Below are 288,358 nucleotides of genomic sequence, written 5' to 3'. Positions count from 1 at the left end.
ATTCTGTGTTATCAGCCATAACAGGCAGCAGGAAAGGCTATTCCACAATGATTTTCACCAACTGACCATTGTCCCCATGAACCCTACTAGGCTGCATTCACACCGCGTTTTTAGTATACAGTACGGAACTGTATAGAAAACCGTATGCATTGACTTAACATTGTAAACCGTATGTCAAATGCATCATCCGGTTTAGTCCGTTTTGCATCTTATACGGTTAGTCTGATTTTTTTATTTTATTTTTTTTATTTTTTTTTTACCCGTACCCAAAACCGTAGACTACCAAGTTTTTTGGTCCGGGTGAAAAAGTAATAAACCTTTATACGTTTTTTTTACATGGGAGTCAATGGGAACCATATGTGCATATGGTTCCATTCAGTTTGCACCATACGGTTTTTGACTTTGCACAGTTTTTTTTCTTGGAATTTCAATCAAACAAGTGAAAAGTTAAAAAAAAACTTTTATACTTTTTTTTTTTTTCTTAAAAAATTGATACAACCGGACATCATTTTTTAAACCGTATACGTTTTTTAACCGTTTATGGGTTGAAGTTTGTACACACGTTTTGATAGTTAGGCTAGGTTCACACTACGTTTTTATAACTAGGGTTTCCGTATAGTGGGGCGGGGCTTAATCGCGGCGCCCACACTCAGCCTTATAGGGGAACCGTATTTAATGCATGTCTATGAGCCGACCGGAGTGAACTGCAGCCTCCGGTCGGCTGCTTTTTCGGCCGCATGCGGTTTCCCGACTGCAGGCAAAAACGTGGTCTGAATACAGCCTTATAAACATTTACCTATACAGCTTTTAATGGGTGACATCTTTGAGTTGCATGGAATGACTTGAGGCAATGGAATCTTGTAGATCCTTGCGTGTATAGATACTTGACTGTAAGGTGATGTTTAATAACTGCAGGTCGTCTGATCAGTGTTATGTTACATATTTACTTACTGAATAAAGGTAAAATATACACAAGGAATATCAATAAAACTAGCCCGACCAGTTTGAGGGGATCCAATAGCTAGGCGGTTACCAAACCTCTTTAGTTAAGGTGTGTTTCATCTTGCAAAACTGCAGACTAGCACTGGAGCATTTGGGTTGTCCCGGATTAGGCTGGTTTCACACCACGTTTTTGCAATACAATTCCCGTATACGTTTCAATTTGAAAACCGTACGGAACCGTATTGAAAACCGTATGCATTGACTCTCCATTGAAAACCGTATCCTAAAAGATGCATCAGGTTGTGTCCGTTTTACATCCTGTACGGTTTTGTCAGTTTTTTTTTCCCTGGACCCAAAACTGTAGTCTACTATGGTTTTTGGTCCAGCTGAAAAAACCGTATTGAAACATATACTTTTTTTTTTAACATGGGAGTCAATGGGAACCGTACAGAACTGTATGTGCATACAGTTCCATCCGGTTTTCAAAATACGGTTTTTGACTTTGCACAGTTTTTTTGTCTTGGTATTTCAATCAAAAAAGTGAAACTTTATTTATAATGGAATGAAAAGTTAAAAACATATCCTTTTTCTTTTTTTCTTAAATAACGGATGCAACCAGATATAATTTTTCAAACCGTATATGGTTTTTACCGTATACGGATTAAAATTTATACACACATTTTGATACAGTTTAGTCCGGTTTTGAGGAATCCATAAAAAAAAAAAAAAAAAAAAATTATCAAAAACCTGATACGGGAACTGTATTGCAAAAACGTGGTGTGAGCCCAGCCTTAGAAAAACCTGGTTTTCTTCAGAAAACAGCACCACCCATGTTCAAAAGTTGTCTGGTATTGCAGCTTCTCTTCTTTAAAGTAAATGCAATACCAGATACAACCTGTGGACAGGTGTGGCAATATCTCCCCTAGAAGCACTTCCATAATACGCATGCAGTGGAACATGCTATCTGTTTTTTTTTTTTTCCTTATTTATTCCATCTGTTGCATCAGAGGAGTATGGCGATTTCTGTAAGTGCTTTTATACAGATCAGCAACACAGGTGTGTACATTAAAGGGGTTATCCAGAAAAAACAGAGGTAATTTCTTCTAAAAACAGCACCACATTTGTCCTCAGGTTGTGTGTAGTATTACAACTTGACTCAACTGACATCAATAGAACTGAGCTGATATATATCGCACAACCAGAGAACGGGGGTGTTGTGCTGTTTTTTTTTTTTTTTTTTTTTTAAAGAAATTAGCTCTGTTTTTCTATCCCTGGATTACCCCCTTGGCAGGGTTCACAAGTGGTATTTTGGTTTGTGATTTTAGCCGAAACAAGTAGTGGGTCTAAACCATAGAAACAGCTGTCTGTTTAAATTATTCTTATGAAATTCAATGAAAAAACGGCTGGTGGTTCCCACAATGTAATATTTGATTAGATAGATTAGATAGATAGATATCTCTTTTTTGTAAGGGAAGTGTTTTTACAACAGATGTATTAAAACATCACATAAAACCATAAAAAGGGACCTTCACACATTGTGAAAATATGCATGAGGTAGGCAGATGCAATGTAAACAATAGACTCTAAGGTTACCAGATATAGGAGATAAGTACAGCCAAAATAATCCCGGATACTAGAAGTAACTGCAGGTAAAACACTACACAAAAGGTGAAAACAAGATTTTAGTACCTGCCATGAATAGAGTCTGTGAGGGGAATTTATCAAATCTGGTGTGAGTTTTTTGGAAAGTGCCAGACATGCGCCAGACTTTGATGAATCACCACAGAATTGTTCTACTTTAGTCTGGTTAAATGTCTCAGAGAAGTTGGGCCGTGCGACAAATGTATCACGGACCTTAAATGGGTATTCCAGCCATAGACCCCTTATCCCCTATCCAAGTCCTTGGAAACCTCTGTTTTTCCGGAACTGGAGACGTGACGTCACGCCCACCTCCCATAGACCTGAATAGAGGGGGCGTGGTATAACATCACAAGGGGGTGTGGCGTGACGTCACGTCTCCAGTCCCGAAAACACAGAGGTTTCCCAGGATGGAGCAGCAGCCCCGCATAGAATGCGGGTGCTGCACGGAGATCACGGGGGGTCCCAGCGGCGGGCCCCCCATGATCAGACATCTTATCCTCTATCCTTTTGGATAGGGGATAAGATTTCTATGGCCACAATACCCCTTTAATACAATTGTCGCATAGAGTTCTACAGGACAGGGTTGACTTGCCCTGAGATAACTTCTAAATCTAGATCATGTGACATTTCACAAAAAGTCGCACATGATAAATCAGTGATCACTGCACAATGGGGGAGATTTATCAAAACCTGTCCAGAGGAAAAGTTTCCCAGTTGCCCATGACAACCAATCAGATCGCTTCTTTCATTTTTAACAAGGCCTCTACAAAATGAAAGAAGTGATCTGATTAGTTGCTATGGCAACTTTTCCTCTGCACAGGTTTTGATAAATCTCCCCCATATGTGCTCTATATGAAAGCACTTCATAGTAATGGCATGTAAACCTTCGAAATGAAATGTTGCACAGAAAATGTTGCACAGGCCAGTCTGTGACTTTTCATGCGACAAATTTAGGTGAAAAAAGCAGTTTGATGAATTCCCCTCTGTATTCATAGTCCGGCTCTATACATGACAGGTACTTTGGTTCATATATATTGCATATTTCCTTTTTGTGCAGTGTTTTACCTGCAGTTACTTTATTATCCAGGATCCTTTTTTATTTGTCTACCTCATGCATATTTTCACAATGTGTGTAGGTGCTTTTTCCTATTGGTTTTAAATAATGTTTTTATACATTTGATTTTTTAATTTTATATATATATATATATATATATATATATATATATATATATATATATATATATATATAATATAATTTTTTATTTTTATTTACTGCAGCTAGAGGAGGTGATATTAGTTCTGCCTGCATTCATTTGTATCGGTGTCTTTAAAGGCTGTCACGCCCCCTCCCATAGACTTGCATTGAGGAGGCAGGGCTATGACGTCACGAGCTCCCGCGCCGGCTCCAGCGTTCGGAACAGTTTGTTCCAAACATTGACCAGCGGAGTACCCCTTTTAAGACAGCTTGCCGCAGTATAATACTTGGGCCCTGCGCGTAGAAGCATTATTTTTAGCACAGTGTCTGGCAGTATTTTATGCAAGGACGCAGAGTGTGGCAGTATTCAGGTCATAAAGGGAACAGTAGATTTACCTCCTCCACACTTCAGTCTCTTGTTTTACCCTGTGACTTTATTATTATAACATTCAGCGCCTATTTTTTTGCATGGCACTGCAGGTGCTAAGTGTGAACCAGGACTCTGCATTTAACTGGGACCTTCAAATGGCTTACCTTATTCTGTTAAATAAAAGTCGTTTTTTTTTTTTAACAGTATAATAGAAAAATATATGTAAATCTGGGTACCGTTTGGATCGTATTGACCCACAGAATAAAGATAACTTGTCAGTTTTACCGTAAAGAGATATGGCTCTTAAAAGGCAAGGAGGAATATACAAAAGCGCACGAATGAAAAGTGTCCTCAAGGCCAAAATGTGCTGTATTCTTAAAGGGGTACTCCACTGGCCAGCATTCAAAATATTTGGTTCCAAACGCAGTGTGCGCGCTGCAGGGGGTCGGCCATGCTCCCTCGTGATGTCACGTGTTGGTCATCAATAAAAGTGACTTACAAGTCTATGTAATTTTCCGGCTCTTGCTGATTTTAAAACATGTTTTTTTTCCTCTGGAGTACCCCTTTAAGCTATCTCACTGTACTGAAGTCCAGGGCAGCTGCATTCACAGTTTGAGGACACGTTCACATGTACAGGATTTGCAGCATATTTTTGTGCAGCTGGTTTTGCTACCGATTAACTTCAATGAGTAGCAAAATCAGCTGCATAAAATATGCAACAAAAATATCCAGCAGATCCTGTACATGTGAATAGACCTTTACAGGCTTCAAAGCTGAAATTTCCCAGCATTCCTTGCTGGCTCAAGAAGGAATAAACTAAAACACAAAAATTAAGTGTCCTCAAGGCCAAAACGCGTTGTATTCTTAAAGGAGTACTCCGGTATATGAAAACTTATCCCCTATCCTAAGGTTAGGGGGTGTTTCAGATCCTGGGGAGGTCGGACCGCTGGTACCCCCCCCCCCCCCCCCCCCAATGATCTTCTGTATGGGGCCCCGGCAGTCCAAGGGAAGGGGAGCATGTTCGACCACCGCACGAGGCAGCGGTTGACACCCCCCCCCCCCCCCCCCCCCCCTCAAAGCAGTGCTCTGGGAGAGCCAGAAATGACAGAATTGCTTGCTCCGGATTTCTGCTAGAGTTGCATTGAGGGGGCGTGTCAGGGATAGTGGATGCGTTTTCATATTCTGGAGTACTCCTTTTAGGGGTTTTATAAAAGTGACTTACAAATCTATAACTTTCTGGCTTTTGCTGATTTAAAAACATGTTTTTTTTTCCTCTGGAGTACCCCTTTAAGCTATCTCACTGTAATGAAGTCCAGGGCAGCTGCATTCACAGTTTGAGGGTGCGTTCACGCCTACAGGATTTACTGCATATTTTGTGCAGCTGATTGTGCTACCCATTAACTTCAAGGGGTAAAATAATCACCTGCACAAAATATGCAGCAGATCCTGTTTGTGTGAATAGACCCTGACAGGCTTCAAAGCTGAAATTTCCCAGCATTCCCTGCTGGTTCAATGTCTGCTCAGAACTTGCCCTGGTAAATTGTATTCAGTTCTTTTGTAAAGAGCAAACTGAAGCGCGCCATACAGTATTGACTTTAGCCAAGTGTGGTCAACCACTCCCTCTCGGGTATTTGTCCATATCTGATAGTAGTCGTTCAAGACAAGTGTAATGCAACTCAATAACTTATGATATTTGCTGCACCAAAGTAGTGACATAGGGTTTTTAGTACTCTCCAAAAATCATTTCAAGGAGTACTCAGAGGAACTGAATCTTATCCTCTATCCACAGGATAGGGCAGTGGTCTCCAACCAGAGGGCCTCCAGCTGTTGCAAAACTACTACTCAAGACATTGGCTGTCCGGGCATGCTGGGTGTTGTAGTTTTGCAACAGCTGGAGGCACCCTGGTTGGAGACCTAGGGGGATAAGGTTCTGATCACAGGGGGAGGGGGGGGAACTCCTGTAAAGGGCCTGCTACTTACCTGTCCTCTGTGAGCTTCACCCCCAGAGAAAGTGACAGCCTGGTCTGCCAATCACCAGCTGAGATGGGGGTTCCATCTCATCCACTGAATGAATGAGCAGGCCGTTAGACAGGTAAGTAGCAGGGCCCCGTACAGGAGATCATGGGTGGTCCCAGCAGTCTGACCCTCTGCACCCCTATATTTATCTCTGATTCTGTGTATAGGGAATGATTTTCAGTTCCCTGGAGTACCCCCTTTAATTCTAGGAATCGGTTCTGGTCAAAACCCAGAGAATTACCCTTTGTGATAGATAAATGTGAGAAGATTACATAACATAAGATCACTTAGCGTACAGCAGATTTTGCTATCCATTGACTTTAATAGGTTTGTAATAAATCTGCAAATCCTCCACTATAGCAGATTTGCTGTGGACCCATTAAAGTCAATGGGTAGCAAAATCCGCTACTCCTTGTACGTTTGAACTTACCCTGACAGAATTTACAGTCAGAAGAACTTCCCTGCAGCATGCACTCCACTGTTTTCCATTCATTAGTCCCGACTTCAGATAAAATTGAGGTTTCATAAGAGGCCTCATAGAAGATGATGGAGGACTACAAAACTTGCTTAGCATTTTAATGCAAAGGGGTACTTCGGTGGAAAACAATTTTTATTTAATTTTTTTTAAACCAAGTGGTGACAAAAAGTTAAACAGATTTGTAAATTACTTCTATTTAAAAATCTTAACCCTTCCAGTACTTATCAGCTGCTGTATGCTGCACAGGAAGTTCTTTTCTTTTTGAATTTCTTTTCTCTGACCACAGTGCTCTCTGCTGACACCTCTGTCCATGTCAGGAACTGTCCAGAGCAGGAGAGAGGTTTGCTATGGGGATTTGCTCCTGCTCTGGACAGTTCCTGACATGGACAGAGGTGTCAGCAGAGAGCACTGTGGTCAGACAGAAAAGAACTTCCTGTGCAGTATACAGCAGCTGATAAGTACTGGAAGGGATAAGATTTTTAAATAGAAGTAATTTATAAATCTGTTTAACTTTCTGGCACCAGTTGATTAAAATAAAAAACATAAATAACACTGTGCAGCAGGAAATACTGTGTATTCTCCTTTGACCAGACAAACAGGGGTACCCGCGTATTTATTTATTTTATTATTATTATTTTTTTTTAGTTTAGAATTTTTTTTATACATTAACGAATTATACTGTGTGTCATCCTTTCCCATTGACTTACATAGAAAAGGACCTTAAAGGGGTACTCCACTGCCCCAGTGTCTGGAACATTTACTTCTGAATGATGGGTGTGGGCTGCGGGGGTCGTGGCATCACACCACGCCCCCTCAATGCAAGTCTATGGGAGGGGGCGTGACGGATGTCACGCCCCCTCCCATAGACTTGCATTGAGGGGGGGTGACGTCACGTGTGACGTCACGACCCCCGCACCCAGCGTTCTGAACTAAACATTCCGAACGCTGGGGCAGTGGAGTACCCCTTTAAAATGTAGACAATTTTCGGCGTACACAATAGCTTGGTTGTGTATTTTTTCTATACACCAAAATTTAACGGATTGTAATGTAAATAGTGAAACAGAAGCTAAAGCACAGTGTTAACCCGCCCCAGCAATATAATGGCCCAGGTTTATCAATCTGCCTGAAGCTAAAACTGTCCGGTTTTGCTGATAACCAATCCCAGCTCGGATTTCATTATTTCAAAGCTTGATAAGCTATAAAGCTGAGCTGTGATTGGTTGTTATGGCCAAAACCAGGCAGATTAATACATCTAGACTATTATTGTATTAGTATTGTCATTAGGATAATATCAACAAATTGTCATCTGCGTCTTGCCTCTTGTTTCCAGTAAAATATTATTGTGTGTTGAGGGGATGTAGGCGTTTTCACTTGTGATTTATTGGTAGATTTTCTTGTGACCCTCCTTATCAGTTCCCTGTAAAAGCAAGGAGTGCCGTGTTATCAGCGATGGCATTACAACTTGATCACACAACCACTGGAAAGCTGATAACAGGAAACATGCAGTGCCAGATACTTGCACAATAATGTGTATAAAATAGTTATTCTATCACATACAGTGACCCCTCGACCTACGATGGCCCCGACATACGATCATTTCAGCATACGATCACTCTGAGGTCATCACATGTTGAAGGCAGCATCAACATACGATGCTTTTGTATGTCGGGGCCATCGTATAAACAGCTATCCGGCAGCGCAGACTGCTTCAGCTGCCACCGAATAGCCGTTTACGGTGCCCCGTGAGCTCCGGTGATGTTTCTTACCTGTCCTCGGTGCTCCGGCGCGTCCTCTTCGGGATCCCCTGCATCGTCGGCGCTCTCCATTGATGTCATCACGTCGCTGCGCACGCCGTCCCGTCATCCAATAGGAGCGGCATGCGCAGCGACGTGATGGCGCCGACTGAGCGCGCGGATGCCGGGGAAGCAGAGGCCTTGCCGGAGCGTCGGGGACACCTCGGGGACACGGCGACAACTATGGAAGGCGACATCCAGGGCAGCAGTGACGAGCGATGACGGTCCGGAGCGGTGGGGACAGGCGAGTACAACTTCCTCTAACAGTGGTCTTCAACCTGCGGACCTCCAGATGTTGCAAAACTACAACACCCAGCATGCCCGGACAGCCAACAGCTGTCCGGGCATGCTGGGTGTTGTAGTTTTGCAACATCTGGAGGTCCGCAGGTTGTAGACCACTGTCCTATACTTTACATTGCACGGATCCCTCAACATGCCATGGTTTCCACAAACGATGGTCCATTTGGAACGGATTACCAGCGTATGTTGAGGGACCACTGTATTTAAAAATAAAAGAAGCAATCTGATTGGTTGCTATAGGCAACTGCACCGCTCTTCCTCTACACTTCCTCGACTGGTATTGGAGCTACGCTCCTTTTGAAGTCAATGCGGCTGATCTACACCACCACATTGGCCACGTGTGGCATTGAAATAAAGCAGCCATGTTTTTCTGTGGTGTCCCAGTAGTGTATTGCATCCAGTACCTAGTGTAGAGGTCCCCAAGTCAGAGTAACTACATTCGGGTAGGGTTCCTCAGGTGGGACAGCCGCTAGTCCCCTCTCCTCAAGTTTAACTTTAATATTAATAAATGTATATATTTGATAATTATATCTATATTATATAGGAATGTATAGTACTTACCTTGTTCAGCGTCGCAGGACCTTTGGTCATGTGACCATGCTAGTAACCTCTATGGTATGTTGCAGGACCTTAGGAGGTCCTTGGGTCACATGTTACCCACAAATCTTTGTAAAGGTGATTGACATCCGTTTGGACCAATTAGCACTAGTCCAGCCCCTATCCATATAAGGGAGCTGCGTCCAATTATCGCTCTCTTGGATTGCTGCTCTCATGGATGCCGGACTAACAGGACGGTGCTACGCAACTTTCAAAGACACGCTCGGCCTCAAAACCTACGGCCTCAGCAGAACCAAAATCGTGAGTTTAAACCTCATTCTTGCTAATGCTAGCGTGACTACTGGACTGCAACTAATTCCCCTAAATCCAGTGGAACGGCGCAATAGACTAAAAGACTCTTAAAGCTAAAGTCCCAACCATTGTCAATCTCCAAAGGAAGCTGTTGTATTGATAAGAGACTGTTATGTTAATGAAGTGTACAGAAAATCTTCAGTAAAAGTTAACTCTGTTTACAGAAGCTTTCCGGTTGTGGATAATCCATTATCATCTACCTCCCTATCGTTCCTGGGAAGGGCGGCGGTAGGAAAAGCTTTATTGAGGAGCCCTCACCCTGGCGTCACGAATTGCAAGGGTTAACAAGCACTCTTTAATACCTGCACAGCTACACTCACCATACCCTACATCCCCCAGGCTATCACGTTTCTAATCATTTCCAACCAACAAAAATATTTACACTATGTTCAGCAATATGCGCCTTTTGATGCCAGGACTGGTTGTGGTGTCCGCAATAATATCTCCAGTCTCTTCTGGCAATCTAAAGGTGTCACCTATATGGCTGGAGGGCACGTATTTCTTTGTTCAGCATTCCTAGACCTGAAATCCAAGGAGATAATGATGGTTGGGATACAGCACTGCATGGATTCCTGGGGGAGGGGGGCAACAGGATATTTGGTCTCTTTTGGGTTTTGTTTTACCTGTGACGCCATCAGTGAGATGTTATACCTGATTTCTTGTATAACAGAATTGACTGTATACATGACTTATCTTTCAGTGGTTTTACAGCTCCCCACCCCCAATGTGATAGTGTCTACAGATAAAAGAAAAGCTTCCCCTATAATTATGCAATGGGGGGGTTAAGTCAGGTACAGGCTTGTGAGGGTATAGGTGACATTCTTTCACATAAAGTATGCAGTGTAAGGTAAACGCTGTATCTATTATGTTATGTGTAGGCGACAGAGAATAAGGAATGGAGCTGGAAACACTTGAGAGCCTCCCGTATTGTCCCCATATCATGCATGGTCTTGCAACCTTCTTAAAAGGGGTTTATGGTTTTAGAAAACTATGTAGATTAAAAATGATCCAACTTTCCAGTATACTTTTGGTAGCAATTCCTCCATCAATAGAAGCCCTCATTGTTTACTTCCTGGTCATGTGATGGCCAAATAGCTGCATGGCCTGATAGAAGACATTGCTCCGATAATCGTTCTGTAACAAGCTGTCTTTGTGTCCATCACATGACCATGAATTAAACAATGAAGGTCTCTATTCAATGAAAGCAAGCAGATATTTTGAAAACCAAGAGGAATTTATATTTAAAAAAAATGGCTTGCATAACTCTTATGTATACAAAAAATAAGCTTAAAGGGGTTATCCAGGAAAATTTTCAAATTTACAAATCTGTTTAACTTCCTTTTTAGCTTTCTGGAGCCAGTTGATATATAAAATTATATATCAACTGGCTCCAGAAAGTTAAACAGATTTGTAAATAACTTCTATTTAAAAATCTTAATCCTTTCTGTACTTATGAGCTTCTGAAGTTAAGGTTGTTGTTTTCTGTCTAAGTGCTCTCTGATGACACATGTCTCGGGAAACGCCCAGTTTAGAAGCAAATCCCCATAGCAAATCCCTTCTAAACTGGGCGGTTCCCGAGACAGGTGTCATCAGAGAGCATTTAGACAGAAAAGAACAACCTTAACTTCAGAAGCTCATAAGTACTGAAAGGATTAATATTTTTAAATAGAAGTAATTTACAAATCTGTTTTAACTTTCTGGAGCCAGTTGATATATAAAAAAATTTTTTTTCCTGGATAACCCTTTTTAAAGGAGTACCCCAGAGAAAAAATTTTGTTCTTCAATTACCGTATATACTCGAGTATAAGCCAAGTTTTTCAGCACGATTTTTCGTGCTGAAAACGCCCCCCTCGGCTTATATTCGAGTGAACTCTCCGCCTGTCAATCCCTTTCAGTGGTCTTCAACCTGTGGACCTCCAGATGTTGCAAAACTACAACTCCCAGCATGCCCAGACAGCCGATGGCTGTCCGGGCATGCTGGGAGTTGTAGTTTTGCAACATCTGGAGGTCCACAGGTTGAACACCACTGGAAGGGATTGACAGGCGGTGATGATGAAGGGGGGGGGGTGATGACAGGTGTTATGATGACGGGGGTCTGGATGATGACGGGGGGGATGATGTATTTCCTACCCTAGGCTTATAGTTGAGTCAATAACTTTTCCTGGGTTTTGGGGGTGAAATTAGGGGCCTCGGCTTATATTCGGGTTGGCTTATACTTGAGTATATACGGTATGTCCGGGCTGATGCAAAAAAAATATATATATATTGACTAGCCTCCCACCCAGCTCTCCCTGGTGCGGTCTTCTTCCTGGTGCCGGGCACGATACATCCCACTGTCACTCAGCCTATCATTGGCCGAGGCGAGACATTTCTTGCGGCCAGCGTACACTGACATACACTAGGTAGCATCTGTACCTGGTATAGAAGTTGTCTCATTGAACTGAATGACTGCAATAACAGGTACAGCCGCTACCCATGACTGCAGCACCTTTTCAACTGATCAGCCGGGGGGGTAGAAGTTGACCACTACCAATCTGATAAGGATAGAATAAGCCACCATGGTAAAGGTGCAGTACCCCTTTGTGTCAAATAAATAAATTTAAAATAAATTTAATCTATTTAACTATTCCTTTGTTGTGTGTTTCTGGAAAAACAAGGTATTGAGATGTATTCTCATATTATAGCTCCCAGCTTTGTCACCTAGCCTTTAGCTATGCAGTCATGTACAGTGCTCCCTCAAGTTACAATATTAATCAGTTCCAGGACGACCATTGTATGTTGAGATCATAACTCTATGGAAACCTGGTAATTGGTTCTGAAGCCACCAAAATGTCATCCAAAAATAGGAAAAAGTGAGGATTAAAGAAAAATAAGTAGATAACTAATATAGATAAAGCAAATCCTTATATATAAAAGTAAGAAAGATCTGCAGGGAGCTGTAAATCACTGTCACTGTCACTGTCTGCTGGGAGCTGTAATCACTGTCTCTCAGTGTTTCCCAACCAGGGTGCCTCCAGCTGTTGCAAAACTACAACTCCAAGCATGCCCGGACAGCCAATGGCTGTCCGGGCATGCTGGGAGTTGTAGTTTTGCAACAGCTGGAGGCACCCTGGTTGGGAAACAATGGTTTATGTAGAGGACAGGAGCTTCTTCAGGGTCCTATACAGTACACAATGTCCCAAATGGAGCCGCCCTTACTTGTTGTACAAAGGAGCAGCTAACCCTGGCACAGGTAAGGAATAGTACAGAACTTGTAGTTCCTCCCTGTACTGTAGGGGGCGCTACCAGACACCAGTCAGTGCATGCACTTCAGTAATAGAGGTGATTTACCAGTAAAATGCCCATTCTGATTGGTCAGTTCCTCCAGTACTGTCGGTAGTATTGTATGTTGAGTCTGGTTTCAAGTTACAATGGTCCAGAAAAAAACATTGTATGTTGAGGCCATTGTAAGTTGAGGGATCACTGTATTCATTCTCTTATAGACATACAAAAGGGTTACACTAGAAAAGGTAGATGACAACCACGTGACGGCCATATTTTTACCACTTGACTGAAGAGGATGACTTAACCCCTTATATTCACTGATGATTTTTGTACTATTTTATAATTTTTGTAATAGTTTATAATTCTCTGTCTGTCTCCCTAGCTGATAGGTGCCCTTATCCTGGCTATTGGTATCTATGCTGAAGTAGAGAGGCAGAAATATAAGACTTTACAGGGTGTCTTCCTTGCTCCTGCCATCATCCTCATCCTGCTAGGAGTGGTCATGTTTATTGTATCCTTCATCGGAGTCTTGGCTTCACTCAGAGATAACCTGTGCCTACTTCAAGTGGTGAGTGTCGCCTTCATTTAGGGATATGCGTGTGCTAGTTTTTGATGCCCATATTATGTATATTTTCTGTTTTCCCTTGCAGTTCATGTATACCCTGGGGGTCTGCCTTATATTGGAGTTGACTGGTGGGATCCTTGCCTTGATCTTTAGAAATCAGGTGAGGACTATAGGCATGTATACCAGCTTCTCACCATTCTGCTCTGCCATACCAGTCCTCTTACCCTTGGCACCAGCCCACTGCTTCTGGTCTTTAGTAATGCCTTTTATAGGGGAGCACCTCATCCATCCACAGATCAATAAGAGTGTTTCTCTTTTATACCAGACCATGGATCTCCTGAATAAGAACATTCGGAAGGGAATACAGAATTACTATGATGATCTCGACTTCAAAAATATCATGGACTTTGTGCAAAAGCAGGTGAATGTATAGAAAATCTGTTCAGGTGCTGTGAAACTGGTTTATTTACATATAAAGATATTAAAGGGCCACAGCAGCACACTACAAGTACTAAGATATTGCTATAGAAAATAGAGGGAAAAATAAAGGTAAAAAAATTGGTGATTTTAAGCAGTGGGAGTAACTAGCTCTTACATGCCCAGAAAGGCTAGCCCAAGAGAGACACATCTAGTGTAGGATTCATCCCGATCAAATGGTACACACTATTGGTTCAGATTAAATTATTTATTTATATATATATATATAATATATATTTTTTTTTTTTTTAAATTAAATCCATCTGTTAGTACTTGTAGCATGCTGCTGTAATTTCTATGCTTGTACTTGTATTACAGCTATAGCAGCATGAACCTTCATTTTTTATAATGGTACTGTCAAGGATGCCTTAAACTGTGAGTGACTACTAGAGATGAGCGAACTTACAGTAAATTTGATTCGTTACGAACTTCTCGGCTCGGCAGTTGGTGACTTATCCTGCATAAATTAGTTCAGCTTTCAGGTGCTCCCGTGGGCTGGAAAAGGTGGATACAGTCCTAGGAGACTCTTTCCTAGGACTGTATCCACCTTTTCCAGCCCACCGGAGCACCGGAAAGCTGAACTAATTTATGCAGGAAAAGTCATCAACTGCCGAGCCGAGAAGTTCGTGACGAATCGAATTTACTGTAAGTTGGCTCATCTCTAGTGACTACCGCTGTGCTATTTTGCTGAGTGTCGACATAAGCAAATTCACACCAGACTATGTTGGTATAAATCCCCTTCTCGGCACTGACTCCCAAGGAGTTCTGCCCTTTATTAGAAATTCACATAGATTATAAAAACCAATGGCATCAAATCATCGTTTTATATGCTGATTAGTCATTTGAGCATAGCATAGGTCACTTATGTTACAACTTGTCTATTTTAAGATTTTTCCATCCTTTCACAAAAGTCCAATGTTTAGACTTAAACTCCTAACTTCTTGTATGTTCAGACTCCATCCCAAGGTTCTCATCTTGATTACAGGCAAAGAGCAAGCTGAAATGTTTTAAATTAAAGGGGTTATCCAAGAAAAAACTTTTTTTTATATATCAACTGGCTCCAGAAAGTTAAACAGATTTGTAAATTACTTCTATTAAAAAATCTTAATCCTTTCAGTACTTATGAGCTTCTGAAGTTAAGGTTGTTCTTTTCTGTCTAAATCCTCTCTGATGACATCTGTCTCGGGAAACGCCCAGTTTAGAAGCAAATCCCCATAGCAAACCTCTTCTAAACTGGGCGTTTCCCGAGACAGGTGTCATCAGAGAGGATTTAGACAGAAAAGAACAACCTTAACTTGAGACGCTCATAAGTACTGAAAGGATTAAGATTTTTTTAATAGAAGTAATTTACAAATCTGTTTAACTCTCCGGAGCCAGTTGATATATATAAAAAAGTTTTTTCCCTGGAATGCCCCTTTAAGGAAAACAAAGTTCTTCTGCAATATTTTAGCAATAGCATATAACATCTAGCAAAGGTATATGAGTATAGATATAGTGATCAATATATCAGAATATTATAGACCCAACAGTACTTTTGGATATGCCAACCAATTGACGTTTTTTGTTTTCTGTCTTAAAGACATGTCAAAAGTTATGATCGGTGTAGGGTGTGAAGCGTACAGCTAAGCACTTTTCCACCCACTTCTCTATTGAACCAGGACTATCTTTTAGACTTGTATCATGAACCATCTCGGTCATATGATACGGAGCCTAGAGAGAATGCACTAAGCCCGCACTCCTCGTGGCTCTATCTAGCGATCGGTCTGGGTGTGAACTTTTGATTAAAAACTTTTGCTGTCTCTCTCTGACATATTAAAAATCTTTTTCTGAATGACAGTGCCCATTTAACAAAAAGTAAAGGTGTTGTATAGGATTAGAAAAACGTGGCTGCCATCTTCCAGAATGGGCACTACACTTGTCCGCAGGTAGACTAATATTGCAGCTTTGCCCCACTGACGTGAACAGGCTGATTTGCAATACCACAAACAACCTATTGACAGGTATGGCACCATGCCAGCCTTATTATTCTAATGTAATGAGAGTGGGAAAATGTATCAGAATATGTATACGGATGAGATGTATTGTTTAATGAGATGAAATCTATTCATTCTAGTTCAAGTGCTGTGGGGGAGCAGAGTACACAGACTGGGAACAGAATGTATATCACTCGTGCTCAGCTCCTGGGCCTCTTGCATGTGGAGTTCCTTATACTTGCTGCCTCACCAACAAGGTAATGGCATCCTAATATATAACCGGGACCTTTAGCAGAGTGAATTACTTATGGTCATATGCTTTATTGTGGTCAATGGTAACAGAACTGAATCCACTTCCGTACGGTCACCAGACAATGCTACACATGAAGCACTTCTCCTATTATTGCATGCTATTCATGTGCTGTTGTGGGGAAGAATTGCACACAATGCCTCCTACTGTTGTCTCTTAAAGGGGTATTCTGAAGAAAAAATATTTGTAATATTAACTGGTGCCAAAAAGTTATACAGACTTGTAAATTATATTAAAACAGTTCAAGCCTTCCAGTACTTAATAGCTGCTTTATGCGCTGGAGGAAGTTGTGTAGTTCTTTCCATTCTCACCACAGTGCTCTCTGCTGCCACCTCCATCTGTGTAGGGAACTGTCCAGAGCAGGAGCAAACCCTCAAAGCAAACCTCTCCTGCTCTGGACAGTAACAAAGACAAAGGTGGCAGCAGGGAGCACTGTGTCGGATTGGAAAGACTACACAACTTCCTCCAGTGTATACAGTAGCTGGTAAGTACTGGAAGGTTACGTACCCATCTTTCTGGAACCAGTTGATTAGAAACTAACCCACCCCCAATGGCATCCCTTTAAAGTGGGTACCTCAGTGGTTCTCAGGTATAAATATGGGTCATAGCAGATCCGGAGAGAACACTGCGTCGGTATCATTTTGGCATTTTAGGTAATGGAGGAACAATGGAGAAACTCTTAACCCAACTTCCATGCTGACAGGTGCATATTACAGATTTGATTTACAAGAGCCAGCATCTATCTAAAAGTTATGGTAGGAAAGGGCTCCATGCCATGGTTCAGATCATTTCCTGAAAATGTAGAGTATGTGCCACCACTGTATCTGCAAACTTGTCATACTTTGTAACGCATTTGCTCAAATGAGTATATAGAAATTGGTTTTGCAGAGCCTGATGGTTAGAATGAAGCTTTCTGTGGTCGAGCAGGTACCCACAGATTGTCCATGAAATTTGTTGCTACATTCGGTTCTTTTTAAGATTTCTTTGGGAGAAGTTGGTGGCTTGTTTGGTGCATTTTTTCTAAAGTGCAGGGTTTTGGTAGGCAGTCGTGTTATGTTAGGAGGAAAAGGCTTTTGAACACTTGCTCACCTGGTGCGGCTGGGTGGGATATAAGGTCAACTACTAAGTTATGTAGGAAGAAGTTGAGTTTCTAACCTTTAAGGTGTCCCTATTAAGCTCTTTACACAAATAACTACCGTCATTTGTGTAAATATGTTCCATTTCAAAATTGGCACCTAAATAGCAATACAGGAACCTTCTGCCTCCAGTATCGGCTCATCTCCACTCTATAGCACTGTGCCTTATGTGATGGACTTTCCTCCTGCGTGTCCATCGGACTCATGTAAGTCTATGGCGCTTGGTCTTATTGCTGGAGAGGTGTCCTATGGAGACGTAGGGGGAAGGTCCACTTTATACAACACAGGGCTATAGAGGGAAGAGCAGCTGGGAGGAGGGAGAAAAGCTCTAAGTTTGATTATTTAGGAGCCATTTTTGAAGTAGAACATATTTACACAAATAACACAGTACTGCACGATAATCATTTGTGAAGAAGAGTTCTAGAGGGACACTTTAGGGTTGGCTTTCCGCTTTTTTGGAAATCTTCCACTGCAGTTTTTGAACCAATGCCAGAAGTGTATCCAGAAGAAATGGTAAATATAAAGGAAGGGCTTCTACTACTTCTTCCTTCTGGATCCACTTCTGGCTTTGACTTAAAAACTTCAGTGACTTTCCAAAAAAATAAATTCGAAATAAAGGCCAAGGAAAACCCAGATTTAAAGGGATTGTATGAGTTTTAAAAAGCATGGCACCTTTCTTCCAGACAGTTTTTGCAGTTTTTACTTTTTGTTTATGTTTGGAAGAAATAGCTTTTTCACTGTGGAATCCAGTCTAGCAGCATTGAATATTGTAATCAGACAGGTGACCCCTATTTTTCTCTTTCTTGCAGACGGGAGCAGTAATGAATACAATGTGTGGATACCAAGCCATGAAGTATAATGTATGTAGTCGATGGAGAACATTGCCTAACCTATATCTGATACTGTCTATGTATTCACAATTGCATCTTATGACTCTGCTTCTTTTGATTCTAAATATTTCTTTCACATTGACCAGAAAAAGCTTATTTTCCCATGATGAAATACACATTTGATGACTTCTTTGAGCACTTTACTTACTAAGACCAGCCTTACATCCATTGTCCATAGACAGGAAATCTTGTGATGCCAACATCCCTGAGGCATATGTCCATCATTGGCCCTCGCAATGAGAACATTAATTCATGGTTGTAATATTGTCATTTTGAACATAATTAGGACTCCGCACACCATAGGATTTATCCACGCTAAGGTGCTTTGAGTTTACAGTCCAGAGCATTCATATCTCAGTCCAAATGAACCTTCATCTGACACAGGCTGCTAAGAGAAATGGACGTCTTCAGAGGAATGTCAAGGCATCATAGCCCACATTTCTCTGAAGGCATCTACAGTATTCCTCTCAGCAATCCGTATCCATTCAATTTGGACTGACACATAACGTCAATGCTGTCTGCACGCCATGTCTGTAGTCCTACTTGGTTATATTCTGGAAGACGAGTCCTACTTCTGCACCCATTAACTAACAGAATGGACCTGTTTGTTATACTGGACTGTGTACCCTGGGTCCAGAAGTGGTATGATTCGGAGGGCTCTTCCTTCAGTGCATATGCCACATAAACCATTACCATTTATCATTACACACACAGCCCTTATCAGGAACAAGAGTACCTGTCAACAAACTAAACTTTTACCCTGTTTCCCCGAAAATACACCCTTTCCCAAAAATAAGCCCTAGCTGTATTATTGGGGTGGGCTGCAATATAAGCCCTACCCTGAAAATAAGACCTAGGCCAGTGGTCTATAACCTGCGGACCTCCAGATGTTGCAAAACTACAACACCCAGCATGCCCGGACAGTCGTTGGCTGTCCGGGCATGCTGGGTGTTGTAGTTTTGCAACATCTGGAGGTCCGCAGGTTGAAGACCACTGACCTAGGCAATGCCCGGGCTGCAAATATTAAAAAAACAAACTTTAACTTGCCTTCGTCCTCCGTTACCGCGTTGCTAAGGATCCGGCCACATGGTCCCTCCGCTGTTCTTGCTGCGGTCCTAGGGATGGGAACATGGGCTCGCGGGTGGCATACGATTAGTCCCCCGATGTGGGGAGCAGCGCTTGGCTAATAAACCGGCGGGGGGGGGGTTAGAGCTGCGCCCATAACATGTAAATAAATAAGCCCTACCCTGAAAATAAGCCCTAGTGTGTTTTTGGTGACTACAATTAATATAAGACCCGGTCTTCTTTTCGGAGAAACACGCTAATACATTGTTCCTTATGTTATTATAAGACATTTTGCTATTTACTTGCTGTAAAATTTCTCAACCTTTTTATGTTTTTGAAAAACTGCCACTAGGTGGCTCTGTTCTGTTCCCTGCGCAAGTCAAACAGTTAATTTGGCCTCTTCCCGGCCTGGCAGGAGACCAAACTCAGGAAGTGCATGTGGGGCATGGTGAGGTGCAGCTCTCGCAGGCTTCAGTGACGTCGCGCCTGCTGGGGAACGCCCACTTTCTCCTGCCGTGAGCTCACACAATGTGAGCAAGGGGATAGGTATGATACACAGCTTTTTAAAGCTTGGGAAAAAAACATTTAAGGGCAGGAGGGATGTTAGGAGTAGTTAGGGAATGTAATCTGAGTTAGTTTAGAAAATATGGTTTGCTGACAGGTACTCTTTAGTAATCAAATAGTGAAATATCACTCCCCACCCAATAGAATAAAACAAAAATGATAAACCGCCATTAACAACTGACCTACCCCACTGTCTCCTTCAGGCGCCATTCTCTACTGGTGGACCTCAAGGGCTTGGTTGTTGCTGGGCCCCATGATCGTGTTGGAGCCTAAAGTCCATCAGAGTTTGAACCTATTGGCATATAAAAATCTGGTTATTTTATCTGTACAAAAGGCAGATGATTTTAATAGGCTCCTCTTAGAACAGTGTGAAACATGTCTTTCCTTCCTACTATTATTACTTCTGCAATCTTATGTTTTCTTATGACTCTCTATTCTCCCTGTCCTGTTCAGAGACCAGCAGCGCAGCAGTTCATCCATGTCAGAGGTTGCACAGATGCTGTTATTATTTGGTTCTTGGATAACTATGCAGTCATGGCCGGATTGTTACTAGGTATCCTAGTCCCACAGGTGAGTAAACATTATGTATGACCTAAGTTTAGATCACTTTTTTTTTTTTTTTTTTTTTCCCCTGGCCAAAGCACCAGGTGACGGTGCATGTCCGTGTGTTCCTAGCGCCAATGTTTTCGGCGGCACTTGCTGAAGGTCAAATCTCCGTCTGGTATTTCTGTGGGTGAAGATTCAATGTCAATGAGCCCTTACGATCTTTTTACTTTCAGAACTCAGTGTTTGCTTGAGTTGTATACACTCTAGATTTTTTTGAACAGCTAAACTGCAAAAATGTATCAGTCTGGAGTCTAGCCAAATTTAGACATTTGTTTTCATGTACTATATGTACATGTATATGTACTATATTCTATTTGGCTCAAAGAGGATTGCTTAGACTAGATACAATACTCTGCTGTGAAGTTTTATACAGGTTTTTAGTCGTTTCTAAAAAATAATTTAGCAAAAGCAAGCAGAGATCTTACAAATGGTGAGAAATTGTGTTGTAAACAAAATCATGGGGCCATTGACTGCCACATATGGCTGACCGCTCATGTGACTTCACCCTAAATGTTTAGTGCCAGTACATGAGTTAAACAAAATTAAAGGTGGGGTGGAGAAGGGAAGCAGTGGATTTGGCTAAAGGTACAAGATAATGCACCTTGGACGTAAAAAACACAAGGGCAGAATATAAAATATTTGATACAGTCCTAACCGCAGTATCTGAGGAAAGGGATTTAGGGTTCATTATTTTAGAAGACATGTCAGAGAGCAGTAGGAAATGCTAGCAGAATGCTTGGTTGTATAGGGAAAGGTATTATCAGTAGAAAGAGGGAAGTGCTCATGGGTGTATAGGGAGAGGTATTAGCAGTAGAAAGAGGGAAGTGCTCATGGGTGTATAGGGAGAGGTATTAGCAGTAAAACAAGGGAAGTGCTACTGCCGCTGTAGAGTGCACTGGTGAGACATGACTTGGAGTATTGTGCGCAGCACTGAAGGATTTATCTCCAGAAGGATATAGATACTCTAGAGAGAGTTCAGAGAACATACTAAACTAGTACATGGATTGCAGGATAAAACTTACCAGGAAAGGTTAAAGGACCTTAACATGTATAGAAGAAAGAAGAGACTGAGGGGATATGATAGAGACTTTTAAATATGTAAAGGTAATTAACACAGTAAAGGAGGAGAGGAGATTTAAAAGAAGAAAAACTATCACAAGAGGACATAGTTTAATATTAGAGGGGAAAGATTTCTGCAGTAATATCAGGACGTATTACTTTACTGAGAGTAGTGGATGCATGGAACAGCCTTCCTGCAGAAGTGGTCGCTGCAAATACAGTGAAGGAGTTTAAACATGCATGGGATAAGCATAAGGCTATCCTTCATATAAGATAGGGATAAGCATAAGGCTATCATTCATATAAAATATAGATAGGCATAAGGCTATCCTTCATATATTATATAGATAGGCATAAGGCTATCCTTCATATATATAATATAGATGGGCATAAGGCTATCCTTCATATATAATATAGATAGGCATAAGGCTATCCTTCATATATAATATAGATAGGCATAAGGCTATCCTTCATATAACTAGCTATTGATAGTATTCAGATTATTGGACAGACTAGATGGGCCAAATGGTTCTTATCTGCTGACACATTCTATGTTTCTATATTGTATGCATTTATTTTTACATTGACCCTTTTTACTTTTCTTCTAGTTCCTTGGAGTCCTTCTATCACTACTTTATGTATCCCGGGTAGAAGATATGATCACGGAGTGGAACAGTTCTGCTGATGTTCTCCTGGAGGGTGAGACCACCAAACATGAGATTGAGTTTTCCACTGTGGGCTGTTGCCGGTGCTATCCAGGAGAGGAATCGACAGCCTGAGTGCCTCCAGCTCTTACGAATTGTTGTGCTAACAAACACTAAATATTAACCCCAGAGATCACCGGGAACATTGGAAAGAAAACACGTCTGGCCCTAGAGGTGACGGACTGGTGGATTGTTTTGAAACACTACATTTCCTTCTATGGTTGACGGGTGACAATCAGGACTGTATTGTGCCTGGTGACTGTTCTGAACAGAACATCACTGTATTTTTTCTTTTATTTTTTGTTTTTCTTTTGTTACATTACAGTTGCAAAGACTTTTTTGAAGTGCACTCCAAGCAGAATTCATCTCACGTATAATGCAAACAGAAACTATATCGCGTTCTATGGTTTCCGGGTAAAAGACCTAAAATCCTGTGGCATTACCAATGTGTGCTTATCGGTTATATTAAGAGATTGTTTTGTGCCAGTTGTCCATTATTATCTCCTTTTTATTCTGTTTTCAGGGTAAAAAAATACAACAACAAAAAAGATAGTCCTAGTGCAAGGATCTATCATCTGCAGGGAAGGCAGCAAATGTTAATTTATGGAACAGCACCACTATAGGTTAAGCAAAGTATTACAAGGTGTACATACATCACTAGGTTATCTATGTACTGCAAAGACATGTCAGGCCATCTCGAGAGAAGGGTATTGTTTGCAGCTGCTCGGCTAATGATTCTGTAATGAACTCAAAAGACCCTAATGCATTGCTCCTTAACCAGTGTGCCTCCAGCAGGTGGCACACTGGTTGGAAAACGGGTTTTCTAAACCAGTCCCACCTTTTAAAGGAAAACTGTCAGCTGATCAGTTTGGTCCTTACTGTGCCCGGATCCGCCACGCCGTTCGGCCGTAATCTTCTATTTTCAGAATATTCAAATTAGGGGCTAACTGGCACTTTGACGTCAGTGCCGCTCACCGCAGTGCCACCCAGCTCATCAATATTCCTCCCCCTCTCTTTTTATTACAGAGCGGGAAGAAGAGGGAGAGGCGGAGGGAGGGGAGGAATATTGATGAGCTGGGCGGTGCTGCAGTGAGCAGCACTGACGTCAAAGTGCCAGTTAGCACCTCATTTGCATATTCTGAAAATAGAAGATTACAGCCGAACGGCGCGGCAGATCCGGGCACGGTAAGGACCAAACTGATCAGTGTCCCCCGCACTACCAGCCAGTACCGCTGGTTAGTGCGGGGGGAGCAAGCTGACAGTTTTCCTTTTTAAAGGGGTTATCCATAGCTATCAAATAAAGTTATTGGAAACAAGCACATAATCCGCTTGTACTTTTGCGTCCGAATCAGTACGCTATTTTCTTGCAAAGTGCTGATCCATGTGCACATACGTTGTCGAAGAACACAATGTATGTACACAAAACGCATTTTCCCGATAGCTGTGGCTTCCGACCTGTGTTGGGAAAATAAAAAAAGGAATAATCCTGTCTTATACCTTATTTCTATTACCATTCATTCATGAGAGCTTGAAGTGCATATTCAATTTCTAACCCCCTTATGTACCGACGACACATTGGAGAGCGACATATTATTTGGAGATATATAGGGGCATAGTGAGAAGGTGCTCGATTTAACCCCTGTAACCTCACAGATCTGCAGGAATTTTGTTGTAGAAGGGACCATGATAGATATAGATATATATTCTCTATTTATCATTAATTTTTTTTAATTTTATTTTTTTTTGTCTTCTGTCTCATTAGCATAGAAAATATAACTGTTTGACTAAACTAACTGGTCTGTGCTCAGGTGTAAAGTGCCAAATGTTAATATTTTTAGAATCATTTTTTGGGGGTGTTTTTTCTGCCTATGAGCAGCCTTGTTTACTAGAAACTATGGACGATGGGGGAGATCTATCAAAACATATGCAGAGGAAAAGTTGACCAGTTGCCCATAGCAACCAATCAGATCGCTTCTTTCATTTTTGAGAGGCCTTTTAAAAAAATGGGGGGAAAAAAAGCAATCTGGTTGCTATGGGCAACTGGTCAACTTTTCCTCAGCATATGTTTTGATAAATTCCTTCATATTACTAAAAATGGTGCAATTTTCTCATGAAATTCTCGCAGTCCTATTGCATTTTGAGAAGTGGCGTGGCCTATAAAACGACGGCGTTTCATTGTGAAATGGCTGCCTGTATGTAGGTCCTACTTACTGTAGAGTGGCTACCCTTTTTATATTACTTGTATAAGTTCTCTAAATTGTGCCTTTTTAGTGTTTAGGCCTATTGACCACTAGTGTCTAACATAAAGGCAATAGGGCATAGGACGCCTTAGAGAGGGGGTTCGCCTATTTAGGACATTTTTAAAGGATCTGTCTAGTGAAGGGACATGAGTAACAAATTACTGGACATATTGCTGCACACTTGTCATCTTCCAGTTAAAAATGGCCGCAAGGAAACTCTAACTCTGATGGGGTTGCTATGGACACTGCTCCGCTTTCCATGGCTAGCGTCCGTTTGAGACCCTGTGAGCGCTGGTTTTTCCTGATATAAACCACTAATTACTAGAGACCCTTTTTGTGGCTATATCAAGTGTATAGCCCCATGTGGGCCTGGTTTTGTCTAATGTTTACATAGGCCTCAACTAGGTTTACAGGCCTTGTTGTCTAAACCAGTGATCTCCAAACTGTGGACCTCCAACTGTTGCAAAACTACAACTCTCAGCATGCCCTGACAGCCGTTGGCTGTCAGGGCATGCTGGGAGTTGTAGTTTTGCAACAGCTGGAGATCTGCAGTTTGGAGACTGCTTTTATATACTTACTATAGACCAGCGGAGCTCTAAGTGGTTGCCATCTCCTTTTAAAGGTGTGTTCCGGTGGAAACCTTTTTTTATTTTAATGAACTGGTGCCAGAAAGTTAAACAGCTTTGTAAATTACTTCCATTAAGAAATCTTAATCCTTCCAGTACTGATTAGCTGCTGTATGCTCCAGCGAAAGCTGAGTAGTTCTTTTCTATCTGACCACAGTGCACTCTGCTGACACCTGTGTCCATGTCAGGAACTGTCCAGAGCAGGAGAGGTTTGTTATGGGGATTTATTCCTACTCTGGACAGTTCCTAGCACAGACAGAGGTGTCAGCAGAGAGAACTGTGGTCAGACTGGAAAGAACTACACAACTTCCTCTGGAGTATACAGCAGCAGTACTGGAAGGTTTAAGATTTTTTCTAATTAAAGTAATTTACAAATCTGTTAAACTTCTGGAACCAGTTTATTTGGGGGGGGGGGGGGGGGGGGGGGATTTTCCCACCGGAGTACAGCACCTAGCAACTTGTCCCCATCCACAAAATAAGAATAGGTGTCTGATCGCGGGGGGTAAGACCGCTGATGCCTCCAGTGATATACAGAATGTCTATGGGAGCAACAGAGATACCTGGTGCAATGTAGTTGGCAATCTCCAGTGTTCTTATATGCATACACATTAATGGGCCCCATTCTAGAGATCATTGACGCAGTAGTCAGACCACCGTGATCAGAGACTCTAATGTCCTATCCTGTGAATAGGAGATATGTTTTTAGGGCCCATTCACACTATGAATTTTCCTAGCAGGATTCTGCTCAGAAGTTAGGGTGCAGGAGTATCCTGTTTTCAATGGGATTCTGCTGCACCATTCACACTACAGAATCATTCAGCGCATTTCAGAGCGGTCCTAACGCTGTCTTGTTATGCTGGTGCTGCTACAGATGGAATAAATTCCATGGTGTGAATGAGCCCTGAATGACAGGACAACCCATAGACACTCCAAGTGCCGTTGTAAAGGCGTTTGCTGGGTTCACATTTTACTGCAGTCAGAAACACCAAAGAAAACCTTTAAAGCGTACCTGCTAGATCCTACAGGAAAAAAATTACACCGCACCTAATCCTGACCATATACTGCTAATTTTTATGCCTCTATCACCTATATTTATTATTAAAAAAAATAAAAAAATAAAAAAAAATCTTCATTCGCTCAGTGTTAAAAATCCTTTTAGGGGAAGGGGGCGTGTCCTTCCCTTGTGGTGGTGGGAGGTGATTGGTGTGTCCACTCATACAGCCTTGTCCATGAGTCCTCTCTTGTCCATGACTCATGGACAAGCCTGATGCTGCTGCAGGACTGGTTAGTGTCTTAGTAGGTATGGGGACCCCTAGTGGTGGGATTTTGAGGAGCCGTTTTTCTTTTTTTAAAGGGGTACTCCGCTGCTCAGCGTTTGGAACAAACTGTTCCGACCGCTGGAGCCGGCGCCGGGAACTCGTGATGTCATACCCCCGCACCCTCATGATATCATGCCCCACCCCCCTCAATGCAAGTCTATGGGAGGGGGCGTGACAGCTATCACGCCCCCTCCCATAGACTTGCAATGAGGGGGTGGGGTGTGATGTTATGAGGGGGCGGGGCTATGATGTCATGAGCTTCCGGCTCAAGCATTCGGAACAGTTTGTTCCAAACGCTGAGCAGTGGAGTAGTCCTTTAAATATTCAAAGATTTTTAAACAACCATATTACAAAAGGTCTTTTTAATTTTTACCACTAACAACATATAAAAAGTTTTTGGATCTGACAGTGCCCATTTAAAATTAAGTAATTGCATAAAAAAAAAAAATCCATAATACATGGTAAACCTTCAGTATGGTGCAACAAAAACGGAATGTGTGGAGAGAAAACAATTTACTAAAATGTCTAGTTTGTAACTAAAAATGCACTGTGCATGTCGAAACCACTATACTATCCATACAGATGGGTGAGGCCTTAGATCAGTGCTACCCAACCTGTGACGCTCCACAAGACTACAACTTCCATTGACATCGTGCGGGCATTTTGGGTAGTTGTAGTTTTGTAAGACTTGGGGGAACACAGGTAGAGGGAACACTGGCTTAGAGCTCTCTTAAGGCTGGGGTCACACCACGTTTTTGCAATACAGTTCCCGTATACGTTTCAATTTGAAAACCGTACGGAACCGTATTGAAAACCGTATGCATTGACTCTCCATTGAAAACAGTTTGCATCTTAGGCTACGGTTTTGGGTACAGGAGAAAAAAAACTGACAAAACTGCACAACACGGTTTTTGGTCCAGGTGAAAAACCGTTTTGAAACTTTATACGTGTTTTTTTATTTTTTTTTTTTTTTTTTTTCCTTACATGGAGTCAATGGGAACTGTATGTGTGTACAGATCCATACGGTTTTTGACTTTGCACAGTTTTTTTTTTTTCTTGGAATTTCATTCAAACAAGTGAAACTTTATTCATAATGGAATGAAAAGTTAATAACGTATACGTTTTTTTCTTTAAAAAACTGATGCAACTGGATATAATTTTTCAAACTGTATACGGATTTAAATTTGTACACATGTTTTGATACAGTTTAGGCTGCATTCACATCTCTGTTTTACATTATGGGTGTCAGATCAAGCTGGGGGGGAGGGGCAAGCCGGGCTCTCCTGTACCCCAGCCGGACCAGCGCTGAAATCCATTCCCTTTTAATGAGCCGACCGGAGTCAAACGGTGACTCTGGTCGGCTCATTTTTTACCTGTATCCAATTTTGTGACCGGACCTAAAACTGTAGGGTAGGGGTACCGGAGAGCCCGGTTTGCCCCTCTCCCAGCCGGATCCGGCCCCTGTAATGTAAAACCGAGATGTGAATACAGCCTTAGTCAGGTTGAGGAATCCATTTTTTTTTTTATTTTTTATTTTTATCAAAAACCTGATACAGGAACTGTATTGCAAAAATCATGGTGTGAACCCGGCCTAACCTGTGGCTCTCCAATTGGTATGAAAGTATAACACTCAGCATGTGGTTATTAGTACCAGTTAGGAGTCGTACTCTTGTATCGCTTTCCGCATTTTTTACAGAAATAATAGCACTACATATGATGGAATCCCAAAGGACCTTATTATAAGGAGTATTCCATCATGTCCCAACACTGGTGTGAACATGGCCTTAGACACACTGGGCTGCTCGGTGTGAACCCGGCCTTACTAGTTGTAGTGCTGCAGGTTAATGTTGTGCATTTCAATAACAGGGTATTAATAAATATTGGACTGTATTTGACCAGTGTGTTTGCATATGAAAAATGTGTGTACATAATCTTGTTAGGTTTAAGAAGCTTTAACATTGAAATATTGTAATAAATACACGATTTGCATTGTATCATTCTATATATTTCTAGTTATTTGCCAACAATGTATATTCATCAAATTTGTTCATCTTCTATCTCGCATTGTAAGGTTATTATGTGTCCCTATATACAGTGGAACACAAGACCATGGGGGCTCAACCTCCTACATATCAGGGTGCGGAGCTGTCTATCCCAATAGCCATACACAAAACAGAAAAAAGGTGATATAGTGAAGTGCAATGCACAACTATCAGTAGCAACAATATCCTATATGAATGAATTTGACACTGTAAACATGGAATAGCCATGCAAGTAATAATACAATCTCTGCCCGTCCCTTTCTGAATGGAAAGAGAAGGGGGTAATCTTGGCTAAGAGAAAAAAAAAGTATCAGGCGGTTAAAGGGGTACTCCGGCGGAAATCTCTTCTCCTTCTTCTTCTTCTTCCTTCTTCTTCTTCTTCCTTCTTCTTCTTCCTTCTTCTTCTTCCTTCTTCTTCTTCCTTCTTCTTCTTCCTTCTTCTTCCTTCTTTTTCTTTTTCTTCTGGCTCCAGAAAGTTAAACAGATTTGTAAATTACTTCTATTAAAAATTCTTAATCCTTCCATTACTTTTTAGCGGCTGTATACTACAGAGGAAATTCTTTTCTTTTGGGATTTCTTTTCTGTCACGACTAGAGATGAGCGAACTTACAGTAAATTCGATTCGTCACGAACTTCTCGGCTCAGCAGTTGATGACTTTTCCTGCATAAATTAGTTCAGCTTTCCGGTGGGCTGGAAAAGGTGGATACATTCCTAGGAAAGAGTCTCCTAGGACTGTATCCACCTTTTCTAGCCCACAGGAGCACCTGAAAGCTGAACTCATTTATGCAGGAAAAGTCAGCAACCGCCGAGCTGAGAAGTTTGTGACGAATCGAATTTACTGTAAGTTCGCTCATCTCTAGTCACGACCACAGTGCGCTCTACTGACATCTCTGTCCATTATAGGAACTGTCCAGAGCAGCATTTGTTTTCTATGGGGATTTTCTCCTGCTCTGGACAGTTCCTGACATGGACTGAGGTGTCAGCAGAGAGCACTGTGGTCGTGACAGAAAAGAAATCCAAAAATAAAAGAATTTCCTCTGTAGTATACAGCCGCTAATAAGTACTGGAAGGATTAAGATTTTTTTTAATAGAAGTAATTTACAAATCTGTTTTAACTTTCTGGCATCAGTTGATTTAAAAACATAAAAAGTTTTCCACCGGAAATTAAGGGCAAGAATATAGTCTACATAGATAAATTCCCTTTTATGTTGGTAAATTATATATCTTGGGGTAATAGTCTTATTTAAACATCATTTTCTGATACTGGAATACCTCTTAAAGGGGTACTTCAAACACTTGGAGCAGGGTGCAGGGGTCGTGATGTCGCAGTCACGCCCCTCGTGATGATGACCCCATGCCCCTTCAATGAAAGTCTATGGGAGGTGGCGTGGTGTCTGCCATACCCCCTCCCATAGACTTGCATTGAGGGGTGTGGCTGTGATGTCATGACCCTCACCTCCCACACCCAGAATTCTAAACGAACGGCGGGTCTTGCACAGATGACCACTCTGGATAGGGGATAAGATGTCTAGGTGCGGAATACCCCTTTAAAGGGGTACTCTGCCCCTAGACATCTTATCCCCTATGGAAAGGATAGGGGATAAGATGTCTGATCACGGGGACCCCCGCAATCTCCCTGCAGCATCCAGCATTCGTTTAGAGCGTCAGGTGCAACGTTAGGGGCTCGTGAAGTCATGGCCGTGCCCCCTCAATGCAAGTCTATGGGTCTCTGTGACGCCCCCTCCCATAGACTTGCATTGAGGGGTGTGGCCATGATGTTCACGAGCCTCCGCATCGCCAGTCATCCGGCATGGAGCGAAGTTTGCTCCGTGCACCGGATGTCTGGTGTGCTGTAGCCGAGATCACGAAGGTCCCCAGCCGAGGGACCCCCGATCAGACATCTTACCCCTATCCTTTGGATAGGGGTAAGATGTCTAGGTGCGGAGTACCCCTTTAAGGGTAGGGTCACATGTGGCACACCCGCAGGGGGTTTCCCATAGCTGAAATTCTGTTTGTAGATTTTCTGCAGTGACAAATACGCAAGGGGATTATGTTGCTACCCATTGAACTCGATGGGGTCCGCTTACAGACTTTCTGCTGCGGAAACTCCCTAACAGACAATGGGCAGGTGGAATATCAGCTATGCTGCAGATGTGTTATGTGTAACCCTACACTTAGGATTCAACAAGTCTGATTCTTCTCTCCCCCCATCATCTGTTGGAAGACCCCTATACATATGATTAATATGATTAATATGATTAATATGTATGGGGGATTTAAAGGGGCTTTTCATCTCATTAGCAGATCAGTGCTAGTGCAACTGCTGGGACCCCCGCCGATCCTGAAAATGGGGACCCCGAAATGAATGGTGGAGACAGTGCTTGTGGGGCCATAGTTCCATTCATGGTCTGTCAGTGGTCTCCAGCTGTTGCAAAACTACAATTCCCAAGTCTGCCAGGTGTTACACACCAAACTAGAGATGAGCGAACTTACAGTAAATTTGATGCGTCACGAACTTCTCGGCTCGGCAGTTGATGACTTTTCCTGCATAAATGAGTTCAGCTTTCAGGTGCTCCGGTGGGCTGGAAAAGGTGGAGACTCTTTCCTAGGACTGCATCCACCTTTTCCAGCCCACCGGATCACCTGAAAGCTGAACTAATTTATGCAGGATAAAGTCATCAACTGCCGAGCCGAGAAGTTCGTGAAGAATAGAATTTACTGTAAGTTCGCTCATCTCTACACCAAACGTAAGTATATAGGGTTGTGCTGTGTCTGCCCCAAAGTGTATTTTCTTGCACCTGTTGGGTCACAGTCGCAGCTACTATGAGGTTATGAAAATAATGGGTATAAACATACAAAAAACAAAACCTACACTGGTTTTGGAGCCTTCTTCCGGTACCAATCAGTCCCTGTTTCTATTTCTCTATTTAACGCCTATAATATAGTATAGTGTATATGTATATATATATATATATATATATATATATATATACTTCTCTTTTTCTATCACATTTTTCTGTTTCATATCTCTCATATGTAAGAAGAGCAGACCCCTCCCCCCCAGTCTACTGCCACCTGCTGAGAGAATACCGCATAGCAGCCTTGACGCTATAGAAGACAAGAAACGATAATCTGCGCATGCTTAGCCCTGCAACTCACGTGACTAAAGTGAGGGCGGAAGAGTTTCAGTCTCTAAGGGAGCCGGGCGGAAACAGGAAGTGAACAACCGGTTCCGCCTCCGGTCTTTCTCGCCTATCTGGAAGAAACATGGCGTCGTTTGAGCAGATGAGAGCAAATGTGGGGAAATTACTGCGGGGCATCGACAGGTGATGAGCGGGGTGTAAGGGGCTGGGGGTACGCGGAGTATTGTGGGGGAAGCTGAATGATTGGACATACCGCGCAGGATTGTGGGTAGAGCCTTCTCGGCACGTGATTCTGGATGGCGTGTGACTGCCTGTTATCTTATACAGTTTGTAGATGGCTGCCTCCCTCCCACATGGCGTCCCCACTACCCCTTTTTTTTTTCAAGATCTGTGCTTGCTGTCAGTGAATGAGTATTATGTGTTGAAAACGTGGTTATCCAGGATTAGAAAAAAACAGTGCCACTCTTGTACTCAGGTTGTGTGTGGTATTGCAGCTCAGTTTCATTAATGTGAAGGGCAGAATGTTGTAATACCTCAAACAACCTGAGTACAGGGGCGGTGCTGTTTTTCTAATCCTGGATAACTTCTTTGGGGTGAGTGTACATAACCCTGATTTGAGTCAATCTGTACCAACAAAATCTTAGCTGGTCCTCTCACATTAGGTACTGCACACGTAATCAGAAATGGCAGAATTGTTGTATCCCCAAGATATTACAAGGGAAACATGATGTTGGTTTTACCACGAATTGTGTATTTGTGGAGCTCTATCCTTAAATGGGTACCCCGGCAAAATGTTTTTATTCTTTTTATAGGAGTATGCCCTATCCCAGTGTTTCCCAACCAGGGTGCCTCCAGCTGTTGTAAAACTACAACTCCCAGCTTTCCAGGAGTTGTAGTTTTGCAACAGCGGGAGGCACCCTGGTTGGGAAACACTGCCCTATCCGAAGGATAGGGGATAAGTGTCCAGATTGCGACATGTCTGACCGCTAGGACCCCCCGCGATCTCCTGTATAGGGACCCGGCTCTCCTTCTGTGCGGAGTGTGTCGACCATAGCACGAGGCGATGGCTGAAATGCCCCCTCCATGCAGCTCTATGGGAGAGCCGGAGATTCCAGAGGGCTGCATGAAGGGGGCTTGTCAGCCATCACTTTGTGCGGTGGTAGACACGCCCCGTTCAGAAGGAGAGACGAGGCCCCGTACAGGATATTGTAGGGGTCCCAGTGGTCAGACCTGCTGCAGTCTGACCCTTTCCTCTATCCAAGCGATCTCCTATAATGCTCAGGCTGAATGCATAAAAATATCCTTACTTACCTCCCGCCAGTCCTCCGGTATTGCTGTCCCGGCCTTCTTTGCAATCCTCTTTCTGGTGCCTGACACGCCACTGAGGACAGTGATGTCCCGCCTGAGCCCGTGATTGGCTTAGTGACAACATGACCGCTTGGTCCTGGGCCCACTATGTCACATTGTCACTAAGCCAATTCACTGAGCTGCACTTTGGCATGTCGCCCACCGGGACCAGGAAGAGGGTCACACTGGAGGCCGAGACAGCAATCGCGGATACATTAGGTCAGTGGTCTTCAACCTGCAGACCTCCAGATGTTGCAAAACTACAACTCCCAGCGTGCCCGGACAGCCAACGGCTGTCCGGGCATGCTGGGAGTTGTAGTTTTGCAACATCTGAAGGTCCGCAGGTTGAAGACCACTGCATTAGGGTATTGCATGAGGTAAGTAAAGGTTTATTTAACATAAAGCATGAAAAAAAAATGAATGATGTTTGGTCCTGGCCCATACCCAACCCTGAGAGTCCTATAATGATCACTGCCACTGCTTCTTACAGGGTTTATGGTAGTGTTTCCCAACCAGGGTGCCTCCAGCTGTTACAAAACTACAACTCCTGGCATACTGAGAGTTGGAGTGTGGTAACAGCTGGAGGCACCCTGGTTGGGAACACTGGTTCATGGAGATGTGGCAGAATTTTATCTTGGGTATTGGTAACCTCAAAGGCTCCACCCTCTAGCTCAGGTACAACTTGAAATTACAGATGATCTGGAAGCCATTTTGAAAAGCGGCAGTGGCGGTGATAGGACTCAGGAGGACCCCCAGACAGGCAGGGGGAGAGTAGCGGGCGGCAGCAGTCTATGGCACCGCAAAAGCCGATGCAGTTCATTGATTTTAAGCGCCCACTTTAAATCAATGATCTGCAGCGGTGTCGCGGGGGGATAAATAGCCGATAACTTATACCGGCATATCAGTATAAGTTATCGGCTATCGGCCCTAACCTCCACCGATTATCGGCCCTAAAAAAACGATATTGGTCGATCCCTACTGCGCTCAGTAAAGTTCTTTTGCACTAGTCGAGTTTATCAGAAAAAGGAGCTTGGTAAGGTTGTCTAGGCAACTGTACCGCCAGCGTGGCCCGTGTTTCCCAACACTGAAACTTAAAGGGGTACTCCGCTGCTCAGCGCAGTACCCCTTTAAGATTGTGCTGCCTCACAACTTTGGACTTAAACATTATTCTATACCTATTGTAAATCTTTCTGGCAAAAGGATGAAATGACTGTACGCCAACTCTTTTTTTTTTTCCTCTTATAGGTACAATCCAGAAAATTTGTCCACGTTAGAACGTTATGTGGAGACTCAGGCTAAGGAGAATGCCTATGACTTGGAAGCAAATCTGGCTGTACTAAAACTGTAAGTGCCTTGTGAATGTCACTAATTATTTACTGTGCATTTAAAGGGGAACCCCGGTACATAAGTGCTTATCCTCTATCCACATGATGGGGGATGAGTGTCTGACTGTGGCGGGGGGGGGGGGGTTAACCATGGCACAAAGTGGTGGCAGACGCATCCCTCCATGTATCTCTATAGGGTTTTCCATAGAAATACATGGAGGGGCATGTCGAGCACTTTGTGCCATGGTCGCCAGTAATCTGCGCATGGAGCGGAGGTCTCTTCATGGGTGCTGGGCAGTACGAAAATGTCCAAACTATTAAAATGTTAATGATCCGGTAGGGTGAATGGTGTGAACATAAAAATACCTAATTCCAAAAAGAGCTTAAAAAGTCACACTCAAAAGTGGTATTGATAAAAACAAGAGCACAGTGCAAAAAAAATAAGCCCCCATAAATCCCCGTATACAGAAAATTAAGTGATAGAAGTCAGAATAGGACAATTGTGAACATGCTTATTTTCTATTTTAAATTTCCCCCTCCCCCAAAAAATAATAATTTTTATTAAGCCGTACGTTTTATTGTAAATTGAAAGTTGTCATTACAAAGTACAATTGGTCCAGCAAAAAACAAGCCTCATATGGGTTTGTGGATTGAAAAAAATAAGTTATGTCTCTTCAAAGGTTGGGGCGGAAAAAATGTAAGCACAAAAATTAAAATAGGCTGTATTATGGGTTATGCTGGTAGACATGGTATATGTTTGCATTTCATTGTGAGTTTTCAATGTATTGTCAATGCCTTATGATATATTATCAGGTTACTTTACGTCTACGTAATCTTGAATTTGATTGTTTTTTTTTTTTTTTCCTTGCAGCTATCAGTTCAATCCAGCTTTCTTCCAGACCACAGTCACCGCTCAGATCCTACTCAAAGCGCTGACCAACCTTCCCCATACAGACTTCACTCTGTGCAAATGTATGATCGACCAGACTCACGTATCCTTGTGCTACATGATGATCTACATCAAGTTCAGGACTATTTGGGGGGGGGGGGGAGAGAAGTGTTTTTTTTATTTTCTCAGGCCCAGGCAGAATTAAGCATTTTATACCAATGTCAGAATACTCTTTTAAAGGGGAATTCCTTTACTTATCAGCTGCTGTATACTACAGATATATTACAGAGACATTTGTGAAGTTCTTTTCAGTCTGACCACACTGCTCTATACTGACACCTCTGTCCTTGTCAGGAACTGTCCAGAGCAGGAGAGGTTTTCTATGGGGATTTGCTTGTACTCTGTGGACAGTTCCTGACATGGACAGAGGTGTCAGCAGAGAGCACTGTGGTCAGACTGGAAAGAACTGCATAATTTTCTCTCTAGTATACAGCAGCTAAGTACTGGAAGGGTTAAGATTTTGAAATGGAAGTAATTTTACAAATCTGTTTAACTTTCTGGCACTAGTTGTTTGAAAACATTTGTTTTCCACCGGAGTACCCCTTTCAGACAGTAACACAGTTGCAGTATTTTTAGCCAAAACCAGGACTGGAACCGGCACAGAGAAGAATTACCATGGAAAGATTTCTGTGTTTTGGACACACTCCTGGTTTTGGCTTAAACGGGTAATCAGCCCCTACACATCTTAAGATGTCAGATCACCAGTGTCGCGCCGCTGGGGACCCCTGGGATCTCGGCTGCGGCACCCCGCTATCATTATTGTACATAGCAGACTCGCTCCGTGCGTAATGACGGGCAATACAGGGGCCGGAGCATCGTTACGTCATGGCTCTGCCCCCTCGTGACGTAACGGCTTGCCCCCTCAAAACAAGTCTATGGGAGGGGGCATGCCGTCACGAGGGGCAGAGCTGTGACATCACGATGCTCCGGCCCCTGTAGCGCTGGTCATTACGCAGGGAGCGAGTCTGCTATGTGCAGTAATGATAGCGGGGAGCCACAGCCGAGATCCCAGGGGTCCCCAGCAGCGGGCCCCCTGCGATCTGACAGCTTATCCCCTATCCTTTGGATAGGGGATAAGATGTCTAGGGGCGGAGTACCCCTTTTCAAATGCTACATGTAAACCCAGCCTTAAGGGAATCATGCTAGGCTCTCAATTTCCCTTTTTGTGGGGCAAATTTATTAAATGCACATATCTCGGTCGCTCTTTATTGGGGGACAAAAAGACCATGGGTATATGCTCGTGCTGACACTAGGAAAAAAAAGTTGCCTTTTCCCTGGCAGGATATACCCACCCACCACTGGCAGTGAGGTAATCAGTTTTAGCTAGTGTCAGTAGGAGGCAAGACAAAGGTGGTTTGGGAGCTCCCCAGACCTGCTTTTTTTTTTTTTTCTTATTATTATTTTCTAGTAAGGGATGTTTAGTTAGGTTTTTATATCCTTTTTGTTACCTTTTTTTCAGGTGGGGGATCTCGAGCATGGCGCTACCTGTTCCCCCATATGCGACAAAGGGGCACGGAACAGAAGAGTATGAGCCCGTCAACCCCTTATCGCCAACCGCCACAAACGAGCAGTAGTATGCACAGAGAGCCGCCATCGCATCACCTCTGCGCCTGGGTCTGCTGTGCGGACTCAGCAGGTGTGCGCATCGTGGGTGTTCAGTTGGCGGGAGTTCAGCAGGTTATGGCGGCACCTTCTTCCCCTGAACCAGCTCACAAACCGGGCTGTCAGACTGCCGTGTACTTCTCTCAGTGGCATCTGCAGGGGTGGGAGGGTTGTTTTCGGTGGCCGCTAGGTAGGCAGAGTGGCTTAGTTACCCTCCGATGCAGCAGCCGGCGGGTGCTCTTCCAGGCCCACTCTTGTCCCCTGGCTCAGAGCCATGCGGCGGCTTGGCAGGCGCTGAGCTGTTGACGCTCCAAGGAATGTGCTTTATATAAGCATCCTTACATCAGGGGCATGCTTTGGGCGTTCTAGTCCATCTCACTTAGGGGACCACATGGGCAGTATCAGCGCAGTGCCTTGCTCCCCACGCTTCCTTCCTGCCATTAAAAAAACAAAAAACTGGTCACTCAGACCATTTGGTGGCATTTGGCACCCTCTTGTGGCCAATAATTGTATTGTGCCCTTGTTTTTCATTGCTTCTTGTGAGCTCCCCCTTGTGGCAACCATGCGCCTTTGTAGCCTTGGTCTGTCTTGTTTGTTTTTATTAGTTTAATATCTGCAGGGTCCCTTTTTAGGGACTGTATTGGGGGCTGCTTTATTTGCTTCTCACCCTGGGTGACCTACTGCGCAGTGCTAGGTGCAGAGAGCGCGCTTCCTCTCTGCACCTAGTATCGAGAGCTAACCTGATTGCGCGCTGCTCTGCGCAGGCGCACTGAGGAGGAAGACGGAGGCGGGAGCGAGCGCTTGATGGATGACACACAGCAGCGCACAGGTTAGATTAGCTGAAGGGTGCATGCGCTGGGACCTGTGTCAATCACACAGAGGTCCCAGCGCAGACATACGGGGTAGGCGTGGGGGCGGCGGGGCATCGCGTACCTTGCGCCACGCCTATCCGATTTTCAGTGGCTTTGAATAAAAGCCTTTTTTTCAGTCATGAAAGCCGCCAAATTTCAGGTAAAAATATTGCTATACCAACCACCTGCACACAGTACAAAGGCTGAGTGCAGATTATTGCACCAAAATGTCATGACAGTTGCGCTTTAATTTCCCAGTCTTTCTATTTTTTTATATACATCCTGCTCATATAAGTTCTTTTTATGTGTGAAAAGACCTTTTTGCACAACGCATCCATAATGTTCTTATACAGCACCCCAACTTCCATAGCAAGTCCTATAGTCAGTACAGGGAGGAATAGTTGGTATATAATGGTAGTGTTAACCAAATTCATGAATATGGATACCTGGTGCATATGTTTATGCCAGTGTTTTTCAACCAGGGCGCCTCCAGCTGTTGCAAAACTACAGCTCCCAGCATGCCCGGACAGCCGTTGGCTGTCCGGGCATGCTGGGAATTGTAGTTTTGCAACAGCTGGAGGCACCCTGGTTGAAAAACACAGATTTAAGCTGTGGATGATATCTGAACCAGAAGTTAACCTTGTTCAATTCTGGTGACATGTTTCTGTGCTGTGTTGTTCTTTTCCTTAATATATAATCTCACAGCAAGAAGAACGTCCAATCAGACAGATCCTGTACTTGGGGGATCTTCTAGAGACCTGTCACTTCCAGGCTTTTTGGGTAAGTGTCCTCTTTCTGGTAATGCTGTAGATTATAAGAAGCTGATGTAAATGACACCCCCCCCCCCCCCCCCCCCCTCATCTCTGCTCCTTCTCACTTTGATGTCTCCACAGCAAGCGTTGGACGAAAATCTCGATCTTCTTGACGGTATAGCAGGGTTTGAGGATTCCGTTAGAAAATGTAAGTGTTGTTAACATCTACCTGTATTTTTTTAATCTAAATAGTAACAAAACTGTGCGCTAGTGCCTCCTAGTGGTGACTGCATACAGGGAGAATTTTATCATTTGGAGGGTGTTTCACCTTTGAGCATCTTGTGACATATCCCTGAGGATTGGAAAACTGTATGAAGAGGACTTTTGCCATTCACAGCATTGTGTCTGTAATGTACATACATTTACAATTGGTCACTACTGTGACCACTAAATCCTAAATTTACCATCCACCAAATTATATAAAACTAAACGTACTAAAACTGTCTTGTGGCTGCATTCCACTTCCTACCTACAGTGCATAGTGAAAGTATTTGGCCACCTTGAACTTTTCGACCTTTTGCCACATTTCAGGCTTCAAACATAAAGATATGAAACTGTAATTTTTTGTGAAGAATCAACAACAAGTGGGACACAATCATGAAGTGGAACAAAATTTATTGGATATTTCCAACTTTTTTAACAAATAGAAAACTGAAAAATTGGGCGTGCAAAATTATTTAGCCCCCTTAAGTTAATACTTTGTAGCGCCACCTTTTGCTGCGATTACAGCTGTAAGTCGCTTGGGGTATGTCTCTATCAGTTTTGCACATAGAGAGACTGAAATTTTTGCCCATTCCTCCTTGCAAAAGAGCTGGAGCTCAGTGAGGTTGGATGGAGAGCATTTGTGAACAGCTGGAGCTCAGTGAGGTTGGATGGAGAGCGTTTGTGAACAGCTGGAGCTCAGTGAGGTTGGATGGAGAGCATTTGTGAACAGCTGGAGCTCAGTGAGGTTGGATGGAGAGCGTTTGTGAACAGCTGGAGCTCAGTGAGGTTGGATGGAGAGCGTTTGTGAACAGCTGGAGCTCAGTGAGGTTGGATGGAGAGCGTTTGTGAACAGCTGGAGCTCAGTGAGGTTGGATGGAGAGTGTTTGTGAACAGCTCGAGCTCAGTGAGGTTGGATGGAGAGCGTTTGTGAACAGCTCGAGCTCAGTGAGGTTGGACGGAGAGCGTTTGTGAACAGCTGGAGCTCAGTGAGGTTGGATGGAGAGCGTTTGTGAACAGCTGGAGCTCAGTGAGGTTGGATGGAGAGTGTTTGTGAACAGCTGGAGCTCAGTGAGGTTGGATGGAGAGCGTTTGTGAACAGCTGGAGCTCAGTGAGGTTGGATGGAGAGTGTTTGTGAACAGCTCGAGCTCAGTGAGGTTGGATGGAGAGCGTTTGTGAACAGCTGGAGCTCAGTGAGGTTGGATGGAGAGCGTTTGTGAACAGCTGGAGCTCAGTGAGGTTGGATGGAGAGCGTTTGTGAACAGCTGGAGCTCAGTGAGGTTGGATGGAGAGCGTTTGTGAACAGCTGGAGCTCAGTGAGGTTGGGTGGAGAGCGTTTGTGAACAGCTGGAGCTCAGTGAGGTTGGATGGAGAGTGTTTGTGAACAGCTGGAGCTAAGTGAGGTTGGATGGAGAGCATTTGTGAACAGCAGTTTTCAGTTCTTTCCACAGATTCCCGATTGGATTCAGGTCTGGACTTTGACTTGGCCATTCTAACACCTGGATATGTTTATTTGTGAACCATTCCATTGTAGATTTTGCTTTATGTTTTGGATCATTGTCTTGTTGGACAAATCTCCGTCCCAGTCTCAGGTCTTTTGCAGACTCCATCAGGTTTTCTTCCAGAATGGTCCTGTATTTGGCTCCATCCATCTTCCCATCAATTTTAACTATCTTCCCTGTCCCTGCTGAAGAAAAGCCCAAACCATGATGCTGCCACCACCATGTTTGACAGTGGGGATGGTGTGTTCAGGGTGATGAGCTGTGTTGCTTTTACGCCAAACATAAAGTTTTGCATTGTTACCAAAAAGTTGGATTTTGGTTTCATCTGACCAGAGCACCTTCTTCCACATGTTTGGTGTGTCTCCCAGGTGGCTTATGGCAAACTTTAAACAACACTTTTTATGGATATCTTTAAGAAATGGCTTTCTTCTTGCCACTCTTCCATAAAGGCCAGATTTGTGCAGTACACGACTGATTGTTTTCCTATGGACAGAGTCTCCCATCTCAGCTGTAGATCTCTGCAGTTCATCCAGAGTGATCATGGGCCTCTTGGCTGCATCTCTGATCAGTCTTCTCCTTGTAGGAGCTGAAAGTTTAGAGGGACAGTCAGGTCTTTGTAGATTTGCAGTGGTCTGATACTCCTTGCATTTCAATATTATCGCTTGCACAGTGCTCAATGGGATGTTTAAAGCTTGGGAAATCTTTTTGTATCCAAATCCGGCTTTAAACTTCTCCACAACAGTATCTCGGACCTGTCTGGTGTGTTCCTTGTTCTTCATGATGCTCTCTGCACTTTAAACAGACCTCTGAGACTATCACAGTGCAGGTGCATTTATACGGAGACTTGATTACACACAGGTGGATTCTATTTATCATCATTAGTCATTTAGGTCAACATTGGATCATTCAGAGATCCTCACTGAACTTCTGGAGAGAGTTTGCTGCACAATTTTTCAGTTTTTTATTTAACAAAGTTGGAAACATCCAATACATTTTGTTCCACTTCATGATTGTGTCCCACTTGTTGTTGATTCTTCACAAAAAATTACAGTTTTATATCTTTGTTTGAAGCCTGAAATGTGGCAAAAGGTCAAAGTTCAAGGGGGCCGAATACTTTCACTATGCACTGTAGCTGTTGTCTTTAGAGTGTTGGTGGAATTTTTAAAATCACTGACACATAGCCAGTCTGACGTTTCACCACATCAGTTGCTTTGTCAAGGAGTAGGGGCAAATCCCCATTTGTACAATAATTTATCAGCTGCTGAAGTTGAGTTGTTGTTTTCTGTCTGTCCACAGTGCTCTCTGCTGACACCTTTGTCTGTCTCAGGAACTGTCCAGAGCAGGAGCAAATCCCCATAGCAAACCTCTCCTGCTCTGGTCAGTTCCTGAAACAGACAGAGGTGTCAGCAGAGAGCACTATGGCCAGACAGAAAAGAAAAACTCAACTTCGGCAGCTAAGTATTGGAAGGATGAAGATTTTTCAATAGAAGCAATGTACAAATCTGTTTAACTTTCTGGAGCCAGTTGATAAGAACATTTTTTTTCACTTGAATACCCCTTTTAAGGGTCAGCTCTCTGTGATGTGATGCCTTTATAAGGTCTCCATGTCTGTCATCATTGATCTGCTATTTCAGCCTGTGCTAGCAGATCACAGATTAAATCACTGTATTATGTAGCTATTATATCGATTCGCATGAGCAAAAAAGGGAGGCTGAAAATAGTCTTAAAAAATGTGTGTGTAATATATATATTAATATATGTATACTTTATATTCAAATCACTTAAAAAATATAAACTCTTAAGTTAAATTAAGTTGTGTAAACTGTTAAGGGGGTGCTCTGGTGGAAAATAAATGCTGACACTTCTGTCCATGTCAGGAACTGTCCAGAGTTGGAGGAATCCTCATAGCAAACCTCTCCTGCTCTGGACGGTTCCTGACATGAACAGAGGTGTCAGCAGAGAGCACTGTGGTCAGACAGAAAATAAATTCAATAAGAAAATCACTTCCTGTGGAGCATACAGCAGCTAAGTACTGGACGGATTATGATTTTATAATAGAAGTGATTTACAAATCTGTTTAACTTTCTGGCACCAGTTGATGTTTAAAAGAAAAAGTTTGACCTGTGTGGTAATCGGAGACAAAAATACCAAATACCCAAATTTGTTATTATTTGGTCTCATCACATTTTAGAACAAATCTGAAACCCTTGTACTGTTCTCAGTTTCTCATTTTCTTTCTTTTAGTTATCTGCCATGTTGTAGGGATCACCTACCAACACATTGACCGGTGGCTTTTGGCTGAGATGCTCGGAGACTTATCAGGTATGAAAAATGTCAGCACTTAATTGAAGAGGGAAAAAAACCCTGTGATGAGTGTTGTTCATCTCCAAATTATCCTTTGTGTATTGTAATAAGGAATCCTGCTGCATGCTATATACAAGGATTGGTGTTTCAAAGGTTACAAAAGGAGAAATTAGAGCTCCCATAGCAAATATTTAGTAAAGGAGTATGGAGAAATGTTTTCTTCTACATGCCATATACTTATAGTAACACCTGACACATCTGATGTCCAGTGATACCTGCTGTTTCTGCAATAAAGCAGACTCTTTTTTTTTTTTTCAATCTCTTAAAGGGAATGTCACTTATTTTTTTTAAATATATTAATAAAATTGTGATGTAACACTAGTTAAGTTTAATTGTGTATGTAACGTATTTTACATTTTATTTATTTATTTATAATGTTTGTACTAGGGGCTGCCATTACCTAGGTCAGTGGTCTCCACCCTGCGGACCTCCAGATGTTGCAAAACTACAACTCCCAGCATGCCCGGACAGCCGTTGGCTGTCCGGGCATGCTGAGAGTTTAGTTTTGCAACATCTGGAGGTCCGCAGGGTGGAGACCACTGACCTAGAGCATCTGTGATGACGTCACTTAACACTTTCACAGATGCTCTACGACAGTCCCTGGGCATAGGAAAGTCCAGACGGAGTGCGTCTAATAGGGGAACATTAGGGACTAACATGCTGTGTTCAGCGCAGAACACAGCAGGTGTCCGTCACGAGAGGGAGCAGCGCCATGTTATTAAAGTCCGGAAGCAGCTGCTCCTGTGGGCAGCTAAGCCACGGGTAGCCGACAGCCCGGTGACCACCCTCACACAATCTATTTCTTCCCTTCTCGTCGTCCTCCATACCACCCCCATCCTGCTCACCTCCCGGCCTCAGCTTCTATGAAGTTCCTCCTGCGTCTGTCTCCCTCCCCTCGGTATTCTGACTTCACTGTTTCTGCAATCATTCAGCCAGCTCGCAGTGTGATGTCATCAGCGAGTGCCACTCTCACGGCCAGGGTAGTGAACGGCCGGCTGTATGATTAATTGCCTCCTCTCTTGCAGAAACTTCACTGAAGCTGAATCCAGGAGGTGAGAAGGACGAGGAGGGAGGAGGATTGGTGAGAGCAGTGTTTCCAACTGCAAAACTAAAACTCCCCAGCATGCCCAGACAGCAAAAGTCTGTCTGGGCATGCTGGGATTTGTAGTTTTGCAACATCCTGGTTGAAAACACTGCTTCACAGTGCATCCCTCCATACCAGTGTTTCCCAACCAGGATGTTGCGCTACAACTCCCAGCATGCCCAGAGAGCTTGTAGGTATCTGGGAGTTGTAGTTTAGAAACAAGGTTCTCCAGCTGTTGCTAAATTACAACTCCCATCATTCCCAGACAGCCAAAGCCTGTCTGTTAATGATGGGGATGTAGTTAAGCAACAGCTGGAGGCTCCCTGTTTGGAAACCCTGCTTTATGGGCAGGGAGAGTGCCATAAATGTGCTAACCAATCTTTTGTGTGTGTTTTTTTTGTTTTTTTTGTTTTGTTTTTCCCCCCCTCTCATTTCAGATCCGTGTATGCAGAGGACTACTTCAGATTCGGTGGACTGTTTACTAATAATAAAATGGTTAGCAAGGGCTAAATTTACTTTACTAGGCTTAGTAGTGGAATCTTAGACGGAATCCATTACTTAACCAGGGCTTAGTGTTAGCCCCAAAAACAGCTAGCACTAACCCCCTAATTACCCGCCGCCACATGGGTGTGGGGGAAGAGCTGGTACCAACAGACCCCGGAGCATCAAAAAAAATGGCCCGCTTGGACCTAGGCGGTAACAGGCCAGTAACAATGGTCCTCACCCCCCTGTAAACGTCAGGCTGTTGCTGTTTGGTTGTTATCTGACTAAGAATAAAAATATGGGGAACCACACATGTAGCTTTTTTTAATTTAATTATTTGTGCAAAAATGTGTGTGTTTCCCCATATTTACATTCTCAGCCAGATACCAACCAAGCAGCAACAGCCTGACGTTACCAGGGTGGGCGAGGACCATTGCTACTGGCTCTCCCCAGCCTAAATAACACCAGCCTGTTACCGCCTAGGCACAAGAGCGCCATTTTTGATGCTCAAGGCCTGTTAGTATCGTCTCTTCCCAGTATCGCTGTGGCGGTGGATACTGGGGTAATAAATGTGGTTTAGCGATAGCTGTAGTTGGGGATAACGCTAAGCCCCGGCTTGGTAATGGATTCCATCTATAAGACAGCTTCCACTACTAAGCCTGTAAAGTGAATGAAAAAAAACACGTTTTGAAACATTTTATTTAAAAAAAACACTCCCCCAAAGCCCTCGTTAACCATTTTATTATTAGTAACAAAAAAAAAACATTGGTCATTGTGGTGGGGCCCACCGAATTCAAATTAGTCCTATGCATACACAGATCTGAAATGAGAAGGAAAAACTTAGAGAGAAAAATGTGGTAAAAATATATATATATTTTAATGTGGTGTGTGTGTGTATATATATAATGTGTGTGTGTGTGTGTGTATATATATGCATGTGTTTGTGTGTGTGTGTGTGTGTATGTATGTATGTATGTATGTGTATATATATATATATGTATGTATGTATGTGTATATATATATATATATATATATATATATATATATATATATATATATATATATATATATATATATATATATATATATATATATATATATATATATATATATATATATATATATATAATTTTTTTTTATTATTAGGGATCCACAATATATGGCAATCCCAATTGAATCGCGATAATTGGGGATTGCCAATTATGGCCACTGTGCGGCCGACTGTCTCTCCTCCTAGCACCTAGCATTGCCCAGTGCTAGGAGGAGGTTAACCCCACCACGGCTGGTCGCCGTTAATAAACGGCACAGTCGTGTGGTGGGTGTATGAAGCGAGCTCATGAGCCGAGTGATGTCCGGCATTAACCCTTTAGACGTGCCGCAATCAAAGTTAATTGTGGTTTCTAAAATGCCGAAGTGACTGCCGGTAGCTTTGTGGAGCTAATTGGGGCACCCATGGCAAAATGCCGCCGGGTCCCAATCAGCTGAGAGGACAGCGGGGGTTCCCTACCTTCGTCCGTCCTGTCTGATCAACGCTCCATAGATGCAGGCAGCCTGTAGTAATGGAGCGCTGATAGCATTGATCAGTGTCTGCAATCACAAGAATGCAAGTAATGGTCCCCATGGCAGTGGAGGGGCCGAGCCTGGCCATGCTGCATGGGAGCTTAGCTTACCGCTGTGCGGACCACTGTTTCATAGCAAAATTTTGCAAAGGCTGCATCGACATATCGCAATCCCCAATTATCGTGATTCAATTGGAATTGCGATACATCGTGGAGCTCTAATATATGTATGTTTATATTTGTGTGTGTGTGTGTGTATGTATATGTGTAAAATATATATATATATATATATATATATATATATATATATATAATATACACACACACACACTATATCTCCAATTTTTAACACAGCTGCGACGTTGGAGCAGGAAAGTGTGTGAGAGAATTTTGGTAGTCTATACTTTACCATTCTTCAATCGCCAACAAAATGGCTCTGCCTAGTGGAATTGAAAAGACTACAAATTCCCCCCCCCCCCCCCCCTTTTTTTTTTTTTTTTGCATACAGACACAAGAGGAAGGTGTAGACGAGCAAGACCACATTTTGCAGGCAGGTCCCTTGTTTTCCCCAGATTCCTCATGGTCGCTCCCTCTGCTGGTGAAGAGTGGGAAATATGACAAGTTCTTAAACACTTTTGGCAGGTCTATCAGACATGTCAAAAGTGGTTGATCACACCAGGTATCACCCCTGAGACCTGCTGTGATGAAGTTATTAGCCAGGGAAGCAGGTGGCATTGCGCTCCGCTCCAAGGCAAACAGGACAGTCTGTTATTTTTTTGGCATAGAAGTCTATGCAGAGGAATGTACGGATCTCTTGGCCGGCCAGGGAGTGTAGCACATTACTGCTCTCTTCCCTGGCTAATAATTCACGATCAGAGTGTCTTGTGGGTAACACCTGGTGTGGTCAACAACTTTTGACATGTCTGATCGACATGTCAAGTGTTTTTTTATTGACCGTAACGCTTTAAGGTATAAACACGTGGGGGGAGATTTATTAAGACCTTTGCAGAGAAAGTTGACCAGATGCCCATTGCAACCTCTTTCATTTTATAAAAAGGCCAATGAAAGATGAAAGCGATCTGATTGGTTGCTATGGGCATCTGGTCCGCTTTCCCTCTGTACAGGTTTTGATAAATCTCCTCCATCGTGTTTGCATTAACATGTACTAAAAAAACTACAGATTTCTGTATTTCCTGTCTTCATTGCTTCCTCTCTCCCAGAACCCCAACTCAGAGTCTGGATGAGCAAATATGGCTGGACAGAAGCAGAAAACGGCAAGATCTTCATCTGCAACCAGGAAGAGAACATCAAACCCAAAAATATTGTGGAGAAGATTGATTTTGACAGTAAGTCTTTGATAATCAGCAGCAGTTATTATCTAAGATAATGTCTAGAATCCAGTAGAAAAGCAGCACAACCCGGAGGACAGGTTAAAGTGCAGGTGTAGGAGCCTTGGTCGGAGAATCGCCATTTAATACCACAACTCCAGTGTGAACAGAGGTTTATTCCATTAAATGTAAAATTTGTGACGTTTTTGTTTCTCTCCGGAAAAAGGTTTTAGAAGAGAACTGAAACGTCACAATTTTACATTTCAGGAAATTTAATTGTCTACCTTTTTTTTTATTTTATTTTTTGTGTTGCTAAATTATTTTTGTAAGGTAATATCTAGATCAATTCAAGCTTGCGATTTATGCATGAAGCCTTTTCACATGTTCTAGTACAGACGTTTTGGAGCTGGATAGGAAAAGGTTGTAGGACATAGTTTTGTGTCTGATGTTAAAACTGTAACACTGGATGCTATAAATCCTTCCATTGGGACTGTTGTGGCATCAGTTTCCTTCTGGCATTTTACTACCACTCTGGAGGGAAACAGCCAGACTGGCAACTATGTATGAAAGAGCCCATACATAACAAGACAACTGTGTCTGTAAAGGCCATTTTTCATGAGACGATTATTAGTAAAATAAGCATTACTAGGAACTCTGTCCTAATATTCGGCTCTTTGGCCAGCGATCAGCTGATTAAAGGGGTACTCCGGTGAAAACCTTTTTTTTTTTTTTTTTTTTTTTTCATTATTTTTTAAATCAACTGGTGCCAGAAAGTTAAACAGATTTGTAAATTACTTCTATTAAAAATCTTAATCCTTCCAGTACTTATTAGCTGCTGGATACTACAGTGGAAATTCTTTTCCGTTTGAAACACAGAGCTCTCTGCTGACATCATGAGCACAGTGCTCTCTGCTGACATCTCTGTCCATTTTAGGAACTGTCCAGAGTAAAAGGAAATCCCCATAGCAAACATATGCTGTTCTGGACAGTTCCTAAAATGGACAGATGTCAGCAGAGAGCACTGTGCTCATAATGTCAGCAGAGAGCACTGTGTTTCAAAAAGAATTTCCGCTGTAGTATTCAGCAGCTAATAAGTACAGGAAGGATTAAGATTTTTTAATAGAAGTAATTTACAAATCTGTTTAACTTTCTGGCACCAGTTGATTTAAAAAAAAAAAAAAAGTTTTTCACCGGAGTGCCCCTTTAACTGCTCATTTTTTCAGCTAATTGAATCTTTTGTGCAGCCATTTAAATTATCATTGTTTGCCCTGTGTAAACAGCCAATATGTGGCAGACAGTGATAGATTTAAAGGGCTGCGCGATTGGTTGGGCCTTGTGAAGACGAGTGCTGATCAGAGATCGGTGCTTTTGATTGGTGCAGTGTTGGCTAGTGTATAAGGTCCTTAAAAGGGGTACTCCGCTGCTCACTGTTTGGAACAAACTGCTCCGAACACTGGAGCTGGCGCCGGGAGCTCGTGACGTCATGCCCTGCCCCCTCAATGCAAGTCTATGGGAGGGGGCGGGGCGCTGTCCTGCCCCCTCCCATAGACTTGCACTGAGGGGGTGGGTGTGACGTCACGATCTCCCATCGCCGGCTCAGCTTTCGGAGCATTTTGTACCAAATGCTAAGCAGTGGAGTACCCCTTTAAGGCTTTGAATTCAGTAAGGTTGCTGGAATAACTTAGGAAGACTGCTCATGGAATTATCCATCTACACAGTGTAATAGTGTATTTTTTTTTTCTATTTTTACACAGGTGTCTCTGGAATCATGGCATCTTCTCAATGACATTCTTAAGGAAGAGAATAAACTTTATTTTATGTACAGACCAAATGTTACAACTGGTGAATAAATGCGATGAACTAATCCAGTCTTGTCATAATCTTCTCTTTAAAGCCAGAAGGTAAAGCTGTAACTAGCTTTTTAAGGTTCAGCACCATCAGCGTATGTGTACATTGTATACACCATTCCTATTGAGACACACCATTGATTGTTGAACTACACGCAGAGAATATCAGGAACCATGTCAATCCTTGTTGGTGGGAAGGTTTTGACCAGTATGAATGTTGTATGGTGGGGCTGTAATAATGAAGAGACAGAAATTCATCTAATTCTTACCCCCAGCAGGGCTTTCCCTCTTATTTATGGCCTCCATCATGACTCCGTCTCATAACTGGACTCTCCTCTCCATTTTTTCCTAATCCCGACACTGTCTGCAGGCACAAGGAACCTAAGACTCAAGGTGACCCAACAAAGATGAATACCTGACGGCCCGGCCAACCATTTAATGTGTAACCCCAATTAGAACACATTTATTTGAGCCATGTATACAGGAAGTCATAAGCCACAGTTTTTGGCCAAACTATCTAATGTGTAATGTCAGCCCAAATTGTGTTATTTCTGCAGTAGGCAGGGTGATGCATTAGTCTAGATCAGTCTCCATCACTTTTTATAGGAAGGGTCATCAGTTTTATGAATTTTTTTATGTATTTTTTTTCTAATTTTCCATTTTACTGTCTCTATTTCAAAATATTTCCTTACAAATTACAGTAGTAGGGTGCAGCTCACTATACTGTTTTATAGGTGAAGTTACTGTGAAAATAGTAACCTCCGCTATATTTTTACTTTTATATATCTGTATAATAAATATCTATTACATAGTATAACTTAGAGGGCTGTCCGGTATATTTTTATATTTCAACATAATCATGAAATTGCAGTTTCCATTCTGGTCGCTAGGCCTAAAACAAGATGAGACTTCCTCTACTTACAGGGGGAATACAGACCCTTCTCCCTTCTAATTTAATCTGGGACTGCTAGGATCCAGCAGGTATAAAGCTGTATACGACGCATGCCTTGAGCACTTTGTATCGGAAAGGACGGGGTAATAGTAAACAGTCTCTATCTGAAGAATCCTACTAACAGCTGGTTCTCCCCTCCTTCAGCTGTACAGTTTTTTTGAATGTGGTCTTAGGCTATGTGCACATTTAGTTTGTTTCCTTTTTTTATTTTTTAGGATGAAAAACGCCTATTTTACAGGCAAGACACTTGTAATACTTTCAGATGTTAGTCTTTCATTTTGAAAAGTTTTTCTTGCTTTCTCAGCCTTAACATTTTTCTTTGTTTTTACATTTTTGGGTTCTAGAAAAAAACTATAGCACACAAAGGGAAATGGTTATGTATTTACAAATGTATTTTTGAACATTTTGGGATGTAAATGTTCACATCCATAAATGCATGTAAAAGTCCCTTGTACTGTAAGGGCTTCTTCACACTGAGGAAATTCCTCAGTGGATCCACACTGTTCAAAATTATCTGGAAGCGGTGCTTATGTCTGTGACAATTCGCCATGGACGTGAGTGCCGTCTCATTGATAAACTGTCCTTAACATGCTCAATCTTCCGTTGGAAGTTTCGCTGTGTGAACTAAGTAGCAGAATTCCCATTGAAATCAATAGGAAGCTGTTGCAAAATGCAATTCTTTGGACATTTTGCACATATTTTCTGTAGTGTGGATTTATATTACTGATATCCTCTTATGTAGCAGAGGAGCCATTGCTCCTCTGAAGACCAGTATTACAACCACAGCACCCTTTATTCATACACCCCTGAATAAGACTGAATTATGCCCTCAATGATGTAATATCACATTGATAAATACATTGTCCATGAGTCTAATTCGAGGAAGTTAGGTTAGCCTGTCCCACCACAGACAGAAGCAGCTGATACCTTCTGCATACTCTTATCTAGCAAGGGCAAGAGGTTACCGAAAACATAGTCCTGTACTTCCGGGGTAACTGGATACTGGAAATTTGAAGGTAAAAACCACCTGTATCTGGAACTCCTGCCCCTATGGTAAGGGAAGAAGGGTCAAGAGGCATAAGAGCTGATTTGTCCTAGTTGTAGTGGGAAACAGCTGGAGGGACACTGAATAGGTGAACTAAGGGGGAGTGGGTTGAGCGGGCCGGGGGGTTGCGGGCTGCTGTCACTGTTCTTTTGCTGAGGGGGGTGGTTGTGGGCTGCAGGCTGCTGTCACTGTTCTTTTGCCGGGGGTGGGTGGGTTGTGGGCTGCTGTGACTGTTCTTCTGCCGGGGAGTGGGTTGAGGGGCGCGACAGGGTGGGGGGGGGGGGGGCGGGGCGGGCTACGCGGCGGGGAGCGGTATGTGTGGCCATCACAGATCCGGTGTTCACCTATACAGGGTGCCTCCAGTTGTTTCCCCACTACAACTCCCAGCATGCCCTGACAGCCAATAGATGTCAGGGCAAGCTGGGAGTTGCAGTGGGGAAACAGCTGGAGGCACCCTGTATAGGTGAACTACGGGCGGAAGTGTCGGCCCCAGCAGGCATCAGTGACGTGGTGCCTGCTGGGGAAGTCTGCCTGGTAGTGAGCACACTGCCAGGCAGACGAAAGGCATTTTTAACATGTAAAAAAAAACATTAAAGGCAGGGAGGGGGTTAGGGATAGATGGGTAATAGGCAGGGACAGAAAAAAGAAAAAGTGATGGTGGGAGCTACCCTTTAACTGAAACAGTCAGGACACGTGTATTGTAACACAGCCTAGTCTTCCTGGGTCTGAGCAGGGCTAGCCTGCAGCTGCCTCTTGTGATGGCTTGGAGTAAGGTGTCCCCTGAGCGCACAGCCTCCTCTTAACATCAGTGAACTGCATCCCTTTTGGGCCTCAGCAGAATAATTAGGAAATATGGAGATTTTATCCCAATTAACAGCAAGATTCAGGATATCCCTGCCACTTTGTAGCAGGATATCTCGGTGAAGAATCTTCATAAGAACCAAACACGGGGGGGGTATGGGTTGGGGTTTGGGACTTCAGAAGTATTCAGTGGGGTTGGACCTCTCAACTTGCTCTGGAACACTCACTAGGCACACATTGTTCCACTGTACGCTGGGGGTGTTGCATCCCTTTCCATAGGGGTGTTGCGACATCCTCCAAATCCCCAACTCTCTCCTCCAGGGCAGTAGTACGCTCGGAAGTCTTCTTAATGTCCTGGCAAAGAATGTTAAATGTTTCTCTAAATGTTTCTCTAATTTCTCTAATTTCTTCCTTACTGGGCAGAAAGTGATTTGCTGCCCAACTCAGATAAAGTTGGCTCCTGAGCAGTAAGGTCTGTGGAGTAGCTAGGAGACAGTCCAGGAGAGAGCTAGACACATACTCCCACAATGGATGGCCCCTCATCTCCTCAGAGGACAGGGAAGCAGCCCAACGCAGGAGTGGCTGGCGGTACATCCTCTCTGCCCTTCATATCTCCATATCCAGCCCCTTTCATCCCTCTCTCCCTCCCCCCTTGTTGGCCTAGACAACTCTACCACTGATGGTGAGGGACAAGGGAACCCACAACCGCACACTGCAGGAGTATACAGAGCAATATAAATGTGTAAGAGTATACAAGGCAATAGTCACTCGTAATAGCATACTGCAGGAGGAGTATACAAGACAATAGTCACTCGTAATAGCATACTGAAGGAGGAGTATACAAGGCAATAGTCACTCGTAATAGCATACTGCAGGAGGAGTATACAAGACAATAGTCACTCGTAATAGCATACTGAAGGAGGAGTATACAAGGCAATAGTCACTCGTAATAGCATACTGCAGGAGGAGTATACAAGGCAATAGTCACTCGTAATGGCATACTGCAGGAGGCGTATACAAGGCAATAGTCACTCGTAATAGCAAACTGCAGGAGGAGTATACAAGGCAATAGTCACTCGTAATAGCATACTGAAGGAGGAGTATACAAGGCAATAGTCACTCGTAATAGCATACTGCAGGAGGAGTATACAAGGCAATAGTCACTCGTAATAGCATACTGAAGGAGGCGTATACAAGGCAATAGTCACTCGTAATAGCATACTGCAGGAGGAGTATACAAGGCAATAGTCACTCGTAATGGCATACTGCAGGAGGAGTATACAAGGCAATAGTCACTCGTAATGGCATACTGAAGGAGGAGTATACAAGGCAATAGTCACTCGTAATAGCATACTGCAGGAGGAGTATACAAGGCAATAGTCACTCGTAATGGCATACTGAAGGAGGAGTATACAAGGCAATAGTCACTCGTAATAGCATACTGAAGGAGGAGTATACAAGGCAATAGTCACTCGTAATAGCATACTGAAGGAGGAGTATACAAGGCAATAGTCACTCGTAATAGCATACTGAAGGAGGAGTATACAAGGCAATAGTCACTTGTAATAGCATACTGAAGGAGGCGTATACAAGGCAATAGTCACTCGTAATAGCATACTGCAGGAGGAGTATACAAGGCAATAGTCACTCGTAATAGCATACTGAAGGAGGAGTATACAAGGCAATAGTCACCCGTAATAGCATACTGCAGGAGGAGTATACAAGGCAATATTCACTCGTAATAGCATACTGCAGGAGGAGTATACAAGGCAATAGTCACTCGTAATAGCATACTGCAGGAGGAGTATACAAGGCAATTGCAGTCCTAAGCAGGATAACATGTAGGAGTTGAGGAGCTAAGTCAGACATTCGCTCATGCTGCCATACAGATCACCCACACGTTAATGCACTTGTTGGTTGTTTGAAAATAGTCATGAAGGAATTGCAATGCTGCCTTTATTATGAAAGGAAAATGTGCTTTTTCTCGGTCGCTCTTCATTGGGGGACACACAGACCATGGGTATATGCTCTTGCCACTAGGAGGCGCTGACACTAGGGAAAAAAGTAGTCTCCTCCCTGGCAGGATATACCCGCCCACCACTGGCAGTGAGGTAATCAGTTTTAGATAGTGTCAGTAGGAGGCAAGACACAGGTCTGGGAGCTCCCCCGACCTGGTCTTTTTTTTAAAATTATTTTCTGTTAAGGGCTGTCTAGTTAGCTTTTTTCCTCCCTTTTGTTTCTCATTTTCAGGTGGAGGTTCAGGAGCATGACTCTACCTGTTCCCCCATATGCGACAAAGGGGCACAGACATAGAGTATGTACTGATAACCCCTTCTTGCCAACGGCCAGAGCCTGGAGGCTGTACCCTGGGTCCGGGTCCCCCACTGCCCCTGCTATCTTAGATTGGTATGACGCAGCGTGGCCATGAGCTGGTTGAAGCAGCCTGAGTGAGTATATGAAGACCGTGGGTGAGTATATCATCCCCGCCCACCTCCGCCCGCCAGTGGACTCACAGGTACGGCAGCCGTTTCCATCTCTGGGCAGCCGCTGGCTTTTGCAGCGGCTACCTGTACTTTCTGCGGTCGCTGATTTTCTTTACTTCAGCTGGTCGGATGGCTTTATGGCCGCACCATGCGCACCCCCCCCCCCACCCCCCTTTTTTTTGTGCAGGGTCCAAGGTTTTGGCCATATGGGGTTTTTCCTCCCAGTGCTGTAGGTTGCTACGTGTGCTTCTTACTTGCATTCGTAGTTATGTCTTTGTATCTTCCAGATCCAGTGTCCAGGATTCAAATCCCTCTGGGGACACAACATGGCTCCTCCGTTCCTTGCTGTGTTTTCGCAGGATCCCTGGGGGCTACGTCCACCCAGTGCTTTGATCCGTTATCTTAGGGCGGCATTTCCTTGCTCCTACAGTACATGGTGCTCTTGGAAATTTCCCTTCCACAGGGGGTACTGGGGTCAGGAAGCTTGGCACGGTCAGTGCCTGAGTTTCTTCTCCACCTCCCCTTGTTTTCTCCTCCACTAGGTGGACTATTTCACTGAGCACTTCCTTCTGCCAAGATGGAACCATCTCGCACTTCCCCCTACATGGTGGGGTACCTTGCTGGGAGCGTGCTTTTCGCCAGCTCTGCTTGTGTGCTTACTGCTCACTATTGCAGTCTGGCTCTCCTCCTGTTGATCCTCCTCGAGATGTTGCTGGGAGTGCTCTGATTCGGCTGGGTCCAAGACCAATTCATGTTTTGGGCTCTCTCCTAGACTGCTGTGGTGTACCTTATTTTCTGGGTCGGTCCTCCTAGTCCTTCGGGCCTTCGTGATGATTGCAGTCCCAGGCACATGTAGTGCCCCTGCCCAGGCTTCTCCACGATTCCATTGTGGGGCGATCGTTCTGTACCGCTCTTCTTCTTGTCCCTACATATTAGTATGTTTCCCGGAGCGTTGTGTGGTGGTTTGTCTTTCTCCTCCTACAGGTGTGGCACCTCCCGGTGTCTCGAGTCTCCAGTTCCATGTCACAATTCCGGTTTTCCGGGTTACTCCTTACTTTCCATTTACTCCGGGGGTTGGACGGCAAGTCTATCAACTGAGTTGTTCCAGTTGGGCTATTTTTCGGCTGCAGCATGGCTGTGGTTTGTTCCCACTGCTCAGTCTTTGTGGCGTTCTCTGAGTCCACTTTACTCCCTGGGTGCTCACGCTGTGCCCCTGGGACAGTGTTTTTTGGCGCCTTTTTGGTTCGGATCTTCTGCACCATGCCTCTCCGGAAACGGTTCCCGTTTCTCTTTTCCAGAAGTTTCTGGTCTTCACCTTGACTGACCTTGACTGACCTTGACTGACTCACCTTCGGCTCTCGCCAGGTTCTCTGGTTTTGGTTGGTCCTCTGTATGGGGTTCTCTTTTCGTTCCCTTTTCCTTTTTTGTTCCCTACTGGGCTCTCCTCTGTCTGGTTCTGTGCTTCTTGGAGTTGGTTTCCTACCACCTCCCAGGTTGGTCCGGCCCATCGGGTCTCTGCATCGCCCCTTCTTGTCTCTCTCAGTGGCTGTTGGTTTAGAGTCTCTTCTAAGGACGGTCCCTTCCTTGCCGTCCTAGTTCATCTCCATGGTGGGAACTGCCGGACACTCCGTTCCAGGCCTCGGTTGCCTTTTAGCCCACTCGTCCGTGAGTCTTACGGCCAGCTGGGATTCAGCCTCCAGACGGACTCCCTCCTTCTGGTGGTGTTCTTCCCACCCCAGGGACTGCTTTTGTACGTCCCATGGTCTCTGTCTCCCCCAATGAAGTGCGAGATTTTTTTTGTACTCACTGTAAAATCTTTCGCGTAACCTTTATTGGGGGGACACAGTACCCCCACCCATGTCTTCATTCTAGCCTTTTCCGATTCTTGAGTGTTTCTCCGGGATTTCTTTCTAGGGTCCTTCAGACTTGTCTCTTGGTTGGCTTCTCCTACTGCTTTGTAACAAAACTGATAACCTCACTTCCAGTGGGTGGGTATATCCTGCCAGGGAGGAGCCGACTTTTTTCCAAGTGTCAGCGCCTCCTAGTGGCAAAAGCATGTGTCTCCCAATGAAGGCTACAAGAAAGAGATTTTACGATGAGCACAAAAAATCTTTAATCAAATCACAATCGTAAAATTTTACTTATCATAATTTTGCTTTCCTCTAGTCCGAAGGCAGCACCACAGGATATTCTAGCCATAATAATTCCCAAATAGGACCTGCCACCTAGAATAATTATACAATTAACAAAATACAATATACAAACAATAGACCCCCCCCCCCCCTAGCCAAGGACACAAAAGGGTCTCAAACACCAAAAAACACTGTAATAAAATAGACAAATTCATGCAAAAATCTTTATTGGGAGGGTAAATGTGCTGCCTTTGGACTAGAATAAAGCAAAATTACGGTAAGTAAAATGTAAACTTTCTTCTACATCCTAACGGCAATACCACAGAGATTTACCAGCAAAAGCAAAGGGAGGGTATTAAACTGGATTTACTGCAGACAACACTGCTGTGCTGAAGGCTGGGTTACCAGTCTTAGTGTCGAGCCTGTAGTGCTTCACGAAGGTGGAAGATAAATACCAAGAGGCCGCATTACAGATGTCCAAGATGTACGCCTGCCCAAGACGTAGATGCTGCTCTGGTAGTGAGCTTTCAGCGGTAGCGGTGGTTTCTTACCATCGAGAACATAAGCCTCAGAAATCGACAACTTGATCCAGTGCGCTAGAGTGTCTCTAGAAGCTCTAAATCTTTTTCTTGGACCGGTATACAGAATGAACAAATTCTCATCTCTCCGGAACTCCTGGACTCTGGCTAGATAACAGGTAAGTCCTCTTTTAACATCCAGAGAGTGGTAACGATCTTCTTCAGAAACCAGATTAAGAATTCTGGAAGTACCGACTCCCTGTTGAGGTTATTAGCAGAGGCCACCTTAAGCAGAAACGATGGAACTGTTCTGATACAGACCCAGTCAGGAAGGATTTTCAAATAAGGTTCACAGGATGATAAAGCCTGGAGCTCTCCTAATCTCTTCGCACAGGTCACTGCTATGAGAAATAATACTTTACAAGAGAGCCATTTTAGATCCACCTGTACAAGCAGCTCGAAAGGCGGTAAGGTAAATTTATTCTGAACCAGACATAAGTCCCAGACTGGGATGGGCGACCGGATTACAGGTCTCAGCTTCTTCAATGCCTTAAAGAACCTGATGATGAGAGGATCATGAGCAAACTGGCCATTTGACATAGCATTTATTGCAGTCATGTGAACTTTTATAGTATTAGCCTTGAGACCTAACTGAAATCCTGCCTGCAAGAATTGGAGAATAGTAACAGAGATTTGTAGCCAAGAAGAAAATTGTTCCAAAGCCTACTATATACTCTGTTTGTAGATGTTTTTCTGGAGGATAGAAGCGTTGATATAACTTCTTCGGAAAGACCTTTCTGCTTTAGTCTTTCCCCCTCAGTAACCACTGCCAAATGTAACTTGTGGAACTGCGGATGATAAAAATCCTTTGCGGAGGAGATCTGGAGATAGAGGGAGCTTCAAAATATTGTTCAAAAGATGACACAATGCCGGAAACCAGGCCCTCCTGGACCAGAAGGGCGCTAACAGAATGGCCTTTGGATCTTCTGCTCTGTTTGGACAGGACCCATGAAATCAGAGCTACCGGAGGAAACTTCTCCAACTCATGGTGAAGGCATCCAGCACTTGAGGATGGCCCACTCTTCTTAAGGTGCAAAACTTGCTGAGCTTGTTTTCTTTTGTCACCATAAGATCCCACATTGGGCACCCCCATCTGTCTGTGATTTTCTTGAAAATCTTGGGGTTTAATCCCCATTTGGTTGGCAGCAAAGTTTCTCTGCTGAGATCAGCTGACACGTATACATTTTATGTGCACTGCTGCTTTACTGTGGAGAACCGACTCTGCCCAGGACATAATCTGGCTGCAGATGAGTTGAAGTGATGGACTGCATGTACCGCCTTGTTTGTTTGCATGAGAACAGACTTCTGAAACAGAAACTGTTCGAAGTGGTATAACGCCAACTGGATAGCCTTCAGCTCGCGCAAATTGGAGGATTTCTCTGAAATTACAGTTGACCATCGACCCTGTATCCACTGTCTGTCCATATGGGCTCCCCCAGCCGCTGTGTGAAGCATCTGTTATCACTACTTGCTCGTGGAACTGACGGTCCTTTCCCACTTGAAGATTTTCCAGCTTTTTCCACCAAAGCAGATTTTTTATCGGGTTGTCATACACAGACTCGTGGAGGTTGCTAGATCTTTTGGATGCTTGTTCCAGGAATGCAGAATTTCCCTTTGCATATCCCTGATGTGCGATTTTGCCCATGGGACCGCTTCGGTTGCGTCTGTCAGGAGACCCAACACACTCATCTCTGCTCTAATAGACATCTTGGGTGTAGTCACAATGTGGCGAACCTTCTGAATAATCAGCAATATTTTGTGCTGAGACAGAAAAACTTTCATGACTCTTGAATCCACTAGTAGACCCAGAAATTGAGTTCTTGTAGTAGGGTTCAACTGTGACTTCTGAAAATTCACTACTTTCTGGAGGAGATTCAGTGCGACTTGGAGATGAGCTTTCAGAATTTAGGGAATCTGTGCAATGAATAGCCAGTCGTCCAGATATGGTATTATTTTCAGACCTTGTAGTCTTGGTGCTGCTCCAAGGACCACCACTATCTTGGTAAAAATTCTTGGTGCTCGAAAGAGGCTGAACAGAAGAGCTTTGAATTTATAATGCATCATTTTATTTGAAGTACGAACTGCCACTCTTAGATATTTTCTGGACAAGACGTGAATTGGTATATGCAGGTACGCATTTTGTAAGTCCAGGGATGCCATCACCTCTTCGGCTGCAGAATACTTAGACAGATTTTATCGTGTCCATCCTGAACTTCTGCTTGCGCAAATGTTGGTTCAGAAAGCATAAATCTATTAGAAGCCTCCATTTTTGATCTGGTTTGGGTACTGGAAACACTCGGGAGTACACCCCAGTGAACTCCTCTTCTGGAGGAACTCTTTCCAATGTGCCCTTTTGAAGAAAATCTTTTAATAGATTTACACTGCGGAGATCTTCAAAATAATTCAGCAAAAATCTCTCTCTTGGTTGGCGAATGAATTCCAGAGTGTAGCCTTCCTTTTCTGATGTTTTGCACCCAAACATCTGATGTGACATCTTCCCAAGATGAATAAAAATGCAGTAATCTTGCGCCTACACTTGGAGCAGGCTGGCGTCAGAATTCAGTTTTTTTTTTATGAAGAGTCTGGCTGTTTCTTCTTTCCTTTATCCTGAAAACAGTTGGAGAATTTTCTTCCTGATCTTTCTTGCGTGTTATGACCGCGAAAGGACGATCTTCCTCTTTGACTCCGTAACCTAGAACTCCTGGGCTTGAAGTTTTGTAGAAGAGAAATATTCTTATTCTTCTTCTGCTCTAACACCTTATCCAGCTGTGTGCCGATAAGGTTACCCGGCTCAAATGGTGAGGAACAAAAGTTGCTCTTCGAAGCTGTGTCACCTACCCAGGGCTTCAACCATATAGCTCTTCTGGTTGAATTTGCAATAGCCATATTTTTCACTGCAATTTTGAGAACATCTAGGGGAAAATCACGAAGGAAATCCGCTGCCATCCTAAACAAGGCAACTTGTTCTTGAAGAACTTGTTGGGATGTACCATCTTGTATATCTATAGACCACTCACTAAGCCAAACTCTCATGGCTCTAGCCACAGGAACTAAGGACATAGTTCCCTTCTAAAGAGACACCAAATTACAATGGGCCCTTTTTAAAAGGGTATCCGCCTTTTAATCCATCGTGTCTTTTAAGAAGGATGGTGTCATCGGATAGATAGAAAGCGCTCTTGGACACACTAGCAATAGCCTGGTCAATCTTCTCGGGCAGTTCCCATTTCTCAGAAGCAGCAGGATCTAAACGATAGACTGATCAAGCCTCTTATCCGGATTCCTCCATTCATTTACCATAATGTTTTAAACTGGATGAGATTCTTCGGAAAGTAGAATAAACTTTATTGATCCTGTTTCTATTCCTGATCATCCTTATTCTCAAGACATCTGTTGACTCGTTTGATTAATTTATCTGCTGACTCCTTATTCAGGAGATAGAAATGTTCAATAATAGCCCCTGAATGAGGGGACCCATCAGACAGTGAGCAAACGGAAGTGGACGAGGAAGATGATGCAGGCAATTCCTCATGCTGATGATGATAATGATGATGTTTCGCCTTCTTTACAGGTTCATCTGCATTTTTTTTTTTTTTTTTTTTTTTTTTTTTTAATATAATGTTCTTCAAACCATGTTAAGAATTCTCTAGCTTCCACAGCTAAACTCTGGGGTTCAGAACAACAATCGCCACAAATATTAGAAGTGGCATCAGCTGAAGACAGCTAATGCATAACTTGGGAGATGGCTTAATGGATGAGGATTGCATCCTAGCCAAGCAAATGTAACAGTAATTCCCACGCTGATCATCAGGTAGGGGAAGGTCACAAGAGAAACATAGCCGATGCTTGCTTTTCTGCTTCCTTTTTCCTGAATTTAAATGGCTCGACATCTATAAAAGAAGCAAACTGTTACATGTCCAAAAAACATTGACCAGCCTGTCTAAAGGCACACACCCACCTTGCAGACCTGGAACCCCGCTGCCCAGCATGCAGAGACCATTACTATGGATCTGCAAGGTTTAAATAAGCTGATTTGGCGCCCAAACTAAGCACATCCCCTCCCGTCACAGTCTGCGCCAGAAACCGCAAACAACCCCTCTCTGCGCATGCGCCGGACAACCGATGAGTCCGGCAAAAGCTCTGAGAGGAGCACGCGCGCCTAAGCACAGCACGCCAGACCAACTCTGCGAACGCCGACAACACAGCAATGAGTGCGGGGATGAGACAGGGTGCATTCACTGGCCAGGACAACACACTGAAGGGGAGGCTGGTATACTTACAGTACCAGCAGCCTGCCAGGACAACGCACTGGACAATAGGCGAGTGACACAGGTACAGGCATTACCAGTACTAAGTTTGGTTGGGCAAACCCACAATGCACTATAACCCGGTCTTAGCTGGGATAACCACCAGCAAAATCGAAGCGGCCTGACTGCACAAGGCCAATCCATATCCAGGTAGGCAGTAGGTGTGGATAGACACCTACAGGAAAATAGGACTAAACTAGGTGATAAAATACACCCCATCCACCACTTTCCCGTACACTTTACCACACAGTATACAATATACAAACAATAGACCCCCCCGGTTGGGGGGGGGGGTGTCTATTGTTTGTATATTGTATACTGTGTGGTAAAGTGTATGGGAAAGTGGTGGATGGGGTGTATTTTATCACCTGGTTTCCTCTGCCAGGCACGATAAAGGAAATCCAGAAGGCATAGTTTGCCAGGGCTATTTTGTTTGTCACATGGGCTGGATTTCCTGGACTGGAGGACAGGTTGGAAGTGGGAGTGCTCCAGTCCACACCCCTAGTCCACTACAGGTTTCCCTAGTTTAAGATCTTCTCAGGTGAGCCTTCCTGGGCTGATTGCTGGAGAGACTGAGATGAGAAGCAGCCACAGCCAGAATGATGTTTAGTTAGAGCCTAGGCTTAGGTTTTGTTGTTTTGTTTGCACTGTGCTTTGTGCCTAAACTCATTCAAATAAAACATCCTCTTGGACGCTTGAAACTTACTGCCTGTCTGAATACTGTCATCGCCGACCCCACCGTGTGAGCAGTTCCCTACAACTATTAATTGTATAATTATTCTAGGTGGGCAGTCCTATTGGGGAATCAGTGGGGCTAGAATATTCCGTGGTGCAGCCATTAGGACGTAGAAGATAGACATGTTATGTTTGAAAATAATCCCATGAAGGAATTGTGATGTTGCCTTTATTATGAAAGGATAATTTTTTAAATCAAATAATAGTTTACTTTTTTCATACACATAAAAAAAAACACAAAGAAAATTCCCCATAGAATAGAGATAATGATTAGTCTGAATGTATTGGGGGTGCTGCTTCTTCCTTCAACTGTATTGGATTAGGGATAATAAAAGCAATGTCACAGTACAGGGAAAATAAATGTACTGATGTCACAAAACAAGGTTAATACTCAAAGCCTTGCCATAATACAGGGATAATTAGGGACATTTATTAGAACCTGTGTAGAAGATGAGGGAAGCAGTTGCCCAAACAGATTGCTTCCTTTATTATTCAAAAGGCCTCTGCAAAATTAAAGGGGTTATCCAGCAATAGGCTAATTTCTTTAAAAACTCTTCCCTTCTGTCTCCAGGTTGGGTGTGGTTCGGCAGCTCTGTTCAATTGAAGTGATTGAAACCAAGTTGTACTCAACCTGGATACAGATGGGGAGCGGTTTTTGAAAGAAATTAGCTGTTTATCTATTCCTGGATAACCCCTTTAAAGAAGAAATCGTATTGGTTGCTTCACAAGTTTTGATAAATATCCCCAAATATTATGTCATATTATAGTCTAGGGATAATGCAACTAGTGATATTACTGTACAGGGCAATAAGGACACCAATCACACAGTACAGAAATAATGACACTGATGTCACAATACAGAGCCCAAACACTAGAAAAGGACAAAAACCCAAAACAACCAATCACAGTTCAGCTTTTATTATTCCAGAGCTCATTAAAATATGAAAGCTGAGCTGTGGTTGGTTGTTATGGGCAAATCAGACAATTTTGTCTTGGACGGATTGATAATTCTGGGCCACTGTGTTATTAGAGTACATGGATAATGAACACTGTGATGTCACAGTACAGGGGTCATACACACAGTGATGTCACATTACAGGGATAATAAACACTGATGTCACAGTACAGGGATAATACACACAGTGATGTCACAGTACAAGGATAGATGAACACTGTGATGTCACAGTACAGGGATAGATAATGAACACTGATATGACAGTAGAGGGGGGGGTCATACACACAGTGATGTCACAGTACAGGGATAATATACACAGTGATGTCACAGTACAGGGATAATATACACAGTGATGTCACAGTACAGGGATAATACACACAGTGATGTCACAGTACAGGGATAATAAACACTGATGTCACAGTACAGGGATAATACACACAGTGATGTCACTGTACAGGGATAATAAAATGATGTCACAGTACGGGGATAATAAACATACTGTCACAGTACAGGGGTAATACACACAGTGATGTCACAGTACAAGGATAGATAAACACTGTGATGTCATAGTACAGGGATAGATAATGAACACTGATGTCACAGTACAGGGGGTCATACACACAGTTACATAGTTAGTACGGTCGAAAAAAGACATATGTCCATCAAGTTCAACCAGCGAATTAAGGGGTAGGGGTGTGGCGCGATATTGGGGAAGGGATGGGATTTTATATTTCTTCATAAGCATTAATCTTATTTTGTTCCATGAATGTATCTAATCCTGTTTTAAAGCTGTTAATTGTTCCTGCTGGGACCAGTTCCTGAGGTAGACCGTTCCATAAATTCACAGTCCTCACGGTAAAGAAGGCGTGTCGCCCCTTGAGACTAAACTTTTTCTTCTCCAGACGGAGGGAGTGCCCCCTCGTCCTTTGGGGGGGTTTAACCTGGAACAGTTTTTCTCCATATTTTTTGTATGGGCCATTATTATACTTATATACGTTTATCATATCCCCCCTTAAACGTTTCTTCTCAAGACTAAACAATTGTAACTCCTTTAATCGCTCCTCATAGCTAAGATGTTCCATGCCCCATATTAGTTTAGTCGCGCGTCTCTGCACCCTTTCCAACTCCGCAGTGTCCCTTTTATGGACAGGTGCCCAAAACTGAACAGCATATTCCAGGTAAGGCCGTACCAATGCTTTTTAAAGGGGGAGTATTATGTCCCTGTCCCTTGAGTCCATGCCTCTTTTGATACATGACAATATCCTGCCGGCTTTGGAAGCAGCAGCCTGACATTGCATGCTATTCTGTAGTCTGTGATCTACAAGTACACCCAGATCCTTCTCTACCAGTGACTCTGCCAGTTTAATCCCCCCTAAGACATACGATGCATGCAGGTTATTAGTACCCAGATGCATAACTTTACATTTATCCACATTGAACCTCATTTGCCAAGTGGATGCCCAGACACTTAGTCTATCCAAGTCATCCTGTAACTTATGCACATCCTCTATAGACTGTACCATGCTACAAGCTTGGTGTCATCTGCAAAGATAGAAACAGAGCTGTTAATACCATCCTCTATATCATTGATAAATAAATTAAACAACAGCGGGCCCAGTACTGAACCTTGGGGTACACCACTAATAACCGGGGACCAATCAGAGTATGAATCATTGACCACCACTCTGGGTACGATCCATGAGCCAGTGTTCAATCCAGTTACAAACTAAAATTTCCAAACCCAAAGACCTTAACTTACCTGTCAGAGTGATGTCACAGTACAGGGATAATAAATACACCGATGTCACAGTACAGGGATAATAAACACTGATGTCACAGTACAGGGATAATACACACAGTGATGTCACTGTACAGGGATAATAAAGTGATGTCACTGTACAGGGATAATAAACACACTGATGTCACAGTACAGGGATGGATAATAAACACTGATGTCAGAGTACAGGGATAATATACACAGTGATGTCACAGTACAGGGATAATATACACAGTGATGTCACAGTACAGGGATAATATACACAGTGATGTCACAGTACAGGGATGGATAATAAACACTGATGTCAGAGTACAGGGATAATATACACAGTGATGTCAGAGTACAGGGATAATACACACAGTGATGTCACAGTACAGAGATAATACACACAGTGATGTCACAGTACAGAGATAATACACACAGTGATGTCACAGTACAGTCATAATACCTACAGTGATGTCACAGTACAGGGATAATACACAGTGATGTCACAGTACAGAGATAATACACACAGTGATGTCACAGTATAGTGATAATACACACAGTGATGTCACAGTACAGGGATAATACACAGTGATGTCACAGTACAGGGATAATACACAGTGATGTCACAGTACAGGGATAATACACAGTGATGTCACAGTACAGGGATAATAATCACAGTGATGTCACAGTACAGAGATAATAAACACAGTGATGTCACAGTACAGGGATAATACACACAGTGATGTCACAGTACAGGGATAATAAACACAATGATGTCACAGTACAGCGATAATACACAGTGATGTCACAGTACAGGGATAATACACAGTGATGTTACAGTACAGGGATAATACACAGTGATGTCACAATACAGGGATAATAATCACAGTGATGTCACAGTGCAGGTATAATACACACTGATGTCACAGTACAGGGATAATATACACAGTAATGTCACAATACAGGGATAATATACACAGTGATGTCACAGTACAGGGATAATATACACAGTGATGTCACAGTACAGGGATAATACACAGTGATGTCACAGTACAGGGATAATACACAGTGATGTCACAGTACAGGGATAATACACAGTGATGTCACAGTACAGGGATGGATAATAAACACTGTGATGTCACAGTACAGGTATAATACACAGTGATGTCACAGTACAGGGATAATACACAGTGATGTCACAGTACAGGGATAATACACAGTGATGTCACAGTACAGGGATGGATAATATACACAGTGATGTCACAGTACAGGGATAATAAACAGTGATGTCACAGTACAGAGATAATACACACAGTGATGTCACAGTACAGAGAAAATGCACACAGTGATGTCACAGTACAGGGATAATAATCACAGTGATGTCACAGTACAGTGATAATACACACAGTGATGTCACAGTACAGGGATAATACACACAGTGATGTCACAGTACAGAGATAATGCACACAGTGATGTCCCAGTACAGTCATAATACACACAGTGATGTCACAGTACAGGGATAATATACACATTGATGTCACAGTACAGGGATAATAAACACAGGGATGTCACAGTACAGTGATAATACACATAGTGATGTCACAGTACAGAGATAATATACACAGTGATGTCACAGTACAGGGATAATACACACAGTGATGTCACAGTACAGGGATAATACACAGTGATGTCACAGTACAGGGATAATACACAGTGATGTCACAGTACAGGGATGGATAATAAACACTGTGATGTCACAGTACAGGGATAATACACAGTGATGTCACAGTACAGGGATAATACACAGTGATGTCACAGTACAGGGATAATACACAGTGATGTCACAGTACAGGGATGGATAATATACACAGTGATGTCACAGTACAGGGATAATAAACACAGTGATGTCACAGTACAGAGATAATACACACAGTGATGTCACAGTACAGAGATAATGCACACAGTGATGTCACAGTACAGTGATAATACACACAGTGATGTCACAGTACAGGGATAATACACACAGTGATGTCACAGTACAGAGATAATGCACACAGTGATGTCCCAGTACAGTCATAATACACACAGTGATGTCACAGTACAGGGATAATATACACAGTGATGTCACAGTACAGGGATAATAAACACAGGGATGTCACAGTACAGTGATAATACACATAGTGATGTCACAGTACAGAGATAATATACACAGTGATGTCACAGTACAGGGATAATAAGCACAGTGATGTCACAGTACAGGCATAATAAACAAAATGATGTCACAATACAGGGATAATAAACACAGTGATATCACAGTACAGGGATAACACACAGTGATGTCACAGTACAGAGATAATATACACAGTGATGTCACAGTACAGAGATAATACACACAGTGATGTCACAGTACAGAGATAATGCACACAGTGATGTCACAGTACAGGGATAATAATCACAGTGATGTCACAGTACAGTGATAATACACACAGTGATGTCACAGTACAGGGATAATGCACACAGTGATGTCACAGTACAGGGAAAATACACAGTGATGTCACAGTACAGGGATAATACACAGTGATGTCACAGTACAGGGATAATACACACAGTGATGTCACAGTACAAGGATAATATACACAGTGATGTCACAGTACAGGTATAATACACAGTGATGTCACAGTACAGGGATAATAATCACAGAGTTGCTGCCAAAGTACAGAGATAAAAGTGTGATTCCTCGCTCCACAGAGCAATTGTCCACAATGTCTTGGTATTGGGAAACATTAGGATTCCCCTTTACTGGAACCAAGAGTCCTAGACCAACCCCTGAAAAACAACTCTGTAGCATTATCCCTCCTCCTCCAAACTTTACAGCTGGCACAATGGGGTCCGGCAGGTAACATGACATTTGCCAAACCCAGACTCTCCCATCAGATGCCGGATAGAGACGTGTGATCCATCACTCCAGAACATGTTTCTGCTGAGTCTAGTGGTGGGGGCTTTACACCACTTCATCCGTGGTTTGGTCTCTGCAGAGCGTTGCACAATTTTTGCAGTATGAGCCCTGCTCTGTAATTTTACGTGGTCTTCACGTGGTTTAGTTAATGTGGTCTGTAAATGCTGATGGTGAGATCAAGGAGGGAAGAAATTTCCTGAAGTGACTTGTTGCAGCAGTGGCTCATAGTACAGTACCACAATGGAATTCAGTCAACTCTATAGAATGACCCTCTTTAACAATAGTTTGTAATGGCGGCTGCATTTGTGGGGGCTGGGTCTTATACACCTGGGGCAATGGGATTGAATGAGACATCTGAACTCAATCATTAAGACATGTTTCCCACTCTTGTCTATATAGTATATGTACCTGTCATTTTCTCTTATACAAAGTATTTTGCTGTCCTGCTCTGTTACATAACCCTACTTTTTACTGATTGCAATTGTATTTTCTTTATGTGATTCTCCATTGTATTCTGTTTATTTCTCGTCTCTTTATGGCGCACTCTTCCCATAGGAATGTACTACTTATGAACCCATTTCTTTATGTCACTGCCTCCATTGCTTGTTGTCTCCTAGCGGTCCACTGTGGCTGTCTGTGTTGTCTGTAGAAGCTGCACCTTCCTCCTCCTCCTCGTCCTCCTCCCCCTCCCTGCTCAGCTCTGGTCTCCCCCTCCCTTCTCTCCTCCCTCTCATTATCTGCACAGCTCCCAGCATCCTAGTGACGCAGGAATGAAAGAAAAAAACATCACAGCATCAGGACACTAATCCCAGCAAGATCCAGAGGATCCACGACTCAGCATCAGGACCACAGGACACCTGACCCAGCAGAGACCATCAGGACTGAGCATCAGGTGCATCAGGACCAAGGACAGCCACAACAAGGCCTGGTGAGTCCGACTCCATCCCTGCCATAGCTATGGGGGCCGTCCTAGATATATTTACCATTCCTCTATAGAATTTAAAACATATACAATAATTAGGTTATCTATTTACGTATATATCTATTATATATATTTATTCTGTCTATTTATTAGCTATCTATTCTATTTATCTGCCTTTAATATCTATCTATCTGTCTGTCTAGCCATCTTTCATCTATTTATTTCTATTTTATCTATCTGTCTATTTTATTTATTTATTTATATATCTACCTGTCTGTCTATTGTGTCTATCCTCTTTCTTTATTTTCTATGAATGTATTTATCTGTCTTTGATATCTGTCTATCTATTCCATATCTATCTATCTATCTATCATTTTCATATATATATACATATATCTATTTCATATCCATCTAGTTATATATCTTTTTGATATCTATGAAACTCACATCTGTCTCTCAATATCTATTCTCTGTTCTTATGTTGGTTTGGTTTATAAATTCTTTCTCAGACACACATTGTATAAGACATATGCAACAATAAATAATAGCATTTTCGGGAATCTACTGAATTATAGGGAGTAATGGCCAGTATATAGTTGGATATTAAGTCCGAATATAGGTATAAAAATGAGAGGAATGACAAGGTATCACACATATACAATGAGAGGAATGACAAGGTATCACACATATACAATGAGAGGAATGACAAGGTATCACACAGAGGGATATACAATTGTGAGAGAAATACTACAAATATCCAAATAAATTATTAAAGAAAGTCACAGAGTTAATTGCACACATGAGTACAAGGAGTGATATATACTGCCTGTGTTGTAGTATAAGAAAATGTGTAGGTCCAGTATATGATGTAGATCAAATATACCATATATGTCCAGTATATGATGTCGGTCCAGTATATGGTGTAGGTCCAGTATACGATGTCAGTCCAGTATATGATGTTGGTCCAGTATACGATGTCAGTCCAGTATACGATGTCAGTCCAGTATACGATGTCAGTCCAGTATATGATGTTGGTCCAGTATAAGGTGTAGGTCCAGTATATCATGTCAGTCTGGTATATGATGTAGATCCAGTATACGATATAGGTCCAGTATATGATGTTGGTCCAATATACGATATAGGTCCAGTATATGATATCGGTCCAGTATATGGTGTAGGTCCAGTATATGATGTCGGTCCAGTATACAATATAGGTCCAGTATACAATATAGGTCCAGTATATGGTGATGTTCCAGTATATGGTGTAGGTCCAGTATATCATGTCAGTCCGGTATATGATGTAGATCCAGTATGCAATATATGTCCAGTATATGATGTTGGTCCAATATACGATATAGGTCCAGTATATGATGTCGGTCCAATATATGATGTCGGTCCAGTATATGATGTAGGTCCAGTATATGATGTCGGTCCAGTATACAATATAGGTCCAGTATATGGTGATGGTCCAGTATAAGGTGTAGGTCCAGTATATCATGTCAGTCCAGTATATGGTGTAGGTCCAGTATATCATGTCAGTCCAGTATATGGTGTAGGTCCAGTATATCATGTCAGTCCAGTATATGATGTAGGTCCAGTATATGATGTCGGTCCAGTATATGATGTCGGTCCAGTATATGGTGATGGTCCAGTATAAGGTGTAGGTCCAGTATATCATGTCAGTCCGGTATAAAATGTAGATCCAGTATACGATATAGGTCCAGTATATGATGTCGGCCCAGTATATGGTGTCGGTCCAGTATATGGTGTCGGTCCAGTATATGGTGTTGGTCCAGAATATTATGTCGGTCCAGTATATGATGTCGGCCCAGTACATGGTGTAGGTCCAGTATATCATGTCAGTCTGGTATATGATGTAGATCCAGTATATCATGTCGGCCCAGTATATGGTGATGGTCCAGTATAAGGTGTAGGTCCAGTATATCATGTCAGTCCGGTATAAAATGTAGATCCAGTATACGATATAGGTCCAGTATATGATGTCGGCCCAGTATATGGTGTCGGTCCAGTATATGGTGTCGGTCCAGTATATGGTGTTGGTCCAGAATATCATGTCGGTCCAGTATATGATGTCGGCCCAGTACATGGTGTAGGTCCAGTATATCATGTCAGTCTGGTATATGATATAGATCCAGTATATGATGTTGGTCCAGTATATGATGTTGGTCCAGTATATGATGTCGGTCCAGTATATGATGTCGGTCCAGTATATGATGTCGGTCCAGTATATGATGTCGGTCCAGTATATGATGTCGGTCCAGTATATGATGTTGGTCCAGTATACGATATAGGCCCAGTATATGATGTAGATCCAGTATATGATGTCGGTCCAGTATATGGTGTTGGTCCAGTATATGGTGTAGATTCAGTATATCATGTCGGTCCAGTATATGATGTTGGGCCAGTATATGCTGTCGGCCCAGTATATGATGTCGGTCCAGTATATGATGTCGGCCCAGTATATGATGTCGGCCCAGTATATGATGTCGGCCCAGTATATGATGTCGGCCCAGTATATGGTGTCGGCCCAGTATATGGTGTAGGTCCAGTATATGATGTCGGTCCAGTATATGATGCCGGCCCAGTATATGATGTCGGCCCAGTATATGGTGTAGGTCCAGTATATCATATCAGTCTGGTATATGATGTAGATCCAGTATACGATATAGGTCCAGTATATGGTGTTGGTCCAGTATATGGTGTTGGTCCAGTATATGATGTCGGCCCAGTATATGGTGTTGGTCCAGTATATGGTGTTGGTCCAGTATATGGTGTTGGTCCAGTATATGATGTCGGTCCAGTATATGATGTCGGCCCAGTATATGGTGTAGGTCCAGTATATCATATCAGTCTGGTATATGATGTAGATCCAGTATACGATATAGGTCCAGTATATGATGTCGGCCCAGTATATGGTGTAGGTCCAGTATATGATGTAGATTCAGTATATGATATTGCTCCAGTATATGATGTCAGCCCTGTATATGGTGTAGGTCCAGTATATCATGTCGGTCCAGTATATGATGTAGATTCAGTATATGATGTCGGTCCAGTATATGATGTCGGCCCAGTATATGGTGTAGGTCCAGTATATGATGTAGATTCAGTATATCGTGTCGGTCCAGTATATCGTATCGGTCCAGTATATCGTATCGGTCCAGTATATCGTGTCGGTCCAGTATATGATGTCGGTCCAGTATATGATGTCGGTCCAGTATAAGATGTAGATTCAGTATATGATGTTGGTCCAGTATATGATGTCGGCCCAGTATATGGTGTAGGTCCAGTATATCATGTTGGTCCAGTATATGATGTCGGTCCAGTATATCGTGTCGGTCCAGTATATCGTGTCGGTCCAGTATATGATGTCGGTCCAGTATATCGTGTCGGTCCAGTATATCGTGTCGGTCCAGTATATGATGTCGGTCCAGTATATTGTGTCGGTCCAGTATACGATATAGGTCCAGTATATCGTGTCGGTCCAGTATATCGTGTCGGTCCAGTATATGATGTCGGTCCAGTATATGATGTCGGTCCAGTATATCGTGTCGGTCCAGTATATCGTGTCGGTCCAGTATATCGTGTCGGTCCAGTATATGATGTCGGTCCAGTATATTGTGTCGGTCCAGTATACGATATAGGTCCAGTATATCGTGTCGGTCCAGTATATCGTGTCGGTCCAGTATATGATGTCGGTCCAGTATATGATGTCGGTCCAGTATATCGTGTCGGTCCAGTATATCGTGTCGGTCCAGTATATGATGTCGGTCCAGTATATGGTGTAGATTCAGTACATGATGTAGATTCAGTATATCGTGTCGGTCCAGTATATCGTGTCGGTCCAGTATATGATGGTAATATGTAATGGGAGGTAGTGACAGGTCTATTGATCGGTGATACATTGTTGTGTGGTCAGTAGCCAGCACCAGTGACTACGATTTATTAACAAGTACTTTCCAAATGAGTTCCCCCCAGCCCTCCCCCTCCAGCCATCTACAGAACAGCCATCACTCTCCTCTCTTTCTCTATCTGCCTCTCTCCTCCTCCGTTTATATTCCTTCATCTCTCTGCCTTCGCTCACTATTTCCGCTTGTCTTCCCCTTATTTTCATACTCTCCCGATGGTTTCTGTACCCCATGCCTATATTTTAAGCCTCGGATGTATAGCTGACATGTCTCTTTATGGCCGGTTCCCCTGTTCTCTCAATGACAATACCCCTGTTGGTCTCTACGTGGCTCTCGCCTCTTCCAAAATCCTTTTTTCTCATTTTTCTGTGTCTCCATCTTTCTGATCCTTTCACATATTCTCTCTTCCCTGGTCCATTGTGTTGGGTAGCTGCTTAGATCTGGCTCATTCATTCGCCGTCCCAGTGTTTCCCAACCAGGGTGCCTCCAGCTGTTGCAAAACTACAACTCCCAGCATGCCCGGACAGCCGAAGGCTGTCCGGGCATGCTGGGAGTTGTAGTTTTGCAACAGCTGGAGGCACCCTGGTCGGGAAACATTGCTCTATCCCTTCCCTTTCTTGCAGCCTTGCAATGCTTTGCTCTTTGTGCTTGCTGTGCCCAGTCTACTTCTCTGCCCTCCCTTACGAGCCCTGGCTTGGTGCCCACGGACATTTTCAGACACAGCCTGGAATAATCTAGCATCCTGAGAGAGGCTTGTGATGGGCCCTGGCTGCCCGCCTGGCTCTGACCCACCTCTCCCTGACTATAGACTGGAGCATTGTGTGTGTGGGATACAATCAGCTTCTTGTGGTTGCATTCATGGCGTGAAAGCTGCAGAACTGTAAAACCAAGATGTTTATTAAAGACACCATCTTAAGTGTATAATACACAAGGCCCAGCCTGTAATAGTATGGTCTACATGGTGCACTGGTCCTGATACCCACCTGCACTGGGAACGTATAGCTGTCCCCCATAGAGCTGTATAGTACAGTAGAATCTCCCAATAGCAGACACTCACAGGGAATTAAAAAGTGTCCACTACTAAGAGATGTCCCCTATTGGGAAAAAAGGCTCAAAAATCTTTCTAAATGACGGAATACTGTCCTGTACTCATTCTAGAGTGTAATTACTTATAAGGGTATGTTCACACTGCCGAATTCCGCGCAGTGAACATTACCATCAGTGTGAATGGGTCTTCCGCGAGACCCGTTCGCACTGAGGAATTTACATTTCAGTCCGCCGCTGAAATTGTTCAGTGCAAAGAAAGAACAGGTTCTTTCTTTGCACAGAATTCCACGAGCACTGCATAGCCGTCAATGGTGACAGCGTAGTCCCGTGCAGTCCTACCGCTGAAGTATTTTCGGCAGTGGCCGACTGATGGATTCCGCGATACCGAATTCCGCGAGCGGAGATTCCGCAGTGTGAACGTAACCTAGAACGTGATAAAAAGCAATATTACAGGATAACCTCCCAGTGCCTTTTAATCACCCCTTATCCCTCCCCTGTATCATTTGCTCCCCCTTTATACCCTGAGCCACTTTATTCCCCCTGTGCCTTGTGCCAAATTATCCCCCTCTTATCCCCTGTGCCACATCATTTCCCATTGATGCTCTTGGGCCATTTCATTCCCCCTTTATTACCCTCTGTGAAAATTTATCAACCCCTCTTTATGAAGGGACACAGGGGGATAAAGGGGGAATGAAATGGCCCAGAGGGGATCAAGAGGAAATTATGTCACAGGGAGTAATAGGGGGGAGAATTTGGCATGAGGGGGGGTCAGGAAAGGAGGGGGCTGAATAATGTGGCCGGCAAATGTACAGAAGCTTCTGCAGGGGGTACAGCGGAGGCCTGGGCCCCTTACTGGGATATTGGCTGTACCCCCTGAATGGCGGCCCTGTGTACAAGGTAGGGCAGGCACATAAGCCTGGTTGTCCCCTATTGGGAGTGTTTTGTCCCTTATTAGGTGTGTCCTCATCCGATATTGGGAATGTCCCCTATTGGGAGGGTGCAAATACATTAAAGCGTACCCGTCAGATCCAACAAAAAATATATATTTTTTTATATATCACTCAGTACCTAATCCTGACCATGTACATATAATTTTTGTGTCTACCACTTTTTTTGGTTTTTTTTGTTACACTTTTAATTTAGCTCACTGGTCTGAATTCCTCTCAAAGGGAGGGGGCATGGCCTCACTGTGCAGGTCTCCGCCCCCTCCCTCAGTATGCTGTCTGCTCACATCTCCCCTAGCATTAGCAAAACTACAACTCCCAGCTTGTCCTCACTGACAGTAGCGGGACACAAGCTGACAGTGGGAGGATTTTTCCTCCAGCTCTGAGCCCTGCGCTCACAGCTGTCAATCAAGGAAGTGTGTCCATGACATAGGTGATGACGCATGGACACAGCAGGACTAGTATGTGTCCTAGCAGGCAGGGGGGGCAGTTGTATGAATGGCTTTTTCACTATGAAATACGGAAAATTTTCTAATGAAAGTAATTGCAAAACCTATTGGTTATACATGCTTTACAACATATCAAGTTTTTGTATCTGACAGTGCCCATTTAAGTCTTATGGGACTCTGCCAGGGAATTAAAAACTTTTCGCAATTGGGAGGTGTCTGCTAAGGGAGATTCTACTGTAATAACAAATGCACTGGGTTTTTGTGACTGGTCTGTGACTTGTATGAAGATGGTCTGTACTGGGATTATGTATCTTTCTTATTTAGATATTCATTTGTTGGAAAACAATAAGCCTTGCTGTTCTAAATTGGCAATATATGACAGTGCTACAGTCACTAATATCAGTGTTGCAAGGACAGTTCAAAGAATGAAGAGAAAAGGGGATGCTTCAGGGGAGCTAACTGGCAGAAGAAGACTAAAAGACAGATTCTGACAAAATATTGAAATAATAAACACATTTCGAGAGTCAACTATTCTCTTCATCAGCAGTATAACACCAATATTACATCCCACCCAGATAAAGCCCACCCTAAAAATTTAAGGCTCATAATTGGGGATGTTGGGGAATACAACTTTGGTATAATAGTGATCGCAATGCAGAGAAGTTGGACGACTTGTTATTGTCCTAAATGTCCAAAGAAAGGATGACCATGACGCTCTTCCCTTCCTTGACCCTTGGCTCATCATCTGGTTGGGCTATGTTACCAATTAAAGCTTGGAGGGACTTCTTGTACAGATATTGTATGATGTAACTATACATCTACTCTTGCAAAATTTGACTAAACCACAGTTATTTAATCTGTAATGTCTTTTTGACAGATTATATGGCTAGAGCATATAGTACCTTATTCTACCTATACTGGTTATAATGTGAGTGCTTTACTGTAGTCACACACCTTGCACTTCTGACACCATCCGCTGGCTCCTGTTCACACTTCCCCGCTTATCATCTAATCAAGAAATGAATAATGATGATCGGGACGGCACGATCGGGACCCAGGGGATGGCATCAGAGGTGCAGATAGTCTTCAGATTCACCTCCAGTCAAGTAAGAGTTAATTTAAATATAGCAAGGTTGTGCTATATCTTGGAAACGGCTGAACATATTGGGGTCAGGATTACATACACGGAGAAAAGATGCCCCTGACCTTCAGATGTATATGAATGGGCCTCACAATGCCTTACTATAAGCAGAGCACTCGTCTCCAACCCATGGCTGTCCAGTGCTTGGGAAACTTCAGCTGTTTTGCACCCTATGTATACTATGCCATATAAGTAGGGTTGCCTCTTGGCCGGGAGTTGTAGTTTTGCAACAGCTGGAGGCACCCCTGGTTGGGAAACATTGACCTATGTACTACTATATGGTCCAACATGCTGGGAGTAGTAGTTTTCATTTGGGGCAGCTGCTTAGCCGCAGGCTGTATCAGGTCATGCTGGAAATTGTAGTTAGTAACTAACTGCAACTCCCGAATTTAATAAAAAAAAGCGATCAAAAAGTCACATCAAAACAAAAATGGTTCTGTTAAAAACTACAGATCGGGGCACAAAAAATGAGCCTCATACCGGCCCGTATAAGGAGAAATAAAAAAGTTATAGGGGTCAGAATAGGACAACATTTTCCCCACATATGTGTATCCTGTGATATCATGCATATATATTGAATTATGCAAATTAGCATGACCGGTATTTTTTTGCAAGAAGGGTGGCATTGATCTCTGCTCCAGGACTCTATTATAGAGTGTTTAATTAGAATGACCTCTGCAGAGACTGCATTATTGTTTCCCAAGTCTATAAAGATCAACTTACTAGACCACAATGATCCTTGCACCAAGTACATGTGACTGCTCCATAGGGTGCTTCACTCTTCTACTATAGGAAAGTTTCCCAGGTCTTATGCATACGAAATTCCTACTTAGGGTGCGTTCACACTACCTTTTTACAAAACAGGAACCGGAGTTAACATATTAGGCTGGGTTCACACTACGATTTGTAACTACGGTTCCCATATACGGCTGGGAGGAGGGGGGCTTAATCGCGGCGCCCGCACTCAGCCGTATAGGGGAACCGTATTTAATGCATGCATATCGGCTGCGTTTTCGGCCGTATGCAGTTTCCCGACGGCAGGCAAAAACGTGGTCGACTGCGTTTTTGCCTACAGTCGGGAAACCGGATACGGCCGAAAAAGCAGCCAACCGGAGGCTGCGGTTCACTCCGGTCGGCTCACAGACGGGCATTAAATACGGTTCCCCTATACGGCTGAGTGCGGGCGCCGCGATTAAGCCCCGCCCCCTCCTCCCAGCCGTATACGGGAACCGTAGTTACAAATCGTAGTGTGAACCCAGCCTAACCCGACCGGAGTCATACAGTAACTCCGGCAGCTAATTTTTGCCCCATTTCTGTTTTTTTAACCGGACCTAAAACCGCGGCATACCGTGGTTTTAGGTCTGGTCCAAAACAGAATACAGGGCAAAAATAAGTCGACCGGAGTCACCGTTTGACTCTGGTCGGCTCATTGAAATGAATTAGATACAGGCTGTGTCCGGCTGGGATACGGGAGCGTACGGTTTTCGCTTCCCCCAGCCGGATCCGGTTCCCGTACTGTAAAAACGTAGCGTGAACCCAGCTTTACAGTCCCAGCTTTGATGGGACAATCCCTGACCATGAAATAGGCAAAGTGTATGAAACCCTGCTCACTAGTGGATGATTTGTGTGGACATTTGGGGGCATTCATGTTATGGGGCTTACATGCCATGATTAAATAATAGCAAACGTGATGCAACCAGATTGTATGCGGTCCAAAATATTGAGGTATGAATCTACAACACTGTGCCCATAGAATTTTATGGGCCTATAGGGGAAGATGTTTTAATACCTGTTTAGAGGAAGAGTGGTGCAATTGCCTATATATATATATATATATATATATGTGTGTGTATGAACAACTTTCACTTCTTCTGACTTACATCTCAATAATGACACTGAAATGACATGTACCGTATATATTCGAGTATAAGCTGACCCGAATATAAGCCGAGGCCCCTAATTTAACCCCAAAGACCCATCAGTGGTCTTCAACCTGCGGACCTCCAGATGTTGCAAAACTACAACTCCCAGCATGGAGGTCCGCAGGTTGAAGACCACTGCGGCCTTCGTCATCATCCAGCCCTGTCCCCCCCCCCTTTTGTTTTGTACTCACCTCCCCTCGGCAGGAAGTTAGGGTGAGCAGGTCAGGGCCATCTATGCTGCAGGGACCGTCCGGTGGGGAGGATTAGTCGTTGCGGGCTGTCCATTTTCACCGGGGGGCTCTTCTCCGCGCTTCGGGCCCGGCCCTGGACTAGTGATGTTGCCTTGACGACGACGCACAGGGACGTTGCTCATTAACGTCCCTGTGCGTCGTCTTCAAGGCAACGTCACTAGTCCAGGGCCGGGCCCGAAGCGCGGAGAAGAGCCCCCCCCCCGGTGAAAATGGACAGCCCGCAATGACTAATCCTCCCCACCGGACGGTCCCTGCAGCATAGATGGCCCAGACCAGCTCACCCTTCCTTCCCACCGAGGGGAGGTGAGTACAAAACTAAAGGGGGGGGGGGCTGGATGATGATGAAGGCCGCAGTGGTTTTCAACCTGCGGACCTCAATATCTGGAGGTCCGCAGGTTGAAGACCACTGATGAAGGGATTGACAGGCGGAGAGTTCACTTGAGTATAAGCCGAGGGGGGCGTTTTCAGCACGAAAAATCGTGCTGAAAAACTCGGCTTATGCTCGAGTATATACGGTATACATATGTTCCCTTTAAATAGACATCGGAAACCATACCTATATTTATATATACAGTATAGCATACGGTAAACCCAATGCGTCATTCCTATCTTGGCCGGGTCTCAGATAAATAAGAAATATTATGCAGAGACGTGTGTTACATTTGCTTTCCTGTAGCCACAATCGAGTTATATTAAGGCTTAGACCTTCACGGTGATACAGAGTAGACTTCAATTCCCAGGGAGATTGCAGCGTTTACGATGACTACGTTTCCCTGTGGACCATGTCTGACTGTAAAGCATTTTTACAAGGTCGACGGCAACTTTCTTTTCCAGAAGGCGGTGTTTCCCAACCAGTGTGCCCCCAGCTGTTGCAAAACTACAACTCCCAGCATGCCCGGACAGCCAACGGCTGTCCGGGCATGCTGGGAGTTGTAGTTTTGCAACAGCCGGGGGGCACTCTGGTTGGGAAACACTGCCATAAAGAAATGTAAAATTGAATCACAGGTTTCTCTATGTAGCCACGGAGCCCTTAGGGGAATTTTAATAAAAATTGTAACAAAAAAATGTTAAATGCCCATTTTGAAGAATCCTACTTTAACCCTTTGTCATGCAGTTATGTCAGCTTTGTTGATTTCTATTAAACCAAAGAAGAAACGCCAGCTACTTCTATTCCTTATGCTTCGGTCACCACTGAAGTAGTCTTCTCACCATTATATATGACCACGTCTAGCATATCCCAGAAAAAGGCCTTTGCTGTAGTAAGATGTATGGAAATGGTCTGTGACTGGTTGCCAGGGAGAGCTAACAGAGGGAAAGAGGAGAGATTCTCAGTGTGAGCATGGGACAGAATTTTTATTTTATTTCATTTGTGGTGGCCCTGTTGTTATTGTGTGGCCTCCAGTGCACACTTCATCTCATCCGCCCTTCAGGACTGTACGCCGAGGATGGCTTTTGTTAAGAGGGGGAGTTTCTGGTGGCCCGGTAAGGGTGCATGCACACTGTGTTTCTTAAGATACGGGACCGTATACGGCTGGGGAGAGGGGGGCGGAGAGTCGGGGACGGGGCAACCGCACGCTGCCATATGCGGTCCCGTATCTAATGTATTTCAATGAGCGACCGGAGTGAAACGCTGCCTCCGGTTGGCTCCGTTTTGCCCCGTATACGGTTTTCCGACCGGACCTAAAAACGCTGTTGACTACGTTTGTAGGTCCGGTCGGGAAACCGTATACGGGCCAAAACGGAGCCGACCGGAGGCAGCGTTTCACTCCAGTCGCTCATTGAAATACATTAGATACGGGACCGCATATGGCAGCGTTGTGGTTGCCCCGCCCCCCTCTCCCCAGCCGTATACGGTCCCGTATCTTAAGAAACGTAGTGTGCATGCACCCTAAAGGAGTTTCTCTCTTGTACCCTTTCTGTCCTGTGTGGCGGACTCTATTTCAGAGCCCCCTGAGTCCACCTTCATTATATGTGCCCTAAGGGGTTAAGTGACCTATGTTATTTATTCATTTGTATGTATAATGTTCATATGGCTTTAAATGTTGTTACCAAGACATGTAACCAGGGAAGGTGTCTGACCAGGTGACTTGTAGGTGACCTATGGGAGTCCTCCAAATTGCTCCCTTATATAGAAGGGAGGAGCTAGTGAGTTCAGTTCTGAGATGAGTCTGAGGAGCAGTACAGTCAAGGCCTGGAGGGGCAAGCTGTGCATAACTAGCTTGCCCCCTGACTGGTGAGTAGTTAAGGGGTTAATAAATATACAGGCAAGGTTTTTAGCCCCCTCCCCCGCCTGTAAAACTTGTTGGTAACTATAGTGGTATGTCCCATGGGTGGGGGGGGGGGGGAGGAGTGCACCAATCAGGGGTTTAATAGTTTCCCGGGCTTTCAGGGGCCCTCCCCTGGGTATTTATAGCTGTGGTGCCTCCCTTCCCCCCCCCCCCCCTCAATATGCCCAGGACCCGGAGTTTTGCCCTCCCTCCCTCCCTTTTTGTATCTCTGTTTATTGTAAGTCACAGCTTGGCGGTAAGAAGACGGTGAAAGCGGGGTCAACCCGGGGTAGACCTCCACACAGGACAGTGTGGCAGCACCTCTCGGGTTGGTAAGAAGCCAATCGGTGTCTTTGTTACAGTTAAATTGTTATTTATATAAGTAATTTTATAAATAAAGCTGTGGCCGATCCCCACCCACGGAAAAGTTAAATTTTTGTGTCAGTTATTATTGAATTATTTATTGTAGTAAGGGGGAGGGGTAGTTATAGCCTGCTAGGAGCTAATTGGGTCTCAACAGTCCGAGAGTGTCTGGTGTCCTGAAGAAACCCAAGGCCTAACCACGCAGCCACGCTCCCATCACAAAGTGCCCTTTCAGGTGAATGTCAAAGCCTGGTAAGCAACCACAGGGGTGAAGTCATGTCTGCTCAAATCGGTGTGGGTCTGCATAATTCAGTCCAAATCCACTACAAGTCCCAGAGAGCCCACAAGTCTCTTAAGTAACTGGTCATCTCCTTGGGCCTAACTGAGCTGTAAAGACTATTCCATCTGTCTGCCTCAGTAAAGCTGCCGTTGTTCTGTAACTTTGCATTGGAGTGATTATTTGCCCCACGCTTAGCCCAGGAACCAGCAGCCATACCTCGAGTGGTGTAGAGGATAATCACGCCCTGGCGTCACAAACACAAAGGGCTAATGCTATCTGCCCCTAGGGTAAAAACATCTGCCCTTCATCGCACCCTCACCACACATTCATGTCATACATTGCATTTCAGGGGAAAAAGGGACAGATGGAGCCATATAGAATCGAGAGCTCAAACCAGTTTTTCAACCCAACCAGGGTGCCTCCAGCTGTTTCAAAACCACAACTCCCAGCATACCCGGACTGTCTGGATTAAACATATAAGAGAGAATGATGTGACAGCAATAGATTTTGTTCACAATTTTTTGGTCATTTCATTTTCTAGAGGGAGGCAAGTTGCAAGGGACCCCTTAGTGACCACAAACATTTATATACCATTTTACCACAATGGCTATGGAAAACACCTACCACAGGAGCACCATAACAGTGGAAGCCATGGGAACCCCATTAACCATGACCATCACAGGGTTGCCGTGACAGTTAAAGCCACAGGACCCCCATAACAGTGACAACCAGAAAAAAAAACTCAGTAAGAGTGACTGTCATAGGACTGCCATGACAGTGACCATCACAGCATCCCCATTATAGTGACAGCCAGAGAAATCCCATTAACAGTGACCATCATAGGACCGCCATGACAGTAACAGCCATAAGAACCCCCATAACAGTTATTGTCACAGGGCTGCTATGACAGTGACCATCACAGGAATACCATTACAATGACAGCCAGAGAAACCCCATTGACAGTGAGTGTAATAGGACCGCCATGACAGTAACAGCCATAAGAACCCCCATAACAGTGATTGTCACAGGGCTGCCATGACAATGGCCATACCTAGAACCCAATACAGTGATATCCAGAGAACCCCATTAACAGTGAGCGTCACAGGGCTGCCATGACAGTGGCCATACCTAGAACCCAATACAGTGATATCCAGAGAACCCAATTAACAGTGACCGACACAGGGCTGCCATGACAATGGCCATACCTAGAACCCAATACAGTGATATTCAGAGAACCCCATTAACAGTGACCGTCACAGGGCTGCCATGACAATGGCCATACCTAGAACCCAATACAGTGATATTCAGAGAACCCCATTAACAGTGACCGTCACAGGGCTGCCATGACAATGTGACAATGGCCATACCTAGAACCCAATACAGTGATATCCAGAGAACCCCATTAACAGTGACCGTCACAGGGCTGCCATGACAGTGACCATAAGAGGAACCTATCACAGTGATAGCCAGAAACATATCTGTGCTAACATGGTAATTTATCAATAGAATTAATTTACTTTCAGAAATGGAATTGTCTGACTTGAAGTAATGATAATGGGTTTTATCACAAAATGTGCCTTACAAAGTCATCATAAATGTGTGGTTGGTTCTCGGGGGTAATGATCTACCTTGTGTTTTCTTTTAATTCTATTGGGTAATACAGAGTTATGACCAGGGAGGACCCACTGGATTGTGCGGCGGCGGAGAACAAACGTCCCATTGACTTTCAAAGCCCTATCCTAGAGAAACGGAAAAGACCAGTGGTTCATCCCTCAGCCCCGGCTCCTCTTCCTAAAGATTATGGTAATCACTAATGCATGCCCATATTAACCATTGGTTTTACTACTATCATATTGCTATAGGAGTAATATTCTTTCCTGTCTTCATCTTCTACCACAGCTTTCACATTCTTCGATCCCAATGACCCTGCATGCCAGGAAATCTTGTTGGATCCCCAAACTAGTATTCCTGAACTCTTTGCGATCATCCGCCAATGGGTGCCACAGGTCCAGCACAAGATAGATGTTATTGGCAGTGAGGTAAGTTCTTTATGGTAGGAGTGATTATGATGTACACCTTGTGCATTACTTTTTGTAATGTCCCAGCTAAAATTAAAAAAGAAGGAACTTTGCAACCTGTCTTCACAAAAGGGGTTGCAAACAAATTTACAGTAGCACACTGCTAGCACTAAGATATACAGTGGTCCCTCAACATATGATATTAATTGGTTCCAGGAGAACCATCATATGTTGAAACCATCATATGTCGAGTACATATGTCTTTGTAAAAATGGTAATTGGTTCTGGGGCCTCGGAACCATTGTATGTTGAATACATATCTCTATGGGAAACTGCTAATTGGTTCTGGGATGACAATTGTATGTGGAGTGTATGGGGAGTGTTTAACAAACCAGGGTGCCTGCAGCTGTTGCACAACTACAACTCCCAGCATGCATGTATAGCCATTGACTGTCTGGGCATGCTGGGAGTTATAGTTTTGCAACAGCTGGAGGCACGCTGATAGGGAAACATTGATGTATGGGGTGTATTGTGTGTATATGTACTGTATGCGATGTGTGACATCACATACAGTACTGTACAGTTCTTTAAATACCTTCAGGGGGGACAGAATGTCCTCCATTACCATCCTGCCGACTACAGCTCTATAGGAAGGAAGGGGAGGGCAGCCAGCAGCTCATTGGATGCCTGCAGCAAGATGCTCCAGGCTATTGGCTATGGCTGCACTGGGGGGCGGGGCTTACATGGAGCTCACGGAAGCCTGTATGAGTTAGCAGGACAGCATGTGAGTAACAGGAGGCAGAACGGGGCACACGGGGCACAATATACAACTATCTGTCAGTTGCTGAAGTTGTCAGCGCTGTCAGATAGCTGTTTGTATGATGGCCCCTACACACAGCAGCATCATATGTCGAGGCTGCCTTCAACATACGATGGGCTCTGAGAGGCCATCATATGTTGAAATGATCATATGTCGAGGCCATCATAAGTCGAGGGGTCACTGTATGTATAACTAGCTGAGTATCCGGCATTGCCCGGTTTTTCCTACCTAATTCCGACCTCATAGCCCGTCCTCATATCCCTTTCCTCATATCCCTTTCCTCATATCCCTTTCCTCTTATCCCTTTCCTCATATCCCGACCTCATATTCTGACATCATATCCCTCTCCTCATATCCCATCTTCATATCCCGACCTCATAGCCTGTCCTTATATCCCGACCTCATATCCCATCTTCATATCCCGACCTCACATCATGTCCTTATATCCCGACCTCATATCCCATCCTCATATCCCGAACTCATATCTTGTCCTCATATCCCATCCTACATATCCCGAACTCATATCTTGACCTCATATCCCAACCTCATATCATGACCTTATATCCCGACATATCCTGACCTTATATCCCGACCTTATATCCCGTCCACATACCCCATCCTCATATTATGACATCATATCCCGACCTTATTTCTCGACCTCATATCCTGTCCTCATATCCAGTCATGTCCCATCCTCATATCCCATCCTTGTATCCTGTCCTCATAACCCAACCTCAAATCCTGCCTTCATATCCCGTCCTCATATCTCATCCTCATCTCCTGCTCTCATATCCAGTCCTCATATCCTGACCTCATATCTGGTCCTCAGGTGGGGCTGAGTTGTGATGATTGTAGGTCAAAAATAGAAGGAAGGGTAATAGAGGAAAAAATGGAGGGCAGCACCTCACGTAATTCTGTGGGCTAGATTTCCCCAAGCCCCTTAAATAAGAGATGTGCTCACCTTATGTGAACCTTGGTTTCATGCATATTACTCCTTTAGATGTGGGGTAGCGATGTGGGATCCTTGGCTACAGCCTGTAGAGATGACCGGTCTCCTCTTGGGGGGTCGGAAATAGTGCCGCTACGACACTTCCCGCCTCGACGACTGTTCGGAGTAATCACCAAACAGCCGGGCTAGAACGCAAGTAATCATAAGTAATGTCTTTCTCTTATGCCCTGACTAGTGGTGTCTGCACCTCCTTAACGCGTTGGAAATTTAGTTTGAAAATGTTTAATGGGATAACGTCCTTTAAAATCTCCTACCGTCTTGTGTCTACAGCTCCCATGCTAGTCTACGGGGGGTATTTATCAAAGGATTTATGTGTTTTTTTTTTTACGTAACTTTGGCTCAATACTTTGGCACAGTGTCTTTTTGCGCCAAAGTTTGGCGCATCTTCTCCACTGTCATTTTTTACAACTTTCTCAAAATCACACGGTCCTGTGAGTGATTTTAACTTTAGTCAGTAATTCATCATTTGCGCCAATCGATCTTTGGCGTAATTTTGGCGCAAATCCCCGCCAAGAAATTTTGCACATGGAAAACACACTTAGCAATGTCAGAAAATGTAAAGGCGTCAAAATACATAAAAAAATGTTTTGGATGAAAGCAGCGACGCCTCCAGGGCTGCTCAATACTATCCTGCGACATAGTTGTCTCTGAGGAACCTTCACCCTCCGTTGAGCCAGCATTGGACATGGCCGCACAGGGTCAGGAAAGGTAAAGCACTAAAGCAGTGGTCTCCAACTTGCGGACCTCCAGATGTTGCAAAACTACAACTCCCAGCATGCCCGGACAGCCAACGGCTGTCCGGGCATGCTGGGAATTGTAGTTTTGCAACATCTGGAGGTCCGCAGGTTGAAGACCACTGTACTAAAGTAACAAAAACAAAAAAACTACCCAAGTTGAAAATAAAATCCATTTCACATGGTGACTATAAACCCCACAAAAGAAAATAACTCATGTCGCTTGCTGATATACTGCAGGAGGGACTCCGAAATGGCTGCACAAGGGGTAAAATACGCGTCCTCTGTGGGGGTAAGTTCTGTGTAAAAGGCGCTGGGAACAGATGATTTCAACATTTGAGCCAAAATTACTAACAACTTGCACCAAATGATAAATTAGGTGAATGTCCACGAAAACCAAAGTGAAAAAAAAAGGGTAAAAAGAAACGATCAACAGGCAAAATTGATAAATACCCCCCCCTATGTGTCTATGGTTACAGACTACAAACCATTTTGTAGTTAGATTTACATGAGCGATTCCAGACATTATGGGGGAGATTTATCAAAACCTGTGCAGAGGAAAAAGTTGTTGAGTTGCCCATAGCAACCAATCAGATAGCTTCTTTCATTTTGCAGAGGCCTTTTCAAAAATGAAAGAAGAAATGTGATTGGTTGCTATGGGCAACTGGTCAGCTTTTTCTCTGCACTGGTTTTGATAAATCTCCCCCTATGGGTTAGATTGATCAAAACCTGTCCAGAGGAAAAGTTGTTGAGTTGCCCATAGCAACCAATCAGATCGCTACTTTCATTTCTGAAAAGGCCTGTGAAAAATGAAAGAAGCGATCTGATTGGTTGCTATGGGCAACGCAGCAACTTTTCATCCGGACAGGTTTCGATAAATCTCCCCCTTAAGTATTTACACACAACTTTATTGTCTCTGTTATTGAACATTTTTCATTGCTTGTTCTCGCTTTCACGATATGACATCATGGCTCTGATTTAAACAATTCATATTAACATACATGCCACAATTTTAGAACAACCAATGGTTATTTTATGTTCTACTCAACCATTATTCATTTTTGACAGGCTTCATTTTTTACTTTCACAGAACGTAAGGGATAAATGTGATGTGTACGTCTCCTCAGGGGTTCAGATATTGGCTTTATTTAGGAGACTTAACCCCTTAAGGACTGGGGTTTTTTACGTTTTTGCATTTTCGTTTTTTTGCTCCTTGCATTTAAAAAATCATAACTCTTTCAATTTTGCACCTAAATATCGATATGATGGCTTATTTTTTGCGCCACCAATTCTACTTTGTAATGACGTCAGTCATTTTGCCCAAAAATCTACGGTGAAATGGAAAAAAAAATCATTGTGCGACAAAATTGAAAAAAAAACGCAGTTTTGTAAATTTTGGGGGCTTCCGTTTCTACGTACTACATTTTTCGGTAAAAATGACACCTTATCTTTATTCTGTAGGTCCATACGGTTAAAATGATATCCTACTTATATAGGTTTGATTTTGTCGCACTTCTGGAAAAAATCATAACTACGGTACATGCAGGAAAATGTATACGTTTAAATTTGTCATCTTCTGACCCCTATAACTTTTTTATTTTTCCGTGTATGGGGCGGTATGAGGGCTCATTTTTTGCGCCGTGATCTGAAGTTTTTAACGGTACCATTTTTGCATTGATAGGACTTATTGATCGTGAAAAAAAAAAGTGACCAAAAATGCACTATTTTGGACTTTGGAATTTTTTTGCGCGCACGCCATTGACCGAGCGGTTTAATTAATTATATATTTTTTATAATTCGCACATTTCCGCACACGGTGATACCATATATGTTTATTTTTATTTACACTGTTTTTTTTTTTTTTTGGGGGAAAAGGGGGGTGATTCAAACTTTTAATAGGGGAGGAGTTAAATGATATTCATTCACTTTTTTTTTTGCAGTGTTATAGCTCCCATAGGGACCTATAACACTGCACACACTGATCTCTTATGCTCCCATAGGGACCTATAACACTGCACACACTGATCTTCATCATTGATCACTGGTTTCTCATAGGAAACCACTGATCGTTGATTCTGCCGCTTGACTGCTCATGCCTGGATCTCAGGCACTGAGCAGTCATTCGGCGATCGGACAGCGAGGAGGCAGGTAGGGGCCCTCCCACTGTCCTGTAAGCTGTTCGGGATGCCGCGATTTCGCCGCGGCTATCCCGAACTGCCCACTGAGTTAACCGGCAACTTTCGCTTTCGGTTTTAGCCGCGGCTAAAGGGTTAACAGCGCGCGGCGCCGCGATCGGCGATGCACGCTATTAGAGGCGGGTCCCGGCTTCACTATGACGCCGGGCCCGCCGTGATATGATGCGGGGTTACTGTGTAACCCCGCGTTATATCAGGAGAGCAGGACCAAGGACGTATCGGTACGTACGTCTCTGATGACACGTGTCTCGGGAACCGCCCAGTTTAGAAGAGGTTTGCTATGGGGATTTGCTTCTAAACTGGGCGGTTCCCGAGACACGTGTCATCAGAGAGCACTTAGACAGAAAAGAACAACCTTGACTTCAGAAGCTCATAAGTACTGAAAGGATTAAGATTTTTTTAATAGCAGTAACTTACAAATCTGTTTAACTTTCTGGAACCAGTTGATATATATAAAAAAAAGTTTTTTCCTTGAATACCCCTTTAAACCTTTTTTTTATTCCACAGATATTGAAACGGGGCTGCCATGTGAATGACAGGGATGGACTAACAGACATGACCTTATTGCACTATGCATGTAAAGCTGGTGCGCATGGTGTAGGTATGTATTGGTTATCAGCATGGCACCTTGTGGGCATGCCAATGGCTCTCAGGATGCTAGATTATTCCAGGCTGTGTCTGAAAATGTCCGTGGGCACCAAGCCAGGGCTCGTAAGGGAGGGCAGAGAAGTAGACTGGGAACAGCAAGCACAAAGAGCAAAGCATTGCAAGGCTGCAAGATAGAGAAGGGATAGAGCAATATTTCCAGACCAGGGTGCCTCCAGCTGTTGCAAAACTACAACTCCCAGCATGCCCGGACAGCCGAAGGCTGTCCGGGCATGCTGGGAATTGTAGTTTTGCAACAGCTTGAGGCACTCACTTTGGGGTACACTGCTATATACAGTTACATCTTATTTCCCAACCAGCATTGTGCACATGGTAATGGTGGGATAGGCAATGGGTAGATGGGTTGGAGCCACCAAAGGCTTATGCTAGAAAGGAGAGGGATGTATAACTTTGCTGTGGGACTGTCTGGTTACTAATGGAAACTGCTTTATCCTTCCTTTGCAACAACTTTAATTATATCACAGGAGTTGTTGCTCGTTGCCTTAGCCTTATGTATAACGTGGCCTTACGTAAACTCCATAGTGATGCCATATCCATTACTCATGTGACCACATAGTCCAATGGCGCTATTGATGCATGCATACCGCGCTAAAGCCATAGGATGATTTAGTCAAATAGAACCACTGAAGAGACAAGCCCTATGTTTGCATAGTTTACATAAAACTGCAGGAGCAGTAGATGGCAGCACCTTTGACGCACGGTGTGTCCATTCATTCAGGAGACCCTGCGGCTGCCGTACGACTGGCAAATCAGCTCCTTCAACTGGGGGCAGACGTGACCCTGCGCAGCCGCTGGACCAACATGAACGCCCTGCACTATGCTGCCTATTTCGATGTCCCCGAACTGTTACGCATCTTACTGAAAGCGTCAAGGCCTAAAGGTGAGAGTAAAAGTTATACAGAAAATCCACATAGAGCTGTGGCCATTGTTGAGGAGTCACAATATCTCATACGTCTCTTCTCTTCTGTTAGTGCTCAATTCCACCTGCAGCGACTTCAACCATGGAACCGCCGTGCACATTGCGGCCTCTAATCTGTGCCTGGGGGCTGTTAAGTGTCTCCTGGAGCACGGAGCCAACCCCTCAGTAAGGGTAAGTGATGCCTCCTCTGGTAAGTGTTATCATGACAACCCTAAATACCTCATAGGGAATTTCTTAAAATAGGGATTTCCTGCACATGGAATGGTAAAGGTTAAAATAATTACATTTGTTTAGTCTTGAGAAGAGATATTATAGGGCGGGATATGATCAACGTATATAAGTATATAAATGGCCCATACAAATAATATGGGGAAAAACTGTTCCAGGTTAAACCCCCTCAAAGGACAAAGGGGCACTCCCTCTGTCTGGAGAAGAAAAGGTTTAGTCTCAAGGGGCGACACGCCTTCTTGACCATAAGAACTTGTGGAACAGTCTACCTCAGGAACTGGTCACAGCAGGAACAGTTGAAAGCTTCAAAACAGGGTTAGGGTGGGCTCACACTTCACACCATGTTTTTGCAATACAGTTCCTGTATCAGGTTTTTGATTAAAAAAAACGGATTCCTCAAAACCGGACTAAACGGTATCAAAACGTGTGTACAAATTTTTATCTGTATACGGTTTGAAAAATGATGTCCGGTTGCATCCGTTTTTTACGAAAAATAAACGTATATGTTTTGAACTTTTCACTCCATTATGAATAAAGTTTCACTTATTTGACTGAAATTCCAAGAAAAAAAACTCTGGAAAGTCAAAGACCGTATGAAACCGTACGCACATATGGTTCTGTACGGTTCCCATTGACTCCCATGTTAAAGGGTACCTCTCATCAAATAAACTTTTGATATATTTTAGATGAATGAATGTTGAATAACTTTCCAATAGCTTGTTAATGAAAAATATGCTTCTTTCTATTGTATTTTTCCCGATCAGTCCTGTCAGCAAGCATTTCTGACTCATGCTGGAGTCCTAAACACTCAGAGCTGCCAGCCTGCTTTGTTCACAGCCAAACAGACTTTGAACAAAGCAGGCTGGCGGCTCTGAGTGTTCTCCTTTGTGAACAAAGCAGACTGGCAGCTCGTAGTGTTTAGGACTCCAGCATGAGTCTGAAATGCTTGCTGCCAGGACTGGTAGGGAGACCCCTAGTGGTCATTTCTTCAAAGTGGAAAATTAAACAGAAAGAAGCATATTTTTTAATAACATGCAATTGTAAAGTTATTCTGCATACATTAATCTATAATATATCAAAAGTTTTTTTGATGAGAGGTACAAAAAAAATGTTTACGGTTTAATACAGTTTTTCACCCGGGCCAAAAACCGTAGTAGGCCGCGGTTTTCTGTCCGGAAAAAAAAGTAAAAAACCGTATTGTTTGAAAAACGGACACACCCTTATACATTATGGTGCATACAGTTTTGAATGAGAAGTCTATGGGCACGGTTTTCTGTGCGGTTGCATACTTTTTTTTGTGAAACCATATGCCGAAACCGTAAAGCAAAATCGTGGTGTGAACACACCCTTAGATCCTTTCCTAGAACTATATGACATTAATGCCTATGCAGAAATATAAAATCCCATTCTTTCCCCTTCATCCAACCATACCCCCTCCCTTCAATTCCTTGTTTGAACTTGATAGATGGATGTCTTTTTTCAGTCATACTAACTATGTAACTCCGGAGGATAGGCCTCATGTACACAAAATTTATGAACACCTTGTATGACACCCACAGCCTTCTAGAAGGCTCTACTGTACCTCAGAATCCCTCTTTTTCTGTTGGATTGTGTCTAAAAATGTAGTCATGACGTGTGTTTTATTATGGATCATTTCTTTACAAAAAATGTTGGTGGGGTAGAGTGCAACATATGGCAGTACACAAAGTGCCTAGAGAGTGCAGAGACTGTGTCCCTACATACAGCCTGCGCCAGTGTCTCCCAAGCAGGGTGCCTCCAGCTGTTGCAAAACTATAACTTCCAGCATGCCTGGACAGCCAACGGCTGTCCAGGCATGCTGGAAGTTGTAGTTTTACAACAGCTGGAGGCCCCCTGGTTGGGAAACTCTGGCCTACACACAGTCAGCTCTGCCATATGCATGAGACCTAACTTGAAAAAACAATTGAGACAAATATAACCCATAGCAGCAGATTTTTTTTTTTTTTTTTATATATATATATATATATATATATATATAACAGTTTTTTTATTAAAGAATTTTTCTTTAAAACAGATATTTGAGAATAAGAAAATAAAAGTACATAGAATAATACACAGAGTCATTACATATTAAAAAGACCAGGTTACAATATGATCACATAGATCCGGCTGTAAAGATGTTGTTTTTTTTTAATTTAATTTTATTTTTTTATTTAGTAGATTTATGTCTGTAGTTATATTATTAGAAGTGTAAGCACTGCATAAGGACAAGTAATGAACTTTCAGATTTATGCAAAATGTGAAACCTGCAGCATAACATAAGTTGCTGCTTAAAATGTATTAAATTGCGCAATTCGATTCATGAGTTTGTGCAAATAACAGGAAGCTCCTGGATCGTGCAATAAGGGGGGAAAAGCTCAAACACATTCCTACGCCAGCTTGTCGCCGGAGTTCATTTACGCAAAAATGGGCACAAAAATAGTGTTTGCACAAGTGATAAATTCAGCGCCCTCCATCCAGCCTCCATACATGCGGCCAGTTCTCTGAGCGAGCATTTGCTGTCGATGCCTGCCAGCTGAATAATGTAGAGGCAGAGAGGGAGCGTGCGCTCGACTCTAGTGACCGCCATACCAAGTGTATTAACAACTAATAACTACCATCCAGGTGGCCCATATGCCTCTTGACAAAGCCACTTAGGTGGTGAAACGTTGAGGGGGGCATTGTTTCTTTTAATCGCTGTGTGCTGCAACTATCTGTAGTTCAAGGACATTGAGACAGCAATGTCCTCTACATGATAGAGATAAGAGGAGCCCCTAGAGCCCATGATCCAAGATTCACAAACAGTTACTAGCACACAGTAATTTTAATAAGTGTGTGTCTACTTTTCCAATAAGTTTACTTTAATATTTTTTTGGACCATTTAATTAAAGTCCTGTAGATAGAAAAATGTTCTTAATGGTTGGGAACTAAAAGGTTTTTTTTGACCACCTGGATGGTGGTTATTAGTTGTTAATGCATATTGATTCCCCCTCCAACCATTTGGTCTTCCATTGTAACGCCATACCAAGTGTGTCGCCGCCACTGTTTCCAGGTAGTAGAGGACCAGGTTGTGCGCACCAAGGCTAGATAAAGGGCGCATGCACTGAGGACCTGTATGTCAATCACACAGCAGTCCCAGAGCTGAAGTAGAGAAGACAGGCATAGCGGCTCTTGGGCATTACAAACCTCTGGCCATGCCTATCCGAGTTTTGGTGGCTGCAGAAAAAAGTGTTTTTTGGGATCATTAAAAGGGTACTCCCCTGGAAAACATTTTTATTTTTTGATCAAATGGTGCTAGAAAGTTAAACAGATATGTAAATTACTTCCATTAAAAAATCTTAATCCTTGCAGTGCTTATCAGCTGATAATTATTAGAAGGATTGGGATTTTTTAATATAAGTAAATTACAAATCTGTTTAACTTTCTTGAGCCAGTTGATATATAAAAAGAAAGGTTTTCCTGGAATACCCCTTTAACACCTATATGCGAAATGTCTTTCACATAGAATTACAACATTACTTTGCCTCATTAATAGTAGGTTTAAAGGGGTACTCCCCTGGAAAACATCTTTTTTTTTTTTTTTTTTTTTCAATCAACTGGTGTCAGAAAGTTAAACAGATTTGTAAATGACTTCTATTTAAAAATCTTAATCCTTCCAGTACTTATCAGCTGCTATATGCTCCACAGGAAGTTCTTTTCTTTTTGAATTTCCTTTCTGTCTGACCACAGTGCTCTCTGCTGACTCCTCTGTCCATTTTAGGAACTGTCCAGAGATAGGTTTGCTGTGGGGAATTGCTCCTACTCTGGACAGTTCCTAAAATGGGGAGAGGTGTCAGCAGAGAGTACTGTGGTCAGACAAAAAGGAAATTCAAAAAGAAAAGAACTTCCTGTGGAGCATACAGCAGCTGATAAGTACTGGAAGGATTAAGATTTTTAAATAGAAGTCATTTACAAATCTGTTTAACTTTCTGACACCAGTTGATTGAAAAAAAAAAAAAAAAAAAAGATGTTTTCCAGGGGAGTACCCCTTTAAACCTACTATTAATGAGGCAAAGTAATGTTGTAATTCTATTTGAAAGACATTTCGCATATAGGTGTTAAAGGGGTATTCCAGGAAAACCTTTCTTTTTATATATCAACTGGCTCAAGAAAGTTAAACAGATTTGTAATTTACTTATATTAAAAAATCTTAATCCTTCTAATAATTATCAGCTGCTGAAGTTGAGTTGTTCTTTTCTGTCGAACAACAGTGTTCTCTGCTGACACCTCTGTCTGTCTCAGGAACTGCACAGAGTAGAAGAGGTTTGCTATGGGGATTTGCTTCTACTCTGGACAGTTCCCGAGACAGGTGTCATCAGAGAGCACTTAGACAGAAAAGAAGAACTCAACTTCAGCAGCTCATAAGTACTGAAAGGATTAATATTTTTTTTAATAGAAGTAATTTACAAATCTGTATAACTTTCTGGAGCCAGTTGATATATATAAAAAAAAGTTTTTTCCTGGATAACCCCATTTAAGTTATATGTCTGAAAATTCATGACAGTTGCGCTTAAAACATAAGTGTTCTCGATTAGTGGCAGCGAGCAGAAGTATTGGAAATTCTGAGGTCTGAAACATTCTTCCTGCTGTTTCTAGTTACATCTGTTTCTAAAAAAGCTGCATGATAACCAATATGGCTGCAGTGACAGCTATGCCATGGTTGGGACCCAGCATTTTATGAACCTCTATATACCCAGCACTCCTCTTCAGGACTCTGGGAATGTTGGGTGTCACGCTATGCTCATAATCATGTGTATTTTACATTTTTCCTTCACAGAACAGTAAAGGCCAGGTCCCATCGGATGTGGTCCCTGACCCTATGGATATGGGACTGGACAAGGCTGAGGCAGCCATGATTGCTAAGGAACTGAAACAGCTGCTTCTGGATGCTGTGCCCTTGACGTGCAACCTGCCTAAGGTCACACTGCCAAACTATGACAACATCCCTGGTAACCTGATGCTGGCATCTCTTGGTCTGCGGCTAGGTGACCGTGTACTGCTGGACTCGGAAAAGGTATAAGACGTCACAATTTTATATTTAGGAGAGGGCTGATACCACCCATATATTTGGCACTGCAGATGTCTTACAGACTCTTATCCCTGTCATTCTGTGCAAAATATATTGCCTATAGGTCAACCATCTTACGTGTATTGGGGAGCAGATGAAGTGCCATGAAGCCTGTTCAGCAGTACATAGTGACTGTATATAGGAGGTGGCTGTGCATGTGCGCTACTACCTATAAGAGTCTGTGGGAGTTACAGAAAAAGTTGAGATAACTCCCTGCATCCTATAATTAGAATCTAGTAAAACAAAACAACTTACGACAGAGCTTCCAATATGGTAATATAGGCAATGTTAATGTGAGACAGAGGACAGGTAGCTTTCTATATGTGGCAACTGTATAAGGGAGCCGCCCTTCGCCAGTGTTTTCCGGCACTCCTTGCCCTATTATAATTATAAAGCCTGAAAGATTAAATACAATAATGGAAAGAAAAAGGTGCTCAGCTCACCACCCACTAAGGAACTGTAGTAGAAGGACTTTGGATGTATTGTAGTGAATGGAGCTCAGACCGTGCGGGCCGCTTCCCGTGTGCAGAAACCAAAGGAGAAGAGGGAGGTTCAGCTCACAAGACTTGTAGTTAAAACGTAGCTTTTACAGACTCATGTTAAAAAATTAGAGGAACAAAAAAACACCAAGAGCATTAAAAACAGCACGCCGACGCGTTTCGAGCTACAGACGAGCTCTTATTCATGGCTATCCATGAATAAGAGCTCGTCTGTAGCTCGAAACGTGTCGGCTGGACCTCCCTCTTCTCTTTTGGTTTCTGAAAGATTACAGTCTACACAGTGTAGGTACATATAGATATATTTTAACGGAAAGATAGAAACCAGAGAGCACAACCGTCTAACTGCACACATGCCAGGTAATTCGGTGAGAGCAGGGCAGCGGCCGGCATCTACCAAATATCTCACTACTTACTGGGTGCAAAGCTCAGAGGTAAAAAGACGCTAGATCATGCAATATAGAGAATAAGCATGCACTCACCGTTCCTGTAGCATAATCTTCAGATGGTCATTCCGTTCGGCCAGGGAGATCTAGACGATGCAGGGCGCTCAGAGGCAAACAGCCGTGTTCGCACACAGCCGTGTGCTTCTTCCGGCCTCAAGGCCGGAAGAAGCACACGGCTGGGTGCGAAAACAGCTGTTTGCCTCTGAGCGCCCTGCATCGTCTAGATCTCCCTGGCTGAACGGAATGACCATCTGAAGATTATGCTACAGGAACGGTGAGTGCAAGCTTATTCTCTATAGTGCATAACATATAGATATATATTTGGCCATGTATACCCAAGAACATTGATAACATACAAAGACTATGCAGTGATAATAGACTGAAACCATGAAGACCATACAATAGTAATCACCTCACCTCATATTTCCATGTGTTTTTTTGACAGGCTGGCACACTACGGTTCTGTGGCACTACTGAGTTTGCCAGTGGTCAGTGGGTTGGAGTAGAGCTGGATGAGCCAGATGGCAAAAATGATGGCAGCGTGGGAGGCATCCGCTACTTCATCTGTCCCCCCAAACACGGTGAGTACTAGGAGATATCTATTTGAAGGCAATGTATTGCTGAACTTTTGAACTATGGCCTTAGACTGTTCATTATGTATATAAATGGCCAGATAATATCCATGTATGACACCTATACATACATATAGACCTTAAAGGGTTACTCTGGTGGAAAACTTTTTTATTTTTTATGAACTGTGCCAGAAAGTTAAACAGATTTGTAAATTACTTCTATTAAAAAAAAATCTTAATCCTTTTAGTACTTTTTAGCAGCTGTATGCTACAGAGGAAATTCTTTAGTTTTTGAATTTCTTTTTTGTGTTGTCCACAGTTCTCTCTGCTGACACCTCTGTCCGTATCAGGAACTGTCCAGAGCAGCATAGGTTTGCTATGGGGATTTTCTCCTGCTCTCGACAGTTCCTGATACGGGCATCAGGTGTCAGCAGAGAGCACTGTGGTCAACACAAAAAAGAAATTCAAAAAGATAAGATTTTCCTCTGTAGCAAACAGCTGCTAAAAAGTACTGAAAGGATTAAGATTTTTTAATAGAAGTCATTTACAAATCTGTTTAACTTTCTGGCACCAGTTCATTTAAAAGAAAATGTTTTCCACTGGAGTACCCCTTTAAAGGCGCACCATCTTGATTCCTCATGCAGCTTCACCCTCTATTCGACTAGAGGCCATTTCAGACACATCATTTCTTTATTATATCCATTGTATTTCTATAGGCTCGTTCTCTACTCTACCGTTTTTTTTTCTAGGAATCTTTGCTTCAGTGTCCAAAATCAGTAAAGCTCCAGACCCTGCGCCATCCTCAGTCACCTCAACACCAAAGACCCCAAGGATGGACTTTTCCAGAGTCACTGGCAAAGGAAAAAAAGAGAAAAAAGGTGCTTGCCTTACACTTCACGGATCTCACTACAGATGTTGCAGCGAGGGAATTGCTGAGAGCACCATACTAGAAAGATACAATGAAATACAGGTTGTCTCTTAAAGGGGTACTCCGGTGAAAACCTTTTTTCTTTTAAATCAACTGGTGGCAGAAAGTTAAACATATTTGTAAATTACTTCTATTAAAAAATCTTAATCCTTCCTGTACTTATTAGCTGCTGAATACTACAGAGGAAATTCTTTTCTTTTTGGAATGCTCTCTGATGACATCACGAGCACAGTTCTCTCTGCTGACATTATTATGATAATAATAATGCTTTATTTATTGTTGTCCTTAGTGGGATTTGAACCCAAGTCCCCAGCACTGCAAGGCAGCAGTGCTAACCACTGAGCCACCATGCTGTCCTTAGCATACATCTGCTATGCATGGTTGCTAAAATGGACAGAGATGTCAGCAGAGAGCACTGTGCTTGTGATGTCATCAGTGTTCCAAAAAGATAGGAATTTCCTCTGTAGCATTCAGCAGCTAATAAGTACTGGAAGGATTAAGATTTTTTAATAGAAGTAATTTACAAATATGCATGAGAAGACAAAGAAAAGTCGGCACCCACCGGGTTTCCAATTCAGCAGATTTTATTGCACGTTGCTCACAGCCGTAGTACAATTCTCGGGGAGACGACGGATGGTACAAGGGGGGTACCACAGAGAGGCCTCTCTGTGGTACCCCCCTTGTACCATCCGTCGTCTCCCCGAGAATTGTACTACGGCTGTGAGCAACGTGCAATAAAATCTGCTGAATTGGAAACCCGGTGAGTGCCGACTTTTCTTTGTCTTCTCATGCACTGATAGTATATTCTACATGAGTCCGAGCACCACCGTATCCCCACTCCGCTACAGCGACTTAGTGTCCACCCGCTCTCAGGTTCAGAAATTGGCAGTGCCGAACTACTCATCTATACGCTAATTTACAAATATGTTTAACTATCTGCCACCAGTTGATTTAAAAGAAAAAAGGTTTTCACCGGAGTACCCCTTTAAAGGAGAACTGCCAGCAAAACAAACTTATATCCTGTGGTTAGGGGATAAGTAGCTGATCGTGGGGGGCTCCGACCGCTGGGATTTCCCCCCGATTTCTGGAACAGGACCCCGGCTGTCAGTGAGGAGCGCATGTCGTCTACCAGTAGATGGCACGTGCTCCATTCATTTCTATGGGAGCGCCAGAGATACCCGAGTGCTGTAATCAGGTCTCTTCGGTGATCCCATAGAGATGAATGAAGCACGTGCCGTCTGCAGCATGTGCTCCTCCCTAGGAGCTGTATCCTGTGTTGCAAATAGTGGATAACTTAGTTTTGTTTCCTTTAAGAGTTCTCCTTTAAAGGGGTACTCCCCTGGTAAAAAAAAATTTTTTAGTTTTTTTTGTTTTTTAAATCAACTGGAGCCAGAAAGTTAAACAGAGTTGTAAATTATTTCTATTAGATAATCGTAATCCTTCCAGTAATTATCAGCTGCTGTATTCTCCACAGGAAGTTCTTTTCTTTTTTCAATTTCCTTTCTGTCTAACCACAGTGCTCTCTGCTGACACGTCTGTCCATTTTAGGAACTGTCCAGAGAAGGATAGGTTTGCTATGGGGATTTGCTTCTACTCTGGACAGTTCCTGACATGGACAGAGGTGCCAGCAGAGAGCACTGTGGCCAGGCAGAAAGGAAATTCAAAAAGAAAAGAACTTCCTGTGAAACATTCAGCAGCTGATAGGTACTGGAAGGATTAAGATTTTTTTAATAGAAGTTATTTACAAATCTGTCTAACTTTCTGGCACCAGAGGATTTAAAAAAAAAAAAAATGTTTTACAGTGTAGTACCCCTTTAAGGGTAGTGGAAAAATGACATGGCAATCTCTACTATCCAGTCACAGTACACAAACCTATATAGCAAAGAAACTGTGGCAGACAACAGCGTGAATGCAAATAATGTTTATTGTTTAAAATTACAATAAAAACAGGATTGGCGTCTGACAAATATGGAACATCTCTCGTATGGAAGCTACTAATAATATGTAAAATGCCACCATAGCATCTCAAGGTAATAGATTTCTATATAGCAGCCTAACAATAATACAGTGCTGTATCCAGAATCAGTGCATCATTATATGTACATATAGTGCTAAAGTACAGTACAAGCGCAGGATCACAGCAGCAAACTACATGTGCAAGCAAAAAGTGCAACAGAGAGACGTCCACCCCTACGTCCGTTTCGGGACTTGCGTCCTTCTTGCAGTCACAGTGCAATGTTGCCCATGAAAGCCATAAGCGGGTTGGTTGGTCAAGCAATACTGTTGACTTACATTGGACTAGTCCAGTGTTTCCCAACCAGGGTGCCTCCAGCTGTTGCAAAACTACAACTCCCAGCATGCCCGGACAGCCTTCGGCTGTCCGGGCATGCTGGGAGTTGTAGTTTTGCAACAGCTGGAGGCACCCTGGTTGGGAAACACTGTTTTAAAGGGGGTACTCCGGTGGAAAACTTTTTTTTTTAAATGAACTGTGCCAGAAAGTTAAACAGATTTGTAAATTACTTCTATTAAAAAATCTTTACCCTTCCAGTACTTATTAGCAGCTGTATGCTACAGAGCAGCATAGGTTTTCTATGGGGATTTTCTCCTGCTCTGGACAGTTCCTGATACGGGCATCAGGTGACTAGAGGTTGTGTACTACAAAGGTAAAATGAATGGGACATTTTAGAGTAGGGCATGGGATTGGGGAGTGGACAGTAAGGTAGTAATATGTGGTAATAATGCTTCACTGCTTAGCCTACACTAAGAGGTATCACACTGCTCAATCTTTCTTTTTCATGTTATTTCTCCCAGCAATGCAGAAGAAGTCTGTCAGCGTTGGCAGCTTAGACAAAGAGGGGCTTAACATTGACCTGGGGGACCAGGTGCTTGTAGCTGGACAGAAGCAGGGGGTGATCCGCTTCTATGGCAAGACAGACTTTGCACCAGGTAAGTTCTAACGTTTATTGCAAAGGTGATCAGGAAAAATTAACGGGGTGCAGCATTTGAGAATATGACGTGATCAGCAATGCCTGTAAAATAAGATCTGCCCTTCTCACTCAGGATACTGGTTTGGAATCGAGTTAGAAAAACCTACAGGAAAACATGATGGTTCAGTGTTTGGAGTCCGGTATTTCACCTGCTCCCCAAAACATGGAGTATTTGCTCCACCCTCTAGAGTTCAGAGGTGAGTTTTGGGCAAGCCCCTTCATATACATTGCACTGTTGCACGAAGGGTCTACAGCAGTGTTTCCCAACCAGTGTGCCTCCAGCTGTTGCAAAACTACAACTCCCAGCATGCCCGGAGTTGTAGTTTTGCAACAGCTGGAGGCACGCAGGTTGGGAAACACTGGTCTACAGGCTTTAGTGTGATAAGTAGATCATTCTAATGTCCGGATATCTGTTGCAGGATTGGTGGCTCAAAAGATCCCCCAGGAGAGAACAACAGTGTGAAAAAGGTTCATCAAGTTACAAGTAGGTAGACACGTCCTTGTTGTTTCTTGTAATATATGTTTTAGTTGATTTAAAGGGGTATTCCAGGAAAAAAAATATATTTATAGATCAACTGGCTCCAGAAAGTTAAACAGATTTGTAAATGACTTCTATTAAAAAATCTTAATCCTTTCAATACTTATCAGCTGCTGTATACTACAGAGGAAGTTGTGTAGGTCTTTCCAGTCTGACCACAGTGCTCTCTGCTGCCACCTCTGTCTGTGTCAGGAACTGTCCAGAACAGTAACAAACCTCACCTGCTTTGGACAGTTCCTGAGATGGACAGAGGTGCTCTCTGATGACACGTGTCTCGGGAACTGTCCAGAGTAGAAGCAAGTCCCCATAGCAAACCTCTTCTACTCTGTGCAGTTCCCGAAACAAGCAGAGATGTCAGCAGAGAGCACTGTTGCCAGACAGAAAACAACAACTCAACTTCAGCAGCTGATAATTATTGGAAGGATTAAGATTTTTTAATAGAAGTAATTTACATGTGATGTCCCGGTACCGTATTGCATACCGTACCTTGTGTAGTGGTCCCCAAAGTCAGAGTTATTACGTTCAGGTAGGGTCCCCCAGGTGGGATAGCCCCTAGTCGCCTCCTCCTTCTCTAATTTTATAATGTTTATGTATACATATTTAATAATGTATATATTTAATATAATGTATATTAGTATACTTACCTTTGTAGCGTCGCAGGACCTTTGGTCATGTGACTATGTTAATTCCTCTTTGGTATGTTGGAGGACCTTTGTAACATGATTACCCATAACCCTTTATAAAGATGATTGACAGAAGTATTGGACCAATCAGCTCTAGTCCAGCCCCTGCCCATATAAGGGAGCTGTAGCCAATTATCGCTCTCTTGGGTTGCTGCTCTCGTGGATGCCGCACTATCATGATAGATCTGCGCAACTTTCAAAGACACTCTAGGTCTGAAGCCTGCCGACCTCAGCCTCAATCAAACCGTGAGTCCTAAACGAAATCCCCGCTAAAGCTAGCGTGACCGCTGGACCTCAACTAAATCCCCTACATACAGTGGAACAGCGCATATCTACGGACTCTAAAACGCTTAAGGTCCCAACCACTGTCAATCTCTAAGAGACTTTGCATGTATAGAGACTGTTCCGGTTATGAAGCTTGCATAAAATCTTCAGTAAAAGTTCTGACTGTTTTCAGCAAACTCTCCGGTTGTGGACATTCAATTATTCCATACCTCCCTATCGCTCATGGGAAGGGTGGCGGTAGGACAAGCATTGCAGAGGAGCCCTCACCCTGGCGTCACGAATAGAAAGGGTTAATCAGACACCCTTTAATTACCGCACAGCTACACCCCATATACCCTACACCCCCAGGCTACCACATACAAATCTGTTAAACTTTCTGAAGCCAGTTGATGTGGTGGCCGAACCATGCATAACACTCTACTGGTAGACCTCAACAGATCTTGAGGTTAGGCCACTAGGTTGTTTTCTGCCTGGCTTTGTATGCAGAAGACATGAACAAAACATTTGCATAAGCATCCTTTACATGACTCTGCAAATAGGTTATGCTAAACCTTATGTACATAATGTATGTTAAAGGGGTATTCCAACTTTATACATCTTATCCCCTATCCAAAGGATAGGGAATAAGATGTATGATTGCAAGGGTCCTGCCGCTGGGACCCCTGCAATCTGGGTGCAGCCCCTGGAATTCTGTGCCGGGCGCTGCCTCCGAGACGGGGACGTGACGTCACCCCACGCCCCCTCTATTCATGTCTATGGGAGGGGGCGTGACGGCATGACGTGACATCACTAGGGGTGTGTGGCCGTGATGTCACGTCCCCGTCTGCAGGGGGCTGCACCCAGATCATGGGGGTCCCCAGCGGTGGGACCCCTACGATCATACATCTTATTCCCTATACTTTGGATAGGGGATAAGATGTATGAAGCCGAAATACCCCTTTAGGTCCAATTCACACGTACAGTATTCTGTGCAGATTTGAAGTGCAGGATTTCAAGCTGTGTTCAGTCATTCAGTTTACATTGACATCTGCAGATAAATCCTGCGCATCAAATCTGCGCAGAATACTGTACGTGTGAATAGACCCTTAAAGTATTTTATGCATTGCATTTTACCTTTTGAATTATTCTTTTTTTTGTCCTTTCTAGTGTCACAACCAAAGCGTAACTTCAACACAGTGCGGACACCAAAAGAACTTGCATCGGAAAATTCTCTCTCCAGGTATCACTGCTGCCAGTAGGACTTTCCATACAGCTAGCTATGTATCCGTGAGGCTACATCACGGAGATCTCTATATAACTATGACACTTTATAACACAAGTCGTGTGCAGGGCCTCCTGTCAGAAGGTTCTATAAGCTTTTGTGGTAGCTATTATGTCAGCTCATGGATGTTGTATAAAAGCTTTAGAAATGTAACTGTGACTGATAAAAATAAACCCAGTTCCTGCGTCCCCACATTCACAAGATTGTTTTTAAGAAATAAAATGAGCCGAAACCGAAGATTGTCTTTTGGGTCATAAAATGAACATGAGAAACCTTTAAAGGGGTACTCCCGTGGAAAACTTTTTTTTTTTTTTTTTTTAAATCAACTGGTGCCAGAAAGTTAGACAGATTTGTAAATCACTTCTAGAGAAAATCCCCATAGCAAACATATGCTGCTCTGGACAGTTCCTAAAATGGACAGAGATGTCAGCAGAGAGCACTGTGGTCATGACATCAGAGGAAATGCATTTCTTTTTTGGATTTCTCTTTAGTATACAGCCCCTAAAAAGTACTGGAAGGATTAAGATTTTTTAATAGAAGTGATTTACAAATCTGTTTAACTTCCTGGCACCAGTTGATTTTTTAAAAAAAAGTTTTCCCACGGGAGTACCCCTTTAATACATTTGTTGCAACTTGAGGATGTGCTTTTACTATCAAAAGAGTATGACCAAACGCAGGCGGATCTCATGTCTGCATCATTGTCTTATAGGTATATAGTAGGTTGGGATCCACCTGGAAAGGACATGAAGTAGGAGCCAAATGCTCATCCCTCTTGTTCTGTTCAGTTGGATGCCTGCACACTATATAATCTCTCTTAAAGGGGTACGCTGGTAGAAAACAATTCTTTTCTAATCAACTGGGGCCAGAAAGTTAAACAGATTTGTAATTCACTTCTATTAAAAAATCTTAATCCTTCCAGTACTTATCAGCTGCTGTATACTACAGGGGAAGTTGTGTAGGTCTTTCCAGTCTGACCACAGTGCTCTCTGCTGCCACCTCTGTGCGTCTCAGGAACTGCCCAGAGCAGGAGAGGTTTGGTCCGGTTCTGCACAGTTCCTGACACAGACAGAGGTGGCAGCAGAGAGCACTGTAATCAGACTGGAAGGATTAAGATTTTTTAATAGAAGTAATTTACAAATCTGTTTAATATTCTGAAACCAGTTGATCACTTAAATATTGAGGAGTATTGTAAGGCAGTCTTGCTGATTGACAGATCGCTGCTGACCATACTCCTCCCACATGTGTCCTTTTAAGTCAGTGTTTCTCAACCAGGGTGCCTCCAGATGTTGCAGAACTACAACTCCCAGCATGCCCTGACAGCCTTTGGCTGTCCGGGCATGCTGGGAGTTGTAGTTTTGTAATACCTGGAGGCACCCTGATTGGGGAACACTGTTTTAAAGGGGGTACTCCGGTGGAAAACTTTTTTTTTAAATGAACTGGTGCCAGAAAGTTAAACAGATTTGTAAATTGCTTCTATTAAAAAATCTTTACCCTTCCAGTACTTATTAGCAGCTGTATGCTACAGAGCAGGAGAGGTTTGCTATGGGGATTTTCTCCTGCTCTGGACAGTTCCTGATACGGGCATCAGGTGTCAGCAGAGAGCACTGTGGACAACACAAAAAAGAAATTCAAAAAGAATAGAATTTCCTCTGTACCATACAGCTGCTAATAAGTACTGGAAGGGTAAAGATTTTTCAATAGAAGTAATTTACAAATCTGTTTAACTTTCTGGCACCAGTTGATTTAAAAAAAATGTAGTCTACCAGAGTACCCCTTTAAGTTGAATGCTGGCATACTACACCACTTCACATGAGAAAAATACTTTAACATTAGGCATTGCAATAGTTAAAGGGGTACTCCCGTGGAAAACTTTTATTTATTTATTTATTTTTTAAATCAACTGTTGCCAGAAAATTAAACAGATTTGTAAATCACTTCTATTAAAAAATCTTAATCCTTCCAGTACTTTTTATGGGCTGTATACTAAAGAGAAATCCAAAAAAGAAATGCATTTCCACTGATGTCATGACCACTGTGCTCTCTGCTGGCCTCTGCTGGCCATTTTAGGAACTGTCCAGAGCAGGAGAAAATCCCCATAGCAAACATATGCTGCTCTGGACAGTTCCTAAAATGGACAGCAGAGGTCAGCAGAGAGCACTGTGGTCATGATGTCAGAGGAAATGCATTTCTTTTTTGGATTTCTCTTTAGTATACAGCCCCAAAAAAGTACTGGAAGGATTAAGATGTTTTAATAGAAGTGATTTACAAATCTGTTTAACTTTCTGGCACCAGTTGATTTAAAAAAATAAAAAATAAAAAGCTTTCCACGGGAGTACCCCTTTAAATAAAGTATTTTAGCAGTATTTATCTCTTCTTGAAAATAAAGATCAAAGTGGTGCTCGGAAATCTTCATGTGCAAGTGTTGTGTTCCAAAGTAGTCCTCTCTAGACAGGAACACAGAAATAGATGAGCTAATCCGAATAGTTTTTGGACTATTGGTCAGCCTTTGGGATGCCTCTGCTGAATCCATATGCCTAATCTGAGTTCTGTTTTTGGAGCATTTTGGAGACTACAAGCTGAATTGATCTTATTGTATTCTATGGACTTGCAAATCAGATATAACAATTTGCTCATCTTTACAGAGAATAGTGGCAGCTAGAAAAAAAAGGATCAACTGAAGACTTTAAATGTGCAAAAACATGTACTATAACCCCAAATCACACCCTTTTACATGTACAGATAATAAAGCTGGCAACATGTCAGATATTCAGGGAATCTTAGGAATTTAGAGGGTGAGGCATTGGTCATCTAGTATGTATGACTTGTAACTGATCCTCTGTTTCCCCCGGACATAAGCAGTGTCACATGAAAGCAGTATATATACACTGAACCATATGGCCCCACTCCTTACTGACAGCCCCGCTAAATTACCTAAAGGGGATATGCCAAGGCGTTATCCCAAGATTAAAAAGCTATCCCTTATCCTGTAAGTAGCTGATCCCACTGATTGTAGGGATAGATGTCCTTTTTCTCCCTGAGCACTTATGCCCAGCCACCGCTTCATTCAATTCCAGCTCGGGTATGTTTGAAAGTCACATAGACAGTGAGTGGAGTAGTGGCCGAAGTGCCGGTCCATTTACTTAAGGGACATTTGAATAGGGTGATAATGTTTAATCTTGGAGGAACCCCTTTAAGGTCCACCATGACATTTTAAGGTATAAAATTCTGTGCTGATAAATGTCATAATATATCTTTATAGGAAAGCTCTGTTTGCCCAGACAGATACTCTTATCCTAGTTGCATATAGTCACCACTGCAGTCCCATATAGGGTGTCCTGCCACTGGGGACCATCTCGATCTCGGCTGCGGCACCCCAGAAATCCGGTGCACGGAGCGAACTTTGCACCATGTTGGATGACTGGCGATGTGGGGCGGAGGCTCGTGATGTTATGGCCATGTGTCCATAATGCAAGTCTATGGTAGGGGACATGACTGCCATCACGCCCCCTCCCGTAGGCTTGCATTGAGGGGGCATGACCATGACGTCATGGGCACGGCGCAGCCGTGGCGTCACGAGGCTCCGGAGCTGCACCCAATGCTCTAAACGAATGCCGGGTGCAACATTGAGATTCCAGAAGCTGGACCCCCCTGAGTCCGACATCGTATTTCTTATCCTTTGGATAGGGCATAAGATTTCTAGGGGCGATGTACCCCTATAAATTCAGTGGGCGCTGAGTAAATCTAGTATGGAGCAGTTCTGACATGGTCAGCAGAGGAAGCCGCACTACTTGCAATATGCAGGCCTCATTGTACTGGGAATGGTGGCGATCAGAGCCATATCTCTAGCTGTGCCCTCCAGGTTGTTCCAATATGGTAGGATGAATTAACACATTTCCGATGTAGACACCTCCATTACTTTATTGTATTGACTTGTGTTTGTCCTAAATTCAAAGCTTATATTGTATTTAGTCACAATGCATTTTACTCATTGACTTTCCCAGTATTGTACTGTCCCATTATATATACTTCATTCATTGCCTTCTTTGTACCAATAAGTTTTTATTTTAAAGCTTTTGTCATTTATAAAAATAACTGGAATCTGATTGGTTTCTATTGGTGCCACCATTTCCTTCCATGGTTTTGTAGTTTTAGCCTCCTCCCTGTCTCTGTATGCATGTTTCTGCTCCGCACACCATTTCCTCTATTTATGTTCTTTCATTTGTGCATTTTTGCTCTGCATTTACTTTACAGTCAACTCCTGTTGGTCTACCCTTCTGGTTAAAGAGGTTCTCTAGATCTGTCTGATGCCTTCTAGTAAATGTTCTGGCCTCTGACTATAATCTGTTCTGAATCTTATATCCAAACCACTAAATCCATTGATTTCAATGGGACATTAGCATTACATCCTGAAAAAGGTCATCTGGTTTACAGAACCCAAGAAGCTATGTATTAACCAGAGAAGAGAGAAGTTACAAAGAGCCTTTACACACATAAGTACATAAGGCAGCTTTCACACTATGAGGTTCTCCCGTTAATACACGTACGTTTGAAACATAATTATTAACACACGATAAACAACCCCATTCAAGTCAATGGGTTTTTTCGTTTACCCTTTGTCACACGTTATAGCCAGTCATGACTAGCGGACGTTAGTTGTGACGGGAGAAATAACGTGACATGCACACATTTTTTGCACGTCACAAGAAACAGGTAAATTAACATATGTTATTTTTAACATTGAAGTCTATGGCCGACATACGTTAGTAAATACACCTGTTAATGCCGTTATTATAACGGACATTATTTTTACTGAGCATGCTCAGAAGAGGTGACGTCAGCAGACTCCTGCAGTGCTGAGGGACTACTACTACTCCCATCATGGAACAGACTTGTTTCCATGATGGGAGTAGTAATTCCCCACTGCAGGAGTCTGCTGGTGGCTGGGGAGGTTACATTAGTGTTTGTACTACTACCCCCATCATGGAACAGACTCTGTTCCATGATGGGGGTTGTAGTACAGGGGCTGAGGGATTGATCGCACCGGGTCTCACTTCTGACACCCGATGAGATCAGAAGTTATTAAGCAGGGGAGCGGGCGGCATGCTCCGCAACCCTGCCATCACAATGTATTTTTTACTTTCATTTTTTAATTCCCCGCAGGGATCCCTGAATGGCCGATACTGAGGAGCCAATCAGGGCTCCCTGCAGGGATTTTAATGGACAATGTGAGGGGACATATGTATAATAAAAGTGTTGTGTGTGTGTGTGGGGGGGGGGGGGGGAGGGGTCATAGAGCGCTATATATCTAGCCCCCGCCAGCGCATTCATAAAAATATGACCCCCGCCAGCGCATTTATAAGTATATATTTATATCCCCCGCCAGCGCATAATGTGACCCCTGCCAGCGCATTTGTCCTAATTTTCTATTGCAGCGCTATATGTGACAACCTATCAGAACGTATCTATGAATGAATAGTATATCTGTAAGGATCATCGGCCGAGCGGCTGCTGGATGCGCTCCTGACATATATACTTCTCATATATAGCGCATTTGTACATCGTTATATATGACAAGTATATATGTCAGGAGCGCATCCAGCAGCCGCTCGGCCGATGATCCTGACAGATATACTATTCATTCATAGAGCGGCAGCTGTATATGTATATAAAAGTGCTGTGGGGGGCAGATAACGCTATATGTCTGCCCCCCCAGCACTTCTATATACATATACAGCTGCTGCTCTATGAATGAATAGTATATCTGTCAGGATCATCGGCCGAGCAGCTAAAGAAAATGTTCTGATAGGTATGGTTGTCACATATAGCGCTGCAATAGAAAATTAGGACAAATGCGCTGGCGGGGGGTATAGATATATACTTATAAATCCGCTGGCGGGGGTCATATTTTTATTAATTCGCTGGCGGAGGCTAGATATATAGCGCTCTATGACCCCTCCCCCCCCCCCCCCCCCCCCACACACAACACTTTTAATATACATATGTCCCCTCACATTGTCCATTAAAATCCCTGCAGGGAGCCCTGATTGGCTCCTCAGTATCGGCCATTCAGGGATCCCCGCGGGGAATTTAAAAATGAAATTAAAAAATACATTGTGATCGCAGGGTTGTGGAGCATGCCGCCCGCTCCCCTGCTTAATAACTTCTGATCTCATCGGGTGTCAGAAGTGAGACCCGGTGCGATCAATCCCTCAGCCCCTGTACTACAACCCCCATCATGGAACAGAGTGTGAAAGCAGCCTAATATGGACAATTTAAGTGGAAACTGTATAGTATGTCTTCTCACCTGCAGGGGTGCTGAATGCTTACAGGGTTGTCATGGGTTTTCACTGAATTCTGACAATTTGCCAGGCTGGAAGTGTGTGGCTGCACACTCAATGGTGCACTCTATTCATGCCAGGGACAGTTTACTCCCAGTTCCCAGGATTAGTGGGGGACCCCCACCATCAGCTTGTTTTCCCTTATCCTGTGGATAGAAAATCACTTCTTACAATGGGAATACCCCTTTAAGGCCAGGTTCTGCACTATGGATCTCAGCAGTCATACACCTTGTAAACGGCTTCACAAGTCAAACAGGGATGGCCAAAATGGACAATCTTTTTTGGAGCATACGGTATGTGGGGAACATATTCTGATTGGTGTTGGTATATGTCATTGATTTTAATGGTTAGGTAGCCAGTGCCCTTTGGAATCAATGGGTTTTGTACCACACGAAACATCAGTCTTGAGTTTCAGATTCTAGACGCTGCCAGTCAAGTCTGAAAAGTCGTAGGACCTGTCAGAAGATGCCCAAACGGGAGAACCTCTTTAAGCTTTTTCTTTTCATTCAGTTGTATGCGTTTATCTGCTCTGATCACCTTATTCATTGTCTCGTTGCAGTGGTGCTTCTTGTCTCTGCACTGCACTCACTGTCCTTTCTGTTCTCCTTTAGGTTGCTGTTTTGCTGTTGGTTTCCCTGGCTGCTTCGGGCTGAGATGCAATCTTAACCCTTTCTCTCAATCAGCCCTGCATCTTCTAAGCCCTGTCATTTGGAGCCACAGACTTCCGCCTCCTTCTGTCTGTGTCTGCATCCCTTGACTCCCCAGTGCCTTGTCTAATGTTCCTCTGAAACGGGGGCCCCTCTGTGTGTCACTGTCTCATTCAGTGCAATTATAAATGCCGGAGGAGGGGGTAAGGAAGTTCCTGCTATATAATGGTGAAGGTTTTACTTGCTTCCTTCCTTAACAGAACCTTCTATTGGACAACAAATGCAGGAACCTACAACACTATCCAAGCTTTCTCTAGCTGCCATTCATTTTCTATTAAATGTCTAGAGGTTAAATTATAATAGTTCATGGGCCTTTAATCTCTGTAGAAACTCCACAATAATGTCCATAACACTACTTCTAGTCACGAACATCAAATAACTGGTCAATCATGCTCGTAGGCCTATCAAGATCATACAAGGCTTGTCCAAATCTCAAGTACTAGTGGCAGACCATGGCCTTGAAATTAGTAATGTCCCTTAGGCCAACAATGATCCAACATAACTTTATAACTTCTCCTATCAATGTAAATAAAGTCATCACTAGAAGTGGTTGGAAATCCATTCCATGTGGTCACCACACAGTACTTGAGCAAGACCTATTGTATGATATTGCTGGGTAAGTGGTTGGAAAACAGTGAATGTAATGTAAAGCTAAACCTGATAAATGAGATTTAATGTATGTAAATAGCATGCCCGAGCTCCACGGTATCCATTTCCTATAATCTATTCTGTATACATCTCTATAGCTCTAGGGTACCCTCTAGGACATTGACCTTTTATTGCCAGTCACCACACACTATGTCAATGTGTCGTATTACAAGGACACCAATTGGGTTGTCCAAGGATGATGGGAGAAATTACGTCACATTGAAAATTATTTTGTCATCATCACATACATAGTCTTCCTTTGTTCAATGAATCTCTCCAATTGAGATTTGTGATAGTCAAAGAACGACCATAGTCACCAGTGTCTTACTGTTGCCCTGTCAGTTCAGTTTTGTATTTCTGCCTTTACTTTATGATGCCTTAATGGTTATTCCCCTTGCAATAGTCTGAATAGTCTTGTCTTAAATTGTCAATTGTATCTAGGCTTATGGTTTTTGTCATAGGGTAACATTTGCTGACTTATCCTATTATCCCTATATTAAAACCATGATGTCTCAGTATCTTCCAGTCCTCCTTGGTAAAAGTCTTATGTTAATACTTGTCTACTATAGTTTGTCTATACTCATATCATGGCTCAGTTTCTTCTAGAGTAGTAGGTGGTCTACTCCTTATTTTTCTTATTCATGTCCTAATTTCCTATTTATGATCCTAGTCTTAGGCTTGAACATCTTGATTGTTTTATAGCCCCTTGTCTTTGGTTGTTGATATTGATGCCTCTTCTTTTCCACTTATAAAGCTTCCATGCCTTTGGTTGATGTTTTTATATATTTTCATACCTCCTATTTGGTTCTTCTCATCATCCTATCTCTTAACTGGGATGTCCAATTTCTTCCTATCATCTTCCATTGTCTTGTTTCAATAATTTTTTACTCTCTTCGGTGAATTGGGTCAATGTTCTAAGTCCCATGTGGCATGTGATCAAGACATTGCCCATTGGATTTGTTTTTCCAATCCTGTCTATTACCCCATGTATAACTATTCACTGCATGCAGCCCCCTCCTCTGTACATAGTAGCATGGGGTATTCTGTGTGCTGTGAGTATCTCTGTACATTGTGCTAAATATTAGCCAGCACAACCCCACCCGGGGCTCACTGAACGATTCAGAGAGGAACATACACAGTCTGTGGAGCGTATATACCGATGGCAGCATATATAGACACACAATACATAACCATATGGACTGACATAGCGTACACAATACATGCACAGTAGCAGTGATCTGTATAGTAATATATATTCATACAGTTAGAGTGACTACCTGTATACAGATATACTGTCACATATAAATGTGGAGGTATATAGGACACCTTTGTGAGGATGTGTTTTATTATATGACCCCCGGGGGGGACATCACTGATTCTATCATATAGCGGACCCAACATATTTCCCTTGAAACATGTTCTGGGGCCCCTTTCCTGTAACCGTGCGTAAAATCTTGTGATCTGCCTGTAACTTGTGGTCTTACTAACACTGTATACGGGAGACGTGGATGTATGTCAGATAATAAACCGATTACTGAACTACTGATACTGTGTGATGAGTCTTTCTTGTGCTCTGGTGCCATTGTTTTTCTGGTCTTTCGCAGGTGTCTGGGGATGGAGGATCATTAGCGCTGCAGCCATCACTTAGACTGGATGGTGATACATGGTGATCTTGGTCATGACAAGTGTCGCGCCACCAAAAAGCACTGCCATGCCACACTGTGTCTCACCCAAGGTGGCAGTGGCAGTAACCCAGAATGGATTTCTTGTGATTGACAGGCGGAGATCTTGGCCACTTGTGGGTCGCAACGTGACCAGATTTAGATACCTTAGCCCCAACACAGTGCGATCACTGCAGTGCCACACAGCGATTTATGGTTGTGCAACCCCTGTTGCAGCAAAATTTACAATGTAGCCCCAGCCTGTAGACCAGAAGTACAAAAACTGTCAGGGGCCAAAGAAATGTTACCACAAGAGTGCTGAGGTATACCTGAAGGTATGCCGCTAGATCCTGGACTAGGCACGGGGGCAATAGTGACTCAGACACCAATGTTACGGATATCGGTAGGTTTACTGAGGGTAGACAGATGGTAAAGTCTATACAGTTCAGCCAGGGCCCACAGAGGTGACCATTGACTCAGAGACCATAAGGGCTTGCTGGGACTTGTAGTAGGACTGGACAATTTAATGCAGGCCACACTGACTTGACAGTTGTTGACAGGGACTGACTTGACTGACTTCTGACAAAGCTATGACTGTAGCTTACTTGCAATTGACTGTGGCTGCAGGACTTGACTTGAAGCCTCCAATGACTCCGGACACACACACTAGGACTCGACTTGACTGGACCTCAGCTGAGCAGAAAGAGCAGAGCTCAAAGAGAGCGAGCTAGCTCCTCCCAGGGCTTATATGGGGGAGACTAGCAGGGAGCCCATAGGTCACTCCTTGGATCACCTGGTCACTGGTACCTCCTGGGTAACAATCACATGGTACATTTCTTAAAGCAACAACACATTATATATTATAACACATAGCAAAACATATATACAGGGGGGAAACAAGTACGAGGGGCCCAGGGGACACTGAAGGGAGGCAAAGCACCTCCTGTACTGGGCCACCACACATGGAGTAAATGAATGTGAGTGAAATTGTCCTGCAAAATGTCATCACTTACTGCTGCTACAAAGTAGTAGTAATCCATATCAGAACGCCGGGAAAATAACTCCTCAAATGCAGGGATGTAGGATAACCACTGATGAAGTTTACTTAGTTTAGTTGCAGAGTAATGATACAGACAGGATATTCTAAAGACTGGAGACAGGTTTACACTTGCAGCAGTGGATGAGGTAGAAAACCACAGTCGCTGTTATGTGATTTCTGAGAATGTTAGTAGTAGAAGTATACACTAACTGCACTGACTTGATTAGGACTTGATTTTAGAGGAGCTGACTGACACTGACTTGAGCTACTTCACACCAGGATTGCCAATTTAGTGCATACCGCCAGGGAGGAATACAAGGGATAGATGTGGCTGGAGGATTACCCCACCATTATCCTTTTCTTCGCTATGAGGCCCGTCAGACAAACAGCTATTGCCCCCAAAGCTTGGACTGAGACTTCTAAGATAACTTGAGTGGAGACCTAGATGGCGGCATCCATGGGAGGAGTGTGCAGACACTCTAGAACCAATGAATATGGACTGGCTTGAGGCCTGCTCCCATGAGGTATGGGACAGGAGGACAGGGAAGAGGTCTTCTCTCAACCCTGACTAACACTCACTGACTGCCTTAAGCTCCTCCCTGTCTGAACAGACCAGGGTGGAGGAATGGTTGGCTCACCCTGATTGGCTGCAACTGCTACTGAGGTTTCCTCCCTCTTCCTTGATAAAGAAGCACAGTTAACCCTTCACATGTAATTAAAGGCACAGTAGCACCAAAAAAGTTAGGAAACACAATCAAAGTATTTTCATCACAAAACACATTAAAACACAGGTTTGTGTGGCAGAAGAGGCCACCTTCACATAACATCAACCCGATAGGGCAGGTAGACAAGGGTGTTCCGCTCCGGGACACCACTGCTCAGTGCTAATATTAAACCAAGGAAGGATACTTGCATAAGGAAGACCATCAGCACAAGAAAGGCTGCGTGCATTAGGAGGATACATCACAATGAGGTCACCCTGCGGAGCGGGAATGGTACTCACTAATATCAGACTGTACGCTTATAACCTCTCTTTTTTCTATAGTAGTATTGAATTTTAAAATACGTATATCTTGGTGCTTGTAGTGTGTTGCTGCAATATATTATAATAACATAGTATTTTAGCCATGGCAGGGGGCACCTTCATATTCATAACAGATCCTTTTGAATGTGCTGACCGTGTGAGGGAGACCCTTTTCATGAACAACACCAAAGCTTTAGAATATTCTTTAAATACAGTAGGGGGTGTTCCACAGCAATAGGGCCTAGCAGCTTCATGTTATTTGTATGAATGAAAATGATAGAAAATGGCCATATTTTACTGATACTGGTTAAAAACCAATTTCGAGTAGAATGTAGACAAGCCACAGTGTTAGGCTGCATTCACACCACGTTTTTGCAATACAGTTTCCCGTATCAGGTTTTTGATGAAAAACGGATTTCTCAAAACCGGACTAAATTGTATCAAAACTGTACAAATTTTAATCTGTATACGGTTTGAAAAATGATGTCCAATTGCATCCGTATTTTAAGAAAAAACCATATACGTTTTTAACTTTTCACTCCATTATGAATAAAGTTTCACTTGTTTGATTGAAATTCCAAGAAAAAAAACTACTGTGCAAAGTCAAAAACCGTATGGTGAAAATCGGATGGAACCGTACGCACATACAGTTCTGTATTGTTCCCATTGACTCCCAGGTTAAAAGAAAACGTATTCGGTTTCATACAGTTTTTCACCCGGACCAAAAACCGTGGTAGATTACGGTTTTGTGTGCAGGAAAAAAACTGACAAAACCTTACAAGATGCAAAACTGACACAACCTGCTGCATCTTTTGGCGTACAGTTTTCAATGGAGAGTCAATGCATACGGTTTTCAATACGGTTCCGTACGGTTTTCACATTGAAAACGTATACGGGAACTGTATTGCAAAAACGTTGTGTGACTATAATTTTCATTCGAATGAATAACATGAAGCTGCTAGGCCCTGCAGCTATGTGCATGTTTACACAAAACCTTCCTTTTATTGGCTACAGTTTAGGGAAACACCGGTCCTGAAATTATATTCAGTGAAAACAAGCCGAGGCTAGACGTGACAGGTATCACAGACACAGACATGATTTGGCAATATCTAACTTCTACACCCATTTTGCAACAATAGTTTCGCCATTTTGCTTATTAAGAGACACGTGATTGTATATGTATTTGTATTTGTATATAGCTACATTGTTCTTACCATATATTATCATTACAGGGTGTTCTGTGCAGTCATTTCAAGCCATTTCCCACACAATTCCTTGTATAAAGTAGCACCATCCAGCACTGACAATAAATTGTTACTGTTGTTTTGTAGAGTTCCGATATCCATGCTCCAGCTACCATGCATGTGAAGTTATAATGTGGCTGAGAAAGACCTTTTCTACCTGTGTATGTAATATGAGTTAATTTACACAATTTATGGTACATTCTATTGCCTTTATAGCATACATGGAGGCATTTCAGGAGTGTAAGAGATAAATATTTGCATACTGCTGTATATCAGATGAAAAATACCTTGGTCACATGATGCATCCAAGCTAGTTTCTGTACAAAAAAGGAGATGAATTTATGTTTATTCTCAAAATTGAGAAATTGATTTAAAAAAAAAACAAAAAAAAACATAAAGTCGCCATAGATAATCCTAATCTTACACTGGGAATTCATGAATTAAATAAAGTAGGATATGAGAACAGATACACATGTAACCTCTAGTATAACTGTCTTCAATAACATTGCATAGTACATTAGAAGATGGGGCTGAACAAGTAAGTTGTGCGTGCATGTCTTTCATTTTTAACAGTATTTACCGTATTTTTCGCCGTATAAGACGCACTTTTTCTTCCCCAAAACTGGGGGGAAAAAGTCAGTGCATCTTATACGGCGAATACACACCTATCGTGGCGGTCCCTGCGCCCATCAACGGCCTGGACCCGCGGCTAATACAGGACATCATTGATCGCGGTGATGCCCTGTATTAACCCTTCAGACGCGGCGATCAAAGCTGACCGCCGCGTCTGAAGGGAAAGTGACACTAACCCGGCTGTTCAGTCAGGCTGTTTGGGACCGCCACGATTTCACCGTGGCGGTCCCGAACAGCCCGACTGAATAGCCGGGTTAGTGCTTACAGGACACTGGGAGGGACCTTACCTGCCTCCTCGGTGTCTTCTCCGTTCAGGGATCCCCTGTATGGCCGGCGCTCTCCTTTCTCGCCATCACTTCGTCGCGTACGTGCGTCGGCGTGCGTAACGACATGATGGCGGCGACGGAGAGCGAGGATACCCGGCCGGCAGCAGAGACGTTCTGGAGCGACATCCAGGGCAGCGTTGACGGGTCCGGAGCGGCGGGGACATGTGAGTATTACCTCCTATGCAGCGGTCTTCAATCTGCGGACCTCCAGATGCTGCAAAACTACAACTCCCAGCATGAAGACCACCAGGTTGAAGACCACTATTGGATTCAAAATCTTAATTTTTTTAGATTTTGCACCTATAAATTGGGTGCGTCTTATACGCCGGTGCGTCCTATAGGACGAAAAATACGGTATATCTGGTCCAATTTTTTATGGTTTTCTCCACATAAATGTGACATTACATAAAGCTAACTTTAGTGTGTTGGAGTATTCCATAAAGAAAGGGATAGAGATTCACACACACAATGTAAAGTAAGTTACCTGCAGTTCTCTCTCCAAGCTGGTTTCACCAGTTTTTGTTCTATTTTTTTTCCTGTAAAATGCCTTGCCCATTTGCCATGCCTGGGCAGCAGCCCAACAGTAGTGTATGTGATGACAGGAGGCCACTGAGGGTAATAGCCATTAGTAGTCACTGTAAAGTTCTTAGTGGTCACTGGGGTATGAACATCACAACATTTTAGGTTTGATAGTCCAACTGCTCTTACAGTAAAGAATCCCTGTCTGTGATGATGGTGAAGCCTTCTTTTCTCTAGACGTAGAAGATGCCCCCTTATGGATACCATCCTAGGTATTGAAAGATCACTTGAAATATCTCTGTACGGTCTACCCATTTATTTATACATTGTGATAAGATCACCCCTGTCACGATTCGGCTTCCAGGTAGTGGATCCTCTGTGTCAGCGAGGGATTGGCGTGGACCGTGCTAGTGGACCGGTTCTAAGAGGCTACTGGTGTTCACCAGAGCCCGCCGCAAAGCGGGATGGTCTTGCTGCGGCAGTAGCAACCAGGTCGTATCCACTAGCAACGGCTCAACCTCGCTGACTGCTGAGAAGGCGTGGGACAGAAGGACTAGGCAGAGGCAAGGTCAGACGTAGCAGAAGGTCGGGGCAGGCGGCAAGGTTCGTAGTCAAGATGGATAGCAAGGGTTCAGGTAACACAGGCTTTGGACACACTAAACGCTTTCACTGGCACAAGGCAACAAGATCCGGCAAGGGAGTGCAGGGGCAGTGAGCAGATATAGTCTGGGAGCAGGTGGAAGCCAATTAAGCTAATTGGGCCAGGCACCAATCATTGGTGCACTGGCCCTTTAAGTCTCAGAGAGCTGGCGCGCGCGCGCCCTAGAGAGCGGAGCCGCGCGCGCCAGCACATGACAGCAGGGGACCGGGACGGGTAAGTAACCTGGGATGCGATTCGCGAGCGGGCGCGTCCCGCTGTGCGAATCGCATCCCGCTGTGCGAATCGCATCCCCGACGGCCATGACAGTGCAGCGCTCCCGGTCAGCGGGACCGACCGGGGCGCTGCGGGGAGAGAGACGCCGTGAGCGCTCCGGGGAGGAGCGGGGACCCGGAGCGCTAGGCGTAACAGTACCCCCCCCCTTAGGTCTCCCCTTTTCTTTGTCCGGTAACTGCCTCCCCTGGGATGAGGACACCGGGAAAGAATGGAGGGTTTCCTCAACGGCAGGCAGCACAGCAGGAGTGGGAATGGGGAGGGAGGGCAGAGGGCGAAGCCTGGCACGGGGCAGTGTGACACCAGGACGGGGGCCATGAGGAGGCACTGAGGCTTGCCTGACGGGACTGGGAGGGGGGGAGAGGCACTTCCTATGGCAGGCAGAGTCCCAGTTCTTGATCTCCCCGGTGGTCCAATCAAGGGTGGGAGAATGAAGCCGGATCCATGGCAGACCGAGGAGGACCTCAGAGGTACAGTTGGGAAGGACGAATAACTCAATCCTTTCGTGGTGGGGTCCAATAGACATCAGGAGGGGTTCTGTGCGGTAACGCACGGTGCAATCCAATCTGACTCCGTTGACCGCGGAAATGTAGAGCGGCTTGACGAGACGGGTCACCGGGATGCTGAATTTATTCACAAACGACTCCAAAATAAAATTCCCAGAGGCACCAGAGTCCAAGCAGGCCACGGCTGAGAGGGAGGAGTTGGCTGAAGGAGAAATCCGCACGGGCACCGTGAGACGTGGAGAAGCAGACTTAGAACCAAGAGACGCCACACCCACGTGAGCTGGGTGCGTGCGTGCGTTTCCCAGACGTGGAGGACGGATAGGGCAATCCACCAAGAAATGCTCGGTACTGGCACAGTAAAGACAGAGATTTTCTTCCCTACGGCGATTCCTCTCTTCCTGGGTCAGGCGAGACCGATCCACTTGCATGGCCTCCTCGGCGGGAGGCCCAGGCGTAGATTGCAACGGATACTGTGGGAGAGGTGCCCAGAGATCTAAGTCTTTTTCCTGGCGGTGCTCTTGGTGTCGCTCAGAAAAACGCATGTCAATGCGGGTAGCCAAATGGATGAGTTCTTGCAGGTTGGCAGGAATCTCTCGTGCGGCCAGCACATCCTTGATGCGACTGGATAGGCCTTTTTTAAAGGTCGCGCAGAGAGCCTCGTTATTCCATGATAACTCGGAAGCAAGGAGGTGCAGGAGCTGGCGGAGGAGATGGTTGCTGCTGTAGCAGAGGCAGAAGTTGCTGTAACGTGGCGGTCAACTGCGACAGCTGCTGTCCTTGTTGGGCAATTTGCTGCGATTGCTGAGCGACCACCGTGGTAAGGTCAGCGAGACTTGGCAGCGGCACCTCAGCGGGATCCATGGCCGGATCTACTGTCACGATTCGGCTTCCAGGTAGTGGATCCTCTGTGTCAGCGAGGGATTGGCGTGGACCGTGCTAGTGGACCGGTTCTAAGAGGCTACTGGTGTTCACCAGAGCCCGCCGCAAAGCGGGATGGTCTTGCTGCGGCAGTAGCAACCAGGTCGTATCCACTAGCAACGGCTCTACCTCGCTGACTGCTGAGAAGGCGTGGGACAGAAGGACTAGGCAGAGGCAAGGTCAGACGTAGCAGAAGGTCGGGGGCAGGCGGCAAGGTTCGTAGTCAAGATGGATAGCAAGGGTTCAGGTAACACAGGCTTTGGACACACTAAACGCTTTCACTGGCACAAGGCAACAAGATCCGGCAAGGGAGTGCAGGGGCAGTGAGCAGATATAGTCTGGGAGCAGGTGGAAGCCAATTAAGCTAATTGGGCCAGGCACCAATCATTGGTGCACTGGCCCTTTAAGTCTCAGAGAGCTGGCGCGCGCGCGCCCTAGAGAGCGGAGCCGCGTGCGCCAGCACATGATAGCAGGGGACCGGGACGGGTAAGTGACCTGGGATGCGATTCGCGAGCGGGCGCGTCCCGCTGTGCGAATCGCATCCCCGACGGCCATGACAGTGCAGCGCTCCCGGTCAGCGGGACCGACCGGGGCGCTGCGGGGAGAGAGACGCTGTGAGCGCTCCGGGGAGGAGCGGGGACCCGGAGCGCTAGGCGTAACAACCCCTTTTCCCAAAATAAGTAACCCCAAGCTTGACAACCCGTCCTGGTATCTAATCCTCCAATTCCATTAATTACCTTAATCATCCTTCTCTGTACCTGCTCCAAATATAAAAGTAAAAAAGGCGCTCCCTGTGGAGGATCACATGCTGGATGGTAATTATACAGAGGGGGGGCACAATGGACAGTGGACAACAATGGACAGCACGTAATGAATGACAAAATATTCATGGACCCATCTGCAGCCTTCCTGTGAAGATTAAGGAGACCATGGAACTTCAGAGAGACCGGGAATTTTCGTGGCGCTGATCGGGGAGAAGTCAATCACGATGCGTACATCAGGATAAAATTCCTTTAATGGTTAAGGTGCAACGCGTTTCCCTGCGCAGGCGCAGCTTCCTCAGGCCTGGGGAAGCTGTGCCTGCACAGTGAAACGCGTTTTTCTAAAATAAGGAACCCCAAGCTTGACAACCCATCCTGGTATCTAATCCCGATCTCTCCTTTAAAGGTTAAGGTGCAACGCGTTTCACTGCGCAGGCGCAGCTTCCTCAGGCCTGAGGAAGCTGTGCCTGCGCAGTGAAACGTGTTGCACCTTAACCATTAAAGGAATTTTATCCTGATGTACGCATCGTGATTGACTTCTCCCCGATCAGCGCCACGAAAATTCCCGGTCTCTCCGAAGTTCCATGAAATCCAATAGAGAGTCAACTCAAGTGGGTGAAAAGCACCATAAGTCCCCGCAAGGCCACAGGGCTCCCCCGGTTACACTGCATCCCTTCTACTCTGCTCCATCTGCTCCTGCCTCAGTAAAAAACAGTTATCTGTAACCTGACGTCAGTGTGTTTATTGCCCCGTGCCTGGCCCAAGAGAAGCTGTCTCCACCTCGGACCTTGGAGGTTTACCGTGCCCTGGCTTCACGACCTGGCAAGTGTAACATGCACCCCAGCATCACCACTCTTTAACTTGTTTGTAGCCTATTGCATTAGGTGAGTTTAAAAGTGAGTGCTACAGCAGAGTACCCTTCTGTGGTCACATTCCAGGGTCACATGTGCAGTGAAGGCCAGTGAGTGTGAAGCGTGTTCTTCTATCTGTGTATATGAAAATGTGCAGCATTGTGATCAGCTGCTTCACACATGGGTTTGTGTGTGACGCAGAAGTCGCTTTCTCTATGTATGCCCCATATGAAATGGAATGTGTGGGGAAATGTATGTGCAGAATTTCACCGGAATATTCTGCGCGGACATTCCGCTGCAGCAAAGACTCATTGATTTCAATAGGATTCTGCTGCACTGTTTGTTTTCTGGCCAGACAGTCCGCACATTTTCCTATTGTGTGAACATACCCTGAAGGGAAGACTTCCTTCTACAAGGGCTGACTATTTTAACACTTACCTGCAAACAGTTTCCACTTCCCTGTATTTTTGTTCTTATCTTTTATTTAGCAAAGGGTGCTCTCTTATAAAGTAACCCTGTACACAGTGCAGAGCTAGGAAGCGTTTACTAACCTCTGGTATTCACCCAACTGGCAAAAATAAGAATTGGTTGATTGATGATCACTTATAGAGCACCCATGTCCTGTGGGTGGAGAAATGTGTACGTGACAATGGGTAAGGGGGGGGAATGTCCAATATGGATTGGAAATGGGTTGGGTGAGCATAAAAAGGTGTGACAACGTGAAGTCCCATGATCTCCTCATGAAGCTGATTAAACAGGAAAACTAACAGCGACACAGGAACTGCACGTGTGTTACATTGCATGCCGTGTTACAAGACGCCTATTGTGTAAGTGCATAGACAGCTTGATCTTTTATACCTTAGAGTCACCCTAGTGTCGTGCGCTTTATATTCCTTCCTACTCTCCTAAGCACTCTCTCGGTAAAGCTCATAACCTGAAGGGAAAGCCTTGTTACAGTGGGTGTGGAGAGTGAAGGTGACAGGGGTGTCGGAGTCTATAGATAACTGAAGAAGCTAAAAGAAGAAGGTGTAAGGTGAATGAGAAGCGTGGCTGGAGAATACACAAAGGTGCTGAAGTGCTGTTTACGCTGAATTTTTCCTTTAACTGTGTTGGAACCTGATCTTGGCCAAGGTACTATCTGTCTGAACAGCAGGAGACGCTGACACCTTCACAGTGAGTAACTTATCCGGATTATGGATTAAGATTTATGACACTTTATAACCACATATCAGGCTGCTAGATGGTATATTGAGTAATATCTACACTTTCCTTATGAATGCAGTTCTTATGCGGTTTTAATGCATGGTTTTTTTAGGGACTCCCGCATTTTGTGTGTTTTCTCGTTTATATGCCTCCATTTGTTATTATGTACATTTTAAAACTGTGTTAAAGGATATATATCTAAGGATCTACAAAAAAGGGACATTACACATGGAAAACTTTTAAATAGCAAAAGTCTAGCATACAGAGGTAGTCCAGTGAAAAACAACTTATCCTCTATCCACAGAATAGGGAATAAGTGTCACAGTGGATGCCCCCCCCCCACCTGAGATCTCCAGAACAAGGCCACGCGCTTCAGACGCTGCGTCATCTATTCATTTTGATGGGAGTGCCAGAGATGCCCAAATGCTGTACCAAGCTGACAAGCACGGTCCAGAGGTACACAAGCTCTGTACTTGTGTATCTCCTGTGGTAAATTCAGTTGACTGGACATGAATTGGAAAGTTGGAAAGATACAGCCCTGTTTTATATAAGATCTAAGATGTGCTGGTGCAGACAAGGGATACCTGGAAGGGTTATCCAGATGTCTGGGAGAATATTCCGACTTTTGGCTGGATTGGCGCACACTGAGGAGTCACAAGGAGGTGGTGAAGAAACACAGCTTTATTGGGTACAGAACAACGCGTTTCGAGGGGGTCAACCTTCTTCGTCAGGTTCATAGGAATTATGTGTGGTGTCCCGGTACTGTACCTTGTGTGCTAAGTCTCCAAAGTCAGAGTTCCTGCGTACCGGTAGGATCCTCCTAGTGGGATAACCCCTTGTCACCTCTTCCTTCTTTAATTTTATATGTTTGGTGTGTATAATTGTATATAATTCATAGATATGTATAGTACTACAAGGACCTTAGGTCACATGACTACTAAGCCTACTGTTTGGTTAAGCTTAAGGACCTTCCAGGTCACGTGAGTGGGTCACATGATGTACCACAATGCTTTGTGAAGGGACTGACAGTTGGTGAAACCAATAAGCTATGAACCTGCCCCTTTGCCATATAAGCGCGCTGTATCCAATCTTTGCTCTCTTGCTCATGATCATCTCTAGAGAAAGCATCACTCTGTACAATTCTGCAAGAGAACTTTTGCCTGAAGCCCGCTAACTTCAGCCGAATACTAAACCGTGAGTTCAACTAAACTCAATCCTAAATCTACGTTACTACTGAACCTAAAACCAAACCCTAAATTCAGTGGAACAGCGTAAAGCAAGCCTCAGAGCTTATTCCCTATAAGGTCCCAACCAACTGTGAGGAACTTAAATACCGATCCTCTATATAGACTGTTTGCCATTATCAACCTGCAGTTGAGTTATCTGCAGTAAAGTTATCTTCAGTTTACTAAATCTCCGGTTGTGGACAATCCTTTATTCCACCCTATCGTTCCTGGGACGGGTGGCGGTAGGATATATATATATATATATATATATATATATATATATACACACTGAGGAAGAACCCGCACCCTGGCGTCACGACAGTTAAGGGTTAATCCAACACCCTTTCATCACTGCACAGCTACATCCTACATCCCCACAAGCTCACCACATATGAACCTGACCAAAAAGGTTGACCCTTCGAAACGCATTGTTCTGTACCCAATAAAGCTGTTTTTCTTCACCACCTCCTTGTGCCTCCTCAGGTGTGCGCCAATCCAGCCAAAAGTTGGAATATTCTCCCACACATCTGGATAACCCTGCCAGGTATCCCTTGTCTGCACCAGCAACTCCACCGCTCACACAGCGGGACCGACGACCAGCTACTTCCCGACTCAGCTACATATCTCTAACGCAAATCAGTGTTGTGCCTGCCCGCACAACACTATAAGGTGAGCATAACACAATTCATTTTCTTTTTCACACAATTTAAAGCTCAACCCTTGGAATAATTGCACTGGACCATTGTCTGTGCTTCTGTGGTGTCCCAGTACAGGTGCATTGTGTCAGGGTATTGTAGACCCTGTCAGATTGAGACCTCCAGTGTCCTGGGGGCTCCCCTGCAGGGACTCAACCATTTCTAATGTGTATTTGCACTGTTATAACTTAATAATCTGTTATTAGGTATCTGTAGCTTTAAGTATGTTACCTAGCAACCTCATGCTTAGTCAGGGTATGTGAGAGTGGAGGACTGAGGGCTAGACTAAACTTTTGTGTAAGGTGTTATATTATGTTGTTACTTGTTTGTAACTTTATTGTAAATCCTCAAGGGGATACAGACAACTCTATGATCCACAGATGCCTGGCCAATGGGCTTTAATTTAGCCTTCCCTTATAAGGGGTGGCATTTCCTGTGTAGAGCAGTTCTGTAGAGGAGTTCTGGTGTGGAGGAGGAGAGGAGTAAAGCAATTCATTCAGTTCAGAGTACAGAGTGGAGTTCAGAGTTTAGAGTGAAGAATCCGCAGAGGAGTGAGAGCAAAGATGAGAGAGATAAGAAAAAGCATGAAGTAACTCCAACTAATAGCAAGCCTTTACTTCAGCCTTGATAAGAGAATTCCTAAAGGACAATTCATCATCTTCCAGCGAAAAGCCACGAATCTACCGACACTTCAGTAAGTGACTTTAATCTCAAGCCTAATATAGCGCAGACCTAAATCTCCTAGTCCGGCCGTAAGAGCCAAGCATACATGCAATATCAAGTCCAGGCACTGCAAGCTGTGTGGTCCTCTAGAGACTGTCTGTTAAACCTTCGGGAGACTTTGGTTGAGCGCTGTGGAGATTGTACCACCTATCTTCAAGTTAGTAAAGCCTCCGTTAAACTGCAACCTAGTGTGGAGTCAATTCTTTCCTTGCTATCCTGTAGGGAGACGGAGTTCCCCAGACCTGTAGTACCCCGGGAGATACCAAGACTACAGTGGCGTCATGTGACATTAAGGGTTAATACCATCCGACCCTGGGTTCATAACCCCCCCCCCCCCCCAAGGACCAAGTAGCTAACCCCAACATAGCGGTGGCTGCGGACCTCACCCGTGGCCACCACACTTCTTTTCTTCCTCTCTCCATTTATAAGATAAGGGGGAGATTTATCAAAACCTGTACAGAGCAAAAGTAGCTGAGTTGCCCATAGCAACCAATCAAATCGCTTCTTTCATCTTTGAAAAGGCCTTTGAAAAATGAAAGAAGAGATCTGATTGGTTGCTATGGGCAACTCAGCAACTTTTCCTCTGGACAGGTTTTGATGAAATCTCCCCCTAACAGCTGACAATGCATACAGAAAACCATGAGATGGAAAGAACTGCCTGCCGAGCTCAGAGACAGCGTGAAGACACAGATGTGGAGATTGGCACAAACAATTTCTGCTACATTGCAAGTTTCCGAGAGCATTGAAAAAAACAAGGCTCTTACTAGAGCTGGCCTCCCTACCAAACTAAGTAATGGGGGGGGAGAAATGAGAGGTGATCAAGAACCCAATGGTCACTCTGAATGAACTGAACTACAAAGATCCTGTGTGCAGACGGGAGAAAATTCCCGAAGGTCAACCATCACTGCAGCACTCCACCAATCTGGGCTTTTTGCCAGAAAGAAGTGGCCAGAAAGAAGCCTCTCTTCAGTAAAAGACATAAAAGCTGTCTGAAGCACCTAAAGGATGCTCCGACTGTGAGAAATAAGATTCTATGCGATTAAACCAAGGTTAAACTTTTTGTCCTCAAATGGAGGCAGTAATCACTGCAGCTTCAACTAAGCACTGGGTAAAGGGTATGAATACTCATGTCAAAGCTTTCTAATGTTCTGTTTTTATTTTGTCACTAGCTGAGTACCCGGCGTTGCCCGGTTTTTCCTTCCTAATCCTTGTTGGGGAGGAAAATAAACAAAGGAGGAAGCTTTTGACTTCATATCCAGTCCTCATATATTGTTGTCATATCCCAACCCCATATCCCGACCTCCTATCCCGTCCTCCTATCCTGACCTCCTATCCCGTCCTCCTATCCCGTCCTCCTATCCTGTCCTCCTATCCCGACCTCCTATCTCGACCTCCTATCACGTCCTCCTATCCTGACCTCCTATCCTATCCCGACCTGTAATATCTGTACCAGGTATTGAAATATCTCCAGCCGTATGGAAGTTATGTGAAAACATACATTTCCCATTGATTTGCATGGGACTTTAAACAAAAACCCCGACCCTCACAAATGGGGGTAGTTAAGGGTTAAATTAACTATCCTATATTTTAAGTGGACATATAAGTAACATGTGACCAGGGGCGTACCTAGAGCATTTGGCACCCGGGGCGGACCCTTTGTTTGGCACCCCCCCCTCCCCCCCCCCCCCCCACACACACACATATGCACCCCCCCCCCTTAATTACACCCCCTCCCCCCAGGGGCAGACTGACAACACTCGGGGCCCCCGGACCAAAAAAGGCAAGGGCCCCTGCTAGGCTCTGCAGCTCGTCAATCTTCTGCCACGCTCCTATTCCACTTAAATCCCACACACAATAAATTTAAATTTATATACGGTATGTAAGAAACACTTTAAAGTAGGTAAATTTCAATGACCAATAATACTGGTATACAAGGAGTAAATATATACCACCACATAATAACTGAATAGTACCGCCATACTGTACTGAATAATACCACTATACACAGACCAGTATACTATAAAGGATCTGTATACAATATAAGTGATTATATACAGGACCATATGGCGGTAGATACCAGCTGTACACAGGATGGGGGAGATTTATCAAAACCTGTCCAGAGGAAAAGTTGCTGAGGTGCCCATAGCAACCAATCAGATCGCTTCTTTCATTTTGCAGAGGCCTTGTTAAAAATGTAAGAAGTGATCTGATTGGTTGCTATGGGCAACTCAGCAACATTTCCTCTGGATAGGTTTTGATAAATCTCCCCCGATGTGTACACCACATAAGCGATTACAGTTACATTTTGGGACTCACAATTACGTCTTTTCTGATCAGCGGTGTTCTCTTTCCTTTTCTTCTCCGTCCGGATAAGACCGCCATGTGGATCTCTTAACATCTGCAGGAAAAACATGTCAGACTCTGCATATATTCAGTGCCCTCCCCTCCTCTACACAATCTTTCCATCTATAGACCCACAAACTGTAATAATGCCCTCCTTGGTGTCCTGCACAGTAAAAGGGCAGGTAGGTATGTAGCCAGGTAACCCCCTCTTTCTCGTAGGTATATGCAGAGTTACACCCTCCCTCTTTCCCATTGGTATATGCAGTTACACCCCCTCTTTCCCATGGGTATATTCAGAGCTACATCCCCCCTCTTCCCCATAGGTATATGCAGAGCTACACCCCCCCCTCTTGCCCATAGGTATATGCAGAGCTACACCCCCCCTTCCCCATAGGTATATGCAGAGCTACACCCCCCCCTCTTCCCCATAAGTATATGCAGAGCTACACCCCCCCTTTCCCCATAGGTATATGCAGAGCTACACCCCCCCTTCCCCATAGGTATATGCAGAGCACCCCCCCTTCCCCATAGGTATATGCAGAGCTACACCCCCCCCTCTTCCCCATAGGTATATGCAGAGCTACACCCCCTCTCCCTCCCTTTCCCATAGGTATATGCAGAGCACCCCCCTATCCCTCCCTTTCCCATAGGTATATGCAGAGCACCCCCCCTCTCCCTCCCTTTCCCATAGGTATATACAGAGCACCCCCTTCTCCCTCCCCATAGGTATATGCAGAGCACCCCCCTCTCCCTCCCTTTTCCATAGGTATATGCAGAGCACCCCCCTCTCCCTTCCTTTCCCATAGGTATATACAGAGCACCCCCCCTCTCCCTCCCCATAGGTATATGCAGAGCACCCCCCCTCTCCCTCCCTTTCCCATAGGTATATACAGAGCACCCCCCTCTCCCTCCCCTAGGTATATGCAGAGCACCCCCCCTCCCTCCCTTTCCCATAGGTATATACAGAGCACCCCCCTCTCCCTCCCTTTCCCATAGGTATATGCAGAGCACCCCCTCTCCCTCCATTTCCCATAGGTATATACAGAGCACCCCCCTCTCCCTCCCTTTCCCATAGTTATATACAGAGCACCCCCCCCCTCTCCCTCCCTTTCCCATAGGTATATACAGAGCACCCCCCCTCTCCCTCCCTTTCCCATAGGTATATACAGAGCACCCCCCTCTCCCTCCCCATAGGTATATGCAGATCACCCCCCCTCTCCCTCCCTTTCCCATAGGTATATACAGAGCACCCCCCCTCTCCCTCCCCATAGGTATATGCAGAGCACCCCCCCTCTCCCTCCCTTTCCCATATGTATATACAGAGCACCCCCCCTCCCTCCCTTTCCCATAGGTATATACAGAGCACCCCCCCTCTCCCTCCCTTTCCCATAGGTATATACAGAGCACCCCCCCTCTCCCTCCCTTTCCCATAGGTATATACAGAGCACCCCCCCTCTCCCTCCCTTTCCCATAGGTATATACAGAGCCCCCCCCCCCCACTCCCTCCCTTCCCCATAGGTATATACAGAGCACCCCCCCTTCCCCATAGGTATAGGCAGGGTTAATAAAATAAAAAAGGATGCTCACCTGATATCCACACAGCGATCTCCTCAGCAGCAGGGGCCCGCGTCTTCTCCCCTCCACAGTACAGGCGCCGGAAGAGTGAAGTCACCGGCGCCTGTACTGTGTGCTGCGTGGGGGCGGAGGTCACGTCTCCTCTGTGTAGCTTCAAATGCGGCTCACACAGAGAGGACGCCTTCTCCTGTATGTATGTGTATCGCGCATACAGGAGAATGTAGCGCTGTCTGCTGGGGATCTGGGATGAGTTTCCCAGATCCTTAGTAGTTGTGGCGGCGGCGGCGGCGGGTCAGTCCGCCCCTGGCACCCCCCTTGAGAGTGGCACCCGGGGCGGCCACAACCCCCCACCCCCCCTTGGTACGCCACTGCATGTGACCAAGTATTATCGAAATATCTCCAGCCGTTTGGAAGTTATGCAGTAACATATATTTCCCATAGACTTGTATGGGACTTTCAACATAAACCCAGACCCTGGCAAATGTGGGGGGGAGTAAGGGTTAAATCACCTATCCTATGTTTGTTGTTGACATATAAGTAACATGTGTGCCAAGTTTCATGTTAATATCTTTAGCCGTTTGGAAGTTTTTGTAGAACATACATACATACACACACACATACACACACACACATATACACACATACACACATACATACATACATACATACATTATATAGGGGAGATTTATGAAAACCTGTCCAGAGGAGAAGTTGCCCTGTTGCCCATAGCAACCAATCAGATCGCTTCTTTCATTTTGCAGAGGCCTTGTTAAAAATGAAAGAAGCGATCTGATTGGTTTGGGCAACTGGGCAACTTTTCCTCTGGACAGGATTTGATAAATCTCCCCCATTGAGATATATATATAGATTATGGGGTATTGAAGTTAATGATGTGTGGTAGCCCAGTACAGGAGGTGCACCCCTGTACCCTTGCTGTCCTGTCAGGTGGACTCTATTGCGGAGCCCCTCTTTAATCTATGTAATGTAAATGGTTAATTATACCTTCTGTTATCCATTATAATGTCTTTATACTGTTATGTGCCTTTAAATACTGTTACCAAGTGTTGTAACCAAGGAAGGTACCAGTGATCACGTGACAAATGGGGTGACCTATGGGACCCCTCCAGAGTCCCCCATATAAACCCTGGGAGGAGCTAGCTAGCTCTCTTGAGTTCTGAGTTCATTGAACTCAAGTTCTGAAAGTGTCTGGTGTCCTGAGGAGACTGAAAGTCAAAACCTGGTAAGCTACATACGGGGTGAAGTCTGTCTAGTCAGTCCTAGTCAAGTCAGTCAAGATCAGTCTGTATAAAGTCAGCGTGGGCCTGCAGCAAATTGTCCAAAATCCACTACAAGTCCCAGCAAGCCATGAAGTCTCTGAAGTCACTGGTCACTTCCTTGGGCCTAACTGAGCTGTAAAGATTATTCCATCTGTCTGCCTCAGTAAAGCTGCCGTTGTTCGTAACTTGGCGTCTGAGTTATTATTTGCCCCGTGCCTAACCCAGGATGGTGTAGAGGTAAAGCCACACCCTGGCTTCACGAACACATGGGGTTAATGCCATCTGCCCCTAGGGTAATAACATCTGCCCTCATCACACCCTCAAAACCTAAAGGCCACAACATAACAAAATGAATGCATTGTTAGATAAATGGAATGTTTATTCTTCACTGGTGGTATTATTAAATCCAGCCACGGAAATCAGCCTGGGGGCCACATACTCTCTATTAACAGGATTTGTCAAGAGTACTTTCTGGATTAATATACCCACCACCAACAAGTAGGGGATTTAACAATTAAAAAGTACATGTGCAATTATTCTACTATAATAAAAAGTTTAATAAAAGTTATATATTTGTGCTTATAGATAGCAGTGTACTTAAAATTATTTATATATATATATATATATATCTATATATATATATATATAAATATATATATATACACAGTATATATATAAAAAATAATAGTAATGCTTTTAAACAAATAAGCATCCTAAGCATATTCTAAAAATCCAAATGCACAAATCCTAACCCACTGGTAATGGAACAATAGCTCAGCTCACATTCTAAGTTCATACCCTGTGGATTGCAAGTAAGGCTATGTTCACATGTCAGAATGTCTGCATGTAAAATCTCCCTGCAGACGTTCCACAAACTGCAGGCGCCGGCATAACAACGTTCCACAAACTGCAGGTGCCGGCATAACAACGTTCCACATACTGCAGGTGCCGGCATAACAACGTTCCACAAACTGCAGGTGCCGGCATAACAAGGTTCCACAAACTGCAGGCGCCGGCATAACAACGTTCCACAAACTGCAGGTGCCGGCATAACAAGGTTCCACAAACTGCAGGCGCCGGCATAACAACGTTCCACAAACTGCAGGCGCCGGCATAACAACGTTCCACAAACTGCAGGTGCCGGCATAAACAACATTCCACAAACTGCAGGTGCTGGCGCTAGGACCACACAGGAATGCGCCGTCTCATAGACAGCTATGCATTCCGTGCAGTGACCAGAGAAAGAATGTACAGGTTCATTCTTTCTGCGGACACAAAAAAAGCGGAATTTTGGAAACATCTGGTGGAAATTCCGCTGTGTGCACAGTGCAGCAGAATCCCACTGCATTCAACTGAACTATGCTCCGGAATCTCCGTGTAGAATACCAATGCAGAATTAGGCATGGAAATTCTGACGTGCGAACGTGGCCTAAGCATCTCTATTTAATAACTTGCGCTTTAAATCTACTCATCTGGAGTTCATAACCACTTTTTCAATCCCATATATTTTGAATGGATCTTGCATGTACAGTGATCCCTCAACTTACAATGGCCTCATCATACAATAGTTTCAACATACAATGGTCTCTTCTGGACCATTGTAATTTGAAACCAGACTCAACATGCAATGCTACAGACAGTCCAGATTTGTGAAACGTGTCAATGGCCGGAAAAATGGACCAATTAGAATTTACCAGTGAATACTGGTAAAACTCCTGTATTACTGAAGTGTATGCACTGACTGATGTCTGATAGCGCCCCCTACAGTACAGGGAGGTATTACATGTTCTGTACTCTTTACCTGTATTATTGAAGCGTATGCACTGACTGGTGTCTGGAAGAGCCCCCTACAGTAAAGGGAAGTATTACATGTTCTATCCAAGCAAGATACAGCTCACTCCTGCAATGCGCACACCTGTGTCTTGGACCCGCCGGCACCGCCCCGGCTTCCACAGTAAATCCAACACAAACGAATGTCCAGCACTAGGTATGCAAATAAAATTATTCCGTTTATTGAAGTTGCACAGGACAAACAGGTACAAGTGGTCTTTCTGACGCGTTTCGCGCTTAGATGCGCTTAGTCATAGAATAAAGACTTCACACTAAAGACACATTAAAATAGTATTTGTGAACAATCACGTGACTGATTACATGTTCTGTATTCTTTACCTGTACCAGGGTTACCTGCTCCTTTGGACACCAGGTGAGGGCGGCTCCATGTTACTTTTTTAGGACACTGTATACTGTACAGGACCCTGAAGAAGCTCCTGTCCTCTACATAGACCTGTGTTTCCCAAGCAGGGTGCCCCCAGCTGTTGCAAAACTACAACTCCCAGCATGCCCGGACAGCCTTTGGCTGTCCGGGCATGCTGGGAGTTGTAGTTTTGCAACAGCTGGAGGCACCCTGGTTGGGAAACACTGACATAGACAGTGATTACAGCTCCCAGCAGATCTTTATTACTTTTATATATAAGGACTTGCTTTATCTGTATTAGTTATCTACTTATTTTTCTTTAAAGGGTTACTCTGCTACCCAGCGTCTGGAACATTGAGTTTTGAACACTGTGTGCGGGCTTCCATGTTCACGTCCTCCCCCTCGTGACGTTACGCCCCCTCAATGCAAGTCTATGGGAGGGGGCGTTACGGCCATCGCGCCCCCTTCCCATAGACTTTCATTGAGAGGGCAGGCCGTGACGTCACGAGGGGGAGGACGTGAACATGGAAGCCCGCACACAGTGTTCAAAACCCAATGTTCTGGACGTTGGGGAGCGGAGTAACCCTTTAATCCTCACTTTTTCCTATTTTTGGATGACATTTTGGTGGCTTCAGAATCAATTACCAGGTTTCCATAGAGTTTTGGTCTCAATATACAATGGTTTCAACATACAATGGTCGTCCTGGAACCGATTTATATTGTAACTTGAGGGACCACTGTATGTTGAAGTGTAGTGTGGTGCTGGACTTGTTACGATTTATGTTTTTATTAGTTATATCACTGAAATGTTCTTACGCTCTCGTTTATAACTTTCTAGTGGTAGGTCCCACATATTTTCTTCTTTGCATTCTATGACCTATACCACATTTGTGGTGCTGCAACTAATATACTGGCCATATTTGGTAGGATTTTGTGTGACTTGCATTGTAAAAAAAAGTTTACATGGAGAAGAAAATCTGCATGTTCTGCAGGGATTAACCCCACATGTAAAAAAAACTTTTGTTCTCTAACAAGCTCCTGATGGTGGTACTGGTGGTGATAACACTAGGGGAAAGTTAAAGGGGTACTCCGGTGAAAACCTTTTTTCTTTTAAATCAACTGGTGGCAGAAAGTTAAACATATTTGTAAATTACTTCTATTAAAAAATCTTAATCCTTCCTGTACTTATTAGCTGCTGAATACTACAGAGGAAATTCTTTTCTTTTTGGAATGCTCTCTGATGACATCACGACCACAGTTCTCTCTGCTGATGTTATTATAATAACGCTTTAGTGGGATTTGAACCCAAGTCCCCAGCACTGCAAGGCAGCAGTGCTAACCACGGAGCCACCATGCTGCCCTTAGCATACATCTGCTATGCACTGTTGCTAAAATGGACAGAGATGTCAGCAGAGAGCACTGTGGTCATGATGTCAGTGTTCAAAAAAGAAAGGTATTTCCTCTGTAGCATTCAGCAGCTAATAAGTACCGGAAGGATTAAGATTTTTTTTAATAGAAGTAATTTACAAATATGTTTAACTTTCTGCCACCAGTTGATTTAAAAGAAAAAAGGTTTTCACCGGAGTACCCCTTTAATCTCTAAGTGTACTTGAGAGTTAAAGGAGAAGTATCATGCGGAAAAACTTATCCCCTATCCGTGGGAAGATAGCCAAACAGCTCTTCCATGGTGCTATATGGAGGGGACGTGTTGGTGGCCGCATCATGCGGGGATCGTAACGCACCACTCCTGGGGAGAGCCAGGGCCCCTTACAGGAGGTCTCACAGGGGGTCCCAGTGGTCAGGTGCCCCAATGATTTAAAACTTATCCCCTATCCTTTGAATGGGGGGATATGTTTTTCCCCATGATGTATCTCCTTTAATACTGGGAGTCATGTCATGTATCTCCCATACCACAGTTCATGCAGAATTTGATCTTCAATGATAGTAGGAGAGTACATCCGTACATCTACCCACCGAAAACCTAATTTGGGGAATACTGTTCTACGTGCGGACAGTACATACAAAATGGGCACTACCCATTGGAGAGTTCCCCAGATTAAAGAGGAACTGCACGAACGAACAGGATTACAAAAGTGAGGCAGAGGAGTTAAAAAGCAGATCATTGATAGGAGTTACCAAAAAAAGGAGTTGGACAATGCAATGTGAACAGTAGCCAAAAAAAGATGCAAAAATGTGATTCATTCTAAATTACAAGCTAGACAATTTAATGCTTGTCCAGTATTAACTCTTACATACACACCGTGCTTCAATAAACTAAAAAATATAGTATACAACTGTCTACATGTATTAAAAGGAGATAAGAAATTAGCTAGAATATTAAATAAAGGCTGTGCGGTAGTCCCTAAAAGAGCAAGTACACCTAGGCTATGTTCACACCTCGGAATTTCCGTGCGGAATTCCGCATTGGAATTCTGCAAGAAGATTCTAAAGCAGCAGAGTCCCGCTGAGTTCAATGGGATTCCGCTGCACTGTGCACACGGCAGAATTTACTTGACAGATGTTTCTGGCACTGAAATTCCTATTTCCGTGTCTGCAGAAAGAATGAACCTGTCCATTCTTTCTGCAGACTCTGTACGGAATACATAGCTGTCTATGAGACAGCACATTCTTGTGTGGTCTAAGCTCCAGCATGTTATATCGGCGCCCGCAGTCTCTCCTCCATAAGCACTAATGTATAACTTTTAATGAGACTCTTTATTATAGAAGAATGATTGTACTTTTTAAATGTGGTCTCAGTCCATTAAGAGTCAAACTGCTTACCTGTTGGAGGTGGGTTTATTAATCCAGGTGCACTAATAGGAAGCACTTCAGACAAAGCGGCACATGCGCGTGAAATGCATTGAGACACGATATGGGCGATTCACAGTTCTGTTACAGTGGGTGATATCCATTTTAATGCATACCCAATAAAGGCAAGTTTTATGGAAGAGCTGGATTGGCACATATTGTGGCAACCCTAACCCACCCCCTCATGGGAGGGTGTTTTTTTTTTTCTTTCTCTGAAGTCCCATGCAAATCTCTGGGACTTCCGGTATCTCCATCTCCGCATTACAATATTCGGACTGCAGAGATTGCCCGTGATTTTTAAACATTCTACTGCCCGACCAACATAATGGTAAAGTATGACTTAACTGTCCGGCAGGCAAGTGCAAAAAAAAGTTAGTGCGAGGGATGGGATATGAGGCTAGCATATTCGGATGAATTATGGGGTTGGGATATGAGGACAAGATATGAGGATAGTATATGAAGTCAGGATATCAGATCTGGATATGAGGAGGGGATATAAGGACGGGATATAAGGTGGGGTATATGAGGACAGGATTTGAGGATGGGATATGAGAACGAGAGAGTTATTAGGTAGAAAGACGAGGCAACGTTGGGTACTCAACTAGTATATCTTTATTTCATCAGTGATAGGACTATTCCCCTTTTTTAACCATGAGAAATGTAATGGTTGATGAGAGTGAACCAAGCAGTATATATGTCTGACATTTTACACATTTTACCGCCGCCAGACATGTTATCCCCTATCCAAAGGATAGTGGATAACATGTCTGATCACAGGGGGCCAAGCTGCTGGGGAGCCCCACGATCTCCACTCCGTGCCCGATGACTGGCGATCACTGCCGCCACACCCTCCCCATTCATGTCTATGGGAGAAGGCATAACGGCTGTGTACTAGCCTTCATGTCCTCTCCTATAGGCATGAATGGAGGGGACGTGGTGTGATGTTATGATCATGGAAGCCCCAAGCTTCCGTGACCGTAACGCCGCAGCACTCTATAAAAAACTTGTAACTGGTACCGAAGCCCCTAACATGTCAGCTATGTGGAATTTAATTTCCCTCCAGCTACGATTGAAATCAATAAAATATCCTGATCTCTGTTCACATTGCTCCTTTATATAATGGAAATAATAGGAAGTCTCTTTAAAAAATCTGATCTCTGTTTACAGGATGGATTTCTACTCACTAGTAACCGTCCTCTTGGTGATTCTCATAACTGTCGTGTTGGCTAAGTATACAAAGATCTTGTTGGACAGGTCGGAGCTGCCTCCTGGACCAACTCCTCTTCCCATCATTGGTACTCTTCACCTCATGAACTTAAATGATATTGTGAAGTCTCTACTGGATGTGAGTAAAGCAGGAAACAAACATATAGCACACTGTATAAAGGAAAGGATTAAAGGGGTACTCCGGTGAAAACCTTTTTTCTTTTAAATCAACTGGTGGCAGAAAGTTAAACATATTTGTAAATTACTTCTATTAAAAAATCTTAATCCTTCCAGTACTTATTAGCTGCTGAATACTACAGAGGAAATTCCTTTCTATTTGGAACACTGATGACATCACAAGCACAGTGCTCTCTGCTGACATCTCTGTCCATTTTAGCAACCTTGCATAGCAGATGTATGCTAAGAGCAGCATGGTGGCTCAGTGGTTAGCTCTGCTGCCTTGCAGTGCTGGGGACTTGGGTTCAAATCCCACTAAGGACAACAATAAATAAAGCATTATTATTATTATTATTATAACGTCATCAGAGAGAACTGTGCTCATGATGTCATCAGAGAGCATTCCAAAAAGAAAAGAATTTCCTCTGTAGTATTCAGCAGCTAATAAGTACAGGAAGGATTAAGATTTTTTAATTGAAGTAATTTACAAATATTTGTAACTTTCTGTCACCAGTTGATTTAAAAGAAAAAAGGTTTTCACCAGAGTACCCCTTTAAATACATAAGAATGAAGGCAGAACTCATCACAGAGCTCTCTGCTGACATCATGACCACAGTGCTCTCACCTCTGCTGACACCTCTGTTTATTTTAAGATAAGAAGATATAAGAAAAACATATGCTGCTCTGGACAGTTCCTAAAATGGACAGAGATGTCAGCAGAGAGCACTGTGCTCGTGATGTCAGCAGAGAGCTCTGTGTTCCAAAAATAAAAATAAAAAATTCCTCTGTAGTATTCAGCAGCTAATAAGTACTGGAAGGATTAAGATTATTTAATAGAAGTAATTTAGAAATCTGTTGAGCTTTCTGGCACCAGTTGATTTAAAAAAAAAAAAAAAAAAAGAAAAAGAAAAAAAAAAGTTTCCACCGGAGTAGATCAGTGTTTTCCAATCAGGGTGCCTCCAGCTGTTGCAAAACTTCAACTCCCAGCATGCCCGGACAGCCTTTGGCTGTCCGGGCATGCTGGGAGTTGTAGTTTTGCAACAGCTGGAGGCACCCTGTTTGGGAAACACTGCCGTAGATGGCCGCATTAGGTGTTACCTCATATTTGTGGGTGAGAAAACCCAGAAGGAACAACTAGTATTCTAATAATACGGTTATTAAAATTCATATTAAACAAAATGCTGTTATAGTCTATTCGATGGAGCTTGCCAATGAGAATCATAACTTGTCTTGTTGAATTTATTTTGTGTTTTCTCTTCTAGTTGTCCAAAAAATATGGTGACATATTTACAGTATATGAATGGAGCCAACCAGTTATTGTGCTATGTGGTCATAAAGCCATCAAAGAGACTTTAATTGACAAAGCAGAAGAGTTCAGTGGTCGGGCCTATTATCCTGTGTTCTTCGACGTTACCAAAGGAGATGGTGAGCATTGAGGCAGAAATAGTTTACTTTTGTTTGATCCTGATTAGAGATGAGCGAACTTACAGTAAATTCGATTCGTCACGAACTTCTCGGCTCGGCAGTTGATGACTTATCCTGCATAAATTAGTTCAGCCTTCAGGTGCTCCGGTGGCTGGAGACTCTTTCCTAGGACTGTATCCACCTTTTCCAGCCCACCGGAGCACCTGAAAGCTGAACTCATTTATGCAGGAAAAGTCATCAACTGCCGAGCCGAGAAGTTCGTGACGAATCGAATTTACTGTAAGTTTGCTCATCTCTAATCCTGATGTTTTGGCTCTTTATTCCATTACTCCTGATAGATGGTTGGATTAAAGAGTTTCCAGGGCAATCAATAATATAGGGATACTGAGTGAAGTAGGCCAAAAATGTGACATTACTTTTTGTTTTAGATTTTAATTATATATGTTGAGTAAATCTAGTTGGCACATAACCCGCGTTGAAGGAAAACGGTCACCCACACTAAACCTAATACACCGGGTTATGGTGCGGGTGAACAGGAGACCGATACGGGCTCTCTGACTAATATACATATCTGCAGTCCAGCGACTGGTCCCTTCTTTCTCCTGAATTGCGCGCTGGAGGCAGGGCCTGAGCATTCACGTGAACAGCGATCATGAATATTCAAATCCAGTTGGCGGGCCCGCCTCCAGCATGCAATTCAGCGCAGAAAGTAGCGGACCTTTAGAGGGACCGGGTGCCAGACTGCAGGTACGTATATGTGTGTGGTGAGCTGGGTGAGGCAATGTGTTTTAGGGTCTGGTGGTATTAACCCTTGGTTTGTCATGACGCCAGGGTGAAGTTTACTGAGTATAGAAGGCCATGCTGCCAACCGGCCCAAAAACGGCAGGAAATAAACGTAATGTCCACAGCTTGATTTATGAGATAACTGGAACTTTTACTAAACTTCGTATGCAAACAGTCTTCATAAACATACAGTCTCTCCTGAGGTAACCGGGATGCAGGTTCCTCACAGGCTTTGCTGGGACTAATAGTCTTTAGCTTTAAGCAGGCCACTGTGCTACTAATTGTATGAGTTGAGTTGAATAGTAGTCACTAGGATTTAGGAAACAGAGCTTTAACTCACGGTTCTAGTGGCTGCTGGTTCTTTAGGCGTTGGCCTAGATGCAATTGTGCTTGAATTGGTATTGCTGAAGTGTACAGGATGGTGAGCAGGAACAAGAGAACTCATTTAGTGACTACAGCCCCTTATATACTAGGGGGGGCTGGACTAATCCCATTGGTTGCAAAGCCTGTAAGTCCTGAACCCAGAGAACTCTGGATACATCACATGACATTGTCACATGACCCAGGAAGGTCCTAAATATCTGTATAACCATTATAATATATCGCGTGACCTAGGTAGGTCCTATACATTTGCACACTATACAGAAATACATTTATGAGGCGACCAAGGGGCAAGCCCTGCAGGAGAGCCCTGTGGAATGCAGGGACTCTAACTGAGGGGACTTTAGACAGGGACAGGACAAGGTCCTGTACCGGGACACCACATATGAGTCAGAGACCCTGCATCAGCCTCCTGTTCACCCGCACTATGGCCGACATTTATCATTGCCTTTAGAAATTTTTTTGTGTATAAAAAGGCGCAAGCAGAGCTTATTTGCGCCTTTTTTGTGCCTTTTGGTTTACACATTTCTGCTGATTTTGAGTTGCTATCCAATGATTTTGACAATACACGTGATATGGAAGGGTTTTATAAACTTTTTTTTTTAAAGGCGCAAAACCACCAAAAAGTCTCTAAAATGACACCAGCCCAGACTTAGCTTCTTGGTGTATGTGAAGAGTGAAATTTTTGAAAATGTGACCTGCACAAAATTTATTAAATGGTCTGCTACCTTTTAATAAATTTGGCGCTCCTACACATTACCAGTACACAAAAAAAAAAGGTGTAGAAAAATGCTTCACTTACACTTAAAATGATAAATGCCGGCCTATGTATCGGGTTTAGTGTGGGTGAACGTGTGACCATTTTCCTTTAAAGGGGTATTCTCAGCACTCGGAAATATTCGGAGAATGAATGGAGTAATGGGCAATTGTTAAACCTCACATCCTGATGGACAAAATAACCATTTGTTAGTGGTAAAGGCTCCGTTTAAACCAGAATTCGTGGCACTGATTAGGGCACAAGACTCACAGGATTGGGATAACATCCATCAGAATTTATTACCAATAATGCAACGGGAGAGGAGGCGGAGAGAGCAGCAGCTAACAGGAAGCTGGCGCAGGGAGTCATGGGAAATGTAGTCTTTATGACATGGCTGCTTACTGCTACAGGTGGCAATTACAAGAGAATGGCTGGGCCAAATTTGACAAATTAGGTATCGTTGGAAAGGTCTTTGAAAGAGCTATCAGATGAGTTAAACTTTTTTTTAAGTACCAGCGCTCCAGAGTACTCCTTTAACTACACACCTTTTCCCTTCTTGTGTATGTTGCTACACAACCTCATCTGGTAAGCGGTATTAAATCTCCTTATCTTCTTACCCTTACCCCCTAGGTTACTCCACAAGGAGCGCCTTTGCTTTTTTCTCTTTCATTTGTTAGCGGTGTCACTTTCCATTGATTACAATGATATGCTGATGCCTATAAGTGTTCAAATAGGAATTATTGGTGACTTGTGTAGATTATTATAGAAGGGATTTGTTTTCTTATAGATTTTTTATGTCTTATACAGATATAGCGTTTAGTAATGGTGAACAATGGAAGGAGCTGAGGCGTTTTGCCATGCTGACGTTGGGTAATTTTGGTGTTGGAAAAAGTAGCTTTGAGGAGAGGATACGGGAGGAGGCCCAGTACCTGACTGATGTGCTGAAAAAATCAAATGGTAAATTTATTAACTATTTTTACATGCTTCATGTACTTGTTTCCTCTGGTCTTAGGTAGTCAATGGATTCTGGATTAGTTTTTTTTTTATTTTTTATTATTATTATTTTTAAAAGTAAATTTAAACAATTATTAACCAATTATTAACCTCTATGATACACAAATGATGGCAATAAGTGATGTTTTTTTAAATTGAAATAAGAACCTTGAACACAGGGCTGGCCGGATATTGAATTATACCTTATGTGTTATACCGTTGGGTGTGAAGGGAGGTATATGGGGCAGGTGTTGTTAACCCCTTCGTGTTTGTGACGCCAGGGCGTGGTTTTAACCGCGAACCACCCGAACAGTAGCACCGCTAGTCCTAGTTTAGGCAGGGCAAATAATAGTCCAAGGCCAGGTTAGGGTTAACCGTAGCTTTACTGAGATAGTCAGATTGTACAGTCTTTACAGCTTTACTAATAATCATGTGACCATATGAAAGGTCCTTTACACTAAATATACAACCTTAACACTTTATGGGGGAACACTGCAGGTGAGCCCTGAGGACGTACAGGGACTAAACCGGACAGGACTGTAGGAACATATCCCGTACTGGGACATCACACCTTCTTGTCCACACAGTTATACCAAACAGATATACCAAACAGTGCCAAGTTATATAGTAAAGAGCATGAGGCCGAATAATGGTGACATACAATTGCCACCAACCTTACAAAAAATAATATTGCTGAGTGCCTGACACACAAATGCATACGTCCATGCAGTGCTGTACTCAAATTTACAGTGTATAACTACACAAAATATATAAAGTTTTATAACAGCAATTCTAGTGTTATCTACAAAGCCAGGCCATATGGGGCACCTGATAAGCCTTCTGTGATCCTACACAAATGACTAATGTGTATTTGACCTTTATAATGGAAAATATTTGAATGTAGGTGTAGTTGGTCATAAAACTCTTAGAAGTATTGCAAGTTTTGGAAACCATACTATACAAGTAATAGGACATCCTTCTTGCTTTTTACGACTGAAACCCCTACACTACTGTAAACCCTCTACTCTGCACAAAGATGAAGATTTATACTCTTGAGAAGAGACGTCTAAGGGGGGATATGATAAACGTATATAAGTATATTAATGGCCCATACAAAAAATATGGAGAAAAACTGTTCCAGGTTAACCCCCCCCCCCCCCCCCCAAAGGACGAGGGGGCACTCCCTCCGTCTGGAGAAGAAAAGGTTTAGTCTAAAGGGGCGACACGCCTTCTTTACCGTGAGGACTGTGAATTTATGGAACGGTCTACCTCAGGAACTGGTCACAGCAGGAACCATTAGCAGCTTTAAAACAGGGTTAGATACATTCCTGGAGCAAAATAACATTAATGCTTATGCAGAATTATAAAACTGCATCCCTTCCCCTTATCCCCTTACACCCTTCACTTCAATCCCCTGGTTGGACTTGATGGACGTATGTCTTTTTTCAACCATACTAACTATGTAACTATAGAACTAGGCATCTTGTTTGGAAACATATTTACTTCTGTGCACCTCGAATTCCAGCTATTGATTTGCTTGTTTTTATTTGTGGTTTTTAAGGATCCCCAATAGATCCCAATTACCATATGGAGCGTTGTGTGTCCAATGTTACTTGCTCTGTGATGTTTGGTAGTCGGTTTGAATACAAAGATGAACATTTCCAAAAGCTTGTGAAATGCGTCCGAGACAACTTCCGGATCATGAGCTCATGCTGGGGATTGGCAAGTATAAACTGAGATTCCAAAGGATATTTCAATAACTTGACATTTCAGTAGAAACTCTGTAAAAGGAGCCTAGGGTTACGTTTGTGCAACACTATTAAAAAAATGGTAGAATTTAAACCGCCACTAATTCACCAAATCTAAAAGTTGGCTTTAGCAATAGCTCTTAAAGGGGTACTCCACTGCCCCAGCGTCCGGAACATTCTGTTCCAAACGTTGGGTGTGGGTTACGGTGGTTGTGACATCACGGCCATGCCCCCTCGTGACGCCACACCACATCCCCTCAATGCAAGTCTATAGTAGGGGGCGTGGCAGCTGCCACGCCCCCTCCTATAGACTTGCATTGAGGGGGTGTGGCATGACATCACTTTGGGGCGTGGCTGTGATTTCACGACCCTCACATCCCGCACCCAGCATTCGGAACAAAATGTTCCTGACGCTGGGGCAGTGGAGTACCCCTTTAAGAGCTATGGCTAAAGCCAACCTTTAGATTTGGTGAATTAGTGGCGGTTTGTGGTGGTATGGATGGCGTTAGTGTGACAGTGAATGATGATGGTAAGGGCAGACCATTCCAAGTGTGAGGTCTCACTTGCATATGGTAGACCGAGAATCATGGGTTCCCATTACCATCAGAAACACAAAACCATGTTCTTAATAATGAGGGAGAGCAGACATAAGGATTTCTCTCCCTTTAAATAGACTATGGTGCAGCTTCTAATTCCCCTTCACATTGTACTCCACATATATCCTGCATGTATCTCTAGGATTAGTACAGGGAAGGAAGATACATACAACAAGAACTTCAAAGGGGTTATCCAGGAATAAACAGACCTACAGTAATTTCCTTCAAAGACCGCTCCCTGTCTGTCTCCAGGTTGGGTGTGGTATTAAACCTTGGCTCCATTCACTTCAATGGAACTGAGCTGCAGAATCACAACCAACATTGAGACAGACAGGGAGCGGTCTTTGAAAGAAATTATCTCTGTTTTTCGATTCCTGGATAATCCCTTTAATCAGTTTACTACACTAGACCACCAGGGATCCTAGTAAGATCTCTTTACTACTATAGGCTTCAAAGGATACTGATGTTAGTCCTTAACAATTATACCTCACTCAGTACAATTCACTAGGCTAGACCACTATGGATGCTGATATTAACCCTTAACAAGTAGTAAAGGGGTAATATCAGCACACTGGACCACCAGGGATGCTGATATTAACCCTTAACAAGTAGTAAAGGGGTGATATCAGCACACTGGACCACCAGGGATGCTTGCATTAAGTTGTTCAATAGGGTGGACCTTCAGGGTTATCACCATTTACATTCATAATCCATATAGACCACCCAGGATAAATATTTCAAACACTAAGCCACCCTAGACCACATTGGATGTTATTAAATGTTATTCTAAATTCTTTTGAGAGCCTTGAGAATTTTTACCTTTATGTATATGTAAAAGACATGTATTTGTTTACAAAAACTGGCTATTGTTCTGTTTTTTAGCTATACAACATATGCCCAAGTGTTATGAAGCACCTACCTGGACCGCACCGTAAAATCTTGGAAAACTTTGTTTTTCTGGCAACCTTTATCAAGAACAAGATGGAAAATAACATGAAGACTTTGGACAGTAATAACCCAAGAGACTATATAGACTGTTTCCTGATCAAAATGGAGAAGGTACAAGCAAAAGCCAAATATTTGTCTCCAATATATTACCAAGCAGTATTTATTACGTATGGTGAATCCCTGTATCTGCTTGTTTTTTTAAACACAGGAAAAGAAGAATACATCAACATTTTATAATCCCAATACTTTAGTGATGAGCTCTGTGGGCTTGTTTTTTGCGGGGACAGAAACAGTAACCTTAACACTGAGATTTATGCTCCTTTATTTCATTAAACACCCCAGTATAGCAGGTATGTATGTAAGGGCGGACATGTCTGCAACAGTGTATTTGACATGATGAAAAATGTAAAATAACAATATTTAAAAATATATTTTTGTTTTTTATTTTTTCCTCAGAAAAAGTCTATAGAGAGATAGATGAAGTCATTGGCCAACGTCCACCAACGTATGAGGACAGACACTATATGCCTTATACAGCGGCTTTTATAAATGAGGTCCTGCGGTATGCTGATGTAATACCATTGTCTCTTCCTCACAAACTGACCGCGGACACTCAGATTGGCAATTATAGATTCAAGAAGGTAAATAACTATCATCTTGTAGAAAAAACAAGAAAAAAAACCAAAATGATAATACAATAAGTTTAATATTTTAAACCATAGGGAACAGCTTTCACGCCATTACTTTCAAGTGTACACAATGACAAGTCACTGTTCAATAATCCGGAGAATTTTGACCCAAATAACTTTTTGAATGAAAATGGGGAACTAAAGAAGACAGAATCGTGGTTTCCGTTTTCTGCAGGTGAGAATGATATAAATGTAGATGTTGAATTTGCAGGGAAGTGTTTTGTGGAAGTTTTTCAGGGAAGTAAATCTAGAGGAAGCGCACATACGTTTCCTATTGCATTTAATCTTAGAAGTCTGTGCCACACCTCTATCATGTCTCCTGGAAAGGTATAAATTACCGTATTTATCGGGGTATACCACGCACCGGCCTATAACACGCACCCTCATTTTACCAAGGATATTTTGGGGGAAAAAAGTTTTTTACTCAAATATCCTTGGTAAAATGAGGGTGCGTGTGTGTGCATGCGTATACCCCGATACACCCCCAGGGAAGGCAGGGGGAGAGAGGCCGTCGCTGCCCGCTTCTCTGCCCCTGCCTTTCCTGGGGTCTAGAGCCGTGCTGCCACCGCCACTTCTCTCCCACTGGCTGTCTGTGCCGCTGCCCGTTCTCTCCCCCTGACTATCGGTGCCGTTCTATAATTACCTGTTGCCGGGGTCGGGTGCGCGGTGCTTCAGGCCTCCGGTGTGCGTCCCATGCGTCGTTGTTATGCACTGCACGGCGCGGCCCAATGGCGAGTGACGTCATTGCGTCTCGCAGCGCATAGCAACGACGCAGGGGACGCCGGAGGCCTGAAGCAGCGCGCACCCGACCCCGGCAACAGGTAATTATACAACCGGGGATGGGGAGGCAACGGGGCAGCGGCACCGGCAATGGGTGCCGCTGCCCCTTTTCTCCCCCTGTCTGCCGGCGCCGCTGCCCCATTGCCAGCGCCGCTTCTCTCCCCCTGGCTATCGGCGCCGGCAATGGGGCAGCGGCACCGATAGCCAGGGGGAGAGAACGGGCAGCGGCACCGATAGCAGGGGGAGAGAAAGGGCAGCAGGACACTAGACCCCAGGACAGGCAGGGGCAGAGAAGCCGTCAGTGACGGCAGGTCTCTGCACCTGCAAAGCCGCTGCAGTTCACTGATTTAAAGCGCCCACTTTAAATCATTGAACTGCAGCGGCTTATCAGCGTATAACACGCAGGTAGACTTTAGGTAAAAAATTTTAGCCTAAAAAGTGAGTGTTATACGCCGATAAATACGGTAGTTGACCACTGAGAGTTCCCAATTTGTTAATAGGGAGTGTCCATACATAGTCAGCCACTGTCAGCGATTTGACAGCATCAGAGTAGGCAGGTACAGGTCCTATAAACAAAATTAATGGTAATGCACAGGAGAAATACATGAGGAACAGCACAACACCATTATTGTTATTTTATGAGGAATCGAGGTTTTTATTAAAACAGTCATGTCAGGAGAGCTGACAGGTCCTTTTCAGGTTATGTTCACATGACGGAATTTCCAAGCAAAATCTGGAGGAAAAATTCCACTCGAAAATTTCTGCGGCAGATCCCAATTCTGGCCTCGGCTGAAAAAAAATGACATAAATTTTTTCATCTGAATGCCCTCGGAAATGCATTGCCATCTATGGAGATGGAGCATTTCAGAGCGGTCGTAGCGCTGGCATATTCTGTCGGCGCCTGCTGTCTGTGGAATGTCCACCCAGAAATTTTACGGGAAGACATTCTGTCAAGAGAATATACCCTTAAGGGGGCTATTCCTCCAAATTAAAGTGCTCATCTATCCATAGAGGGTGTCATTAATATATGACTTTTGGGACCCCCACCAATACTTGAGAATTGAGGAGTTATAGTGCCAAATCAGCGATCCTTTTGTCATACATGCTCAATGATTTCCCTATAAAGAACCAGTCACAGACCAAATTGGTAAAACAAAAAGCTTGTTTCTTCATATGCCATTGGCACAGTCCATGAGGTGGTTACAGTTCCCATCAATGGCACAGTACCCTTGCCAGTTACACTCTGGATGACACTTTAGCATAAATGGTTGCCAAGCACTCTTAGTGGCACAGAACACTTGAATGTCCCAAAACTCAACTATAGGAGTTTTAGGCAAATTAACTTCAACTCCAAGCCGGTCAATGTGTCAGATCCACAAAGACCTTCAATTAGTATTTCTTCTACATAGACCTATACGTAAACTTCAACTCTAAGCATAGCTTCTCAGCACGATCACTTGTTTTTATTTCCAAGCCTAGCCCTATTACTAAGTGGTTTTATTGAGCAACTACTCCTACACTCCAATTAAGTCACATTAAAGGCCAGCTAGAGGGCCCACCAACATGTCCATGATGGATATACCATGGCATAATTGTCTTGTAGACCAACTACTAGTTCTCCAAGAGGTTTCTTAGCAGAATACTCTTGGGTGAGGTGTCTGGGCTGGCCATATTGCCAAATGTTTCAAAGCAATGCAGAAGAGTGTCTTAATTATTTAGGCATGCTACATGGCAGCTCCCCCCCCCCCCCCCCCCACACTTTGCATAAGACCCCCCTGGATGACACTTTACACAGTCCATCCAAGAACCTGCTATAGATCTCTCACAAACACAACTACCTTGTTTAAGTGAGCATGTGAGTGACTGTGTGTGCATATGTCCGTATGTATGTGTATATATGTATGTTTAAATGTGTAAATGTAGGTATATGTATGTATGTATCTATATATGTAAGTGCATTTTGTAATATAACACAGAAAATACATTATCTATACATTCACCGATATGTCTTTTCAGGTAAGAGGCTATGCCTGGGCAAGAGCTTGGCAGTTGTGGAACTCTTTATTTTTACCACCACACTGTTACAGAACTTCACGATCAAGTCATCGGTGCCACCCGAAAAGATCTCAGTCACTCCAGTAGGAGTTGGGCTTGGGCACATTCCTCCCAGCTTTGAGGCATGCTTTTTACCCCGTATGTGTTCTTCAGAATAATATGATTATAACTTCTCTGAACTGTTCATAAGTGCAGCAAGCAACTTGGTTGTGGAGAAGGACTGTAACATTCTAAATATTATGAGCTTATGGAATAATTCACCATTTTGTGTCTCTTAAAAAGCACCTATTTTTTGTGTCATACAGCATCTTTACAAATGTGGACATGTTTGGTGTTATTAAGTTATTAAAGAAATGGGCAAAGATCAACTTTAGGATCAAATGGAATTACAAAGAGACTAGACGCAGTGCTGAAATGCAGAGCTACTATAAGGGTAGTACCAGTTATACTGCCGTCAGGGGACCATACTCTACTGTGGGCTGGTGTCACACTATTTACAAGGGGAGCAACAAAGTTTTACTTACAAGTGTCCCTGTCATGTCTGAATTTTTTCTAAATAACTGGCAATTTAAAATTCTAGGCATGGGGTATAACCAGAGATTGTATGACCCTCAGCTAAAAATTATAGTTGCAAAAAGACTGCTGCAGGGCTTGTTGCAAAAGTCAGCATGAATAACGCACATTGGTGACCATTTTGGTCACCATCTTTTTGTCCCTCCCAGAACACAACATCCCCCTCAAATACCCCCTGCCAGAACAGGACACCCTCCCTATCTAATACCCCTTGCCAGAACATGACACCTTCCTGTCTTCTACCCCCTCCCAGTACATGACTTCCCCACCTAATATCCCTCCCAGTCCATGATATACAAATCTTATATCTCCTACCAGTACATGACACCCCCCATACTACCCAGCTTCTAACAATCCTTGTTGTAATCCATCCACAACATTAAACTTAAAGGGGTACTCCCCTGCTCAGCATTTGGAACAAACTGTTTCAAACGCTGGAGCCGGCGCCGGGAGCTTGTAACGTCATAGGGGGCGTGACTGCAGTTTGTTACAAACGCTGAGCAGCAGAGTACTTCTTTAACTAATATATGATTTTTCCCTTTCCCTTCTTTAAAGCGGTTGTCCAGTGAAAAACAACTTATCCCCTATCCATAGGATTGGGAATAAGTGTCTGATCATGGGGGCTACAGCCGATGGGACCTCCGGCTCTTACCTGCAGATGGTACGCGCTACATTCATTCCTATGGGAGCACCGAAGATACCCAAGTACAGTACTCGGGCATCTTTGGCATTCCCGAAGAAATAAATGTATGACATAGCATCTATAGCATGCACTCTCTCTCTCTATGAGCTGGGGCCCAGTCCTGGATGTCATGGGAGTCCCAGTGGCCGCGCACCCAGCGGGTGAAAGGAAGCAGGTTCATATTTATAGCCTTGTTGTCTGTCTCAGTGTCAGGGCCCCTGTTGTGCAAATTTCCTCATCTACAGAAACCGCTACTTCAGGCCATGTTGCTGAGCATTAAACAGACAACTCACTAAGTTATGGACTATGAGGCCCAACTGCAACCACTGCATCTCTTATACCAATGATTATAGAGTCCTATTTATTATGCAGTAATATGCGAGAAAAGGCAACCTGGTTCTTAACCTGGTGCCCTATATATCACTTGAAGTACACTATAGTCCCTCTCTCCTATGGATTTACTGACATATAGCATAAACTACAATACAATTATATAATTCCTTTTCATTTTATGATCAGTGGGTTACTGTCCATGATAAAATGTGTAACAATTGTCCATAGGTGTCTAACAAATGTTTGCAATAGGGTACAAGATGGAGGTTGTTGAGGATAATCAGGAGTTCGGGCCCCTGACCATTTGTCTGTAAAAAGCCGATATTCAGCCCTCTAACATTTCTCCAAGGATTTCATTTACAATGATTTGCTGTTATACAGTTGCTTACAGTAAATGCTTCATAGCAATATTTGTATTATAGTGGATATGTTGGGATATACCTTTTGTGTTTTTATACCTTTCTGATGTTGTAATCTAATGCATATAGTGATGAGTGGCAGGGGACATGTTCGAATTCACAATATTTGGCAAATATATGGACGAATATTCGTCCTATGTTCATGAAATTTGCATATTCGCTATGTTTGTTCATTTTTTTTCCATGTCAAAATTGTAATGAAATTAATATAGTGCACATGCGTGATTATATCTTTAAACTGACACTATACCCTACACTAGAACCTATCTGCTAAACTAACCTACCCTATCTTAAGCTGAAAGAAGGGTGGGATCAGTGTCCTCTGGAAGTGCCGATGTTCGCGAATATTTGCATATTTACATATACTAAATATTCGCGCTCCACACCGACTTCCACAGTAAATAATATTGGAGCCTTCTTTGGACCACAAGCTGGAAGCATTTTGAATATTCACGCTCAACACATATGTATACACTCTCAAAATAAAATTATTTGCTCTCTCTATTCATTGTGTCAATCTATTGGCAAATATTTATGCTGTTTACTGTGTCAGAATTTATAGAAAAGATGTTGTTACTATATGGGCTACGACAAGTGAAAGCTTAAGTGACTTTTAAGTGATGCGTTTCATTGCACATGTGCGGCTTCATCAGGCAGCCGCCTGATGAAGCCGCACATGTGCGGTGAAACGCGTTGCATTGTTACATTGTTTTAGATTAAATTGTATATCCTACCTGTGGTTGTTCCTGTCAGCACCGTATTTCAAACCTGCAGCTCCTTACAGAAGTCCCCGATTTGTTCAGCTATGTACTCTCAAGCAGGCCATATAAATAAAACAAAAATACAAAAAAGAAAGTAGAACGAGAGACACCGCACAATCTCATATTTTTATTGTACAAAACAATTACAGATGTAAAAAAAAAATGTTTCTATACAAAAGCATCTTTTCTTTACTTATCCCTAAATTCATTGTGGGAAATTTACTAATACTGTTGGATTCACTGTTGCTGGTGTTTCAGACATGCAAGACTTAATTTTAGACAAACTTACTATGTAGGTGCATGTTTTTCAGTAAATTTGTCCGGTCGTGCGCCACAATTTGTCCATACCAAGTACGGTCAAACATTACAAATTTCTGGACACTAACTTAACATATGTGTCTGACTCCAGAACTCATATGGGGGAACATCCAGTTTTTGATATGTGAAGAAAAAAATGTATCAGTCGGAAACAGCAGTATTTTTTTATGTATGATATGACAATAATAAAGAAGTCAATTATTTGTCTGGTGACCACCAATATATTCTGAGATGAGAGGGAACAAATAAAGTGAGAAAAGTGTATTAAGATTTACGCATGATTCAAACTCATTTCACAAATTCAAAAATGAGGAATCAGCTAGTTTAAAATTGATTTATTAACTGTAGTGAATCTCTGTGAACGGTTTTCACTCTATCCAATTTTGCCGCACACCATGTGAAAAAGTGGCACCCCTGCACCACTTTTTAAAACATGCATATCTGGTAGAATAGATCTGCATGCAACTGTAATACTTCATAAAACTGCCGACACAGCAACCCTGACCAGTCGTGACAAGTCTGCAGACAAGATGGCTTTGTCTGGCGCATAGAGAGAGAAACGAATTACAAGTGCTTGTGAGAATGGCTGGATTATTGGAAAGATAAAACCAGAAATGAGTGGTCAATAGTAATAAGACTTCTCAAGAATTTGATGTTGAAGAGGCATCAACTAGTGGGACCAGCAACTGAGGAATCTGGGGGATCAAGTGCATCAGAAAATGAGATTATCAACCCTGGTTAACAAAGAAAAAAATATTTCCCACAATTAGGTTCTTAGTATGTCCACAGTGCTGTTTATTGAATGTAATGTCCCCTTCTCGCTCCTCTTAGCTTGTCACCTTCATTATCATTAGTTCGCTGCTTAGACCAGGGCTGCTTTTGAGATATATCTCTTTCCTTGTTGCGATCATGTTGTTTTTTTTCTATCTGCTTTCATGGCACCCTACATTAATAACCCCTTTCTCCTCTACATGTAATCTATAATACAGTACAGTAAATTGTCCAGCAGCACAGTGCCAGCTTGTTAAGTCCAATACACTTTCTCCAGCACTATGATGTAGAATGGCACATAGGAGGAGGGCTTGTGACTAGGTGTTGTCCTTTGATTGGCCAGCTTTGGCCCCGCCTCTGAAATTAAGAGAATGAGAAACAGCTGTACACCATGCACAGAGGCTTCCAGGGGCTAAATAACAGCAGTGATTCCTCAAAATCATACTTGGTGCCACTCTTACAAGTTAATGTAACAAAATCACGCATAAAGTACAAGTACACTTTAACTGAACTAAAGGAAAGTCAGGGGTGGACACATATGTCTTACATGTTAAATTGATACAGGGATGACCAGTAAAAAATCTAAAATTAATGGGGAAAAAAGTGAAAAAAAGTCTTTGTTTTCAAACGCTGTCCTTCAACAAGTGGGGCAGCCTACAAAGTTCTATAATTTCTTTGTTTCCTTTATGGAAAAAGTTCTTCTTCAACTCAGAACCGAGGGACCACATTCATCTCATATGAATGAGGTCTTGAGGCATTGGTGTTGGGCTCTGGTCTTATGCTCAAATCCTTTCTGTCTATGGTTGGCTCCAAGGTAAACTTCTGCAGAATAGTGGTAAAAAAAAGAAAGAGCTCCATTCGAGCCAGGCCTTCTCCCATACACAAGCGTTTGCCTGAGGAGATGGAATGAAATAAGTAAAGCTTAACTTAGAGGGGTTGTTTAATTCTGGGTTTAATTCTGGGTTAACAGAATGTTCACTATTTTAGGCTATGGGCAAGTGAATGGGCCTCCCTCACTCTTAGCCAACACAAAGTGCAAGCAGTACAACATTGTAAAAACAGTGTTAAACAATAGGATCACAAAATAGTACACAGACAGTGTAATATCAGGAATATATAGTATTACAGGGGACTAATGTCTGACAACCAAATTTACCAGACCCCCAAGGCACGCAGTGCTGTAACTTGCTGTAAGCTGTAACTTGTATTAATTTTTTAATGATTCTATTTAGTCATATTATTAGTCATTCCAATCCCAGCCTAGATCTACCAGCCATATGACCTCAAATATTTTTATTCCTCAAATCCTATATAAAAGGAAGATGAACTTCAGCCATAGTTTACAGGCAACGTTTGACAGTTCGCAATGTTGGGATAGTAAGATCTTACCTGCAGAGAATGGCATAAATGCATCACTTTTCTTAAAGGAACCATTCTCATTAAGAAAGTTTCCAGGATCAAACTCATGTGGGTTCCTAAAATATTTGGGGTCTTTCAGGACAGAGGTCAGAACTGGAAATACCAAGGTGCCCTGAAAGTAAATTAAACAAATGTATAGATTTAGAAAACCAGAAGCATAAAATCAGTTCTGGTTGGTAGCTGATAGGAGAAATTGATCCATGATATTGAGAATATCAGCACTCTTAAATGTCAGTCCCGATTCATAAGCTTAAAAAGATGTGAGAAAATTAATGGGGTTTCCTCAAATCAGCCATTGAACTTAATTAAGATTTGGAATGGCCTATTTAGATTGTTACAGGAGCAGGGACTACTGTCATAGGACAAGAGTCCCTGCTCTTGTACACTAAGTAAGAGGGCATACCCTGCACCCGGCCTGATGGTAGCCTGACATGTATGCTGGGTTAGATGCTCTGAGTGGTCCTCTGCTCTCTGTGTACAGAAGAAAGGACACCTGCACTTGACAGGGGGCCCTGCTGCTGTACTCCAATCCTTTGAAACAAATCCCCAAAAATGTTGATTTGGACTGAGAAGACTAGCATACTGTACCTTTGGTATGTGATATCCTCTAAAGGTTGTGTCCTTACTGGCAGCATGGGGCACTCCTCCAGGAACAATATCAGCAAATCTCTGGATCTCATGGATTACAGCTTCTGTATAGGGCATTTTAGTCTTGTCTTCTATTGATGGACAGCGATCTTTGCCTATTACATTGTCGATCTCTTTGTGAATCATTTCTGAATATTAGTAAAACAGAACACAAGACATATTTTTACGCCTTTCACCATATTGTAATTATATCCATAGTACAACTACAACCAGATTAATGACAAAATATAATTTGATACTTAGGTGTCTTGTACTTGTCATAACTTAAAAATATACCTTTCTATGCTTCTGATTCCTGATAAATTGAACTTATAGTATAAGAAATATATCTACCATATTATAACACATTTTGCATTCTGAGGTATTCTCTCCTAGAAGCATTGCAAAGACCGGCACCATTTGGCACACAGATTGCCTACATCTACATCCGTCAATAGGCCAATGTGTATGAGGCAAAGCCATACCTGGGGCACAGTTTCTGTTTCCTTCCCTATCTCTGTCTTTATATAGGCCTCCAGTCCGGTTTCACTTCGCTTACACCAATGAAATGCCGGTCAACAACAAGTGATTCTTTAGGTTAAAAACTCTAGATCAAAATTACTAATATAAACTCTGCTGTAATTGATCTCATGGCTTATGGATAAAAGTTGTAGTGGGGGAGGGAGTTTTCCATTTGGTGTATAGAAACCTGAGCTGTCAGAAAGTGACCTTCTCTAGACTTGGAATGTGGACTCCCAAGCCACACTTTACAGCCTTGAAAACTCTCCAATAAAGTCTACATTGTTTTAGCTTTGCCAAGTCAAGTGTTTGCTGCACCTCCACAATTTCTGTCCTCCTTTCATCCTTTGAGGTCAATCACAGTAAGCCTAGGTAACTTTGACAGTAAGATTGGTGTGACTGTCATGCTACATTGCAGCTAATGGAAGTAAATGTGGTCAAGTTCAGACCAACTGACTGTGGCCCTGACCAGAAGTCGATCCAGGATGGTTTTCTGCTGATTGTCGGACATGATCAAGGCAAACTGGGGGACACAAGGCAAACTAATTATTTTCAGCTGCAATATAGAACGATTCAGGGAGAATGACATAGTGATCTTTGGCTGTGTGTTGTGGCCAAAGTCTCAATGTAGCCCTAACCTATTTGCTACTTTATATTAAAGGGGTACTCCACTGCTAGACATCTTATCCCCTATCCAAAGGATAGGGGATAAGATGTCTAATCACAGGGGTCGCGCTGCTTGGGCCCCCCGTGATCTTCCGCAGCACCTGGCATTCTAAACAAATGCCAGGTTCCCGTGGCAGCGGTCATGATGTCACAGCCACACCCCCTCCATTCATGTCTACGGGAGGGAGCATGTCGGCCGACACGCCACCCTTCCATAGAAATGAATGGAGGGGGGGTGGTGTGACGTCATGATGGGGCGTGGCCGTGACTGCACGACCATGGCCTTCGGCTCCGAGCATTCTGAACTATATGTTCAGGACGCTGGAGCACCGAAGTACTCCATTAACTCTTAGTGTTGTACTTTCTGCGCTGGATTATACTGGCTTGTCTGTAATGTAACTTTCCTGAGCACTCTAGACCAGGGCATGTATCCTCAATCTGGTACAACAAAAGCTAAGTTTGAACCTTTCGCTAAAAGTTCTGATCTACACCTAGCTCTGCTATTCCTGATTATTCTAGTTAGTCAGTGACCCAGTTTTTCTGAGCTTAAAGGGGATCTCCGGTGCTTAAACATCTTATCCCCTATCCAAAGGATCCCGTTTGTAATCAGTCCCCGGAGCGTGTTCGCTCCGGGTCTGATTACGGGCGACTACAGGGCGGGCGGCGTGTGACGTCACGCCTGCGCCGGCGTGTGACGTCACGCTCCGCCCCACAATGCAAGCCTACGGGAGGGGGCGTGATAGCTATCATGCCCCCTCCCGTAGGCTTGCATTGCGGGGCGGAGCGTGCCATCACACGCCGGCGCAGGCGTGACGTCACACGCCGCACGCCCTGTAGTCGCCCGTAACCAGTCCCGGAGTGAACACGCTCCGGGGACTGATTACAAACAGGGTGCCGCGTGCATGATCCCGGGGGTCCCCAGCGGCGGGACTCCCCCGATCAGGCATCTTATCCCCGATCCTTTGGATAGTGGATAAGATGTTTAAGCACCGGAGAACCCCTTTAAATACAACTGTTCTCTCTTGTGTACCTGAGTCTACATAAAAATCTTTAATTGTGAGTTCTCTTTTCTATGGGATTCCATATTTGAGAGCCAGTATCACTCTACAAGGTTAAAGGAATTATTCTGGGATTAATTCAATTTAATTAGTTTTTTATTTTGTTTTTACAACTGTGCTCATACAGGTGCTAAATAAAATAAAAAGTTAAAATAAATAGAAAAACAACCTATTCTTACATTTCTTGCTCCCCTGTCACAGAGCATCCCGGTCACGCTACGCAGCACTTACAGGATTTAAGTACGGTAGGTTAGCAAGGTAAGTAAGTATAGTTTTATTTCTATTTAGCACCTGCCTGAGCACAGTTTAAAAAAAAATTATAATAAATAATCACTGGTTTATCAATACCAATTGTTGTTTTCAAAATGGACTTTTACCTATTTGAAAAATATATGTATTTTATTATAATTGTGAACTACATCTATTGGATTCCAAATCTGACAAATATCATCATTATGGGGAAAGTGATAATACTGATGGCTGATATTTTTCAACAGAGGTGTAAAATGAAATTCCTTATGCTTGCCATGTACTATTTATAATATTGGCCCCTTATGTGTCAGGACTTTAGGACCCTTTTTGAGGGGAACAAGATGTATTATTTATGAAGAAAACAAATCATTACCTTGTATTTCTGGATATTTCAAGAGTATAAGAAAACTATATCTCAGAGTCAAACTCGTAGTCTCTGTTCCAGCGAAGAATAAGTCTAATATTGTTGCCTCAAGGTTTTTCTCATGAAATTCTGTGTTTGGATTCTTTCGTTCCTGAAATATTTAAATGTATTTACAGCATTTGAGACTTATACACACTGTATAGAGATGAGCAAACTTACAGTAAATTCGATTCGTCACGAACTTCTCGGCTCGCCGGTTGCTGACTTTTCCTGCATAAATTAGTTCAGCTTTCCGGTGCTCCGGTGGGCTGGAAAAGGTGGATACAGTTCTAGGAAAGAGTCTCCTAGGACTGTATCCACCTTTTCCAGCCCACGGGAGCACCGGAAAGCTGAACTAATTTATGCAGGAAAAGTCATCAACTGCCGAGCCGAGAAGTTCGTGACGAATCGAATTTACTGTAAGTTCGCTCATCTCTAACACTGTAGAATCAAAGGGGTAATCTAGCCTTAAAAAATTCTACGGATTAGTCATCAATTTTGGATTGGTGGATGTACAACTCAAGGCACTCCTCCCAGCTATAAAAGGGTGTGGAGCGCAAAAAATGTTTATGCTGGCTCATCCATGCAATCGCCATATTACAAGTAGCAGTGAAGATACTGCAGTGCTATCCTGTTCATTGAAGTGGCTGCAGCTCTTGAACAAGCATCATGGTCCAGGATCGGGGTGTTATGAGCTAGACCAGTGTTTCCCAACCAGGGTGCTTCCAGCTGTGGCCAAACTACAACTCCCAGCATGCCCGGACAGCCAAAGGCTGTCCGGGCATGCTGGGATTTGCAGTTTGGCCACAGCTGGAGGCACCCTGGTTGGGAAACACTGAGCTAGACTACCACTGATCTAAAATTGATGGCCTATACATCATCAATTAAGAATCAAAAGAAATAATACACAAAGAAAAAAAGAACACAAAGAACATGTGCAACATACCTCTTAAAGGGGTACTCCGGTGGAAAACTTTTTATTTTTAAATCAACTGGTGCCAGAAAGTTAAACAGATTTGTAAATTACTTCTATTAAAAAAAATCTTAATCCTTCCAGTACTTATTAGTTGCTGAATACTACAGAGGAAATTATTTTCTTTTTGGAACACAGAGCTCTCTGCTGACACCACGAGCACAGTGCTCTCTGCTGACATCTCTGTCCATTTTAGGAACTGTCCAGAGCAGCATATGTTTGCTATGGGGATTTTCTCCTACTCTGGACAGTTCTTAACATGGACAGAGATGTCAGCAGAGAGCACTGTGCTCATGATTCAGCTCTGTGAGAGCTCTGTGTTCCAAAAAGAAAATAATTTCTTCTGCAGTATTCAGCAGCTAATAAGTACTGGAAGTATTAAGATTTTTTAATAGAAGTAATTTACAAATCTGTTTAGGTTTCTGGCACCAGTTGAGGTAAAAAAAAAAAAAGTTTTCCCACCGGAGTACCCCTTTAAAGGTAGTTGAATTTTAGTTTCTGCGGATCGCTTTATACCTGTGTGGCACCCAAAGGTCTGCAAATCTGAGATTTCCTACAAACTCACCTCTTCCATCTTCATAAGAAAGCAATCTATGAAGTCACGGGGGCAGTTCTCATCCAGGGTGGCTCGGTGGGTGTTCACCATCTCCCTAATAAATCGTTTCAGGTTGTCCATAATTGTAAACAACCTCTGGTGAGGTCCAGGAACGTAGGTCATTATGTTTGGGATGACATTTAGGAGCTTAGTAAAGAAAAGAATAAAATATAAAAATCTAATATTAATATCCTTTCGTTAGCTGAGTGCAAATACATGATTTACTTTGACATTTTAATAATGTTAAAATCATATATCTACCTTTACATGGCTCTTCTGGATAAAAATGAATAAAAAAATGAAAAATAAATATATATATAAATACATATATATATGTGGTGTCCCAGCACCATTAGCTATCCCACTAGAGCTCTACTGTTAAAGGAAATCTGTCACCAGTCTCACCTGCACTAACCTGCAGGTGACACTGATGACAACGGTACTTACCCTGTCCCAGTCCGTGCAGTCCTTCTTCGGTAATCTTCTCTGGTTTCTTATATTATATTTATATATTTATTTTAGCTTGTAAAAACTGACCACTAGGGGTCTCCCTACAAGTCCCGACTGCAAGTCTCTCATAGAGTTCAGACTCCTAACTCTCATAGTGCAGTCTGGACTCTGACGAGCAAAGCGCAGCTCCCTACCATTTCATTTCAGACGGGAGCAAGCGCTGCGCACGCTGCATGACGCACCTCAGCTACATTGAACACTGCCTGCAGTGAGTAAGCTTTGAAGGTGGATTATGAAGGAAATACTGGGCGAAAATGAAAAAGAAAAACTGTGGGGGCAACATGAAAGATGTATGAAGAGGTAATGAAGAGAACAACATACCAGCAGCATTATATAAAGCAATGGAGAAGGTGGCAGGTACTCTCTAAGATTGCAACCCATGAGACCTTGCAGTGAACCCCATGTGACCCTGCCTGCCAATGAGAACCCCTGAAGTCTCCCCTGTATAGTGAGGTGCAGGGCAAGAGTTAGTCAGTCTAGTTCCAGCAAGGCTCCTGAGCAACAGCAGCTCAGGTGTGTTGTGTGTCATGTGCTCTGAGGAGAGGCCTACTGCAAATCTAATCTCTCTGGTCATCCTGCAAGGATTACTCGCAAGGAGGAAATTCATGCCTCAGCGGAACCCCAGCAATCAGGATTAAATCTTCTGTCTCACAAGTCGGTATAAATATGTTTGGTGTAAGCACCACAAGTCTCAGCAAGGCAACAGGGCTCTCAAGGGGTTACACTGCACTCTCACATCAAAAGTCAGCTGTTTATGTATTACTGTATTACTATCTGCACCAGCTCAGTAAAGATGGTTATCCATAACCTGACGTCGGTGTGTTCATTTACTCCCCGTGTCTGGCCCAGGAGAAGCAGTCTCAAACCTCGGACCGTGTATAAGATAACGGTGCTCTGGCGTCACGAAGTGAGCATGTATTTCCATTATCACCACCCTGTGTCACCATGATATATATATATATATATATATATATATATATATATATATATATATGCAAAAGCAAAATGTCCAGCGCCAATATCAAGGAACTGGATGTTTATTCCAATGAAAGCCAAAAAGACAAGGAGAACATGACAAGGTGTTTGTCCAGTTCCTTGATATTCGCGCTGGACATTTTGCTTTTGCTTGTTGGGAGTGAGCTGGACTATACACTTCTTTGTCTGCACATATATATATATATATTTTGGGGCCGGGGGTTGGCTAAAACTACAAAGGGGAGAAAATTCCTAAATTTATTGCAGGATAATTTTATGGGCCAGTTTGTGGAGGACCCAACAAGAAGTGATGCCTTGTTGGATCTGATCATTTCCAACAACGCAGAGCTGGTTGGTAATGTAACTGTGCGGGAAAACCTTGGTAATAGCGACCACAATATAGTTACTTTTGACTTAAAATGTAGAAAACAAAGACAGACGGGGAAAGCAAAAACATATAACTTTAAAAAGGCAAATTTCCCTGGGTTGAGGGCTGCACTACAGGACATAGACTGGGGGGAGGTGTTCTCAAATACTGATACAGAAGGTAAATGGGACATCTTTAAATCAACTCTAAATAACTATACAGCTAAATATATACCAAAGGGGAACAAATATAAACGATTAAAACTAAATCCTACATGGCTGACAAATGAGGTTAAAAGAGCAATAAACAACAAAAAAATAGCCTTCAAAAAATACAAATCTGATGGGTCAGCTATAACATTTAAACAGTACAAGGAGCTTAATAAAATCTGTAAAAATTTAATAAAAACAGCAAAAATTCAAAATGTAATACAGGTGGCCGAAGAAAGCAAAACTAATCCTAAATATTTTTTTAGATATATAAATACAAAAAAACCAAGGACAGAGCATGTAGGACCCCTTAATAATGATAATGGGGAGGTTGTCACGGGCGATCAAGAGAAGGCGGAGCTACTGAATGGGTTCTTTAGTTCTGTATACACTATGGAAGAAGGAGCTGACATTGGTCAGGTCAGTGCTGGTAACACATCATATAATGTATTGAACTGGCTTAATGTAGAGATGGTACAAGGTAAGTTAAGTAAAGTAAATGTAAGCAAATCTCCAGGACCGGATGGACTACACCCAAGAATTCTTAGAGAGGTAAGTTCAGTAATATCTGTACCCTTGTTCATGATATTTAGAGATTCTCTGGTGTCTGGTATTGTGCCAAGGGACTGGCGCAAGACTAATGTGGTACCAATCTTCAAGAAGGGCTCTAGGTCTTCGCCAGGCAATTATAGACCGGTAAGTCTAACGTGCATTGTGGGTAAATTGTTTGAAGGACTTATAAGGGATTACATACAGGAATACATAGGGGATAATAGTATTATAAGTGATAGCCAGCATGGGTTTACTAAGGATAGAAGTTGTCAAACCAATCTAATTTGCTTTTATGAAGAGGTGAGTAGAAGCCTTGACAGAGGAATGGCTGTGGATATAGTGTTTCTGGATTTTGCCAAAGCGTTTGATACTGTCCCTCACAGACATCTGACAGGTAAGTTAAGGTCCTTGGGCTTGGAAACTTTAGTTTGTAACTGGATTGAACACTGGCTCATGGATCGTACCCAGAGAGTGGTGGTCAATGATTCGTACTCTGATTGGTCCCCGGTTATTAGTGGTGTACCCCAAGGTTCAGTACTGGGCCCGCTGCTGTTTAATTTATTTATCAATGATATAGAGGATGGTATTAACAGCTCTGTTTCTATCTTTGCAGATGACACCAAGCTTTGTAGCACGGTACAGTCTATAGAGGATGTGCATAAGTTACAAGATGACTTGGATAGACTAAGTGTCTGGGCATCCACTTGGCAAATGAGGTTCAATGTGGATAAATGTAAAGTTATGCATCTGGGTACTAATAACCTGCATGCGTCGTATGTCTTAGGGGGATTAAACTGGCAGAGTCACTGGTAGAGAAGGATCTGGGTGTACTTGTAGATCACAGACTACAAAATAGCATGCAATGTCAGGCTGCTGCTTCCAAGGCCGGCAGGATATTGTCATGTATAAAAAGAGGCATGGACTCGAGGGGCAGGGACATAATACTCCCCCTTTATAAAGCATTGGTACGGCCTCACTTGGAATATGCTGTTCAGTTTTGGTCGCCTGTTCATAAAAGGGACACTGCGGAGTTGGAAAGGGTGCAGAGACGTGCGACTAAACTAATATGGGGCATGGAACATCTTAGCTATGAGGAGCGATTAAAGGAGTTAAAATTGTTTAGTCTTGAGAAGAGACGTTTAAGGGGGGATATGATAAACGTATATAAGTATATAAATGGCCCATACAAAAAATATGGAGAAAAACTGTTCCAGGTTAAACCCCCCCCAAAGGACGAGGGGGCACTCCCTCCGTCTGGAGAAGAAAAGGTTTAGTCTAAAGGGGCGGCACGCCTTCTTTACCGTGAGGACTGTGAATTTATGGAACGGTCTACCTCAGGAACTGGTCACAGCAGGAACAATTAACAGCTTTAAAGCAGGGTTAGATACATTCCTGGAACAAAATAACATTAATGCTTATGCAGAATTATAAAACTACATCCCTTTCCCTTATCCCCTTACATCCTTCCCTTCAATCCCCTGGTTGGACTTGATGGACGTATGTCTTTTTTCAACCATACTAACTATGTAACTATGTAACTATGTAACTATATATATATATATATATATATATATATATATATATATATATATATATTCTTCCACTCTGTGTCTACATATCTATTACAGAGCTTTATGCCTTCAAGTAGTCTGATCCTACAGTCATATTCCTTGTTATCTGTTCATCTGTCCCCTAGATTTTTCTAAGCTACTAAATGTATGCTGGTAGGAAGTAGGGGACAGATGAATAGTATGTATGAGAATGCTGGATCAGGCGATACAGGGTTGGCTTCACTCTGTGACCATACAGGCATGTCGGTCCTAAGTATAAAGGTATAACTTGAAATCTTGGGCCCTTATTTATGCCATGTACAAATTATAATATTGGCCCCTTATGTGTCAAGAGTTTAGGACCTCATGGGTCCCAGGATCTGTGACAGGGCCATTTAATGTATCATTTATAATACTGATGTGGAAGTAGGGCCCATGTGCAACTGCTACCTCTACACACTCAGAAAATTGTGTAATATATTAATGGCTTACTTATTATTAATAGCTTTTTTTGCTACAATTCTGTGTCAAGGCTGAGAATATATCTGATCAAGGGGCCTAGACATTTGGTCAGAGGTCCACCTATAATATTACTTCTACTATTACAAAAAAACATAATAAACCAAGGAGGAGTTGTAGGAATGGACTGAAACTTGATATTTGTGGATGTAATGATGATATACAATTGTGGTGATTCCAATTTTAGAGCTAAAGGATAAAATTATTTGGGGAAAACTGAACAACTGAAAGGAGGCTTTCCCTTACGTCCTAACCAGTAGCACAGATGGGGTATTCCACCCCCCGCGAACTGGTAGGACAGATGGAAGTTTTATTGAACCTAATTAAACAATCAGTAAAGACACACCCACAACCCCCTGTATAAGTAAGAGGGTCATCCTCTGCCTCATTGTGTTTTTTTCTGTCCTCCCGGACAGTGGGACAGATGGTGACTCCCTTACTCCTGTTATATAATAGGAGGGGGGGGGGTTTCTTACTTGCAAATCTGGGCATAGTTTGCGCCCATCTGCTTCTATACCTCGGAGCCGCGACTCCAATCGCGGTCCCGGCCGGAAGTGCGTCAGCGGCGTCTGACGTCACTTCCTGTTTTTCTTTTCGCTCCCGGCTCGGTTTTTTCCGCCGTTTTTGCTAATAATACGGCAAAACCAAGCGAGGAGCCTCTTTCCATAACCCTCTAACTAATAGGGTTCCTTTCTTTCCTGTTTTTTAAGACAGGATTTCTTTATCTCTGTAACTCCGCCTTGTGGGCGGAGTCTTGTTTTTGGCGCCAGCCAGGAGGATATTTAAACTCCCCCTAGGCTGTCATTCAGCCTCCTAGAGCGCAGAGCTGTTGGTACTTCCACAGTCCTGTCTTTTTGAGTCTAGTAGTGCATCCTTGCGGATACCACTGTTTCCCTATCTCTATATCTTACCTGGTCTCTTGCTGAGAACTTTGGGTATTTTAAATTATATTTTAGCTAGCCGCAATTTTTTTCTTGCCGCTACATTATCTAATCCGCCAAGCGCAAGCACCTCTCTTGCCATGACTGCAATACGTCCCCTTGCGGATAATTATGAATTTTCCAGGTGCCCTTTTTGTAGGGCTAAGTCTTTACCTTCCCACCAGACTGAACCTACAGTCCAAGATATGTATATGTGGGTCTCCTCTAACATGTCGGCTATGCAAGCCTCTATTGAGGAGCTGAAACACGTTGTCCCTCAGAAACGCGCCAGACCTTCTTCACCTCCCAGAATGGAGACGTCTGTGGACGTGAAGCTGTCAATGGCCATCCTAAGCTGAATGTACCTGCTCTCATCAGATAGGTGGTCCCTGCTGAGGCAGACTGCTGCCCGGCAAGTACCGGCATGGGAGACTGTCTCTCAATCCTAGGTGCCATTGACATTTTAAAACAAAAGAAAAAAGAAAAAAAAAAAAAAAGGATGAGGAGGTCACTGCATCCTATTTCTTTCCGCTGGAAAAGACCCAGCGTCTTCTGAGATCCATCCGGTCGGGGGACCAGGATGTTGATCCCGGGGAAGCCTCTACCTCCGCCTCTAAGGGACCTGGGGTCTTTAAAGCGGATGATACCCTTCTGTCCGTGCTTAGAACGGAATGGGAAAAACCAGAAAAGGGTCCGGTCTTAACTAAAAGATTTAAGACCATGTTTCCTATACAGGAATCTCAGCTTTCCTCCTGGGGCCCTGTCCCTAAGGTTGACATGGCAGTTGCCAAACTGTCCAAGAGGACAGTGGTCCCTGCTGAGGATGGGTCTTCCTTGCAGGATCCAATGGATCGGAAGGCTGACTGTGCCATGAGGCGCTCCTACTCCACTGCTTCTGCGTCTGCATCAGTTGCGATAGCTTGTTCTGAGGTAGCAAACTTTTTGAAGACCCGTCTTTCTAACATCCAGTCGGATTTAGACCAGGGGGTTCCTAGAGATGAAATTCTTTCATCCTTCAAGACGTCCAATCTGGCCGTTGATCTGACCCAGCATCTTAAATTGCCTTCCAAGTCTATGGCCCTGGCTTCCGCTGGACGACGTCCTCTATGGTTAAAACCTTGGAAGGTTGACAACTCTTCCAAGAACACCTTATGTGCTATGCCTTACGAACCCGGCATTCTTTTCGGAGCTGAGCTGGACCGCATTATGGAGGGACTTTCTGACAAGAAAGGCAAGTCCCTTCCTTATTCCTCCTTTCGTGGTCGAGGGCGGCGTTCTGGGGGCGGATCAGCCCCCCAGCCTAAGCCTCAGAGAGACTGGGGTAATCAACGCCGGGGCGGAAAACGCTCCCGTGGCCCCAAAGACAACAGAAAGCTCTGACTGCGGGCTTCTACGAAGCTCTGGGTTCCTTGCCGAGGTGACCTTTCCAGTTTCCCATCCTGCCCCCCAGATTCCAGTTGGTGGTCGTCTTCACCACTTTTCAAGCGCCTGGTCCCTCCACATTCAGGATCCTTGGGTCCTGAGATTAATCTTGGATGGTTATTCGATAGACCTCGAATCAATTCCCCCATCCAATTATGTGGAGACAAGAGTTTTTTCACCAATCAAACAGGGGGCGCTAGAAACCTACATTCTGGAATACATCCAGAAGAATGCCTTAGAGGAAGTTCCTCTTGCAGAGCGGGGGTCAGGAATTTATTCTCCAGTCTTCCTAGTTCCCAAGGTAACAGGAGACTGGCGGATGATTATAGATCTGAGATATCTCAATCAGTATGTAAAGCACAAATGCTTTCGTATGGAAACTATTCAATCTGTGGTCAACCTCATCTCGCCAGGGATTACCTGGCTACTCTGGATCTAAAGGATGCTTACCTTCATTCATCCGGTATCCAGAAAGTATCTAAGGATCGCAGTTCAGGTAGGGGGAGTTCTAAAACACCTCCAGTTTGTAGCCCTCCTGTTTGGAATTTCTTCGGCCCCACACACATTTACCAAAGTGGTGGTAGCGGTAGTTGCTGCTCTAAGGCTCCAGGGGCTCAGCATCGTTCCCTACCTAGACGATTGGCTCCTCAGAGCTCCTTCTTCTGCGATCCTGTCCCAACATCTGCAACTAGCAGTATCCTTCCTTCACCAGTTAGGGTGGATAGTCAATTGGGCCAAATCCAATTTCCTCCCAACTACCTCAGTGAGGTTCCTCGGCTTCATAGTCGACTCAATCTCCATGACACTTTACCTCTCTCCCGAGAGGAAATCTCGGGTGCAGGAATCGGCCCTTTTTCTCTCTGTACCCCGGAGAGTTTCCATTCGCGCTCTCATGCGGATGTTGGGACTTATGTCCGCTACCGTGGATGCGGTTCCTTGGGCTCTTTGGCATCTACGCCCTCTTCAATCAGAGGTGCTCGCCACTTGGAATCTCAGGCCCTCGGGCCTAAACAAGTGCCACTCCCTGTCTTATCGAGTCAGGTCCTCTCTCAGATGGTGGTCTCACCTCGAGGACGGCAAGTCAATGATCCAACCCCCTTGGATCATACGTACTACCGACGCGTCCCTTGTAGGTTGGGGAGCGCATCTCTTGGATCTGTTAGTGCGGGGATCTTGGTCTCCTCAGGAGAGAGGGTTAACCTCCAATCTCCTCGAGATTCGAGCCATCAGATTAGCACTCCTCCACTTTGCTTCTCTTCTTCAAGGGAAAGCAGTAAAGATCCAATCCGACAGCATGACGGCTGTATTGTACATCAACAAGCAGGGAGGCACTCGATCACAAAGCCTCCTCAGAGAGGTGGGTCTGATCTTGGATTGGGCAGAGAGGAACCTAACCCACCTGTCGGCAGTTCACATTCGGGGATCTCTCAATGTGATCGCCGACTGCCTGAGCAGAGGACTTTCAACTGGAGAATGGTCTCTCCATCCAGAGATGTTCAAACAAATAATACTCAGGTGGGGTATGCCAGAAATAGATCTTATGGCAACAAGGTTCAACACCAAAGTGGTGAGATTTTGTTCCCTGTACAGGGAAGACAACCCAGTAGCAATCGATGCTCTCTCAATCCCATGGAGGTTCAGGCTGGCCTACATCTTCCCTCCAATTTCCTTGATCCCAAGGGTATTGATGAAAATCAGGCAGGACCAAGCCTCTGTCATAGCCATAATTCCATTTTGGCCCAAGAGAGCTTGGTTTACCCAACTCTTGCAAATGAGTCGGGGACAATTCTGGAGGCTTCCCCCAGAGCAAGCACTAGTGTCGGGGGACACTCACAGCTGCTCAAATCTTCAAATGTTCAACCTGACAGCCTGGAGGTTGACCAGTCCCTTCCACATCTAGAAGGGCTTTCTAGTGCGGTCTTGAATACCCTCTCGCATTCCAGAGCGGAGTCCACTAACAGAGCCTATAAAAGAATTTGGACAACTTTTCAGTCTTGGTGCTCCAAGAAACAACTACCTGGACAGAATCCAGCTGTTGCCACAATCCTCAACTTTCTCCAGGAGGGATTAGACAAGAACCTATCTCCTTCCACACTCAGAGTTCAGGTATCAGCCATCTCTGCCTTTCTCAATAAACCATTGTCTCAAGACCCACTAGTCAAAATATTCTTGAGGGGATCCTCAAGGTTAAAACCTACAATTATACAACCTGTCCCAGCATGGGACTTAGCGATGGTGCTCAAGGGGTTAGCATCTCCCCCCTTTGAGCCCTTGGAGGAGGTGGACATGAAGTTTGTTACCATTAAAATAACTTTTTTACTGGCAATCACTTCAGCCAAAAGGATTGGGGAACTTCAAGCGCTCTCGGCACTTGAACCATATACTAAATTTTTGCCGGATCGAGTGTTACTCAGATTCATGCCATCCTTTATACCTAAAGTTCCATCATTTCAAAATATAAATCAAGTTATATCCCTGCCAGTATTTTCTCCTCCTCCATCCTCCAATGAAGATAGGGCTCTTCATTGCCTAGATATCTCGAGATGTCTCCAGATCTATATAAGAAGATCTTTGGAGTTTCGGAAGGATGAAAATCTGCTAATTCTCTTTTCAGGACCCAAGAGAGGTCTTAAAGCTTCAAAGCCCTCCATCAGTAGATGGGTAAAAGATGCCATTCGTATTGCCATGGTATCCCAAGGTAAGGAGCCTCCTGAGTTTGTAAAAGCTCATTCCACCAGGTCTGTATCTACCTCCTTTGCGGAAAGGAGTCTTGTTCCCTTGGAACATATATGCAAAGCTGCTTCCTGGAGTTCACTCTCCACATTTATCACCCACTACAGACTTGACAGTAGATTGGCCGATTTTTCCTCATTTGGACGGACAGTATTATCTGCCGTCAGGCATGAGAGCCCTCCCTCATAGGGTTTCTGCTTGCCATTTCCCCATCTGTGCTACTGGTTAGGACGTAAGGGAATCGTTAATTTCTAACGATAATTTGTTTTCCCTTAGTCCTAACAGTAGCACAACTTTCCCTCCCTAGTTAAGTTATTTTCTTCTATTATTTACCTTTAGTTCTTCTTGTTACTACACAATGAGGCAGAGGATGACCCTCTTACTTATACAGGGGGTTGTGGGTGTGTCTTTACTGATTGTTTAATTAGGTTCAATAAAACTTCCATCTGTCCTACCAGTTCGCGGGGGGTGGAATACCCCATCTGTGCTACTGTTAGGACTAAGGGAAAACAAATCATCGTTAGAAATTAACGATTAGCAGGGCCGCTTTGGTCTGGATACATGAGATATGGGCATGGAGGCATACAGCTTCTGTACGGCATCTCGCAGCACATTTGCCCACAATGTTGCAGCTTAGCCTGTAGATCCTGCGCACTTGTAGGTTGATGAAGCTGGTAGTCGCATAAATGCTCAATTAGGGTGGGTTCACACCAGGTTTTTGCAATACAGTTTTGTATCAGGTTTTTGATTTAAAAAAAATGGATTCCTCAAATCCTGACTAAACGGTATCAAAACGTGTGTACAATTTTTTTATCTGTATTCGGTTGAAAACTGTATATGGTTTGAAAAATGATGTCAGGTTGCATCCATTTTTTAAAGAAATAAACGTATACATTTTTAACTTTTCACTCCATTATGAATAAAGTTTTACTTGATTGATCGAAATTCCAAGAAAAATTACTGAGCAAAGCCAAAAACCGTATGGTGAAAACCGGATGGAACCCGTACGCACATACGGTTCTGTATGGTTCCCATTGACTCCCATGTTAAAAAAAATTTACACGGTTTAATGCAGTTTTTCACCCGGACCAAAAACCGTGTTAGACCACAGTTTTCTGTCCATAAAAAAAAAAGTAAAAAAATGTATGGTTTGAAAAACAGAGAAAACTGTATAGATTATGGTGCATACGGTTTTGAATGGGAAGTCTATGGGCACGGTTTTCTGTACGGTTCCATACGTTTTTTTTTTTTATGAAACCGTATAGTAAAATCGTGGTGTGAACCCACCCTAAGAGATACATCTGGCAATCAGGCAGGCAAGAAAGGGTTGCGGTCTGGTAGGAATTTTGAGGTAGGTGAGCATTATCCTGCTGAAACCAGTCTGAAGCCATGAGAGGCGACACGTGGTTGCAGGATGTCCTGCACATATCACTGTTGGTGTTACTGTCCCTCATATCACTACTAGAGGAGACCGACTGTCTTATAAAATGGCTACTTGGCGCAGGATGTCTACACAGCAAAGGCAGGATTGAAGTGCTCCCCATGAGGCCTCTATACTTGAACCTGACTGTCGTCAGATTTTAAACAGAACCTGGTTTCGTCACTAAATATGATACAGTTCCAGTCCACATCAGTCCAAGTTTCTTGTTCATGACACTACTACAAACTAAGGGCACAATACAAACTAAGGACACATAACTATGCCAGGACACATACTGAACCCCATGACACTTTTGCTTTTCCTTTTGCTAAGCACGTGGAAATAGTCCGGGCAGTGGGTGTGTAATGAAGGTGACACCTGTGTTTGGATGGTGGACAAGGAAATGGTGACCCTACTCATGCTTGTCAGTGGATCAAACCATCCTCCTCACTGGTCATTTGTATAGGCTGCCTGGAGCCTGTTTGCCATGTGTGCGTGCTCTCAGGTAACCACATCTCCTAAAACTTCCTAACAGTTTGGTGAGAACGCCCCAGATGGTGGGTAATTAGTCGAAAGGACCATGTCACTTCTCTCAGTCCAACGATGCACCCCCTTTCAAAGTCCACACCTGTGGTCATTTACATGTCTGCCTGAAACTTAACTGAATGCCGAGTTTTCCAGCAATCCGAAAAAAAATTTAAACTAGGTGCATTCTTTTATTGTTTTATTTTTATATTACCAACTGTATATCAGGAGATGGACATTTGTGTCTGGACGTGTGTAATATACACCAGATAGTTTATCTTCAGACATCTGGGCTGAAGTTGTCAGAGGTAATGATATCCTTTCATTTTGGTCATGTAATTCAGTTTGCACCCACATACATTACAGACATTTTGTAATATTTACCAGCCCTGAACGGGAGTTGAACAGCTGGGTAACATCGTTAACGTTTGACAAGAGGGTCAAGATTCTTTGGTCTTCGTAGTCAAATCTTTCACCAAACACAACGGAACAAATGACATTGGAAACAGCCAATCGCAATATATGTGTTGGGTTAATTGGAGTATCTGTTAGTAAATATATAGAGGTGGTCAGTCATTATAGAGTGTACTATACAGTATTCTATAGACCTTGAGAAAATCGTAATATACATATCACATTTAAGGGGTACTCCACTGTTCAGCGTTTGGAACAAACTGTTCCGAACGCTGGAGCCAGAACCGGGAGCTCGTTACGTCATAGCCCAACCCCCTCATGATGTCACACCCCGCCCTCTCAATGCAAGTCTATGGGAGGGGGCGTGACGGGGCTATGACGTCACGGGGCTATGTTCCAAATGCTGAGCAGCAGAGTACCCCATTAAAGGTGAACTCCAGTACATACCTTCTTATCCCCTATCCAAAGGACAGGAGATAAGTGTCTGATCGCAGGGATCAATCCACTGATCCGCTGGTCTGATCAGCAGTTGGACTCCTGCGATCTCCTGCCCAGCACCTCGGCTCTCCACCAGTAGTTATTATGTAAGAATATAGGGGGAGATTTATCAAAACCTGTGTAAGGGAAAAGTTGCCCAGTTGCCCATAGCAACCAATCAGATCACTTCTTTCATTTTGCAGAGGCCTTGCTAAAAATGAAAGAAGCGAGCTGATTGGTTGCTATGGGCAACTGGGCAACTTTTCCTCTGGACAGGTTTTAATAAATTTCCCCCATAATCTTCTAAGACGAAAGCATCATGAGGCATAAAGGTATCATGGGTCAATAAGCCTTCCCCTGGAAGTTACCTGAGAGGCCATGAGGAGCCACAGAGGTCCTGTCAGATGCAGCAATATGACTGTAAGGTAACTACCTATATACAAGGGTCCTATGATTACACCTTCTTCTTCTCTTTCCCATTAGAGGCCTCACATGTATCTGGTAGCAAACTACCGTATTTTTCGTCCTATAGGACGCACCGGCGTATAAGACGCTGTCCGGGCATGCTGGGAGTTGTAGTTTTGCAACATCTGGAGGTCCGCAGATTGAAGACCACTGCAGGAGGAGGTAATACTCACGTGTCCCCGCCGATCCGGACCCGTCATCGCTGCCCTGGATGTCGCTCCATCGCTGTCGCCGTGTCCCCGTCGCTCTGGAACGTCTCTGCTGCCGGCCGGGTATCCTCGCTCTCCGTCGCCGCCATGACATCGTTACGCACGCCAACGCACGTACGCGACAACGTGATGACGAGGAAGGAGAGCGCCGGCTATACAGGGGATCCCTGAACGGAGAAGACACCGAGGAGGCAGGTAAAGTCCCTCCCGGTGTCCTGTAAGCACTAACCCAGCTATTCAGGCGGACTGTTCGGGACCACCGCTGTGAAATCGCGCCGGTCCCGAACAGCCCGACTGAACTGCCGGGTTAGTGTCACTTTCCCTTCAGACGCGGCGGTCAGCTTTGATCGCCGCGTCTGAAGGGTTAATACAGGGCATCACCGCGATCGGTGATGTGCTGTATTAGCCGCGGGTCCCGGCCGTTGATGGTCGCAGGGACCGCCGCGATAGGTGTGTATTCGCCGTATAAGACGCACCGACTTTTTCCCCCCAGTTTTGGGGAAGAAAAAGTGCGTCTTATACGGCGAAAAATACGGTAGTTCTCATTTGATTGTGATCATTCTACAATGTGGATGAAAATTAAACCAATTAGGATGTATTGTGAAAGATCTTTTCAAATTTCCAGTTTAAGATTATAGGTTCTAGAATCTGGAAAATCCTCCCTTCTACTGCAGAGAACGGGGCGTGTTCTGTGCATATTAATGCAGACATATATTGCATATAGCATAGTCTTATCTTTCACAATCTAATTGACATAATAAAAATATATCCACAAGGAAACTTATTTATGTATTCCTCCAAATTAAGTTCGCCATAGAAGCCATAAAAGATAAATATGGTATTGTACCTAAAGACGTACACCAGATATTTCCTCCAAATTTAGTACCACAGATTTTATATCTGTACTTAGATATGTCCTTCATACAAGTCACCTCCATTCAATATATCCAGAAATTAGATATTGGCCTATCCTTTATATTATTTGTGTAACTACATATGATATAATGACTAACCATTGTTGTAAAACTGATTCCATTTTCTGTAATGTGTGGTTTTACTACTAAAAGAAGCTTTTAATGCTTCATTAAAGGGGTACTCCAGGGAAGTTGAGAAACATAAAAATGCTCCAAAGCCACCACAATACCTGTTTTGTGTCCTCTGTAGTTATGCATGTGGTTTTTGCAGCTCTTTTGGCCCCTGAGGTCTCCTAAATACTTTTTCCTTGTTTGCAGCACAGACTACAACTCCCAGAAGTCAGTGCAGCTCTGTGTAATGGCTGCCAGCCAACTACTTTCACTATCTGTGTGCATGTTCACACTGCAATTCACACACTGTACATGTCTTTTCTTTCAGACTATCCTTCCCCCAGCAATAAATCATGCTGTGCTCTGAATGGCAGAAGTCAGTGATTAGATTTCCAGCAGACTATGTGCTCAGTTGCGACTGAGAATCACTGCTCTTCTCTCACAGCTCACAAGCTCCTCACACAGGGAGGGGAGGTGTGTCTGTACATCCAGAGCTGTAGACCAGACAGAAATCAGGTTATGGTGACTTTAAGGGAAGGGGCTAGGTCTTACTGAGGAGACATAGCGGATCTAAAAATTACATTTTTCTCTCACTTGCTGCATGTAAGTGACAGCTGAAAGAGGCAAACTGCTCTATATAGCTAACGAATTATATTTAGACAAATACATAGGTTGGTGAGAGGGAAAGGATGGGTTATGGGTTTAGTTCCCCGGAGTACCCCTTTAATGTTCTACAGATGTCCCTATCTCTTTAAGAATTAATACCATGTAGATGTAAGTTACTAGCTTATAATTCTTACTAATATATATATATGATCGTATTGATTGGTGAATCATATACATTTAATCATTGTGTTTATATACCCATGTATGTTTAATAATCATAACCAATAAATCTGCATATTTTAAAATACCTTTGATTGTTTTATGATGTTGCAAAAATACCGCCAAGCGCTTATCAATGAACTAAACAATTCTGAGACATGAATTGCGTGGTTTATATTTTGGCAATTCATCAGGTCACATATTTTGCATTTTTGGTGACCATAGGTCATAGATCATATTGGCATCATGACCTAGTGCCATTAGCAGCAAAATTTATGGGCTTCCCATATTTAGAGGTCCCATAGCGGCGAAATAACTGGGGAACAGTAATAAAGGTCCCTTGCCATAATAATTGTGACAATGGGCAGGAGATTGCGGGGGGTCCCTGCAATCGGACCCACTGCGATCAGACACGTATCTCCTGTTCTGTGGATAGGGGATAAAAACGTATGTATTGGAGTTTCCAGGGAAAATAAATTGATGGCCTATTCTCAGGATAGGCCATCCATTATTGATCATCAATGTGCCAAAAACCAGCCCATGCCGATAAGCTGTTCAGACAAGACCTGATATATACAATGAACTTTGCTAGAAACCTCTGCTCTATACATTCTGTGGTGGCCATGCCGTGTTACTACAGCTCAGCCCCCATTAAAATAAATGAGACTTGAGCTGCAGTAACACGGCACAGCCACTACACAATATACAGTGCTGGTGCTTTCCGCTCCTTACAACGCGAACATCTGGGTGCCGAGACCGAATAGTTAGGGTGTTTTGGGTGTTGGAAACTCGCCAATCAGATATTGATGGCCTATCCTAAGGACAAGCCATCAATCACTTTTACTGTACCTGGAAAAACCCTTTAACATTGGCTGTACTCATTGATTTTAGAGGATCAACCACTGATCTGATGTGTGCCAGGTGAGCCTATCAGTCTCCCAGTAACATATTTTGGGGAAAGAAGAATCGGACATGTTGGTATTTCACATGGAATTAAACATTCTAATCCTTTGTTCTTCCTATGTTCATGGGTAGTTATGGTATAAAAAGTAGTAGTTATGGTATAAAACAAATATTTTTGGAATTAACCCCACCTTTGTCCTTCATAAATTTCTCGCCGAGACACTGGGCTTCTTCTTGGATTCTTTCTTCAATGCTCCTCTTTCCCATTCCAAAATTTCTCAAAGTTGCCAGAGAGAATCGACGAATAATTTTCCACCTTTCTCCATTGCTTGCAATGACCCCTGTAAGTTCAAGTGTAGAGGTCATGAGTTTGTCCAGAATTAGAAAAACATGGGTGCTTTATATGAAAAACAGTGCCACTATTGTCATCAGGTTGTTTGTTGCATAGCATCTCAGTACATATCACGTCAAGGCAGCTGAACAGCAATACCAGACACAATCCAAGGTGTGGAGCGATTTTTGGAGGAAAATAACTTCTTACAAAAGTCCAAATTAGGATTATATACGAAGCTAAAGCACAGTTCAGTCACATAATAACCCTTGTTTTACCCCCCCCCCCCCCCCCCAGACTACCCACATGAGCGTACTGTTGTGAACACATATAATGCCATACCTTTGGCTGCACTTCTGGCTGCTTTATCTGTGCGAAAATCATGTTTGGATGCCGGTCAGCAACAGTCGGGTAGCTGAAAACTCCGTGCACCTGTGCTGTGCTAGTGCTCACTCTGGTAAGTCACGCCAGGCCGCCGAGGACCGCTGTTTCTCTGGCAGCGGTCCAAGCGGTGATGTAGGAAGGATAGGCCTGGCAGTGAGGGGGGGGGGGGGGCTTGCAAAGCCCAGCCACCCCTATCCTCCCTATGTCACCACTTGCACCGCTGCCAGAGAGGCAGTGGTCCTCAGCGGCCTGGCGTGACTTACCAGAGTGAGCGCTCACTTCCTGCCTCTAGCACAGCGCAGGCGCACAGAGGTTTTAGCTGGCAAGAGCCAGCGCTCACGGAATAAACGAGTGCGAGCTCTGGTAAGTCACGCCGGGCCATGTGCGCGTCCAGGATGTCATGGGCGCATGTGCTGAGGACCTCTTTCTCTCTGGCAGCCGTCCAAGCGGTGACGTAGGGAGGATAGGCAGCCAGAATCGCAGCCATGGTGTGGCTGCTTAACATGTGTTCAGAACAGTAAGCTCATGTGGGAAATCAGGGGGGTAAAACTCTGGTGACAGTTGTGCTTTAATCTCTATATTATGGCCTATATTGGGTAGCGTTGCTCGCGAATTCGCGAATATTCGCGAATATAGCACTATAAATTCGCAATTACGAATATTCTTTTTTTTTTTTTTTCACAGTACACATCACAGTGATCATCCCTCTCTGCTTCCAGCTTGTATGGTGTAAAGAAGGCTCTAATACTACTGTGTGAGACTGGCGTACGAATTTTCGCATATGCTAATGCAAATTTACACTTATGCTAATCTTTGTATATGCAAATTTTCAAATATGTGAATTTTCACATATGCAAAAATAAAACGCGAATATTACAAATATGCGAATTTAGCGAATATATGATTAATATTCGTCCATATATTAGTGAAATATTGCGAATTCGAATATGGCCTGTGCCGCTCAACACTAATATTGGGCATGTTAGGGTGGGTACACACAATGGAATTTCTGTCGATGGGATTCTGCTGCACAGTAAAGTACTTTCCACCACTAAAACTCCGCTTTTAAAAGAATCAGCTTGTTCAATCTTTTTGGTGTGAATACTGTGCAAAATACATTGCCGTCTATATTTCCAGACAGAGATTTCCTAGTTCGAACACGGCCTTATAGGAGCTAGAACTAGAAGGGTTAAAGGGGTTTGTTATTAGATTTTGCAGCCTTCACATTTATACTGTGTTTTTAATTCTTAACTATTATTTAGATCTCTGCTTGCTGTACCAAACTGATATGACACAAAAAATCTCTGATACACTTAAAGGGGTACTCTGCTGCTCAGCGTTTGGAACAAACTGTTCCGAACGCTGGAGCCGGCGTCAGGAGCTTGTGACGTCATAGCCCTGCCCCTTCATGACGTAATGCCCCGCCCCCTCAATGCAAGTCTATGGGAGGGGGCGTGACGGCTTGCATTGAGGAGGTGGGGCGTGACATCATGAGGGGCGGGCTATGACATCACAAGCTCCCGGCGCCGGCTCCAGCATTCAGAACTGTTTGTTCAAAACGCTGAGCAGTGGAGTACCCATTAAGAACATGTTCTGATGACAGAATTTCCAAGTGGAATCCAGAGGAAAAATTCAACTCAGAAATTCCTTTGCAGCAGAATCCTATTGTTTTCAATGAGATTCTGCTGCATTATGCACAAAGCGGAATTTCCAATGCGGAAACATCTTTGGCGAAATCCACTTGGAAATGCATTGCCATCCTTGGAAACAGTGGTTTGCCAAGTGTGTTTTCCAGGCCAGGAATTGTTTGTAGCTTTTGAATGTTACAAGAATGTTTCCATCCACCGTCTGCAAGCAGTGATTTTAAAAACAGGGCTAACTTTTTTAAAATTTTAGGTGGAAGAGTCATAAATCTTCGAAACTGATATGTATGTTGTATGTAAAAATATACTTTTACAGCATTAGGCATGAAAATAATTATCTCCTAATTATCAAATATTAAACATATATTATATGTATGGGGTTTCTGTCCGTTCAACATATACGTTTTATAGGGGGAAAAAAACGGATACTACTGCATGCCATACAGCATAATCCATTTCCGATTGACTTACATTATTAAAGGGGTTATCCAGGAAAAAACTTTTTTTTATATATCAACTGGCTCCAGAAAGTTAAACAGATTTGTAAATTACTTCTATAAAAAAAATCTTCATCCTTTCAGTACTTATGAGCTTCTGAAGTTGAGTTGTTCCTTTCTGTCTAAGTGCTCTCTGATGACTCGTGTCTCGGGAACTGCCCAGTTTAGAAGCATATCCCCATAGTAAACGTATTCTACTCTGTGCAGTTCCCGAGACAAGCAGAGATGTCAGCAGAGAGCACTGTTGCCAGACAGAAAACAACAACTCAACTTCAGCAGCTGATAATTATTGAAAAGATTAAGATTTTTTAATAGAAGTAGTTTACAAATTTGTTTAACTTTCTGGAGCCAGTTGAGATATATATATATATATATATATATATATATATATATATATATATATATATAAGTTTTTCCTGGAATACCCCTTTAAAAAGAAGTCTTGTAATGTGGTTTATTTTTTTGCATACACAAGAGGGTGGTTAACTACATTTACATGTACTGTAATAGAAACAGTGAAATGGACACAAAAACGCATTGTAAACCCAGTGAACCCAGAAATCAGAGATAATTATCAATTATTGTTATTTCCATTATTGGCTTACCAAAATCCTTAAAAAACAATTCTTCTGCTACTGTGGGTCCCCTATTACTGAAGGCATCGCTGTGGTCCACTAATGCTTCCTTCACTGCGTCGTATCCAATCAGTACTATCCCCCACTGGTTTATTATGTTGAGGGTGTAGACAGATCCATAGGTCTCACCCAGCTAAAGACAGAAAACATAAGTATTTGTACGTATGTAACACTTAGGTTGTTTTCACATATCAGGCTGCGTTCACACGCCGTCCCGTTCATCTACCATAAAAAAAAACGTACTTTAAAAAAAAAAAATGGAAATAATGGATGCAAACGGATGTTATCCCTTTGTATCTATATGGATTTGGTATTCAGTTAATAACCCCCCCACCCCCACCAAAAAAAAAAAAGGGATCAAAAAACGGATTGAAAAAACGAATGCAAACGAATGACATTAAGGGCTCATCTGTTTTCCATAGACTTCAATATTAAATTTACTGTATCCATTTATTTGTGCCGTTTTTTGTGCCATCAAAAAAACGGAAATTAGTGCAGACGGGTACAAACGCATGTAAACCGATTGTAAAAAAAAAAAAAACATTGACATGAATGGGATTTAATAAAAAAAAAAATTTTCATCAGTTTACAGCCTGCAAGAACTAAATCAAATCGGGGATAAAAAAAAATTGGGGACAGATGGCCGTGTGAACGCACCCTTACAGACCAGAGCAAGAATTGTATAAATAATGATGAGGATCTTACACAATGGCCCTCATTTACTAAGAAAATCGGGTTGTAAGTCTATGTTGCTTTCTTACCCGACTGCTTTTTTCCCCTGGTATTTATTATTATGTCGCATCCTTTTTGTCGCACGTGGGTTTTGTTGGTTTTGGTTTCCAACTCCTCTGAGCTGTCGGGAAAAAATCCACAACAATTCAACAAATTCGGGTTGGAAACCTTAATAAATACGTGGGAAAGCTCAGAAATGTGGGGTTACGCCCCTTTTTCGGGTTTGGGAGAATCCACATCGGGTCCGTCGGGAAAAAATGTCGCATAGTGTCGCAGACTGGCGCACGATGTCTGCGACATGGCGCAGACAAAGATGCGACAAAAAAACCCGACAAAAGAGGTCGGGTTTAGAATAGTAAATGAGGGCCAATGTGTTCAAGAAAGCTTTACCCAGCAGTCTTAGGAAATTGAACGTTATAAGATTTAGTACTATTTCTATACAGCAGTGGTCTTCAACCTGCGGACCTCCAGATGTTGCAAAACGACAACTCCCAGCATGTCTGGACAGCCGTTGGCTGTCCGGGCATGCTGGGAGTTGTAGTTTTGCAACATCTGGAGGTCCTCAGGTTGAAGACCACTGCTGTACAGGCCTGTAATGAGTCACATTTCAGGTTTTCCTTTTATTAGCCACAAGCATGTTTTTGGAAGACCCAACACGTCCATGAATTACTTTTAGTTTTTCAATTTTAATAGCACTATGTTATGTTATTTTTCTCCTGCGGGGGTGCTGCAGATACATTAAAGGGGTTATCCAGGGAAAAACTTTTTTTTATGTATCAACTGGCTCCAGAAAGTTAAACAGATTTGTAAATTACTTCTATTAAAAAATCTTAATCCTTTCAGTACTTATGAGCTTCTGAAGTTAAGGTTCTTCTTTTCTGTCTAAGTGCTCTCTGATGACACGTGTCTCGGGAACCGCCCAGTTTAGAAGCAAATCCCCATAGCAAACCTCTTCTAAACTGGGCGTTTTCTTGAGACAGGTGTCATCAGAGAGGACTTAGACAGAAAAGAACAACCTTAACTTCAGAAGCTCATAAGTACTGAAAGGATTAAGATTTTTTAATAGAAGTAATTTACAAATCTGTTTAACTTTCTGGAGCCAGTTGATATATATATATATATATATATATATATATATATATATATATATATATATATGTGTATATATATATATATATATATATATATATATATATATAAATAAATAAAAGTTTTTTCCTGGAATACCCCTTTAAACACTGCTGGGTTCCCCCAGAAATAACAGCTTATTGTTCTACAGTAGGACAACCTGTGGTAACCTTATTGCAAAGGGATCCTTCTAACAGAAAGCAGCACCCTTATGGACAACACCTTTTTGAGAGTTATACTAATATGATAATATCCACTGTATGCATAATTGCATTTACTGTTCCCAATTTCCCCAACAATGACCCTGATTTACTATTGTAAGCCCGACCTGTTTTGTCGGGTTGTGCGCCAGATTCTGGCACATTGCGCCTAAAATACTGTCTGCGCCAGAATTTGCGCCAGAATTTAAAAAATCCTGACTAAGGCTGCATTCACACCTCGATTTCACTGTACGGGTGTCGGATCTGGCAGGGGGAGGGGAAAACTGGGTGCTCCCGTACCCCAGCCGGACCAGCGCTGAAATCCATTTACTTTAATGAGCCGACCGGAGTCAAACGGTGACTCCGATCTGCTCACTTTTGACCTGTATACGGTTTTAGGTCTGGTAACAAAACAGGATACGGGTCACAAATGTGCCGACTGGAGTAACCGTTTGACTCTGGTCGGCTCATTAAAGTAAATGGATTTCAGCGCTGGTCCGGAGCGCACGGCTTACCCTCCCCAGCCGGATACGGCACCCGAACAGTGAAAACGAGGGGTGAATGCAGCCTAACTCTCCATTTTCAAAGGATACAGTCCTCAATGTTCTCTACAGGGATATACTGGAACACGGTGGATAAAATGATAATAATATCGATACTAATGTTTATGGGAGTATGGGTAATAGTATAATGATAATTCTGGGGATAATGCTGACAATGATGGTATATTGTTCAAAAAGAAGTAGAGAGAGTGCTAAGAATATAGCACTCTAAGATATAGCTCCTACGGGTCCTAGTACCATATTTACTAGGGTTTCCACAGAAAATGTAATGGACTTGAGCTGAGGAAAACCCCACAGATCAGAGCATATGTAAAAAAAGGAAAATGTAGGGAAAAGTGCAAAATGTAGGGAAACCTTAGTAAATACCGTTGAAAAAAATTTGTAGGGAATTAAAACCCACAAAGAAAACTACACAACACTCTTAGTAAATCAGGGCCAATAACTATCATCAGAATGTATTATCTGCCTCAGAATTTGGTTTGGGAGTCAGTTCTAGCAACAAACAACCGACATGGACGGTCCATTGCATGACAGACATCAACAGGTCCCGTTGGCTTTGCATGGGGTCCGCCGGGTTTCTTCCTGGCGTTCGCTGTTTTTTCAACTTCAGTCATCAGAATGGACCCACTAAACAAAACTCCCCGGAACGGAGACTGACATCTATGTGAACCCGGCCTTAGACAACATCAATCCCGTCACAGTACAAGAGAGATAGGTGCACAGAGCATGACGAGTAAATACCCGTTAGGTAGATGCAAAGGGAAAATAGGCAGGTATCTGCTCACCTCCTGGAGGTCTAGGCAAATTCTAGTAATCACACAAGTTCACCTTGGCAGGCTGCAGCTCATTCATTAATGCTACATTATATCCAACTTCAATGACAGTAGACGAAGGAAACACCTTTGGACAGAGGAAAACCCATTTTCGAAATCAGATGAATCTTTTTGTCAGGTTATAACAACAACAAAGTAAATTTTTTTACTTTTACGTCTTCTTGTGTATAAATACAGTATATTGTTTAGGGCACTGTATGTTATAACCTGAAGAGAAGAGATCGATACGATCTTGAAAGGAAGATCATTTTTACTTTTATACTTTTTTTATGCAAGTGGAGGGGCAAGATGTGCATAACTAGCTTGCCCCCTGATTGGTGAGCAGTTAAGGGGTTAAGAAATAATACAGGCAAGGTTTTTTAGCCCCCTCCCCTGCCTGTAAAACTTGTTGGTAACTATAGTGGTACGTCCCATGGGTGGGGGGAGGAGTGGACCAATAAGGGGTTTAATAGTTTCCCGGGCTTTCAGGGGCCCTCCCCTGGGTATTTATAGCTGTGGTGCCTCCCTTCCCCCCTCAATCTGCCCAGGACCCGGAGTTTTGCCCTCCCTCCCTCCCTTTTTGTATCTCTGTTTATTGTAAGTCACAGCTTGGCGGTAAGAAGACGGTGAAAGCGGGGTCAACCCGGGGTAGACCTCCACACAGGACAGTGTGGCAGCACCTCTCGGGTTGGTAAGAAGCCAATCGGTGTCTTTGTTACAGTTAAATTGTTATTTATATAAGTAATTTTATAAATAAAGCTGTGGCCGATTCCCACCCACGGAAAAGTTAAATTGTTGTTGTGTCAGTTATTATTTAATTAATTATTGTAGTAAGGGGGAGGGGTAGTTATAGCCTGCTAGGAGCTAATTGGGTCTCAACAGTCTTGTAAACACTGTCAGATGGGTAACAGGATGACAACATCAAACAGTTGATGTGTTAACAAAAACTTTTACATTCTGATTTTTTTCCTGAGCTCAAGTGTCAAGGAGGTGGGGGGGGGGGGGGGGGGGGGACTGCATAGGTTGCTCAACATAACATGGAATTGGGAGACAAGGCTCAACATCCTGTATGTCAATCAATCAGGACAGGCATGGGGACACAGGAGGGAAGCGATGCCTGACACTTAAAGAGGTACTCTGCCCCTAGACATCATATCCTTATAGGGGATAAGATGTCTGATCGCGGGGGGGTCTTGCTGATGGGGACCCCTGCAATCTCGGCTGTGGCACCCCTATCCTATCTGTGTCGGATGGCTGACGATGCAGGGTGGAGGCTCATGACGTCACGGCCATGCCCCGCTCGTGATGTAATGGCCACGCCTCCTCAATGCAAGTCTATAGGAGGTGGCGTGAAGGCTGTCACTCCCCCTCCCATAGACTTGCATTGAGGGGGCGGGCTGTGATGTCACGAGCCTCTGGCGCTCCGCCGCTGCACCCGACACTCTTAACGAATGCCGGGTGCAGCAGGGAGATAGCGGGGCTCCCCAGCAGAGGGACCCCCGCAATCAGACACCTTATCCCCTATCCTTTGGATAGTGGATAAGATGTCTAGGGGCGGAGTACCCCTCTTAGCAACTTGGTCCCAACTCCTAAATGCTTGAACTCAGGGAGAAAATCATCATTTTATAAGTTGTGGAAAATCCATGAACTCTAATAAAGGTATGTTTGATATAGTCATCCTGTCCCCTATCTGACCGTGTCTCCAGCTCATATCATATATAAGACCAGACACTGGTGAGCAGCTTCTGTTATCAGCCATGTTTCCTCTGTCTACCCGCAGGACAGGACATATTATTCTTGTTTGTCAGAATAGTATAGGTTGCCGTTTATCGCAGTCTATTTAAGCCAAAAGAGCAACAAACACAAAATATCCCACAATACTGGATGAATTACACTCGTGGGAGCTATTTCTACACCAGATCTATAGTGGGAATTGTTATCAAACCGATGTCCTAATAAGGGTACGATCACAATATAAGTACAGTATACATACCTGAACTAGAGACTGAGGTAGCTCTGAGATACTGATATTGAAAACATTCCCCAGGAGGGGGAGAGGTGTAGGACCTGGGGGAAAATTCATCTGTTTGACCATTCTCCACCATTTTACAAGATAAATTAGGAGAGTAATCCCAGCAGCCAGGAGAAGCGTCCCTGTAATATTCAGAGCCATCCTGCACCCCAGAGATTGCAGCTCTGTCTGAACAATGTCCTTCTGTGTTTGTGAATGGTCGGAGACAGGGAAGGCAATCCAACACGTGACCAGAGAGAACAGGCTGGGTGTATTCACAGTGTAGAGTTACAGTTGTATTGGAAATGCTTGAATAATTAACCCCTTAAATGGGTTATCCAGGATTAGAAAAACAAAGCTGATTTCTTCCAAAAACAGCTCCACCCCTGTCGTCAGGTTTATTTGTGGTATTGCAGCTCAGTTTCAGAAGTGAATAAAGCCAAGTTGTAATACTACACACAACCTGAAGACAGGTGTGGTGCTGTTTTTTTTTGGGAGCAATTAGCTCAGTTTTTCTATCCCCAAATAACGCCTTTAGGACGCAGCGATTTTTCATATTTGTGTTTTTATTGTTTCCTCCTCACCTTTTAATAGTCATAAGTCTTTCAATTTTCCACCTACAGACCTATATTAGGATTATCTTATGCAATATCAATTATACTTTGTAATGACAACACTAATTTTACCACAAAATCTGCAGAGCCCTCAAATATTATTTCTGGGATGAATTTGAAAAAAATAAATAAAAAACTCCCCCCGCAATTTTCCATCTTGTGGGGGGGTTATTTCAGTGCACTTTATGGTTAAAATGTTATCTTTATTCTGTGGGTCCACAGAAATACATTATAAATGTAATAGTTATTCATTTATATAGGTTTTGATTTATTTTACTACTTTAAAAAAAAATTGACTTTTTGTAAGAAAATGAGTATGATTAAAATTGTCCTTGTCTGCCCCTATAACAATTTTATATTTCCATATACGGGGCTATTTGAGGGCTCATTGTTTGCACTATGATCTGTAGTTTTTATCAGTTCCATTTTTGTTTTGAGTGGACTTTTTGATTGCTATCTATTCTTTTTTTTCTTGTATATAAAGTGATCAAAAATGAGCTATTCTGGACTTTGATATTTTTTTCACATCTACACCATTGACCGTGTGGTTTCATTAACGTTTTATTGTAATAGCTAGGACATTTCCACATGTGGTGCTACCAAATATGGTTATGTTTATTTCTATTTTTCTATTATTTATTTGAAGAATTTGAAAAGCAGGGTGAGGGTGTTTTCTAGAACTAATTCTTACTGTGTTCACATTGTGATATAAATGAAATGTTAAAGGGGTTCTCCACCCCTAAACATCTTATCCCCTATTCAGCAGCGGGACCCCCACGATCTTGGCTGTGGCATCCCAGACATCGGGCGCAAAGAGCAAACTTTGCTCCGTGACGGATGACTGGCGATGCGGGACGGAGGCTCGTGATGTCACGGCCATGCCCCGTCCCATAGACTTGCATTGAGGGGGCGTGACCATGATGTCACGAGCGGGGCACGGCCGTGATGTCACAAACCTTCGGCACTGCACCCGATGCTCTAAACGTATCCAGGTGCAGCAGGGATATTGTCTGATTGCGGGGGTCCCCAGCGGCAGGACCCCCGCAATCAGACATCTTATCCCTATACTTTGGATAGGGGATAAGACATCTAGGGGCGGAGTACCCCTTTAACCTTTTTCAATTAGTGATATTATGGAGATGCCAATTATTTTATATAGTGAGTTGTTTTTTTCACATAATATTGACTTTGCACTATAAAATCACTTAAAAATATAATTTAATTTAGTCTGAGAGCCAAAACTTTTTTAACTTGAAATTTTTGTTAATTTTGTGGATAAAAATAAACGTTCAACAGTTGGTCAAAATATTATTTATATTTTTATGTGTATTGTTTGTTATACATGTGGTGGCCCAGTAAAGGAGTTGCACCCCTGTACCCTAGCTGCCCTGTCCAGCAGAATCCATACAGTGACCCCTGGCCCCTCCCTGCACTTGTGTTCTAACTATTCCCTTAAATGCCTATGTTATGCAGTATGATGTACATAAAATGTGTTATAGCTTTAAGACCTGTTGTCATGTGATTGTAACCAAGTGAGGTATCAGTGACCATGTGACCTGAGGGTGACCTATGGGACCCCTCCTAGTCTCCCTCACATAAGCCCTGGGTGGAGCTAGCTCTTAGCTCTTAGCGTTCTGCTCTTAGTTCCTGCTTAGCTGAGTTGCAGCGAGGTCAAGTCCTAGGTGTGTGTCTGGAGTGTGTGTCTGGTAAGCTACAGAAGGGGTGAAGTCAGTCATAGTCTGTCATAGTCAAGTCAGTCCAAGTCATCCTGTCTCAAGTCAGCGTCCTGGGGGGCACCTGTTAACATTGGGGCAATTATCTACCTCTAGGTGGGCACACCTGTCTACACTAGGGACAACTATCTACCTCCTGGGGTCATCTATCTAAACTAAAGGGAACTATCTACTTCCAGGGTTAATGATAAGTGAAGGTTAGCTGGAAGAGCTGACCTAATTTGTGGGAGGAGTCTGAGCGTGATTTAAGGCAGAGGCCCTGACTCACGGGTGTCTGCCTCAGCACCGTGCTGCTTCCGGTAGAGCTACGCGGTTTACCCGGTCCTGACGTTTTTGCTTCTGGGAGTCAGGTAAGGGCACCTTCGGGTATGCCTGGTTATGGTTTCCTCATAGCCCGCGGAGGTGCGGGTCACCAACCCAACCGGCGATAAGGTCCTTCATTCTAGGCATACGAGCAGTAACTACGGGGTAGGGTATCACGTGATGCCACTGCCCGCTAGTCACGTGGGCTGCCGAGAGCGGCGCATGCATCGGAGCGCCGCACTGAAGCCCAGAGGTCGGTCGAACAGGCAGCTCGGGCTGCTCGCTGTCACTAGCCACCGCTGCGGTCAGGGAGATACTTGGTCCAGGGGGGGTTTGGGGTTTGCAGGTACAGGGGGGTTTTCAGCAGCGTCCCGTGGTGCCCCCGGCAGCCCAGTTTCACGCCGGGTTAGCAGGACCCTCCCACGGGTATTTACTGGCTGTCACGGGGACACCGCGGGGCAGGCTGGAAAGGCCAGGACGGGGGTCCATGTTTGGGCCTTCTTTTCCCGGGGTCTCTGTCAGCACGTTGTCTCTGGTGTCTCCGGCATTGGCGCATAGTCTTTCTCCTTGAAACCGGGCCTCAGGTCACGCCGGGGGGGGTTTGGGACACTCAGGGAGGCTAATAGGTAGGGGCGGTTGCTACAGGCAACAGTTTCCGGGCTCACCAGTATAGAGCCTAAATAGTCAGGTTTCAGGGTATGGTTACCGGTGTTGCAGGTCACTTTGTTTCGAACGTTAGGTAGCTGAACTATTCCTACTGTCCGTCTGTCAGGAGGGTTCTCAGTTATACACGGATTTATTAATTTAAGTACATGCACCTTTGCAAGTAGTATATTTTGTGAAGACACTGAAAGGTCTAGGTTACTGTGTTCTCTCTGCACACCTGTCATGAAGTCCTCCATGTGTTCAGACCAGGTTATGCTGACGCAGCACTTGTTATGTTATTTCTACAGATCCCGTCTGACTGAACATCTTACAGCCAAATAATCGGGCTAAAGTTTCTAAGTATGTATTGGTATCTAGACTGGATGTAGATGTTATGGTGTTGTAAAAGTAGTGATGGATAGGTACTTTATCTAGTATAATACGATAATTTTTTCCATATTTAGGTTAGGCCTTTTCTTTCCTTCACCGGAATTAGGAAAGTCACGATCCAACTTAAGGTAGCGCACTGTTATGATTGTTTTACGGCGGTTGGGCACAGTTAGGCTATACTAGTTTTCGCTCTCTCTCTTTTAGCAAAGCCTAGCGCACGTCTTGTGGAGTATTATAATTGGGGGGGGGGGGAACGAGATACATGGCAGTTACACATGGGTTAGGGGCATAAATCCGTGGCGTTCAATGCACATAGGTGTTTTAAGTTATACGTGGTTATATGCATCAATAGGCACGGCAGGGTAAGATTCTTGGACATATATCCTGTCACTTTTTGGTACAGGTCGAGGCGGATTGCCGGGTCAATCCTCGGGTCCTCTTTCTGTTATCAATAGTCTTGGATCATCAGTAGAGGCTGATTGCCCGCGGCAGTCCTCGCGCTTCGTTATCTGATGTAGTATCACATATAGTTCACCTGTCTTGTCCTAAGAGCACCTCTCGAGGTGGATTGACTCATCAATCTACGTGCCTCACGGGGGTTTTTTCTCGGGAGCACCGGGTTGTCATCATATCAGGTCAATCCTGATATTCCGGTATTTGTCTTTCAGGAGATGTCGCACGTGTCAGAAAGCATGGACGGGGCCGCTGCCCCTCCTTCCACCGCTCCGCTTTCACCAGCAAGTTGTTCGTCTGGCGGGAATGCAATGACTCTTAGGTCCTGGACCATCCCTAGAATCACGGCTGAACTTCGCCGTCGGGGTATCCCCTTCCCTGCCACGGCAAGGAAAGCCGAGTTATTTAGGATCTTGCATTCCCACGAGGGCAATAGCTCCCACAGTCAAGAAGATTGTGATCCAGTATCCTTAGTACAGATCCATAAGCTTCTTAACTCGTTATCCACCTCGATGCACGAGATGCAGGATAGGCTTACCACTCTGGAGTCCCGTCCTACTGCTATCTCTACAACGGCACCCCCCGAGTCCACCAATCCCTTACCCACAGCTGGAAACTCCGCGGCCGTGAGCACTGGAGGTTCAGGTGTTGGCACGCCACCTGTGACAGCTGCCACTCCAGTTTTTCCATCAGGACCACCGGTCCCGTCCAGCTCGGGAATGGTCTCACCTGTCCTTGATCCCCTGTCTGGGTTAAATTCTTCAGGTACGTCCTCTTCAGCCGTCAGCCTTATCCCGGCACATTTCATACCTGAAGCCATCAGGAGGGACATCCTAGAAGGGAAAGAGGTCAACCTTGCTTCTCTCCTGGTGGCTTCCCAGGACGTCCTTGACAATAGAACCTTCGCCTGCGGAGAGGTCTCGGTTGTTGTCAAGGCTAGGGACCCCAGACTAAACAAAAAATTGAATATCCCTGAGTTTGTTTTGGCATTTGGTCTTTACAGAGATGTGGTGTGTGCTGCTAGTCCTCATAGACGTATTGAATTGGACCAATACCTACACAAACTGGTAGACCTGGGGTACAAATATGGCGGTTTCGCGTTTTATGACTTTCATCGTTCCTTTGCTGCTAAAGCCGCCGCCACGTTATGCCAATTCCAGCAAATCACAAATTGGGCTGTGCTAGATACAGAACTATTTTGCAGGCATTTTGCCGGCCTTAGGGCACCTTTGTGCGCCATATGCCAGTCATCTTCACACGCCACAAATTGGTGCTCTAGTTCAGTAGCCAGTACCTCGACAGCAGATAACGGTACAACCCCCAAATCTCAGTTAGGTGCCTCTTTGGACAAACTAGGCAGGCCAGTTCACTATCTAGGAAATGCGCAGATATGCAATAATTTCAACTACTCCTCTTGCAGGTTTAGTCAGTGCCGCCTGTTGCATGTCTGCAGCATTTGTCACCGCGCCCACCCTAAGAGCCAATGCCCCAAGAAGACAGGACCAGAGGCATGACTAGGCCTGGTAAACACCCTAGTCCTTAGAGAATACCTCCAGGGTCACCCAGATCCTGATCTCGTGGATTTCCTGTGTAATGGTTGTGAGTTAGGTTTTCACACAGGCCTGATTAGTCTTCCTCAGGAAACTTTCGAATGTCGGAATTTACAATCAGCATCGGCGAACCCTGAAGTCGTCACGGAACTCTTAAGGAATGAGGTGATTAAAGGTTTCATTATCGGTCCTTTCCCTAGGGCTCCATATAACCAGTGGAGGGTGAGCCCCATTGGAATTGCTTGCGGAAAGTTCTCTAATAAATTTCGTATGATCTATGATTTGTCCGCCCCCCATTCTTGTAACATTCCTAGCCTCAACTCCTTGATACCGTCGGAAGAATTTGCCATGAAATACACGTCAGTAGACGCAGCTATCCAGCGGATCTTGGACCTTGGCGCTGGCACCTGGTTATCCAAAGCAGACATTACCGATGCGTTCAAATTACTGCCCATCCATCCAGACCTGTGGCAGTGGCACGGTATCAAGTGGGAAGGGCAGTTTTACTTTGCCACCCGCCTCACTTTTGGCTCTAAGAGCAGCCCTTGGCTTTTTGATACCTTTGCTACAGCTGTTGAATGGATTTTGGTTAACCAGTGGTCCTGCACCAACGTTCTTCATTACCTAGATGACTTCCTTTTGTTAGAAAGTCCAGAGGAAGTACCCAAGGACTTACAGACGCTCCTATCAGTGTTTGGCCACCTGAATATCCCAGTAGCTGATAAGAAAGTGGAAGGGCCCTCTACATCAATTACCTTCCTAGGGGTGGTATTGGACACAGTAAGGATGATAGCCAAATTGCCACAGGAAAAGTTAGAACGCATTCGTACAGTTATCCATGGTATGGCTCGGTCCTCGGTCACAAATAGACACCAGTTACTGAGCCTGTTAGGAATGCTTAACTTCGCCATGAGGATCATTCCTCAGGGCAGGGCCTTTATTTCCCGATTACTGTCCTTGTTACCATCGGCCCCAGAAATGGATTCCCCGGTAGTCCTGGGACAAGCGGCAAAAGCTGATCTAGTAATGTGGGACCAGTATCTTGCAGGTTGGAACGGGATTTCTATGTTCATACCTTCAGCCAACGCTTCGTCACCTGTGGTTGTTACGGATGCTGCTGCCTCCGCTGGGTATGCTGCCATTTATGATAACCATTGGTTTTCAGAAGCTTGGCCGCCCGAACTTCTGGCTCTGCCAGAATTCTCTGCCACCTCGGCCTTGTTTGAAATAGTCCCCATAGTCGCAGCAACTCAAACATGGGGGCACTTGTGGCAAGGACACACAGTAGTGTTTCTCACTGACAACATCGCCACACGAGACATTATCCAAAAAGGCAGGTCCAGGTCACTCACCATTATGTCTTTTTTGCGACGGCTGGTCCATACAGCATTAATGAAGCAGTTTCACATAGAGTGCAGGCACATTGAAGGTAGTAAGAATACGGCCGCTGATGCTCTTTCACGCTTTAATTTACAGGTTTTCCGACAGGTCATGCCGCAGGCGGACGAGATAGCCACACCAGCACCTTCTCTCAGCCTTTTGACTCTGGACTAAGAACTCATTTGTCAGGGGCTTTCCAGTTAATCAATAATTCATTAGCCTGCAACACAGCCAGGGCTTACAAGGTTGCCTGGAATACTTTTCTCAAATTTACACATAAATATCCGACCTCTTCTCCCCACGACATCCGCTACATCCTAGCTTTTGTGTCTTTTTGCCACTCTTCCCTTAACTTATCGCACAGTACCATCCGCAGTTATTTAGCAGGGATACAACATTTCCACTCGCTAACTCACCCTAGCCTTCCTTCCATCTTAAGTGCACACCCCATTAAAGCAGCATTAAAAGGTATCCAAAAATCTGAGAAACCCAGGTCGCCATCTAGAGTCCCGGTATCTGCCGCCGATTTTCAGACTTTCAGCAGAATCCTCGATGGGAACCCGTTCGGTGTCTCGGCTAGCTTGGTTATTAAAGCAGCTGTTTATTTGGCTTACTATGGGTTTCTGAGGCCGGGTGAATTTACCAAGACCAATTACAAATCTGACACCTTACAGATTAGACATTTATCAACCGACGGATCCGGTTTCAAGTTACATTTAGGTAGAACCAAAACACAACAGACTAAACAGGTGGTAATCAACATCTACCCCTCCAATAATCCGTGGTTTCCGGTAAAGGTCCTACAACAACTCCTAACTCTACTACACGACAAATCACCTGACTCCCCGCTACTGCCTTTCCCTGTATTACCTCTGTCTGCCAAAGATTTTAATAGACACATACGCATTTTAGCCCTTACCGCCGGATTAAATCCTTCTACAATATCTGGCCATTCTTTCAGGATGGGGGCAGCCTCTTCAGCCTCGAGACACTCCATCCCTGCTCACGTCATTAAGAAACTTGGAAGGTGGAGTTCTTTGTGTTTTCACAGATATATACCCAATCCTAAAAAAGAGATGGCTAAAGCTTTTAGCCAGTTAGCACACGTATAACCTGTACCGTAATAAACATTTATTATTCTCCTATCAGTTGGTATTTTGCCCTCTTCTTTATAGGCTACCTTAATCGGCCATCCGGGCACACCTCTGGCTCTAGGTTTTAGTTACCAGGTTCTCAGCATATTGAGTATGATATACCTCAGGGTATGATATACCTCAGGGGTATGGTTAATAGGTATTTCATAACCATCATACGTATATTAACTTGACCACAATTCAAAGTATCTAAATGCCTCAAGGGTACAAGGTACTGAGATTATGGGGTGAGAATTTTCATGGAAATAAAAAGCTCTTGTGATGGAAGAGAGTATAAACTACAAAGCTCAGAAAAAGCACAAATTCTGTATCCAGTATATATTTGTTTCATTATAATTATACCACAGCTGATCCACTTGTGGACACCTAAATCTGGGATAGAACAGAAATCGTAGAATACAATATATAGGTCGTGGAGCGTATCCCACTGTGCTCGTGCTATGATGCCCAGCCTTGCCTTAGACAAAGGTTAAATTAGGAGGATACCCCAACCAATAAAAATACCAAAATAGAAAAGAACAAAAGTCCCTTAGGCCGGCCTTGTAGTGTTCAATTTGAACCCTGTACTTATTGACTGATCCATGCCACCAATGTGCCAACTGGCTTGTCAGAGTAGCAATATAGTAATGCCCAACTTTTTTATTCTAAGATGATAGTAATAAATATATAGTTGAGACTGCATGTTGTTATTATTGGCATTATAATATAATGTTGGCATTATTAGAGCTAAATCAGCACTTGATCTTTAGAACTTGGACAGCTGGCATATACACAGCTGATAATAAATGAATCAATGAAGGAGATGTAGGAGTAGCACCACGTTAACCTTAAACTGCCAGTCGGCCGCTATTGTAAGGGGTGAAGGTGGTAAATCAGCACACTATATATAAGCCTAAACGTATGAAAGTGATATTCCTTCTGTGATATTGTTACACACCTAAATAACATTAATATTATCACTATGAGATTTACCAGTGTCTTTGGGGACAAGGAGCTTGAATTCTTGCATACAAAAATTATGGTGTAGAGTGAGGAAACCCATAACAAGAAATTCCTTACTCATGCCCTGCCAAAAGAAAAACGGGATGCCATTCAGCCAGTTTGTCAGCCTAGAAGGGGTTAACAGTGACCTAAGTAGGTGACTAAGAAGCTATGAAGAGCAAGTACAAGATTACTTCAGACCATATCATATTCACACCAAATATCACTTCTAGAGGGCACTGGTTAGGGGCGTAGCTATAGAGGTAGCAGTTACACCAGAGCCCTGGTGCCTAAGGAGGCCCCATAACACATCTGCCTCATAAGAGACCAGTATTATATTTTGCATCAGGGCCCAGAAGCTACAAGCTACGTCTCCAGCACTGGTTGACCATGAAACATTACCTGTAACTACAATTTTACCACTGAACCTCACCTCACAGCCAAACTCAAATTTCAAAATCAGAATTTTTCAGGGACCAGTTCAGTTTTGAAGTGAATTTGAGGGTCTTTATGTTGGAAATACCCCATAATGGACCCCATTATGAAAACTTCACCCCTCAGCGTATTCAAAATGACATTCAGAAAGTTTGTTAACCCTTTTTGTGTTTCACAGGAATAGCAGCAAAGTGGAAGCGAAAATTCTAAATCTTCATTTTTTACACTAACATGTTCTTATAGACCCCTATTTTTTATTTTTACAAGGGGTAAAAGGAGAAAAAGCCCCCCAAAATATGTAACCCAATTTCTCTCGAGTAAGGAAATACCTCATATGTGGATGTAAAGTGCTTTGTGGGTGCACTACAAGGCTCAGAAGAGAAGGAGCAACAATGGGATTTTGGAGAGCGAATTTTGCTGAAATGGTTTTTGGGGGGCATGTCACATTTAGGAAGCCCCTATGGTGCCAGAGCAGCAAAAAACACCCCACATGGTACACTATTTGGGAAACTACACCCTTCAAGGAATGTAATAAGGGGTACAGTGAGCCTTAACACCCCACAGGTATTTGACAGATCTTTGTAACAGTGGGCTGAGCAAATGAAAAATTAAATTTTTCATTTTTACGGACCACTGTTTCAAAACTCTGTTAGTCACCTGTGAGGTGTTAAGGGTCACTATACCCCTTGTTACGTTCCGTGAGGGGTATAGTTTCCAAAATGGGGTCACATGTGGGTATTTATTTATTTTGCGTTTATGTCAGAACCGCTGTAACCAGCAGCCACCCCTATGCAAATCACCAGTTTAGGCCTCAAATGTACAAAGTGCGCTCTCACTCCTGAGCCTTGTTGTGCGCCCGCAGAGCATTTTACGCCCACATATGGGGTATTTCCGTACTTGGGAGAAATTGTGTTACAAATTTTGGGGGTCTTTATTTACTTTTAACTCTTATGAAAATGAAAAGAATGGGGCAACACCAGCATGTTAGTGTAAAAAAAATTTTTTTTTATACTAACATGCTGGTGTAGACACCAACTTTACCTCTTCATAAGGGGTAAAGGGAGAAAAAGGCCCCCAAAATTTGTAGCGCAATTTCTCCTGAGTGCGGAGAAACCTGATGTGTGGCCCTAAACTGTTGCCTTTAGAAAGGGAGGAGAAAAAGGGAACAAAAGACCAGCGCACCCTGTGCCGTTACCTCGTGGGGACAAGAGAAAAAATGGGGGTGGGAAGTTGCTCACCTTATTGCGTCGCACTGCGAGCGCGACACCGTTGTGGGCTTGGTATCGAAATAGTGCGATCCGCGGCAGCCTGTATCCTTCTGTTTCTCGAGATGGCCGAGGCGGTTTTGTCAAGATGCGCGTTCTGTGCCCATGGCAGAGGTCACAGAATAGAAAATCAGATACTCATCTGGCGCTCGCAGGATCCGTCCAGGTGGTCAATAAGGTAAAAGACTACAGGTGTGGTAAAGAGTTCAGTCTTTATTTCTTCATAAAGGACAAACAACGCGTTTCGAGGGATCGCCCCTCTTCCTCAGGTCATGGGTACAGAGACAGGTAACATAATGCTTTTTATATGCTCAAAAAGACCGCGAAAATCGGCTGGTTGGGTGACGTCACAGTCAGGTGTGCTTGTCAGGGAGGGGCAATGGGAAAGGCAAAAAAAATAAAAAATAAAAATAAATTTTTTTTTTTCTCTTTTTCTCTTCTTTCCCTCCCCCCTCTCCCCCTCCCCTCCCCTTCCATTCTTTATTAAAAAAAGGCAGTGTTGAAATACTATATTACCTACAAGCCCAACGCGGCTAATAATTTAATCAATAACCTACAAAATTAGCCCAAAGATATAGTCAAAAAATTCCTCTTTATTATATATACAAAAACAGGTAGAAAAAACACCCATAAAATGACCCACCCTTAAAAAACCCCCAACACAAAGCTAAGCAGGATATCACTGGGATATATACAGTAATCGGTAATGCCATATACAGTCTAGCAGTATTAGTTTGGTCAGCACATAAAAACACAATAACTTAAATCAACACAATACCTAATTGTGACATGCTGACGGCTTCCCAGTGATGATCCTGCAACCTCGACACGTGTTTCGGATGATTCCTTTCTCAAGAGGCGCTACATGAGGTGGGAACTACCGGCTATTTATATGGTCGCCCTCAAATGGCGCATGTAGCGGAACCGGACGCCGGCCGACTTCCGGGTGGCGTCACCGACGGATGCGCGTCATAACTTGAAGCACATCCGCCCGTACTGACTGCCCTCCGAAAGACGGCATAGCGCCATGAATCCGCGCATGCGCTCCGAGCTTAACCATTCTCAGGTATCCACTAGGGGAGCCGCATCGCATATCCCAACAAGGGAAAGGTATATAAGATTATAAATTGTTTGCACTGTATTAAGAAATATGTATATAGAATAGAAATAATGATCATATATCAAACATCAAAAGTAGGAATACCATACCATTCGATCCTAAATATGAATCACTTTTTACAATATAATTTTAATACCCTCATTATCTATCAGAGCAAATATAAATCAATTTTTACAATACAATTTGATACCCTCATTGTCTATCAAAGCAAGAATCATGAGGACCTATGAACCATACCACTATCCATATTTATCGTATAATCACTTGATATCTCTCGTAACTATGTATCCTTGTCTTTAGGGAGCCCCCTATATACTAGTATGGAACCTAAACAAGAGTCCCACAGCCTCCACCTAATGTCCCATATCCAATGATATATTCTAACCAATCCCTCCATTTACACTTATCATGAAAACAATATAAACAATGATTGAAAAAGTGAAATAATAGTGTGTGAAAATTTTTCTATATATGTAAAAATATATATATATATATATGAAGTGAATGCACATACATAAATACACACACACACCCATGTGTATACATGTATGCATGCGCATACACCCACATACATACCCATGCATGCACGACCCAACACCATAATACCCAAAAATAGAATGATATATCATACAAATATGCAATTGATAATATTCCCATAAGAGAGCGAAGCTCAATGAAACACCTAGTGATAAACCCCCTATTATGTGTACTTGTGATCATTGTATGTGCTAGTGAACATAATGTGAAGATATAAATAACCTAAACTAATTATAGTGCAAGTGTAATTGTAATTGATTAATTCATTAATTCGTGTAATAATGACGACAACCTCCCCCCCATACCCCATCCCCCCTTCCTTATGGTATCCATATCCATGGTAGCTAACAACCCATACACCACACACACATACCAATCATTACCCCCCATCCCCCCCCCCCCCCGCACCCCCAAATATCTTATACCAAACCCACATACATACACACCTACACCCCATGCTGTGTGATAATACACTGTGACCCACCACCTACACACCCATACCACATTCACAACACAGCCTACACGTTTGCCTATAACCACATAGTGAAAATTCCCAAAACCTGGACACAACTTTACAATATGCATTAGACCCAATTGGTCCTCAGGACAAAAAGATTCCTATCCATTATTGTTATATATCAGTCCCATGTTTTGAGAGTCCAAATCCTTTACTGTCGGATAAGCACGTGGGTCCACATCTTTCAATTGTTATTCTTCCATGTGGGTGAAAAATGATTCTTGCAATGATGCCAATCGACTCACTCCTCCTTAGGTCATATACGTCACTTCATCATAAAGAGCACAGTAGTACCTCAATAAAAGAAACAGTCATTAAAAACAAGTCCCAAATTATAGGAAGGGAGAGAAACTCACATATTCATTTAGCCCTTTAGGGGCCATGGTATCCAATGTCACAATCCATTTAGTCTCCTTGCGTAGGAGGGCCCTTGTGGCATCGCCTCCTCTATTCCCCATATAAATCCTATCAATGCCCTTGACCTTCAGTAATCTCCAATTGGATTGGTGCATGATCTTAAAATGTCTAGCTAGAGGTTTCCCACGTGATCCACCCTCATCTATCCAATCATCGCGTGCGGAATTTTTGATGTCCCTGATGTGCTCCATCACGCGTGCTCTCATTTCCCGTGTGGTCATACCCACATAGATTTTATTGCATGGGCAGAGACACCACACCAGAGACACCACAGTTGATGGTGTGGACAATCTTATATTCCCTCGTCCTGTCAGAATTGGCAAAATTCTGAGTCCTTTCCATAACGGAACAGGCTCCACATCTACCACAAGGGTAGTTGCCCCAGGGCGGTCCCCTTGATCCAAACAAATATTGTCCTGACCTGGGAGGGACATAATGGCTGGTCACCAATAAGTCCCTCAAGTTGGGTGCCCTCCTGGGTGTCATAAGAGGCCTATCCGGTAGTAGGTGTCTTAACTTGGCATCACTGTGTAAGACGTGCCAATGGCGCGTCAAGATCCTCCGCATCCCTGACCATTGTTTGTTAAACTGGGATATGAACCTCGTGTGTCCAACTCCCTCATCCTCCTTCTTCTCCTTCTTGTTCATAAGTGTCTTCCTCGGTATTTGTTTAACTTGTAACCACTCCTGCACTACCTTATCACGTGGGTATCCCCTGCTAGAAAATCGATTAACCATATCATCTGCTTGTCTATCAAACAAGGTATCATTAGAGCATATACGTTTAGCCCGTATGAGTTGCCCCCGGGGTATTCCCCCAATAACATGGGGAGGGTGAAATGAGCTAGCCAATAGATAGGAGTTGACGGAGGTCTCTTTCCTATGAATGTCAGTCGATATTGACCCATCCATTTCAACTATCAGCTTAACATCCAAAAAGTCCATATTGGACCTACTCCACTTACTGGTCAACCTGACATTCATGGAATTGTCCTGTAAATAAACTAAAAATCTTTCCAAGTCATCTGTCGGTCCCTGCCATACAAAAATGATGTCATCACTATAATCAAATTTAGCCGGATTGTTGTGAGGGCAAAATCCTTCCTTACCTGTGTACTGCTCCGCTGACACACGGCCGTCTGCGCATGCGCGGCGGTAGTCCGCGGACAAAGGGACTGCAGCGCCTACAAGGCACCTCCACAGCCCCTCCCATGCCGAACCGAGAACCTGCCAACCGCAGCGGCATACGATGATAACCACCAGAAACCCCAACGATACACGGAGTACCAGCACGCATCCATGACCGGACGGCATGAAGCGAAAGCATCAGACCGAGTGACTCTCAACCACGGCAAAACTCACAATCACCTTCCCCCCTGCTATGGACTTAAATGTCAAAGACATTTTGAGCATTTGCAAACAGTATTTCAACACTGCCTTTTTTTAATAAAGAATGGAAGGGGAGGGGAGGGGGAGAGGGGGGAGGGAAAGAAGAGAAAAAGAGAAAAATTTTTTTTTTTTTTTTTTATTTTATTTTATTTTTGCCTTTCCCATTGCCCCTCCCTGACAAGCACACCTGACTGTGACGTCACCCAACCAGCCGATTTTCGCTGTCTTTTTGAGCATATAAAAAGCATTATGTTACCTGTCCCTGTACCCATGACCTGAGGAAGAGGGGCGATCCCTCGAAACGCGTTGTCTGTCCTTTATGAAGAAATAAAGACTGAACTCTTTACCACACCTGTAGTCTTTTACCTTATTGACCACCTGGACGGATCCTGCGAGCGCCAGATGAGTATCTGATTTTCTATTCTGTGACCTCTGCCATGGGCACAGAACGCGCATCTAAACTGTTGCCTTGAAATACAACAGGGCTCCAAAGTGAGAGAGCGCCATGTGCATTTGAGGCCTAAATTAGGGATTGTCATAGGGGTGTACCCGGATGCAAGCGTTACACTTGACTCCTCCACCAAAAAAACTGTACGTCAGTTTTCCCCAAACAGGGTGCCTCCAGCTGTTGCAAAGCTCCCAACATGCCTGGACAGTCAATGGCTGTCCGGCAATACTGGGAGTTTCTTATTTTGCAACAGCTGTAGACTCCGTTTTGGAAAAACTGACGTACAAGACATTTAAAATCTTTATTGGGGGGGGGGGGGGACGACAGTGTATATGTAGTGTTTTACTCATTATTTAGGGTTAGTGTAGAGTAGTGTGTTTTTAGGGTACATTCACACGGGCGGAGGTTTACAGTGAGTTTCCCGCTGCAGCGGAAAATTTGCTGCATCTCAAACTTGAAACGAGAAACTTGCTATAAACCCCCGCCCATGTGAATGTACAGACCGTGCATGCTGGAAGCTGTAGTTATGCAACAGCTGGAGGCACACTGGTTGGGATTGGGAAACACTGAGTTAGGTAACAGACTACTGCAGTGTTGCCGCACCACTGTCTGTTTCTCAGTGTTTCCCAACCCATGTGCCTCCAGCTGTTGCAAAAATACAACTCCCAGCATGCATGGTCTATCAGTGCATGCTGGGAGCCATAGTTTTGCAACAGCAGGAGGCACACAGGTTGGGAAACACTGAGTTAGGAAACAGACAATCCATGTGCCTCCAGGCAAGGGCAGTGAAACGCGTTGCATCTTGGCTGAATAAAGCTTTTTACCTGAAACATCCCACCTGAATTGTCTCTGTCCTGCTCAGCGCCATAGAATTCCCTATCACCCATGAAGTTCACTGGATTGCACAAGTTTTCATGGGAAGGCTGCAGACGGACAACAAAGCATCCTTCATCTTTCAATACGTGCTAACCACTGTTGTGTATGTCGGTACACAACCGGAGCGGGTAAGAGACCATCTTGACCCCCGCCCCTGTCCGGCATTAGCACGTGTGATCCTCCTCAGGCAGCGCCTTTGCTTTGTGTTTTTAGAGGAGACATAGGGACAGAGTGTGCTTCTTAAGTGTTAGCGCATGCGCCGCTTTCTCGCTGATATAAACAATTGTTTAAGTTCTAGCGTATGTGCAGAAGGCACTGAGGCGCCGGCGAAAATAGAAGTTCTTCACATCTCGCGGCTGTCATGCGTGGCGCAGCATAGCTAGTAAACATCGGAAATACATGTGACGTGTATACATCATGCTCTGAAGCGAGGACTCACTTCAGCACATGATCGGTGAGTAGATAGTATACTCACATGTTTATAATTACAGATAAAACATGATTGGCAACCTGAGTAACAATATTTGTATCGGCAACATTCATTGGTGAGAGTGACTGGGCTCACCATTATGACATCAGGGGGGTGGGTAACAAATACCCCAGCCGCCATGTTTGTAGCAGCCATTGCCATATAGGGGATAAGTTATAGATCGCGGGGGGTCCGAGCAGTATGCTGGAAAGGGGGCGTTCCGTCCCCGCATGACGCGGCGGCCGACACGCCCCCTCCATGTACCCCATAGAGATACATGGAGGGGGCGTGTCTGCCGTGTCTTTCTGCTGGGAACGAAACTTCACTTCCTGCAGACTGCCACGGCCCTGTCCAGGAGATCCCGGGGGCCCCAGCGCTCGGACCCCTGCGATCTATAACTTATCCCCTATCCTTTGGATAGAGGATAAATTATTTTGCGCTGGAATACTCCTTTAATAAGTGGTGACTGTTCTCCTAATACGAGTTACACTTATACTCGATCATCTGGCTATCAGTTTTAACAATTTTTGTTGGGACAATTTTATTTTTAATAGGAAGTAAAAGTTATGTTTTAAGGGCAGAATAAGTAGGTGTTTTATACCCCGGGCTTAGGCCTAGGGGTTTAGTAAATATTGGTCATTTGGCCCCTTACTGCCCTCGGGTAGTTTGTGTTTATAAACCATCTTGTTTGGGCACCCATTTTTGGCCTATTTAACCCCTTAAGGACGCAGGACGTAAATGTACGTCCTGGTGAGGTGGTACTTAACGCACCAGGACGTACATTTACGTCCTGAGCATAACCGCGGGCATCGGAGAGATGCCCGTGTCATGCGCGGCTGATCCCGGCTGCTGATCGCAGCCAGGGACCCGCCGGCAATGGCCGACGCCCGCGATCTCGCGGGCGTCCGCCATTAACCCCTCAGGTGCCGGGATCAATACAGATCCCGGCATCTGCGGCAGTTCGCGATTAAAATGAACGATCGGATCGCCCGCAGCGCTGCTGCGGGGATCCGATCATTCATAACGCCGCACGGAGGTCCCCTCACCTTCCTCCGTGCGGCTCCCGGCGTCTCCTGCTCTGGTCTGTGATCGAGCAGACCAGAGCAGGAGATGACCGATAATACTGATCTGTTCTATGTCCCATACATAGAACAGATCAGTATTAGCAATCATGGTATTGCTATGAATAGTCCCCTATGGGGACTATTCAAGTGTAAAAAAAAATGTAAAAAAATGTAAAAGTAAAAGTTAAAAAAAAGTGAAAAATCCCCTCCCCCAATAAAAAAGTAAAACGTCCGTTTTTTCCTATTTTACCCCCAAAAAGCGTAAAAAACATTTTTTATAGACATATTTGGTATCGCCGCGTGCGTAAATGTCCGAACTATTAAAATAAAATGTTAATGATCCCGTACGGTGAACGGCGTGAACGAAAAAAAATTTAAAAAGTCCAAAATTCCTACTTTTTTAATACATTTTATTAAAAAAAAAAATTATAAAAAATGTATTAAAAGTTTTTTATATGCAAATGTGGTATCAAAAAAAAGTAAAGATCATGGCGCAAAAAATGAGCCCCCATACCGCCGCTTATACGGAAAAATAAAAAAGTTATAGGTCATCAAAATAAAGGGATTATAAACGTACTAATTTGGTTAAAAAGTTTGTGATTTTTTTTAAGCGCAACAATAATATAAAAGTATATAATAATGGGTATCATTTTAATCGTATTGACCCTCAGAATAAAGAACACACATCATTTTTGCCAGAAATTGTACGGCGTGAAAACGAAACCTTCCAAAATTAGCAAAATTGCGTTTTTCGTTTTAATTTCCCCACAAAAATAGTGTTTTTTGGTTGCGCCATACATTTTATGATATAATGAGTGATGTCATTACAAAGGACAACTGGTCGCGCAAAAAACAAGCCCTCATACTAGTCTGTGGATGAAAATATAAAAGAGTTATGATTTTTAGAAGGCAAGGAGGAAAAAATGAAAACGTAAAAATTAAATTGTCTGAGTCCTTAAGGCCAAAATGGGCTGAGTCCTTAAGGGGTTAAAGCTGCACTTTCTGACAATACCTTACCCTGATCTGAGGAAGGGAGGGCTACTCCTGAAACACGTAATCCTGTCATTTTATTATTTTCTTCAATAAATTGTCCTGCTGAGGACTATGGGGGAGATTTATCAAACTGAGTGAGAGAAAAAATAGAGAGATTTTCTCACAGCGACCAATCACAGCTCAGCTAACGAGCTGAGGTAAAGTGAAAGCTGAGCTGTGATTGGTTGCTGTGGGAAAATCGCTCTATTTTTTCTCTCACACAGTTTGATAAATCTGGGCCTGTATCTATTACCTCTTACCTCCGCTCCATCCATCTCCAAGAGTCTGCCGCGCCGAATTCCAAAGGGTCTTTTTCTCTGCTTCCACATATTCCACTCAGGACGACTGCTGTCTTCTCCTGCAACCCTCCAGCCTAGCAGCAACACGCACCATTGGTACCCCGACCCTAACTGGGGTGATATGCGCATTATTTTTCTCTCTAAGGTGAGCTGCCATCTATAAGCCCCGTGGGGTTGCCCCCCACCCAGCTCTCGTTACTTAAGGGTAATACAAGAGGCGCCATCCTTCAGTCTTTCTTTCTTATTCCTACAGATGCTCAGAGATGGCGCTGTCTCTAGGCCTGCGCAAAATTTCAGTGAAGAGCGGTGATGTCGGTGGTCACCCAGCTGTCAATCACGCTTGAGTAGGCCTCGATACAGCCCGGACAGCCATGACTACTTCTACACCCTACATGTCCCATGACTAGAGATGAGCGAACTTACAGTAAATTCGATTTGTCACGAACTTCTCGGCTCGGCAGTTGATGACTTATCCTGCCTAAATTTAGTTCAGCTTTCAGGTGCTTCGATGGGCTGGAAAAGGTGCATACAGTCCTAGGAGACTCTTTCCTAGGAATGTATCCACCTTTTCCAGCCCACAGGAGCACCGGAAAGCTGAACTAATTTATGCAGGAAAAGTCATCAACTGCCGAGCCGAGAAGTTCGTGACGAATCGAATTTACTGTAAGTTCGCTCATCTCTACCCATGACCCCTTGCCTCTCTTTACCGTACAGAGGGGGAGATTTTTTATAATGTATTTTCGTCACTGACAGGACATCAGCATTTGGTCAGAAAGTATATTTTACCCGATATATCGTGTTGCCAAGTTATATAAGGTAAAATCTGGTGACAGGTTCCCTTTTACTGCCAATGGACGGTGCAATGTGTAGGGGTCCCTATACTTTTCTCCATAGTGTAGATATGTGTCTGGAGATTCTTATAAACCAGTGTTACTCAACCAGGGCGACTCCAGCTGTTGCAAAACTACAACTCCCAGCATGCCCGGACAGCCAACGGCTGTCCGGGCATGCTGGGAGTTGTAGTTTTGCAACAGCTGGAGGCATCCTGGTTGGGAAACACTCTTATAAACTAAGACATGTCAGATAAAGGAGTTATTATGGAGGATTTTTCAGTAATGCACTATATTCTGCCTGTCCTAAGCAATGGCTGCCCTGTACTGGCTGATACCAGGGAGCAATAGTTAGCATTTAACTAGGAGATTAAGAAAATAAAGCAAGTTTATAAGGGAGATTTATCAAAACCTGTCCAGAAGAAAAGTTGCCCAGTTGCCCATAGCAACCAATCAGATTGCCCATAGCAACCAATCAGATTGCTTCTTTCATTTTTAACAAGGCCTCTGCAAAATGAAAGTAGCAATCTGATTGGTTGCTATGGGCAACTGGGCAACTTTTCCTGTGCACAGGTTTTGATAAATCTTCCCCCATGGTCTCTTCATGCTCCCAAAATAACAGTACAGTCTGAGATGTATACAAGACACCACACAGGAAAACATAGACTACACTACTAGCCCCGCCCCCTTCCTTTACCTACAATCTCATTGGCTCAACTGGGACCTTCCATTCCTATTCCTGATAGGCTGAATCGGCTGTCACTCAAAGACCTCGTACACCCGGAAGTGAACCCACCAAAAGGATTCTGGGAAAGGTAATGCATTAAGATTGCTAAAAGTCTCCTGGAATCTGTAATACCAATCGCTGCGTTTCTTTTCTTTATCCTCTATTGCAGGCACAGGCAACCTTCGGCACTGCAGATGTTTTGGACTACATATCCCATGATGCTTTGGCAGTATTTTGGCTGTAAGAGCATCATGGGAGATGTAGTTCAAAACATCTGCAGTGCCGAAGGTTGCCTGTGCCTATTCTATTGCATTGCTTTGTAATCTATGGCTCCCTAACTGCTGCAAAACTACAACTCCCAGCATGCCCTGACAGTTTGCTGGTGTCAGGGCATGCTGGGAGTTATAGTTGTACCACAGTTAAAGAGACCTCAGGTTAACCCCTCGAAGACACAGCCAGTTTTTATTTTTGTGTTTTCTACCTCGTGTTCTATGAGCCATAATTCTTATTTTTCCATCCACAGACCCATATGAGGGCTTGTGTCCTGTGCGAACAATTGCGCTTTGTAATGACATCTTTCATTATACAGTAAAATATACAGCAAAACCAAAATAATATTTTTTACCATAAAATGTACAGCGAAAACTAAAAATAATTTTTTTAGGGCGGAAATTTAAATGAAAACCACAATTTTGCACATTTTGGAGGGTTTCGTTTTCACATTGTACACTTTACGGTAAAAATGACATGTGTTTTTTATTCTGTGGGTCAATACGATTAAAATGATACCCATGACTAGATACTTTTTATATTTTTTTTACCTCTTAAAAAAAATCTAAAACTTTTTGTACTAAATCAGTAATCAAAAATCGTCCTATTTTGACCACCTATAACTTTTTCATTTTTCCGTATATAGGGTGGTATGAGGGCTCATTTTTTGCACCGTCATCTGTACTTTTTATTGATACCACATTTTGAAAATATAAAAAAAAATTCTGAATTTATTTGGGGAATAAAATGTGACAAAAAAAGCAGCATTTTTGGACTTTATTTTTAATTTTTTACATTTACGCCGTTCACCGTACGGGATCATTAAAATAATATTTTGATAGTTCGAACATTTACGCACGCAGCAATACCAAGTATGTTTATAAAAAAAATAATTTACGCTTTTTGGGGGTAAAATGGTAAAAACTGACTGGCAGGAGCAGTCGAGCGGCGATAACACTGATCAATGCCAGGCTATTGCATAGCAGTGAACAGTGTAAGAGATCAGTGTATGCAATGTTATAGCTCCCTATGGGTGAAAATAAAGTATTAATAAATGTGATTTAACCCCTTCCCTAATAAAAGTTTGAATCACCCCTCTTTTCCCATTAAAAAAAAAAAAAAAAAAAAAAAAAGTGTAAATAAACATATGTGGTATACGTGCGTAAATCTCCGAACTATAAAAATATATCATTAATTAAACCGCATGGTCAATGGCGTACACGTAAAAAAATTCCAAAATAGCGTATTTTTGGTCACTTTTTAACCATAAATTTTTTTTAGAAAAAGTCAGATCAAAACAAAAATGGTACCGATGAAAACTTCAGATCACAGCGCAAAAAATTAGTCCTCATACCGCCCCTTATACAGAAAATATGGAAGTTATAGGGGTCAGAAGAGGACATTTTTTAACGTATTAATTTTGGTGCGTGTAGTTATAATTTTTTTTTGTAGTAAAATAAAAATCAAACCTATATAAATTGGGTATCCTTGTGACCGTATGGACCTACAGAATAAATATAAGGGGCAATTTTTACTGAAAACTGCACTGCGCAGAAACGGAAGAAGCAAATTCTTTATTTCTTTAGGAAGAAATTATTAATGGTATTAAAAAGTAAAATTGTTGGCGCAAAGAACACTCCCTCATATGGATTTTTAGGTGGAAAATTGAAAGTGTTTTTTAGAAGGTGAGGAGGAAAAAACAAAAGTGCAAAAATGAAAAATCGCCAAAGAGGGAAGGGGTTAAAGGGGTACTCTGCCTCTAGACATCTCATCCCCTATCCAAGAATAGGGGATAAGATGTCTGATTACGGGGGTCCCGCATCTGGGACCCCTGCGGTCTCTGTGCAGCACTCAGCGTTTGTTTAGAACGCTGGGAGCGGGCGTCGTGACGTCATGGCCATGCCCCTCGTAATGTCATGACACGCCCCCTCAATGCAAGTCTATGTCACACCTCCTCCCATTGACTTGCATTAAAGGGGTACTCCGCCCCTAGACATCTTATCCCCTATCCAAAGGATAGGGGATAAGATGTCAGATCGCCGGGGTCCCGCTGCTGGGGACCCTGGGGATCGCCGCTGCGGCACCCCGCCATCATTACTGCACAGAGCGAGTTCGCTCTGTGCGTAATGACGGGCGATACAGGGGCCGGAGCAGCGTGACGTCATGGCTCCGCCCCCATGACATCACGGCCCGTCCCCTTAATGCAAGTCTATGGCAGGGGGCGTGACGACCGCCACGCCCCCTTCCCATAGACTTGTATTGACGGGGGCGGGCCGTGACGTCATGAGGGGCGGAGCCGTGACGTAACGATGCTCCGGCCCCTGTATTGCCCGTCATTACGTGCAGAGCGAACTCGCTCTGTGCTGTAATGATAGCGGGGTGCTGCAGCAGCGATCCCCGGGGTCCCCAGCAGCGATAGGGGATAAGATGTCTAGGGGCGGAGTACCCCTTTAAGGTGGTGTGGCGTGGCCGTGACGACACGCTGCACGCTCCAAGCATTCGAAACGCTGAGGCCGGCATAAGGGTGATAACTGTTTTTTTGCCCCAACAGAGCTGTACGATGGCTTGTTCTTTAGCAAGACCAATGGCTTATTTTAATAGCATCCTTGATTTAACCATTAAATGCTCTAAAAAAATAAAATATCTATGGGGTTAAATTAAAAAACAAAACTCCACAATTCTGCAACACTGGTGAAATTTAGTTTTCATGCCTTTCAATGTTTACTTTGTAGGAAAAAAAGGTTTACCCACTCTTCACATCTCTGCAACTCCCTGTATAACGCCATCCTGTCCCCAGCTCGTACCGCTGTTTCATGCTTAGCTGACCACTGACCGCAATGGTGTCCTGCATCATTCAGTGAGCGAGCAACCTCAGCAATATGTAAAAATTATGTATGCCCAAAATACCCCTTTTATGTATTATGGGAGTCAGCACTATTACATCTATGCTAAACTAATATCGTTTTTGTTATATTTTTGTTTATAAAAAAAAAAAAATGGTTCACCATATTTAACAAGGTTATGTTCACACACTGGAAAAAAAAAGGCAATATTTTATTTACAGACTTTTTTTCAACCGTTTATGGGGTAAAAAAAAAACCTTTACTTTAAAGGGGTACTCCGGTGAAAACCTTTTTTCTTTTAAATCAACTAGTGGCAGAAAGTTAAACATATTTGTAAATTACTCCTATTAAAAAATCTTAATCCTTCCTGTATTTATTAGCTGCTGAATACTACAGAGGAAATTCTTTTCTTTCTGGAATGCTCTCTGATGACATCACGATCACAGTTCTCTCTGCTGACGTTATTATAATAATAATAATGCTTTATTTATTTATTGTTGTCCTTAGTGGGATTTGACCCCAAGTCCCCAGCACTGCAAGGCAACAGTGCTAACCACTGAGCCACCATGCTGCCCTTGTTAAAATGGACACAGATGTCAGCAGAGAGCACTGTGTTCGTGATGTCATCAGTGTTCCAAAAAGAAAGGAATTTCCTCTGTAGCATTCAGCAGCTAATAAGTACTGGAAGGATTACGATTTTTTAATAGAAGTAATTTACAAATATGTTTAACTTTCTGCCACCAGTTGATTTAAAAGAAAAAAGGTTTTCACCAGAGTACCCCTTTAAACAGAAACAAAAATGCTGCGTGAACCCACCCTTATCTGTTTGATTTGATTTCAATAGAGTATGAACCCACTAATAATTCCCATTTTTACAGAATTATTAAAGGGTTACATTTCCATTAAAGGGGTACTCCTGTGGAAAACTTTTTTTTTTTTTTTTAAATCAACTGGTGCCAGAAAGTTAAACAGATTTGTAAATTACTTCTATTAAAAAATCTTAATCCTTCCAGAACATTTTAGGGGCTGTATACTACAGAGTAAATGCTTATCTTTTTAGATTTCCTCTGATGTCATGACCACAGTGCTCTCTGCTGACGTCTGCTGTCCATTTTAGGAACTGCCCAGAGCAGCATATGTTTGCTATGGGGATTTTATCCTGCTCTTGATTAACTTCTGGCACCAGTTGATTTATAAAAAAAAGTTTTCCATAGAAGTACCACTTTAATGGAGTCAGGGGCCCGAGCTTGGTATACGCAAATGTAGTAGCGCTAAATTTGTCCTTTGGCACCGCTCATCATGATATTGCCAGTTTATTATAGTTTTACGTAGGACAATGCACACAAAAAGTAGTAGTTATATGTAGGGATCAACCGATATCGGTTTTTTAGGGCCGATACCGATAATCGGTGCAGGTTAGGGCCGATAGCCGATAACTTATACCGATATTCCGGTATAAGTTATCGGCTATTTAACCCCCCGTGACACCGCTGCAGATCATTGATTTAAAGCGGGCGCTTTAAATCAATGATCTGCAGTGGCTTTTGCGGGGCCATAGGCCGCCGCCGCCACCACCACCCGCTTCTCTCCCCCTACCTGTCAGGGTGGTCCGGGCCATCCATCCTTCCTTCCTGTAGTGTCCGGGGGCGTTCCGGGTGAAGAGTGAACCGGTCCGGGCTGTCCTTCTTCTCCGGCGGTCATCTTCTCCACTCCGGGCTGGCTCCGGCCTAGTACGCTGCATAGACGCCGCTGCGCAGTGACGCCCGTGCCCAGCGACGCACCTGACGTCACGGCGTAGCGGCGTCTATGCAGTTTACTAGGCCAGAGCCTGCCCGGAGTGGAGAAGAGGACCGCCGGAGAAGAAGGACAGCCCGGACCGGTTCACTCTTCACCCGGAAAGCCCCCGGACACTACTGGAAGGATGGATGGCCCGGACCACCCCCATTACGGGTAAGTTTAATTTTTTTATTGACTCGGAGGGTGGGGGAGGGGCCCGACCGGTATAGCGGTATGGGCAAAAATCCATAACGGTATACCACCCAGCATCACGGTGGGGGGTGCGACGCGGTGCGGTGGGTGGCGGTCGCGGTGCGGGGGGCGGGGCATTATCGGCTTATCGGCAAGGTAATTGCCGATACCGATAATGCCCAAAATCGTGATTATCGGCCGATAATATCGGCCATACCGATAATCGGTCGATCCCTAGTTATATGACAAATCTAGCTCTGCTACATAGAAAGCAGATAAATCCTCCGCTTTAAATAGTTTTATTATTGTATCCTTTCTATCTTGTTTTATACACAGGCTGCAGAAATGCAAGCCAATATCTCTGCGGCTGACCTGGAAGGTTTCCTTATAGACAAGGTACTGTACCAATGCACTGCCCAGTCTACCCTGTTAAAAGAAAGTTGTGTTTCGATGTGTCTTCTGCACAGATGTTGATGTGGTGTCCCTGTACCGTATTGCATACCGTACCTTGTATGGTGGGCCCCAAAGTCAGAGTTACTACGCTCAAGTTGGGTTCTCCAGGTGGGACAGACCCTAGTCGCCTCTCTTCTATGCTAATTCTGTGATGTTTATATGTACATATTTAATAATAAGGTATATTTAATATAATGTATAGTATACTTACCTTGTTAGCGTCGCAGGACCTTCGGTCATGTGACCATGTTAAATCATCTATGGTATGTTGGAGGACCTTTGGAGGTCCTTGGGTCACATGCTACCCATAATCCTGTGTGAAGGGGATTGACATCAGTATTGGACCAATTAGCTCTAGTCCAGCCCCTGCCCATATAAGCTGTAGCCAATTATCACTCTCTTGGGTTGCTGCTCTCGTGGATGTCGTACTAGCAGGACGGATCTGCGCAACTTTCAAAGACAAGCTAGGCCAGAAACCTACCGGCCTCAGCCTAAACTAATCTAATCCCCACTAAAGCTAGTGTGACTACTGAACTGCAACTAAATCCAGTGGAACAGCGCATATCAATCTAAGGATTCTAAATTGCTTAAGGTCCCAACCTTTGTCAATCTCCAAGAAAATTAGCATTTGTCGAGACTGTTCCTGTTGTGAAGCTTGCATAAAACCTTCAGTAAAAATTCCAACTGTTATCAGCAAACTCTCCATTCAATTATTTCATACCTCTCTATCGCTCTTGGGAAGGGTGGCGGTAGGACAAGCATTACTGAGGAGCCCCCACCCTGGTGTCACGAATAGCAAGGGTTAACCAGACACCCTTTAGTCACCGCACAGCTACACCCATATACCCTACTCCCCCAAGCTATCACATTGGTATTTATATTGCCACTGTGCAATTTGTTCAGACATACCGTTATTCACGTTTTTTTAATTGATTATTAATGGCCACACAGTTTTTTGCATGTAAAGACAGTGTTTACCTGAAAAGTTGTGCAGCGATTATCTGTAGACCCAACAGCAGAAATCTTAAGTACAATAGCAGGATCTCCTACAAAATAAAATGTATAAACAAAACTTTTAATTAAAGGGGTACTCCGTCCCTAGACATCTTGGGATAAGATGTCTGATCGCGGGGGTCCCGTCTCTGGGGACCCCCACATTCTCAGCTGCGGCACCCCAGACATCCAGTGTACGGAGCGAATGTGCTGGATGACTGGCAATGCGGGGCGGAGGCTTGTGACGTCACACCCCCTCAATGCAAGACTATGGGAGGGGGCGTGATGGCCGTGACGTTAAGAGCCTCTGGCGCTGCGCCTGGCACTCTAAACTAAGGCCGGGTGCAGCAGGGAGCTCGCGGGGTCCCCAGCAGGGAGACCCCCGCGATCAGACATCTTATCCCTGATCCTTTGGATAGGGGATAAGATGTCTAGTGGCGGAGTACCCCTTTAATGCCCTATCACGTGATAGGTAATAAGTAGTTGACAAGTGGGGGTTTAACCGCTGGGACCCCATAAATCACAAGAACAGGTGTCTTGTCCCCAGAAAGAATAGAGCAGCAGCATGCATACTTACCCACCGCTCTATTCAGCCACTATTGGACTTCTGAAGGTAACCAATAGAGCAGTGGTCTTCATCCTGCGGACCTCCAGATGTTGCAAAACTACAACTACCAGCATGCCCGGACAGCCAACGGCTGTCTGGGCATGCTGGGAGTTGTTGTTTTGCAACATCTGGAGGTCCGCAGGTTAAATACTGCAATAGAAGGTAAGTGGAGCGGAGGCCTGTGCGCTGCAGCTCCATTCACCTGGGGGACAGGGAACACTTCTTCTCCTGATCGTGGAGGTGGTATCCATACCCCCATTGATCAGCTATGTATTACTTATCCTGTGGACGGAGGATATGCTATCATTTTGGGATAACCCCTTAAAGGGGTACTCCGCTGCCCCAGCGTTCAGAACATTTAGTTCTGAACGCTGGGTGCGGACTGCGGGGGTCGTGACGTCTCAGCCATGCCCCCTCAATGCAAGTCTATGGGAGGGGGCATGGCCCCCAAAGACTTGCATTGAGGGGGCGTGGCCATGACGTCACGACCCCCGCAGTCCGCACCCAGCGTTCAGAACTAAATGTTTAGAACGCTGGGGCAGCGGAGTACCCCTTTAAATTTTAATTACTAAGTTTTCTTCTCTATTTATATCCAAAGCTGTCAACAGGTGGCGCTAGACTTCTGCCTGTATCCAATGGCAGCTATGAACTAAAAGGAATAAGTGACTCAGAATTCATTGTATTAATGTGATCTGTTTAGTAGTAGTCTATTGGGATATCTGGAAGCATTCACTGGGCAAGGAAACATTTGGTGTGGGTGTTAGGTAAACTTCTACATTTGGAGATATTTGACAGGTTTTAATAGTAAAACTGTAGCTTGCTGGCCTCATACACAATATTAACTTTCTGCCCCTAGGTTCCTTGTGCTGCTTATTATATCCCTGACTATATTACTGCTGCGGAAGAGGAGTACTTGCTGCGTCAGGTACAGTGCCCTTAACTTTACAGTGTGAATTAATAAAACTCTGCGTATAGTACAGTATTAATGTGCTGGTACGTTACGCATATTCAGAAAAGTAGTATCCAAAAGTAGTGCAGAACTCCTGGTAGTGGAGAAGAAATCCCGGCACACTATATTTTTCTGCCAAGTGTTATGTGTTTATTAAACACAGTGCAAGTACTCATATAACGCGTTTCGGCCAAAGCCTTATTCATTGAACAACAATGAGCATCTAGGTGGCTGTAACATGAATCACACATAATTTTATTCTTTCATTTTTTCTATCATTTTTTTTATATTCTCTACTAGTCCATAGTCCTTGGACGCTATACATAATTTATTTTTATACATTTTATATAAAATGTCAATTTAATAAATGTCATCATTTTATTCAATGTACAACTAGTCTGTTATTCCTAAATTAATTATTTCCAAATTATATATTTATCCCTGTTTTTATATAATTACCATTCTCTCTCTCTCTCTCTCTCTCTCTCTATCTATCTATCTATCTCTTGAGGTCTGTATCACATTTCTCTATTCATTTCTATTTTGGCACGTGGGTTACGTGCAACACAGTCACCTCGATATATATATATATATATATATATATATATATATATATCCTATACATAATGTGAGCCCCCCAACCTACTTTTTTTTCTTTAGATTTGTAAATTACTTCTATTAAAAAAAATCTTAACCCTTCCGGTACTTACCGTATCAGCTGTTGTATGCTCCACAGGAAGTTCTTTTCTCTTTGAATTTGCTTTCTGCCTGACCACAGTGCTCTCTGCTGACACCTCTGTCCATTTTAGGAACTGTCCAAAGAAGGAGCAAATCCCCATAGCAAACCTATCCTGTTCTGATCATACAAAGATCATACAGCAGCTGATAAGTACTGGAAGGATTAAGATATTTTAATAGAAGTAATTTACAAATCTGTTTAACTTTCTGGCACCAGTTGATTAAAAAAAAAAGTTTTCCAGGGGAGTACCCCTTTAATGATCAGTGATGGGGGTCTGACCTCAAAGATCTCCCCACCGACTCTGAGAATACAACGTTCTCAGCCACTCAGGGTCAATTTAGGAAAGTATAGCCAGACCCATTAACTGGACTGAAAGCACCTCTGTGCAATAAAAAACCGTGAAGAGGACACAGCAATAAACAAGGGCTGCAGTCCCTCTATTCTCAGTAACCGTGGGGGTCCCTAAGGTCGGACCATCAAGCATAAGGTGATAGCATATATTAGCATTATCCTTTAATGGCTGATTCAGATTTAGTCATTCCAGGAGCAATAAGGCTGGGTTCACACTAGTATATTATGGACACATTTTTGCACCTGTATAATGGCCACAAGTCCTGGCCTGATCGTGGGTCTGATGGCTCGAACTGACGGACATAATACGCAGGCAGAATTACGTCTGCATTATGCTAGTGTGAACCCAGCCTTAGGATGCATACACACCACGTTTTTGCAATACAGTTTCCTGTATCAGGTTTTTGATGAAAAACGGATTCCTCAAAATCTGACTAAACTGTATCAAAATGTGTGTACAAATTTTAATCCGTATACAGATAAACTGTATACGGTTTGAAAAATTATGTCTGGTTGCATCTGTTGGTAATAAAAAAACGTATACGTTTCTAATGTTTCACTCCATTATGAATAAAGTTTCACTTGTTTGATTGAAATTCCAAGAAAAAAATTGCAAATAAAAAAACCGTATGGTGCAAACTGGATGGAACCGTACGCACATATGATCCCCTATGGCTGCCATTGACTCCAATGTTAAAAAAAAAAACATATACGGTTTCAATACGGTTTTTCACCCGGACCAAAAACCGTGGTGGGCTACGGTTTTGAGTACGGGAAAAAAATGGCCAAAACCGCACAAGACGCAAAACAGATGCAACCGGATGCATCGTTTGGCATACGGTTTTCAATGGAGAGTCAATGCATCCGGTTTTCAATACGGTTCCGTACGGTTTTCAAATTGAAAACGTATATGGAAACTGTATTGCAAAAACGGGGCGTGAAGGCGCCCTTACAGAGGAATGGAACAACTCATTCAAAGAAAACGCATTCCAAAATTGTTTATTCGTGGGAATACAAGTATTTGCTAAATTAGACCTATTAGGTATAACAGTTTTTTAAAAGGGGTACACCGCCACTTAAAAAAAGGTATCACCCTCATTGCCTGTGAGAGGGTCGGAAATACCCGGAACTGCACTCCGGCGCTCCAAAAGACAATAAATGGATTGTGTGCCGAAAAAATGCTTCATGCAGCGGGGAGAGCTGGGCCCCCTGCTTTCAGACACAGGACAGGGGTTTAGGTTTCTAAGTGCTGCAGTACCCCTTGAAAGAAGTTTAGGTTTGAGTTGTTGGCCTGAAGTCAAGGTCGGGTGTGAGATTTGTACATGTTTTGTGTTTAGCTCAGGCTGGGTTCACATCACGTTTTTGCCATAGTGTTTTCAATCCGTTTTTCTAAAGAAAACCGTATGCCAAAAAACCGGATGCAACAGTATGGAAAAAAGTAAACTGTATGCGTTTTTAAATCGTATACTGTTTTTAAAAGTGCTTACAGTTCCGTCCGTTTTTATTTAAAAAAAACATACGTTTTTGAAAATGTTGTCAATTTTTAATGGGAGGGGTCTTGGGTGGGGACTTTAGGATGCAAATGCGCATGTGCAAAGTAAAAACCGTATAGCGTTTTCCCGTATGGAACCGTATACATGTGCCTTTCCCATTGACGTCCATGTTAAAAAAAAAACTTATGCGGTTGCTGTACGGTTTTTGAACCGTTAACCACGGTTTTGAGTACGGGAGAAAACCGTATTGCAAGCAAACCGTACGCAACCGGATGCATCCGGTTTTCAATTATTTGTCTATGTGCACGGTTTTCAATACGGTTCCATACGTTTTCAGTAATGAAAACGTATACGGGAAACGTACTTGAAAAACGTGGTGTGAACCCACCCTCACAGAGATTTGCCTAGCTCAGTGTTTTCCCAGCCAGTGTGCCTTCAGCTGTTGCAAAACTACAACTCCCAGCATGCCCGGACAGCCAAAGGCTGTCCGGGCTTGCTGGGAGTTGTAGTTTTGCACCAGCTGTGCTAGATCAGGCTTTCAGTTTATTGATGCGTTGATAACAAAATGGACCTCAGCATCATATCTTAATCTCTTCCTCAGGTCTACAATGCTCCAAAACCAAAATGGACTCAGCTGTCTGGGAGGAAGTTGCAGAACTGGGGTTAGTAGGAATTGCTTAAAAGAGCTGTAACCTGAAGGAGCCGATCATAAATGAGAGGAGATACCCCCGATCTCAGCCGCTTTACTATATTCTTCTATGGGAATATTGCATTTTTCCTTTTTACAATATCTGCACAATAGGACCCTAGAGATGCAGGTTACAAGAATCTGTTTGGCACTTTGACATTTCTTTTAGTCCGAAATCAATCATTTAAAAGGTCTGTTGAACCAGAACTTGTTTTTCAAACACTGTTTTGCATTTATGCAAATTTATATGCCTATACCCTAAAATAGACAACATTGGAAGCTAAAGACAAAATTCTGGATTCTTGTTACCAGAGAGCAGTGAATTGGGAGAATGAAGGTCAGAATTGCACAGTAAGGGTGTGTTCACAAGGGCGTATTTGTCAGCGGATCCGCAGCTGTGGATCCGCTGACAAAGGCCCCTAAAGTGCTGCCCTCTTTGTGCCTGCTAATAGCGGCAATCCACCGCTACCAGCAGACACACTGTGATGTGCGAGTTACCCTGCAGTGTACTCGCACACATCGCGGCCGCTCTCTGTGTAGTCTGCTGGCAGCGGCGGATTGCTGCTATTAGCAGGCACAAAGAGGGCAGCACTTTAGGGGCCTTTGTCAGCGTATCCGCAGCTGCGGATCCGCTGACAAATACGCCCGTGTGAATGCACCCTCAGGCTCCATTCACAGCTCGTTTTCACATTACGGGTGCCGGGGGGGAGGGGAAAACTGGGTGCTCCCGTACCCCAGCCGGACCGGCGCTGAATTCCATTTACTTTAATGAGCCGGCCGGAGTCAAACGGTGACTTCGGTCGGCTCATTTTTGACCCGTATCCACTTTTGTGACCGGACCTAAAACCACAGTATACTATGGTTTTGGGTCCGGTCAAAAATGAGCCGACCGGAGTCACCGTTTGACTCTGGACAGCTCATTAAAAGGGATTATATAGGAAAAAATATTTTTTATATATCAACTGGCTCCATAAAGTTAAACAGATTTGTAAATTACTTCTATTAAAAAATCTTCACCCTTTCAGTACTTCTGAAGTTGAATTGTTCTTTTCTGTCTAAGTGCTCTCTGATGACACGTGTCTCAGGAACCGCCCAGTTTAGAAGCAAATCCCCATAGCAAATCTCTTCTACTCTGCAGTACCTGAGACAGACAGAGATGTCAGCAGAGAGCACTGTTGCCAGACAGAAAACAACAACTCAACTTCAGCAGCTGATAATTATTGAAAGGATTAAGATTTTTTAATAGAAGTAATTTACAAATCTGTTTAACTTTCTGGAGCCAGTTGGTATAATTATTTTTTTTTTTCCTGGAATACCCCTTTAAAGTAAATGGATTTCAGTGCTGGTCCGGCTGGGGTACGGGAGATCCCTCCCCCAGCCGGATCCAGCAACCGTACTGTGAAAACGAGGTGTGAATGCAGCCTTATACATATTTACTGCTGTGGAAAGGGCTTTAGTAACAAAAAAAAGGAAATCCAGCTCACCTCCTATAGTGCCTGGTAGTGTTGAGTGCGAATATCTGAAATGCAAATTTTTACCGCGAATATCAGCACTTCGCGATTACGAGAATATTTAGAATATAGTCATATATATTCATAATGAAGAATATATATATATATATATATTTCTTTTTTTTAATGCAAATTTATGCCAATACCAACACTTCTAGAATGGACACTGATCCCTCCCTTCATTCAGGTGAAAGTTATAATTGCGCATGCGCACTATGCAGATTTCATTACGAATTTTTGCATGGAAAAAAAAGAGAACGAACATAGCGAATGCGCCAATTTTGCGAACATAGGACGAATATTTGTCCATATATATTCGCGTAATATCGCAAATTCGAATATGGCCCCTGCCGCTCATCACTAGTGCCTGGGCATGGGTTCACTCTTAGGCTATGTTCACACGACAGATTCATAAATTCTTCATCCATATTAATTTAGCCGAAATTCTGTATCTTTGTGAATCTTTGCGGAATTCATGCAGAATTTCCGCATGAATAAACAGTGCACGTAAAAAAAAGTGCCTGTATTTATTTCTTTAGTTAAATTCCATGTGAATTCCACATGAAATTTGCAACAGATCTGCATTTAGCGGAGAGAAGTCCGCAAAAATATAAGACATGACTTATATTTTGCAAAATGCTAAATTTTAGCTGCAGAATATCTGCAGCGAAAATTCATTTGTGTGAATAGGACTGCAGAATCCCATTGAACACAGTAGGCTTGAAACGCATGCAGTATTTTTTTGGCAGATTTCAATGGTGAAACCAATGAAATTCTACCGTGTGAACATAGCCTTAGGGTTGACAGTGGGAAATAAGTGCAATCGATCCAGCAGGGGCTGTTGATGCGGCTTTTATTTCACAAGGTAAAAGGTTAACAGTACATGTGCTTCAAGTCACATTTTGAATCTTGGCGTTTTGAGTTTTGAGCACATTCAATCTTTGTCAAAATCGTTCCACACACAGAAAAAAAGTAGGGGAGCGCTCACCATTCCAGATGCAGGCAGACCAGCTTTAAAAGTCGTTATACCACATCGGTCCAAGCCGTGAGGCGGCAGATGGATCCCGGGGGAGTTCAGACGTCAGTCACATTTTGAAACTTGGCGCGTTTTGAGCACATGCAATCTTTGTCAAAATCGTTTGCATTTTTTGGAAATCTTCTGCCTTTTTTTTTCTTCAGTTTTTCTGAAAATTAAAAAAAAATGTTCTTGAAAGAAACCCTTTTTTTCCATGGCTGTAAAAAATTTCTGGAATGTTAACATCTCTAACGTTGCCTCAGTAGTCTCCTCTGGCAATAGGTATTGGCATTCTGTATGCCGTTAACTGGCACCAAACTTTAGCCCTTTATAACATGCTGTACTCATATCCAGCATCATATTGATATGTCCAACACAACATTTAGCATTGGACCCATACTATTGCTTGGCATTTTCTCTTCCTGTACGCTAGCAGCTTAGAAACTATATTGTGTCCTGGGTTCCAGCGACACTAGAGGGGTCTAGATAGTGGAGTTCCAACCATTAGGTGCACCAAGAGCTACATCACACAATACAAAGAAGAAATGACATTGAGGTATACCAAACAGGACACCAATAAACTGTTAACGGGGAAGGTGTGGCATTGTTTTTTAAGACATTTTTGTCACTTTGTGTGAATACACAGAACTTCAGTACTTGCTGCTGTGTCAGAGCCAACACTAGCATTAATAGTTATAAAGGAAAATCAATTTAAAGGAATTGGCTTGGGGTTTATGTATTATTACCATGTCTGTGTCTAGCCGGGACTTGTCTAACTGTACCCTCCAGCACCTGGCACAGGCCAAGACGTTATGGGAGATGAAAGAAAGCTTTAAGTAGAGAGTTTGGCAGCTGGCACATCGATCCGCTTCTATTAAACACATAGAATAACACAATCGCCAAAATAAAGAAAAATGCATCAACTACCGACAACAGCGATAGGATCTGTATTATTGTATATACTATAGGCCTTTACTTGTCTGGCTAGCGCTCTGCCCTCTTTTATAGGAACAGAGTCTGACTTTATGACAGTGAATATAACATATAGATCCAATGAACATATACGATATACAGTGGTCCCTCAAGTTACAATATTAATTGGTTCCAGGACGACCATTGTATGTTGAAACCATTGTATGTTGGGACCATAACTCTATTAAAACCTGGTAATTGGTTCTGAAGCCACCAAAATGTCATCCAAAAATAGGAAAAGTGAGGATTAAAGAAAAATAAGTAGATTAATATAGACAAAGCAAATCCTCACATATAAAAGTAATAAAGATCTGCTGGGAGCTGTAATCACTGTCTATGTAGAGGACAGAAGCTTCTCCGGGGTCCTGTACAGTATACAGTGTCCCAAAAAAGTAACATGGAGCCGCCCTCACCTGGTGTCCAAAGAAGCAGGTAACCCTGGTACAGGTAAAGTGTACAGAACATGTAATACCTCCCTGTACTGTAGGGGGCGCTACCAGACACCAGTCAGTGCCTACACTTCAGTAATACAGGGGTTTTACCAGTGAATGTCTATTCTGATTGGTCGGTTCTTCCAGCCATTGACACGTTTCACAGATCTGGACTGTCTGTACATTGTATGTTGAGTCTGGTTTCAAGATACAATGGTCCAGAAAAGACCATTGTATGTTGAAACTATTGTATGTTGAGGCCATTGTAAGTTGAGGGATCACTGTAATGGTGTTTTCTCATTGATAAAACATGCTAAAAAACTGAATAGCACACACTTGCCCTATACAAACCCAGACACAAATGGCTTAGTTACTATTCATTATCAATATGATTGGTGAAACAATCTGTAATAAATGTATGTGTAGGAGGAATACAGATGTTTATTTTTATTTAATACATCTATTTGGTCTTCAGTATATGCAAATGTGTAGCTTGGTGAAGGGGGGGGGGGGGGGGGGGCTTGGCGTTTCAAACCCCCGGTGTGCTGGGACATCTGGCTAGCATCTTCATTGTAACTCCTCTTCCCTGGTGCTCCATTTTGCAGCGGAGGAGGTTCAGCACAGAGGAGGAGTTGTTACTATGAAGATCCAGGCCTGACATCACTGTGTGGCTTGGGGACCGTGCACCAAGTTCCACATTAGCAAACACTGAAGACCAGGGATTACGTTTTATTTTCAGTGTCAACCGCACCACAAACCTGTACCAACTGATGACTAATTAAATGTTCCTGTCATAAAAAAAAAAAAACTTTGACTCTGGTCAGGGTCTCAATGCTATTGATCATTAGAATGAGTGGGGAGAAGCATATAATTATGCTCTTCATTCCCTGTCTCGCAGCAATCTCCATACACTTGCATTAGACGTTGCACATTATAAGTGCTTCTCGGCCTTTTGGCTAAGATCAAGTGTAGTATCTGTTCTTATCAGTTTAATGCTGGTGGCAGGGGACGCCAGTATGGGGCTGGTGGGGATCTGTGCTGCATGGTAGGGAGCAAGTGTACCGGGGCGTTCCGGGGCAGCCCGACGGCTGTCCTGATGTGACCTGTTACCTCCAGGTCTCACCATGAGGCTGAGAGGGTCTATAGCCGAGATACTTTAGTGCCTCGGGGAGTGGTGACCTCGAGGTGCCGAAACTCACTGGGAGGATAGACTGACTGAGTGGAAGCACGGGCACCATGATCTCTGCACCTTGTGGCACTCACCTCTTGATTCCCGGCCTTCTGGCTAGGATCAGAGACATTTTTATAGATCCGGCCGGATGTCCGGGCAGTATATCTGCACACATTCACTTATTTATTTCTTTTTGTCTCACTGTGTCACTTTTTGCGTGTTGTGTGTTCACAGGATTTGTCAGGATGCGTTAGCCCTTCTGGGTGTCCCTCCTGGCGGTCTAGGGGAGGTGTGTGTGGCCATTAGGTTCCGCACCTCCCTGCAAACACCCCGGGTACCCCTGCTTTGGCAGGGTACCTAACGTTATCGGCTCTGCGGGCAGATACCTTGGCTAACGCCTAAGGGGATGCCGGGAGCATTTGTGGTCCCTTAGTAGCTTCGGCGAAAAGGGACATCGAACCTGGAACCTCGCAGGTACCTTTTGGTCCGGAGGCGAAGGGTAAGGTTTGTTGGGGGGGCCTCTCTCCTATCGGAGAAGGGCTTGTGATAGACCGCATCCTTTGTGCACGTTTTTTTAGTGTAACACGTTTGCACTTTTTCTTGCACTTTGGGTGATTCGAGAGCACGTTCCTCGGCTCTTAGAAAAAAAAACGTTGCACATTATAAGTCTATGAAGCCCTTCTAGTGAAACTGAAGGAGATTTCAGTGAGCAGGGGAATAAAGCTCATATCTGCCTGCTCGCTCTAATAATCAGTGGGAGTCTCAGCATTGAGACCCAGACCAATTCAAATATTTTACATGTTTCCGTTTCTGCTCAACATGTTAAAAGTTTTTCAAATGACAGGGACACTTTAACTTCTCTGCCTTTTGGCTAAGATCAAGTGTAGTATCTGTTCTTATCAGTTTCATGCTGGTGAAGAAGTCCCACTTGTTTGTGGCTGGGGGGATGGGTGCTGCATGGAGGAGGCAGGCGTTCCGGGGTTGGTTCTGAGGAATCGGCTCGACGGCTGTCCTGTTGTGACCTGTTTCCTCCGGGTCTCGCCATGAGGTTGGGGGGTGTAGAGCCGAGGTACTTCTGTGCCTCGGGGAGTGGTGACCCTGAGGTGCCACGCACTGCACCATTACTCTTCACCTTTGGCACTCACCCTTGGTATCCCGGCCTTCTGGCTAGGATCAGGGCAATTTTTATAGATCCGGACGGATGACCGAGCAGTATATCTGCACTTATCCACTTATTTATTATTTTTTGTATATCACTGTGCCACTTTTATGTGTCTGTTTTTGTACACAGGATTTGTCAGGATGCAGTAGCCCTTCTGGGTGTCCCTCCTGGCAGTCTAGGGGAGGTGTGTGTGGCCATTAGGTTCCTCACCTCCCTGCAACCCCTGGGCATCTTGGCTTCGGTCAAGATGGCATCAGTATACGGCTCCTCGGCTGACACCTTGGTTAACGCCTAGGTTGAAGCCTGGTGCATTTTTGGCCCCTTAGTAGCTTCGGCCAAAAGGGGCATCGAACCTGGATCCTTGCAGGTGCCTTTTGGCCCGGACGTTAAAGGTAGGTTTGTTGGGGGGCCTCTCTCCTGTTGGAGAAGGGCTTAGCGATACACCGCATCCTTTGTGCACGTTTTTTTTAGTGTGACATGTTTGCACTTTTTCTTGCACTTTGGGTGATATAGAGAGGACTTGCCTCGGCTCTAAAAAAAAAAAAAAAAAAAGACAGGGACACTTTATCTATATGGCTGTAGAGGGGATTTGAGTTCTGTAACTTAAAAAAGATCTTTCCACTTTTTAACCATATACCTATTACCTCATAGTTTACCCTTCATGTCTTCATTTTTACAGGAGGTCTCCCTCACCCCCGGGGAATGGTGCCTGAAAAGCTTCCTATCTGGCTCCAGACATATACAGAGAAGATTTCCTCTCTGGAAGTGTTTGGAGGGAATCATGCAAACCATGTGCTGGTGAATGAATACAATCCTGGAGAGGGTATAATGGTGAGTGTGATATAAGCAATGTATATGAAAGACATCACATCCCAAATGTTAGCTCACTTCTCTGTATTCATTTTATAGCCGCATGAGGATGGGCCCCTGTACTATCCTACTGTCACCACCATCAGCTTGGGGTCACATACTCTTCTAGATTTCTATGTTCCTATCAACAGTTCAGAAGAGGAAGAACAGGTAAATGTCTTTTAAGCTTATCCTATTAGTCTTTACAGGAAAACGTCACTAAGGTGTCAACTCTTTTCCAATATAAGATTTGTACGAATGCCTTGCTGCCGACACATTACCATTTTGGTCATCAGTTGTGCAGAAACTAAACTCAATGTGGTCATCCTAAAGTGAACATGCAGTGTTGTATAAAAAAAAGGACTATATCAATAGCTTACTAAGGCCCATTCTCCCTGCCCCCTGCTTATAACTCTGCCTCCACAGCATCCATCTCCATTGCAAGACCCATGCAAAGAAAGACGAAGGATGGATATAGCACATTGTGTGACTTCTCCAAGTCGGTGGGTGCTCGGTCAAAATTCCAATAAATAAAAAGGATGGAAGACGGCACTCCAAAATGTTTTTCAAACAAGTGGTAGGTTTATTCACCCATACAATGCAAGTGATGCGACGTGAAACGTCGCATCACTTGCATTGTATGGGTGAATAAACCTACCATCTCTTTAAAAAAACATTTTGGAGTGACGTCTTCCATCCTTTTTATCCATTGCAAGACTAGTGTAATGGAATTCTATGGAGCTGGGTCTCATACTGGAGGCGGGTGCTACGTTTTTCACCTCGTCTCCTGGCGTAGAGTTATATGTGGGGAGAATCTGCACTCTGTAAGCTATTCCTGCACCACATTCAAAGCAAACTTATTTAGAAAGTTACTATTGTGCACAGTTCTGCACTATAGTCATTGTTCATGAAAGTCCATAAAACACTAGAGGTACACTTATAGGGGTACTCCCGTGAAAAACTTTTTTTTTTTTTTTTTTAAATCAGCTGGTGCCAGAAAGTTAAACAGATTTGTAAATTACTTCTATTAAAAAATCTTAATCCTTCCAGTACTTTTTAGGGGCTGTATACTAAAGAGAAATCCAAAAAAGAAATGCATTTCCTCTGATGTCATGACCACAGTGCTCTCTGCTGACCTCTCTGTCCATTTTAGGAACTGTCCAGAGCAGAAGAAAATCCCCATAGCAAACATATGCTGCTCTGGACAGTTCCTAAAATGGACAGAGAGGTCAGCAGAGAGCACTGTGGTCATGACATCAGAGGAAATACATTTCTTTTTTGGATTTCTCTTTAGTATACAGCCCCGAAAAAGTACTGGAAGGATTAAGATTTTTTAATAGAAGTGATTTACAAATCTGTTTAACTTTCTGGCACCAGTTGATTTAAAAAAAAAAAAAAAAAAGTTTTCAACAGGAGTGCCCCTTTAAGTTAGCTGCATCAGTGGCATATATGCTCAAAAGTCACAGATGTTGCTAAAGAATTTGGGTTTTTCTTAACAAAAATATGCAACTTTTGAACAGATTTACTGCTTGCACCAAGGAGGGGGGAGGCAGGAAGTGGGCACGGCTTTGCATGGAGGGTGGACCCTTGTCACGTGATTTCAGGCCCAAATTGTGACAATAAATGTTCCAGAAATGTACACCAGCTCAGAGCGCAACTGACAGCCACAGAGCCACTGGATTTACTAAAGTGCGTCTCTTAATAAATCCAAGAAAAAATGGGAAAAAAAGGTGTGGCGCTCCCTTGTGTAATATTTAAAAGCAAATAAATGAGAACTGCAAATACCCACCACCAACACCCAAGGTGTCGTACTGACCTTTTGTAGGTGTACAAAAGGCAAGTACGACTAATGCCAAGTGGTCTAGGGGTGTGCAGGAGTGGTTGTAAACAGTCTGCTGCTCTGACCCCTTTTATCCATAGTCCCGGAGGGTACGGAGGAAGATAAACAAAGTGGAACATGCAAAAATAGAGGGTTCTGGAGAGCGCTACTGTATGCAGAGGTAAATGATTCAGCGTACACCAACAATTACACAGGACTGGCTTCTATTCAAAAAAAGTCAAATCTATACAGGACAACGCGTTTCGGTGCACACTCGCAAGGAAAACACTACCACAGGAAAACCCGCCAGGACTACAGACCTTTAATTTTTGTGGACCTGAGGAAGGTGCGAGTGTTCCGAAACGCGTTGTCCTGTATCGATTTGATTTTTTTTAAATAAAAGCCAGTCCTGTGTAATTGTTGGCGTACGCTGAATCATTTACCTCTGCATACAGTAGCGCTCTCCAGAACCCTCGATTTTTGCACGTTCCACTTCGTTTTTCTTAATAAATCCAGCAAACTCAAAAAAAGTAGGCAGAACTTTACATATGTGTGGTGTAAATGCATTGTCTTTGAATTTCTCAATGGCTTGCAGAAGGTGAGTTTCCCATTTATAGTCAGTAAATCAACCTGTGATCCTGCCGTTTGCTTATATATCATTATTTCAGCATATTTCCGTGTTTCTCCTGAACATTTGCTCTCTACATTCCAGGTCCCTATGACAGAAGAACAGCGGCATGTTCACTCCCTCTTGCTGGAGCCACGGAGTCTTTTTATCTTACGTGAGGACCTGTATAAAAGTTACCTGCATGGAATTCGCCCATTGACTGAGGACATACTAGACCACAAAGTGGCCAATCTTGATCAATGTACAGCACAAGCAGAGGAGACATTGACTCGGGGGACACGAATCTCACTGACCATCAGATATGTCCCCAAAGTGCTGAAAACATCCCTTTTTCTAGGGAAGAGAAAGTAAGAGAGACGTCTGCCTTATTCAGCATTGATACATTCATCTCTGATGGGGATATTATTTTGTGGTCCTTTCAGGAGTTTGGGAAAGATGGTTGATTGAATGCCATCCATTGTGGTGTTTCTCCAGCTTTCCAAGCAGCAGTTGAACCAAGAAATGGATAAATATAATATTTAATGATCTGAAAGAAGACATTGATGAATCAAGGACTCGTATTTAAATTCAGTTTTGAGAAATTCTCCTCCGAGAAAAAATTCTATGTTTGAACATTTTGTTTATATATGCCTAGAAATTCTAATATTCTTAGCAACCTCCTATATAGAGCTGTTGTGCTTTGGGCTCGAATATGCCTTAGGGAGCATTCACACCACGTTTCTGAGATCCGGCTGGGAAATCTTAAAACTGGGCGCTCCCGTATCCCAGCCGGACCGGCGCCAAATCTCATTAATTTAAATGTGCCGACCGAAGTCTGATAGTGACTCCGGGCAGCTCATTTTTGTGACAATGTTTTTTGTATGCTTATCATTAACGTAGGAAGTACTTGTCACACTCTACATGGGGGCCACAGTGCATTACTGGTTGATTTTGAGGTTGGAGCTGGTAAAAGATGAAGGCCACAGAAATTCATCTTCTGTCACATAAAAAAAATGTGACAACACTAGGCAAGAAAGGATGAGGGGATAAGATGTCACATCGCCGGGGTCCTGCCACTGGGGACCCCCGGGATCTTCGCTGAAGCACCCCGCTATCATTACTGCACAGAGCAGACTTGCTCCGTGCGTAATGACGGGCAATACAGGGGCCGGAGCATTGTGACGTCACCGCTCCGCCCCCTCAATACAAGTCTATGGGAGGGGGCGTGGCGGCCATCAAGCCCACTCCCATAGACTTGCATTAAGGGGGCGGGCCGTGATGTCACAAGGGGGCAGAGCCATGACGTCAAGATGCTACGGCCCCTGTATCGCCGGTCATTACGCAGAGAGCGAGCGTGCTCTGTGCAGTAATGATAGCGCGGTGCCGCAGCGAAGATCCTGGTGGTCCCCAGCAGTGGGACCCCGGCGATCTGACATCTTATCCCTTATCCTTTGGATAGGGGATAAGATGTTTAGGGGCGGAGTACCCCTTTAAAAGGAAATGCACACCTAAATTAATAGGCCCTAGATCAGTGGGGGTGCTTAAAGTACTTATGAGCTGCTGAAGTTGAGTTGTTCTTTTCTGGCGGTAAGTGCTCTCTGATGACACCTGTCTCGGGAACTGTCCAGAATAGAAGCAAATCCCCATAGCAAACCTCTTCTACTCTGTACAGTTCCTGAGACAAGCAGAGATGTCAGCAGAGAGCAATGTTGCCAGACAGAAAACAACAACTCAACTTCAGCAGCTGATAATTATTGGAAGGATTAAGATTTTTTAATAGAAGTCATTTACAAATCTGTTTAACTTTGTGGAGCTGGTTAATATAAAAAAATAAAAGTTTTTTCCACTTTAAGGTCAAACTCCTACTTATCATAAAGGGATGGTATATCCTAGCAATATGCTCTTCTTTTCAAGATGGGAATAACCCTTTAGAGCAGTGGTCTCAAGCTGTGGCCGTCCAGATGTTGCAAAACTTCAACTCCCAGCATGCCTGGACAGCCAACGGCTGTCCAGGCATGCTGGGAGTTGAAGTTTTGCAACATCTGGAAGGCCCCAGTTTGAGACCACTGCTGTAGAGTCTATTCACATGTACAGTATCCTGCGCATATTTGATGCGCATGATTTGAAGCTGTGTTCAGTTATTTAGTTTACATAGCATAAAATCTGCAGCTTCAAATCCTTCACATCAGATAGGTGCAGGACACTGTATGTGTGAATGCACCCGAAGGATAGGTCACATTTAGCGCATCCGCAGCAGATGCGTAGACAGCAGTCACAAGAGAGAGCTCCTTGCTTCGGCTGCATAGCTCTGTGTGTCTGCTCGTAGCGTGTGTCTGAAATTAAATTAAAATGTAAAATAACACTGTATAGTAGCATTCCAGGGCCCTTATTTCACAGAGAACTGAGGTGGAGGGCTTTTGTTTGTAGGAAGGGAGAGGGTGGTTGCTGAATTCTTTATATTGTTTATATCATTTAGGTTTTTTTTTTTTTACTTAATTTTTGTTGCTTAACTGGACAAAAAAGAATCAAAGTATATGAGGATGTAAAGGTAAAATTACTGATATTTTTTTCCTGGGATAGGAGATATTTCATTTCTTAGTACCCTTGCTTATTGAGGGGACAATGACGTTCCAGCCAGCATCTCAGTCTCCCACGTTGTTTGCCCAGGGCAGTATTTCCCAACAGGGTGCCTCCAGCTGTTGCAAAACTAAAACGCCCAGCATGCCTAAACAGCCGAAGACTGTCAGGGCATGCTGGGAGTTGTAGTTTTGCAACAGCTGCAGGCACCTGGTTTGGGAAACACTGACCCAGGGAGAGCCCCATACATACATCTGTGGCTGTGCCTGGTACTGCAGCTCAGACCCATTTAAATGAATAGGACTAAGCTGCAATGCCAGGCACAGTCTCAACTGTATATAAGGCAGGTTGCCTATATAACAATGGGGGGGGGGTACAATATGTAAGGGGGCCACTATGTAAATGTTGCTCATACTTAACAGTGTCTCTGTGTATCACTACTGTTTATACTTGAAAAGGAGTCGCCGGTTGCACTTCTGCTCTTTGAGATAAAAACACACACACAAAAAAATGAAAGATAAGAGATATTAGCAGAGAGTCAGATCAATAGAGCAGAGTTATTGGCTGGACCCATAGTACAAGGACAGGCAATTACACTTACTACATCCTGTTATTTTCCATCTATATTGGCATATTTGACAAAGTGCAAAATAACTAGTCTCCTTGCGTGTTGTCTGAAATTAAAGGGGTTATCCAGGATTAGGAAAACAGCTGATTTCTTCAAAAAACAGCACCACCCCTGCTCTCAGGTTGTGTGTGCAATTACAGCTCAGTTCTATTGAAGTGAATGGAGCCAAGTTGTAATACCAGACACTACCTGAGGACAGGTGTGGCGCTGTTCTTGAAAGAAGTTAGCTATGTTTTTCTATTCCTGAATAATCCCTTCCACAGAGACCCTAGTCCTGTCAACAGAAGGGTTAAAGAAGCAGTCCAGTTTAGGAAAATGTATCCCCTATCCAAAATATGTGTCTGATCACGGGGGTCTCCTGCTCGGCGCCCCAGATCTCCCCATGCACAGAGCTGTGCCGACCACCGGTTAATACGCCCCCTCCATGCATCTCTATGGGAGAGCCAGAGATACACGAGTACAGCACTTCGGCTCTCCCATAGAGATGAAAAGAGGGCGCGTGGAGAGCTGGAGCGCTGTGGAGGAGATCAGGGTCAGTGGTCAGACCCCCCTCAATTGGACACTTATCTCCTATTTCCTTTGGATAGGGGATACATTTTCCTAAACTGGAGTACCCCTTTAATTCCAGCTGTTTGGTTATACATGGTGGATCTAGTTATAGTCTGTATTACAGTTGTATGCTGGACCAGCAGACTTTCTGGATAACTGGACGTCACACTGAAGGATTGACACTGTACTTATTGTTTTTCTCTGATCATATTGATTCCACTTAACCATTTATACCTTCAGTTTTCTGCCCAGAGGAGAGTGCATCTTGGGTGGCATCTTTGCCGCTCCCTTAAAGGGGTACTCTGCTGCTCAGTGTTTGGAACAAACTTCCGAACGCTGGAGTCGGGAGCTCGTGACATCATAGCCCCGCCCCTTCATGCCATCACGCCCCGACCCCTCAATGCAAGTCTATGGGAGGGGGCGTGACAGCCGTCACGCCCCCTCCCATAGACTTGCATTGAGGGGGCAGGGCGTGAGATCATGAGGGGGCAGGGCTATGATGTCACAAGCTCCCGGCTCCAGTGTTCGGAAGTTTGTTCCAAACACTGAGCAAACTCCTGCCATGTGTGTAATTGCAGAATTTTTTGGATATATATCATGAAGTGGAATGCCATTCCGATTGTTTCCTTCGCAGAACATTTTGTGTAGTTTACTTCCCCTTTAAATGTGAAATTGTTACCTGTATTATAAGAATTAGATACAGACTTATTTCATAAGTGCAGGTCACATAGCTTAGACCTGATGTTTCAGTAGGGTGGGTAATATAAGAATACACCAAGCACATTTGATACCACCTACCTCTAGGGGAAACAAAGTATTTGGCATGATAAACTTTGTTCACACCCATTGGGGGAATCCGTCTCTTCCACTTTTAGGGCCCGTACAAACTACAGAAACTCAGTAAGGAATTTCCTCACTTCAGCGGACCTGCGCTTCCCAGAATTAGGCTATGTTCACACGGCTGAATTTCTGCACTGAATTCTGCATGAAATTATAGCCAATTCACTTCATTGGAATTCCTGCAGCAGAAATTCTGCTATGTGAATGGGACAGTGGAATCCCATTGAAGTGTATTGGCTAAAAATTCATGCAGAAATTCTGTGTGAACATATTGGGGTTAATTTTGCAAGGAATTTCAAACCGAAATTAATCAATGCAATTTAGTCTCATTGACAATGTTCTTTTCCAAGTAAAATTCTGCCGAAAGAATGAATATGTTCTTTCTTTGGATGGAATCTGGATTTGCGTTTGAAGTTCCATAGTGTGTATTGAAGCACGATAGAAGAATCCCATTGAGACCAACTTAATTCAGAGCAGAAAATCCCTAGTGTGCATGAGCCCTTAGAAAAAAACAAACGTTTGTTTGGCAAGTGGATATCTCTCCCAAACCCTAAATAATCATGTAATGAGTCTGCTTGTTTTCTGAATGGAGGATAGAAGAAAGCTGCTGCCAGACATCTCTGACTTTGTGCTGGTTCACATGAGTGGATTTCCTTTCAAAGTAGCAACTGCAAATTTGAAAGGGTCGGGCTCTTCGCGGGCTGTCCGAAGGAGACTTTCGGTTGTGGAATCTCCGCCGAAGACCCCATTAGAGTCAATGGGGTCTGCAACGGGTTTTTAACAGCGGAGAGCCTGACTCTTTCAAACTCACAGCGGGAAACACGCTGCGAGTTTAAAACAAAATCTGCTTGTGTAAACGCACCCTTAAAGCTTTAAGGGAATCTATCAGCTGTATTTGCTGCTCAGACCCGCAGACACTGTTGGATAGCTGATATTGTTAAGGTTGGCTGCTGGATAGGCCTATTTTGGCAAAATTATGCAAAACAGAAAGGTGAATTAACAATATAGCTGGTATAAAAACAAACTGCACCTTTCCTGGAGCTGATAGTGGTGACCAAACTTGCCTATAGAATTTTCACCCAAGTTTCAAGGAGGCGGGGCCGAGCTGCTAAAGTGCCACAGCCTGGTACACCTCCTCACTCGCCCTCACTTCCCAGCCTCTCCATAACTGATGTATAGAGCGAGGAAACATGGCAGGCTATGGCACTTGAGAATTCAGCTCCAGGAAAGGTACAGTTTGCTTTTATACCCTAAGGCAGGGGTCTCAAACTCCCGGCCCACAGGCCATTTGCAGCCCGCACCAAGGATCTGGAATTTGTATCGCCCGACTCCCGGGACATGCAGTTCCGGGCGCCAGGCAGGGGATTTCTTCAGGCATTTAGCCGTGCTTCGGGCAAGCAGGGCTAAATGCCGGAAGACTTCACACACTTCGACAAACACTGCTACATGGGACCCGGTGCACATATGACGGGGCAACCAGTCTTGCCCCGTCACTAAACTGCTACTTACATCTGCCTGCGGGGACTTTCTGGCGGAGGTGCGCGCAGTGAGTGGCGTAATCGCAAGCGATGCACAGGGACGCCGACGTCCTGCGCAGCGTGTGCAATGACGTCACTTCCTGGCACCTCCGCCAGGAAGTCCCTGCAGGCAGATGTAAGTAGCGCAGTCCAGGTGGGGAATCTGTGCTACAGCTACCTAATATGGGGAATCTCTGCTACGGCTACCTAATGTGGGAAATCTCTGCTACGGCTACCTAATGTGGGAAATCTCTGCTATGGCTACCTAATGTGGGGAATCTGTGCTAAGGCTACCTAATATGGGGAAACTGTGCTGCGCTACCTAATGTGGGGAATCTGTGATGCGCTACCTAATGTGAGGACTCTGTGCTGTGCTATCTAATGTGGGGAATCATTGCTGTGCTACCTAATATGGGGAATCAGTGCTGTGCTACCTAATGTGGGGAATCTGTGCTACGGCTACCTAATGTGGGGAAACTGTGCTAAGGCTAAGTTTCCACTTGTTTTTTTTTCTGGCAGTTTTTGGATATCTGCCACTGCAATTTTTGAGCCAAAGCCAGAAGTGTATTCAAAAGGAATAGGACATATAAAGGAAAGACTTACACTTCTCCTGTCTTATGGATCCACTTCTGACTTTGGCTCAAAAACTGCAGTGACAGTATTCCAAAAACTACCAGATGAAAAAACCAAGTGGAAACTTAGCCTAAGGCTACCTAATGTGGGGAAACTGTACTAAGGCTACCTAATGTGGGGAATCTGTGCTGCGGCTACCTTATGTGGGGAAACTGTGCTAAGGCTACCTAATGTGGGGAATCTGTGCTACGGCTACCTAATGTGGGGAAACTTCTGCGCTACCTAATATGGGGAACCAGTGCTGTGCTACCTAATGTGGGGAATCTGTGCTATGGCTACGTAATGTGGGGAAACTGTGCTGCGCTACCTAATGTGGGGAAACTGTGCTGCGCTACCTAATATGGGGAATCGGTGCTGTGCTACCTAATGTGGGGAATCTGTGCTATGGCTGCCTAATGTGGGGAAACTGTGCTGCGCTACCTAATGTGGGGAAACTTGTGCTAAGGCTAAGTTTCCACAAGTTTTTTTTTTTCTGGCAGTTTTTGGAATACTGCCACTGCAATTTTTGAGCCAGAGCCAGAAGTGTATTCAAAAGGAATAGGACATATAAAGGAAGGACTTATACTTCTCCTCCCTTATGGATCCACTTCTGACTTTGGCTCAAAAGCTGCAGTGGCAGTATTCCAAAAACTGGCAGAGAAAAACCAAGTGGAAACTTAGCCTAAGGCTACCTAATGTGGGGAAACTACCTAATGTGAGGAATGCTCCCCCCCCCCCCCAGCAGTAACACCCCTGTCATCTGTCAGCTTATGCTATTACCACAGGGGGGTAGGGGGAATGGGTGGGGGGGTGTTGCTGGTGGATGATGGGGGCATTATATGTGAGGGGCGCATTATGGGGGCATTATATGTGAGGGGCGTATGATGGGGGCATTATATGTGAGGGGCGTATGATAGGGCATTATATGTGAGGGGCGCATGATGAGGGCATTGTATGTGAGGGGCGCATGATGGGGGCATTGTATGTGAGGGGCACATGATGGGGGCATTATATGTGAGGGGCGCATGATGGGGGCATTATATGTGAGGGGCGCATGATGGGGGCATTATATGTGAGGGGCGCATGATGGGGGCATTATATGTGAGGGGCACATGATGGGGCATTATATGTGAGGGGCGCATGATGAGGGCATTATATGTGAGAAGCGCATGATGGGGACATTATATGTGAGGGGCCCATGATGGGGACATTATATGTGAGGGGCGCATGATGGGGGCATTATATGTGAGGGGCGCATGATGGGGGCATTATATGTGAGGGGCGCATGATGGGGGCATTATATGTGAGGGGCGCATGATGGGGGCATTATATGTGAGGGGCGCATGATGGGGGCATTATATGTGAGGGGCGCATGATGGGGGCATTATATGTGAGGGGGGCATGATGGGGGCATTATATGTGAGGGGCGCATGATGGGGGCATTATATCTGAGGGGCGCATGATGGGGCATTATATGTGAGGGGCGCATGATGGGGCATTATATGTGAGGGGCGCATGATGGGGGCATTATATGTGAGGGGCGCATGATGGGGGCATTATATGTGAGGGACGCATGATGGGAGCATTATATGTGAGGGGCACATGATGGGAGCATTATATGTGAGGGGCGCATGATGGGGGCATTATATGTGAGGGGCGCATGATGGGGGCATTATATGTGAGGGGCACATGATGGGGCATTATATGTGAGGGGCACATGATGGGGGCATTATATGTGAGGGGCACATGATGGGGGCATTATATGTGAGGGGCGCATGATGGGGGCATTATATGTGAGGGGCGCATGATGGGGGCATTATATGTGAGGGGCGCATGATGGGGGCATTATATGTGAGGGGCGCATGATGGGGGCATTATATGTGAGGGGCACATGATGGGGGCATTATATGTGAGGGGCACATGATGTGGGCATTATATGTGAGGGGCACATGATGTGGGCATTATATGTGAGGGGCACATGATGGGGGCATTATATGTGAGGGGCGCATGATGGGGCATTATATGTGAGGGGCGCATGTGGCCCAGCCTCGCCCAGCCCCTGCCTCCTGTGGCCCCCAGATAATTTGAGTTTGAGACCCCTGCCCTAAGGGCACACTGCAGATGATCTCAATGGGATTCTGCTGCTCAGTGCACACTATAGAATTTCACACTGCAGAGCTTCAGATGCAGATCAGGATTCCAAATAATGAATGAACATGTTTATTCCTTATAGTAAGACCATTGTCAATGGGACTTTAAATTGCAGGGGTTAATTTCCGCAGCAAATTCCATGTGAAATGAACCCCATTTCCGGGCGGCAATGGATCTGCTGACTGAATTTTTGTAGAGTGCATGGGCCCTTACAGCTATCCAATGGCGTGTGCAGCTCTTAGCAGCAAATAATGCTGACAGATTTTCCAACTGGAAAACACGGGTGGACATTCCGCACATTTGAATAATCTGGCGGGCACTAGGGCCACTCGGAAATGCGCGATCTCATAGACGACAATGCATTTCCAAGCAGAATCCGCTGAAATAATAGACATAGGTATTCTTTCTGCGGAGGAAACATTTGCTGCGGAAATTCTGTAGTGTGCACAGTGCAGCAGAATCCTATTCAAATCATTGGGACTCTGCTGCAGCGGAAAGTCTATGCAGAATAATCCGGCGGAATTACACACGAATATTCCGCCGTGTGAACATACCCTAAAACGGGCAGACCAGCTTGGCTAAGCGCTGCATCCTTATATAAGAAGAGCATGTGGTATATGGATTCAATGAAAGTCTATAACATTTTCTGCAAATCCATAGACTGCTTCCTCAGCAGAGCTGAGCCGAGTGCTTCGCCCTTTTGTTTTAGTACCTGGACCCCCACGGATCACAACTTGACATGTCGCTATGACATATCAGAAGTTTATTGAAATAATAGATGCACTTTAACAGAAGAAATCCCATTACAAATCTCGCAATCCATCTAGACATATACTCCTGGTGTTAATGTAATGGGGTTATCCAGGATTAGATAAACAGAGCTACTTTCTGCCAGAAACAGCGCCCCTCTTCTCCTCAGGTTGTGTGTGGTATTGCATCTCAGTTGCATTGACATGAATGAACCCAGTTGTAAAACCACACACAACCTGAGGTCAGGTGCAGCAAAAAAAAAAAAAAAGCTATGCTTTTCTCTCCTGTATAAGCCCTTTTATAGTTAATCTCCACCTTTTAAAGGGGTACGCTGTTGGAAAACAAATGTTTTCAAATCAGCTGGTGCCAGAAAGTTAACAGATTTGTAAATTACTTCTATAAAAAAAAATCTTAATCCGTCTAATACTTATCAGCTGCTGTATGCTCCAGAGGAAGTTGTGTAGTTCTTTCCAGTCTGACCACAGTGCTCTCTGCTGACACCTCTGTCCATATCAGGAGAGGTTTGCTATGGAGATTTGCTTCTACTCTGGACAGTTCCTGACACGGACCGTGGTGTCAGCAAAGAGCACTGTGGTCAGACTGGAAAGAACTACACAACTTCCTTTGGAGCATACAGCAGCTGATAAGTACTGGAAGGATTAAGATATTTCAATAGAAGTAATTTACAAATCTGTATAACTTTCTGGCATTAGTTGATTTAAAGGGGTACTCCACTGGAAAACATTTTTTTTTCTAAATCAACTGGTGCTAGAAAGTTTAACAGATTTGTAAATGACTTTGATTTAAAAATCTTAATCCTTCCAGTACTTATCAGCTGCTATATATACTCCAAAGGAAGTTCTTTTCTTTTTGAATTTCCTTTCTGTCTGACCACAGTGCTTTCTGCTGACACCTCTGTCCAGAGTAGAAGCAAATGCCCATATCAAACCTCTCCTGATCTGGACAGTTCCTGATATGGACAGAGGTGTCAGCAGAGAGCACTGTGGTCAGACATAAAGGAAAGTCAAAAAGAAAAGAACTTCCTGTGGATCATACAGCAGCTGATAAGTACTGGAAGTACTGGAAAGATTAAGAAGTAATTTACTTAACTCTCTGGCACCAGTTGATTTTTTAAAAATCCAGTGGAGTACCCCTTTTAAAAGCATTTGTTTTCCACCAGAGTACCCCTTTACATCACATTCGTAGTATATATTTACTGCAGCAGCAGTTTCTTATTTTCAGATACATAACTCCAAATCCTCAGCACAGCCATAGAGAGGAACAGTAACATTTTAAGGGTGCAGGACAGTGGTCTCTAAACTGTGGACCTCCAATGCTTACAAAACTACAACTCCCAGCATGTTAAACTATATAGTGGTTTGTAGAATAAGTCAGTGTTTCCCAAATAGGGCTGTCCGGGCATTCTGGGAGTTGTAGTTTTGCAACATCTGGAGGCACACCGTTTGAAGACCACTGGTGTAGGAGCTTGCGGAATACAGTTTTATCATTGAGTTTGAGGAACATCTTTAGGACTGTTTTCACGCTTGTGACAACGTGCACAATACCGAAACGCAGCGTGCAAAGCCACGCAAAACAAATCTCGCCGTCAGGCCAGGTGTCGTGTTTTGTTGTATTATGTTGTGTTTGTTGTATTATGTTGTGTTTGTGTTTGTTGTATTATGTTGTGTTTGTTGTATTATGTTGTGTTTGTTGTATTATGTTGTGTTTGTTGTATTATGTCGTGTTTTGTTGTATTATGTTGTGTTTGTTGTATTATGTCGTGTTTTGTTGTATTATGTCGTGTTTTGTTGTATTATGTTGTGTTTGTTGTATTATGTTGTGTTTGTTGTATTATGTCGTGTTTTGTTGTATTATGTTCTTTGTTGTATTATGTCGTGTTTTGTTGTATTATGTTGTGTTTGTTGTATTATGTCGTGTTTTGTTGTATTATGTCGTGTTTTGTTGTATTATGTTGTGTTTGTTTTATTATGTTGTGTTTGTGTTTGTTGTATTATGTTGTGTTTGTTGTATTATGTTGTGTTTGTGTTTGTTGTATTATGTTGTGTTTGTTGTATTATGTTGTGTTTGTTGTATTATGTCGTGTTTGTTGTATTATGTCGTGTTTTGTTGTATTATGTTGTGTTTGTTGTATTATGTTGTGTTTTGTTGTATTATGTTGTGTTTTGTTGTATTATGTTGTGTTTGTTGTATTATGTTGTGTTTGTTGTATTATGTTGTGTTTGTTGTATTATGTTGTGTTTGTTGTATTATGTCGTGTTTTGTTGTATTATGTTGTGTTTGTTGTATTATGTCGTGTTTGTTGTATTATGTCGTGTTTGTTGTATTATGTCGTGTTTGTTGTATTATGTTGTGTTTTGTTGTATTATGTTGTGTTTGTTGTATTATGTCGTGTTTGTTGTATTATGTCGTGTTTTGTTGTATTATGTTGTATTTGTTGTATTATGTCGTGTTTTGTTGTATTATGTCGTGTTTTGTTGTATTATGTCGTGCTTTGTTGTATTATGTTGTGTTTGTTGTATTATGTCGTGTTTGTTGTATTATGTCGTGTTTGTTGTATTATGTCGTGTTTTGTTGTATTATGTTGTTTGTTGTATTATGTCGTGTTTGTTGTATTATGTCGTGTTTGTTGCATTATGTCGTGTTTTGTTGTATTATGTTGTGTTTGTTGTATTATGTTGTGTTTGTTGTATTATGTTGTGTTTGTTGTATTATGTCGTGTTTTGTTGTATTATGTTGTGTTTGTTGTATTATGTTGTGTTTTGTTGTATTATGTCGTGTTTTGTTGTATTATGTCGTGTTTTGTTGTATTATGTTGTGTTTGTTGTATTATGTTGTGTTTGTTGTATTATGTCGTGTTTTGTTGTATTATGTTGTGTTTGTTGTATTATGTTGTGTTTGTTGTATTATGTTGTGTTTGTTGTATTATGTCGTGTTTTGTTGTATTATGTCGTGTTTTGTTGTATTATGTTGTGTTTTGTTGTATTATGTTGTGTTTGTTGTATTATGTTGTGTTTTGTTGTATTATGTCGTGTTTTGTTGTATTATGTTGTGTTTGTTGTATTATGTCGTGTTTTGTTGTATTATGTTGTGTTTGTTGTATTATGTTGTGTTTGTTGTATTATGTCGTGTTTGTTGAATTATGTTGTATTATGTTGTGTTTGTTGTATTATGTCGTGTTTGTTGTATTATGTCGTGTTTTGTTGTATTATGTTGTGTTTGTTGTATTATGTCGTGTTTGTTGTATTATGTTGTGTTTGTTGTATTATGTCGTGTTTTGTTGTATTATGTCGTGTTTTGTTGTATTATGTCGTGTTTTGTTGTATTATGTTGTGTTTGTTGTATTATGTTGTGTTTTGTTGTATTATGTCGTGTTTTGTTGTATTATGTTGTGTTTGTTGTATTATGTCGTGTTTTGTTGTATTATGTCGTGTTTTGTTGTATTATGTCGTGTTTGTTGTATTATGTTGTGTTTGTTGTATTATGTCGTGTTTTGTTGTATTATGTTCTTTGTTGTATTATGTCGTGTTTTGTTGTATTATGTTGTGTTTGTTGTATTATGTCGTGTTTTGTTGTATTATGTCGTGTTTTGTTGTATTATGTTGTGTTTGTTGTATTATGTCGTGTTTGTTGTATTATGTTGTGTTTGTTGTATTATGTTGTGTTTGTTGTATTGTCGTGTTTGTTGTATTATGTCGTGTTTTGTTGTATTATGTTGTGTTTGTTGTATTATGTCGTGTTTGTTGTATTATGTTGTGTTTGTTGTATTATGTCGTGTTTTGTTGTATTATGTCGTGTTTTGTTGTATTATGTCATGTTTTGCTGTATTATGTTGTGTTTGTTGTATTATGTCGTGTTTTGTTGTATTATGTCGTGTTTTGTTGTATTATGTTGTGTTTGTTGTATTATGTTGTGTTTGTTGTATTATGTCGTGTTTTGTTGTATTATGTTCTTTGTTGTATTATGTCGTGTTTTGTTGTATTATGTTGTGTTTGTTGTATTATGTCGTGTTTTGTTGTATTATGTTGTGTTTGTTGTATTATGTCGTGTTTTGTTGTATTATGTTGTGTTTGTTGTATTATGTTGTGTTTTGTTGTATTATGTCGTGTTTTGTTGTTTTGTTGTATTATGTTGTGTTTTGTTGTATTATGTTGTGTTTGTATTCCTACAGTGTTACACTTCCTTATACAGGATCCACGTACGGAGCGTTGCGTTCTCTCTCTGCCCCAGTATTTCTGTGTCACTCATTATCTGTGTGTCTCTTTATCAGCGGGCCTCCTGGCGTTCTGCAAACGGGGACACAAGAATTTTGCAGACAGAACAAAAGCGCCAAATTAGTGGCTTGGCCGGAAGACAAGAAGCATACAGCCATCCCGTACTGTACCCTGCGCTGGGGGCCCCCTTTTTTTCCCCCGGAGCTGTAAGTAGATATAAGAATGTCACATTCTGCTATTAAACGACGGTGCCAGCACCCAAGGGGTTAAATAATGTTGTTTGTATGAGCTGCGGTCTGCTGAGTAGCGTGTGAGACACAGAGCCTCCTCTTTTTTTTTTTTTTTTTCTACCTGGGTCAGGTAACCCGATTCTGTCTTGACGTCGTCCTCTGGGTGTGCCCTACAGCCGTCCCTCCCCAGGAGTGAGACAGCACCAGAAATGTCAGCAAGCCCATCCTCTGGAAGCATCCCTGGATAAGGATCCCCACAAGACGCTGCTGGAAGGTAGGGGAGATGGCTCTGTTTGCCATATGCTGAGAGTCAATTGAACCTAGAGTATAGCACGGTGTGTTTCTCAGCTTCCAGCTGTTGCAAAACTACAACTCCCAGCATGCCCGGACAGCCAACGGCTGTCCGGGCATGCTGGGAGTTGTAGTTTTGCAACAGCTGGAGGCATCTGGGCTGGGAAACAGTGATAAGTTCTATGCACTGTATCTACTGGTAGCTACAGGTGCAGCAGTGCTGAGTTTGCCATTTGACACAGTTTCGTTTGAAAGAACAACTCGATTTACATAGGACTGCAGATGCACCTGCTGCTTTATATTAACTTACGGTGTTACTGTAAAATAGCACAGCGCGGCTATATGTGCAGAACAACAGTATGCTTCACTAGAAGACAGCAGGTGGAGCAGAGCTGAGCCGTAATACATATAACTCTGCAGCCATTATAGGTTTACCTGCAGTCCTAGGGAAATCCCTGCCAGTAAGAAGAGTCAGTAGGTTTACCTGCAGTCCTAGGTAACTCAGGAAGGAAATGTTGTAGGTTTACCTGCAGTCCTAGGTAACTCCCTGTCAGTAAGAAGATTCAGTAGGTCTACCTGCAGTCCTAGGTAACTCACTGTTGGTAAGAAGATTCAGTAGGTCTACCTGCAGTCCTAGGTAATTTACTGTTGGTAAGAAGATTCAGTAGATATACCTGCAGTCCTAAATAACTCTGTTAATATGGAAATTTGGTAGGTTTACCTGCAGTCCTAGGTAACGTCGTTAATATGGAAATTTGGTAAGTTAACCTGCAGTCCTAGGTAACTCACTGTCAGTAAGAAGATTCAGTAGGTCTACCTGCAGTCCTAGGTAACTCACTGTTGGTAGGAAGATTCAGTAGGTATACCTGCAGTCCTAGGTAATTCAGTTAGTAAGGACATTTGGCAAATTTACCTACAGTCCTAGGTAACTCCCTGTCAGTAAGAAGATTCAGTAGGTTTACCTGCAGTCCTAGGTAACTCCGTTAATACGAAAAATTTGTAGGTTTACCTGCAGTCCTAGGTAACTCCCTGTCAGTAAGAAGATTCAGTAGGTCTACCTGCAGTCCTAGGTAACTTAGGAAGGAAATTCAGTAAGTCTACCTGCAGTCCTAGGTAACTCCCTGTCAGTAAGAAGATTCAGTAGGTATACCTGCAGTCCTAGGTAACTCCGTTAATACGGAAATTTTGGTAGGTTTACCTGCAGTCCTAGGTAACTTTGTTAAGAAGGAAATTAGGTAGGTGTACCTGCAGTCCTAGGTAATTCCGTTAGTAAGGAAATTTGGCAGATTAACCTGCAGTCCTAGGTAAGGGTGGTTTCACACTGTGTTTTGGTCTCTATTTCACCTTTTCAATTCTAGTCTGTTTGTATGCAAAAACGCGGTCAGCTACGCTATTGTGTACAGGGACAAAAATGAGGGTCCGTTGTATTTATTATAATGTAAATCAATCGGAAATGGATTCTGCTGTACGGCATCCGTTTTTACCATCTGATAACGTATACGTTATTCCCCATATAAAATGCATATGTTAAATGGACGACAATGACACCCTAACTCCATGTCACTAAGGTGATTCAGAAGGTTTACCTGCAGTGTCACACTTTGAATGATGCCAAATGACAGTTCTTGGTCCTAATCCATCAGTGTGATGTAGTTGAGCTGTGGGTGTCATTCGGCGCACATCTAAAATAGGGCAATGTCTTATCTGTATTATGGTATTTCCCAACCAGGGTGCCTCCAGCTGTTGCAAAACTACAACTCCCAGCATGCCCGGACAGCCTCTGGCTGTCCGGGCATGCTGGGAGTTGTAGTTTTGCAACAGCTGGAGGCACCCTGGTTGGGAAACACTGCTGTATTAGCTCAATCTTAAAAGGGCATCACCATGCGGCGCCTTAGCTTTGCTATAGCTTTAGTTCTCCGCGCTTACACGCAGCTGATCTCCAGGATATAATGGTAAGATCTAGGGTTTGGGATCAGCGGTACACGTCAGTCGCAGGTATCACAGCGCGTTCAGTCAAGATGGTTATCAGACATCCTCCTAGTGTTGATGGAAGATCACAGATTAGGAGAGCAGCAGAGGTAACCGCAGGGTAAGAAGTTGTGCAGCTGCACCGGGGAGGATTGGGAGTTGTTGTGTACATTGTACAGCATCTATAGAAAAAGGGCCCCTCCTTACGTGAGCCATCCCTACCTAGGGTTGCCACCTGGCCGGTATTTTGGCCACCATGCCGGTATCTTTATATTAAAAATACTGGCAATGCTATGGCCGGTATATATCCAACCAATCCTCCAACTCCCGGAATGTTACACAATAACCTATACCAGGGTTTCCCAACCAGAGCACCTCCAGCTGTTGCAAAACTACAACTCCCAGCATGCCCGGACAGCCAACGGCTGTCCGGGCATGCTGGGAATTGTAGTTTTGCAACAGCTGGGGGCATCCTTATTTGGGAAACGCTGACCTATTCTACAAACCACTATATAGTTTAACATGCAGGGAGTTGTAGTTTTGCAACAGCTGGAGGCACCCCTGGTTGGGAAACACTGACCTATTCTACATACCACTATATAGTTTGACATGCTGGGAGATGTAGTTTTGTAACAGCTGGAGGCACCCCTGGTTGGGAAACGCTGACCTATTCTACAAACCACTATATAGTTTAACATGCTGGGAGATGTAGTTTTGTAACAGCTGGAGGCACCCCTAGTTGGGAAACACTGACCTATTCTACAAACCACTATATAGTTTAACATGCTGGGAGTTGTAGTTTTGCAACAGCTGGAGGAACCCCTGGTTGGGAAACACTGACCTATTCTACATACCACTATATAGTTAAAAATGCTGGGAGTTGTAGTTTTGCAACAGCTGGAGGCACCCCTGGTTGGGAAGCACTGACCTATTCTACATAGCACTATATAGTTTAACATGCTGGGAGTTGTAGTTTTGCAACAGCTGGAGGCACCCCTAGTTGGGAAACACTGATCTATTCTACAAACCACTATATAGTTTAACATGCTGGGAGTTGTAGTTTTCATTTGGGGCAGCTGCTGAGCCACAAGCCGTATCAGGGCATGCTGGGAGTTGTAGTTAGTAACTAACTGTAACTGCCAAATTTAATTAAAAAAAAGTGATCAAAAAGTCACATCAAGATAAAAATGGTTCTGTTAAAAACTACAGATAGGCAAGCAAAAAATGAGCCCTCATACAGGCCCGTATAGGAGGAAATTAAAAAGTTATAGGGGTCAGAATAGGTCAGAATTTCCCCCGCATAGGTGTATCCTGTGACGTTACGCATATATAATTTATTATGCAAATGAGCATGGCCGGTATTTTTTTTTCCAAGAAAGGTGGCAACTCTATCCCTACCCCCCACCATCCCAGTAACCAGGTAGCTAACTGGATTAAGGGGTTATCCAGGATAAAAAAAACAGCGCCACCCTGTCCTCAGGTTGTGTGTGGTATTGCAGCCCAGTTCCATTGAAGTGAATGAAACCAAGTTGTAATACCACACACAACCTGAGGACAGGGGTGTGGTGCTGTTTTTGGAAGAAGTGAGCTCTGTTTGTCTACTCCCAGATAACTATTGCATGTGCATTAAAGGGGTTATCCAGGAAAAAACTTATATATGTATATCAACTGGCTCCAGAAAGTAAAACAGATTTGTACATTATGGCAATTGAAGGAGAAGCACAGGTGCACCGGCACTACAACAACCACAATGCCCTTAGATGCACAGAGAACGGGCCAATGATACAGTGACTAGAAATAGGTAAGTATCTCTAGGTGGTGCAGACTATGAAACAAGGAGCGAATATCACAGGTACCTATTGGCCGGAAGAAGCGTCGTGTTGTGACGCGAAACTAGTCGCCTCCTGTTGTATACCCCGCGTCTGAGGGCGTGCGCCATCGCTCCCCGCATGTCAGTGACTTTTTATCCTGTCATCCACTGCTGGTGTTAAATAAAAGGATCTGATTTTTGCATCGAACTGGGTGAGTGCGACTTCTCTTCTCTTGTATACTAAGGAGACTTGTAAATTACTTCTACTAAAAAATCTTAATCCTTTCAGTACTTATGAGCTGCTGAAGTTGAGTTATTCTTTTCTGTCTAAGTGCTCTCTGATGACACCTGTCTCGGGAACTGTTCAGAGTAGAAGCAAATCCCCATAGCAAACCTCTTCTACTCTGTGCAGTTCCCGAGACAAGCAGAAATGTCAGCAGAGAGCACTGTTGCCAGACAGAAAAGAACAACTCGACTTCAGCAGCTGATAATTAATGGAAGGGTTAAGATTTTTTAATAGAAGTAATTTACAAATCTGTTTAACTTTCTGGAGCCAGATGATTAAAAATAAATAAAAAATAAGTTTTCCACCGTAGTAGCCCTTTTCAGCGTGTCCCGGGATGACATAAATCATGCGGCGTGTCTGTGAGAGCGGTGCACTTTTCACCCTATTTGCAAACTACCGGAGCTGCAGTGACTAATCTTTTATAAGACGATAGGACACAGGCGATGACTGACTGACTAATTGTTTAAGTGTAAGTAATGCTTGTCATTACATCACCGTATACAACAAGTAATCTTTATAGATGGTGATCCAAGAGCTGACGCTTTATGCGGCCCAGTACCCTGTAATTGTAATGGTTCTCTATGTAAATCCTGTTGATCACCATTTGTCCTGTCTGCAGAAGCTGGGACTGAATGCAAATATTTACCCAGTGTCTTTGGCCTCATATCAAACAGTACTAGATGCCCGGGCCAGGTTGCCAGCCTGTTTATTCAGCCCGGGTACTCCCCGCCATGTCGTAATGCTCTGCAAGCGTCAGTTTTTCCCAACCAGGGTGCCTCCAGCTGTTGCAAAACTTCAACTCCCAGCATGCCCGGACAGCCGTTGGCTGTCCGGGCATGCTGGGAATTGTAGTTTTGCAAAAGCTGGGGGCATCCCTACTAGAGATGAGCGAACTTACAGTAAATTCGATTCGTCACGAACTTCTCGGCTCAGCAGTTGATGACTTTATCCTGCATAAATTAGTTCAGCTTTCAGGGGCTCCGGTGGGCTGGAAAAGGTGAATACATTCCTAGGAAAGAGTCTCCTAGGACTATATCCACCTTTTCCAGCCCATCGGAGCACCGGAAAGCTGAACTAATTTATGCAGGAAAAGTCATCAACTGCCGAGCCGAGAAGTTCGTGACGAATCGAATTTACTGTAAGTTCGCTCATCTCTAATCCCTACTTGGGAAACACTGACCTATTCTACAAACCACTATATAGTTTAACATTCTGGGAGTTGTAGTTTTGCAACAGCTGGAGGCACCCCTGGTTGGGAATGTTGACCTATTCTACATCCCACTATATAGTTTCACATGCTGGGAGTTGTAGTTTTGCAACAGCTGGAGGCACCCCTGGTTGGGAAACGCTGACCTATTCTACATACCACTATATAGTTTCACATGCTGGGAGATGAGGTTTTGCAACAGCTGGAGGCACCCCTGGTTGGGAAACACTGACCTATTCTACATCCCACTATATAGTTTCACATGCTGGGAGTTGTAGTTTTGCAACAGCTGGAGGCACCCCTGGTCTGGAAACACTGACCTATTCTACATACCACTATATAGTTTCACATGCTGGGAGTTGTAGTTTTGCAACAGCTGGAGGCACCCCTGGTTGGGAAACGCTGACCTATTCTACATACCACTATATAGTTTCACATGCTGGGACATGAGGTTTTGCAACAGCTGGAGGCACCCCTGGTTGGGAAACATGACCTATTCTACATACCACTATATAGTTTCACATGCTGGGAGATGAGGTTTTGCAACAGCTGGAGGCACCCCTTGTTGGGAAACGCTGACCTATTCTACATACCACTATATAGTTTCACATGCTGGGAGATGAGGTTTTGCAACAGCTGGAGGCACCCCTGGTTGGGAAACGCTGACCTATTCTACATACCACTATATAGTTTCACATGCTGGGAGATGAGGTTTTGCAACAGCTGGAGGCACCCCTGGTTGGGAAACACTGACCTATTCTACATACCACTATATAGTTTCACATGCTGGGAGATGAGGTTTTGCAACAGCTGGAGGCACCCCTGGTTGGGAAACGCTGATCTATTCTACATACCACTATATAGTTTCACATGCTGGGAGATGAGGTTTTGCAACAGCTGGAGGTACCCCTGGTTGGGAAACACTGACATATTCTACATACCACTATATAGTTTCACATGCTGGGAGATGAGGTTTTGCAACAGCTGGAGGCACCCCTGGTTGGGAAACGCTGACCTATTCTACATACCACTATATAGTTTCACATGCTGGGAGATGAGGTTTTGCAACAGCTGGAGGCACCCCTGGTTGAGAAACGCTGACCTATTCTACATACCACTATATAGTTTCACATGCTGGGAGATGAGGTTTTGCAACAGCTGGAGGCACCCCTGGTTGGGAAACGCTGACCTATTCTACATACCACTATATAGTTTCACATGCTGGGAGATGAGGTTTTGCAACAGCTGGAGGCACCCCTGGTTGGGAAACGCTGACCTATTCTACATACCACTATATAGTTTCACATGCTGGGAGATGAGGTTTTGCAACAGCTGGAGGCACCCCTGGTTGAGAAACGCTGACCTATTCTACATACCACTATATAGTTTCACATGCTGGGAGATGAGGTTTTGCAACAGCTGGAGGCACCCCTGGTTGGGAAACGCTGACCTATTCTACATACCACTATATAGTTTCACATGCTGGGAGATGAGGTTTTGCAACAGCTGGAGGCACCCCTGGTTGGGAAACGCTGACCTATTCTACATACCACTATATAGTTTCACATGCTGGGAGATGAGGTTTTGCAACAGCTGGAGGCACCCCTGGTTGAGAAACGCTGACCTATTCTACATACCACTATATAGTTTCACATGCTGGGAGATGAGGTTTTGCAACAGCTGGAGGCACCCCTGGTTGGGAAACGCTGACCTATTCTACATACCACTATATAGTTTCACATGCTGGGAGATGAGGTTTTGCAACAGCTGGAGGCACCCCAGGTTGGGAAACACTGACCTATTCTACATACCACTATATAGTTTCACATGCTGGGAGATGAGGTTTTGCAACAGCTGGAGGCACCCCTGGTTGGGAAACGCTGACCTATTCTACATACCACTATATAGTTTCACATGCTGGGAGATGAGGTTTTGCAACAGCTGGAGGCACCCCTGGTTGAGAAACGCTGACCTATTCTACATACCACTATATAGTTTCACATGCTGGGAGATGAGGTTTTGCAACAGCTGGAGGCACCCCTGGTTGGGAAACGCTGACCTATTCTACATACCACTATATAGTTTCACATGCTGGGAGATGAGGTTTTGCAACAGCTGGAGGCACCCCAGGTTGGGAAACACTGACCTATTCTACATACCACTATATAGTTTCACATGCTGGGAGATGAGGTTTTGCAACAGCTGGAGGCACCCCTGGTTGGGAAACGCTGACCTATTCTACATACCACTATATAGTTTCACATGCTGGGAGATGAGGTTTTGCAACAGCTGGAGGCACCCCTGGTTGAGAAACGCTGACCTATTCTACATACCACTATATAGTTTCACATGCTGGGAGATGAGGTTTTGCAACAGCTGGAGGCACCCCTGGTTGGGAAACGCTGACCTATTCTACATACCACTATATAGTTTCACATGCTGGGAGATGAGGTTTTGCAACAGCTGGAGGCACCCCAGGTTGGGAAACACTGACCTATTCTACATACCACTATATAGTTTCACATGCTGGGAGATGAGGTTTTGCAACAGCTGGAGGCACCCCAGGTTGGGAAACACTGACCTATTCTACATACCACTATATAGTTTCACATGCTGGGAGATGAGGTTTTGCAACAGCTGGAGGCACCCCAGGTTGGGAAACACTGACCTATTCTACATACCACTATATAGTTTCACATGCTGGGAGATGAGGTTTTGCAACAGCTGGAGGCACCCCTGGTTGGGAACCACTGACCTTTTCTACATACCACTATATAGTTTCACATGCTGGAAGTTGTAGTTTTCCTTTGGCGCAGCTACTGAGCCACAAACCGTATCAGGGCATGCTGGGAGTTGTAGTTAGTTACTAACTGCAACTGCCGAATTTAATAAAAAATAATAATAAATAAATAAAAAAAAGCGATCAAAAAGTCCCATCAAAACAAAAATGGTTCTGTTAAAAACTACAGATCGGCGTGCAAAAAATTAGCCCCCATATAGGCCCGTATAGGAAGAAATAAAAAAGTTATAGGGGTCAGAATAGGTCAGAATACTCCCCGCCATGTTGTGTAATGCTCTGCAAGAGTCTAAGGCAGTGTTTCCCAACCAGGGTGCCTCCAGCTGTTGCAAAACTACAACTCCCAGCATGCCCGGACAGCCAACGGCTGTCCGGGCATGCTGGGAGTTGTAGTTTTGCAACAGCTGGAGGCACCCTGGTTGGGAAACACTGGTCTAAGGATCTGTTTATCCATTAAACATAGTACTTGTGCTTATACCATTGTCCCGTGGAAGCTTCTCGGCTGTAAGTACATGATCCTGACATGGGTGTGCCCCATTTATAGAACAGCAGTTTAGCTTCAGGCAGCCATACCCATTAAATAGCTATCACCCCTGATGCCCCTATAACGGGCATTGAGCTCTACCAGCCTAACATGGCAATTGCTTATCTCCTTCTGGAAGAATAGGATATGATGACGCCAATGTAAAAAATTGTCATTAAAGGGGTATTTTTTTATTTTTTTTTAAATCAACTGGTGCCAGAAAGTTAAACAAATTTGTAAATTACTTCTATTATAAAATCTTTACCCTTCCAGTACTTATTAGCAGCTGTATGCTACAGAGGAAAATCTTTTCTTTTTGAATTTCTTTTTTGTCTTGTCCACAGTGCTCTCTGCTGACACCTGATGCCCGTATCAGGAACTATCCAGAGCAGGAGAAAATCCCCATAGCAAACCTATGCTGCTCTGGACAGTTCCTGACACGGACAGAGGTGTCAGCAGAGAGCACTGTGGACAAGACAAAAAAAAAGAAATTCAAAAAGAAAAGAATTTCCTCGGTAGCATACAGCTGCTAATAAATACTGAAAGGATTAAGATTTTTAAATAGGAGCAATTTACAAATCTGTTTAACTTCCTGGCACCAGTTCATTAAAAAAAAAAAAAGTTTTCCACTGGAGTACCCCTTTAAGTCCACACATTAAAAAGAATTCTGTGTAAATCCGAAATAATCTTATCAGAATGGGTCATTGGAGGTACAATGGCCAAAGTGTGATCTTTTGGGGTGGAAATCTACATATTAGATAAGGGGATAGCAGTGGAACAATAGACTCTTATGTGTTTGTTTATGACTATTCAAAAAGAAGCTTATCCCTTATCACCTGCTGTCCGAATTAGGAAATTATCAGTCACTTACAGAGAACTTTTTTTGACTAGAAGAAGAGGCCCTGTAACTCCCTTTTTGGCACACGCAACATATATCTGCTTGCCTCATCTGTAGGATTGTTATTAGAGATGAGCGAATTTACAGTAAATTCGATTCGTCACGAACTTCTCGGCTCGGCAGTTGATGACTTTTCCTGCATAAATTAGTTCAGCTTTCCGGTGCTCCGATGGGCTGGAAAAGGTGGATACAGCCCTAGGAGACTCTTTCCTAGGAATGTATCCACCTTTTCCAGCCCACCGGAGCACCCGAAAGCTGAACTAATTTACGCAGGAAAAGTCATCAACTGCCGAGCCGAGAAGTTCGTGACGAATTGAATTTACTGTAAGTTCGCTCATCTCTAATTGTTATATTGGCGGGGAATCTGTTATCCATTTTGTAGAAGTCTTGTGGCGCTTTTTTTTTTCCGTTTTTCGTTTTACTATCTCTATTTTAAAATAATCCTGAAATATTGCGCACTTTTAATTCTGGCCGCCACTAGACCTGAAAGCTGAGACTTCATGTTCTGTATAGGTAATTTCCCAGCAGTCTCCTCCTTATCAATACAAGAGTACAATGAAAGGTGACATGAGTGGATTAATAACAAAAGGTACACACTATAGCTGTTCCTCCCAGATCAGCCTCCCCCTCCCTCTAGGAGGACCTAGAGCAGTGGTCTTCTAGCTGCGTCCCTCCAGATGTTGCAAAACTACAACTCCCAGCATGCCCGGACAGCCAACGGCTGTCCGGGCATGCTGGGAATTGTAGTTTTGCAACATCTGGAGGTCCGCAGGTTGAAGACCACTGACCTAGAGCATGCCAAAGGTTAAAGGGGTATTCCAGGCAAAAACTTTTTTACATATATCAACTGGATCCAGAAAGTTAAACAGATTTGTAAATTACTTCTATAAAAAAAAAAAAATCTTAATCCTTTCAGTACTTATGAGCTTCTGAAGTCGAGTTGTTCTTTTCTGTCTAAATCCTCTCTGATGACACCTGTCTCGGGAAACGCCCAGTTTAAAAGCAAATTCCCAAACTGGGCGTTTCCCGAGACACATGTCATCAGAGAGCACTTAGACAGAAAAGAACAACCTTAACTTCAGATGCTCATAAGTACTGAAAGGATTAAGATTTTTTTTTAATAGAGGTAATTTACAAATCTGTATAACTTTCTGGAGCCAGTTGATATATATAAAAAAGTTTTTTCCTGGATAACCCCTTTAAGGAGCTGTCCCATATCAATGGCGCATCTCTAATCTTATGTTGCCTCTATGTCCATGGGGCTGGCTGTAAAGCATATCTCTAAATGTTGTTAAAAACAGCTCAGGCAAGATGGCTGCCTCCATATTATTGTACAAAAAATATTGTACGAAATAAAAAAAAAAGATTTCATTTAGAAAATAGAAACAGATTACGGTAGACATAGATTTCATTTTCTGGCTTTAAGACAGCCTAAAAATTGCCAGATCTATTTAAGGAAATCTGTCACCAATTTCACCTGCACTAATCTGTTTGTACGGACAGGTGGTGCAGGTGACACTGATGACAACCATACTTACCTGATCCCATTCCGTGCTCCAGTTCTCTCGCTATTTTCTTCTGTTCCTTCCATTCCGGGGCCGACTTGGAGCATGGGCGGAGCTTTGTGACATCATCGCTGCTGTTTGCTAGCAGTGGGATCCAGCAGGGAAGCAGGAGCAGTGACGTCAGGAAGCTCCGCCCATGCTCCAAGTCTGCCCCGGAACAGAAGAAACGGAAGAAGAAAGCAAGAGAACAGGAGCACGGAACAGGATCAGGTTAGTATGGTTGTCATCATTGTCTCCTGCACTACCAGTCAGTACCAATAGGTTAGTGCAGGTGACACTGAGGACAGATTTCCTTTAAGAAATCGTCTCCCTCTTAATAAATTTGGCATGTTTCATTCCAACAATCTTCATTGTAAAAGTGGCTTATGAAATAGTGTTCTTAAAGGGGTACTCCGGTGAAAAACTTTTTTTTTTTTTTTTAAATCAACTGGTGCCAGAAAGTTAAACAGATTTGTAAATTACTTCTATTAAAAAATCTTAATTCTTCCTTTACTTATTAGTTGCTGAATACTACAGTGGAAATTCTTTTCTGTTTGAAACACAGAGCTCTCTGCTGACATCATGAGCACAGTGCTCTCTGCTGACATCTCTGTCCATTTTAGGAACTGTCCAGGACAGCATATGTTTGCTATGGGGATTTCCTTTTACCCTGGACAGTTCCTAAAAATGGACAGAGATGTCAGCAGAGAGCACTGTGCTCGTGATTCAGCAGAGAGCTCTGTGTTTCAAACAGAAAAAAATTCCACTGTAGTATTCAGCAGCTAATAAGTACAGGAAGGATTAAGATTTTTTTAATAGAAGTAATTTACAAATCTTGTTTAACTTTCTGGCACCAGTTGATTTAAAAAAAAAAAAAAGTTTTTCACCGGAGTACCCCTTTAATTAATCTTTCCCCATTGTCTTGTGGAATTTGTTTTGCATTTTTTTGCAGTTTATTGCAACAATGACCTGATGCGTTCAAAATATGAGGCTTAGGCCTCTTTCACACTACCGTTATGCTCCTGTAAAAACTCCCGTCATGAACTCCCGCCAGAAAGTCCATAAAACGGCCGTCAAAAAATCCCATTCATGTCGCTCCTTTAGCATCAGTTATGTCCCGTTATGACTAATGTCCGTTATTTTTGATAATAATGGCGCATATACAAATTTTTTTCTCGTCAAAATAACGGTGGAATAACGGATGTTAGAATTGTAACATTGAAGTCTATGGCTGACAGATGTTCACAAAGAACATCCGTTAGCGCCCATTATTTTCACCTTTCATTATGATCAGTTATTGCTACTGAGCATGCTCAGTACAGCATTACAACCAGAAGGGGTTAAAACGGACATAAAATAACAGACTATAACGGTGCATGACGGATGAAATAACAGGTGATAACGGATGGAACATGTCCGTTATTTTGACAGAATGCCAGTTAAAATAACGGACATTGGTCATTCGTTAGCATCCGTTATGTTCATTTATTTTGTCTATTTTTTATGACCTCATTCAGCAGAAAAACGGAATGCAGGAACATGACGGTAGTGTGAAAGAAGCCTTTGTTTTCAGTTTCATACTAATATGGTCAGTAGGGGGCACTGTTTGTATTACAGTTTGTGGATACCTGTGAAGATATTATTAAGTGGGGCTATAAGGCTATTAGGATTAGTGTTGCTCGCGAATATTCGCAATACGAATTTTATTTGCGAATATCGCATATTTGCAAATTCGCGAATATTCGTGAATATAGCACTATATATTCGTAATTACGAATATTCGGGTTTTTTCTTTCACAGTACACATCACAGTGATCATCCCTCTCTGCTTCCAGCTTGTGTGGTGTAAAGAAGGCTCTAATACTACTGTGTCAGACTGGTGTGTGGATTTTCGCATATGCAAATTTTTGCTTGTACATGTTTTTATATGCAAATTTTCGCATATGTTTATTTTCGCATACGCGAATATTTGCATATTCGAAAATAAAACGCCAATATTCGCGAATATATGACGAATATTCGTCCATATATTCGCGAATATTCGCGAATTCGAATATGGCCTATGCCGCTCAACACTAATTAGGATCACACTACTAAAACAGTCAGCACTAGGACCACATGTACATTGCTTTCCCCATAGACAGCAATGTATTTCAAGTTGATTCCGCAGAAAGAATGAGCAAGATCGTTTTTTCGGCAGCAGAATTTCAGCGTCCGCCGCTGAAATTCTGTAATGTGCACTGTGCGGTGGAATCCCTTTTGCCAGCAATGGGATTCTGCTGCACCGGAATTTCCAAGTGGAATTTCAAAGCAGAATTCCACTTGAAAATTCCATAGTGTGAACCTTGTCTAACCCTTTACTTTGAATTTGGTTATGTTGGAGGAGCTCAATGCTTTACTACAGTGGTCTCCAAACTGTGGCCCTCCAGATGTTGCAAAACAACAACTCCCAGCTTGCTGGGAGTTGTTGTTTTGCAACATCTGGAGGGCCACAGTTTGCCGACCAGTGCTTTACTACAATGGTGCCCCTGAGACATTTCTTGGGATGTCAGGTGAAGGGGTAAACTTTTTCTTGGTACACTAGTGCAAAGGAAAAAGTGGTGCAAATGTCTCTAGTGAACAATCATCTAATTTCTTTAATTTTCAAATTAACCCTCGATATTCCTAAACTGTACCCCATTCTCCCCCATCTATAGTGCTTTCTGCGGACACCTGTGTCTGTCTCAGGAACTGTCCAGAGCAAGAGAGGTTTGCTATGGGGGTTTGCTTCTACTCTGTACAGTTCCTGAGACAGACAGAGGTGTCAGCAGAGAGCACTGTGGTCAGACAGAAAAGAACAACTCAACTTCAGCAGCTGATAAGTACTGGAAGGATTAATATTTTTTTTTAAATAGAAGTAATTTACAAATCTGTTTAACTTATTGGAGCCAGTTGATATGGAAAAAAAAATTTTTTCACTGGAATACCCCTTTAAGTAACACAGGTCCTGCCGGTCAGTCACCCTTTACACTGACCTGGATATTCATAGAGATCACACAGTATTCTTGCCTTGTAAACATAATTGGCAGTTGCCAAAATTCTCATAAACCTGGCCACATGAAAGGAGGAAAAAGTGTAATCTTCTCTATAAGCGTATAAAGAGAGGGTTGTGCCAACATGGCCGCTTCACATGTCAAGCCCCACGCCTACAGCCAGCTATAAAATACTACATGCAGGCGACGAGCAGACACGACCTTTGTCACATAACGCTGCCTCTTTATTTCTCTCCGCCGTGATGCAGTTTTGTTGACCTTTTTGATTTTTTTTTACAAAAATATTACGTATTATCATAGGCATTTTTTTTTGCCATTTTATCCTATCATAGGTCATGTGATTCTCTTTCATCATGTTCCCCCAAGGATTTCCATTAAAGAAATTTTGCAATTGCGCTAGAATTCCGCACAGAAAAGCAGACTGCAGATTTTTTCGCAGTTTTGCAGAATTTGAGCGAAATTTTGACGGAATTCCAGCGAAAGTTCTGTGCGAATTCTGCCGAAATTCCAAAGCCCTATTGACCTAAGACAGGTCTTATATTTTAGCGAAATGCGGAAATTCCCAGGCAAAAATTCCGCTGTGTGAATGGGGCAGCGGAATCCCATTAAACTTAATGAACGAGATTTATCAAAACCTGTCCAGAGGAAAAGTTGCCCAGTTGCCCATAGCAACCAATCAGATTGCCTCTTTCTTTTTTTAACAAGGCCTCTGAAAAATGAAAGAAAGCATCTGATTGGTTGCTATGGGCAACTAGGCAACTTTTCCTCTGAACAGGTTTCAAAGGGGTACTCCAGTGGAAAACAAACTTTTTAAAATCAATTGGTGCCAGAAAGTTAAACAGATTTGTAAATTACTTTTATTTAAAAATCTTAATCCTTCCAGTACTTATCAGCTGCTGTATGCTCCACAGGAAGTCCTTTTATTTTTGAATTTCTTTTCTGTCTGACCACAGTGCTCGCTGCTGACACCTCTGTCCATGTCAGGAACTGTCTGGGGCAGGATAGGTTTGCTATGGGGATTTGCTCCTGCTCTGGACAGTTCCTGACATGGACAGAGGTGTCAGCAAAGAGCACTGTGGTCAGACAGAAAGGAAATTTAAAAAGAAAAGAACTTCCTTGGAACATACAGCAGCTGATAAGTACTGGAAGGGTTAAGATTTTTAAATAGAAGTAATTTACAAATCTGTTTAACTTTCTGGCACCAGTTGATTTAAGAAGAGAAAATGTTTTCCACCAGAGTACCCCTTTAATAAATCTCCCCTACTGTGCAGTCAATTTTGGCAGAATTTCCCCTGTGTGAATATAACCTTAGGGGAACATACATGTACACTTTTTTTTCCATCTATAGAAACCTATGGAAGGAAAAACATCACTGTTTCTTGAAAAAACTGCCCGGAGCATAGTGCGATTTTGAAAATCTGCCACTAAGCCTAACAACAACACCAGAGGGTGAAAAAAATGCAAAAAAAAAAGCCTTCTGGGTAAGGCATTTTATATTTCCTTTTTGACTCCCAGTTAACATCTGGGCGCAGCGTTTCTGACCCCTAAAAAATCTTTACATGTTTTTAGCCTCATGAGAAGAAAGAAACTCCCACATTTCCCTTGAATGTCAATGATCAGTCAGTGCCCAATCTCTCCTGCTACTTGTAACTACAACTCCCCACATGTTCCTTTGTTGTAATCATTTCCAGTGAAGTGAACCATTCACATTCCACTTTGTAGAATGTCATTTGTTTGTAAAAAAGAAAAATAGGTTTCCTGTCGCTGAAGTCATTCATTGTTATTGTTTTTTGTGTGTATGACGTATGTATGGAAAATTAAAGGAACCGTCCAGGTAAAATCTTGCTAGCACTATACCCAGTACATGTCCTCCTGTGTTATAATTGGGGGCATGGCCTAGAGCGGTGGTCTCCAACCTGCGGACCTCCAGATGTTGCAAAACTACAACTCCCAGCATGTCCGGACAGCCAATGGCTGTCTGGGCATGCTGGGAGTTGTAGTTTTGCAATGTGGTGAGCTTGAGGGGTGTAAGGTGAACAGGGGTGTTGCAGAGTAGTGATGCAGGGTGTAGCATTAACACTTGATTGTCGTGACGCCAGGGTGCGGGCTTCCTCTATGTATATGTCCTACCGCCACCAGTCCCAGGAATGACAGGGAGGAATAAAGGATTGTCCACAGCAGAGGTTGTAGTAAACCAAGAATGAACTTTACTGCAGATTTTATGCAAGTGCAGATAATACACAGTCTTTTGATAAGAGGACCGTAATACAGGCTCCTCACAGGTTTGTAGTGAAATGAGTTTTGACTTTGCTGTCCGCTATGCCACTGAATTTAGGGGTAGTTTTAGGTTCAGTAGTCATGTAGGATTTGTAGGTTTTTGAGCTGGATTAACTCTCGCTTTAGATGGCTGCTGAAGTGGAAGGATTCAGGCCTAGATTGTCTTGAAGCTGTAATAACAGATCTGCTTAGCTTGATAGTCGGGAACTAAGAGAGTGAATTGAGTGGCAGCAGCCCCTTATATATGAAGGGGGCAGGATCAAAGCTCATTGGTTTGGCAAACCTGTCAGTCCTGACCTAAAGCATTATGGGCATATCACATGACCCATCACATGACCCAGAGGTCCTTGAACCTTAGCATAACACAATTATTAACGGTCACATGACCTAAGGTCCTGTACATTATTACACTATGACAAAATATATTAACTATATACATTTTTGTATAGCATTATGAGGCGACTAGGGGTTAACCCATCAGGAGAGCCCTGAAAGCATGGAGGAACTCTGACTGTTGGGACTTACGACAAAGGTACGGGACAAAGTCCAGTACCGGGACACCACAGCAACATCTGGAGGTCCACAGGTTACAGATCACTGGCTTAGAGATTCAGAGTGCTCCAATGAGTAAATCTTTGTAGTCCCCTCAGACCCTGCACTAGACATAACACAGTTTTGCCCGGAGTGTTCCTTTACTATTGTTTATCAAACTGAAGTCAAAGTTGCTGAGGAATGGCTGAGCCTTGTAGTTCTAATACAGTCACAGTGTGTATCTTACCATTCACAGCGGTTTTATGTCTTTTAAGGGTCTATTCACACGTACAGTATCCTGCACATATTTGGAGTGCTGGATTTGAATGAAAAACTACTTTCTTTTTAAATCAACTGGTGCCAGAACGTTAAACAGATTTGTAAATTAGAAAAAAGTAGAAAAAGGCCAGCACGGCTGAATGAAATCTTCCAAACTTTATTCACGAATCCTCGTTAAAAACCTTCATGGTGGCAGAAAGACACGGACATATACAAAAGTAGAAAAATTGCACATGGAAAAACAGTCCCAAACAAGGCTGACGCGTTTCAGGTTGCTATACCCTTACTCATAGCTTGCCAATACTCAAATGAGAATGCCTTATATACTACAAGGCCATCCCTTCCATTAGGAAGGGGAGGGACATCTTATGTCAGTGTGCAATCCAACACAAGTAAAACCAGGAAAATACATGTATCATTAAAAAACTCACATATAAAATCCAATGGGACTATATAACAGCTATGAGAAACAAAACCAGTGATGGACTTTTTAGTAATGTAGTATTAAGTCCGTCTTGTTATTCAGACCATGCGGATATGTGCAATTCATAAATCCACATAATCTCTCTATTATGAAGAATACGTATAAGATCACCTCCTCTTTTACTTCTTTTGATTTTTTCAATGCCATAAAAACCCAAGGACAATATGTCTGAATTATGTTTAAGAAAACATTTTTTGAGACATTAGTATATGTACTTTTGTATATGTCCGTGTCTTTCTGCCACCATGAAGGTTTTTAACGAGGATTCGTGAATAAAGTTTTGAAGATTTCATTCAGCCTTGCTGGCCTTTTTCTACTTTTTTCTGCTTTGGTTGGAGGTAGCCGTGCATGCCCCAGGTGAGCTGAGACTCTTTTTCTCTTTCAGATTTGTAAATTACTTCTATTTTAAAAAAAATAAAAAATCTTAATCCTTCCAGTACTTATCAGCTGCTGTATGCTCCACAGGAAGTTCTTTTCTTTTTAAATTTCTTTTCTGTCTGACCACAGTGCTCTCTGCTGACACGTGTCTGTCTCAGGAACTGTCCAGAGCAGGAGAGGTTTGCTATGGGGATTTGCTTCTACTCTGAAGAGTTCTTGACATCGACAGAGGTGTCAGCAGAGAGCACTGTGGTCAGACAGAAAAGAAATTCAAAAAGAAAAGAACTTTCTGTGGAGCAGACAGCAGCTGATAAGTACTGGAAGGATTAAGTTTAACTTTCTGGCACCAGTTGATTTAAAAAAAATCGTTTTTCACTGGAGTACCCTTTTAAGTTTACAATGAAATCTGCAGCATAAAATCCTGCGCAGGACACTGTGTGTGTGAACGTATTCTTAGGGACACTCTGTGCTTCATAGACAGTCACAGTGACAGCTGGTGACCCTAAGGATGGTGTGGGCGCTCTTGATGGTCATGTGCAGTAGGGTAGCCGGACACTATGGTAACTGAAGACAACTCTTTTTCAGCCAGATCATTCAAGATGGTTGAACATCAAATTAGGCAGACCTTAGGCCGCAGCAGGTTAATGCAAGGTAGCTGGTCCTCTTTAAAGGAGAAGTCTCGTGGTTAAAAAAAATTATCCCCTATGCGCAGGGTAGGGGATACGTTTTAGATCGTGGGGGGTCCAACCCCCGCTATCTCTTGCACGGAGCCTCGGCTCTCCCAGGAGGGGTGCGTCATGACCCTACACAAAGTGGGGACCGCCATGCCCCCTCCATATAGCTCTATGGGAGAGCTGAAGATAGAGATATATGGAGGAGGCGTTGTGGCCCCCACTTCGTGTGGGGGTTGTGACCACCGCTCCCAGGGAGAGCCAGAGCTCCGTAGAGGAGATTGCGGGGACATTATGGATAGGGGATACTTTTTTCACCATGAGACTTCTCCTTTAAACTAGCTCTTCTTGTTACTAGTCCTTTGACCTTTCACCTGAAGTAGGTGGTAACTCAATCACAGAAGAGCTTACAGGTAGAAACACAAATCCACTTGTCTCTAAAGTACCGCAGTTCCCTTCTATAGGCTGCAAAACTGAATACTCTTCTCTGCTCTGACCACAGTGCTCTCTGCTGACACCTCTGTCCATGTCAGGAACTGTCCAGAGCTGGAGAAAATCCCCATAGAAAACCTCTCCTTCTCTGGACAGTTCCTGATATAGACAGAGGTGTCAGCAGAGAGCACTGTGGTCAAACAGAAAGGAAATTCAAAAAGAAAAGAACTTCCTCTGGAGCATACAGCAGCTGATAAATATTGGAAGGATTAAGATTTTTAACTAGAAGTAATTTACAAATCTGTTTAACTTTGTAGGACCAGTTGATTTAAAAAAATGTTTTCCACCGGAGTAGCCCTTTAAGGATAGAGGGTGACTTTTGGTAGCATGATGGCCATGGTACAATCACCAGATTCTGTGCCCCTAGTGCAGCTTTAATGTTTACCTATGTTGTCCAAATACAATACTCACTTTAGTCACATGGTAAAAACAAAATCATGGATTAAAGGGGTGTGTGAAGCCTAAATGGTTGCATTGATATTGACTGGTAAACACTGCCAGTACTGTATGGGGATGTACCATCTGCCTCCACATTGTGTATTGTAGATCTGTATGGGAGTGGTGGGATGATTTCTAGGCTGGGCCCCCTCCCCCATTGTCTATATGATTAGACTCGTTATTATTTGTAAGATAATTATTTGTGGTTTTCCAGACAGTTTGAGTCACGCAGGTTCTTTGCTTACATAACATAATCCAGTATTTTCCTGCCAGTCCCGGAGGCGCAGTTGTATCTATGGTACTTGGTATCTTTGGCACAAAGCTGCGATTCCCAAGGGCCTTTGACATAATCTAAAGCCTCTTCTGAAAAATTCTAATCTACTGGGTTCCTATAGCGTCCGCTATATAGGTTCCCATAACTGGTATATCTGTCCTCTTTAGCCCCGTGTCATTCAATTTGCAGCCTGTGCTACCTTCATCAAGTTATACAGCAGGAGAAACTGAGCAGATTGAGATTATATATATATATATATACAGTGATCCCTCAACTTACAATGGCCTCAACATACAATGATCTTTTCTGGACCATTGTAACTTGAAACCAGACTCCACATACAAAGTACAGACAGTCCAGATCTATTAAACTGACCAGTCAGAATGGGCATTTACTGGTAAAACTCCTGTATTACTGAAGTGCATGCACTGACTGGTGTCTCATAGTGCCCCCTACAGTACAGGGAGGTATTACATGTTCTGTACTGATCTTTACCTGTGCCACAGTTAGCTGTTTCAGTCCAGGTGATAAGCTGTATACTTTCGGGAAATGAGCCACTCAGAGACACTAGGTTACTCCGGCTCATTGAAATGAATGAGGTTTGCCAGGGATATGGCGTCGGGCATTTTTGAAATTGATTGGCTTCTGAAAAACAGGTGAATTTATCAATTCATTTAAATGTAATTTATCAATGAAATATCCGATCATTCTAGGCTTAGGAGTCCAGTGGGAGGTGCTTATTAGTGATTAATAGTGTTGAGCGCGAATATTCGAATAGCGAATTTTCATCGTGAATATCGTCCGGCACTTCTAGATTTTGCGAATATTTAGAATATAGCGAAATATATTCATTATGACAAATATTATTATTTTTTCTTTTTTTCATAGTACACATCACAATGATATATACTGTGTAAATAAATAAAAAGTGATCATCCCTCCCTGCTTCCTGCTTGTGGTCCAAAGAAGGCGAATATGCAAAAATTCGTGAATATCGGCACTTCCAGAGGACACTGATCCCTCCCTTCTTTTAGCTTTTTGGCCAATTAGAAGGATGCAAATACAGATGTCAGAGGTTGGCAACATCCCTAGCAACCAATAAAAAAAGTAGTTAGTTGAAAGATATAATTGCGCATGCGCATTTTGTGAATTTCATTACGAATTTCGCATGGGAAAAAAGTGAACGAATGTGCGAAATTCGCGAATATAGGACAAATATTCATCCATATATTCGTGAAATATTTGAATATGGCCTATGCCGCTCATCACTAGTGATTAAAGGGGTACTTCGCTGCTCAGCTGTCACGCCCCCTCCCATAGACTTGCAATGAGGGGGCGGGGCTATGACATCACGAGCTCCCAGCGCCGGCTCCAGTGTTCGGAACAGTTTGTTCCAAACGCTGAGCAGTGGAGTACCCCTTTAACAGCTTTCCCTATGTAAGCTTATAGGGTTATTGTGGGTTTTTTGGTTCTTTGAGTGTAAGACAATGGCAGCAAAGTATGTTTAGACACTAATATAATTCACTTACCTGTTTTTGGTGGCTGGTAATTTCTATGTCTTTCTTTTCCCCGGAAGTTCATTTTCTGCAGGCTACAAAATGAGTGTGTTCTCAGACCTTTCCCAGCTTGCTCTGGGGCCCGAGACAATACATCACAAGTCAGGTGCTAAAAAGGTCTTGGCTTCTTTGTCTGTTGTGTGTGAAGCCAGCCCCTTGGTGACGTTAGCGGCACATATGTGCATGCATTCATCACCGCACAGACTTACAGCTTGTGTGTCAGGTTGTGCTGTGCTTTAATGGGTGGGGGGACCGATGTGTGGGTAGGAAATAAGTCACCTCCCACCTAGAAATAAAGGATCCACAGAAACTGGAAGTAGCCAGTTCCCAAAAACAAGTCAGCAGCATGATGGTGGGCACAGGACACGGCCATCTACCACCAACACAAGCACAGATCCTTGGTAAGCATGTCCATAAAATCTGTCATTATTCTGGGTTTGGAGTCCAGTGGGTGGCAAAATTTGCTGTATTTACACAGATAAAAGGGGTCATCCAACATAAGGCGACTTTAGTAATTAAAGGGATACTCCAGCCCTAATACATCTTATCCCCTATCCAAAGGATAGGGGATAAGATGTATGATCGCAGGGGTCCCGCTGCTGGGGACCCCCGCAATCTGTCATTCCGCACCCACCTTTGTGAGCTATCCGCAGCCGCCATGCCCCCTCCCATAGACTTACATTGAGGGGGCAGGATGTGACGTCACACAGGGGTGGAGTTGTGACGTCACGATACTCTGGGGCCTCCAATGCTGCAGAGAGCTCACAAATGTGGGTGCGGAATGACAGATTGCAGGGGTCCCCAACGGCAGGACCCCGAAATCATACATCATATCCCCTATCCTTTGGATAGGGGATAAGATGTATTAGGGCCGGAGTACCCCTTTAATTACTAATGTCGCCTTATGTTGCATGACCACTTTTATCTGTATGAATACAGCAATTTTTGCACCCACTGGACTCCAAACCCAGAATAATGACAGATTTTAATGATACATTTCGGGTTATACAGATTTTGGTTTGGTTATCAGCCGTCCCAGAGCACATGTCTGTAGAAGAATCTGTTTTTGAGTTGCTTTTTTTTGCTAGTACAGAGTAGGGGTTGTGCTGCAATGATAATGTCTTTGTAGATACTTCACAGAGGCCTGGTCTATATACAGGACTGATATGGACCAAAAGTAAAATATGTTAGTTCCTAGCCTGCTACAACTTGCACTGGTATACTGCCACCCAGTGGTCACATTATCATGCAACACATTATTTCCTTTTTATTCAGAACAAAAGCAGACCTAAAAGGCTGAAGTTACGTATTGTATGGGCCAATAGGTTAGAGCAGTGGTCTTCAACCTGCGGACCTCCAGATGTTGCAAAACTACAACTCCCAGCATGCCCGGACAGCCGTTGGCTGTCCGGGCATGCTGGGAGTTGTAGTTTTGCAACATCTGGAGGTCCGCAGGTTGAAGACCACTGGGTTAGGGTTTCTCCACAATTCACAGCAACAACAAAAAATGCATTTGCAAAGATGCAGAAGACTGGAAGCCTATATTAGAGATCCTATGAATATAGGGAAGAAGGGCTAGCATGCTTTCTCAAAAACAAAGTAGAATTCTGATAATCCAGATAATCTGACTCTAGCAGCAACAATGCAAAATTATGTGAAATGTCTCAAGACAAGAAGAAGTTGACTGAACAGAGAAAACAAGATGGAACATTTCTTAAAGGGGTACTCTACTGGAAAAAAATTTTTTTTAAATCAACTGGTGCCAGAAAGTTAAACAGATTTGTAATTTACTTCTATTTAAAAATCTTAATCCTTCCAGTACTTATCAGCTGTTGGATGCTCCACAGGACGTTCTTTTCTTTTTGGATTTATTTTCTGTCTGACTACAGTGCTCTCTGCTGACACCTCTGTCCATTTTAGGAACTGTCCAGAGCAGGATAGGTTTTCTATGGGGGTTTGTTCCTACTCTGGACAGAATTATTTTGTAAAAGAAAAGCACTTCCTGTGGATTATATATATCTATATAAATATATATATATATGATATATATATGATATATATATATATTTTTATATATATATATATATATATATATAATGGGAAAAACATTTTTTTAAATCAACTGGTGCCAGAAAGTTAAACAGATTTGTAAATTACTTCTATTTAAAAAATCTTAATCTTTCCAGTACTTATCAGCTGCTGTATGCTCCACAGGAAGTTCTTTTCTTTTTGAATTTCTTTTCTGTCTGACGACAGTGCTCTCTGCTGACACCTCTGTCCATTTTAGGAACTGTCCAGAGTAGAATAGGTTTTCTATGGGGTTTGCTCCTACTCTGGACAGTAAAAAATTTAAAAAGAACTTCCTGTGGAGCATATAGCAGCTGATAAGTACTGGAAGGATTAAGATTTTTAAATAGAAGTAATTTACAAATCTGTTTAACTTTCTGGCACCCGTTGATTTAAAAAAACATTTTTTTTTGCCAGTGGAGTACCCCTTTAAATCCAAATGTAGAATTGCTCTTTTTTCATGTCATGATTTTGGTCACTTTTGCCGTATGCATCTGGAACCCTCCTGATATAGTTGATAAACATAATTATAGACCCCCATCACCCAATGGATGCCAAAAGTGTCAATTTGGTCTTTGTTTGGGTGGGTTCAATTTATTTGCGGGGTTGAATAGGGCAGGATCCAGTGAAAAAAGACAAAAAAATATGTACAGCACAGTATATATATATATATATATGTATATATATTTTTTTATTATTATTATTATATATATATCTTTTTTTTTTTTTTTTGGGAGGTGGGGTTTATGTACGCCACTATGTATTGGAGATAAGCAGATCTTGTGCTATCTGGTACCTGTATTTCTGGATTAAAGGACCTTTTCCAGCCCTTCGTTTGTTCCATTTCTTTTAAATAGGACCTGGACGTTCTCCTGACCTTTTTGTTTCTCAGTAATTACTATTACTATTCATCCTTTCAATAGAATGGGTGCACGATACTGATACTATCAGCACTTAAAAGTATTTGTGAAAACAGGTCAGGAGAGTGAACAGATCCTTTACAAGATATTGGAATACATGACTGCTTGATGGAAATGATTTCCTGGGGTATTTAGAGATGGAATCTGATCTCTCCTTTCCAAAGAACCTTTTGCCCTAAACATGAAGCTGTAAAGATAACGCAACGTACAATAATGTATGCCATAAAGAAGAAGAGGAAATAAAGTCCAGCAACTCACCGCAAAGTGTAAATCAGCGTCTTGAAGCCGCCATGGATAGCCGGGATCAGGCGGGGAGCTCAGAGGCTACAATACGGTAGGTTGGTGCAATAGCACTTCTTCCGGCCTCAGATGAGGTTTGTAGCCTCTGAGCTTCCCGCCCGATCCCGACTATCCATGGCGGCTTCAAGACGCTGAATTACACATTGCGGTGAGTTGCTGGACTTTATTTCCTCTTCTCTTTATGGCATCATTTGATTCTATGGACGTCCTGGCACCACCGATACATACAGCTTTTCCAGTGAACCGATGATTACTAATGGACTTCTATCTCCATATGCTCCAGGTGTGTTAGTTAGGTGCCTCCATTTTTCGTTTTTCTCAGTTACCTGTATACAATAATGTATACAATAAGGCTATAACCACAGGATTAGAGGGCATAATAAATGGATTGTATAATGTAATTGTCTCTTCCATTTGCAAAACCACTGGGGCACATCTTAGGGCGCATGATCGCAACAACAACTCCCAATTTCCTGGGACAGTACCACATAATAAGAAGAAATGGTCCATAATAATGTTTTTCTTTACAAAAAGGGGGAAGTGACAATTACAACAAACTATTTATTGATATGCATTAAAATATTCAAATATAACTGTGTCACCCAAAAAGATAAGGAACCGTGAATTCCATACACCAGGTATGCTAAAATCCAATATAACAATATACGGGTCAGTATAGGCCCAACCTAATGCTGTTAGTAGATACTTAGAGCGATTAGTCAAGAATGTATAATCATTAATTATGTAAACAGTAAGGAATTGAGTGTTCCCAATGTCCCGATGCAAGGCAGCACCCATTCACAAAAACAAACACCTTTCACAAGAGTGATAACGTTTGCATATTCATTTATCAATGTATTGTCCGTATGCCAAATCAAATGATTCCAAACCTGTCAGTCCTATTACAAAGGATTGGGGTACATCACATGACTAAATCACATGACCCGAAAGGTCCTTAAAGGGCTACTCCGCCCCTAGACATCTTATCCCCTATCCAAAGGATAGGGGATAAGATGTCAGATCGCCGCGGTGCCGCTGCTGGGGACCCCGGGGATCCCCGCTGCGGCACCCCGCTATCATTACAGCACAGAGCGAGTTCGCTCTGTGCGTAATCACGGACGATACAGGGGACGGAGCAGCGTGACGTCAAGGCTCCGCCCCTCGTGACATCACGGCCCGTCCCCTTAATGCCAGTTTATGGCAGGGGGCGTGACGATCGGCACGCCCCCTCCCATAGACTTGTATTGAAAGGGGCAGGCCGTGACATCACGAGGGGCGGAGCCGTGACGTAACGATGCTCCGGCCCCTGTATTGCTCGTCATTACGTGCAGAGCAAACTCGCTCTGTGCAGTAATGATAGCGGGGTGCCACAGCGGCGATCCCCGGGGACCCCGGTGATCTGACATCTTATCCCCTATCCTTTGGATAGGGGATAAGATGTCTAGGGGCGGAGTACCCCTTTAACTTAAGCATAACACATTTACTATAGATCACATGACCTAAGGTCCTGTAAGTAACCTTTATATTATTAAATATTTTAAATATAGACAATAAATTACATTTTTATAAGGTGACTGAGGGTTATCCCACTAAGAGAATCCTAACAGCACGGAGGAACTCTGACTATGGGGACTTAGGACACAAGGCACAGGACCATGTCCAGTACCGGGACACCACATGAAGATTGATCCTGGTAGCTATGGTTCCATCAGGGTCCTGTAGCTTCCTCCGCCAGGGCATGTACTGCCACCGTGCGGATGATCCTTCTAGAATGACCGGATAAAGTAGATTTGATCTGGGCCTTCCCTCAGAACTCTCCACACACAACACACCTTGACCACACTGATGCTCAGACTTGTCTGTTCTGTGAACTGGGGCAACTCCTCCCCCCACTACACTATATGAGCAAGAATTTAGGGGTTCCCATTGGCAGGCAGAGTCACATGGGGTACACTGCTCCTTTCTTAAAGGTACAATAACACATTTAAATAACACATCTGAAAAAGCATAACAGAATAAGTATAAAAATATATTATCTCTTAGCAAAGTGCTGGGACATGATGAGCACAGCAACAAGTCCTTTAGTGGACCCAACACTTGTGCCGCAGGTCTTCCCGAAGACACAGGACCCCCTTTGGTGCTGGGACACCAAATATATAGTACGTGTGAACATACTCTAATAGGGCTTGTCTGGTGCACACCATATAGCAATGTTTCTTAACTAGGGTACCTCCAGCTGTTGCAAAACCACAACTCCCAGCATGCCCGGACAGCCGAAGGCTGTCCGGGCATGCTGGAAGTTGTAATTTTGCAACAGCTGGAGGCACCCTGGTTGGGTAACACTGTCATATAGGAGTAATAGAAGGGATCCACATGTCCAGTTTAGCATAGAAAGACTGCAGGAAGTACATTATGGTGCTCCAGTAAATAACAGGAGATCACAAGGAATCCTTGAACAGAAACCCAATTATAGAAAATGGGGACAGGGTCTTAGGCAACAATTACGCTCGGAATTCATATATAAATAAATATAAATGTCTTATTACCAAATACTGCCTAAAATAACTTCTGTACAGTATCTTAATCATACTAATGTATGATTCCTACACAATACCGCCATTCCGTGTCCAAAGAATTCTACTGTTTAGGCCTCGTTCACATTGCCGTTGGACTGCATGCACTATTTATTTATTTTTTATTTATTTTTTTCTCCGCTAAACTACCAGATCGCTGAAGGACCCCATTCAAGAAAATTGAGTCAGACAGGTCCAGGCAGTGTCCATTGTGTTCGGTTTCGGGTAAAAAAAAGAGCCGAATGGACCCTGAATGGGTCGGAAGACAACATCATTCTGAACCTAAATGCCAACCTAGTTGGTTTGATGATAAAGTCCCAAGAGGTCCAGAATAGTGAAATCTATTCTAGGTGTCCAGTCCTTGGGGGCAAAACTGACCCAAAAGCCCCCAACAATCAGCTTGCTTTTAGGGACAACCAATATCTTAAAGGGGTATTCCAGGAAAAAACTTTATATATATCAACTGGCTCCAGAAAGTTAAACAGATTTGTAAATTACTTCTATTAAAAAAAATCTTAATCCTTCCAATAATTATCAACTGTGGAAGTTTAGTTGTTCTTTTTTGTCTGACAAAGTGCTCTCTGCTGACATCTCTGTCTGTCTCGGGAACTGCACAGAGTAGAAGAGGTTTGCTATGGGGATTTGCTTCTACTCTGGACAGTTCCCGAGACAGGTGTCATCAGAGAGCACTTAGCTAGAAAAGAAGAACTCAACTTCAGAAGCTCATAAGTACTGAAAGGATTACAATTTTTTTATAGAAGTAATTTACAAATCTGTTTACCTTTCTGGAGCCAGTTGAGATATATATATATATATATATATATATATATATATATTATTTTTTTTTTCCTGGCTAACCCCTTTAAAGGAAGTTATCTAGGCTAGCAGTGGTTTGGAGTAGAATAGAGAGTGCAGTTTCTGTGCCACATAAGTGTGCACAATGTAAGTACTCTCATTCTTGGCAGTATTATCAAGTGTTTCTAGGTCAGCGAGCACAGTTGCTCTGGGCAGTATAGTGCACAGTTTGGTTGTAATGTTGTTTGTTTTGGCGCGGTGTCAGGGAGACGTTACTCTGGACTTTGGATAGAAACCTCACAACACATCACAGTGGTGTCCACGTGGAAATCCCTAGTCTGCTCCATGGATGTCAGGCACCACCCTGGGCATTTCACCCCCATGCAGTGATTTCCAGTCTGGTATGTATTAGGTGGGCCCATTCTCATGATATAGGGGGGGGGGGGGGATACTTAGCACAGACACTGACCATGAGAACTATAAGCTTCAGGGTCTACCACATCTAGTGATCATCTGACTGTACTATGTATATATCATGGTATTATCTGTTTATCAGTCTTATCTGGAATTTTAGGATGCTGAGATAGTAGTGTACATTTTTGCTATCGTGGTGTTTGGAGACCTACCAGTAGGGGGAGCATTTGTTTTACAGATGATTGGGGCAGTACAAATATGTCATTGTTTTATCAAAAGGCAAATATCGTCATAATGAATGTTAGAAGCGGTGACCTCAGCGCCCCCAAGTATTAATTATAATGATGTCATGTCAATATAAAATCCTGTTCATTGAAAAAACTATAATAACTACTGCACCTTACAATAAGCATGGTGTTCTCAGTAAATGGTTCTTAGAAGTGATTACATGGTGTAAACATCACATTTGTACAACTAGTTTGTCCTGACTAACTTCTTAATATGTCTTTTTTTTATTTTTATTTTTTTTGTGGTCGGGCTTCAGTTTTCCTAAAACATAGCTCCAAATCCCCTGCTTAGATGTCGAGTCAATTGGTTGTGTTCTGTCTGTCTGATTAATGTTTTATTATTGAGTTCCATTTATGACCAGTATATAAGCACTTAGGGTTTATTCACATAGCAGATTGAGGAAATAGAACATTCTGCCTCAAAATCTGTGTCTAATTCCTGTTTACATGTGTATTTATTTATAGTGGGTGAATTCCAACAGCTGGGACCCCTGTAATCTAGATGTAGTGTTGGTTGAGGGTAATGTGTAAATTAACCTCTTCGTGACGCCAGGGCACGGTTAACCAAAACACCATCCGAGGGTAAGCCAGCTTCTCCTGGTCTAGGCACGGGGCCATAAGTACTCCAACGCAAGGTTACGGAAAATCTGACTTTACTGAGGCAGAATAGATGGTAAAATCCATTACAGCGCAGATTGGTATAAACGGAGGTGCAGGGTAAACCTTGGAAGCCTATTGGCTTACTGGGACCTGTAGTTGATTGTGCTATATATGATTGACTTGCTGTATGGCAACTCACATTGACTTTAGTGACTTCAATGACTGACTTGTATGACTGCTTTAGATGACTGACTTGTATGACTGCTTCAGACTGACTTGGATCACTGACTTGAATCTCTGGGACTTTAGTGCATACCACTAGGCTTGACATTCACATGGGTGCAGGGGATATGCTTTAGAAGATGCATTGTTGCAGCATTAGATTTGAGGACTCCTCAGAACACCTCACACTCTCTCTTCAGACTTCTGTACCTCAGCTTAAACTGAACTCTGACCACACTATACAAGGATCCCCATTGGGCTGACAAGTCACATGGTTTACTTCTGCACACTCCCCTAACAGGTTTAACAGGCTTAAAGCAACAGGTACACAGAAAATACCAGAACATTAATTACAGCATAACCAAGATGGACACTGAAGGCAACATCTGCCACACAGGATGGGCAGAATACTATATTCTGTACTGGGTCACTACATAGAGAAGGGAGACCCAAGTATCCCTTTGGAACAACAGTAGTTGTGCGCACTGCTGCTCCATTAATTGTGGATGGGAGATGCAGGAGTAAAGCACTTGGCTGTTTTCTGCGCCTGCAGCGGTAAGCACGTGAAAATATTGCTCCATTCAGACAGGAGACTCAGGTCCCTGTTCTTAAGATCGAGGAGCAGATCATCTCAGCTGCCCCCCAACACAACCAACACAACCACTCATGCACTTATCACCTACCCAGTGTCTAGGATGGGACAACCCCTTCAAACGCTATACCTGCCCCATTCTTTGGAACATTTTGTTCCGAGCGCATTGAGTGGGCGGCAGGAATCGTGAGGTTACGACCACACCCCTTGTGATGTCACACCACGCCCTTCAATGCAAGTCTATGGGAGGGGGCATGCCCCCCCCCATAGACTTGCATTGAGGGGGCGTGGTGGGACGTCACGAGGGGTGTGGTGTGACGTCACGACCCCTGCTGCTGGGTGCTGCACAGAGATTGCGGGGGTCCCAGCTGCTGGACCCCATGATCAGACATGTTATCCCCTATCCTCTGGATAGGGGATAAGATGTCTAGAGGCAGAGTACCCCTTTAAGTTCCTCTTCTCCAATCTCAATGCTGCATGTCATTTTGGACCTTACGTTCTGCACTGGGGCGCAGTCATGCTGGAACAAGGGCTTTCCTAAACTGTTCCCACAAAGTTGAAGGCAAAAATTGTTGAAAATACACACACACTTACTGCCCCCCAAAAAAACCTAATGGTAGTGGCAGGACTGGGAATTTGGCAGAATACCTAAAAAAATCCGTAGTTGCAGTATATCGCTCACCGGCGTGTGGAAAGGTCACATATGGCAGTAGTGAGGAGATGTATTCTTTATTGTGGACAATGCATTTCTAGAGGAATACTCCGCTCTTGTCAGGTCCAATCTATGGGTATAGGCCCAAGCAAAGAGAGGATTAATTCTCAATATACAGTAAATCAAATGGATATTTGAAAAGGATAACCAAATGTGATGTGAACAGACTCTTACACCTGTGTATATACCTTTTATATTATGTAACACCTAAATTAACAATCTATCTCATATTTCTTTTTCTTTTACACAGAAATAACATACATTATGGAGTCATGAGAGGAAGACGTTATCTTCATGAGCTGTCCCTGTCTCCCCCGTCCTAGCTGCCCCTCCTATTCTTCTATTTCTTCTCATGAAAGCGCTTTGAATAAAACCAAACCTGACTCCTCCTCTACATCCCCACTAAACTCTTTCTCTATGGCTCCCCAAGACTGCTCTTCTAAATCAGAACTTACGTGCTCCTCTCAGTCACAGAACTTCCCCTCCCAACCTGAGTATTCCCCCACTACATCTTATCGGAATTCTTCTTTGAGATCCCAAGGTGCTTGTTCCCCTATACTACCTGAGAACTTCCCGTCCACACATGACTATGCCCATTCCACATTGATTCCAACTTACAGTTCTAAATCCCAGATGGAGTATTCCTCTTCATCACTTTTGAATGGCACCTCCACATTGCTTACGTTCAGCCAGTCTTTGCCTCCAATGAATAATTCTTCTATATCACAACCTGCCTCCTCAGTCTCTTCTAAGTCACCTGTAAACTGTTCGTGTCAAACCGAGAACTCATCCATGTGCCAAAAAACATATTCTTATCCATCACTTCAGACCTGCAAATCCATATCTGAACAGACCAAAACTGACTGTTCCTTTATGGCAGAAATGAATGGTGCCTGCACATCCAGAACTGATGACCCCTCTATTTCTCATCTGGATTTCTCCTCTGCCTACATTGTACCCAAAAATGAAGACCCCGGTGACTTCTTACCTATGCCTAATGGCTCCATATTATCTTTACATGGCGGATCTCCTACAATGGCACTCAACTGCAAACCAGTAAACCATCATGACAAAACCACTCAGGAAGGCCAGGATAAAGCCCTATCTGATGAATGTTCTTTGGTTTCCTCCATCTCCCCTGTCGATATTCCCTGTATATGCACTTGTGAATTCACCAATGACTTTCCTCATGGGATTTCTTCATCTTGCCTTAGTGATCATGAATGTCCATACACTTTGCAGTCACAGAACTATTTAAATCTGTCAAACACCATCACTCCCATTAATGGCACCACTTCCCCTCAAGTGAATGCTACAATCCATCCATCTATTAAATATACTTCTACTGACCATAAGAGCACAAACTTTAACCCTCTCACTCCGTGGTCTACCCAGTGCTTTCAGTCTCCACAATTTTCTGAGACTGATGTGGTTTCCACCAATGATGAGCAATCTGTTGGCGATTTACTTGTTAATGGACATTATATTAGTCATTTGCCTTCCAAATCCACTCGTAGCTGCTCTCTCTCCAACTCCATTAGTTTTTCTCCTTCTTCTGGAACTCCTCCTGTCCCAGAATCTACTTGTCCAAATTCAGTAGACCATGCTGTGTTCACCAATGCTCATGACAAACAGCCCAATATGCTCCTTAGTTGTTCTCATGCCCCTCCTTTTGCAGCAATACCCACGTATGTTACATTCCCCGAAGAAGAGAACCAGGTCCAGGAGTGTGAAGTATGCAAGGCGTCACTGGAAAATAAAGTTCGGTGAGTAACAATGGGATTAAGGATCTGCACACTAAATACCAGACTATGCGCCTGCTATGGGGCACTGAAAGAGATTGGGCCTACTCTGGATGTCTTATTCCATTTGATTGTGGGTGGTAAGAATCTGTGCAGGACTCCCATCTCTAGATGATCAGCGCTATTAGAAAATAAGGAGGTGAGGAATGGGTCAATAGTCATGAAGATGACTGGATGGGAAAACAAGCACCAGGTCCTTTTCTACTGGATGGCATAACTGGGCACAATAATGGGGAAGCCTTTTAATCTTTGCTATCTTGTTGGGTTCTTTCATTTAGTTCTCCATTATCCTATTTTCCCACCAGCATGGATCAGGACAGTCAACTATGTGAACACTTCCTAGTCTGCCTCACTCGCTTCGAGGATTGGCTACAGATTGTCCAGATAACCACATCTCAAGGAAACCAATACAAGACACTTCACCAAGAAGCTAAGCTGGCGATGAGGAAGTATGAGGTAATTATAACAAAAATATATATTTTTTGTTTTATAATTTTACAAACAATCCCTTTCTAACCTATATCGCTACCATCCTAGGTCTTGCTAACAGAAATGCGGGAGAAATTATTAGACCTGGAGTCTCTAAACAGACAATACTGGAGACTCGCGCAGACCCCTCAGCAGACGCTGCTTCCAAGTGTTCTCCGCAGTAGGATGCAGGAGGTCAACATGTTATGGGACAATGTACAAGGGGAGGCAGAGACATTACACAGGATATTAAAGGTATGTCTTATGTAAATGTTCACACTCAATTAAGTGAATTACTTAGATTATAACTCATCACCCAGCCACAATATAGATGTTAAGTATCCAATCGGTGAGGGTCGTACCACTGGTCGTGATGATGGGAATGACTTGTCCCTGAGTGGGTGGTGCATTTAGTAGTTTGGAAGTTCCATAGAGAGTAAAGGGAGGGACGCTATGCATATTCCATTGCTGCTTCACTCACTCACAGTGGGTCCCTGTTCTTGTGATTGGTGGCAGTCCATTTGGTAGAATAATTTGGGATAATCCCTTTTAGTTATTGAAATAATAGAGTAAGATGCAGGTACTATTTTATGTAACCTTTCCATAGTCTAAAGTCCAGAAGAGGGAAGAATTCGAAACTGACCAGGATGAAATGAAACTTTGCCTAACGGAGATGGATCTAGAATTATCCAATGTAGAGTATATCTATGGAGGCAACTCCTCGGAGAAGATACAACAACTAAAGGTAGGAGGGATAGACCAAGGGAATAATGGTGATGTCAATGTATGTCTTGTCTGATTTGTCAGACGAATGTGTGGTGGGTCTCTCTATACCATATGTCAGGTCAGGGGGGAAAGTACACCTGGACAATCCCTTTAGTGCCTTAAAAGGGTTGAATGTTATTACTAACAAGGTTTTAGTTTTTTTTTTCCCAGGAAAAATGTGACTCTTATCTCTAGGTTGTTTCTGGTATTGCAGCTTAGCTACTTTCACTTGAATACAATACCAAACACAACCAATGGACAAGATCCATATTCTTTGGGTGAATAATAATTTTTTATAATCTCATAGAATTATATTTATTAGTCATAATGCATAAACCTTATAATAATCAATAATGCTAATGGTGGGTCATAACAGGCATGCACCAGGAAACATTTTACAGCTTGAGCATTAATGTTTAGGCCTTCCAAGAGGATGTTTGGAGCAACATGAAGAGGGTGGAGGGTCTTCTAGAGCGAGGAGACCAGCTGATAGATAACAGTGATCCTCGGGATGCTGCAGACCTGGAGGTGGAGATGACTGAACTCGGCTCATACTGCCAACAGATCTACATTCGCCTCTCCCGCTTACAAAAGAGACTTGTGAGCAGCAAACTGGTATGTATACATCTAGCTAGTTATGTGGGGTGTGTGGTCCAGGTATGATTGATATGCTATAAAAAATCTTTATATCTTTATGGTAGAAATGAGCATTTACCTCCATAGCCTTTGTTATACTGATATCTATAATAAGTCCGGTCCAATCTTAGTATGAAAGTGGTGCACTGCTATCTATATAACACTGATTTTGGGCCCCGGGTTGGCAGCTAGTACCGATATCCATAGAAGTGCTGCCATAGGTGGTGCGTATCAGACATAGGATAAAGACCATGGCATATCAAATAAACAGAAGCGACCTGGCACTCACCATGTTTCTTGTAGCTGTAAATTCTTTATTTCTTGATACATGGAATACAGGATAGGTACAAACGGAACCGGGCAGTGGTAGGAGGGGGAAACGTTCAAGGGTAACGGACCGTGTCGCTCACCTGAGCTTCATCAGGCCCTGTAGGGCCTGATGAAGCTCAGGTGAGCGACACAGTCCGTTGCCCTGGAACGTTACCCCCGCCTACCACTGCCCGGTTCCGTTTGCACCTATCCTGTATTCCGTGTATCAAGATCATGCAGCCAGTGCCAGATCCTGCAGGCCTCTCCTGGCTCTTGCCAACTCTGCCCTTTGGCAAGGGAACATAGGGCTGTGTGCTAGGTTTAACTATCTGCCTTCCAGTTTAGTGAAAGTGATACAAGCTTGAGATTAGTAGTTACAGGAATTGTTACTTGTCTGATGATATTAGTTTCTTAGATTTCATTTTCTCTTGAAGGTATTTGAGGATGACTTCCTAGACAGTGCCATAGAACATTTGTCATCTGGCTCTTCAGATGTGTTTTTAGATCTGAATTTTGAAGATGGAGAAGCTTCAAGCTCAGTTAATGTTCCTTTAACCAATGCAGCATTGCCTATTGACCTGGAGTGGGACCCATTAGGTGATGTTGGAAGGTCTAGTTCTCATGATGGACAAGAGTCTTTCTACACAGCCACCTCTGGTATGCAACTTTGTTAGTCTTCTAGTCCAATAACTATTTGTTGACAATTAGGAATAACAATAGTCCTACAATTCCTTCTCAAGCACCATGGAAGCTTCTCCAGAGGAGTGATGGATCTCAGAGCAGTCTCAGCTCATACTCTGGTATCACTTATTCCAATATGATAAGACAAGAAGTCAAGGATACTGTGGAAAATATTCATACCAACCATTCTCCATCTCGTGACACTTGTCATTTAGAGTGGACTCAAGAGCAGATGCAGAGCAGGAAAAGTACATTGGTAAGTAGACTGGGTTCTCTTCATTTCTTATCGCTGTTTTGCCTTGTAGTACAGATTTTTGTCTTGCGTTACTTACAGTCATCTTAGAACCTCAGTGGACTTTACCTCTTACCAATATGTCAGCCAAACTAGAAGTTTATTTTACTCAGCTATCTTAATCTAGAGAAGATACCTCCAGATCCATGGTCTCCCCACCAAGGGATTTACTATAGAAATAATGAGTCGTCAAGAGAGAAATGAGTGATTCACCCAAGCAGTCCATGCTTTACAAAACTTCTGAAGGCAACCCTTACCTATATATAGGAACCTTAACATCGATCCATATATTTAAACTCCATATTCTTTCTTTCTTTGTAAGACTTTATCATTTACAGTTAAATTGGCACTTCAAGATTAGAAAAAAAGAATTGTCTTTTTTTGTCTAAAAACAGTGACAATTTTGTTTATACTGTCTTTCCCCCAAAAATAAGACCTATTGTACCTAAGTATAAGGTCTCCCCCCGAATATAAGGCCTTCACGAATATAAGGCCCCCTGAATATAAGCCCCCTCCCGAAAAAAAAAAATCAACGTCAGACCTCTCTGTACCTTAGCGGCCACTGAGTGGACGCAGTGCAGCCCGTGCTGCACAGGCAGTGTGGTCACTTTCAACCTGTGAGCTGTGGTGGTCAGCTTTCTGGATGACAAGTGACGCCCCTGAAGTTGTGCAGGGGGACATCACTCGTCATCCCAGAGCCTGTGCTGCCCCTCGCTCTGCAACAGTGAGTGAGTCGGGCAGGGCACGAGGCGGGCAATGGGAGGCACAGACACGCAGGGGTGCCTGGGGGGGGGGGGTGTCTGGTGATAATGGGGGGGGGGGAGACTCATGACCTTGGGAGCCTTTTGACTTGCTGGGACTCGTAGTTGCTTTGGCTTGTCTATATTATGGTTGCTGCAGACTTTATACTTTAGACTTGTGAAACCCACGCTGCAGAATATTCCCCCGGAGCTTCTAGCTTATCACCAGGCTTGAGATTGTAATGGCCGTAGATTTTAGACTTCTCCTCAGGCCTCCTCATATTATTATAGCCGTCTCCCAGCTCCTCTCCTCACTGTACCTCAGCTCTTACTAGCTGGAATTAGACTGAGACCAGACTGGACAACTCCTCCCCCCTACACTACTTAAGGATTAAGGTGGGGGCATCCCATTGGGGCATCAGGATCACATGGTTTACCCTGCATGACTTCCCTTAAAGACACAGTAACACTGATAAACATGTGTTTAATACAAAATCACAGAATAGCTTAAAGCAATACACCCTGGAGTAGTGGGCCCAGAACATCCTGTACTGGGTCACCCAACAGGTTGTAGTGCATACAGTATGGGTCCCTGCTCCAGAGGAGCCAACAGACCCCCTGCCACATTAGCAACAACAGCACTACAAGATACAGAGATATTTATATGTTACAGAATCTATGCAGTTCTTAGTCAAATATATTTTACATTTCATCATCATTTTACAGTTCACTTATTCATATATCAGCTGCGTAAAATGTCGAGAGACTTTGCAGTTTACTTGAATTAGAGTCTGTACCATTTAACCCTATAGGTACCGCACAACTATCCTCTACTTCGTGAGACAAGCAGAGACATTATCTCCTGTCCTGGTGAGTTCTGCATGCAAGAAATATGCATACATCTGTGGGATGACATTATGGGGCTTACACCTTGTAGCTGTTCACTCTAGATGCTTCACATGTGATTTAAAGGAGAACTCTAGATCTTTCAGAACCTTAGTGGTACCTTAAAGGGGCACTCCACTGCCCCAGCGTTCGGAACATTTTGTTCCGAATATTGGGGGCAGGCTGCGGGGGTCGTGACATCACGGCCACGCCCCTCAATGCAAGTCTATGGGAGGGGCATGGCGGCTGCCACACCCCTCCCATATACTTGCATTGAGGGGGCGTGGCCGTGACGTCACAACCCCTGTGGTGTTCAGAACGCTGGGGCAGTGGAGTACCCCTTTAAGAAAGCCATACATTTTCTTATTTGATATGACTAGATCTTAGAGATACTAGAGATACTTCAACCCAGGGGTTAAGTCCTGTGAAAAAAGTGTGGGAACTCACCCAAGATTTCCACTCAAGGGCTAGTCCTGCAGGACTCCTGCTAATGGGAACAGTGTTCCTGCTATTGAAAAAGTGCAGGAACTCCGTTCCCATGCACTCCTGCAGGACGTGATCCCCTGCTTTAACCCATTTACTACTTGAGACCTCCTGAGGTGATCATGTCACTATATTATGCTGGTTCTATTAATAACACTGCTAAGTAGGGGTTCTCTGACTAATGATAGGGGCAAGTAAAGAGTCTCAGGGACAAAGGTAAGTTGCATGCTGCAAAGCTGCAGCCCCATAACACACAACCTTTCTTCTTAATAAACATGGCTAGCATTATTTGGTGGAAAAGGTACTTTTACTTAAAACAAGATTATTGCAACCAATGGACTTGTACTTTTTTCTTGGGTCTCAGTCTCTCTTCCCATAGATGAGCCAGACGCTGAGCACAAGATCAGCAGTCACTTCCCTTTTTCTGGATACACCAGGACAACTTCTGATCGTGAGAGTATGTCTAAAGAACAGATGATTGACAACCGGTCACAACCTAACTGCTCCGGACAGACGAGACGTCAGAGAAAGAAGAAGCGAATGATACGGAATCAGGTAAGTTACACATGTAGGGATATTGGCTTCATCCATATTGTGCTTACACTTAGGAAAGAAGTGCATAAGACAAACCAGTTCTGGTGGGTAGAACATTGCTGCTCTTTATTAAAATAAAAGATTTATTACATGTTAGGTTGTTGTATTTGCAGGAGTGCACTTCAACTATTCTTCCTGACTGTAGGTAGTGCGGGATTAAGAAATTATAGAAATTATACAGTGACCCCTCCCCAACTGCTGTACAAGGGCACGTTTTTTTTGCACCATAATTTTTAGATTTTCCATCAGTATCATTGTTGTTTTTTATGGGACTTTTTGATAGTTTTTATAAAAAATGTTCATGATATATAATGTGAACAAAAAATCAGCATTTCTGGCTTATGGTATTTTTTACTTTTACACTGTTCACCGTGCAGGATCCAACTTCCCACGGCTCAGTTGCTGGCTTTCTGCTAATGCAATATAATGTCACTATGTGCTGGTAAAGCACTGTGGGCACAGCATGGGTTGTTGCAAATGCAATGTAATTCATACTGTGTTTGCAGCAACCCTGTTGTGCCCACTGTCAGTGACACATTATGGTGCGTTTGATTGCAGCCACCTTGTGCGCACAGTGCTTTACCACCACACAGTGACATTATATGATGTGGTGGGCACAGGGCACAGTCTACAGTAGTTACCGGTATGGGCAGTAAAGCATGACTGATTAGGTAATGAGGTCCAAGCAGACAGGGAATGCGGAAGGGACACTTTCATGTGGGCCACACCATGACTTAGTAGATGTGCCTGTGCACCGCAGCGCATGCTGTCACGTCCACATGCCCTGGCTGTGTTCTTAAAGTGGCCCTGTCTGACTTAACTTGTGTACGGCAGGATCAGGTTCTGGAGCAAAGAGGGCCCTTCCGTCACCCCCCGCAGCATAGAGCGGGAGAAAAAAAAATAGCTCAGCCCTTGAGGGAGCCCCTCTGCATCAGAGGCCCATGGGCTGCAGCCCCTTTAGCCCATCGGATTAATCCGTCCCTGACTGTAGGGGCAGCATTTTACAGTATATGGCATCAGTACTTATACTAAGATTTGCTGTGACATCATATACAAGCACATGAAGGGGAAGTTACATGCTATTTATTGTATGCTACTTACGATCTCTGAAAGTGGAAAAGGGAACAGAACAAGAACAAGATTCCAACGTCCAGCAGACTTTAGGAACCTGGTTACTATTTTCCTACACAACTTTGAAAAGTACCATGACATTCTACTGTTGTCAAGGATACAGCACCTAAAGAAAACAACGTTGCCATTGCGTTCTTGTTGTATAAGATTAATGAAAAATGTTCCTACTTGCCCAGTAGGGGTCGTAGGTAAAACATAATTGTCAGCCTGTGGCATCTCAGTGATGTCATTGTGTTTAAAGGGGTACTCTGCCCCTAGCCATCTTATCTCCTATCCAAAGGATAGGGGATAACATGTCTGATCGTGGGGGTCCCACCGCTGGGGCCCCCCGCGATCTCGGCTGCAGCACCCCAGACATCCAGTGCATGGAGTGAACTTCGCTCTGTGTTGGATGACTGGCGTTGCGGGGCGGAGGTTCGTGACCTCACACCACGTTCTTGACATCATGGCCACGCCCCCTCAATGCAAGTCTATGGGAGGGGCGTGATGTCCACCACGCCCCCTCCCATAGACTTGCATTGAGGGGGCGGGGCCATGACATCACAGGCAGGTCATGGTCATGATATCAGGAACCTCCGGCACTGCCCCCGATGCTCTAAGCGAACGCCTTGTGCAGCAGGGAGACCCCCGCGGCAGGACCCCCGCGATCAGACTGCCCCTAGACATCTTATCCCTTATCCAAAAGATAGAGGATGAGTACCCCTTTAATGACATAATAAGTTGCAGCGTATAGATGTACTAGATCTTGATTTTACATGTGATCTTTATGTTGTAGGATGCAAAGCGCACTCTTAGGACTACAACGTCAGATGTGTCAATTCTTATGGAGAACGGGTAAGTATCTTTATTTATGTATATATTTAACTTCTATAATTTGGTGATTTGGCTAACTATAGTTAAGGGTTGAGCAGGATTAGAAAAATATGTCTGCTTTCTTCACAAAATAGAGTCACACCTCTTCACAGGCTAAAATGTCATGGAGATGTGACACTGTTTGTGAAAGAAAGCTGCCATGTTTTTTGCCTGAACAACCACTTTAAGGGTGCGTTCACACTGAGCAAATCAAGAGGAATTCACGCCGAAAAATTTACGTGCGGAAAAAAGAATTTTCTTTTCACGCGGAATTCGTGCAGAAATGGGAGAGAAAGAAGGGAAGGGTTTTTCAGCCATTTCTGCATGAATTCCGCACAAATTCCGCACAAATTCCACGCAAAAACGATGTCGGGCGGAATTTTGTAGTGATGGTAGTGGTGGTGGGAGAGTTGTATGTCCAAGAACTAGAATGCTTACCCCACCCTGATTTTGCCTCTCTATTTCTATTGAGATGTCCTTAGAAAATATTTTTAATATGTCTCCAAACATGCTATAAAGACTTGTTCGGAACTTTGACCTTAGATCCCACCAATTGGCAGAAGAAAATAATATTATGATATATGCATAGAAGAAGTGGGTGTCACCTATATATATATATATATATTCAACCATTAACTCTCTGATCTTTTTCTCTCCGTTCAGGGACGACCTGCACAAAACCTCCTACAGACCTTCATGTTCCCTTTGCCTCTGGATTAGGCGCCTGGCCTTTGTCTCGGTTTTACTCCTGGTTCTGGGTACCTCGCTTCTCTTTCCATGGAGTCGCCAAACCTGCCAATCAAACCGCTTCTCTTGGTCTCTGATGCTCACCTATGTGAATGGACCTCCTCCAACGTAAAACAGGATAAAGTTACACCTATAGAAACATTTTCTCTGCTAAAGAGCCAACAGAGTTTATTCAAGAGTGGTTACCTACCCTGATAGGGGTAAAATGTTGGTATAGGAGCTATTCCTTTCCATCCAGGTATATGTATATTATAGTGTATTTAGTGTATTATAGATGCTTGTGGGTAGATGTCGCTGTGAACCTCTCAGAAAGCAGATGGGTCCAGATGAATGTGGTTATAGAAGACTGAAATATTCAGAGCTAACAGCGTGTCTCTTCTTGAAGGACAATACAAGAATTTAGGTGCACTTCTGTGGTGGATGTAGACAGTGATATATGACTAACCCTCAACACTGCGGTTAAAATTGAGACATTAGTCAGTATATCCTTATATGAAGGACATACCTGAGCCTGCACACCACGCCAAGGTTTCTCAAGTGGCATGGGGCCATATGAGGGCTAATTTTTTGTGCCATGATCTATAGTTTTTATCAGTACCACTTTTGTTTAGGTTTTACTTTTTATAAATTTTTTTATACATTTTTTTTTGGAATAAAATGTGACAAAAAAGCAGCAATTTTGGACTTTTGGATAATTAACAATATATTGTAATAGTTCAGACTTTTACGCATGTGGCGATACCAAATATGTGTATTAATTTTTTTTAACACTTTTTTGGGGGTAAAAAATGGGAAAAATGGACGTTTTACTTTTTAATTGGGGGAGGGGATTTTTCTAATTTTTTTATTTTACAGTTTTTAACTTTTTTTTCTCCACTTTTTATGTCCCCATAGAGGACTATTCATAACAATCATTTGATTGCTAATAATGTGCAGTGCTATGTATAGGACATAGCACTGATCAGTATTATCGGTGATCTTCTGCTCTGGTCTGCTTGATCTCAGACCAGAGCAGAAAACCCCCGGGAGACGGCCAGAGCCAGGTGAGGGGACCTCCGGCGGCCATGCTGGATGATCGGATCCCCGCGGCAGCGATGCGGGCGATCCGATCATCCATTCAAAGTACCGCACTGCCGCAGATGCCGTGATCCGTATTAATCATGGCATCTGAGGGGTTAATGGCGGACATCTGCGCGATCGCAGATGTCCGCCATTACTGGCAGGTCCCTGGCTGCTGATAGCAGCCGGGACCTGCCGCGCATGACGCGATTACCGGTTCGGATGCTTGCGACCATGAAGGCGCGTAAATGTACGTCATGGTGCGTTAAGTACCAAGTCACCATGACGTACATTTACGTCCATTGCCGTTAAGGGGTTAACATCAGTGTTGAGGGATAGCCAATGTCATTGTTCACAACTACCACAGTAGTGCACCCATATTACTGTATTGTATTGTTCTAATTGTTACACATCCACACCGTTTATCTGGTGTAGGATTCTATTGTGGCACTTGTAGTCCGCTGCAGGCATCCCCCATTGTATGCATTTTTATGCTGGGGATCGCCCCTAGCAACGGACTACAAGGGCCGGATCTGCTCCCCCAGTATATATGCACAACTGTTGGTTGAGCACCTCCAGCCATATGAGACCACGTCTTTGTTGTTGTTTAAATCTTCTTGAAGGACCCAACACATCTGTAAATTAGGAAATAGCCCTTTAATTTCTGTAGGCGCCTTGCAAAGCCTTACTTCTCCTTAGGGGGCACTGCAGACAAACTGAGCACTTGCTGTCAGGTTCTTTTTGAACATTTCAGTATAAAATATGGCGTCCCAGCAGCAGGGAACCCTATGATCCTCTTATTTTTAGGGACGGGGCAGTGCGGGGGAGGGGAAGAACCTATCAAACTAAAAGGGGTTGTGAAATGTATATAACCACCTCAAAGGGCATTTGCCGTGTTATCAGGAGCACATGACTACTGTCCATTTTTCTGTGTGATGGAGCTAGGCGATCTCACTCAAAGTTTTATGTAACCCTAATTCGTTTCCGTTGAGAGGACACCTGTGCCCTACAGTCCATTGAAGTTTAGGAATAGGACCAGCTAAATCCGGGAATCGCTTGGGGTTGTGAAACTATTGAGGGAGCGCATGTGGCTTACCGTCCATTGTAGTGTGAAAATAGGACCAGTTAAATCCCTGAATCTTTGGGGGTTGGGAAAGCAATATGACTAAAGTATTATAAAAAATGATTAAAGGGGTATTCCTGGAAAAAACTTTTTTTTACATTTTTTTTTTACATCAACTGGCTCCAGAAAGTTAAACAGATTTGTAAATGACTTCTATTAAAAAATCTTCCAATAATTATCAGCTGCTGAAGTTGAGTTGTTCTTTTCTGCCTGGCAACAGTGCTCCCTGCTGGCATCTCTGCTTGTCTCGGGAACTGCACAGAGTAGAAGAGGTTTGCTATGGGGATTTGCTTCTACTCTGGACAGTTCCCGAGACAGGTGTCATCAGAGAGCACTTAGACAGAAAAGAACAACTCAACTTCAGCAGCTCATAAGTCCTGAAATTATTAAGATTTTTTAATAGAAGTAATTTACGAATCTTTTTAACTTTCTGGAGCCAGTTGATATATAAAAAAAAAAGTTTTTTTCCTGCATAACCCCTTTAACTCTATAAATCCAACCACTTCAGGACTCTTTTAGGTCCTGTACATTGGAACTGACTTGTGGAAATCAGGACTGATACGAGTGACCTGATAAGTAGGGGGATGACTGTGATGAAGAGTGGCTGAATGTATTGTATATACGCGTGTGAGGTATATTTATTAACTGTTGATCATAGATGTGCTCCCTCTGTATATAGCTCTTAAATCTTTTTGTTTCTACCTCTTCTGCAGATTTATAATGTTGCCTGTAATGAATTTCATGAAATCTGAAAAATAAGCTTGTAATAAATTTGGTGTTTCCTTCAAAAATCTTAAACCTAGTGTATTCATGAATGTTTCCCTCCTTTGTCTACACAGTGGGGGAGATTAATCAAAACCTGCCTAAAGGAAAAGCTGCCCATAGCAACCAATCAGATCGCTTCTTTCATTTTTAACAAGGCCTCTGCAAAATGAAAGAAGCGATCTGATTGGTTGCTATGGGCAACAGGTTTTGATAAATCTCCCCCAGTGTTTCACGTGATAAAGCAGCAGTCCGTGCTCCGTAGCTTTGCTTTCATTTGTAAGCTGCAGGCACAGACAGACATTTTGGAGGCGGTAGAAGTAGGGTTACCACCTTTCTTGCAAAAAAAATACAGGCGATGCTAATTTTCATAATTGATTATATATGCGTGACATCACAAACATTTTAGCCTATTCTATGCCCTATAACTTTTTTATTTCTCCTTATACGGGCCTGTATAAGGGCTCATTTTTTGCGCCCCGATCTGTACTTTTTTAACAGAACCATTTTTGTTTTGACTTTTTGATCGCTTTTTTTATTTTAGAAAATTTGGGAGTTCCAGTTAGTTCCTAACTACAACTCCCAGCATGCGCTGATACAGCCTGTGGCTCAGCAGCTGCCCCAAAGGAAAACTACAACCCCCAGCATGTTGGACTATATACAGTGACCCCCCGACCTACAATGGCCCCGACATACGATCATTTCAACATACGATGGCCTCTCAGAGACCATCGCATGTTGAAGGCAGCATCAACATACGATGCTTTTGTATGTCAGGGCCATCGCATAAACTGCTATCAATCAGCGCAGACTGCTTCAGCTGTCACCGGATAGCCGTTTAATGTGCCCCGTGTGCTCCAGTGAGTGTTCCTCACCTGTCCCCGCCGCTCCGGACCGTCCTCTTCAGGCTCCGCTGCATGGCCGTCGCTCTCCTTCTTCGTCATCACGTCACCGCGCACGCCATCCTGTCATCCAATAGGAGCGGCGTGTGCAGAGACGTGATGACGACGATGGAGAACGACGATCCAGGGCAGCGGTGACGGACCGGAGCAGTGAGGACACCCCAGGGACGTGATGACGGCGATGGAGAGCGACGATCCAGGGCAGCGGTGACGGACCGGAGCAGTGAGGACACCCCAGGGACGTGATGACGGCGATGGAGAGCAACGATCCAGGGCAGCGGTGACGGACCGGAGCAGTGAGGACACCCCGGGACGGGATGACAGCGACGATCCAGGGCAGCGGTGACGGACCGGAGCAGTGAGGACACCCCAGGGACGTGATGACGGCGATGGAGAGCGACGATCCAGGGCAGCGGTGACGGACCGGAGCAGTGAGGACACCCCGGGACGGGATGACAGTGACGATCCAGGGCAGCGGTGACGGACCGGAGCAGTGAGGACACCCCGGGGACGTGATGACGGCGATGGATAGCGACGATCCAGGGCAGCGGTGACGGACCGGAGCAGCGGGGACACGTGAGTATACCTTTCTATATTACTATTGCACAGATCCCTCAACATACGATGGATTCAAGTAATGATGGTTCATTTAGGACAAATTACCATCGTATGTTGAGGGATCACTGTAGTAGTATATAGTATAGGTCAGTGTTTCCCAACCAGGGGTGCCTCCAGCTGTAGCAAAACTACAACTCTCAGCATGCCCGGACAGCCGTTGGCTGTCCGGGCATGCCGGGAGTTGTGGTTTTGCAACAGCCAGAGTCGCTCTGGTTGGGAAAAACTGGTGTATAGCATATGGTGCAACATTCTGGGAGTTGGAGGATTGGTTGAATAAATACCGGCCAATGCATTGCCGGTATTTTTAATATAATAATACCAGCAGGGTGGCCAAAATACCGGCTGTGCCGGTAAAATACCAGCCAGGTGGCAACCCAGCTTGTTGTCGCCAAATCACAGACACTGCTAACAACTGTATACACCGCCAAGTTACTTGGATTTGTACTTGAGATGGAAATACTTGGCCCCAGGGCAGGAAGACCTACATGAAAGCTTACATGGTTCTCGGAGGCTAGCAATGGAAGCTTCACTACCTCAACAGAGATCATAGTGTAAGTAAAAATGGTAAGTTCTATGTAACAGTGCTAATACAGTACTTGATGACGGAGGCTTAGGCTCTAGCTTTGGCCCTGCAGTCTGTGTAGTAAGACAGCAAAGAGGGTCTTAAATGGGGTTCTCTACTGGAAAACATTTTTTATTTAATTTTTTAAATCAACTGGTGCCTGAAAGTTAAACAGATTTGTAAATTACTTCTATTTAAAATTACTTCCAGTACTTATCAGCTCCTGTATGATCCACAGGAAGTTCTTTTCTTTTTGAATTTCCTTTCTGTCTGACCACAGTGCTCTCTGCTGACACCTCTGTCCATGTCAGGAACTGTCTAAAGCAGGAGAGGTTTGTTATGGGGATTTGCTCCTACTCTGGATAGTTCCTAAAATGGACAGAGGTGTCAGCAGAGAGCACTGTGGTCAGACAGAAAATAAATTAAAAAAGAAAAGTGGAGTTATACAGCAGCTGATAAGTACTGAAAGGATTAAGATTTTTAAATAGAAGTAAGTTACAAATCAGTTTAACTTTCTGGCACCTGTTAATAAAAATAAAAAAACTGTTTTCCAGTGGAGTACCCCTTTAAGGGCCAGTGAAGAGTATGTCCCTGGAGCTGGGGACAGACACTGAGTTAGTGAGCTAGCCTGCACCTGTTTATTAAGAACTGTGCAACCGCTAAGCCTGAAGTGCCTCTATAGATAACTACCTAGCTAGTGTACACCCTTATTTATGTTTTGTGCAACTATCAAGCTTGAAGGGCCTTTATTGACTAAAGCCTGTTTGATCTATTCACAATAACTGTGTCTGCCATGTTAATGCTGTGCCACCCAGGCCCGTCGCTACAGGACAGGCAAACCAAGCAATTGCTTGGGGCCCCGAGCTGGCCAGGGGCCCCGAGCAGAGCCAGTGCTTGCTCATCCTGTAGCGCCGGGGCAATTCCCCCCATCACTATTAAGGACATCCCTGTGTCCCAAAAGATGTTTTCGGGACACAGGGATGCCCCCGTTAACTCTCTGCGGCCTCGCGTTAAGTTTCAAAACGCAGGGGCCGCCGGGAGCTAGCACACGCCGGGACGTTATTGACGTCCCGTGCGTGCACGCATAGCATCGGAGGTGCAGAATACCGGAGCATCGAGAAGGAGGAAGACGTGCGCTGGCCAGCTTGGTAAGTGACCAGCGGGACGTCATCTTCGGTGTTCCGACCACCGCTTCTCCGGTCCCGGGAACTAATGCTATGGCCGGACTAGAGGAGCGGTGGTCGGAGTACTGAAGTGGGGCAGTACACAGGCATACAGCCTCCAGCCATACACTGTATATGGCTGGAGTAGTGTTGCTCGCGAATATTCGCAATTCGAATATTATTCGCGAATATCGCATAATCGCGAATTCGCAAATTTCGCGAATATAGCACTATATATTCGTAATTACGAATATTCGTTTTTTTTATTTTTATTTTTTCACAGTACACATCACAGTGATCATCCCTCTCTGCTTCCAGCTCGTGTGGTGTAAAGAAGACTCTAATACTACTGTGTGAGACTGGCGTGCGAATATTCGCATATGCGAACATTTGCATATGCTAATTTTCGCATATCCGAATTTTCGCTTGCAATATTTTTCCATATGCTAATTTTCGCATATGTAAATTTTCGCATACGCGTATTTTTCGCATTGCGAACATAAAGCGAGAATACTGCGAATATGCGAATATTCGCGAATATATGACGAATATTCGTCCATATATTCGCGAATATTCGCGAATTCGAATATTGCCTATGCCGCTCAACACTAGGCTGGAGGCTGTATGTCTGTGGGGAACACTGCCTACCTAATGTGGGGGAACACTGCCAGCCTAATGTGGGGGAACACTGCCAGCCTAAGATGGGGGAACACTGCCTACCTAATGTGGGGAACACTGCCTACCTAATGTGGGGGAACACTGCCTGCCTAATGTGGGGGAACACTGCCTGCCTAATGTGGGGGAACACTGCCTATCTAATGTGTGGGGAATACTGCCTACCTAATGTGGGGGGAACTCTGCGGCACCTAATGTGGGGGGGGGGGAACTCTGCTGCACCTAATGTTGGGGGAACTCTGCACCACCTAATGTGGGGGCCTCGTATCGACGTTCGCTCACGTCGCGCTCCCAGAATTCAAGCGCCGGCGTTACTATGTCCTGACGCCGGCCCTAGAGCGTGACGTGCGTGAACATCAGGGGAGGGGACCTCCATGTCCATTTTGCTTGGGGCCCCCAAATTCCTTCAAACTGCCCTGGTGCCACCTTCTAGCAGAGTGGTGCAAGAGGACAGCTTGCCCACCTGTGTAACTCCAGCATCCCTCACATCGGGTGGTGCAGGATTTAGGCCTACTAAGACAGATCCAAGAGCAGGAGGAGTTACAGAAGAGATGCAGCACAGCTGCATAAAGAGATGGGTGTTGGGCACCATAACCACTTTTAAAACCGCTGTTAAATGTTCTAAAGGGTTATCCGGGATTAGAAAAACAAAACTGATTTCTTCAAAAAAGGCACCTCACCTGTCCTCAGGTTATGTGTGGTATTACAGCTCTGTTCCATTAAAATGAATGGAGTCAATAGTTATACCACAAACAACCCGCTGTTTCTGGAAGAAATTAGCTCTATTTTTCTCTTCCTAGATAACCCCTTTAAGAGACTGTGCCTCTGTAATACAGAGGTGGAACCATTATTCTCAAAGTAAACAGGAGGTCATTTTTTCCCCTGACCTCTGCCTCCCAGACTGGTCTACCACACAAGGTCCTGATATTATTGTGGTATGGCGGGGTGTGTGGTGCAGGGCAGATGTTATTACCCTAGGGGCAGATGGCATTAACCCCTTGTATTCGTGATGCCAGGGCATAGTTTAGCCTATAACCAGCCAAAGGTATACCACTGGATCCTGGGCTAGGCACAGGGGCAATGAAGACACCGACGCCAAGTTACAGACAATGGTCGCTTTACTGAGGGTAGACAGTTGTTACAGTCTATGCAGTACAGCCGGGGCCCAAGGAGGTGACCAGTGACACAGAGACCTCGCAGGCTTGCTGGGACTTGTAGTTGGATGGGAGAATTTAGTGCAGGTCACTCTGGGTAGACAGATGAC

The 288,358-nt window shown here is 43.5% G+C and overlaps 7 protein-coding genes, 1 long non-coding RNA gene, 1 other non-coding gene and 1 pseudogene across 18 annotated transcripts in view; 8 read left to right on the top strand and 2 right to left on the bottom strand.

Moving 5' to 3' along the window:
- Positions 1-23,178, top strand: part of TSPAN15 (tetraspanin 15) — a 65,686-nt gene extending 42,508 nt beyond the window's left edge. For 3 of the 5 annotated variants that reach the window (XM_056541505.1, XM_056541506.1, XM_056541501.1), the window contains exons 2-7: positions 13,291-13,476; positions 13,559-13,894; positions 16,064-16,180; positions 18,179-18,229; positions 20,342-20,458; positions 22,162-23,178. In XM_056541505.1, the coding sequence (XP_056397480.1) occupies positions 13,411-13,476; positions 13,559-13,894; positions 16,064-16,180; positions 18,179-18,229; positions 20,342-20,458; positions 22,162-22,332 (858 nt within the window). In that variant the 5' untranslated portion in view covers positions 13,291-13,410 and the 3' untranslated portion in view covers positions 22,333-23,178. Of the gene's footprint in view, positions 1-3,330; positions 3,599-13,290; positions 13,477-13,558; positions 13,895-16,063; positions 16,181-18,178; positions 18,230-20,341; positions 20,459-22,161 lie in introns of those variants that run through there. The other 2 variants (XM_056541502.1, XM_056541504.1) reach the window with 2 other exon arrangements.
- On the bottom strand, positions 10,027-25,331 carry LOC130292055 (uncharacterized). Its single transcript, XR_008848068.1, has 5 exons — positions 24,660-25,331; positions 22,151-22,245; positions 20,075-20,180; positions 13,668-13,810; positions 10,027-10,166 (listed from the first exon to the last, which is right to left on the bottom strand). It is a non-coding gene; the product is annotated as an uncharacterized LOC130292055 (long non-coding RNA).
- A 6,330-nt stretch (positions 25,332-31,661) lies between these two features.
- On the top strand, positions 31,662-48,901 carry EIF3K (eukaryotic translation initiation factor 3 subunit K). The gene is made up of 8 exons (XM_056541499.1): positions 31,662-31,811; positions 34,221-34,319; positions 35,172-35,292; positions 38,408-38,482; positions 38,596-38,662; positions 42,463-42,540; positions 46,929-47,054; positions 48,791-48,901. The coding sequence occupies exons 1-8, from the start codon at positions 31,753-31,755 to the stop codon at positions 48,820-48,822; spliced, it is 657 nt and encodes a 218-aa protein (XP_056397474.1). The 5' UTR covers positions 31,662-31,752; the 3' UTR covers positions 48,823-48,901.
- A 19,416-nt stretch (positions 48,902-68,317) lies between these two features.
- CLIP3 (CAP-Gly domain containing linker protein 3) lies at positions 68,318-112,246 on the top strand. Its single transcript, XM_056541498.1, has 14 exons — positions 68,318-68,514; positions 82,762-82,901; positions 82,998-83,137; positions 88,382-88,475; positions 89,259-89,420; positions 89,512-89,630; positions 94,522-94,758; positions 96,201-96,336; positions 97,077-97,205; positions 100,067-100,201; positions 100,316-100,439; positions 100,662-100,726; positions 102,895-102,967; positions 109,959-112,246. Exons 2-14 carry the CDS (start codon positions 82,766-82,768, stop codon positions 110,011-110,013), a joined length of 1,605 nt encoding a protein of 534 aa, XP_056397473.1. The 5' UTR covers positions 68,318-68,514; positions 82,762-82,765; the 3' UTR covers positions 110,014-112,246.
- A 10,864-nt stretch (positions 112,247-123,110) lies between these two features.
- Positions 123,111-152,017, top strand: LOC130292048 (cytochrome P450 2F2-like). Of its 3 annotated transcripts, none has more exons than XM_056541492.1 (11): positions 123,111-123,127; positions 124,028-124,213; positions 136,327-136,504; positions 137,805-137,967; positions 140,696-140,845; positions 142,443-142,603; positions 144,108-144,284; positions 144,382-144,523; positions 144,630-144,814; positions 144,896-145,037; positions 147,659-152,017. In XM_056541492.1, the coding sequence occupies exons 3-11, from the start codon at positions 136,328-136,330 to the stop codon at positions 147,853-147,855; spliced, it is 1,494 nt and encodes a 497-aa protein (XP_056397467.1). In that variant the 5' UTR covers positions 123,111-123,127; positions 124,028-124,213; position 136,327; the 3' UTR covers positions 147,856-152,017. The 3 variants fall into 3 exon arrangements, with proteins under 3 accessions (XP_056397467.1, XP_056397466.1, XP_056397468.1); XM_056541491.1 differs by lacking the exon at positions 123,111-123,127 and adding an exon at positions 123,417-123,512; XM_056541493.1 differs by lacking the exons at positions 123,111-123,127; positions 124,028-124,213 and adding an exon at positions 130,102-130,120.
- LOC130292049 (cytochrome P450 2G1-like) lies at positions 150,579-202,522 on the bottom strand. Of its 2 annotated transcripts, none has more exons than XM_056541496.1 (9): positions 202,055-202,522; positions 177,547-177,709; positions 174,278-174,427; positions 170,153-170,313; positions 158,037-158,213; positions 156,469-156,610; positions 153,562-153,749; positions 152,944-153,085; positions 150,579-152,447 (listed from the first exon to the last, which is right to left on the bottom strand). In XM_056541496.1, exons 1-9 carry the CDS (start codon positions 202,220-202,222, stop codon positions 152,263-152,265), a joined length of 1,476 nt encoding a protein of 491 aa, XP_056397471.1. In that variant the 5' UTR covers positions 202,223-202,522; the 3' UTR covers positions 150,579-152,262. The 2 variants fall into 2 exon arrangements, with proteins under 2 accessions (XP_056397471.1, XP_056397469.1); XM_056541494.1 differs by lacking the exon at positions 202,055-202,522 and adding an exon at positions 183,005-183,225.
- On the top strand, positions 202,065-238,636 carry ALKBH6 (alkB homolog 6). The gene is made up of 9 exons (XM_056541497.1): positions 202,065-202,238; positions 203,670-203,738; positions 209,068-209,127; positions 211,641-211,709; positions 214,918-214,978; positions 221,946-222,097; positions 222,176-222,286; positions 224,647-224,909; positions 238,454-238,636. Exons 1-9 carry the CDS (start codon positions 202,215-202,217, stop codon positions 238,605-238,607), a joined length of 963 nt encoding a protein of 320 aa, XP_056397472.1. The 5' UTR covers positions 202,065-202,214; the 3' UTR covers positions 238,608-238,636.
- Positions 219,870-220,061, top strand: LOC130292254 (U2 spliceosomal RNA). Its single transcript, XR_008848150.1, has one exon. It is a non-coding gene; the product is annotated as a U2 spliceosomal RNA (small nuclear RNA).
- Positions 220,956-221,063, top strand: LOC130292070 (U2 spliceosomal RNA; annotated as a pseudogene).
- Positions 238,637-238,763: 127 nt separating the features above from the next.
- Positions 238,764-282,543, top strand: LOC130292047 (uncharacterized). Of its 3 annotated transcripts, none has more exons than XM_056541488.1 (12): positions 238,764-238,901; positions 270,096-271,611; positions 271,953-272,103; positions 272,185-272,370; positions 272,723-272,860; positions 273,301-273,495; positions 274,260-274,482; positions 274,566-274,762; positions 276,351-276,408; positions 277,271-277,461; positions 279,407-279,465; positions 280,147-282,543. In XM_056541488.1, the coding sequence occupies exons 2-12, from the start codon at positions 270,140-270,142 to the stop codon at positions 280,340-280,342; spliced, it is 3,066 nt and encodes a 1,021-aa protein (XP_056397463.1). In that variant the 5' UTR covers positions 238,764-238,901; positions 270,096-270,139; the 3' UTR covers positions 280,343-282,543. The 3 variants fall into 3 exon arrangements, with proteins under 3 accessions (XP_056397463.1, XP_056397465.1, XP_056397464.1); XM_056541490.1 differs by lacking the exon at positions 238,764-238,901 and adding an exon at positions 250,075-250,182; XM_056541489.1 differs by lacking the exon at positions 238,764-238,901 and adding an exon at positions 255,688-255,792.
- The last annotated feature ends 5,815 nt before the right edge of the window (positions 282,544-288,358 follow it).

This window comes from Hyla sarda, chromosome 9 (assembly GCF_029499605.1).
Source record: "Hyla sarda isolate aHylSar1 chromosome 9, aHylSar1.hap1, whole genome shotgun sequence".
Lineage (NCBI taxonomy): Eukaryota > Metazoa > Chordata > Amphibia > Anura > Hylidae > Hyla > Hyla sarda.
This window is presented reverse-complemented; position numbering and strand designations above follow the sequence as displayed.

Excerpts from the sequence above, each read along its gene's own strand:
- EIF3K (XM_056541499.1), top strand. The coding sequence starts at position 31,753 with ATGGCGTCGTTTGAGCAGATGAGAGCAAATGTGGGGAAATTACTGCGG. Across the intron at positions 38,483-38,595 it reads GTCACTTCCAGGCTTTTTGG|CAAGCGTTGGACGAAAATCT; the intron begins GTAAGTGTCCTC and ends ATGTCTCCACAG. Across the intron at positions 47,055-48,790 it reads GGAGAAGATTGATTTTGACA|GTGTCTCTGGAATCATGGCA; the intron begins GTAAGTCTTTGA and ends ATTTTTACACAG.
- CLIP3 (XM_056541498.1), top strand. The coding sequence starts at position 82,766 with ATGACCAGGGAGGACCCACTGGATTGTGCGGCGGCGGAGAACAAACGT. Across the intron at positions 96,337-97,076 it reads CATCTGTCCCCCCAAACACG|GAATCTTTGCTTCAGTGTCC; the intron begins GTGAGTACTAGG and ends TTTTTTTTCTAG. Across the intron at positions 102,968-109,958 it reads TCGGAAAATTCTCTCTCCAG|GTTGCTGTTTTGCTGTTGGT; the intron begins GTATCACTGCTG and ends GTTCTCCTTTAG.
- LOC130292048 (XM_056541492.1), top strand. The coding sequence starts at position 136,328 with ATGGATTTCTACTCACTAGTAACCGTCCTCTTGGTGATTCTCATAACT. Across the intron at positions 136,505-137,804 it reads TTGTGAAGTCTCTACTGGAT|TTGTCCAAAAAATATGGTGA; the intron begins GTGAGTAAAGCA and ends TTTCTCTTCTAG. Across the intron at positions 137,968-140,695 it reads CGACGTTACCAAAGGAGATG|ATATAGCGTTTAGTAATGGT; the intron begins GTGAGCATTGAG and ends TGTCTTATACAG.
- LOC130292049 (XM_056541494.1), bottom strand. The coding sequence starts at position 183,184 with ATGGCTCTGAATATTACAGGGACGCTTCTCCTGGCTGCTGGGATTACT. Across the intron at positions 156,611-158,036 it reads TTCTTATGAAGATGGAAGAG|GAACGAAAGAATCCAAACAC; the intron begins GTGAGTTTGTAG and ends TAAATATTTCAG. Across the intron at positions 153,086-153,561 it reads GAGGATATCACATACCAAAG|GGCACCTTGGTATTTCCAGT; the intron begins GTACAGTATGCT and ends ATTTACTTTCAG.
- ALKBH6 (XM_056541497.1), top strand. The coding sequence starts at position 202,215 with ATGCGCATTATTTTTCTCTCTAAG. Across the intron at positions 202,239-203,669 it reads GCATTATTTTTCTCTCTAAG|GCTGAATCGGCTGTCACTCA; the intron begins GTGAGCTGCCAT and ends TATTCCTGATAG. Across the intron at positions 211,710-214,917 it reads AGGAGTACTTGCTGCGTCAG|GTCTACAATGCTCCAAAACC; the intron begins GTACAGTGCCCT and ends TCTCTTCCTCAG.
- LOC130292047 (XM_056541488.1), top strand. The coding sequence starts at position 270,140 with ATGAGCTGTCCCTGTCTCCCCCGTCCTAGCTGCCCCTCCTATTCTTCT. Across the intron at positions 272,861-273,300 it reads AGAAGATACAACAACTAAAG|GCCTTCCAAGAGGATGTTTG; the intron begins GTAGGAGGGATA and ends ATTAATGTTTAG. Across the intron at positions 277,462-279,406 it reads AGCGAATGATACGGAATCAG|GATGCAAAGCGCACTCTTAG; the intron begins GTAAGTTACACA and ends TTTATGTTGTAG.